Consider the following 247,500-nt stretch of genomic DNA (forward strand, 5'->3'; position numbering starts at 1 on the left):
AGTTCCCGACGCTGCTTTTTTCTCTTTACACATCACAACGTTGTTCCAGCCACTAGGTTTCCCTGAGGCTTTTTTGTCTGTGCACTGGAAACGGAAATAGTTTTTGTTTCCTTTTTGTAAACAAACTGCCATGCACTGTGGAAAATGTTAGCAATACAGTACGCTGTAAAATGTATCTATAAGACAAACACCAATGTTTCCTATTTATTATTTTTTTCTTTTTTTGCTTTGCTTCTGTTAGAGGAATTATTTCAAAAAGCGACAACACAAAATACTGCATTACATGATGGAAAACAAAGTAACCATATTTTGAATTAAAACATGCTGACGTGCACTTGCAGAGTGAGTCACCCATGCTTGCCATGTACAACTCATACGTACCTGACGGGAGAGACACAATTACCATGAAGGTGGTGAGGCTCAGCCATTGCACTCTGGTTGTGCTGGCCTTTGCGAATTCCCCAAAATGTGGGAATCTCGTCTGCATAATTTCTGTTTGTGGGGATTGCATTCTCGCTCCCCCTGATAATATGTTGACGAAAACAATGATGTTATATTGCTTAGTACTCCATTGAGGCGCTGCTGGTTTTGACCACAGGGAGTTTGCTATTGTTACATACTGCTGAGCCTCTGTTTTGTGCTGTAGCTTGGTGCTGTGCTTGCTCTGCATATATATCATGCAACTTCATCTGTCAATATGAATACCTTCTATAATACAATAAAGTGTAGTTGAATACAATTTTGGCGGATTCACTTGTCGCCCCCTGATCATCTGGGGACAGCGTTCATACCGTACTGGCAATGTTATTCATCCTGCATTAATGGATGCAATGGGCTATAGACTGATTGTTAAACAATTGCGACCAATGATAAATGCACCTTACACTTAGCACGGTTGGGTCCAGGGTGGGGTCAGCATGGCCGCTGCCAGACCTACTGCACCCCTGAGTGGATCTGGTTGTGCTTCACCTATCTCCAACTATCCACCTATCCAGTGCCAGAACCCAAACTCAGGACATACACCACACAATAGGCCAAGAGTTTGCAGGAAGGGTGGGCTGTGAGCTATGTGGGGAGGGCTGTGGCGAGCGTCTATGACCTTGCCCATCACACTACTGTGCTGCAATTTTAATACCACTCATATTTTCTGAGAACACAAACACCCCCACACAAATTGTACTCAAAGCAACACGTGGTGGCTGTCATTCGGATGTCCTGCGCCGAGGGTCTCCTCACGCTCTCTGGGACGGCTTTATGCTCCTCAGGGCCGTGCATGGGTTCGCGCCACAGGCTCCTGGCTTCCCTGGAGCTGGGGAGTCTTCTGTGGCTGCAGGGCGGGGTGCTCAGGGCTTTACTGTGGTTGTGGAGTGTCTATATGGCTGCGGGACTCAGGGGTGGCTGCAGTGCCTTTTCGCTGCTTGGAGATGCGATGATATAATTCTGACCTAATACACCAGAACGTAATTGGGACAAGTCCTGTGCTCTCACCGATGGACACACACAAACTTATTGCAAGCAGCTATTGATTGTTAGAGAATGAATAAAGACCGCAATTGCTGTAGGGCTGAACGAATCAGGAAAACAATTAAATTGTGATTTTTCCAGACCAATGTTGCTATCTAGTACAGGTACTCCTCACTTAACGACCTACCTGTTTAACAACCGTTCGGACTTACTACCAGCTGTCGTAAGCTGTTGTAATTTCTGTTCGTGGGGGACTGCGTTCTTGCTCCCGCTGATAATATGTTGAAGAAAACAATGATCTTATATTGGCGAGCCTCTGTTTTGTGCTGTAGCTTGGTGCTGTGCTTGCTCTGCATATACGCTACTCACAAAAATGTAGGGATATTTGGCTTTTGCCTGAAATTTATGGAAAATGTAAAAAGTTCACACTACAGTGATATTATATCATGAAAGTTGGGCATTTAAGTAGAAGCATGCAATGATTATTTCCTCATCTCAAACAATGTATTGAGACAAAAGCCAACAACAGTGGTGGGTAAACCACAACAAAAAATGTCAATGTCTCAATAACTTGTCATGTGCCCTTGAGCATCAATTACAGCTTGACAACCACGTCTAATGCTGTTCACAAGTCGACTTATTGTCTGCTGAAGCCTGGCCCCCCACTCTTCTTGAATGACAGCCCTCAGGTCATTGAGGTTCTGGGGTACGGAGTTACGAGCTACATGGCGACTCAGCTGATCCCATAGGTTTTCTATAGGATTCAGGTCTGGAGAAAGTGCAGGCCACTCCATTTGAGGTAGCCCAGTCTCCAGCAGCCGTTCCCTAATGATGCCACCTCGATGAGCTGGAGCATTGTCGTCCATGAAGATGAAATGAGGCCTGTGTTGTTCATGCCGGGGCACAATGACCGGATTAATGATGTTATTCAGGTAGTATGGGCTTGTCACTGTACCATTCACAAAGTGTAGGGCAGTTCTGTATTGACTAGACACACCTGCCCACACTGTAACACCACCATCACCACCAAAGGCTCGTCTGGTGACAACAGTGGCTGATCATAGCGCTCTCCTTGACGTCTCCAACATCGTTGGCGGCCATCATTTCTGCTCAACGTGAATCGACTTTCATCAGAGAACAGCACTGAAGCCCACTGGTGCCTTGTCCAACGTAAATGCTCCCTGGCCCGTGCAAGACGATGATTCCTGTGCCTGGTGGTGTCTCAGGTACCCTTGCAGGTCGTCCAGCACGCAGACCACATTGATGGAAACGGTTTCGAATGGTCTGACGTGACACTTGGATTCCTCTCACCTCCCTTAAATGTGCCTGGAGTTGAGTGGCATTCATCATCCGGTTCTGCAGGGCACTGTTCACAATGAAGCGCTCATCAGTGTGGGATGTGGCCAAAGGACGTCCACTTCTATGCCTTTCTGTGACTCTTCCAGTCTCTCTGTATCTCTGTTGCAACCTGCTGATGACACTCTGTGACACTCTTAGCTCAGTGGCCACTTCCCTCTGAGAACATCCTGTTTTAAACTTCACAATGGCGAGGTACTGTTGATCAGTTGTTAGGTGTCGTCTTGGTCTCATGATGTCAAAATGTGAACAGCATGATGAAGAGGACTGTTTAAATACCAATTCTAATTGAGCCAGGAAATGTATTGGTCGATTCATGGATCAAACACCTGTCGTGAATTTTGCCGTTCAGCTCCTTGTTAGAGAACAGCAAGTTGTGCAAAAAGTATTGAAACATTGAACAGTTGGACATGTGCATTCAAAAGTTTAGAGAAGGTCAAATTAAGTTCACCTGTAAAGGTTATAGTGCATTTTAGGTTCATCCTGAAATTTCACCCGAAAGCCAAATATCCCTAACTTTTTGTGAGTAGTGTATATCATGCAACTTCATCTGTCAATATGAATACCTTCTATACATACAATAAAGTGTAGTTGAATACAATTCCGGCAGATGTACTTGTCGACGCATGATCATTTGGGCACAGCGTTCATACTGCACTGGCAATGTTATGCGTCCTGCATTAATGGATGCAATGGGCTACCCTTTCTATTTTCATATCGTCCAATCGTGGCTTCTCAAGATCGCTGATATGCGATCCAATAGCCAGTATGTGGGGGGAGTTACATCACAGCCGCCATAGAGATGCCAGCAGCCGGTGCGAGGGGGCACCCGTCACCGGTGGTCTGGGCTGTGGCTAGGGGGCATTCTGCCGCCGTCTTCTGGGTAGTGGGTGGGGGGGTGCGCTTGGGCAAGGTCGGGTCCAGGTTGGGTTCCGTGTGGTCGCTGCCCAACCTACTTCACCCCTGAGTTGATCTGGTTGTGCTTAATCTGGTTGTGCTTGACCTATCTCCAACTATCCACCTATCCAGTGCCAGAACCCAAACTCAGTATATACACCAAATAATTGGTCAAGAGTTTGCAGGACGGGTGGGCTGTGAGCTATGTGGGGAGGGATTTGTCGAGCAGCCTCAACCTTGCCCATCACACTCCTGTCCTGGCATGCTTCAAGTCTGTCCTGCAATTTAAATACAATACAATTTAAATAATATATGTACTCAAAGAAACACGTGGCGGCTGTCATTCAGGTGTCCATTGCCAAGGGTCTCCTCGTGCTCTCCGGGACGACATTATGCTCCTCAGGGCCGTGCAAGGGTGTTGCTCCGCGGGCTCCCGGCTTCCCTGGAGCTGGGTGGTCTACTGTGGCTGCAAGGCGGGGTGCTCAGGGCTTTCCTGCGGTCGTGGAGTGTCTATACAGCTGCGGGACTCAGGGGTGGCTGCAGTGCCTTTTTCGCTGCTTGGAGATGCTACGACATAATTCTGACACCGGGTGTCATGACATTTCACTGCATATATGTATGACTGTATGTATATGTATGTGACAAATAATTTCTTGAACTTGACCTCATACACCAGAAATAATTGGGATAAGTTCCATGCTCTCACCGATGGACACACACACACACGCACACACACACAGACACACACATGCACGGTTGCATTGCAGTAGGGCTGAACGATTTTGGGGAAAAAAATCTTACAAATACATTTTACCAGACCGATATTGCAATTTAGTACAGGTGGTCCTCACTTAATGAACAATCTGTTTAACGACCGTTCAGACTTACCACCAGCTCTCCGACCAGTTGGTATTGTGCGCTGTGTACAATACTGCGGCGTCTCAATGTCAAGCATCTCATCGTGCGTCACCGTTCTCAGTCTCGTTCTCGCAGTCTGTCAGTATTCACTACACTAACGTTCACAATCCCCACGACCCCATCAGCGTGGAATAACACGAGTCCTCGCTTATCGACCAATTCGCTTAACGACCTGGTCCAAGGAACATAACTCAGTCGTTAAGTGAGGAGTACTTGTATGCAATTTTTCTAAAAGTTCCTTACCTTCTGTGTTATTTACTGAACACAAATATTGAATTATTTTATAGTATGGCCAACACAGCACAGATACAGTCAACATATAAACTGCTCTTTCCTGTAGGCCAGGCCTACGTGTTGTGACAAAGTTAGAAAAATTTATTCATCAATCGATAAGAATAACATATCTTTGTTTAACTATTGATTTGTAAGAAGGAAAACCTTAAATCACAGTAGAATATTGACTCATTGATTTAACTTCAAGTCTTTTATTGTTCGAATCTGAAAATTAACATTTGAAAATATGCAGTGTTTCAGCAGAAATTCATTATTTTTTATAAAAATGTTGGGCGCATTACGTTTGCATACTGGCAGCTCTGTGTGCTCAGGCACAGCTTTATGCTCATAAGATCTTCTTCTTCTTCTTCTTTCGGCTGCTGCCATTAGGGGTCACCACAGCCCATCATCTGCCTCCAATACGTTCTGTTCTGCGCATCTTCCTCCCTTACACCAACCACCTGCATGTCCTCCCTCACCACATCCATAAACCTTCTTTTTGGCCTTCCTCTTTTCCTCTTGCAGCTCCATCCTCAGCATCCTTCTCCCAATGTAACACTCATCTCTCTTACAAACGTGTCCAAACCATCTCAATCTGGCCTCTCTCACTTTTCCACCAAACGGTCCAACCTGAGCTGTCCCTCAAATGTACTCATTCTTAATCCTGTCCATCCTTGTCACTCCCAATGAAAATCTAAACATCCTCAACTCTGCCACATCCAGTTCAGCCACCTGCCTTTTTGTCAGTGCCACCACCTCTAAAGCGTAGAACATAGCTGCTCTCACTACCGTCCTTTAGACCTTCCCTTCACTCTTGCTGGAATATTATTAAGTTATTATTATGGAACGTTATGCCCATAAGATAAAAAAAACCACTGACACATTATTCTGAAAGGGGCTCTGTTTGGACTCTACAGGTTCTCCAAGCTCTGCCGAGCTTTGCCAGCACAACGCACCGTGGCCAGAACTCTGGGTCTCCCCGGGAGGCAGCGTGGAAGGTTAAAACAATCGCTATAGGCGAGGGTGCACGTAGAAAGTGTCCCCATTACATACGGTTTTGTTCCATACGCACGTCTTTCTTTCTGTTTGGAGACGTAAAATAACATAAAAAATGTTTTGTCCTGGCGCGGTGATCGCTGGTGCGCGCACATGTTCTCAATATCGAGGGGGACATACCACCGGCACCCCCTCGAAATCTACCTCACTACATGCAATCTTGGCTTGTAAACAATAACTATTTCGAAGTATAGATCTTTCCAATGAACAAAGCTAAATGAGAATTCTAACTGAACCATTCAAATGGTCTTCACTCCGTGAGAAGAAGATGGAACAAGAAAACATTGGGAATAGAACATTTAATTATTTTAAAACAATAGGATAGGATCTTCTATCATGAAATGCCTTGGTTTCATTATAATTGTGTAATGTGTTTTAGACGATGTGAGTCCAGTCACATTAAATCATTTTAAATTATGTTATTTTGTCGTAGTGGAATAAATATAAACAAAATATTTAATTCAATGTCATAGTTTAAATAAATGCTTGGGAGCCGTAAGAGCCTGGCTCACTGAAAAAAGACAAGCTTTTCTTTTTTTTTTAATTACATTTTTGTTTTTTGAACCTGTGCTGTCAGCATGCTAGGCATACAGCACATAGTTTGTGTATGCTATTGCAGAGGGTATGCTATGCTTAAATTTCAAATTTTAACATTACAATTCGAACATAATTGAATTACATCCCTGCAATAAACAAATTAAATAAACACCAATTTATTGGAGAGAGTTGGCCAGTCACTCTGATCTCCATCACCTAGATCCAGCTCAGGTGTGGCTGCTCAACCCAGACCATCACCACCCCACACCCATGAAAGTGTAACCAGCACTATCAACACATGCAATATTATTTCGTGTACTCAAAGGTAGCACTGTTTGCATTCTAGTGATTTAAGTTAGAGGTAAAAGTGGTGGCCACTAAATAGCAAGCAATTCCCGAGAAATTGTATAGTGACACATATATATATTGTATATTGTACATCTAGTTGGCTGAAAAAGTGAATTGCAAATTGATTACACAGCATTTTTTTCAGCAAATGATTAATTTGAAATTTGTTAGAGTGGTATAGATTTCTTTTTTTTTTTTACAATTCACAGGTAATTGCCCTGTGTTTAAAGACCACATTATATCGAGCATGGTCCAGTGGCCTTTCTTTTAGATAGAAACTGAAAAAAAGTCCTTAGCATAGTGAAGGGAATGAAACATGTCATGTGTAAGGCAAATATGATTCGGAAGAGGCCTTCAATTGCTTGCCTATCTGATAATGCTGCTTAAGGTGTGTATATTTCGTCCACAGAAACGAATGTACTGTAATACCTTGAAAATATCCCCTTTTGTGATGCAGCGCTTGAAAAATCAAGATCAGAGGCATGTCTACTGCCCTCTGGTGGATCATCTGTGCACTGCAGACATAGAGGGGCTTTCAATTCTAAAACCAATGTCTTGACTTTATTTAAATAATTGTTTTGCAAGGAAAACAATGCGGTTTTCGAAAATGTTTTGACCAGAATAACAATATTATTGTTTCTAATATTTCAATATAAATATTTACTTGTGTGGGGCAACATATAATTCATTAATATCCCATAGCTTATTTTAGAAGACTGTGTTGTGAAAATATGTTTATCAAATATGATACAGCACATATATAAGATAATGTATCTGTACATCCCTCAATGGTGAGTGTATTTAAAATTGGTGCAATGTGCATTATGCCTACCAAAATGCTAAATACACAGCTTTGATTTACTATACAAATTAAAGCTTGGCACAAGCAATCATTTCTCATTTATTTTCTGGGAAATATGAAATCTATATTGGACAAAAACTATAGTTTTTCCTACCACAATGTAGAATAAAAAAGGTTGCTGTTTAAATTAACCAAACCATTTATTTTAAAATATTGCCTGAATAAACATTTAAAATTATTATTATTTTTTTTTAAACCAACGTACATGGGATCAAGACATTGCCACAAATTACTGTTGTATCAAATTCAATCCATTGAGGCTAACTCTGCATTAACAGGGTCACTACATAATTTCCAAAATCGCTTTTACGACATGGATTCTTCCAGGGTAATGTAATACATTTCAATTGAGTCCAGCATGGTTGGAAATAGACACTTAAAATAGTAGATGATGACGGGATAAATTACATTAATAAATATATATATATACACTAGACAATTAGGCAGTGCTTAAAAGGTACTTGAAAGTCCTCAAATTTCATTTTGTAATGAGAATATGAATCATTTTACAAGCACTCTACACCACCTAACTAAATAATGAAAAATTACGACAATTATATATAAAAATTATAAATAAATAAAAAATCATTCACTGAATTCTCATGGTAGCGGCGGCGAGGCGTAGCAGATCCAGTTGGTATGGCGATGTCCCCCCCGAAGGTTAAAAAAAACACGCTCCGCCCCATGCCCGTACGTTGCCCTTTCTGTATGCTGGGTGCTGTACGTATGTTCTGTAAATATATTTTATAAACGGAGATATGTAATGTTCTGCCTAGTTTATAATTATATACCTGTTTTTGATAGATTGGGAATTATTGTAATTAATGTGTAAGGTTTATTATATACTCCAAAAAACATTTATTTTTGCTTTTTTGAGTAATTGCATATTGCCTTTTTTCTTGTCACTATATGACTGTTACTTTATCATTATTGCCAATGGTGTAACATAGGTGAGAGGCAAATCTGAATTGACAAATTGTCAAGTTCGAGTCTTTGACTTTTCTGAAAATTGTGTTGGTAGCATCCCCAATTGTTAAAAACAGTAAAGATAAAGCCAGATTAAAAAAAATGGGCATCTATACCTATAATCACCAGCAGGTAAAGTTTACCCGCCATAGAATATGGCTATTTTCAAGCAATTCATTTTGCATGTTTAAGGTCAATATGGACAAAAGAAAGAGATTCATGGATGCCACACAAGCATTAGAAATGAAGTAGAAAGTCTAATGGTGGGGAGGTATCAGGACTGAGAGACGTGTCACTCATCTGATGTGTCATCTGACAGCGATCAACCTCAGAAAAAAGTGAGTGTGAAAAAAGACCATATATGTACTTTATGTCGATTACAGTAAATGACAGCTATTGCGATCACAAAGTAATTGCAGGAATTAATACACAGTACATGTAACCACAGTCCAATGAAAACAAAAACAAATGTGAACTTGTTTTGGATTTTTAAGATCACCAGAGGACGGCCACCACATTCAGGCGGGCTAAACTGGCCTTCAAGGTCACAGAGTACAGAGTACTTTCATATATCATCTCTAAGTCTCCGCTCACTCACCTGTGCCTTTTTTGTTCTTTCTTTTAAAGTCGGTGTCTCTGTTGCTGTGGAGGCGGCCCCCTGCACCTGCAGGCACTACTCAGGTATTACTCAACGCTATAACTTAAACGTACGGTATCTTCACTGTTTGCCTCACTGCTTATAGACACTACTTCTATTTTTTATTTCAGAGAAGACTAAAGCAGAGGATTGTTTACGATGAAGAGTTCATCCAGGAGGTCGTGGAGGCCTGCGGGGAGGCTTTGCTTGGCACCACCAGCATTGCAGTTATTAGTGGAAATGATGACGATGATGCTAATAATAATAATAATAATATTAATAATTATAAAAGCCATTCAGTTTCAATATCCCTGAAGAACCTTAATTAAAGTGTTATGATTGTTCATGGATGACGCAGTATGGAAATAAATGAAAATGTTGGTTCCTCCAATGTGTCTGAGAACTCTGCAGTGCGAAAATGTCTTCTTTGAGTGATTATAGTTTCCAGTGTATTGTGAAGCGTGTGTGTGTGTGTGTGTATGTGTATGTGTATGTGTGTGTCCGCCCTGGAGATCTCGATCGCCTAGATGTAGGACAGGACACATCGGTTTTCACAGAGGCTCAAGGTGTTCATTGTCCATGTCCAACTATGGAGTTTACCAACTTGAGTAACGTTGCGCGTCAAGCAAGCGGACCTTTCACAACTTCATGTGTGTGTGGGGGGCTCCTGGACACTGGGTTTTACATGTACCCACGCCGGTAAAAGCCGAGATCTGAAAGCATTCAAATATTATTTTGGATCATACCCATGTGCGGACTTCAATCACTAATTCCCTTTTCCAGCCCCTGCCGGGGACGTGCACAGTGTGCGTAGTCCGGATTGGAGATTTACATCTCAGTGCAGAAAGCAGAAACACTGTCTGGAAAAGCGACACCAAAAAGCAAGAAGACCGATTGGATGACTGATCAGTGACATCTTGGACGCTCTTAAATAGACAGCCTTCCAAGAGCCCCCCCCCTCCATGTTTTATAAGGAAACAAATTCACGAGGCCCCAAACATTTGCCTTCTTATGCCTAATGGTAAAACCGCCTTCTGTGGAAGCGAAGGTGGAGACTGGAGCTTTCATTTTCCACCTAGCCTCTGCCCCTGATTGGTATGCCTCTAGGCCGAGAAACGGGACCAGACAGTGTCGCTAGGGGCCACCTGGGCCGAGGGAAAGCTCCACAAACAAATGATTTATTCTATTCACTCATTCCCACAACCCTCATACCATTTTGCAGTCCCCTTTCAAGAATGATAACTTTTCTTAAATAAATATTGTAATTTTCTTTATTTAAGTTTCATCTAGGCCCTAATATGAATCAAATTAATCTATTCATTAATATGATAGGCCCTACCGAGGGAAAGAAAGCTCAGCGCAGGACTTTGCGATTTGACATCTTTTTTCAAAATGTGAATATCAACTCACAACTGTAGTACAGAGAACAATTGAAATTAAAAAAAGATAATTTCAATGATTCATTGAAATATATATTATTACGATGAATAATTAGCAATATTTAAACCTGATTGTTTCGCTAGAAAGCAAGCAGTGTATTTAGAAAATACAAAAAAGATTTTACTAGATTACGGACACAAACTACTGCTTTGGATTTGCAGTGCTCTGGAACTTGATTCTGATTGGAAGACCAAACTCGGGTCAGTGTTAACCAATCAGATCGTTCCTACAACCTTATTATACAGCGCTGCAGCGCAACCGAGTCATTCGTCAATTATACGAAGCCGTTGTGATCATGTCTGGAAGAGGTAAACAAGGAGGCAAAGCCAGAGCGAAGGCCAAGACTCGCTCCTCTCGTGCCGGTCTCCAGTTCCCCGTCGGCCGCGTTCACAGGCTCTTACGCAAAGGCAACTACGCCCAGCGCGTCGGTGCCGGCGCCCCCGTCTACCTGGCGGCCGTGCTGGAGTATCTGACCGCTGAGATCCTGGAGTTGGCTGGAAACGCTGCCCGCGACAACAAGAAGACCCGCATCATCCCCCGTCACCTGCAGCTGGCCGTCCGCAACGACGAGGAGCTCAACAAGCTGCTGGGCGGAGTGACCATCGCTCAGGGCGGCGTCCTGCCCAACATCCAGGCTGTTCTGCTCCCGAAGAAGACCGAGAAGCCCGCCAAGGCGAAATAAATCTACTGGGCCACTTCTAAAAACAACCCAAAGGCTCTTTTAAGAGCCACCCACATCTATATCAAGAGTAAATCTTTGGATTCTACCAACAATCGGAAAATTAATAGTTAATGTCATACACTATACTATACATATCCCCTAACTCACTTTGTTTACTGCACATATCTGTATAGACAAATGGCCTTTACCACATGTATAACATCTATTCCTTCCACTTTTGTGATTTTGTGCTGCGACGCCCCTTCAGCTTTGCATTATCTTTGCGTCTTATTTTGCTTTCGTATTCTCTTCACTAACTGAATTCTGTTTTAGGAATCAATTTGCTGGTCAGTATTTAGGTTAACGATTTTGTCCGGTTTAGTAGCTATTGTGCATTATCTCTGGGTGCTTTTCGTCGACATTTCACTGCATATATGTATGTGACAAACATCTTGAATATACCACATAGGCATCAAATAATCCAGGTCGCTTGGAAGCTCAGTAACTGAAGTTCCCTGACACAAACTCCACCATTGGGATGAACATTATTGTAATGTAGTTTCTATTCATACGTTTGTCTGTTTAATCAGTGTAAAAAATAATTTGATGCCATTGTTTTTATGTGCGTTACTTTTGGCGAACTTTTCAAATAACACACCAGCTGCCCAGCACTGGACCAATCCGGGCACAGCACGAGTTGCGGCATTACTCAAGAGTTTGGAGATTTTATCTTTGGAATATTCTGTAATTCAAATAAATCTGTTTATTTTACAGGGGAAAAAAACACATTCAGATGTTAAATAGTTATATAGCAATGCACCTGCTCCCAGTTGCTTTTTGTAAATGTATACTCTATTTTGTCTTCATATGCCCACAAAAAAAATCATTTACTTGATACATCTTAAATCATTTCAATTAATTTTAAAGTAAAACATTTAAGATGAAATATCTGTGTAGTTAAGTCATATTAAATGTTAAAAAATAAACTGTTACAATTATCCCATTTTATTTCTCATTTTCAAACAAAAAATAGCATTTTATTCAAACTTTTCTTATATGATAACAATGCACTGCATTAATCTTAATATAAGTTTTTTTTAATAATCAGATAATTTACAGATATTTGTTTTCAAACCTCAATTCTGTGTTCTCGTCCTCGAAACCAACTGGCGCATGCCCAGTGTGGCTTGCAGACTACCCAATCACCTTCAGGGAGATACAGAGCCTCATTTGCATCAGAATTCTATATAAAAAGCAGCACCGTCACAAGCTAGTCAGTGGTAGCGTGTGTCTTTGCACCGTCATCATGCCGGAACCCGCCAAGGCAGCACCCAAGAAGGGCTCCAAGAAAGCCGTCTCCAAGACCCCCAGCAAGACCGGCAAGAAGCGCAGAAAGACCAGGAAGGAGAGCTACGCCATCTACGTGTACAAGGTCCTGAAGCAGGTCCACCCCGACACCGGGATCTCCTCCAAGGCCATGGGCATCATGAACTCGTTCGTCAACGACATCTTCGAGCGCATCGCCGGTGAAGCCTCTCGCCTGGCCCACTACAACAAGCGTTCCACCATCACCTCCAGGGAGATCCAGACCGCCGTCCGCCTGCTGCTCCCCGGAGAGCTGGCCAAGCACGCCGTGTCCGAGGGCACCAAGGCCGTCACCAAGTACACCAGCTCCAAGTAATCAGAGCGCTCAGCATCTTAAAACAAAGGTTCTTTTCAGGACCACCCACACTGTCAGACAAAGGCTTTTATCCATGACCCAATGGTGACATGATAGTGCTAAAGTTAATGATTGTTTTTCTGTATATATCATTCTTCACACATTGTCACATAAGACAAGGATATAATTCATATAAGATCTGATTGAAATTGTATCAATTAATATGTGAATTGAATATACTTATACCATTGCCATCAAACCGAGAGGGGAAACTGTATAAGCATGGGGACAATGTCAATGTGTTTACCACGAAGCCACCATGCCAGTAGGATTGTAAAGGTGCTGCAGTAAATATAATGATAAAAGGGCAATATTAAGGGAAGCAGCAGAGGACTATTGTTGGACCATCCCACAGCAGTTGCTTAGCATTTCAGGCCACTCATAAACCCAGATGTCAATGTGAAATTACTTTCAAATAAATCCATGTTGTGATATTACATAGTTTATTAAAAGTCAAAAAGTGTCAATAGGAGTCATGTTAAAGAAACATCTATTCCAATGAATTGCATTTTCATTGGGTTTGTAATTAATGTAAAATAAAACAGAACATTTAACATTTATCATTTGCATTACATGTATATATACATAAATATACACATTATGTATAGTTTACTTAAATGCACAAACATAACATTTACATAAATGCAGTCACTACAACAAAAATAATAGTAACTTACTAATATTATCATTTTTATATATTATTTATTTTTCAGATATTATTGTATGTCATATTCAAATAGAGTACTGATGACGGTTGGAACAGAACAGCCCGTTAACCCGCGCATTTCAGAATTTTCCAACGGAAAGACGATGTTTGTATGACTTGCAGCATAGGGCCAGTGTGGCCTCCTCTACGTCCGTTCTGAATCATTGAGTGCACGGGCTGAGCAACGGGACGTAATCACGGCTTGTTCTACGTATTCTGCGAACATGAGCGGTCGCGGCAAAGGAGGCAAGGGACTCGGGAAAGGAGGCGCAAAGCGTCACCGCAAAGTTCTCCGCGACAACATCCAGGGAATCACCAAGCCCGCTATCCGCCGTCTGGCTCGCCGTGGCGGAGTGAAGCGTATCTCGGGTCTGATCTACGAGGAGACCCGCGGTGTTCTCAAGGTGTTCCTGGAGAACGTCATCCGTGACGCCGTCACCTACACCGAGCACGCCAAGAGAAAGACCGTCACCGCCATGGATGTGGTCTACGCGCTGAAGAGGCAGGGACGCACCCTGTACGGCTTCGGCGGTTAAACTGCAACGGCTCAACTAAACAAAGGCCCTTTTCAGGGCCCCTCACGTCCCCTGTAAAGAGCTTCCTTATACAGTGTTTACGTGGAACAAGCGATCCACTTAACATTCCACAGCATAGTAGCATGCGAAACGTTCAGAGGGGGGTGAAAAGTGATACCATGTGGTGTATGCAAATTGTAAAAAAAAAAAACTACTAGTATGACTGCTTCCTGACCAGGACATTATTACATATTAGTATTAAAAGTAATTGTCCTGTTAATATCCAACTATTAAGTTGAGAGGGATGTACATGACAAACTTATTCAGTTAGTATTTCTGATGCAGTAGCTGTATTTATGTAAATGTTATGCGTGTGTGAGTGGGATTATACCTTTTGTCCATCGATTGAAAACCCAATGAAAATGCAGTAGTTTATAGGAATACATGCTTAACATAACAGTGAGATCAGGGATGATCTCGTGAGATGTTATGGATTTATTTGAAAGTAATTTCACAAATTAAATGTTTGTTTGAGCGGCCTACAATGTTCAACTGCTGTGGGATGATTTTTTTGTATTTACTTCAGCATCTTTGCGTTTTTTTTCCCCCTCCTTTCCTGTGTATTTTGGAAATTTTGCCCATGTTTATAGTTTCCCCTCTGGTTTGATGGAATGAAGTACAATTGCAAATATTTTATAATCAAATTGTTTATAGTCGATACAGCATATGCTGTTTAAGATAAATCTGAATTGCATTTCATCTGTGTAATATATGAAAATCATTAAATTTGTAATTTTCATGTCACTATAGTAATGGAAAAGCCTTGGTTGGATAGTGTGGGTGGTCCTGAAAAGGACCTTTGTTTTGGGAAGCTGAGCGCTCGGATTACTTGGAGCTGGTGTACTTGGTGACGGCCTTGGTGCCCTCGGACACGGCGTGCTTGGCCAGCTCTCCGGGGAGCAGCAGGCGGACGGCGGTCTGGATCTCCCTGGAAGTGATGGTGGAACGCTTGTTGTAGTGGGCCAGGCGAGAGGCTTCACCGGCGATGCGCTCGAAGATGTCGTTGACGAACGAGTTCATGATGCCCATGGCCTTGGAGGAGATCCCGGTGTCGGGGTGGACCTGCTTCAGGACCTTGTACACGTAGATGGCGTAGCTCTCCTTCCTGGTCTTTCTGCGCTTCTTGCCGGTCTTGCTGGGGGTCTTGGACACGGCTTTCTTGGAGCCCTTCTTGGGCGCTGACTTCGCAGGCTCAGGCATGATGAAGGCGACGCGACACACTCTACCAATGACTAGGCTATTACGGTGCTACTATATTTTATAGAATCATGATGCAAAAGATGCTCCGTGACTCCCTCAAAGTGATTGGGTAGAATCTGCAAGACACACTGGGCATGCGCCAGTTGATTTCGAGGACAAGAACACAGACTTGAGGTTTGAAAACAAGTATCTTTAAATTAACTTCCATCTGATTATTAAAAAAATACGTATATCAAGCTTAATGCAGTGCATGGTTATCATATGAGAACAATTTGAATAACATATTCTTTTTTTGTTGAAAATGAGAATTAAAATGGTATCATAACAGTTCATTTTTTTAACATTTAATACTACTTAAACAAATGTTTAATCGTAAATGTTTCACTTTAAAATGAAGTGAAATAATTTAGGATATATCAAGTAAATGACTATTTGTCGGTATATGAAGACAAAATAGAGTATTTTTACGAAAACAAACAGGGACCAGGTGCATTGCAATGTAAATATTGAACATATAAATATATTTTTTTATTTCTTTATTGCTTTTAAAGCTTTCAGTAGAGTTAAGTGAATTACAGAACATTCCAAAGATAAAATCTCCAAACTCTGAGTAATGTCGCAACTCGTGCTGTGTCCTGATTGGTCCAGTGCTGGGCAGCTGGTGTGTTTTTTTTTTTTTTTTTTGGAAAGGTCCGCCAAAAGTAACGCACAAACACAAAGGCATCGATTTTTTATTTATTTTTATTTCTGATTAAACACCAACGGAATGAAAAGAAACGTCGATATTACATAATATTCCACCCAATGGTTGTGTTTGTGTCAGGGAATTTCAGTTGCTGAGTTTCAAAGTGACCTGGATTATGTGATGCAGCATATTCAAGGGGTTTGTCACGTACATAGGTTTACACATGTGCAGTGAAAAGTATTTTGCAATGCACCCGGAGATTATGCACCACCGTTACTAAACAGAACATAATCGCTAACGTAACCACTTAGCTGGGTTACGGCCCAACTAATTGATTCCTGGAACAGAATGCTGTTAGTGAAGAGAATATAAATAAAGCAAAATAAGCCTCAAAAACACATAGGGATACAAAATTTAAGTGGAGTGAACAGGTTTCCTTTTCCACGTGGTAAAGGCTCTTTGGCTAGACAAACATGTGCAATAAAGGGCATGTAAACAAAGTATGTATTATATAAACACTAGTGTGTAAGACAACGGTAATTCTATTAAAGTTGAGATAATGAGGTAGATCCAAAGATTTACTCTTTACATAGAAGTGGGTGGCTCTTAAAAGAGCCTTTGGGTTGTTTTTAGAAGTGGCCCAGTAGATTTACTTTCCCTTGGCGGCCTTCTCGGTCTTCTTCGGGAGCAGAACAGCCTGGATGTTGGGCAGGACGCCGCCCTGAGCGATGGTCACTCCGCCCAGCAGCTTGTTGAGCTCCTCGTCGTTGCGGACGGCCAGCTGCAGGTGACGGGGGATGATGCGGGTCTTCTTGTTGTCGCGGGCAGCGTTTCCAGCCAACTCCAGGATCTCAGCGGTCAGATACTCCAGCACGGCCGCCAGGTAGACGGGGGCGCCGGCACCGACGCGCTGGGCGTAGTTGCCTTTGCGCAGGAGCCTGTGAACGCGGCCAACGGGGAACTGGAGACCGGCACGAGAGGAGCGAGTCTTGGCCTTCGCTCTGGCTTTGCCGCCTTGTTTACCTCTTCCAGACATGATCACAACGGCTTCGTATAATTGACGAATGACTCGGTTGCTCTGCAGCGCTGTATAAAGAGGTTGTAGGAACGACATGATTGGTTAACACTGACCCGAGTTTGGTCTACCAATCAGAATCAAGTCCGAGAACCGTAACGCTGCAAGTCCAAAGCAGTAGTTTGTGTCCATAATCTAGTGATTTATTTTTTTGTATTTTCTCTCTGAAATTAGATAATTTATATCCATTTTGTGCTTCAAATTCATTGTTTATGGTATTTATAAATACACTGCTTGGTTTCTAGGTAAACAATTCTGTTTAAACATTGCTATTCATAAATCATAATAATATATATTTCAATGAATCTTTGAATGTATCTTTTTTTAATTTAAATTATTCTCTCCACCACAGTTGTGACTTGATGTTCACATTTTGAAAAAAGATTGTCTAATCGCAAAGTCCTGCGCTGAGCTTTCGTTCTCTCGGTAGGCCTATCATAAAACGAAATAATGAATATGATCAGAGGCGATAAAAAAATGTATTTGGGACGAGCAGAGATCTTCCCTGTGATGTCAGGGCAAAAAAAAAAAACGTTATTATGACGCCAAATATCCATTTATTATCCGGTCGGCTGGCACACTTTTTTAACAACAAATATTTTTTAACAAATAGCCTATTATTCCTTATTTAGACTTAATTGTTTAATATTATGTAAAGCTTTTTTATGTTATTGTTTATTGTTATTTATTTGGTAAATGAATGACATCAAGTATGTGACACCATGGAGCAGATGACTTGGCTCATTGTGTACTAAAATGTATACTGCATGTATACTGTTGACTCAGTGCTCGAAACTTGGAAAACTGTTACTTGTGCTGCGTTACACAATACGCTGGAAACTATAAGCACTCAAAGAAGACATTTTCGCACCGCAGAAAGTTCGAAGAACCATTGGAGGAACCAACATTTTATTTTGTGTCCATATTGCACCATCCATGAACGATCATAATCCTTTAAAGGTTCTTCAGGGATATTGAAACGGAACGGCTATAATTATTATTATTATTATTATTATTAGCATCATCATCATCATTTCCACTAATAACTGCAATGCTGGTGGTGCCAAGCAAAGCCTCCCCGCAGGCCTCCACGACCTCCTGGATGAACTCTTCGTCGTAAACAACCCTCTGCTTTAGTCTTCTCTAGAATGAAAAATAGAAATAGCGTCTATAAGCAGTGAGGCAAACAGTGTAGATACCTTACGTTTAAGTTATAGCGTTGAGTAAAACCTGAGTAGTGCCTGTAGGTGCAGGGGGCCGCCTCCACAGCAATAGAGACACCATCTTTAAAAGAAAGAACAAACAAGGCACAGTTGAGTGAGCAGAGACTTAGAGATGAAATATGAAAGTGTTCTGTACTCTGTGACCTTGAAGGCCAGTTTGGCCCGCCTCAATGTCTTATGTGAAAACAAGTAGATATTTGTTTTTGTTTTCTTTGGACTGTGGTTACGTGTACTGTGTCTTAATTCCTTCAATTACTTTGTGATGGCCATAGCTGTCATTTACCGTAATCGACATAAAGTACATATATGGTCTTTTTTCACCCTCACTTTTCTCTGAGGTTGATCGCTGTCAGATGACACATCAGATGAGTGAACCCATGACACGTCTATCAGTCCTGACACCTCCCCTGATGCCTGAATCGCTTTCTTTTGTCCATATTGACCTTAAACATGCAAAATGAATTGCTCGAAAATAGCCATATTCTATAGCGGGTAAACTTTACCTGCTGGTGATTATAGGGATAAATGCCCATTTTTTTTTAAAATCCGGCTCTATCTTTACTGTTTTTAACAATTGAGGATGCTACCAACACAATTTTAGGAAAAGTCAAAGACTCGGTGTAGCGGTTCTCGTATACAAAAAAATTGACAATTCATCAATTCAGATTTGCCTCTCACCTATGTTACACCATTGGCACTAATGATAAAGTAACAGTCATATAGTGATAAGAAAAACAGCAATATGCAATTACTCAAAAATTCAACAAAAATAAATATTTTTTGGAGTATATAATAAACCTTACACATTAACCTCTATCAGTAATTCCCAAACTGTCAAAAATAGGTATACAATTAAAAACTAGGCAGAACATTACATATCTTCATACTTATATGCATACGTACAGCATACAGTGTACAGAAAGTGCAGAGTACGGGCGTTGGGCGGAGCGTGGTGTTTTTACCTTTGGGGGGGACCTCGCCATACAAATTGGATCTGCTATGCCTCGCCGCCGCTACCATGAGAAATCACAGAATGATTTTCTATTTATTTATCATTTTTATTTATAATTGTCATATTTTTTCATTATTTAGTTAGGTGGTGTACAGTGACTGTAATATGAGTCATATTTATATATATATATATATATATATATATATATATATATATGTGTGTGTGTGTGTGTGTGTGTGTGTGTGTGTGTGTGTGTGTGTGTATGTATATATGTCATTAATCCCTTTATCATTTACTATTATAAGTGTCTATTTCCAACCATGCTGGACTCAATTGAAATGTATTACATTACCCTGGAAGAATCCATGTCCTAAAAGCGATTCTGGAAATTATGTAGTGACCCTGTTTATGCAGAGATAGCCTTGATGAATCATATTGATATATCAGTAATGTGTGGCAATGTATTGATCACATGTATGTTGGTTTTTAAACAAATATAAAAAAATAAAAAATTGTATTCAGGCAAAATTTGAAAATAAATGGTTTGGTTAATTTAAACACCAACCTTTTTCATTCTGCATTGTGGTAGGAAAAAAATTAGTTTCTGTCCTTGTTCAGGGTCATATAGATTTCATATTTCCCAGAAAATAAATTAGAAATGATTGCTTGTGCCAAGCTTTAATTTGTGTGGTTCATTGAAACAGTGTATTTAGCATTTTGGTAGGCATAATGCACATTGCACCATGAAATTAAATACAATCACTATTGAGGGATTTACAGATACATTATATTATATATGTGCCGTATCATATTTGATAAACACATTTTCACAACACAGTCTTCTTCGATAAACTATGAGATAGGAATGAATTAGAAGTTGCCCCAAACAAGTAAATATTTATCTTGAAATATTAGAAACAATAATATTATTATTCTGGCTGTAACATATTCGAAAATAGCACATTTTTCCTTGCAAAACAAATATTTAAATAAAGTCAAGACATTGGTTTTAGAATTGAAAGCCCCTCTATGTCTGCAGTGCACGGATAATCCACCAGAGGGCAGTAGACATGCCTCAGATCTTGATTTTCCAAGCGCTGAATCACAAAAGGGGATATTTTCAAGATATTGCAGTACATTCGTTTCTGTAGACGAAATATACACACCTTAAGGAACATTATCAGATAGGCAAGCAATTGAAGGACTTTTCCGAATCATATTTGCCTTACACATGACACATTCATTCCCTTCACTAGGCTAAGGATTTGTTTTTTTTCAGTTTCTATCTAGAGTAAAATGGCAAATTTTAATACATTGCTATAAAATCAATAAGATAATTGCCAGGCATCTCTTGGAGAAGAACATTGCCCTTGATTGCAGCAGATTTGTGTTTATGTGGTATTTAGAATAAAATTTGATTGGATTTAAGTCAATTTTTGTGGCAACGCACTACACCTCTCCAAAGCAAGGCCACTGGACAATGCCCGACATAATGTGGTCTTTAAACATTTCACTGCTGTGGAGAGGCAGTCGAATGACAATGCTGAAGGTGTTAACCTCTGGGTACAATATTGTCGTTTCCTTGACCAGTGAATGTAAAAATTCAATGGTTAAGGTCACAGGGAACCCAAACAGTGGGGTCACTGCTGACCCAGAGGCCAATACCAGCACATCTTCTAGCTTGATAGAAATGGGCTCCTGGCCTTCCAACTCAAGGGCTGCATTTTGATATTCAACACAAATACAGACCCAAGGTGCCTACAAGCAGGGATAACACAATGTTGAGCTTTGAGCAAATAGTGATCATTTCTGGGTAATTCCCTGTGAATTGTAAAAAAAAATAATAATAATAACTAAAAAATAAAAATAAAAAAAATCTATAAAATCTAAAATCTATACTGCTGTAACTAATTTCCAATTAATCATTTCCTGAAAAAAAATGCTGTGTGATTAATATGCAATTCACTTTTTCAGCCATCTAGATCATGGGACTCAAACTCGCAACCCGCGGGCCAGATGAGCCCCGCGGATGATATTTTGTGGCCCCCGACTTGACATCAAAGTTTAGTGTTAGTGCGGCCCGCGCGTTTTTCTCACACGCACCTTTTTGCCAAGTCGTTGCCCTGGGCGTTTTATATTTTTTTAATCACTTATGGGCTACCATAGCTCAGGCTCGTGACAGGTGTTTGTTGACAATTTAGCCAATGCGTTAGTCACTTGGTTGAAGCGTGATTCCGGAGTGACACTAAGTGGAAGGAAAATATGTCCTGTCACCCAGTGCAAGGTACAGAGGACTTAGGAAGTGGGCGGACTCAACAAGACTAATCAGTGACCTAATAAAGACAGCATAGTGTTGCAATAGGAAAGGGAAAAGAAGTTGTACTTTTTTTTGGAATACTTGAAACCCTTCTTTGTGGAATACTTGATGCGGCCCAGCCTCACCCAGACTCTACCTCCAGCGGCCCCAAGGTAAGTTGAGTTTGAGACCCCTGATCTAGATGTACTGCTTCAACAAAATATAAGTGTCACTATACAATTTCTCAGGAAATGGTTTCTATTTACTGTCCATCATTTTTACCTCTAACTTAAATCACTAGAATGCAAACAGTGCTACCTTTGAGTACACTTAATAATATTGCATGTGTTGATAGTGTTGGTTACACTTTCATGGGTGTGGTGTGGTGATGGTCTGGGTTGAGCAGTCACACCTGAGCTGGATCTAGGTGATGGGGATCAGAGTGGCTGCATACCTGTTGCTCGTTGGTTGGTCTGATGAGCAGCAGATAAAACCTCCATCCCCCACACACACTCAGGATAGAAGCCCCGTCAGGCCTCCTTGCAGCGTTCCTGGATCCTGAAGGTATATTTTTAAAAGACAGTTTCATCAGAGTTTCCGTTAGAAAAAAATGTTTGGGACAAGCTGTCCGGGAAGACTTAAATTTCCCTGAAAAATGGAAGAGATTCTGGTCAAACATTATGTGTTTACTGAGCTTAACAATTGCTAAGCAGGATATATAGAGAATGACATCATTGATGCATGTAGATGTATAATCATTTTTAATGAATATTAAAGATAAAATAAGTCCTGTCAGTTAAGCAATTTTGAAAATAAGGTAAATATTACTTAAAATCAAATAATTAACATTTGTGAACAATAAGTAACAAGTGCAGATACTTTCATTTACATTTCACTACAACACAATTTTGATCGAATCCAAAATAAATGGCAAGCAGGTCTGAATAAATAGGGTTTGTGGTCTTCGTCAGTACGTCCCGTCGACATATTTTACACAATGAATATTTTCCGTCTGCTTTGGGTCGGAACTGAAATATCCAAAGAACGCCAAACTATGGATGTATGTGTCCCTGTTGTCAACAATACATCATATTTCTGCTTCTCTTCTGGACGCTGTGCTTTGTCTCTGCGTCTCTGCTGTGGGGGCTTATTTCTATATTGACAAACGTGATTGGTCAGCTGAAAAGTCAGCTTTAGATCGGCCGTGATTGGCTTTCAGTTTCAACTTGCCGAGCGTGGAAATGAATAGATCTGTGGAAATTTTTTTTCGACCTGATCAAGTATTTTTTATTTTGACATAGGAAAGAAAATGGTGATTATTGTTTTATCGCCCAGCATGAATTCAAATGGTGCTTAGAAGGAATGATTTTCTCGGGACATTATGAGAGATTCAAATATGTCGGACTGCAACGGATTTTCCTTGTCAAACACCGGCAATTACTGGCCAACGAAAATGCTAGTATGATACTACAGTATGTTGGTTGACTGATAACTCTGAAAAGTATAAATTTACAAATATTTTCTGTCTGGTGAGTAATTTCCACTGTCAGAGCATTATTGATATTGGGTGGACTTGCTCCATGTAGTCGTTGCAAGTGTGTACTGTAAAAAAACAAACTGACAGTGTACAAAGATCTAATGTCTTTTATTTGGTAATAAATGGCGAGCTCCACTACCAACCATCTGCGGCTGGTCCCTGAGGTCAACGTCATCAATTGCAATTATGTCAGTTCGCAGGAAGGTGATCTTGCATGTTGACAAAAAAGCCGCGATGAGAGAATGTAAGGCCTCACTTCCCCCATGAACTAGGCAAATTGCAGTAATTTGCCTATCACACAATTGGTACCCCTGGAAAGGCCTATAAGTAATCAAAGAAGAACATAATATTTTGTTATATGTAGAATTATGTGAAAAGATTTTTAATAAAGTGTTTTGTTAAACCATATTCACAAAATGTTATCTGTACATACCCAATGCATTCAGCCCAAGGCTCTTTGAGACCTTAGGGTCCCCCTAAAAAAAAGTAAAACCGAGGGCCGGTCAGAACAGCGCCCTCTACACCGCCAGCTGCAGCCACAAAGATCCAATCTTCTTATGGGGCCAATGGCTCTCTTCCGCAGAGCCCTCACAGTGCTCTCCAGTTGATGAGAGCGAACCACATTATTCCGATTGGCACAAGTGCTGAATCGCTCAGATTCAATGCTGCCCTGAGAGCCACCAATACGGACGCCAGATCAAAACTGTAATATAGGTTGATAAAGTTACGCCTGAGGATACAGACAAGCTGGAGAAAGTGAAATAAGGCATATTATGTAAGTAGTTACTTTTGCCATTCAAACTATACTTTACTAAAAAAGTTTTTCCTGACGTTTCGTTCAGCCTTCCCTCCGCTTCAGCTTTTTCTCTCCTCACTTAAGCTTCTCTCTGAATAATTCTTCAGTCAATCTGTTCCACCTTTTAGAGTATGTACTGTTTTGTGCTCATTTTACTTCTGCAGAAATAAAGTCCTTTAAAATCTGTTTCCTGATAGCGGAACCATATTCACCTCTCAAATACGCGGACAAATTCCCCGACATGTTCCCTGTAGAACAGGTACCATAACTTTTATTTCAAATGATAAAACGCAATACTCAGAACATGTAAAACTTTGAAAACCAAAGAGCTGGTGATGGATTTCCGCAGGTGGAGACACTCCCCCCGACGCCGGTGAACATCCAGGGAATGGATATTGGCATAGTGGAATCTTACAAGTACCTAGGTGTTCACCTCAGCAATAAACTAGACTGGACTAATCACATACATGCACTTTATAAGAAGGGTCAGAACTCTGTCTGCTTAGAAGACTTGGGTACTTTGGAGTGCAGGGGGCTCTCTTGAGGACCTTCCTCAACACCGTGGGGGCATCAGCCATCTTTTATGGAGTGGTCTGCTGGGGCAACAGCCTCACCACAGCTGAGAGGAAGAGACTTGATAAACTGATCAAGAAGGTCAGCTCTGTCCTGAGGGGGGGGCTGGACACAGTGCAAGTGGTGGGAGAAAGGAGGATGATGGCTAAGCTGTCATCCATGATGGAGAACAAATCTCACCCAATGCATGAGACTCTGATGGCACTGGAGGGTTAGTGTTAAGGAAAGGCTGCTTCACCCAAAGTGTGGGAAGGGGTGCTATCGCAGGTCCTTCCTTCCTGCGGCTGTCAGACTATATAACCAACAGCGCAGCCAGTAGTCCGCACACTCTGGTTCCTATTTATGGTGTTTTTTTATTTTTATGTTTTCTATATATTTTAGATTGTTTATAGTGCGTACCTGGATATGCTCTCTATTTTCTGCTGTCCCCTTTGTGCTGCTGGAACAATGTAAATTTCCCCTTTGTGGGACAAATAAAGGTTTACCTTATCTTATGTAATGGAACCGTTCTTACAAAGCTGGAGGGCTCTGTTATGCAGCTGGACATGATGGAAGCCATTGAACCTGGTGATAGTATAACAGACTCACCTCCGACAGAGATTGTGGATCCAAGAGCAGAGACTGACAGAAGTGAGGGTTTAAATAATACCGTTAAGAGGGGATCATGAGAAATAAAAAAACTTCCAGAGACCAGGAAATGACGAGAAAGCACAACTAAGAAATACATAGAATCAGGCTGTCAGCTGTCAAACTGAGCTTTAATGAAAACAACGCATGGAAGTACAACATAGAATGTGACCAGATGGTTATTAGATGTAAGGTACATGTGTTACATGGACCTGTGTAGCCTGCTCAATGTAAGTGAATTGGAAGCCAACATGAACTCTCTCTTCTTTTTAGAGGGGCAGGACATCTGGTTGAGTGGATATTATTATATTATATATTACGTGGATATTAATTTATATTAACTATTTAAAATGTGTGACATTATTGTTATTATGGACATTGCTGATGATAACAATAAAATCATACCATGACTGATAGGCAGGAAAGACATTATTTTATTTTATCTTCCTCTAGATTTTCAAAAGCTCAGGAAGAAAAGCTTACTATTGTAGGCTCATCTTTCGAAGAAACGAGGATGGTGTCGTTGTCTTCCTGTAGATTTTTAATTAGCCTCATACTTTTTATTGTTATCCGCAATTAAAGCTATGAGGATCTAAAAAAAAAAAATAAAGCTGGTTTTCCCTGAATAATGTTGTTTGCTATAAAAACATTTAAGCAGAGGGAAAGTATTTTTATTTCAAGGGCAATCTTTTTGCCAACCCCGTGTTCTACAAACTGACTTCTACCGAATCGACCCCATCTGCTATGTTTTCACGAGACTAATGAAGAGGAAAAAAAAATATTTTTCTGCGCGCTCTTGTATATACTCTGAACACTGCATTTACTAGCACTGGGATTCCAAATAATGAATGAAAATGTTTTAAAAATTCTAACTTTAGAAATAAAATCCAAAGTAATTCATACAAATTAATGAAAATTTCACACAAACATGTATTACCATTAATTCGTTTGACTAATCTTATGTTGTTATAATTCATATTTATGTTAAGTGATTCAATTTGCACAACTTATTAGACAGACAGTATTTAAATAAACATAGTACGTCTGTGCAATTGAAGAATTTTTCACATCAAGGTTAGGATCGCTTAGTAATGTCTCACTCTGTGTTATTCCTCCAGCCGGACATCGACAGAGTAGTTATAAGTTAAAATACTTTCAAATGGCTGAATATACACTACTCACAAAAATTTCGGGATATTTGGCTTTCGGGTGAAATTTATGGAAAATGTAAAAAGTTCACGCTACAGTGATATTATATCATGAAAGTAAGGCATTTAAGTAGAAGCATGCAATGGTGATTTCCTCATCTCTAACAATTTATTGAAACAAAAGCCAACAACAGTGGTGGGTTTACCACAACAAAAAATGTCAATGTCTCAATAACTTGTCATGTGCCCTTGAGCATCAATTACAGCTTGCCCTCTTCAAAAACTGAAAGGAGGATTAGTCACCCTCCATACAGCAGACCAGGAGGCAACTGCTTGGCTTAGGGACTTTGCATTCGCTAAATAAATAAACAGCTTGACAACGACGTCTCATGCTGTTCACAAGTCGACTTATTGTCTGCTGAGGCCTGGCCCCCCACTCTTCTTGAAGGGCGGCCCTCAGATCATTGAGGTTCTGGGGTACGGAGTTACGAGCCTCTACACGGCGACTCAGCTGATCCCATAGGTTTTCTATGGGATTAAGGTCTGGAGAAGGTGCAGGCCACTCCATTTGAGGTGCCCCAGTCTCCAGCAGCCGTTCCCTAATGATGCAAGCTCGATGAGCTGGAGCATTGTCGTCCACGAAGATGAACTTAGGCCTGTGTTGTTCATGCAGGGGCACAATGACTGGATTAATGATGTTATTCAGGTAGGGTGGGCTTGTCACTGTACCATTCACAAAGTGTAGGGCAGTTCTGTATTGACTAGACACACCTGCCCACACTGTAACACCACCACCACCACCAACGGCTCGTCTGGTGACAACAGTGACTGATGCATAACGCTCTCCTTGACGTCTCCAACATCGTTGGTGGCCATCATTTCTGCTCAACGTGAATCGACTTTCATCAGAGAACAGGACTGAGGCCCACTGAGACCACGCTGATGTCAATGGTTTCGAATGGTCTGAAATGACACTTGGGTGCCTCTCACGTCCCTTTAATGTGCCTGGAGTTGAGTGGCTATGATCATCCGGTTCGGCAGGGCACTGTTTAAAATGAAGCGCTCATCAGTGTGGGATGTAGCCAAAGGACGCCCATGTCTATGCCTTTCTGTGACTCTTCTAATGTCTCTGTATCTCTGTTGCAACCTGCTGATGACACTCTGTGACACTCTAAGCTCAGTGGCCACTTCCCACTGAGAACATTCTGTTTGAAGCCTCGCAATGGCGAGGTACTGTTGATCAATTTTTAGGTGTCGTCTTGGTCTCATGATGTCAAAATGGGAACAGAATGATGAAGAGGACTGTTTAAATACCAATTCTAATTGAACCAGGAAATGTATTGGTCGATTCATGGATCAAACACCTGTTGTGAATTTTGCCGTTCAGCTCCTTGTTAGAGAACAGCAAGTTGTGCAAAAAGTACTGAAACAATGAACAGTTGGACATATGCATTCAAAAGTTTAGAAAAGGTCAAATTAAGTTCACCTGTAAAGGTTATAGTGCATTTTAGGTTCATCCCGAAATATCACCAGAAAGCCGAATATCCCTACATTTTTGTGAGTAGCGTCTAAGGCTGAGCTGCCCAACACTCCACTTCAACGCATCGCCTGTGGAGTCTGCGCCGTCAGGGCAACCACAACCCTCTATCAGTTTTCTTTGCAGTAGTCAAAGTTAACCCGTCCAGGCCTTTGGGTAGAGGGTCCCGACTTGCTCTTCAAATTGCTCTGCTGAGATGTTCGGAGGAACGTAGATCACTCTCACAGGAACCGCTGCATTCAGAATACAGCAAATAAAGTTTTACATATTTGAATAATGTTAAATGATTTCATTCAATTCTAACTTTAAAAGGAATCTTACCCCTTCTGCTGTTGAAAGTAATCATATGTAATTGCATGAGCGATATCCTTAGGACTCTTGTTGTTGGTTCGAGATCTTCATTGAGCACACACAATAAAAGGCCATATCATAATAAATTCAAGTTGTATCACATATTCATCTATTTGTAGTTTGATTGCCATGAGACTTGAACACAACGTTAATGAAAGCATGAAGTTGTGGCAGAAAAGATAAAAGCCTAAAAATTTTAAAGTTGTTCTGAGATGAAGGGCTTCACCAACATGGAAGGGTGGGATGGGGTATTATCAAGGGCAGTAATAATTAAGTTGAAATGACTAAAAAAAACTGTGATGGATTACAAGCAATAGTCGGTGTCATTGAATGTGTCATTTCCAGAATGCATCATAGACAATAACTTGTTTGTTACTTCACCTTCCGTTACACTGCTGCACAATGTCTTTCAAATACATTCAAGGATACAAAGCGCTGCATGTGTTGCCTCAAAGGATACAGGAGAGGGAGAGAGGGATATATTAGGGGAGTCACAATTCTCAGAATCTGATTTGATTGTCGATTTTTAGGTCACGATTCAATTATTTTTCCAGCATTGATGGCTATGCCATTGTTAGAATATTGAGTCTTTATTTAAAAAGAAAAATGTTTCTCAATAACTAACTTTGAGTCCAGTCACATTAAATCATTATAAATGTTGTTTTTTGACGCAGAATAGATGTAAACAAAATATTTCATACAATTTAATATATTACAAAAATGGTTGGGAGCCGTAAGAGGCTCTTTTCCGTGAGCAGGATCATCCAAATCACTGAAAAGAGACAAACATGAACACACTGCAAACTTGTCTCTTCTCCTCTGCAGCAGCTCTGTACGTTCTTCCGTAATCAGACATTTTTTCCTTATACTACTAATCATATCACAGCATCATGTTCCATTTTACATCATTATCTTATCTTTCATATCACAATCCAAATCAGATCCATAACTGTGTTGTAACTGCAAGCAAGTTATACTCCCTCTGTGGTTCATTTTAGTTTTACGGGCCGTAGACTTTGTACTTCCTGTTGAAACCACAGAAAACGAAGTTAGACAGGAAGATATGTTTTTCAGTTGTTTATCAGTCGGCATATTGCAGTCACAAAGCCTCGACAGTCTAACTCTAACCTAGAGTTAATTTGCATTTACCTTTTTACTTACCCGCTTACTTGTAAATGACGTCATGCCTGACGTCATTTGTTTGTATTTTCAGTTTCACACTTTGCCATCTTAAAGCCTGCCAATGACAGCACTTGCCTGTTCCTTGGAAGACATAGTATGGTTAAGAGTTCAGCTGTCTGTTGAACTCAACATAGGCTCACAGGGAGCACGCTGAGAGAGAACAGAACAATAACATTAACTGAACACAGTTTATTTTCAGATAATATCACATTAGAGATCACATTTATTTTAACTTGCCCGATCAGACAACTGCATGAGGCATTGCACTTGCCAAAACAGAGTTTACTTGCCCCGGGCAAACGTTAATATCAAGCCCTGAGGGATGCATGCAAAATTATCTAGCTATCTATCTATCTATCTATCTATCTATCTATCTCACCGTCCACTTTATTAGGTACACCTGTTCAATTGCTTGTTAACACAAATAGCTAATCATCACATGGCAGCAACTCATTGCATTTAGGCATGTAGACATGGTGAGGATGACTTGCTGAAGTTCAAACCGAACATCAGAATGGGGAAGAAAGGGAATTTAAGTGACTGAACGTGGCTTGGTTGTTGGTGCCATCTCTGAACGCACAACACGTCGAACATTGAAGCAAATAGGCTACAGCAGCAGAAGACCACACCCGGTGCCACTCCTGTCAGCTCAGAACAGGAACCTGAGGCTACAAATGGCACAGGCTCACTAAAAATGGACAATAGAAGATTTGAAAAATGTTGCCTGGTCTGATGAGTCTCAACTTCAGCTGCAACATTCAGATGGTAGGGTCAGAATTTGGCGTAAACAACATGAAGACATGGATCCATCCTGCCTTTTATCAACGGTTCAGGCTGGTGGTGGAGGTGTAATGGTGTGGGGGATACTTTCTTGGCACACTTTGGGCCCCTTAGTACCAATTGAGCATGGTTTAAAGGCCACAGCATACCTGAGTATTGTTGCTGACCATGTCCATCCCTTTATGACCACAGTGTACCCATCTTCTGATGGCTACTTCCAGCAGGATAATGCACCATGTCACAAAGCTCAAATCATCTCTAACTGATTTCTTGTGACGTGACAATGAGTCAATGTACTCCAGTGGCCTCCGCAGTCACCGGATCTCAATCCAATAGAGCACCTTTGGGATGTGGTGGAACGGGAGATTTGCGTCATGGATGTGCAGCCGACAAATCTGCAGCAACTGCGTGATGCTATCATGTCAATATGGACAAATCTCTGAGGAATGTTTCAAAAACCTTGTTCAATCTATGCCACGAAGAATTAACGAAGTTCTGAAGCCAAAAGGGGGTCGCACCCGGTACTAGCAAGGTGTACCTAATAAAGTGGCTGCTGAGTGTGTGTGCGCACACACACACACACACACACACACACACACACACACACACACACACACACACACACACACACACACACACACACACACATATCGTAGAGCTCAGAGCACCTGTAGAGTCCGAACAGAGCCCCTTTCAGAATAATGTGTCAATTTTTCTTTTGTTCTTTTTGTTTTTTAATCTTATGAGCATAAAGTTCCATAATAATAATATAATAATATTCCAGCAAGAGTGAAGGGAAGGTCTACCAGAGGGTAGTGAGACCAGCTATGTTGTACGGTTTACAGGTGGTGGCACTGATAAAAAGGCAGGTGCCTGAACTGGAGGTGACAGAGTTGAGGATGTTGAGATTTTCATTGTGAGTGACAAGGATGGACAGGATTAAGAATGAGTACATTAGAGGGACAGCTCAGGTTGGACAGTTTGGTAGAAAAGTGAGAGGCCAGATTGAGATGGTTTGGACACGTGAGTAGGAGAGATGAGCGTTACATGGGGAGACGGATGCTGAGGATGGAGCTGCCAGGCAAGAAGAAAAGAGGAAGGCCAAAGAGAAGGTTTATGGATGTGGTGAGGGAGGACGTGCAGGTGTTTGGTGTAAGGGAGGAAGATGCGCAGAGCAGAAGGTAATGGAGGGCGATGATGGCGACCCCTAACGATAGCAGCTGGAAGAAGAAGAAGATCTTATGAGCATAAAGCTGTCCCTGAGCACACAGAGCTGTGTGTATGCGGATGTATGCGCCCAACATTTTTATAAAAAATAATGACTTTCTGCTGAAACACTGCATATTTTCAAATGTAAATTTTCAGCTTCGAACAATAAAAGGCTTAAAGTTAAATCAATGAGTCAATATTCTACTGTGATTCAAGGTTTTTCTTCTGACAATTCAATTGTTAAATAAAGATGTTATTCTTATCGATTGATGCATCAATTTATCTAATTTCAATATAACACGTAGGCCTAGCCTACAGGAAAGAACAGTTTATATGTTGACTGTATCTGTGCTGTGTTGGCCATACTATAAAATGATTTATAATTTGTGTTGAGTAAATAACACAGAAGATAAGGAACTTTAAAAAAAATCGCATACAAGTACTCCTCACATAACGACCGAGTTATGTTCCTCGGACCAGGTTGTTAAGCGAATTGGTCGATAAGCGAGGACCTGTGTTATTCCACGCTGATGGGGTCGTGGAGATTGTTAACGTTAGTGTGGTGAATACGGACAGACTGCGAGAACGAGACTGAGAACGGTGATGCGCGATGAGATGCTTGACATTGTGACGCCGCGGTATTGTACCCAGCGTTCAATACCAACTGTTCGGAGAGCTTGCCAAGCAAGTTAACATGTACAAGGAACTTGTCCTGGTGTTCGGTGCATACAGAAAACAAGTGTAAATTTTAACAATAGGAAAACAATATGTAAAATATGTAAGAGTATGTAAATAAGGCAGTTATTTTTTAAATAAAGAGCTGTACAGGAATGTGCAAATGTTCAGAGTATGAAGTAAAACAGTCTGTGCAATGTGCACGGATAATAGTCCAGAAGAATGAAGAATGTGTGTTAATGTAACGCCTTGACATATCAATGCAATGCAAGGCGTACAGGTCTATGTAGTGTCTATGGGGGGGGTCCGCTTCAGTGGGGGTCCTGGGCCTTGTTGGTGGGGCCAGTTGCAGACAGGAAGAAACTGCTCTTGTGGCAGGAGGTTTTGGCCTTGTTGGACCGCAGCCTCGTGCCAGAGAGAAGTGTTTCAAACAGTTTGTGTGGGAGGGGTCAGCCACGATCTTACCTGAACGCCTCAGGGTCCTGGAGGTATACAGGTCCTGGAGAGACGGCAGATTGCAGCAAATCACCTTCTCAGCCGAGAGTGACACACTGCAGTCTGCCCTTGTCCTTGATGGTTGCAGCTGTGTACCAGATGGTGATGGAGGAGGTGAGAATGGAATCCATGATGGACGTCTAGAAGTGCACCATCATCATCTCTGGCAGGTTGAACTTCCTCAGCTGCCACAGGAAGTACATCCTCTGCTGGGCTTGCGCAATGATGACACTGATGTCCAGCTCCCACTTGAGGTCCTGGGAGATGATGGTTCCCAGGAAGCGGCAGGACTCCACAGAGTCAACTGGGGAGATGGCAGAACATGAATATGTTCCGTCTGCTTTGGGTCGGAACTTAAATATCCCAAAAAAAGCTGAACTATGGATGTATGTGTCCCACTGACACATCATCTTTCTGTTTCTACTGAGAGTTGTAGACGCTGCCGCTCTGTCTCTGCTCTGTGTGTGTCTCCTATGTTTATCAGTGAAACCTGTCCACGAGGGAGGGGGCAGGGCTTAGTTCTATATCGACAAAAGTGATTGGTCAGAGGGGAAGCTGATTGGCTTTACGTTGCAACTTGTGAAGTGCGGAAATGAACAGATCTGTGGACTACAGGTACATCTCATAAAATTAGAATATCATGAAAAAGTTAAATAATTTTCGTCACTCATTTCAGAAAGTGAAACCCATATATTATATAGATTCATAACATGTAGAGTGAAGTATTTCAAGCCTTTACTTCTTGATATTTTGATGATTGTGGCTATAGATAATGAAAACCCACAATTCAGTGTCTCAGAAAATTTGAATAATGTGAAAAAGTACAATATTGGAAAGTCATGGTGTCTTTAAATAGTCTCTCAGTCTGGCTCAGTAGGCTACCCAATCATGGGACCTGCTGACTTGACAGATGTCCAGAAGACAGTCATTGAGACTCTCTAAAAGGAGGGTAAGCCACAAAAGGTCATTGCTAAAGAAGCTGGTTGTTCAGAGTGCTGTATCCAAGCATATTCATAGAAAGTTGAGTTGAAGGAAAAAGTAAAAGTTTAGTGTGGTAGGAAAAGATGCACCAGCAAAAGGGATAATTGCAGCCTTGAGAGGATGGTCAAGCAAAATCCATTCAAATATTTGGGGGAGCTTCACACGGAGTAGACTGAGGCTGGAGTCAGCGCATCAAGAGCCACTACGCACAGACGAATCCTAGGCATGGGCTACAAATGTCGCATTCCTCGTGTCAAGCCACTACTGGACCAGAGACAACGTCAGAAGCGTCTTACCTGGGCTGTGGAGAAAAAGAACCGGACTGTCGCTCAGTGGTCCAAAGTCCTCTTTTCAGAAAGAAAAGTAAATTTTTCAAGTCATTTGGAAATCAAGGTCCCAGAGTCTGGAGGAAAAGTAGAGAGGCACAGAATCCACATTGCTTGAAGTCCAGTGTGACGTTTCCACAGTCAGTGATGATTTGGGCTGCCATGTCATCTGCTGGCGTTGGTCCACTGTGTTTTCTGAAGTCCACAGTCAACACAGCCATCTACCAGGAAATTTTAGAGCACTTCATTCTTCCTTCTGCTGACAAGCTTTATGGAGATGATTTCATTTTCCAGCAGGACTTGGCACCTGCCCACGCTGCCAAAGGAACCAAAAGCTGGTTCAATGACCATGGTGTTACTGTGCTTGATTGGCCAGCAAACTCACCTGATCTGAACCCCATAGAGAATCTATGGGGTATTGTCAAGACGAAGATGAGAGACACCAGACCCAACAATGCAGATGACCTGAAACCTGCTATCAAAGCAACCTGGGCTTCCATTACACCTGAGCAGTGCCACAGGCTGATGGCCTCCATGACACGCCGCATTGATGCAGTTTTGTGGCACAGTGTTATCTCCCAAATCGGAGCCTTTCCTTGTGGAGTTTGCGTATTCTCCCCGTGCTCACATGGGGTTTCCTCCACCTACCATCAGTAAGGACCCCCATCAAAAACATGCACACATCATCGTGTGCACCTGACCAGCGATGGACACTTGGTACCAGGTCCCCGGGCGCGTCGACGAATGCTGCCCACTGCTCCTGGCTGCCCCCCAGGAAGAAGGACAAGCCAGGATGGGTCAAATGCAGAGGCCTCATTTCACCGGCCACCATCCGAAGTGTGTGTGTGTGTGTGTGTCAATTAAAGATTCTTCTTCTTAATTCATGCAAAAGGAGGCCCAACCAAGTATTGAGGGCATAGAAATGAACATACTTTTCAGAAGCCTGAAATTTCTGTTTAAAATATCCCTTTTTTTTAATTGATCTTATGTAATTTTCTAATTTTCTGAGACACTGAATTTTGGATTTTCATTATCTATAGCCACAATCATCAAAATATCAAGAAATAAAGGCTTGAAAATTTTCACTCTTTGTGTAATGAATCTATATAATATATGGGTTTCACTTTCTGAAATGAGTGACAAAAAATATTGAACTTTTTCATGATATTCAAATTTCATGAGATGTACCTGTATATGGAGTGTTAGTGTAAAAACGCAAACCTCAACCTCTTTGTTTTGCCGCTGGAAGGTTCTGTGTTCAATCTGCTCTGGAGAGTTGGAAGCCTGCCATTTGCAGTGCAGAGTCCAGTATTGTTCCACTCAGACACGTCTCTGTGAACTATAACAAGATGTGATGCCTTATGGGAAATGAGACCCCCCCTTTCCAGGTGATTTAAAAATAGTTAGGCTGACTGATCGTCCATTATTTGTAGAGATTGGCAACATATTGGCCCGGTTCACACCTGGCATTAAAATGTGTCCTGGGTGGTCCGATCACACGTGTCTGGCTCTAAATCCAGGTGTGAACGCACCCAAGTCACATTGAAATCCCATCGCTCAGGTGGGATTTGGTAGTGGCTGTAAAATATGGCAAAATGCAATGTGAATTAATTTTGTTTATCAGTGCTCGCAATTTCCCACAGATACAATTTGTGGAAAAGTGGTTAAAACAATCATAGCCCATTGTTAATGCATTGCCATTTAGGTATGAAGAATGTCCCCAATCATCAGAAGGCAACAAGTACATATGCCATAATTGAAATGCAACTACACTTTATTGTATTTATGGAAGGAATTCATGTTGACAGATGAAGGTTTATGATACATATGCAGAGCAAGCACAACACCCATCAGATGCTCAACAATATAGAACGACAGCACCTCAATGGATTGCTTTGCAATACAAAGTCAATCTTTATTTTAAGATCCTATCAGGAGAGAGCACAAACACAGTCCCCCATTACCAGAAGTTATGCAGTTAAATTTCCCACAATTTAAAAATTCACTGAGGTCAACCCAACTGGTGCAGTGGCTGGACCTAACCCTGGGTGAACCACCTTCATGATGACAATGTATCCCCTGCAAGGTAAATATGAATTGTACATGGCAAGCATGGGGGTTTCACTTTGCAAAGTGCACGTCAGCCTCACGGTTCTAGCATTTCAACATGTTTGCCGTTAAACACCCCATACTATCTATCCGTCTATCTATCTATCTCTCTATATATATATATATATATAGTCACTCTGCTATATCCCTTCGTTCTTAGACGCCACAAAATGTTTTGATTACAAATATAGTTCTTTATGTTCTCCCATCATGCAGTGTGGTATTGTGATGCTGCCTTGAAAAATAATTCCTCTCACAGAGCCAGAAAACAATGTAATAATTTGGTGTTTGTGGTAGTTTGTCCTTCATCATGTGTGATATGCACATACCTTTTCCTTTATTTATTATTAGATTAATGTAAAATGTCAACTGGTATTATTAGTATTAGAATCCTACCCGCAAGAACAGTTTTACAAGTGATAAGAAAGAAACGCACAAATACTAAAGTGGACTCTGTCGTTAACGATAAACAAATGTGAATTCATTCACTACAGTTCATTAACACTGAATTAATAATGCTGTTGTGATTTCAGGAATTAAAATAAATTCAGTAAGGCAGACCCCTTGCTAAATGATTCCCTAATTCTGGCACTGACTGGTGGTGATTCGAACCAACTACACCTAATTGCTATGTGATTGTTTTTTTGGGCAAACTTTTTGTTTCAGCGCTATAATAATAATAATAATAATAATAAAATGTATTTAATTATCGCAAACTGTCGCCACTATCTCACAATGAAATGTTTCTGAAACGTGGCTTTATAAAAAATATCTGCTGTAACAATTTACACCAAAGTGGAGTGAAAAACTCACCAAGAGGACATCAGCTCCGGTCCCACTTCTCCTCTGATAGTCCATTTAAAACAAATTCACTCGGCGACAAAACCTGCCACATTCTTTTTGAACAAATACAATATTTCCAAGTGTTGACGTTATTCCAACGAGGAAAAAATGAATCCACTCGTCCTCGTCCATGTGTGACCTGTGAAAGTTGTCAGACGGAGACTTAATTGGTTGAAAACAAGCTGCGAGTTTTTAGGCGAAACCGTCACTGATGTAAAACCAAACTGTATTTATCAAGCGGCTGAGAATGACTCATAGGAATTGGGTTAAAAGTTTGAGTAGGACAAAAAAAACATACCTACATGGTGGAGTAGAACATTAAATGTAAATGTAAACTTCACAATTAACTTTAGTCATTTAGCAGACGCTTTTATCCAAAGCGACTTACAAGGGAGAATAACATTCAAGCTACATTGCGACAGAGATTAGTGTAACAACAACATTAGTGTAACAATAAATACTGCAAGGTGGTGCTAAGTAATTGTAGATTAGGACAGGAGGTACTCACTGAAGAGCTGGGTCTTCAAGTGCTTCATAAAGACAGAGAAGGAGGTCCCCGCTCTGGTCATTTTTGGCAGCTCGTTCCACCAACGTGGAACTACAAATGAGAATAGCCTGGATTGCCGTGGCTGTATGGCCGGCAGAGCCAGGCGACGCTCATTTGACGAGCGCAGCATCCGGGGGGCAACATGTGCTCTTACAAGAGCATTTAAGTAGGCGGGAGCATTCCCAGCAATCACTCTGTAGGCCAGCATAAGAGACTTGAACTTGATGCGGGCGGCTACAGGTAACCAGTGGAGCTCGATGAGCAGCGGAGTGACATGTGCCCTCTTTGGCTGGTTGAACACCAGTCGCGCCGCCGCAGTTTACTTTACTTACTTTCAGCGAGGAGTGGGATTTTTCCTTTTTGTTTTTACTTATTTATTTCCAGTTTTTCCAGATTTCAAACCACTATATACACTAATTAAAGTTGCCTTCTACTCCAATCAGACCTAGACCAGCTCCGCTATAGAACAAGATGTACAACATTTTTCATTGTTATTGCAAAGCAAAACAGCGTTCCATTTTAGAAGAAGGCTCCAAGGAGATCATAATGTTAAGATGGGATCCCAAATCACACTTTCTTGGTACATGTGGTAATCCCTCCAAATGCCATTCAATATGCAACAAGATTTGGATTTAATAATTCACAATCAAATTCTTATAATGACTTAAATTTAATTAAAATGATTCTAGTTTTATCAGTTTGATTGCTATTTTATTAAGTTTATATTTTAATAAAAACATTAAGAGCAAAGAAACAAAAACAATATTTCAGAAGGTAGGTCTGTTGGTATTTGCACATTACATCTGATCTTTATTGCCTGTGTGCTTTAATCCACTTACAGAAAGGTCTAAGACGCTCAGCCTAGTGTGGCTGCAGTATAAATAAAACATCATTTGATCACAGCAACGAGCGACAGCCAAAGTTTCGGCAGTATCTACTGAATGAAGTGGTCACAACGGAGAGCCATGGAGCACTAAGCAATGCAAGATCAATGTGTTTTAACATGTTATCAAGGGAGAGTGCCAAGGCAGTCCCCACATCGGATTCCCACATTCGGGCAATTAGAATGGCTGTCTGTGTGAATGGCTGCATCGAACTAACTGATCCAATGGAAAATGTCCAGATGCATCACTGTGCCATTGTGGGCCTTGTTGGGGACAACACCCACGGTTGATTACACGATCTTGGGCAGACTGGCTGGCCTGCTTGAATTTGTCCATCACGAAACAACACATAGGCCCCAGACTCTCAGTGGACTCACACGTTATGACAAAGGAGACAATCTGGGAGCCCTCATTCCCAATGCTGGTGAACCACTCAGCTGTGCCGCTGCTTCTCACGACAGCTTCTTCCCCACCTTCTAAATATAACATACAACACCTTTTGAAATATGTGAGAAACTCTAATTGTTCCAGATTGAGATTTAGATTGTACTGATATGTACATGCTTGTCCACACCACGTCTGTAAAGTAATCAATATTTCAAGATTGGCTGATGTTACTTCTTTAAGGCATGTTAGGTGTACACAAATGTTCAGTGTACTCACTTCTTGGTGAGGATGGCAGGGAACATGGCTTGGTGAGCCTCACTGAGTTGAGACAAACTTAAATCCAAAGCACGACCACAAACACAATCAAGTTCTTTAGGAGGGGTACACACAAAAAAAACAAGAAAGGGGGTCAAAACAGGTCATCGGTTTGTAAGGCAAATCCGAAAGAGACAGGCAAAGGGAATCTTAAAAACCAGAAAGCACCAAATCAGAATGGTACACTAGAAAGCGAGGGAGAGAACACAATGTTGCAGGGGCTGAGTGATACTGGACCAGTATATCTAGACTGGGGTGCAGGTCACGTCAGGGACTGGAGAGAGTGACTATCTGAAACGACAGGAGAATAAGACGGGATAAATGACAACCATAGAAGTGAGCACCCAATAATCTAGGTGGGGGAAAAAAAATATATATATATATATATATATATATATATATATATATATATATATATATATATATATATATATATATATATATATATATATATATATATATATATATATATATATTAGTGTTAAATTTTATACTTTGTTTTGAAATTATAAATTTTCAGGGGAATTTGGAGATATCACGATTGCAACCCACATAAATGCTCCTAGTTTAAACAACGTGTGGGGAATGTGCGTCAGAAAGACACTTTTCTTTCTTATTCATTTGCTTCTATCTAGTGGCTAAGCGATGTAAACACACCCGACGGTGCAACGCGCCACACTTTACCACAACAAATTCCTCAATTTGGAAAATGTAAAAGACGTACAAGATCATCCCAAACACGAGATTCACTTACTTTCATCTTCGAAACATTAAACAATCTTTACATTTAAGAATTTATCATTATTGTAGTTTTTCCAAAATAACGGGTTTTTTTTTTTTCATGATTTTTCATGTCCGCCCATCCCGGACACAATTGTCATTAGTACTCATGCTGTACACTCCTTCTTGATGATTTCACCTTTTGTTTTATCTCAACAATAATCAGAAAGGTGCAGGTGTCAATCGTTTTAAACCATTTTAGGAGGGGGGCACTTTTGGTTCATTTGTGCAGCGCATTGTCTGCTTTTGGCCTCATGAAGAACCACGTTACCCCGACCCAGCTCTGGACTGATCAGTACATCCAGCTCCGGAGCAACCCTAATCAATAATATTGCTTGATCATGTTGTTTTATCATAATTACACTGGTATATCCGCGTTATGGTATGGTCACATGTATAAATATAAAAAGCATTCTGCTTCGATTTTTATTTTATCTAATTGTAATATATAGTTTTTTACTTTATCAACTTGCATTCGGAGCATATTATTAAGAATAATGAACAATTTGTATAACTCAAAGACACAGTAGCGAACCTTCCCAAGTGGCCTTCTGCAAAGGCCACAAACCGAAGATTCACTCAAATGCCCGATTTAAAATGTAACGCCCGACCCCACAAACAAATTCATTCAATAAAAGTTTCAGTAAATAGTTTTAATTTCCTCTATGTAAGTTTCATAGAGGCGAGAGAGAGAGGGCCGCAAAGCGCAAGACTTTTCGACTATACAATCTTTTTTTCAAAATGTGAATATCAACTGATGATTAATAATTTGTAATGTTTTATTCGGATTGTATACATATAACACTATATACTATACTATAGACTTTGGGGAAAAAACAACACATATTTTATATAAATAATCTCATTTCAGACAGCAACTTAAAAATCACTTGATTAGAATTAACTCCGCTTGCAGTATAACGGTTCTGTAACTTTGTTCTGATTGGAAGACCAAACTCGGGTCAGCGCTGACCTATCAAATCGTTCCTAAAAGGCTTTTATATCGGCGCTGCATGGCGACCTGATCACTTCATGCTTGTTGTAAACGGTTGTGATCATGTCTGGAAGAGGTAAACAAGGCGGCAAAGCCAGAGCGAAGGCCAAGACTCGCTCCTCTCGTGCCGGTCTCCAGTTCCCCGTTGGCCGCGTTCACCGACTGCTGCGCAAAGGCAACTACGCCCGGCGCGTCGGTGCCGGCGCCCCCGTCTACCTGGCGGCCGTGCTGGAGTATCTGACCGCTGAGATCCTGGAGTTGGCTGGAAACGCTGCCCGCGACAACAAGAAGACCCGCATCATCCCCCGTCACCTGCAGCTGGCCGTCCGCAACGACGAGGAGCTCAACAAGCTGCTGGGCGGAGTGACCATCGCTCAGGGCGGCGTCCTGCCCAACATCCAGGCTGTTCTGCTCCCGAAGAAGACCGAGAAGCCCGGCAAGGCGAAGTAAATCTACTGGACCACTTCCAAAAACAACCCAAAGGCTCTTTTAAGAGCCACACACATCTACGTACAGAGCAAATCTTATCTTGTAATAGTTTTATATTGTATCCCATTTAATTATCCTTAAGGGCAATAAAGTCAGCGTTGTCATACCACATCAACATCCCATAATCCAGGTCGCTTCGAAGTTCACTAGCCGCAATTTCACCGACACAATAACAATGCTTTTATTGCAATATTAAGGTTTGCATTAATGCAGCCTGTATGTTTATTCAGGTTTTAAAAATGAGAAAATGCCATTGTCCTTTACTTTTGGCGGACTTTTCAAATTACACCAGCTGCCTCGCATTGGACCAATCCGGACACAGCGCGAACAGCGCCATCACTCACAATTTGGAGATTTTATCTTTGAAATGTGTTCATATACCCACAATAACAGTCATTACATTGATATTTATTAAATGATTTCACTTATGTAAAACATTTGCATAATGTGAAATATTTAAAAAAATGAACTTTTATAATTATCCCACTTTGTTTCTCATTTTTAACCAAAAAAGATCATATGAGAGAAATTGTAATAACATAAGTGTTTTTAATAATCAGCTAAAAAGTAATTTAGAAAACTCAGTTTCTGTGTTCATCCGAAAAACCAACTGGCGCATGCCCAGTGTCATTTGCAAACTCTACCCATCCACGTTGAGGGATTCACAGAGACAAATTGCCATCAGGATTCTATTATATAAAGCAACACCGTCGTTGGCTTGTTATTGTTACTGTGTCTTTGCACCGTCATCATGCCTGAACCCGCCAAGCCAGCACCCAAGAAGGGTTCCAAGAAAGCTGTCTCAAAGACTACTAGTAAGACCGGCAAGAAGCGCAGAAAGACCAGGAAGGAGAGCTACGCCATCTACGTGTACAAGGTCCTGAAGCAGGTCCACCCCGACACCGGGATCTCCTCCAAGGCCATGGGCATCATGAACTCGTTCGTCAACGACATCTTCGAGCGCATCGCCGGTGAAGCCTCTCGCCTGGCCCACTACAACAAGCGTTCCACCATCACTTCCAGGGAGATCCAGACCGCCGTCCGCCTGCTGCTCCCCGGAGAGCTGGCCAAGCACGCCGTGTCCGAGGGCACCAAGGCCGTCACCAAGTACACCAGCTCCAAGTAATCCGAGCGCTCAGCTTCTTAAAACAAAAATGCCTTTTCAGAACCACCCACACTGTCAGACAAAGGCTCTTCCATTAGTCAAAAATGACAAATTTAACGTTCCTTCCAAATGCATCGTGTGTATAATTACACTAACCAAGCCAGAACGAATAAACTTCTACAGTCACAAAACACAACTTTAATGAAGGGCTGACAACCCTGGACTCTGCTTTTTGCCTCCTGCAGCTATATTTATTATAATCAATACGGAACGCCAAAGTCGAAAAGCCCCATACACAGTCATCATACTACTGAGAATGTCCATGAATGAAATAAACCAGTTTCTCTCAGAGTGATTGAGACTGTGTGGGCGCTCACTTCATTTTAGTTTGTTTGAAATGTTGTGCATTATATTTTAAATTTAATTATAGTCTTTATGTATTTGTCATGTTTTCACTGTGACATTATATTCATAGTTAAACAAGCATGTATCCTCCAAATCGCTGTGTTCATTGGGTATTAAATGAATCACAATGAAGCACACAACATGGGACTCAACTGCGGCTTCAAGTATTACTAGGTACTTTAAACATACGTCGATTTTCGGCCAAGTTCAATTAATAATTCGGTTTCTATAAACAATCACTGGGAGGACGTTATGCTACATCGTATAGGGGCAGGCGTTTAAGACGTACTGCAGAAGGTAATATAAATAATAAATATTTGTAAAAGAAATAAAGTAGTGATGACAGTTGGAACACAACAGTCTCGTCCCGTTAACCCGCGCAATTGACAACTCTCCAACGGAAAGACGAAACCATGTTTGTAGGACTTACAGCGTAGGGCCAGTGTGGCCTCCTTTACGTCCGTTCTGACGCATTAATAACACGGGCGGAGAGGCGGAACGTCATTACAACTTATTCTCCTCATTCTGTGAACATGAGCGGTCGCGGCAAAGGAGGCAAGGGACTCGGGAAAGGAGGCGCAAAGCGTCACCGTAAAGTCCTCCGCGATAACATCCAGGGAATCACCAAGCCCGCTATCCGCCGTCTGGCTCGCCGCGGCGGAGTGAAGCGTATCTCGGGTCTGATCTACGAGGAGACCCGCGGTGTTCTCAAGGTGTTCCTGGAGAACGTGATCCGTGACGCCGTCACCTACACCGAGCACGCCAAGAGAAAGACCGTCACCGCCATGGATGTGGTCTACGCTCTGAAGAGGCAGGGACGCACCCTGTACGGCTTCGGCGGTTAATCTGCAACGACTCTGCTAAACAAAAGCCCTTTTCAGGGCCCCCAAGTCTACTGTAAAGAGCTTCCTTCTACAGTGTTTAGGTGGAACAAGTGATCCACTACACATGTAACATGACATGGGGGGGCGTCCACCCTGCAGTGTTATAGATCTTTTTTTTTTAACAATGAAACAGAATTGTATCACATCCACCTCACCAGAAAACGGTTGTTTGTAGTTGTAACTATGGCCATCTTATTTTAAGCTACAATTTCACATTCGCTATTTAACAAACGCTGTACATGACAAATGTATCAACTTAGTATTTATTGAAGCTTTGTCTGCATTTATGTAAAGGATAAAACCCAATGAAGATTCAGTGACTTATATGAAAACATGTTTTACATGGCTCATTGACAACTTCTTCAATGTACAATAAACGAATGCCACAGTGATCCGTATTGATTATAATAAATATAGCTGCAGGCGGCAAAAAGCAGAGTCCAGGGTTGTCAGCCCTTCATTAAAGTTGTGTTTTGTGACCAGAAGTTAATTCGTTCTGGCTTGGTTAGTGTAATTATACACACGATGCATATGGAGGAACAGGACAACGTTAAATTTGTCATTTTTGACTATCGGAAGAGCCTTTGTCTGACAGTGTGGGTGGTCCTGAAAAGGACCTTTGTTTTGAGAAGCTGAGCGCTCTGATTACTTGGAGCTGGTGTACTTGGTGACGGCCTTGGTGCCCTCGGACACGGCGTGCTTGGCCAGCTCTCCGGGGAGCAGCAGGCGGACGGCGGTCTGGATCTCCCTGGAAGTGATGGTGGAACGCTTGTTGTAGTGGGCCAGGCGACAAGACTCACCAGCGATGCGCTCGAAGATGTCGTTGACGAACGAGTTCATGATGCCCATGGCCTTGGAGGAGATCCCGGTGTCGGGGTGGACCTGCTTCAGGACCTTGTACACGTAGATGGCGTAGCTCTCCTTCCTGGTCTTTCTGCGCTTCTTGCCGGTCTTGCTGGCGGTCTTGGAAACGGCTTTCTTGGAGCCCTTCTTGGGCGCTGACTTTGCGGGTTCAGGCATGACAACGGGGAGACGATACACGGTTCTACGGGTCATCCAGACATGGTGCTGCTTGCTTTAAAGAATCCTGATGCAAAGAAGGTCTGTAAACTCCCGAAAGTGATTGGTTAGAGTCTGCACGTGACACTGGGCATGTACCCGTTGGTCTCAAGGAGAAGAACATAGACTGAGTTTTGTAAACATTATGTGTAAATACGAATACACTGTATCGTTATCATATGAGAACAATTTGAATAACATGCTAATTTTTTGTTGAAAAGAGTGAGAAACAAGATGTGATCATTATTAAAGTTCATTTTTTAACATTTAATTATACATAACTACGCAAATGTTTAATCGTAAATGTTTCACATTAAAATGAAGTGAAATAATTTAAGATGTATCAAGAAAATGAAGTGAGAAGTGAGAACAAAAGAGTCTAGTACCTGTACTAAATCGCCATATTGGTCTTAAAAAAAAAATCGTAATTTAATTGTTTGCCCGAATAGTTCAGCCCTACAATGCCACTCTTTATTAATTCAATTCAATAGCTGCTTGCAATTAGTTTGTGTGTGTCCATCGGTGAGAGCACAGGACTTGTCCCAATTAGTTCTGGTTAATTCATAAACTTGCATTCGGAGAATATTATTAATAATAAACAAGTTGTTTTACTCCTCGACACAGAAGTGAACCTTGCCAAGTGGCCATCTGCAAATGCGCAAAAAACGAAGCTTCACTCAAATAGGCCCTGGCCTATTTAAAATGTAACGCCCATCCATTCTCTTCTTCCTCCCCCGTCCTTTACTTCCTCCTTCATCCCTCCATCCTCTGCTCCACGTTTCCAACCAGCTCCTCCCGCACACTCGTTTTTCACCCCGTGTCTCATTCCGCGCTGGTACGAGAAGAATGATCCCAAAGCCAACCAATATGGGAATGGATAAGCAGAACCAGAAGGTTCTCCTGATCTTCCCGGGACTTGGTGAAGGAGGAAGGAGAGAAAGCGAGGAAAAAAAAGTCAGAAAGAACGACTGGATCACGAGATAATGCCGCCGACTTTAGGTGCAGCGACGCCAGAATGAAACGAGTGCCATTCATTAGCGGCCACATGACCCCCCCCCCTTTCGGCGGATCCCTGTGTTTCGGCATCGTTTGGTTCTTCCACGGGAGGAGGGAAGGACGGATCCGGAGGAGTATCGTGTTCCCGGTATTTTGGGGAAAACTTCTGCTAGGAGATCTCCCGTGGTAGCAGGAGATCACTGTGACGAATGGTCCGGCTCGCTCTTCTGATTTGGTCCCCGGTTACGTCATCCTGTCAAATGAGTTGTTCCGTTTTTTTTCAGTTGGATCGATCCAGTTCGTGAAGTCCCCGGCTGATCTTTCTACTTTAACATTTTTTTTGAACCGTGTTTTCCACTGTGACATGAAACATGTTAAATCGCTTTATCGTCATTGGGTATTCTATAATTAATCTAGCACCCATCACAAACCCCATTTTCAATGAATGATGGGTACTTCAAACATACCCATTGCAGGGCAAACAGAATTGACAATTCAGTTTCTAATATATGAGACATTTCATTGGCCACATGGGATGCTGGTCGGTTATATCAATATACGTTTTCAGTTTAATATTTATGTGCACCGTTCCACAGAAACGCTGAAGGTAGCTCTTTGCAGTGGATTTGGGGGGGCCCTGAAAAGGGCTTTTGTGTTATGGAGTTGCTGCAGAGATTAACCGCCGAAGCCGTACAGGGTGCGTCCCTGCCTCTTCAGCGCGTAGACCACATCCATGGCGGTGACGGTCTTTCTCTTGGCGTGCTCGGTGTAGGTGACGGCGTCACGGATCACGTTCTCCAGGAACACCTTGAGAACACCGCGGGTCTCCTCGTAGATCAGACCCGAGATACGCTTCACTCCGCCACGGCGAGCGAGACGGCGGATAGCGGGCTTGGTGATTCCCTGGATGTTGTCGCGGAGCACTTTGCGGTGACGCTTTGCGCCTCCTTTCCCGAGTCCTTTGCCTCCTTTGCCACGACCGCTCATATTTGTAAAATGAGTAGAACAAGCTGTAATAACTTGCGCCCCTCAGGTCGGAGTCTTTAAAGGTTCAAAGCGGACGTAGAGGAGGCCACACTGGCCCTATGCTGCAAGTCATAAAAACATTGTTTCGTCTTTCCGTTAGAAAATCATTGCGCGAGTTAACTGGACGACACTTCTGTTCCAACTGTCATCAGTACTATATTTGAAAATCAAATACAATATTATCTGAAAAGATAAATAATATATAATAATGGTAATATTGCAGACCAAATGCAGTTATACCTCTTTTCGATAAGATACGATTATATTTTCCATTTTTTAGCCATATATATATAATATACACACACACACACACGGCAGCATATATCATATCATTTATAAAGGGTGATGCGCGATGCTTGACGCCACACTCGCTACAATACAGACTGGTCTTTAGTCTTTCAATGGGGAGTAACTATATTGGAAAGGTGATCGTTCGGGGAAACGAATTGCAAAATGGGAGGAGGAGGGGAGTTGCTTAATGAATAAAATAATGAACTTGTTTGTGGGGCCAGGACTTGAATGTTAAATAGACCAGGGCCTATTCGAGTGAAGACTCCGGTTGTGACGTTCAGTGGTTGATGCAAAATATCAAAACAATGCATTATGGCCCAAGTACCATACATCACACGGCACACATACAGAGTAGAACAAGGAACAGCAAAAGTACTGCATCAATTCGACTCAAACGTTGAGTTACATGGTTTGATATATGTAAAAAGGTGTCTTATAAATAGAATAAAGCAATTGTTGCGAAGTGGTGTGGCTCTTAAAAGAGCCGTTTGGGTTTAGATGTAGTGGGTGTGTCTAGGCGCGCTCTCCGCGGATGCGGCGGGCCAGCTGGATGTCCTTGGGCATGATGGTGACTCTCTTGGCGTGGATGGCGCACAGGTTGGTGTCCTCGAACAGACCGACCAGGTAAGCCTCGCTGGCCTCCTGAAGAGCCATGACGGCGGAGCTCTGGAAGCGCAGGTCGGTCTTGAAATCCTGAGCGATCTCTCGGACCAGGCGCTGGAAGGGCAGCTTGCGGATGAGCAGCTCGGTGGATTTCTGGTAGCGACGGATCTCTCTGAGAGCCACGGTACCGGGCCTGTAGCGGTGAGGCTTCTTGACTCCGCCGGTGGCTGGGGCGCTCTTACGGGCAGCTTTGGTGGCCAGCTGCTTCCTGGGAGCCTTTCCTCCGGTGGATTTACGGGCGGTCTGCTTGGTTCTGGCCATTGTTGAGGCTTCAACTCAAGTGGTTTAGAAAAACTAGAATGAGCCACAGTCCTGGAGCCACTTATATAGTCCCTGCTGCGCTGCTGCTGTGTGCTGATTGGTCCAGAGCTGGTTCGTGGTCACGTGGTTCTTCGTGAGGCCCAAAGTAGACAATGCGCTGCACAAACGACCCAAAAATGGCGCCTCCCAACAATGGTTTAACACGAAGGAACCTGCACCGTTGTGATTATTGTTGAGATCAAACTCAAGGCGAAATGAAGAAGAGCTGCACAGCATGAATACGCACGAGTCACAGGAATCAAAATGAATAAAAGCTTAATTTAAGAAACGACAATAATCCTTAAATTGACTTTTTAAATTAACTGGTGTTTGGTTTGATGTTGGAAAAAGTTTGACATTCAGGTTTGCATTGGTCAACCTGCTCATTTTATTCTTAGCAGTGAATAATAATTATAATTATTAGAATTGTAAAGTATGTTCGATATGTGTATGAATATACACATAGTGTAAATTATTGTATTTATAGTATAATAATTTATGGCTGTCCTCTGAATCATTGCTGTGCAAAGACTGAGTGTTATTAGTTATTATAGTAGTAGTAGTAGTTATTATTGAATATGGATGTTGATTATTGTTGTAGGTTGCTCTCTATGAGGGTGTGGGTGGCTCTGAAAAGAGCCTTTGAGGGTGGAACAGGATGGAGTGAATTTATTTCTTCTTGGGAGCGGTCTTCTTGGCTGCTTTAGGCTTAGCAGCCTTCTTAACTGGAGCTTTCTTGGCAGCGGGTTTCTTGGCGACTTTCTTGGGGCTTTTAAGCGCCTTCTTAGCCGCCTTCTTGGGGCTCTTTGCAGGTGGTTTCTTGGCTTTCTTGGGTGACTTCTTTGCAGCTGGAGCCTTCTTAGCCGGACTCTTGCTGGACTTCTTGGCCGCAACGGGCTTCTTGGCCGCAGCGGGCTTCTTGGCTTTTGGAGTAGCGGCTTTCTTAACGGGCTTCTTGGTCTCCGTCTTGTTGATCTTGAAGGACCCAGACGCTCCGGTCCCCTTGACCTGGATCAGAGTCCCTCTGGTCACCAGGACCTTGACGGCCATCTTGACACGGGAGTTGTTCTTCTCCACATCGTATCCCCCGGCAGACAGAGCCTTCTTGACGGCGGCCAGAGAGACCCCGCTGCGCTCCTTGGAAGCGGACACTGCTTTGACGACCATCTCTCCCACACTGGGTCCTGTCTTCTTGGCTCGGGGAGCCTTCTTCTTGGGGGCTTTGACCGGAGCGGCTGGAGCAACTTCTGCCATAGTTACTTCTCTTCTGGAGGATTAATAATGTTCTCTGTGGAGTCCGAGCAGATTGAGCCTGGAATGAGGCGGGGGCTGTACTTAAACACATCATGAGAACCGCAAAGACTCAAGCCATGGAGTCGGTCGCGCTGCGGCAGAAACGTCTCCTCACTTTGTGTTTTCTCTGCTGACTTTTGGGGATAAAATACACGGATCCAGTGAATTCTGGGGCTGTACGTGTGAGGGACACAAAGACAACTTCTTACTGTTTCATAAAAATGTACATTTAATGTCGGGGATCGAAGCGTTGTTGTAACGGACGCTGAAAAGCTATGTTTTGCGCCTTGGCAATGTTGACTTCACATCTCCACTTGTTTGTATTTAGCCTTTTAAAAAAATTTAAACTGAAAACTAGAACAAAATCAAATGTCGCCCATTTAGTAGAGATGTTGGACAAGGGACAGGAGGTAAAATGAGTCCTCCAGTCCGATGTGTGATCTATTAAACATACACTCTCTCCTCGCCTTTAAACACACATGCAGCGGCGGCGACGGAAGGTAACCTTCATTTCCTACATTTATTACACTGAATTTTAAAATCAAATAGTGATGACGGTACAACTTTTATTCAAAACGAATGAGTGATGAAGAGGATCAGAAACATTGAGGGGTTTGTTGTCTAATGTTAATATATCAGGTAATATTCATCACACCATTTAGGACACTGATTATTTGCTGAGACATTTAACCACGTCAAGTGTCTTTATCTGTTTAGCCTTCAGATATGAGCTATTCTATCCATACTATATATTTTACCACTGCTAAATTAAAGAAATACAATCTTATTCGGAATGAACAGATAGGTATGAAATAGTTAAAGATTTATGGAAGATTAGGGACTTATGAATCTCAAATGAAAACTCAAATAGGCCCTGGTCTGTTTAACAATATATGCCTGACGCCACAAACAAATGCATTATTCCCCCTCACCCTCCTACTATTTCCCAGTTCCATTTCAAGAACCGTTACTTTTCTAAGATAAATATTGTTATTTTCTTGATTTAAGTTTCAGGTAGTTACACTTTTTCGCCACTAGATGGCTGAAAATGACCGTGGAGTTTATAATACATCTTAATGGTAAACGGTTCAGAAATGTAGTGAGTGACACAGCATGTAGGGTATAATTACGGATTGAGTTAAATGAAAAGAATCTGTGGAATGATTCTGTATGTTTTATATCGTAAAGGTTTATCATACATTTGTATGGCTCATATAATAAAGTTATGTTTTAGTGAAATTGTAAAGAAATCAGAATCATAAAACTTAGTTGACCATGTGCCCTTATCTGATTTGTAAAAAATATCATACTGGAAAGTAATAACTCAGTTCTGGAACATGGAAATGTTACTAAGGGCATTTTCAATTAATCAACTTCAATTGGAACAAAGGACACAGTGAAAATGCAATTGTATTGCTAGTTATTTAAAAATAAAGCGGATAAAAAATAGAAAATTGTCGAGAGAATAGTAACTTATTGAAAAGAGGTACAACTGTATTTTGTCTGCAATATTATAATTATAATATATTATTCATTTTCAGATATTATGGCATTTCATTTTCAAATCAAGTACTGACGACCGTTGGAACAGAAGTCTCATCCTATTAACCCGCAAAATTGAATTTTCCAACGGAATGAAAACCATGTTTGTATGACCGTTACTTATACAGAGTACACCAAAAGAAAGACCGTCACCACCATGGATGTGGTCTACGCTCTAAAGAGGCAGGGACGCACCCTGTCCGGCTTCGGCGGTTAAACTCTGCCACAACTCCGCTAAACAAAGGCCCTTTTCAGGAACCCCCCAGTAACAAAGCACCATCCGCGGTATGGCAATTAAATACATTTTACACACTGTCTCATAACGCCGTCTTGGCCACAATATATTTAATTTATTTCATGCAGTTATTGTCAGGACTGAACTATTTTGTTTCCAAATTCCTGGGTTTTAGGAAACCTCAATTCAGTGTTCCTCCAGGGGCTCTGGTTTGATGACAATGCATTATCAAATAATTATTTCAACACAAATATTTTGTATTATATAATTGATACATTTAATCATATGTGAGAAGATGGTGGCGTTTACCTGCATCTGTTTGATATAAAAACAGTTTACAAAAAAAATAAGGGATATACAATGAACTCTCATTGTGCACAATTAATAAATGGAGAAGCCTTCACTTGACAGTGTGGGTGGTCCTGAAAAGAACCTTTGTTTAAGAAGCGGAGCGCTCGGATTACTTGGAGCTGGTGTACTTGGTGACGGCCTTGGTGCCCTCGGACACGGCGTGCTTGGCCAGCTCCCCGGGGAGCAGCAGGCGGACGGCGGTCTGGATCTCCCTGGAAGTGATGGTGGAACGCTTGTTGTAGTGGGCCAGGCGAGAGGCTTCACCGGCGATGCGCTCGAAGATGTCGTTGACGAACGAGTTCATGATGCCCATGGCCTTGGAGGAGATCCCGGTGTCGGGGTGGACCTGCTTCAGGACCTTGTACACGTAGATGGCGTAGCTCTCCTTCCTGGTCTTTCTGCGCTTCTTGCCGGTCTTGCTGGCGGTCTTGGACACGGCTTTCTTGGAGCCCTTCTTGGGCGCTGACTTGGCGGGTTCAGGCATGATAACGGTGCAAAGATACACGGTATCAATGCTTTACAACTGCTGGTGTTGCTTGATATATAGAAGCCTGATGCAAATGAAGCTTCGTGATTCCCTCAAAGTGATTGGGTTGAGTTTGCAAGTGAGACTGCGCATGCGTCAGTTGGTTTTGAAGCCTAAAACACAGAAACTGAGGTTTGAAAACGAATATCCGTAAATGTTCTTTTACCAGATCATTAAAACGACTTATATTAAGATTAATGCACTACATGGTTATCATATGAGAGTAATTCGAACAACATGCTGTTTTTTAGTTGAAAATGAGAATGAGAAACAAGATGGGATCATTATAAAAGTTAATTTAAACATGTTATACTACTTAACTGCACAAATGTTTAATCATAAGTCTTTTTCTTTTAAATTAATTTAAAAAAATTAAGATGTATCAAGTAAATGACAGGGAGCAGGTGCATTGCAATGTAAATATTGAACATTTAAATATATTTTTTTATTTCTTTATTGCTTTTAAAGCTTTCAGTAGAGTTAAGTGAATTACAGAACATTCCAAAGATAAAATCTCCAAACTCTGAGTAATGTCGCAACTCGTGCTGTGTCCTGATTGGTCCAGTGCTGGGCAGCTGGTGTGTTATTTGAAATGTCCGCCAAAAGTAACGGACACAAACACAAAGGCATCGAATATTTCAAGATTCAATATTCAAGAGGTTTATTCGCCACATACATATACATACTTTCATACATATATGCAGTGAAATGTAATACAACGCACCCGGTGATAACACACAATATGTCCGAGGAAAAATTTCTAATAGCCCAACTAACTGACTCCTAAAACGTAAAACAGTAAGTCGAATACTTATAGAATAAAATAAAAATATATAGAATAAAATATAATACAATAAAAATAAAATGAAATAAAATGGAATAGAGGGAATATGCTTATGTATATGGAATAGGATATTATGTATATACAGATATGTGCATTTTTAACACTGAATAAACATCTATAGAACCTATGAATAGAAACATCGACATTATTATAATATTCAACCCAATGGTTGTGATTGGTGTCAGGGAACTTCAGTTATTGAGCTTCCAAGTTACCTGGATTATGCAGAGTTGATGTGGTAAATTCAAGAGGTTTAATTGTCACATACATCAGACATGTGGTGAAATGTCTTGGCAACGCACCCGGAGATTTTGCACAATTCTTACTAAACCGAACATAATAACTAGCCTCATTACTGCATAGCCAAGTACCTAGTCCTAAAATGTAATGCATTTAGTGAACAGAACATATAAAACTAATATAAGACTCAAATCATATAAAGTGGGGGTAGAAAAGAGAAATGAAGGCAAGTTACGTATATTGGATAGGCTACTGGTATATACAGATTTGTACAGTAAGGTGCATGTGAAAAATAGTGATTATAGAGATAAGTCATTTACACAGTACTGTATATCTTAAACTGATAAATAGGTAGGTTCAAAAGATTTGCTCTTTACATAGAAGTGGGTGGCTCTTAAAAGAGCCTTTGGGTTGTTTTTAGAAGTGGCCCAGTAGATTTACTTTCCCTTGGCGGCCTTCTCGGTCTTCTTCGGGAGCAGAACAGCCTGGATGTTGGGCAGGACGCCGCCCTGAGCGATGGTCACTCCGCCCAGCAGCTTGTTGAGCTCCTCGTCGTTGCGGACGGCCAGCTGCAGGTGACGGGGGATGATGCGGGTCTTCTTGTTGTCGCGGGCAGCGTTTCCAGCCAACTCCAGGATCTCAGCGGTCAGATACTCCAGCACGGCCGCCAGGTAGACGGGGGCGCCGGCACCGACGCGCCGGGCGTAGTTGCCTTTGCGTAAGAGCCTGTGAACGCGGCCAACGGGGAACTGGAGTCCGGCACGAGAGGAGCGAGTCTTGGCCTTCGCTCTGGCTTTGCCGCCTTGTTTACCTCTTCCAGACATGATCGCAACGATTCCAAACAACTGAAGAATGAACCAGCCGCTTTGCAGCGCTGTATATGAACTTTGCAGGAACGATCTGATTGGTCAGCACTGACCCGAGTTTTGTCTTCCAATCAGAATCAAGTCCCAGAAGCGTAACGCAGCAAATCCAAAGCAGTAGTTTGTGTCTGCAATCAAGTGATTTGTTTTTTGTATTTTCTCACTGAAATTACATTATTTATCTCCATGTTGTGCTTTTTTATTCGTTGTTTATAGTATATATAAATACACTTAGTTTCTCGGTAAATAATCAGTTTTAAACATTGCTAATTATTAATAATAATAATATGTATTTCAATTAATCTTTTAATTTTATTTTTTAATTTCAGTTATTCTCTCCACCACAGTTGTGACTTGATGTTCACATTTTGAAAAAAAATATTCAAGTCCTGCGCTGAGCTTTCTCTCTCTATCTCTCTCTCTCGGAAGTGCCTCTTATAACGTAATAATGAGTAGTTTAATTTTATTCAAATTAGGGCCTCTATTAAACTTACATAATGAATATTTATTTTAGGAAAGTAATCGTTCTTGAAAGGGAACTTCAAAATGGTATGGGGGTGCTGGGAATGAATGAATAGAATAAATAATTTGTTTGTGCAGCTTTCCCTCGGCCCAGACGACCCGTAGCGATCCTGTCTGGACCCGTTTCTCGGCTTCGAGGCAGACCAATCGGGGACAGGGGCTAAATTGAAACTGAGAGCTCCAGTCTCCACCTTCGCTTCCACAGAAGACGGTTTTAGCATGAGTCATAAGAAGATAATTGCTTGGGGCGTCGTGAATTTGTGTTTCCTTATAAAACATGGACGGCGCTGTCGGAATGCTGTCTATATAAGAGCGTCCAAGATGTCACTGATCATTCATCCAGTCTGCATTTTACTTTTTGGCGTCGCTTTTCCAGACAGCGTTTCTCCTTTGTGCACAAGAACCGAGCGAGCGTTCCGCCAGGTTGATCGCCTGTCACACTTAGATGTAGTGTAGGTCTCCAATCCGGACGAGCGCACTGTGCACGTCCTCGGCATGGGCTGCAAAAGGGAATAACTAATTGAAGTCCGCACAGGGGGATGCTCCAAAATTAGTTTTGGATGCTTTTAGATCGAGTCTTTAACCTGCGTGCGTACGCGCATACACACACATGAAGTTATGAAATGTTCGCTTGCTTGACGCGCAACGTCACTCCAGTCGGTAAACTCCATAGTTGGTCATGGACAATGAACACCTTGAGCCTCACTTTGAAACCCGGTGTGTCCTGTCCTACACCGAGGCCGTCGAGATCTCCAGGTCGGAACCGTCCGACGATCCGTTCAGCGGACCTGAACCTGAGTTGTCTTGGAGGGCCAAACCAACAATAACTTGAATTTAATTCTGCTAAATATAAATTTTCTCCCATTGTAAAAAGCAGTAAATTATTTATTTTGATTAGCTGCTACTGGTAATCAGAACAATAAGGATATTCTGTAAATTTGTATATAAATATATGAAACCGTGGTGTAGGTCAAATAGGAAAATACTCCTACAGAAGTAATAAACAGTAAAAACAAAAACAATCATTACATCAGTGTTTCATTTTATTTTTAACATGTTAATCTTCACAAATACTGAAAAAGGTGTTTTGCAGTCTGTTAAAGATAAGCAATGGGTCAACTTGATACAAAAAGCAATACATGCTTTTAATGTTTTTCAGTTCATTTTACTTGTTCAGTAAAGTCCAGTCTCTCTTGGGATTGAACAAGTGCATTGAAATCTGGCTCAATGTCTGAGGTGGATAGGGGAAGGACAGTTGAGAGGTGATCATCAGTGATAGAGGATCTGTATCTGGATTTGTTGAACTTCATCACTGAGAATGTCTGTTCACATACATGGGTAGATCCAAAGAGGACTAGAAGCATGCATCCTCATGTGTGGAAAGTTCTCCTCTTTGAGGGAAGAGTAAAAATCAAGCAGTGAGACTGATCTAAAGTGCTCTGCCAGAAATGTGCCAGACTGCAGGTCAATGAGTTCCATCGGAACATCACTGGGTGCATAATCCACACTGCAGGTGAAGGTGTGCATTTCACTCTCAACTGTTTTAAAGTCCTGAAATCACCTTGAAAACTCACCATGCAGTGCTTCTAACGTGGAAGAATACCAGTGGAGGTGATCAGATGATTGCGTGGCTTCCTTCAGTGTTGGCAAATGGGTGAAAATGTTGTACTCCATTTAGCTTGAGAGAAGCTGTAACATTCTCGTGAAAGCATTCACTGCGCTGTACCTTTCATGCAAAAAAAGGCCCTTGCATTGCAGTCTGACATTTATTTCATTCATTAGTGCAGTCACATCTACAGCAAAACAAAGGTCTGCCATCCAGTCAGCATCTGAAAACTGTGGGATGGCATTTCCTTTCTTTGCACAGAACTCGTACTTTGATGTTAGCCCTACCATGTAACTACAGTATTAAAAACGTTTTGCCTCAGCCACACACATAACAAAACCCATATCTGTGTCTGGAGCAGTGCTTGTACAGAAAGCAGCTTATGAATATAAACATAATTTCAGTCTGTAACCGTATTGCTCAAGAACAAACTGTGCTTTCAAACGCTAATACTCTACTACTAAGAATACTCTTCTCTCAGGTCCCAAACACTTTTCAGCACTTTGCCCAGGCTGAGCCACCTGATAGCTGTGTGGTTGCTTATGTCACCATGTTCAGTCTCATTTTCCTCCAAAAGTGCAACAAACTGTCTGTGATTCAGTGCTCTTGCCCTGATGAAGTTAACCATTTTAGTTACAACATCAACAACATGGTTCATTTTTAACACTGACTTACACAACACTTCCTGATGTATAATCCAATGCAAAAATGTCAATATCTGCTCAGGGTTCATTTCTGTCACTTTATTCTGCATTCTCTTCAAAAGTCCAACATTTTTCCCCTTCAGATTTCCATCCATTGTCACACCTGCCAGCTTGTCCCATTTCAGTCCCAACTTGTCCAAACATGCATTTACCTCCGTGAACAAATCACTCCCAGTTGTTGTCCCTTTCATTGACTGCATGGCTGCCAGCTCCTCTGTGATCATAAAGTCTGTCGTTATCCCATGTAAGAAGATGAGTACCTGGGCAGTGTCACATACATCGCGGCTCTCATCCATAGCCAGGGAAAAAGTCAAAGTTTACCGCTATGTTCATCAGCTGAAGCTCCAGATTTCATCGGGAGAGGGTGACGTTCTCAAATGCTCCCTTTTTCTCCGGGCATATTAGTGCTGCAGAGTCCAACAAACACTCCTTAATAAACTCTCCGTCAGAAAACGGTTTACTTTTTCTAGCAAATTTGTGGGATATGACATAACTTTTCTTGACAGCTGCATCTCTGGATGTGCAAAGTTTAGTAAAAATTCCTTGTTGGTTTTTCTTTCCCTTGCGTGCTCTTGATCAGACAAGTTCTTGTATTTCTCCTCGTGTTTGGTCACGTAGTGGCGATTCAAATTGTATTCGACGAAAACAGTGACCTGTGTACCACAAACTAAGCACACGGCTTTCCCTTTGACTTCTGTAAATACATTTCTAGCAGTCCATGTCTTGTTCAAAACATAGCATTCAGTATCACTTTTTCTTTTTTTGGCGTGAGCTGACATTTTAAGTGCTAGCTGGTATCACTTGTAGCTGTTTACCGACACATGCGCGCTCATACATTATAAAATAAAAACAAAAAAAAACAGCACTCTTTTCAAAACAAAAGCAACATAGTTTTATTGCTTGCACAGAATAAATACTTTTTCATTCATGTCCTAATTAAAGATTGACATCACGCGGGCTGGACAGGGACACCGAACGGGCTGGATTTGGCCCGCGGGCCGTAAAATGCCCAGGTCTGCTGTAGACAAAGTGCTCGAAACTCGAAAAACCGTAACTTGTGCCGTGTTTTACAATACGCTGGAAACTATAATCACTCAAAGAACACATTTTCGCACCGCAGAAAGTTAAAAGACACGTTGGAGGAACCAACAATTTATTTTGTGTCCATATTGCACCATCCAAGAACAATCATAACACTTTAAACACCGTTCTTCAGGGATATTTAAACTGAACGCCAGAAGAGCAACAGACGCAAGTCCACTGTGTTTGTAACTTTTGGAACTTGTTCTGCGGTTCACAGAACCCAGAACACTGTAATACGTACCAAAATAACTAAACTGGACCCTGTGTATTGCCGCCTGCATCTATCAATATCATTATTATCATTATTATTATTTGCATCGTCGTCATCATCGTACTCATTTCCACTAATAAATGCAATGCTGGTGGTGCCAAACAAAGCCTCCCCGCAGGCCTCCACGACCTCCTGGATGAACTCTTCGTCATAAACAACCCTCCGCTTTAGTCTTCTCTGAAATGAAATATAGAAATAGAAGAAGGGGAGAAGAAAAATCTTTAATCGTCACGCAACACACCACACTACAACACATGCACACACACACACACACAGACGCACACACTTTGGATGGTGGCCGGTGAAATGAGGCCTCTGCATTTGGCACATCCTGGCTTGTCCTTCCTCCGGGGGGGCAGCCAGGAGCAGTGGGCAGCATTCGTCGACGCGCCCAGGAACCTGGTGACGAGTGTCCATCGCTGGTCAGACGATGATGTGTGCATGTTTTTGGTGGGGGTCCTTACTGATGGTAGGTGGATGGTAGCTCAGGAGGTAGAGCTGGTCTTCTAGTAATTTAAATGTTGCTGGTTCAATCCCAGGCTCCTCCTGCTAGCATGCTGTCGTGTCCTTGAGCAAGACACTTAACCCCTAATTGCTCCTGATGGCTGCATCCATCGGTGCAATAATTGTAAGTCGCTTTGGATAAAAGTGTCTGCTAAATGAATTGTAATTAAAAAAGGTGGAGGAAATCTGAGTGTCTATAAGCAGTGAGATACCGTATGTTTAAGTTATAGCGTTGAGTAGTGCCTGCAGGTGCAGGGGGCCGCCTCCACAGCAACAGAGACACCATCATTAAAAGAAAGAACAAAAAAGGCACAGTTGAATGAGCGGAGACTTAGGGATGAAATATGAAAGTACTCTGTACTCTGTGACCTTGAAGGCCAGTTTGGCCCGCCTGGATGTGGTGGCTGTCTTGTGGTGATCTTAAAAATCAAAAACAAGTTTGCATTTGTTTCTGGCATAAATGCCCATTTTTTTCATCTGATTTGATCTCAACTGTTTTTAACAATTGGGGATCCTACAGAACACAATTTTTGGAAAAGTCAAAGATTGGGTGTAACGGTTCTAGTGTTAAAATAACTTCACAATTCATCAATTCAGATTTGATACTCGATTCAGATACTCAAAAAATCAACAAAAATAAATATATTTTGGAGTATATAATAAACCATACACATTAACCTCGATCAATAATTTCCAATCTCTCAAAAACAGGTATACAATTAAAAACTGGGCAGAACATTACATATCTCTGTTTATAAAATATATTTACAGAGCATACGTACAGCATACAGCGTACAGAAAGTGCAGCATACGGGCGTGGGGTAGAGCGTGTTTTTTTACCTTTGTGGAGGACATCGCCATCCTTTTAAAGTCATAGAACCAGACTAATGGGTGAGATTCCGGTCAAATATGTGTCCCACTGGACCGATTCCCAAATAGTCGCGCGTTTTGAAAATCTCCACAAGCTGCCAAATAAGTTAAAAAAGCATTCTGGAAGGAAAATAAGATTTTTCCAAATAAACGTTCCTTTGTCTCTGCTGGAGAGATGAGAGTTACATTGGGGGAAGGATGCTGAGGATGGAGCTGCCATCAAGAGGAAAGAGGAAGGCCAAAGAGAAGGTTTATGGATGTGGTGAGGGAGGATCTGCAGGCGGTTGGTGTAAGGGAGGAAGATGCGCTGAACAGAAGGTATTGGAGGCAGATGATCCGCTGTGGCGACCCCTAAAAGGAGCAGCCAAAAAGAAAAGAAGAATGTTCCTTTGTATATTTTTATCTCTCTCAACCTTTTTTTCAGAACAGAGTTTGGTATATAAATAGTAGATAAATGTAAAAACCGTCAAGTTAAATATTCCTGTTAGATTACATGGTGAAATACAGTTCACTTACCGAGACGCTGAACAGCGCGAACGCCGATCAATGGTTTCCTTGAAAGCGACCATCCCAGTGAAGATCATTCCTCCAAATTCCATGTGATGTGAAGCCACAATGTGAAACCGTTTTGATAGAGTTCAACCTGTAAATCGTACTCGTTTTCCACACACCCGGATACATTATTGTGTAGGTGGCGTAACCCACAAAGAAGAAAAGCTGGCGTTACGTCCATAAAAAGACGACAAGAACGACAGCGATGCTGAATCTGATAACGGTGTTATCCCTGACTTGGAGAACATTTCAAACAGTGGATTTCAACCTGAATGTGAAGATGAAACAGAATATTTTCAAGAACCTTAGCGGGAGACCGACAACACACCCGTTGCTGTTACAATGGAAGAAGTTGATGACGTGATGAAGTCCGTTGATGTTGGTGATTCAGATTATAAAAAAGTAGCAATGGACAAGTCTTCCTGCAAATACGGCCAGGGGCGAAAATATAATGACAGGTTTGGCCAGGGGTCATGTACAAAGAAACTGGATCATGATTTTATCTATAGAACACGCTACATGATTGCAGCCTTAACAAAGCAGGTTGGCAGCAGCATCTATCTAAAGCTTAATTTGGTTTTCTCCCATCAACTGCTGTTTTTCCTCTGCTGGGAAAGAAAGTGTAGGCTTTTTTTGTATTTAACAATAGTATATTTTACCGTTCTTTTCAACATCTACAGTAGAGCCAATCTGCCAGAGGCTTTGAAATGTGCATAAAATATATACATAAAAATTACCAATTTTGCGACTTGCAATCAAATAATTTCCATTTGTGAACAATAAGTAACAAGTGCAGCTGCTTTAATTAACATTTCACTCAAATAAAATTTTGATCAAATCAAAAATGAAATAAATATGGCAAGTAGATCTCAATAAATAATAAAGTTTATGGTGTTGTCCGTCTTCATTGGAACATCCCGTTGACATAATTTAAACAATACATATTTCTGTCTGCTTTGGCCCCCCCTTACAGGGGCAGCCGAAAGAGGAAGAAGTGGTCGCAATTTCCCACAGATACAATTTGTGGAAAAGTGGTTAAAACAATCAAAACATTACATTTAGCAGATGCTTTTATCCAAAGTGACTTACAATTACTCAAACACCGACGGACACAGCCATCAGGAGCAATTAGGGGTAAAGTGTCTTGCTCAAGGACACTACAGCATGCTAGCAGGAGGAGCCTGGGATCAAACCAGCAACCTTTAGATTACTAGACGACCAGCTCTACCTCCTGAGCTACCATTCCATAATGTCCATTTGTCCATAATGCAGGACAAAAACATTGCCACTTCGGTATGAACAATGTCCCCGATGATCAGGAGGCAACAAGTACATATGCCAGAATTGAATGCAACTACACTTTATTGTATTTACAGGAGGCATTCATGCAGACGGATGAAGTTGTATGATACATATGCACAGCGAGTACAGAACCAATACAGCACAGAGCAGAGCCTCGACAACGTAGAGCCATAGCACCTCCCTTCGGTCACGACAAGCAACACCTCAATGAAGAACTAAACACATACACTCGTCTTTTTTCAACACTGTATCAGGGGAGAGCGCGAACGCAGTCCCCCACTACCAGAAATAATGCAGTCGAGATTCCCACATTTGGGGAATTCGCAGAGGTCAACCCAACCGGAGTGCAATGGCCAGGCCTCACCCTGGGTGAACCACCTTCATGATCATGGTGTCTCCCCTGCCAGGTAAGTATGAGTTGTACACGCCAGGCATGGAGGACTCACTCTGCCAAGTGCACGTCAGCCTCACGGTTTTAGCATTTCAACATGTTTGCGGTATTGTGACGCTACCTTCCTCTAACAGAGCCAGAAAACAAACGAAAGAATAATAAATAAAAGAAAAGCTGTGTACAAATCCCACATGATAAAGGATAAACTACAACAAATACCAAATTGTTACATTAATGTAAAATGTCAACTCGTATTATTAGTATTAGAATCCGACCCGCAAGAACAGTTTTACAAATGGTAAGAAAGAAACGCACAAATACTAAAGTGGACTCTGTGGTTAACGATAAACACATGTGAATTCATTCACTACGGTTCATTAACACTGAATTAATAATGCTGTTGTGATTTTAGGCATTAATATAAATTCAGCAAGACAGACCCCTTGCTAAATGATTCCCTAATTCTGACACCGACTGGTGGTGATTCTAAACAACTACACCTAAATGCTATGTGATTGTTTTTTGGGGCAAACTTTTTGTTTCAGCGCTATAATAATAATAATAATAATAATAATAATAACAACAAAAACAACAACAACAACAACAACAACAATAAAATGTATTTAATTATCGCAAACTGTCGTCACTATCTCACAATGAAATGTTTCTGAAACCTGGCCTTATAAAAAATGTCTGCAGTCACAATTTACACCGAAGTGGAGTGAAAAACTCACCATGAGGACGTCAGGTCCGGTCCCACTTCTCCTCTGATAGTCCATTTAAAACGAATTCACTCGGCGACAAAACCTGCCACATTCTTATTGAACAAATACAATATTTCCAAGTGCTGACGTTATTCCAACGAGGACAAAATGAATCCACTCTTCCTCGTCCATGTGTGACCTGTGAAAGTTGTCAGACGGAGACTTAATTGGTTGAAAACGAGCTGCGAGTTTATAGGTGAAACCGTCACTGAACTCAAACCAAACTGTATTTATCAAGCGGCTGAGAATGACTCGTAGGAATTGGGTTAAAAGTTTGAGTAGAACATTAAAGTTAGTTGTGACGTTCACTTCCCTTACTCTCAGCGAGGAGTGAGATTTTTCCTTCAAGTGAATGACGTCACCGTTTTACGACAGCCATAAAGTAGAACTATTGTTACCAGAGAAATAATGTAAATATGTTGTATTGTCCATGTTGAGTCTTTTGTTTTATGCTTGTTTATTTCCAGTTTTTCCAGATTTCAAACCACTATATATACTTATTAAAGTCGCCTTCTACTCTTATCAGACCTGGACCAGCTCCACTATAGAACGAGATGTACAACATTTTTCATTGTTATTGCAAAGCAAAGCAGCGTTCCATTTTAGAAGAAGGCGTGAATTAAGTGGTCACAACGGAGATGCAAGATCATTGTGTTTTAACATGTTATCAAGTGAGCGTGCCAATGCAGTCCCCCACTCCCAGAAATGATGCAGTCCGGATTCTCACATTTGGGCAATTAGATGGCTGTCTGTGTGAATGGCTGCATCGAACTCACCGATCCAATGGAAAGTATCCAGATGCACCACCATGCCATTGTTTACCCAAGCCTGAACCAAGGTCTCTAGAGCTGTCGGGCCTTGTTGGGGACAACACCCACGGTTGATGTATAGCAGGGGTGCCTACTCTTTTTCGGCTTGCGAGCTACTTTTAAAATGACCAGGTCAAAATGATCTACCTTCATTGAAAAATGCTAAATATATTTATTTATATGTATATACTGAGTATACTTCATATATACAATATATGTTGGCGTACCGTGCACCCCTGCACCCTTACGGCAAAATAGCATTAAATACATTTATGGTCACTACCTTACTCTGATGACTTGCACTGAATGGAGCTGGCCAGGGTTGCTTAGTCCGGACAGAAGCTGCTGATAGCCAGCCTCAAGCAGGCTTCCAAATGATCATCAGTCATGGCGGAACGCTGTTTCGACTCAATAATCTTCATGTGGGAAAAGGCTGACTCACATAAATAAGTATAGCCGAATAATGCAGTCAAGGAGGGAGCACATTTCCTCATGTTTGGGTAATTTTCCTCTGTGAGTAAGTTCCAAAACGGTCCATGAGCCCTGGACTTGAGCTGAATGTCTCAGCCTGTAGTGTCAACGTCTCATCCTCCACTGCAGACTACTTCAGGTGAAACAGTGTTGCAATTTTTGATGCGAGTGAATCCACCTCAATATCTTCCCTAAATGGGAAGCACATAAACTCAAGCGACAACAAGCTCAAGCGATTGGCTTGAGTAAAGCACCTTGAAACCGTTTGTCAATGTCTGACAGACAGTTTTCAATCTGCTCTGTGTAGCGCGCACTGTCGGGGCGCTCCTCGCACCCCTCCCCTCCCTGTCTTCCCATGGGTCTCCAGCTTTGATGCAAGGTTTTAAAAGTTCCCCAAATCATGGCGCTGCAGCTTTGAGGACAGAAGTTGCACTACTGAACTGAACTGATGATGTTGACCACGGTTTTGTCTTTTCCTTGCAGATGTATTTATTTATTTATTTATCTGAATGGCGTGCGATCTACCCGCACTACCTTCGCGATCTACCGGTCGATCGCGATCGACGTATTGGGCACCCCTGGTGTACAGGATCTTGGGCAGACTGGTTGGTCTGCTGGAACCTGGCCATCACGAAACAATACATAGGCCCCAGACTCTTAGTGGACTCCTCACACGTTTGGCCAAAGGAGACAAACTGGGAGTACAGCTGTGTCGTTGCTTCTCCAGACAGCTTCTCCCCCACCTGCCAAATATAGATTCAAGATTTTTATTTGTCATATACATACTTTCATAGATATATGTAGTGAAATGTAATGCAACGCACCCGGTGATAACACACAATATGTCCTAGGAAAATTGTCTAATAGCCCAACTAACTGACTCCTAAAACGTAATACAGTAAGTTGAATACTTATAGAATAAAATAAAAATATATAGAATAAAATAAAATACAATAAAAATAAAATGAAGTAAAATGGAATAGATAGAGGGAATATGCTTATGTATTGCAGATATGTGAATTAAAGTGCCATGTGAATGTGAATAGAGTGAGGTAGTGTTTGGGTTAATACAGCACAGTATACAACAGTATGGCGCAGCAATACGGCATCACGAACAACCCTGAACAGTGACACAGTATGCGGTACAGTATGCTACATATAGTACAGTAAGGAAGTGGAGCCTATGTGTATGGCTCAGTGAGGACCCCTGGTGAGGCATAACGTATTAACCTTTGAAAGATGTGAGAAACTCTAGTTGTTCCAGATTGAGATTGTACTGATATGTAAATTAATTTGTATGTAAAACACCATGAGACATTTAATTTAAAAATGAAATACTGAAGAAAAAAAACAAAAACGGTAGACCATGTTTTGTTGTATACACTTTCTTGCTGTAGCCCATTTTTAGCACAGTGCCAAAATTGTAGAGAATCTGGTTCCTGTTGTCCAGCACATTGTCACACTCTGCCAGAAGGGGGGCATGATGAAGGAGACGAGCAGAGGGTATTTCTCTTGGAGGAGGTGGAGGCTTGAAAATGTGTCCAGGCGCTGATACAATCCCCCTGGGTTCCGCTGGACTCATCAGTAGGGTGGTGTACAGGTCCTTCCTCTGGAGATAATCCTCAAAGTGATTCTCCTGAATCCGTTGCCACACCTTCACCACGTTGTTCCTTAAGTCTGGTCTCGCAGAAGCCGCCACCACATTCTTGTCCACACCACGTCTGTAAAGTAATCAATATGGCAAGATTGTCTGATGTTACTTCTTTATGGCATGTTAGGTGTACACAAATGTTCAGTGCACTCACTTCTTGGTGAGGATGGCAGGGAACATGGCTTGGTGAGCCTCACTGAGTTGAAACAGACTTAAATCCAAAGCACGACCACAAACACAATCAAGTTGCATGAACGGTTCTTCATGAGGGGTACACGCAAAAAACAGAAAAGGGGGTCAAAACAAGTCATCAGTTTGTAAGGCAAGTCCAAAAGGGACGGGCGAAGGGAATCCAAAAACCAGAAAGAACCAAATCAGAATGGTACACTAGAAAGCGAGGTGGAGAACACAATGTTGCTGGGGCTGAGTGATACCGGACCAGTATATCGAGACTGGGGTGCAGGTAAACACAGTTGAAAGGAATGAGGTCATCAGGGGCTGGAGAGAGTGACAATCTGAAACGACAGGAGAATAAGACGGGATAAATGATAAACATAGAAGTGAGCATCCAATAATCGAGGTGTAAAATTTAGTGTTAAATTTTATACCTTGTTTTGAAATTATTAATTTACAGGGGAATGTGGAGATATCACAATTGCAATCCAGTTAAATGCTCCTAGTTAAAAAAAAATGTGTTTGGGGAATGTGCGTCAGAAAGACAACAGTTCATTCTTAGTCATTTGCTTTCATCTAGTGGCTGAGAGATGTAAACACACACGACGGAGCAACACACCACACTTTACCACGACAAATTCCTCAATTTGGAAAATGTACTTGGGAAAAATGTACACGATGTACAAGATCATCCCAAACACGAGATTCATTAATTTTCATGTTCGAAACATCAACAGTTACATTTAAGGATTTATCATTATTGTAGTTTTTCCAAAATAAAGATTTTTTTCATGATTTTTCATGTTCCCCCATCCCGGACACAATTGTCATTAGTACTCATGCTGTACACTCCTTCTTGATGATTTCACCTTTTGTTTCATCTCAACAATAATCAGAACGGTGAAGGTGTCAATCGTTTTCAACCATTTCGGGAGGAGGCACTTTTGGATCATTTGTGAAGCGCATTGTCTGCTTTTGGCCTCATGAGGAACCACGTGACCCCGACCCAGCTCTGGACCAATCAGTACATCCAGCTCTGGACCAACCCTAATCAATAATATTGATTGATCATTTTGTTTTATCATTATAACACTGTTACATCCGCGTTATGGTATGGTCACATGTATAAATATAAAAAACAAAATCTAAAAAAATAGGCCCTACCTTGTACGAGAGAGGGCTGCACAGCGCAAGACTTTGCGACTATACAATATTTTTTCAAAATGTGAATATCAACTGATGATTAATAATTTGTAATGTTTTAATCGGATTGTATACATATAACACTATACTATACTTTCGGAAAAAAAATAACTATCTTGTATCCCACTAAAGTATCCTTAAGTGCAATAAAATGAACGTTGTCATATACCACATCAACATCCCGTAATCCAGGTCGCTTCGAAGATCAATAACTGCAATTCACCGACACCAAAAACAACCCTTTTGTTTATTTTTGCAATATTGAGGTTTGCATTAATGCAGCCGGTATACGTTTTTTTTGTGTTTAAAATGATTAAATGCCATTGTCTTATTGTCCTTTACATTTGGCGGACTTTTCAAATAACACCAGCTGCCACATATTAGACCACGGTGCCATCACTCACAATTTGGAGATTTTATCTTTGGAATGTTGTTCCAAAGCTCTAATGAGATTGATTCTGCTAAAATCTTAAAAAATATGACATTTACTGTATTTGTTCACTGTTAAGATGGCTATGCATGTGTTTGTTTTATTTTCTGGTTTCTTAAATATACACCGGATGTTGTGTTCATAGACCCACAATAACAGTAAAATAATGTAAAACATTTGCGTTGTGAAGTCGTGTTAAATATTTAAAAAATATGAACTTTCATAATCATCCCATCTTGTTTCTCATTTTCAACCAAAAAATACCATGTTATTACAATTGCTCTCATATGATAACCATGCACTGCATTTGACACGATGTAAGTGTTTTTAATAATCAGCTAAAAAGTAATTTACAAAACTCAGTTTCTGTGTTCTAGTCATAAAATACAACTGGCGCATGCCCAGTGTCGCGTGCAAACTCTACCCAATCACGTTGAGGGATTCACAGAGCAAAATTTGCATCAAGATTCTATTATATAAAGCAGCACCGGTGTTAGCTGTTTGTTGCTACCGTGTATCTTTGCACCGTCATCATGCCTGAACCCGCCAAGTCAGCGCCCAAGAAGGGCTCCAAGAAAGCAGTTTCCAAGACCCCCAGCAAGACCGGCAAGAAGCGCAGAAAGACCAGGAAGGAGAGCTACGCCATCTACGTGTACAAGGTGCTGAAGCAGGTCCACCCCGACACCGGGATCTCCTCCAAGGCCATGGGCATCATGAACTCGTTCGTCAACGACATCTTCGAGCGCATCGCCGGTGAGTCTTGTCGCCTGGCCCACTACAACAAGCGCTCCACCATCACTTCCAGGGAGATCCAGACCGCCGTCCGTCTGCTGCTCCCCGGAGAGCTGGCCAAGCACGCCGTGTCCGAGGGCACCAAGGCCGTCACCAAGTACACCAGCTCCAAGTAATCCGAACACTCCGCTTCTTAAAACAAAGGTCCTTTTCAGGACCACCCCACACTGTCAGACAAAGGCTTTTCCATTAGTCAATGGTGACAAATTGAATGATCTTTGATCCGTATGTATCTCGTATAGAATAACCCTGTAACCAGAACAAACTTCTGCCGTCACAAGATACAACTTTAATGAGGAGCCGACCACCCTGGACTCTGCCTATTGCTGCCTGCAGCTATATTAATTATAATACGGAACGTCAAAGCTGGAAAGCCCCATACAGTCATCATACTACTGAGCCTGTCCATAAATCAAATAAACCAGTTTCTCTCAGTTATTGAGACTGTGTGCGCGCGTGCTTCATTCTAGTTTGCTTGAAATGTTGTACATTCTATTGTAAATAATTAAATTAGTCATGTATGTATTTGTCATGTTTGTACTGTTATTTAATTACATTCATAGTTAAAAGGGAAGTTAAACATATCCTCCAATTCGCTGCGTGTTCATCGGGTAGTCAATCCATCAAAATAAAGCACACAACATGGAACTCAAAACTGCAGATTCAAGTATTACTGGGTACTTTAAACATACGTCGTTTTTAGGCCAAGATAAATAAATAATTCGGTCAACAAAACAAAACAATAAATATTTGTAAAATAAATAAAGTAGTGATGACAGTTGGAACACAACAGTCTCGTCCCGTTAACCCGCGCAATTGACAACTCTCCAACGGAAAGACGAAACCATGTTTGTATGACTTACAGCGTAGGGCCAGTGTGGCCTCCTTTACGTCCGTTCTGACGCATTAATAGCACGGGCGGAGAGGCGGGACGTCATTACAACTTTTTCTTCTCATTCTGTGAACATGAGCGGTCGTGGCAAAGGAGGCAAGGGACTCGGGAAAGGAGGCGCAAAGCGTCACCGTAAAGTTCTCCGCGACAACATCCAGGGGATCACCAAGCCCGCTATCCGCCGTCTGGCTCGCCGTGGCGGAGTGAAGCGTATCTCGGGTCTGATCTACGAGGAGACCCGCGGTGTTCTCAAGGTGTTCCTGGAGAACGTGATCCGTGACGCCGTCACCTACACCGAGCACGCCAAGAGAAAGACCGTCACCGCCATGGATGTGGTGTACGCTCTGAAGAGGCAGGGACGCACCCTGTACGGCTTCGGCGGTTAAACTCTGCCACAACTCCGCTAAACAAAGGCCCTTTTCAGGGCCCCCAAGTTTACTGTAAAGAGCTTCCTTATACGTCCTTTTGTTTTTGTGGAACAAGCTGTCTACTACACAAAGAAAACAATATACTTATCTGGGGGCCTCCACTTTGACATGTATGCAAATCAGGCATTCATTCATTCATACAAGACAATTGTATAACCTTCTCACGAGACAATGATTTCATGTGTTGTAGTAACTATGGTCATTTTATTATATTACTATTTAGCATCAAAGGTTGTACATAACAAATGTATCCACCTAGTATTTCTTGAAGCTTTGGTGGCTGCATTTATGTGAATAACTTTTATTTTCCATTAATTTTAAGCCCAATGAACATGTGATTTATAAGAATGTTTAACATGAGTCATTGACAATTTCTTTGAAAGCCATTTCACTATGAAATCTGCTTGAGCGGCCTACAATGCTGAGCAACTGCTGTGGGGTGATTCAAAAGGAGTCCTCAGCTGCTAATTCACTAAATATTGTCGTTTTTATTATTACATTTACTGCAGCATCTTTACCTTTGTACTGGCATGCCGGTTTAGTTGTAAATACTCTGACGTTACATGTTTTTTTTCTTCCTTTCCATGTTTATACAGTTTACCCCTCGGTTGCTGGTTTGATGACATCAAAAGTATAATTATAGATTGGATTAATAAATATATTTTTGAACATGCTAAACGAATTGTGTTCTTGTCTCATGACTAGACAGAACCAAAAAAAAACAAATTTTGTACATTGTCACCATTAAGTCATGGATAAAAGCCTTTGTCTGACAGGGTGGGTGGTCCTGAAAAGGACCTTTGTTTTAAGAAGCTGAGCGCTCGGATTACTTGGAGCTGGTGTACTTGGTGACGGCCTTGGTGCCCTCGGACACGGCGTGCTTGGCCAGCTCTCCGGGGAGCAGCAGGCGGACGGCGGTCTGGATCTCCCTGGAAGTGATGGTGGAACGCTTGTTGTAGTGGGCCAGGCGACAAGACTCACCGGCGATGCGCTCGAAGATGTCGTTGACGAACGAGTTCATGATGCCCATGGCCTTGGAGGAGATCCCGGTGTCGGGGTGGACCTGCTTCAGGACCTTGTACACGTAGATGGCGTAGCTCTCCTTCCTGGTCTTTCTGCGCTTCTTGCCGGTCTTGCTGGCGGTCTTGGAGACGGCTTTCTTGGAGCCCTTCTTGGGCGCTGACTTGGCGGGTTCAGGCATGACGACGGTGGAAAAATACACGGTGCCACTCGTCAGCGAGTCATGGTGCTGCTTGCTTTATAGAATCGTAATGCAAAGAAGGTCTGTAAATCCCCGAAAGTGATTGGTTAGAGTCTGCACGTGACACTGGGCACGTACCAGTTGGTTTCAAGGAGAAGAACATAGACTTTTGTAAACATTATGTGTAAAATTTCATATACCACATCAACATCCCATAACCCCAGTCTCTTCGAATTAATGCACTGTTTACTGTTGATCACATTCAATAGTTGATTATGGTCCTTTTCAGTACCACCCACAGTCGAAGCGTGTGTCCTCGTTCTTCGTTCAATTATTCATCCTCTCCTCTCCCACCCTTGACTTATCTCCGTCATCCATCGTGTTTCCATCCATTCTCTTCTTCCTCCCCCGTCCTTTACCTCCTCCTTCATCCCTCCGTCCTCTGCTCCACGTTTCCAACCAGCTCCTCCCGCTCACTCGTTTTTCACCCTGTCTCATTCCGCGCGGGTACGAGAAGAATGATCCCAAAGCCAAACAATATGGGGACGGATGAGCAGAACCAGAAGCTTCTCCTGCTTTCCCCGGGACTTGGCGAAGGAGGAAGGAGAGAAAGCGAGAAAAACAAGTCCCAATGAACGACCGGATCACGAGATAATGCCGCCGACTTTAGGTGCAGCGGTGTAAGCGCCCACATGACCCCCGCGTTCGCGGCGGATCCCAAAAAGACGGGAGCGCGGGAGGAAGGAAAGACGGATGCGGTGGTCTCTCTCGCTCTCTCTCTCTCTTTCTTTCTCTCTCTCTCTCCAAATGCTCTGATCGCTTACTTTTAATGTCCGAGTCGTAGATTGACTCGCTCTCTAAATCTCTCTCGCTCACCCGCTCAGTCAAACTCTAGAAGATTATTGGGCTTGAGGCTCCTTTCGTTCGCGAAACAAAGGTGGCTCCAGATTCCGGAATCATTTTCCAGGGTTGTTCGCTTCGACCGAAACGTTTGAGAATCTTGCATCGCCAGCCAAGGCAGATTTATTTTTTGCCCCCCCCTCTGCTATTTTCCCATTTTCTTCCTCCAGGTCTCTCGTTCCAGCTCACTCAGAGCAGCGTGGATTAGTCAGGTGAACGGCAGGAAAGCAGATCTGGTCGGGACGCTTGTTGATGTGTTTGTGCGCCAACTATGCTCGGAATTGTTGTCCTGATCTTCGTTTGGTTCGATTGTGGCCAATCTTTCAACCATCTTTGTGTGTGTTTTATACAATTTCTGAAGATTCAATTGCAATACATTTTAAATGCGTGTTTTAATTATTGTACATTCTATTTTATTTTCTATTTTAATTAATCTATTTTAAATATATTCATGAACCATATTGCCATATCTACCATTCATAATAATACAATTCAATAATCTTATTTAAGCACAGAACCGGATGGAAATCACATAGATGTCATAGTGAAATTACATTAAATTAACCCATCATGTTTTCACTGAAATGACATACCCTATATCGCCATATATTAATTGGGTAATCAATTAATCTAGATAAAGCACCTATCAAACTGCATTTTCAAGGAATGCTGGGTAATTTAAACATATCCGTGTGTTTAAGTCAAACAGTGAGTTAAATTGACAGTTCAGTAAATATATAAATCACAGACTGGCTCGGCGGGCGTTATGCTATTACCACAATTATATATGCATTTCATTGACCACAAGGGATGCTGATCGATTATACTAATGATCGTTTTCAATATATTTAGATGAACCGTTCCACGAAAATCCCTGTAGTAGGACGCTCTTTGCAATTTGCTTGGGACACTGAAAAGGGTCTCCGTGTAATGGAGTTACTGCAGTGATCAACCGCCAAAGCCGAACAGGGTGAGTCTCTATGACTTCGGCCCCTCAGGTCGTGATCTTAAAGCTTCAAAGACGTCGAGGAGGCCACGCTGGCCCTATACACACATGGTTTCGTCTTTCCGTTAGAAAATCATTACGCGGGTTAACGGGACGACACCTCTGTTCCACCTGTCACCAGTACTTAATTTGAAAATTAGATACAATGGAAGATAAATAATATATAATAATGGAAATATTGCAGACTAAATGCAGTTATACATCTTTTCGATAAGTTACTATTCTATTTTACAACGTATTTAGCCACTTTAATTGAACTAACTCAGGATACAATAAGCATTTTCACAGTCTTGTTTTAATTGAAGTTGATTCATTTAAAATGTCATTAGTAATATTTATTCGTAGCAGAACTGAATTATTCGTTTCTAGTATGATGTTTTTTGACAAATCAGATAAGGGCAGATTGAAAATCAAAGTATTTGATCCTGATCCATACACAAATTTCCTAAAACACAACTATTATATGAGCGATATAAATGTATGATAAAACTTATTTTTTTCCCCAATTGCTTGGGGAACCTTGGCCTCTGAGGCCAGGCCGACAAACAGACAGACTGGTGATGATATATAAAAATACATAAATGTGATGATGCTTGACGCTGACACGCCGCGCTCGCCACAGTATTGTACGCTACGTACAATGCAGACTGGTCTTAAGCCTTTAAATGGGTAGGTTGTTTAATGGGGAGTAACTGTCTTGGAAATGTAATCGTTCTGGAAAACGGGAGGAACATGTGTATGTTCGTGGGGGTCGGGAACCAGCAATCCTAGGCAGAACACGGAATAGTGCTTCCTGTTTGACTCCCATTTGAGAAGCACATGGTTCAATGCCCACGTAAGAAAAATATATATATATATATATATAAATTAAATGAGACGCAAGTGGAATAAAGCAATTGATGCGATTTGATGTGGCTCTTAAAAGAGCCGTTTGGGTTTAGATGTAGTGGGTGTGTCTAGGCGCGCTCTCCGCGGATGCGGCGGGCCAGCTGGATGTCCTTGGGCATGATGGTGACTCTCTTGGCGTGGATGGCGCACAGGTTGGTGTCCTCGAACAGACCGACCAGGTAAGCCTCGCTGGCCTCCTGAAGAGCCATGACGGCGGAGCTCTGGAAGCGCAGGTCGGTCTTGAAGTCCTGAGCGATCTCTCTGACCAGGCGCTGGAAGGGCAGCTTGCGGATGAGCAGCTCGGTGGATTTCTGGTAGCGACGGATCTCTCTGAGAGCCACGGTACCGGGCCTGTAGCGGTGAGGCTTCTTGACTCCGCCGGTGGCTGGGGCGCTCTTACGGGCAGCTTTGGTGGCCAGCTGCTTCCTGGGAGCCTTTCCTCCGGTGGATTTACGGGCGGTCTGCTTGGTTCTGGCCATTGTTGAGGCTTCAACTCAAGTGGTTTGGAAAAACCAGAATGAGCCTCAGTCCTGGAGCCACTTATATAGTCCCTGCTGCGCTGCTGCTGTGTGCTGATTGGCCCAGAGCTGGTTCGTGGTCACGTGGTTCTTCGTGAGGCCCAAAGTAGACAATGCGCTGCACAAACGACCCAAAAATGGCGCCTCCCAACAATGGTTTAACACGAAGGAACCTGCACCGTTGTGATTATTGTTGAGATCAAACTCAAGGCGAAATGAAGAAGAGCTGCACAGCATGAATACGCATGAGTCACATGAATAAAATAATAATGATGAATCTTTAAATTGACTTTTAAAAGCCAATGACTTTGGTGTTTGGTTTGACCTTGGAAAAAGTTTGACATTCAGGTTTGCATCGGTCAACCTGCTCATTTTATTCTTAGCAGTGATTAATAATTATAATTAATTATTAGAATTGTAAAGTATGTTCGATATGTGTATAAATATACACATACTGTAAATAATTATATTTATGGTATAATTATTTTTGGCTGCACTCTGAATCATTGCTGTGCAAAGACTGAGTGTTATTATCTATTGAATATGGATGAATTGAGATTATTGTTGAAGGAAATGATTTTTCCCTCCAGTTGTTGAAGAAGTGCTCTCTATGAGGGTGTGGGTGGCTCTGAAAAGAGCCTTTGCGGGTGGAACAGGATGGAGTGAATTTATTTCTTCTTGGGAGCAGTCTTCTTGGCTGCTTTAGGCTTAGCAGCCTTCTTAACTGGAGCTTTCTTGGCTGCGGGTTTCTTGACGACTTTCTTGGGGCTTTTCAGCATCTTCTTGGGGCTCTTCGGCGCCTTCTTAGCCGCCTTCTTGGGGCTCTTGGCGGGTGGTTTCTTGGCTTTCTTGGGTGACTTCTTTGCAGCTGGAGCCTTCTTAACTGGACTCTTGCTGGACTTCTTGGCCGCAACGGGCTTCTTGGCTGCAGCGGGCTTCAGATATGAGCTATTCTATCCATACTATATATTTTACCACTGTAAATTCAAGTAATACAATCTTAGCCGGAATGAACCGATAGGTAGGAAATAGTTAAGGATTTAAGGAAGATTAGGGCCTCATGAATCTCAAATGAAAACTCAAATAGGCCCTGGTCTGTTTTACAATATATGCCTGACGCCACAAACAAATGCATTATTCCCCCTCACCCTCCTACTATTTCCCAGTTCCATTTCAAGAACCGTTACTTTTCTAAAATAAATATTGTTTTTTTCTTGAATTAAGTTTCGTGTAGTTACACGTCGTCGCCACTAGATGGCTGAAAATGACCGTGGAGTTTATAATACATCTTAATGGTAAACGGTTCAGAAATGTAGTGAGTGACACAGCATGTAGGGTATAATTACGGATTGAGTTAAATGAAAAGAATCTGTGGAATGATTCTGTATGTTTTATATCATAAATGTTTTTTCATACATTTGTATGGCTCATATAATAAAGTTATGTTATAGTGAAATTGTAAATAAATCAGACTCATACAGCTTGGTTTACCATCTGCCCTTATCTGATTTGTAAATAATATCATACTGGAAAGTAATAACTCAGTTCTGGAACATAGAAATGTTACTAATGACATTTTCAATTAATCAAATTCAATTGGAACAAAGGACACAGTGAAAATGCAATTGTATTGCTAGTTATTTAAAAATAAAGTGATAAACACCTTAGAAAATTGTCTCGAGAAAAGTAACTTATTGAAAAGAGGTACAACTGCATTTTGTCTGCAATATTATAATTAGGATATATTCATTTTTCAGATATTATGGTATTTAATTTTCAAATCAAGTACTGACGACCAATGGAACAGAAGTCTCGTCCTGTTGACCCGCGAAATTGAATTTTCCAACGGAATGTCAAACCATGTTTGTATGACCGTCACCTACACCGAGTACGCGAAAAGAAAGACCGTCACCACCATGGATGTGGTCTACGCTCTGAAGAGGCAGGGACGCACCCTGTCCGGCTTCGGCGGTAAAACTCTGCAACAACTCCACTAAATAAAGACTCTTTTCAGAGCCCGCCCCCCAGTAACAAACCACCATCCGTGATATATCAATTAAATACATTTTGCTATATATATATATATATATATATATATATATATATATATATATATATATATATATACATATATATACACACACACACACACACAGTTCCATAACGCCCTCTTGGCCGCAATATTATATTTAATTTATGCAGTTATTGTCAGGACTGAACTCACTTTTTCCCCCGATTGAGTTTTAGGAAACTTCCCGCCATTTTGAGTATTCCTCCAGGGGCTCTGGTTTGATGACAGTGTATTTAATAAGAAATTAGTTCAAAATAAATATTTTGTATTATAGAATTGATACATTAATAATTCGTGACAAGATGGGAGTGTGGTGTATAAACTGCATGAGTTTCCGATATAAAAATATACATAAAAATGATGGGATAAATAATGAACTTTCATTGTGATTGAGTAATGGAAAAGCCTTTGTCTGACAGTGTGGGGTGGTCCTGAAAAGGACCTTTAGCTTGAGAAAAGCGCTCGGTTTACTTGGAGCTGGTGTACTTGGTGACGGCCTTGGTGCCCTCGGACACAGCGTGCTTGGCCAGCTCTCCGGGGAGCAGCAGGCGGACGGCGGTCTGGATCTCCCTGGAAGTGATGGTGGAACGCTTGTTGTAGTGGGCCAGGCGAGAGGCTTCACCGGCGATGCGCTCGAAGATGTCGTTGACGAACGAGTTCATGATGCCCATGGCCTTGGAGGAGATCCCGGTGTCGGGGTGGACCTGCTTCAGGACCTTGTACACGTAGATGGCGTAGCTCTCCTTCCTGGTCTTTCTGCGCTTCTTGCCGGTCTTGCTGGCGGTCTTGGACACGGCTTTCTTGGAGCCCTTCTTGGGCGCTGACTTGGCGGGTTCAGGCATGATGACGGTGCAAAGATACACGGTACCAATAGTTTTCCGGAGCTGGTGTTGCTTGATATATAGAATCCTGATGCAAATGAAGCTTTGTGAATCCCACAAAGTGATTGGGGAGAGTTTGCAGGTGACACTGGACATGCGCCAGTTGGTTTTGAAGCCTAAAACACAGAAACTGAGGTTTGAAAACGAATATCCGTAAATGTTCTTTTATCAGATCATTAAAACGACTTATATTAAGATTAATGCACTACATGGTTATCATATGAGAGTAATTCGAACAACATGCTCTTTTTTAGTCGAAAATGAGAATGAGAAACAAGATGGGATCATTATAAAAATGAATTTAAACATTTTATACCACTTACCTGCACAATTGTTTCATCATAAGTGTTTTGATTTAAAATTAAATTAAATAATTTAAGATTGATCAAGCAAATGACTTTTTTGGGGTATATGAAGACAAAATTGAGTATATATTTACGAAAACCAGCAGGGAGCAGGTTCAGAGCAATGTAAATATTGAACTTATAAATGTTTTTTTTTTTTTTTGTTTTTTTTTTAATCTTTTAGTAGAATGACGTGAATTCCAGAATATTCCAAAGATAAAATCCAAAACTCTGAGTAATTCCGCAGCGCATGCTGTGTCCGGATTGGTCCAGTGCTGGGCAGCTGGTGTGTTATTTGAAAAGTCCGCCAAAAGTAACGGACAATAACACAATCGCATCGAATATTTTTTTTTACACTGATTAAACATCTATAGAACCTATGAATAGAAACGTAGGCAATACAATAACATTCAACCCAATGGTTGTGATTGGTGTCAGGGAATTTCAGTTATTGAGCTTCAAAGCGACCTGGATTGTGCAGAGTTGATGTGGTAAATTCAAGAGGTTTAATTGTCACATACATACGTACATGTGGTGAAATGTCTTGGCAACGCACCCGGAGATTATGCACAATTCTTACTAAATATATACAATATAAAAACATAACTAGCACCATTGCTGCCTATCTAAGTAACTGAGTCCTAACATGTAATGCAGTTAGTGAACAGAACATATAAAAAATATATAAAAATCATAAGATTATATAAAGTAGGGGTAGAAAAAAGAAATAAAAGGAATAGTTATGTATATGGGATAGTCTACTAGTATATACAGATTTGTACAGTAAGGTGCATGTGGGGGGAAAAAAAAAAAAAAAAAAAAAGTATGGAGATATGCAGTACAGTGTAACTGACTAACTTCATTAAACTGAGATTAATTAGGCACAAAAAGGCAAAGATTTGCTCTTTACATAGAAGTGGGTGGCTCTTAAAAGAGCCTTTGGGTCGTTTTAGGAATTGATCCAGTAGATTTACTTTCCCTTGGCGGCCTTCTCGGTCTTCTTCGGGAGCAGAACAGCCTGGATGTTGGGCAGGACGCCGCCCTGAGCGATGGTCACTCCGCCCAGCAGCTTGTTGAGCTCCTCGTCGTTGCGGACGGCCAGCTGCAGGTGACGGGGGATGATGCGGGTCTTCTTGTTGTCACGGGCAGCGTTTCCAGCCAACTCCAGGATCTCAGCGGTCAGATACTCCAGCACGGCCGCCAGGTAGACGGGGGCGCCGGCACCGACGCGCCGGGCGTAGTTGCCTTTGCGCAGCAGTCGGTGAACGCGGCCAACGGGGAACTGGAGTCCGGCACGAGAGGAGCGAGTCTTGGCCTTCGCTCTGGCTTTGCCTCCTTGTTTACCTCTTCCAGACATGATCACAACGACTCCCAACAACTCAAGAATGAACCAGCCGCTCTGCAGCGCTGTATTGTAAGTTGGCAGGAACGATCTGATTGGTCAGCGCTGACCCGAGTTTTGTCTTCCAATCAGAATTAAGCCCCAGAACCGTAACAGCAAATCCAAAGCAGTAGTTTGTGTCTGCAATCAAGTGATTTGTTTTTTTGTATTTTCTCTCTGAAATTAGATTATTTATCTCCATGTTGTGCTTTTTTAATTGTTGTTCATAGTATTTATAAATACACTTCGTTTCTCGGTAAATAATCTGTTTTAAACACTGCTAATCATTAATCATTATAATATGTATTTCAATTAATCTTTACATTTTATTTTTTTATTTCAATTATTCTCTCCACCACAGTTGTGAGTTGATGTTCAGTTTGAAAAAGTCGCAAAGTCCTGCGCTGAGCTTTTGGAAAGGAATTGTTCTTGAAAGGGAACTTCAAAATAGTGTTGGGGTGCTGGGAATGAATTAATAGAATAAATAATTGGTTTGTGGATCTTTCCCTCGGCCCAGACGACCCGTAGCGACCCTGTCTGGACCCGTTTCTCGGCTTCGAGGCATACCAATCAGGGGCAGCGGCTAAGTGGAAACCGAGAGCTCCAGTCTCCACCATCGCTTCCACAGAAGGCGGTTTTACCATGAGGCATGAGAAGACAATTGCTTGGGGCCTCGTGAATTTGTGTTTCCTTATAAAACATGGAGGGCGCTGTCGGAAGGCTGTCTATATAAGAGCTTCCAAGATGCAACTGATCAGTCATCCAATCTGTGTTTTTGCTTTTGGGTGTCGCTTTTCCAGACAGCGTTTCTGCTTTCTGCACCAGAACCGAGCGAGCGTTCCGCCAGGTTGAGCGCCTGTCACACTTAGATGTAGTGTAGGTCTCCAATCCGGATGAGCGCACTGTGCACGTCCCCGGCATGGGCTGCAAAAGGGAATAACTAATTGAAGTCCGCACAGGGGGATGCTCCAAAATTATAGTTGGATGCTTTAAGATCGAGGCTTTAACCTGCGTGCGTACGCGCATACACACACATGAAGTTATGAAAGGTCCGCTTGCTTGACGCACAACGTCACGCCAGTCGCTAAACTCCATAGTTGGTCATGGACAATGAACACCTTGAGCCTCTCTGTGAAACCCGGTGTGTCCTGTCCTACACCGAGGAGGTCGAGATCTCCAGGACGGTCCCATCTGACGACCGTTCAGCGAACGCCACACTTGCGCACACACACACACACACTGGGTGTGTGTCCCAATAAACGATTATGATTCATATGTTTTCCAGAATTAATAAGCTTTAACAAGGTTTCATTCTCCAAAATACTTGATCATTGTTTCGATCAGTTAGGGCCAAAATGTGTTGTATTCTTGTTTTCAGTCAGCTTCAATAACATAGTTGAGATGTTGAGTTATTTTTTAACAAATCACCGATTATTCCTTATTTAAACTTAATTGTTTAATATTATGCAAAGCTTTCTTATGTGATTATATATTGTTATTTATTTGGTGAATGAATGACATGAAGTATGTGACACAATTGAGCAGATGACTTGGCTCATTGTGTAAAATAAATACTTACCGCTTGCGCATACCGTGAAAGTATAGTGGCTGCATGTATACTGTAGACCAGGGGTGGGAAATTCATTTTTACAGGGGGCCACGTGAGAAACCTGAGATGTGTTGGAGGGCCGAACCAACAATAACTTGAATTTAATTCTGCTCAATTTTAATTTTCTTCCATTGTAAAAAGCAGTAAATTATTGATTTTGATTAGCTGCTACTGGTAATTAGAACAATAAGGATATTCTGTAAATATTTATATAAATATATGAAACTGTGGTGTAGGTCAAATAGTAAAAAACTCCCACAGATGTAATAAACAGTAAAAACAAAAACAATCATTACATCATTGTTTCATTTTAACTTTAACATGTTAATCGTCACATACCGAAAAAGTGTTTTGCAGTATGTTAAAGATAAGTAATTGGTCAACTTGATACATAAAGCGATAAGTGCTTTTAATGTTTTTCAGTTCATTTTACTTGTTCAGTAAAATCCAGTCTGTCTTGGGATTGAACAAGTGTATTGAAATCTGGCTCAAGTTCCATCTTCCACCGTCAAGAGTTCCATCTGAACATCACTGGGTGCATTGTCCACACTGCAGGTCAACGGAGAATAAACCATGTGCATTTCACTCTCAACTGTTGTAAAGTTCTGAAATCGCCTTGAAAACTCACCATGCAGTGCTTCTAACGTAGAAGAATATGAGTGGAGGTGATCAGCTGCTGGTGTGGCTTCCATCAGTGTTGGAAATGGGTGAGAATGTTGTATTGCATTTGGCTTGAGAGAAGCTGTAACATTCTCATGAAAGCATTCACTGTGCTGTACATTTCATGCACAAAAAGGCCCTTGCATTGCAGTCTTACATTTAGTTCATTCATTAGTGCAGTCACATCTACAGCAAAACCAAGGTCTGCCATCCAGTCTGCATCTGAAAAGTATGGGATGGCATTTCCTTTCTTTGCACAGAACTCGTGAAGCTCTTCTCTCAGGTCCCAAACACTTTTCAGCACCTGATAGCTGTGTGGTAGCTTATGTCACTATGTTCAGTCTCATTTTCCTCCAAAAGTGCAACAAACTGTCTGTGATTCAGTGCTCTTGCCCTGATGAAGTTAACCATTTTAGTTACAACATCAACAACATGGTTCATTTTTAACACTGACTTACACAACACTTCCTGAGGGATAATACAATGCAAACATGTCAATATCTGCTCAGGGTTCATTTCTGTCACTTTATCCTGCATTCTCTTCAAAAGTCCAACATTTTTCCCCTTCAGATTTGGACAACCATCCATTGTCACATCTGCCAGCTTGTCCCATTTCAGTCCCAACTTGTCCTAACATGCATTTACCTCCGTGAACAAATCACTCCCAGTTGTTGTCCCTTTCATTGACTGCATGGCTGCCAGCTCCTCTGTGATTTAAAGTCTGTATTTATCTCATGTAAGAAGATGAGCTCCTCCTGCTAGCATGCTGTAGTGTCCTTGAGCAAAAATTCCTTGTTGGTTTTGCAGCTTAGCCGGCAAAGCATCCGACTCCCTTGCGTGCTCTTGATCAGACAAGTTCTTGTATTTCTCCTCGTGTTTGGTCGCGTAGTGGCGATTCAAATTGTAATCTTCGAAAACAGTGACCTGTGTACCACAAACTAAGCACACGGCTTCCCATTGACTTCTGGAAATACATTTCTAGCAGTCCATGTCTTGTTCAAAACACGGCATTCAGTATCAATTTTTCTTTTTTTGGTGTGAGCTGACGTTTTGAGGGCTAGCTGGCCAGCATCACTCGCAGCTGTAAACCCACGCATGTGCGCCCTTTCGTTCATAAAAAAAAAAAAACAGCACGCTTTTCAAAATAAAATCAACATAGTTGTATTGCGTGCACAGAATAAATACTTTTCAATTTATGTCCTAATTTGCGATTGACCTCACGCGGGCTGGACAGGGACGCCCAAAGGGCCAGATTTGGCCCGCGGGCTGTAAAATGCCCAGGTCTGCTGTAGACAAAGTGCTCGAAACTCGAAAAACCATAACTTGTGCTGCGTTTTACAATACGCTGGAAACTATAATCACTCAAAGAAGACATTTTCAGAAAGTTCTAAGACACGTTGGAGGAACCAACAATTTATTTTGTGTCAATACTGTGTCATCCAGGAACGATCATAACACTTTAAATACCGTTCTTCAGGGATATTTAAACTGAACGCCAGAAGAGCAACAGACGCAAGTCCACTGTGTTTGTAACTTTTGGAACGTGTTCTGCCTTTCACAGAACCCAGAAAACTGTAATACGTACCAAACAACACTGGACGCTGAGTATTGCTGCCTGCAGCTATCATCATCATTATTATCATTATTTTTATGCGCATCATCGTCATCGTCATCGTCATCATTTCCACTCATAACTGCAATGCTGGTGGTGCCAAGCAAAGCCTCCCCGCAGGCCTCCACGACCTCCTGGATGAACTCTTCGTCGTAGACAACCCTCTGCTTTAGTCTTCTCTGAAATGAAAAATAGAAGTAGTGTCTATAAGCAGTGAGGCAAACAGTGTAGATACCGTACGTTTAAGTTATAGCGTTGAGTAATACCTGAGTAGTGCCTGCGGGTGCAGGGGGCAACAGAGACCCTATCTTTAAAAGAAAGAACAAAAAAGGCACAGTTGAATGAGCGGAGACTTAGGGATGAAATATGAAAGTACTCTGTACTCTGTGACCTTGAAGGCCAGTTTGGCCCGCCTGGATGTGGTGGCTGTCTTGTGGTGATCTTAAAAATCGAAAACAAGTTTGCATTTGTTTTTGGTATATTGGTATAAAGGCCCATTTTTTTTAATCTGATTTTATCTCTACTGTTTTTTTACAATAGGGTATCCTACATAACACAATTGTTGCAAAAGTCAAAGACTGGGTGTAGTGGTACAAGTGTTAAAATAACTTGACAATTCATCAATTCAGATGTGATACTCGATTCAGATACTCAAAAAATCAACAAAATATCCTTTGGAGTATATAATAAACCTTACACATTAAGCTCTATCAATAAATCCCAATCTCTCAAAACCAGGTATACAATTAAAAACTGGGCAGAGCATTACATATCTCTGTTTATAAAATATATGTACAGAGCATACGTACAGCATACAGCGTACAGAAAGTGCAGCATACGGGCGTTGGGTAGAGCGTAGTTTTTTTTTTACGTTTTTGGGGGGACATCGCCATACAAACTGGATCTGCTACGCCTCGCCGCAACCATGAGAAGTCAGGGAAGGATTTTCCATGTATTTATCATTTTTAGGTCCTTATTAGATAACTTTTGGGTCCTTTTTAGGTCCTAGGACCAGACAAATGGGTGAGATTCAAATATGTGTCCCACTGGACCGATTCCCAAATTGTTGCGCGTGTCTAAATTCTCCACAAGCTGCCAAATTATTTAAAAAAGCTTTCTGGAAGGAAAATGAGATTTTTCCAAATGAATGTTCCTTTGTCTCTGCTGGAGAGATGAGAGTTACATTGGGGGAAGGATGCTGAGGAGAAGGCCAAAGAGAAGGTTTATGGATGTGGTGAGGGAGGATCTGCAGGCCATTGGTGATAAAATGCGCAGAACAGAAGATATTGAAGGCAGATGATCCGCTGTGGCGACCCCTAACAGGAGCAGCCCAAAAGAAAAAGAATAATGTTCCTTTGGGTTTTTTTTTAATCTCTCAATGTATTTTTCAGAACAGAGTTTAGTATATATAAATAGTAGATAAATGTTAAACCGTCAAGTTAAATATTCCTGTTAGATTACAATGGTGAATACAGTTCACTTACCGAGAGGCTGAACAGCGCGAATGCCGATCGATGGTTTCCTTTAAAGCGACCATCCCAGTGAAGATCATTCCTCCAAATTCCATGTGATGTGAAGTCACAATGTGAAACCTGAATGTGAAGATGAAACAGAATATTTTCAAGAACCTTAGCAGGAGACCGACAACACACCCGTTGCTGTTACAATGGAAGAAGTGAAGGACGTGATGAAGTCTGTTGATGTTGGTGATGCAGATTATGAACAAGTAGCAATGGACAAGTCTCCCTGCAAATACGGCCAGGGGCGAAAATATAATGACAGGTTTGGCCAGGAGTCATGTACAAAGAAACTGGATCATGATTTTATCTATAGATCACGCTACATGATTGCAGCCTTAACAAAGCCGGCAGGCCGGAGCATCTATCTAAAGTTTGATTTTGTTTTCTCCCATCACTGCTGTTTTTCCTCTGCTGTGAAAGAAAGTGTAGGATTTTTTTTAGATTTTATATTCGTATCTTTCACCGTTCTTTTCAACATCTACAGAAGGGCCAATCTGCCAGAGGCAGTGAAATGTGCATAAAATATTGCGACATGCAATCAAATAATTTCCATTTGTGAACAATAAGTAACAAGTGCAGCTGCTTTAATTAACATTTCACTCAAATAAGATTTCGATCAAATCAAAAATACAATAAATATGGCAACTAGATCTAAATAAATAATAAGGTTTATGGTGTTGTCGGTCTTGGTTGGGACGTCCCGTTGACATATTTTAAACAATAAATATTTCCGTCCGCTTTGGCGACCCCCAACAGGAGCAGCCGAAAGAGGAAGTGCTCCCAATTTCCCACTGATACAATTTGTGGAAAAGTGATTAGAACAATCATAGCCCATTGTTAATGCTGGACAAATGGCATTGCCACTTCAGTATGAACAATGTCAATGATCAGGAGGCAACAAGTACATATGCCAGAATTTAATGCAGTTACACTTTATTGTATTTACAGGAGGCATTCATCCAGACGGATGAAGTTGTATGATACATATGCACAGCGAGCACAGAACCAATACAGCACAAAGCAGCGCGTCAACACAGTAGAGCCATAGCACCTCCCTTCGGTCACGACTAGCAACACCTCAATGGAGGAATAAACAACATAAACTCGTCTTGCTTCAACATTGTATCAGGGGAGAGCGCGAACGCAGTCCCCCACTACCAGAAATAATGCAGTCGAGATTCCCACATTTGGGGAATTCGCAGAGGTCAACCCAACCGGAGTGCAATGGCCGGGCCTCACCCTGGGTGAACCACCTTCATGATCATGGTGTCTCCCCTGCCAGGTAAGTATGAGTTGTACACGCCAGGCATGGAGGACTCACTCTGCCAAGTGCACGTCAGCCTCACGGTTTTAGCATTTCAACATGTTTGCCTATAAACACACTATACTATAAATCTATCTCCCTCTATATATATAAGTAGTCACTTCTCTACATCCATTCGATCTCAGACGCCACAAAATGTTTTGATTACAAATAGAGTTCCTTATGTTCTCCCATCATGCAATGCGGTATTGTGACGCTACCTTCCTCTAACAGAGACAGAAAACAAACGAAAGAATAATAAATAAAAGAAAAGCTGTGCACATATCACACGTGATAAAGGATAAACTACCACAAACACCAAATTATTACATTAATGTAAAATGTCAACTCGTATTATTGGTATTAGAATCCGACCCGCAAGAACAGTTTTACAAGTGATAAGAAAGAAACGCACAAATACTAAAGTGGACTCTGTCGTTAACGATAAACACATGTGAATTCATTCACTACGGTTCATTAACACTGAATTAATAATGCTGTTGTGATTTTAGGCATTAATATAAATCCAGCAAGACAGACCCCTTGCTAAATGATTCCCTAATTCTGACACCGACTGGTGGTGATTCGAACCAACTACACCTAAATGCTATGTGATTGTTTTTTTGCGCAAACTTTTTGTTTTAGCGCAATAATAATAATAATAATAATAATAATAATAATAATAATAATAATAATGACAATAAAAAAATGTATTTAATTATCGCAAACTATCGTCACTATCTCACCATGAAATGTTTCTGAAACCTGGCTTTATAAAAAATGTCTGCAGTCACAATTTACACCGAAGTGGAGTGAAAAACTCACCATGAGGACGTCAGCTCAGGTCCCACTTCTCCTCTGATAGTCCATTTAAAACGAATTCACTCGGCGACATAACCTGCCACATTCTTATTGAACAAATACAATATTTCCAAGTGTTGACGTTATTCCAACGAGGACAAAATGAATCCACTCGTCCTCGTCCATGTGTGACCTGTGAAAGTTGTCAGACGGAGACTTAACTGGTTGAAAACGAGCTGCGAGTTTATAGGTGAAACCGTCACTGATGTAAAACCAAACTGTATTTATCAAGCGGCTGAGAATGACTCGTAGGAATTGGGTTAAAAGTTTGAGTAGAACATTAAAGTTAGTTGTGACGTTCACTTCACTTACTCTCAGCGAGGAGTGGGATTTTACTTTGAGACTGAATGACGTCACCGTTTTACGTCAGCCATAAAGTAGAACTATTGTAACCAGATAAGTAATGTAAATATGTTGTATTTTCCATGTTGAGTCTTTTGTTTTATGCTTGTTTATTTCCAGTTTTTCCAGATTTCAAACCACGATATATACTTAATATTAATGTCGCCTTCTACTCCTATCAGACCTGGACCAGCTCCACTATACAACGAGATGTACAACATTTTTCATTGTTATTGCAAAGCAGAGCAGCGTTCCATTTTAGAAGAAGGCTCCAAGGAGATCATAATGTTAAGATGGGATCCCAAATCACACTTTCTTGGTACATGTGGTAATCCCTCCAACCGCCATTCAATATGCAACAAGATTTGGATTTAATAATTTACAACCAAACTCTTATAATGACTTAAATTTAATTAAAAACTATTCTAGTTTTATCAGTTTGATTGCTATTTTATTAAGTTAATATTTTAATAAAAACATTTTGAGCAAAGAAACAATATCTCAGAAGGTGGCTTAGGGTCTGTTGGTATTTGCACATTAGTGCAGTGTGAATGGCTGCATCGAACTGACCGATCCAATGGAAAATATCCAGATGCACCACCATGCCATTGTTTACCCAAGCCTGAACCAAGGTTTCCAGAGCCGTCAGGCCTTGTTGGGGACAACACCCACGGGTGATGTACAGGATCTTGGGCAGACTGGTTGGCCTGCTGGAACCTGTCCATCACGAAACAACACATAGGCCCCAGACTCTCGGAGGACTCCTCACACGTTAACATGTTAACCTTTGAAAGATGTGAGAAACTCTAATTGTTCCAGATTGAGATTGTACTGTTATGTTAATTAATTTGTCTGTAAAACACCATGAGACACTTCATTTAAAAATGAAATACTGATGAAAAAAAACCCAGCAGGCATGATGAAGGAGACGAGCAGAGGGCATCTCTCTTGGAGGAGGTGGAGAAAATGTGTCCCGGCGCTGACACAATCCCCCTGGGTTCCGCTGGACTCATCAGTAGGGTGGTATACAAGTCCTTCCTCTGGAGATAATCCTCAAAGTGATTCTCCTGAATCCGTTGCCACACCTTCACCACGTTGTTCCTTCAGTCTGGTATCGCAGAAGCCGCCACCACATTCTTGTCCGCACCACGTCTGTAAAGTAATCAATATGGCAAGATTGTCTGATGTTACTTCTTTAAGGCATGTTAGGTGTACACAAATGTTCAGTGCACTCACTTCTTGGTGAGGATGTCAGGGAACATGGCTTGGTGAGCCTCACTGAGATGAGACAAACTTAAATCCAAAGCACGACCCCAAACACAATCAAGTTGCATTAACAGTTCTTTACGAGGGGTACACGCAAAAAAAAAAAAAAAGAGGAAAGGGGGTCAAAACAGGTCATCAGTTTGTAAGGCAAATTCAAAGGGGATGGGCGAAGTGAATCCAAATACCAGAAAGAACCAAATCAGAATGGTACACTGGAAAGCGAGGTGGAAAAAATAATTTTGCAGGGGCTGAGTGAAACTGGACCAGTATATCGATCGGGTGCAGGTCACGTCAGGGGCTGGAGAGAGTGACTATCTGAAACGATTGGAGACCATGACGGCATATATGACAAACAAAGAAGTTAGCATCCAATAATCGAGGTGTAACATTTAGTGTTAAATGTTATACTTTGTTTTGAAATTATTCATTTACAGGGGAATTTGGAGATATCACGATTGCAATCCACTTAAATGCTCCTAGTTTAAAAAATGTGTGTGGGGAATGTGCGTCAGAAAGACAACAGTTCTTTCTTAGTCATTTGCTTCTATCTAGTGGCTGAGAGATGTAAACACACCCGACGGAGCGACACACCACACTTTACACCGACAAATTCCTCAATTTGGAAAATGTACTTGGGGAGAATGTACAAGATGTACAAGATCATCCCAAACAAGAAATTTACTTATTGTCATGTTCGAAACATTCAAAAATTGTTATATTTAAGGATTTATCATTATTGTAGTTTTTCCAAAATAACGTTTTTCTTCATGATTTTTCATGTCCGCCCATCCCGGACACAATTTTCATTAGTACTCATGCTGTACACTCCTCCTTGATGATTTCACCTTTTGTTTCATCTCAACAATAATCAGAAAGGTGAAGGTGTCAATCGTTTTCAACCATTTCGGGAGGAGGCACTTTTGGATCATTTGTGCAGCACATTGTCTGCTTTTGGCGTCATGAGAAACCACGTGACCCCGACCCAGCTCTGGACCAATCAGTACATCCAGCTCTGGACCAACCCTAATCAATAATATTGATTGATCATTTTGTTTAACAAAATAACACTGTTACATCCGCGTTATGGCATGGTCACATGTATAAATATAAAAAAATAATTCTAAAAAAATTGGCCCCACCTCGTACGAGAGAGGTAGGGCATATTTTTTAATTTGTAATGTTTTAATCGGATTGTATACATATAACACTATTCTATACTTTCGGAAAACAATAACTATCTTGTATCCCACTAAAGTATCCTTAAGTGCAATAAAATAAAGGTTTTCATATACCACATCAACATCCCGTAATCCAGGTCGCTTCGAAGCTCAATAACTGCAATTCACCGACACCAATAACAACCCTTTTGTTTATTTTTGCAATATTGAGGTTTGCATTATTTTGTGTTTAAAATGATTAAATGCCATTGTCTTATTGTCCTTTACTTTTGGCGGACTTTTCAAATAACACCAGCTGCCACGTATTAGACCACTCTGGACATAGCGCGAACGGTGCCATCACTCACAATTTGGAGATTTTATCTTTGGAATGTTGTTCCAAAGCTCTAATGAGATTGATTCTGCTAAAATCTTAAAAAATATGACATTTACTGTATTTGTTCACTGTTTAGATGGCTATGCATGTGTTTGTTTTATTTTCTGTTTTGTTAAATATACACCGGATGTTCATATACCCACAATAACAGTAAAATAATGTAAAACATTTGCGTTGTTAAGTCGTGTTAAATATTTAAAAAATATGAACTTTCATAATCATCCCATCTTGTTTCTCATTTTCAACCAAAAAAGATCATGTTATTACAATTGCTCTCATATGATAACCATGCACTGCATCTGACACGATGTAAGTGTTTTTAATAATCAGCTAAAAAGTAATTTACAAAACTCAGTTTCTGTGTTGTAGTCATAAAATACAACTGGCGCATGCCCAGTGTCGCTTGCAAACTCTACCCAATCACGTTGAGGGATTCACAGAGCAAAATTTGCATCAAGATTCTATTATATAAAGCAGCACCGGTGTTAGCTGTTTGTTGCTACCGTGTATCTTTGCACCGTTATCATGCCTGAACCCGCCAAGTCAGCGCCCAAGAAGGGCTCCAAGAAAGCCGTGTCCAAGACCGCCAGCAAGACCGGCAAGAAGCGCAGAAAGACCAGGAAGGAGAGCTACGCCATCTACGTGTACAAGGTCCTGAAGCAGGTCCACCCCGACACCGGGATCTCCTCCAAGGCCATGGGCATCATGAACTCGTTCGTCAACGACATCTTCGAGCGCATCGCCGGTGAAGCCTCTCGCCTGGCCCACTACAACAAGCGTTCCACCATCACTTCCAGGGAGATCCAGACCGCCGTCCGCCTGCTGCTCCCCGGAGAGCTGGCCAAGCACGCCGTGTCCGAGGGCACCAAGGCCGTCACCAAGTACACCAGCTCCAAGTAATCAGAGCGCTCATCTTCTCAAAGTAAAGGTCCTTTTCAGGACCACCCACACTGTCAAATGAAGGCTTTTCCGTTACTCAATCACAATGAAGATTCGGTGTTTATTCCACCAATTTTATGTATATTGTTTTTATATCGGAAACTCATGCAGTTTATACACCACACTCCTCACGAATTATTAATGTATCAATTCTATAATACAAAATATTTATTTTGAACTAATTTCTTACTAAATACACTCATCCAACCAGAGCCCCTGGAGGAATACTCAAAATGGCGGGAAGTTTCCTAAAACTCAAGCCGGGGGGAAAAAGTGAGTTCAGTCCTGACAATAACTGCATAAATTAAATATAATATTGCGGCCAAGAGGGCGTTATGGAACTGTGTGTATGTATGTATATATATATATATGAGTAAAATGTATTTAATTTCCATACCACGGATGGTGGTTTGTTACTGGGGGGCGGGCTCTGAAAAGAGTCTTTGTTTAGTGGAGTTGTTGCAGAGTTTTACCGCCGAAGCCGGACAGGGTGCGTCCCTGCCTCTTCAGAGCATAGACCACATCCATGGTGGTGACGGTCTTTCTTTTCGCGTACTCGGTGTAGGTGACGGTCATACAAACATGGTTTGACATTCCGTTGGAAAATTCAATTTCGCGGGTCAACAGGACGAGACTTCTGTTCCATTGGTCGTCAGTACTTGATTTGAAAATTAAATACCATAATATCTGAAAAATGAATATATCCTAATTATAATATTGCAGACAAAATGCAGTTCTACCTCTTTTCAATAAGTTACTTTTCTCTAGACAATTTTCTAAGGTATTTATCACTTTATTTTTAAAAAACTCACAATACAATTGCATTTTCACTCTGTTCTTTGTTCCAATTGAAGTTCATTAATTGAAAATGTCATTAGTAACATTTCCATGTTCCAGAACTGAGTTATTACTTTCCAGTATGATCATTTTTAAAAATCAGATAAGGGCAGATGGTAAACCAAGCGATATAATTCTTATTTATTTAAAATTTCACTCAAACATAACTTTATTTTTTGAGCCATACAAATCTATGATAAACTTTTATAAAATAAAATTTCATAAACAATTCCATTAAGACTCCACGGTCATGTTCGGCCATCTAGTGGCGACGACGTGAAACTACATGAAACTCAAGTCAAGAAAATAACAATATTTATCTTAGAAAAGTAACGGTTCTTGAAATGGAACTGGGAAATAGTAGGAGGGTGAGGGGGAATAATGCATTCGTTTGTGGCGTCGGGCATTTATTGTAAAACAGACCAGGGCCTATTTGAGTTTTCATTTGAGATTCATGAGGCCCTAATCTTCCATAAATCCTTAACTATTTCCTACCTATCGGTTCATTCCGAATAAGATTGTATTTATTTAATTTAGCAGTGGTAAAATATATAGTATGGATAGAATAGCTCATATCTGAAGGCTAAACAGATAAAGACACTTGACGTGGTTAAATGTCTCAGCAAATAATCAGTGTCCTAAATGGTGTGATGAATATTACCTGATATATTAACATTAGACAACAAACCCCTCAATGTTTCTGATCCTCTTCATCACTCTTTCGTTTTGAATAAAAGTTGTACCGTCATCACTATTTGATTTTTAAATTCAGTGTAATAAATGTAGGAAATTAAGGTTACCTTCCGTCGCCGCCAAAAGCTTTTATCCATTACTCCATAGTGACATGAAAGTAACAAAGTTGATTTTCTTTAATTGTGCGTATGTGAGGCAAGAATACGATTCATATATTGTTTGAAATTGAATATATTGTGCATTACTTTATGAATTGAATATAAGTATACTTTTGACATCATACATGTCTATGTAACGTCAGAGTATTTACAACTAAGCCACCATGCCAGTACAAGGGTAAAGGTGCTGCAGTAAATATAATAATAAAAAGGACAATATTTGGGGAATCAGCAGCTGAGGACTGTTGAATCACCCCACAGCAGTTGCTCAGCATTGTAGGCCGCTCATAAACAGATTTCATAGTGAAATGACTTTCAAATAAATCCATCTCATGGTATCACTGTGGCATTCGTTTGTTACATCGAATAAATTGTGTCAGTGAGTCATGTTGGACATGTTTTCATATAAGTAACTGCATTTTCATTGGGTTTTATCCTTTATATAAATGCAGACATCAAAGCTACAAGTGGATACATTTGTCGTACAGCTGATAAATAGTGGACAAAAAAAAATTGTCTAGTTATGTAATTATAACATTTTCCGGTGAGGAGGATGTTATAAAATTGTGTTTTAAATCTAATGTGCAATCTGGATACTTTACAGAGTGGACACCCCTGGAAAGTATATTGTGATATTTTTTAGTGGATAACTTGTTCCACGTAAGACTCTACAAGGAAGCTCTTTACAGTAAACTTGGGGGCCCTGAGAAGGGCCTTTGTTTAGTGGAGTCGTTGCAGTTTAACCGCCGAAGCCGTACAGGGTGCGTCCCTGCCTCTTCAGAGCGTAGACCACATCCATGGCGGTGACGGTCTTTCTCTTGGCGTGCTCGGTGTAGGTGACTGCGTCACGGATCACGTTCTCCAGGAACACCTTGAGAACACCGCGGGTCTCCTCGTAGATCAGACCCGAGATACGCTTCACTCCGCCACGGCGAGCCAGACGGCGGATAGCGGGCTTGGTGATCCCCTGGATGTTGTCGCGGAGAACCTTGCGGTGACGCTTTGCGCCTCCTTTCCCGAGTCCCTTGCCTCCTTTGCCGCGACCGCTCATGTTTCCAGAATGAGTAGAATAAGCTGTAATGACGTCCCGCCTCTCCGCCCGTGCTTTTAATGCGTCAGAACGGACGTAAAGGAGGCCACACTGGCCCTACGCTGTAAGTCCTACAAACATGGTTTCGTCTTTCCGTTGGAGAGTTGTCAATTGCGCGGGTTAACGGGACGAGACTGTTGTGTTCCAACTGTCATCACTACTTTATTTCTTTTACCTTCTGCAGTACGTCACAAACGCCCGCTCCATACTCTAATAGCATAATGTCCTCCCAGCGATTGTCATTAGAACCTGAATTATTACTTTATCTTGGCCTAAAAACGACGTGCGTTTAAAGTACCCAGTAATACTTGAAGCTGCAGTTTTGAGTTCCATGTTGCGTGCTTTATTTTGATGAATTTAATACCCAATGAACACGCAGCGATTGAGGACTCCTGTTTAACTGCTATTTTAACTATGGATGTAATGTCACACTGAAAACATGACAATTACATCCATGAATATAATTAAATTATTTAAAATAGAATGTACCATATTTCAAGCAAACTAAAATGAAGCGCACGGTCTCATCCACCGAGAGAAACTGGTTTGTCATTTATGGACATTCTCAGTAGTATGACTGTATGGGGCTTTCCAGCTTTGGCGTTGCGTATTGATTATAATAATTATAGCTGCAGGCAGCAATAGGCAGAGTCCAGGGTGGTCGGCTCCTCATTAGAGTTGTGTTTTGTGAAGTTTATTCGTTCTGGCCTGGTTACAGTGCATTTCCACACACACGATACATATGGAATACATCATTAAATTTGGCACTGTTGACTAACGGAAAAGCCTTCATTTGACAGTGTGGGTGGCCCTGAAAAGGACCTTTAGCTTGAGAAAAGCGCTCGGACTACTTGGAGCTGGTGTACTTGGTGACGGCCTTTGTGCCCTCGGACACGGCGTGCTTGGCCAGCTCTCCGGGGAGCAGCAGGCGGACAGCGGTCTGGATCTCCCTGGAAGTGATGGTGGAGCGCTTGTTGTAGTGGGCCAGGCGAGAGGCTTCACCGGCGATGCGCTCGAAGATGTCGTTGACGAACGAGTTCATGATGCCCATGGCCTTGGAGGAGATCCCGGTGTCGGGGTGGACCTGCTTCAGGACCTTGTACACGTAGATGGCGTAGCTCTCCTTCCTGGTCTTTCTGCGCTTCTTGCCGGTCTTGCTGGCGGTCTTGGACACGGCTTTCTTGGAGCCCTTCTTGGGCGCTGACTTGGCGGGTTCAGGCATGATGACTGGTCTGAGACAAGTTAGCAACAAGCAGCCGACTTTGGTGCTGCTTAATTTAATAGAATCCTCATGCAAATGAGGCTTTGTAAATCCCTAAGTCATACAAACATGGTTTCGTCTTTCCGTTGGAGAGTTGTCAATTGTGCGGGTTAACGGGACGAGACTGTTGTGTTCCAACTGTCATCACTACTTTATTTATTTTACAAATATTTATTGTTTATATGACCTTCAGCAGTACGTCACAAACGCCCGCCCCTATACCGAATTATTTATTTATCTTGGCCTAAAAACGACGTATGTTTAAAGTACCCAGTAATACTTGAATCTGCAGTTTTGAGTTCCATGTTGTGTGCTTTATTTTGATGGATTGACTACCCGATGAACACGCAGCGAATTGGAGGATATGTTTAACTTCCCTTTTAACTATGAATGTAATTAAATAACAGTACAAACATGACAAATACATACATGACTAATTTAATTATTTACAATAGAATGTACAACATTTCAAGCAAACTAGAATGAAGCACGCGCACAATCTCAATAACTGAGAGAAACTGGTTTATTTGATTTATGGACAGGCTCAGTAGTATGATGACTGTATGGGGCTTTCCAGCTTTGACGTTCCGTATTATAATAAATATAGCTGCAGGCAGCAATAGGCAGAGTCCAGGGTGGTCGGCTCCTCATTAAAGTTGTATCTTGTGACGGCAGAAGTTTGTTCTGGTTACAGGGTGATTCTATACGAGATACATACGGATCAAAGATCATTCAATTTGTCACCATTGACTAATGGAAAAGCCTTTGTCTGACAGTGTGGGGTGGTCCTGAAAAGGACCTTTGTTTTAAGAAGCGGAGCGCTCGGTTTACTTGGAGCTGGTGTACTTGGTGACGGCCTTGGTGCCCTCGGACACGGCGTGCTTGGCCAGCTCTCCGGGGAGCAGCAGGCGGACGGCGGTCTGGATCTCCCTGGAAGTGATGGTGGAGCGCTTGTTGTAGTGGGCCAGGCGACAAGACTCACCGGCGATGCGCTCGAAGATGTCGTTGACGAACGAGTTCATGATGCCCATGGCCTTGGAGGAGATCCCGGTGTCGGGGTGGACCTGCTTCAGGACCTTGTACACGTAGATGGCGTAGCTCTCCTTCCTGGTCTTTCTGCGCTTCTTGCCGGTCTTGCTGGCGGTCTTGGACACGGCTTTCTTGGAGCCCTTCTTGGGCGCTGGCTTGGCGGGTTCAGGCATGATGACGGTACATAAAAACCGCTACCTCTGACCTGGCAGCGACTATGCTACTGCTTATATAGAATTCTGATGCAAATGACGCTTTGTAAATCCCTCAAAGTGATTGGGTAGAGCTTGCAGGTGACACTGGGCATGCGCCAGTTGGTTTTGAAGACTATAACAGAAACTGAGGTTTGAAAACGAATATCCGTAGATGTACTTTTATCTGATTATTAAAACGACTTATATTAAGATTAATGCACTACATGGTTTTCATATGAGAGCAATTGAACAACATGCTCCTTTTTGATTGCAAATGAGAATGAGAAACAAGATGGGATCATGATTAAAGTTCCTTTTTTTTTTTTAAATTTACTACTTAACTGCACAAATGTTTCATCATAAGTGTTTTGCTTTTAAATGAAATAATTTAAGATGTATCAACTCACTTTTTTGTGGGTATATGAAGACAAAATAGAAATATATTTACGAAAACAAACAGCGAGCAGGTGCATATCAATGTAAATATTGAAAATATGAATGTATTTTTTTTTTTACGCTTTTAGTAGAATGAAATGAATTACAGAGAATTCCAAAGATAAAATCCAAAACTCTGAGTAATTCCGCAGCTCGTGTTGTGTCCGGATTGGTCCAGTGCTGGGCAGCTGGTGTGTTATTTGAAAAGTCCGCCAAAAGTAACGGACACAAACACAATGGCATCGAATTGTTTTTTACACAGAATCAACATAAACAGAACCTATGAATAGAAACGTCGACATTACAATAATTTTCAACCCAATGGTTGTGATTGGTGTCAGGGAATTTCAGTTATTGGGCTTCCAAGCGACCTGGATTTTGTGGAGTTGACGTGGTAAATTCAAGAGGTTTGTTTGTCACATACATACGTTCATACAAATACATAGTGACGTCTTGGCAATGCACCCGGAGCTTATGCACAATTGTTACTAAACCAAACATAATAACTGACCTCATTACTGCCTAGCTAAGTAACTGAGTCCTAAAATGTAATGCAGTTAGTGAACAGAACATATAGAGCAAAATATATAAATAAGGGATATACAGTGGAGTTAGAAAAAACAAATTAAGGGAATATTAATGCATATTTGATAGGCTATTGGTATTTACAGATGCACAGTAAAGTGCATGTGAAAAAAAGTGAGTACAGGGATATGCAGTACAATGTAAATGACAATAACTATTAAACTGAGAATAGGTTCAAAAAAAATTTGCTCTTTACATAGAAGTGGGTGGCTCTTAAAAGAGCCTTTGGGTTTTTTTCCGAAGCGATCCAGTAGATTTACTTTCCCTTGGCGGGCTTCTCGGTCTTCTTCGGGAGCAGAACAGCCTGGATGTTGGGCAGGACGCCGCCCTGAGCGATGGTCACTCCGCCCAGCAGCTTGTTGAGCTCCTCGTCGTTGCGGACGGCCAGCTGCAGGTGACGGGGGATGATGCGGGTCTTCTTGTTGTCGCGGGCAGCGTTTCCAGCCAACTCCAGGATCTCAGCGGTCAGATACTCCAGCACGGCCGCCAGGTAGACGGGGGCGCCGGCACCGACGCGCTGGGCGTAGTTGCCTTTGCGCAGGAGCCTGTGAACGCGGCCGACGGGGAACTGGAGTCCGGCACGAGAGGAGCGAGTCTTGGCCTTCGCTCTGGCTTTGCCGCCTTGTTTACCTCTTCCAGACATGATCACAACGACTCCAAACAACTGAAGAATGAACCAGCCGCTCTGCAGCGCTGTATTGTAAGTTGGCAGGAACGATCTGATTGGTCAGCTCTGACCCGAGTATTGTCTTCCAATCAGAATTAAGCCCCAGAACCGTAACGCAGCAAATCCAAAGCAGTAGTTTGTGTCTGCAATCAAGTGATTTGTTTTTTTGTATTTTCTAACTGAAATTAGATTATTTATCTCCATGTTGTGCTTTTTTATTCATTGTTTATAGTATTTATAAATACACTTCGTTTCTCGGTAAATAATCCGTTTTAAACACTGCTAATTATTAATCATAATAATTTGTATTTCAATTAATCTTTTAATTTTATTTTTTAATTACAATTATTCTCTCCACCACAGTTGTGAGTTGAAAAAAATATAGTCATGTCGCAAAGTCCTGAGCTCTCTCTCTCTCTCTCTCTCTCTCTCTCTCGCCTATCTTATAAGGTAATTCGCGCATTCACACACATGAAGTTGTGAAAGGTCCGCTTGCTTGACGCACAACTTCACTCCAGTCGGTAAACTCCATAGTTTAATGAACACCTTGCCGCCACAATGAACACCTTGAGCCTCTCTGTGAAACCCGGTGTGTCCTGTCCTCCACCGAGAGAGTCCAGATCTCCAGGTCGGTCCCATCTGACGACCGTTCAGCGGACACACACACAGCACTGGGTCCCAATAAATGATTATAATTCATATGTTTTCCAGAATCAATAAGCTTTAACAAGGTTTCATTCCCAAAAATACTTGATCAATGTTTTAATCAGTTATGGCCAAAATGTGCTGTGTTCTTGTTTTCAGTCAGCTTCAATAACATAGTTGAGATGTTGAGTTATTTTTTAACAAATCGCCCATTATTCCTTATTTAAACTTAATTGTTTGATATTACGCAATTTTTTTAATGTAATTGTATATTGTTATTTATTTGGTGAATGAATGACATGGAGTATGTGACACAATGGAGCAGATGACTTGGCTCATTGTGTACTATAAATGCTTACCGCTTGCGCATTCCATGAAAGTTTGGTGGCCGCGTGTATACTGTAGACCAGGGGTGGGAAATTCATTTTTACAGGGGGCCACGTGAGAAACCTGAGCTGTGTTGGAGGGCCGAACCAACAATAACTTGATCATAATTCTGCTCAATATTAATTTTCTCCCATTGTAAAAAACAGGAAATTATTAATTTTGATTAGCTGCTACTGGTAATCAGAAAAAAATGATATTCTGTAAATATTTATATAAATATATGAAACTGGTGTCGGTCAAATAGGAAAATACTCCTACAGAACTAGTAAACAGTAAAAACAAAAACAATCATTACGTCAGTGTTTCATTTTATCTTTAACGTGTTAATCTTCAGAAATACTGAAAAAGTGTTTTGCAGTCTGTTAAAGAGAAGCAATCGGTCAACTTGATACAAAAAGCAATAAGTGCTTTTAATGTTTTTCATTTCATTTTACTTGTTCAGTAAAATCCAGTCTGTCTTGGGATTGAACAAGTGCAATGAAATCTGGCTCAATGTCTGAGGTGGATATGGGAAGGACAGCTGAGAGGTGATCATCAGTGATAGAGGATCTGTATCTGGATTTGTTGAACTTCATCACTGAGAATGTCTGTTCACATACATAGGGAGATCCAAATAGGACTAGAATCTTCTGAGCATGCATCCTCATGTGTGGAAAGTTCTCCTCTTTGAGGGAAGAGTGAAAATCAAGCAGTGAGACTGATCTCTGAAGTGCTCTGCCAGAAATGTGTCAGACTGCAGGTCAATGAGTTCCATCTGAACATCACTGGGTGCATTATCCACACTGCAGGTGAACGGAGAATAAACCATGTGCATTTCACTCTCAACTGTTTTAAAGTCCTGATATTGCCTTGAAAACTCACCATGCAGTGCTTCTAACGTGGAAGAATACCAGTGGAGGTGATCAGCTGGTGTGGCTTCCTTCAGTGTTGGCAAGTGGGTGAGAATGTTGTACTCCATTTGGCTTGAGTGAAGCTGCAACATTCTAATGAAAGCACTGCGCTGTACATTTCATGCACAAAAAGGCCCTTGCATTGCAGTCTTACATTTAGTTCATTCATTAGTGCAGTCACATCTACAGCAAAACCAAGGTCTGCCATCCAGTCTGCATCTGAAAACTGTGGGATGGCATTTCCTTTCTTTGCACAGAACTCGTGAAGCTCTTCTCTCAGGTCCCAAACACTTTCAGCACTTTGCCCAGGCTGAGCCACCTGATAGCTGTGTGATAGCTCATGTCACCATGTTCAGTCTCATTTTCCTCCAAAAGTGCAACAAACTGTCTGTGATTCAGTGCTCTTGCCCTGATGAAGTTAACCATTTTAGTTACAACATCAACAACATGGTTCATTTTTAACACTGACTTACACAACACTTTCTGATGGATAATACAATGCAAACATGTCAATATCTGCTCAGGGTTCATTTCTGTCACTTTATCCTGCATTCTCTTCAAAAGTCCAACATTTTTCCCCTTCAGATTTGGACAACCATTCGTTGTCACACCTGCCAGCTTGTCCCATTTCAGTCCCAACTTGTCCAAACATGCATTTACCTCCGTGAACAAATCACTCCCAGTTGTTGTCCCTTTCGTTGACTGCATGGCTGCCAGCTCCTCTGTGATTTAAAGTCTGTATTTATCCAATGTAAGAAGATGAGTACCTGGGCAGTGTCACAATACATCGCAGCTCTCATCCATAGCCAGGGAAAAAGTCAAAGTTGACCGCTCTGTTCATCAGCTGAAGCTCCAGATTTCATCGGGAGAGGGTCATGTACTCAAATGCTCCCTTTTTCTCCGGGCATATTAGTGATGCAGAGTCCAACAAACACTCCTTAATAAACTCTCCGTCAGAAAACGGTTTACTTTTTCTCGCGATTTTGTGGGATATGACATAACTTGTCTTGACAGCTGCATCTCTGGATGTGCAAAGTTTAGTAAAAATTCCTTGTTGGTTTTGCTTTCCCTTGCGTGCTCTTGATCAGACAAGTTCTTGTATTTCTCCTCGTGTTTGGTCACGTAGTGGTGATTCAAATTGTAATCTTCGAAAACAGTGACCTGTGTATCACAAACTAAGCACACAGCTTTCCCTTTGACTTCTGTAAATACATTTCTAGCAGTCCATGTCTTGTTCAAAACACGGCATTCAGTATCAATTTTTCTTTTTTGGCGTGAGCTGACATTTTGAGGTCTAGCTGGTCAGCATCACTTGTAGCGGTTAACCCACGCATGAGCGCCTTAACGTAAAAAAAAAAAAAAAAAAAAAAGCACGCTTTTCAAAATAAAAGCAACATAGTTGTATTGCATGCACAGAATAAATACTTTTTCATTTATGTCCTAATTTACGGTTCACCTCATGCGGGCCGGACAGGGAGACAAAATGCTCGAAACACCGTAACTTGTGCTGCGTTTTACAATACGCTGGAAACTATAATCACTCAATTACATTTTCGCACCACAGAAAGTTCTTAGACACTTTATTTTGTGTCCATATTGCATTATATAACAAATAGATCTTAATTTAAATTTGTCATTGTAATGTATTTTTGGCTGCTCCTGAGATGGAGCTGCAGAGCAACTCACTTCCTGATCCGTAAAAGTACAAGTCAGCACTGCCAAGAATGGCTTTGTGACGTGCAGCACTGCCAAGAATGCATTTGTGACGCGGTAAGTCAGCACCTGGTTCTCCAGGTTGGGGGTTGGGCGTGGGGTTAACAACCTCACCCCGTAAAAAAAGCATGTTATGGAAACGACGAGAAGACGCCATTCTTGTGAATGGTGGGGACTCGTCGCCCAATGTTCCAGAAGGAACGGGAGGAACTGAACTGACTGACCTGCGTCATCCAGGAACAATCATAAGACTTTAAACACCGTTCTTCAGGGATATTTAAACTGAACGTCAGAAGAGCAAGAGACGCAAGTCCACTAGGACCAGACAAATGGGTGAGATTCAAATATGTGTCCCACTGGACCGATTGTCGCGCGTGTCTAAAATCTCCACAAGCCGCTAAATGAGTTAAAAAAGCTTTCTGGGAGGAAAATAAGATTTTTCCAAATTAATGTTCCCTTGTCTCTGCTGGAGAGATGAGAGTAACATTGGTGGAAGGATGCTGAGGATGGAGCTGCCAGGCAAGAGTAAAGAGGAAGGCCAAAGAGAATGTTTATGGATGTGGTGAGGGAGGACGTGCAAGCGGTTGGTGTAAGGGAGGAAGATGCGCAGAACAGAAGGTATTGGAGGCAGATGATCCGCTGTGGCGCCCCCTAATAGGAACAGCCGAAAAGAAAATAAAAATGTTCCTTTGTGGTTTTTTTATCTCTCAACGTATTTTCATCACAGAGTTTTGTATATAAATAGTTGATAAATGTTAAACCGTCAAGTTAAATATTCCTGTTAGATGACATTGTGAAATACAGTTCACTTACCGAGACTCTGAACAGCGTGAACGCAAATCAATCGTTTCCTTCAAAGCAACCATCCCGGTGAAGATCATTCTTCCAAATTCCATGTGATGTGATGTCACAATGTGAAACCATTTTGATGGATTCAAGATTCAAGATTCAAGAGGTTTATTCGTCACATACATATACATACATTCATACATATATGGAGTGAAATGTAATGCAACGCACCCGGTGACTACACACAATATGTCCTATGAAAATTTCTTTCTACGAGACCAACTAACTCATTCCTAAAACGTAATACAGTAAGTCAAATACTTTTAGAATAAAATAAAAATACATAGAATAAAATAAAAGAAAAAAAAAGAAAATGGAATAGATAAAGGGAATAGTCTTACTTATATGAGATAGACTTATGTATATGAGATAGGCAATTATGTATATACAGATATGTGCATTAAAGTGGCATGTGAATAAAGTGAGCTAGTGTTTGTGGCATAATACAGCAGTCACCAACAGTACGGCGCAGCAATACGGTTTCACTGAACAACCCAGAACAGTGACACAGTATGCGGTACAGTATGATACATACAGTACAGTAAGGTAGTGGAGCCTATGTGTGTGGCTCGGTGAGGACCCCTGGTGAGGTCAGCATTGACAGTTCTTATGGCTTGCGGGAAAAAACTCTGTCTCTGTCTCTCTGGTCTCGCTGTGTGACTGCGGAGGCGCTTGCCTGACCGCAGCAGCTGGAACAGTCCGTTATTGGGGTCATATGCAAGTGCACGTGCATCCTCGATTGTAATCCACGCCTAAAGTCCACAATCAGCTCCTTAGTTTTGCTGACGTTCAGGTTTCGGCTGTTGTCCTGGCACCAGAGTGACAGGTCAGCCATCCCCTCACGGTAGGCCTGAACTATAATTGATAAACAGCAATCTCACATGGGCCCCCTTCCGGCCGTCCAGGTGGTTGAGCATGGTGTGCAGTACCTGGGAGACCGCGTCATCCGTGGATCTGTTCTGCTGGTACTCAAACTGCAACAGGTCCAAGGTGCGGGGGAGGGAGTTGCAGATAAAATCCTTAATCAGCCTTTTGAAACACTTCATGACCACCGAGGTGAGGGCCACCGGACGGTAGTTATTCAGGCAGGCTGGAGAGGCGATCTTCGGGACAGGAATGACGGTGGACCTCTTGAAGCAGGACGGGACCACTGATTTCAGCCAGGGAGAGTTGAATATTGTAGTGAACACCGGAGCTAGCTGGTTAGCACAGGTTTTCAGTACTCGCCCAAATATGCCGTCTGGGCCTGTAGCTTTCCTGGTGTTCACCCACATCAGAGCGTTCCTGACCTCGTGCACAGACACTGAGAGTGCGCGCTCATAGCCAGCAGTGTAACTCCAATTAGCTGGCGAGCTAGCGGTGCTGTTGCCAGACTCAAACCGCGCATAAAAGGAATTCAGTTCGTTGGCTAGAGAGGCGTCCATACTCGTGGCTGGGAAGGAGCTGCTCTTGTAGTTTATTATTGTCCGCAGACCCTCCCACAAGCATCTGGTGTCACCCCTGCTCCATCTGTAGCTCCACAGTTTCTCTGTACGTCAGTTTAGCGTCCATCACCGCCCTCCGTTTGTACGACGCCGGTTTGTAATTGTCCATATTTCCGAATACAAGACCATCGTTGTAAGCGGCCGTGTGAGCATTCAGAGCGCAGCGGATGGATTATCGACCCACGGCTTCTGGTTTGGAAATATCCAAACTATCACAATCAGTAAATCCAGCTCTGGACCAGCCCTAATCAATAATATTGATTGATAATTGTATTTTTATTATAATAACACTGTTATATCCGTGTTATGGTATGGTCACATGTGTAAACATAAAAAACATTATACTTCGATTTTTATATTATGTAATTATAATATATTGTTTTTTACTTTATAAACTTGCATTCTGAGCATATTATTAATAATAGACACAGTCGCGAACCATCCCAAGTGGCCTTCTGCAAAGGCCACAAACTGAAGATTCACCCAAATAAGTCCTGGCCTATTTAAAATGTAACCGCCGACCACACAAGTTAATTCAATAAAAGGTTCAGTAAATAGTTTTCATTTTCTTTATGTAAGTTTCATATAGGCCCAGATTTGAATTAAATTCAACAATTCATTATTTTGTTCTAAAAAAATAGAAAAATAAGAGCCCTCCCTCTCTCGAACGAGAAAGGGAGGGCCGCACAGCGCAAGACTTTGCGACTATACAATCTTTTTTCAAAATGTGAATATCAACTGATGATTCAAAATTTGTCCTGTTTGAGTCAGATTGTATACATATAACACTATACCATACTATACTGTAGACAATAGGAAAAAAAATACACATATATTGATATAGATAACTCGGGTCAGCGCTGACCTATCAGATCGTTCCAAGAAGGCTTTATACAGGCACTGCATAGCAAGTCTATGATTAATCAGTGTTAAAATGATCAAATGCCATTGTCATTTACTTCTGGCGGACTTTACAAATAACACCAGCTGGCCATCTTTGGACCAATCCGGACACATCACTCACAATTTGGAGAATTTTTCTTTGGAATGTTGTTCCAGAGCTGTAATAAGCTTGATTCTTCTAAAATGTGACATTTATATCTATACTGTTTAGATGGCTATGCATGTGTTTATTTTATTTTGTTTTCTTAAATATAAACCGGATGCTGTATGTATGTACCCACAAAAATATGAATTGTTATAATTATCCCATCTTGTTTCTCATTTTCAATGAAATGGATCATATTATTACAATTGCTCTCATATGATAGCCATGCACTGCACTTGACACGACATAAGTGTTTTTAATAATCAGCTAAAAAGTAATTTACAAAACTCCATTTCTGTGTTCTATTCATAAAACCAACTGGCGCATGCCCAGTGTCACTTGCAAACTCTACCCAATCACATTGAGGGATTCAAAGAGCAAAATTTGCATCAGGATTCTATTAAATATAGTAGCACCGTGGTTGGCTGCTTATTGTTACCGTGTATCTCTGCACCGTCATCATGCCTGAACCCGCCAAGTCAGCGCCCAAGAAGGGCTCCAAGAAAGCCGTGTCCAAGACCGCCAGCAAGACCGGCAAGAAGCGCAGAAAGACCAGGAAGGAGAGCTACGCCATCTACGTGTACAAGGTCCTGAAGCAGGTCCACCCCGACACCGGGATCTCCTCCAAGGCCATGGGCATCATGAACTCGTTCGTCAACGACATCTTCGAGCGCATCGCCGGTGAAGCCTCTCGCCTGGCCCACTACAACAAGCGCTCCACCATCACTTCCAGGGAGATCCAGACCGCCGTCCGCCTGCTGCTCCCCGGAGAGCTGGCCAAGCACGCCGTGTCCGAGGGCACCAAGGCCGTCACCAAGTACACCAGCTCCAAGTAAACCGAGCGCTCAGCTTCTCAAAACAAAGGTCCTTTTCAGGACCACCCACCCTGTCAAATGAAGGCTCTTCCATTAGTCAATGGTGACAAATGTAACGATGTATCCACTTAGTATTTCTTGAAGCTTTCTCTGCATTTATAAAAAGGATAAAACCCAATGAAAATGCAGTGACTTATAGGAATAAATGTTTAACATGACTCATTGACACAATTTCTTCCACTTAAAAAAAAAAAAAACGAGTGCCACAGTGAAATCAGGACAGATTTATTGAAAGTCATTTGTCTATGAAATCTGTTTATGAGCGGCCTACAATACTGAGCAGCTGCTGTGGGATGATTCAACAGTGGTCTTCAGCTGCTGATTACCCAAATATTGTCCATTTTATTATTATTGTATTGACTGCAGCATCTTTACCTTTGTACTGGCATGGTGGCTTAGTTGTAAATACTGACGTTACATAGACAACGTTCTCGACCAAGTCATGTTTTGTTTTGTTTTTCTTCCTTTCCTGTTTATTTGGGACTTTTTCCCCGTGTTTATACGGTTTATCCCTCGGTTGCTAGTTTGATGACATCAAAAGTATAATTGTAAATATATTCAATTCATAATTCATATTCATAAATTAATTGATGAACAATGTATTCACTTATTTAGTGTAATAAAGTTAAGGTTGTCATATACCACATCAACATCCCATAATCCCAGTCTCTTCGAATTAATGCACTGTCTACTGTTAATCACTTTTAATAGTTGATTAAGGTTGTTCTTCATTCAATTATTCATCCCCTCCTCTCCCACCCCTGACTCCCCATCATCTATCCATCGTGTTTCCATCCATTCTCTTCTTCCTCCCCCGTCCTTTGGATGAAGGAGGAGGCTCCTTCATCCCTCCATCCTCTGCTCCACGTTTCCAACCAGCTCCTCCCGCTCACTCGTTTTTCACCCTGTCTCATTCCGCGCGGGTACGAGAAGAATGATCCCAAAGCCAAACAATATGGGGACGGATGAGCAGAACCAGAAGGTTCTCCTGCTCTTCCCGGGACTTGGCGAAGGAGGAAGGAGAGAAAGCGAGGAAAAACAAGTCCCAATGAACGACTGGATCACGAGTTAGTGCAGCGGTGTTAGCGGCCACATGACCCCCGCGTTCGCGGCGGATCCCGAAACGAAGGAAAGACGGATCCGGTGGTCTCTCTCTCTCTCTCTGTCTCTCTCTCACTCCAAATGCTCTGATCGCTTACTTTTAATTTCCGAGTCGTAGATTGACTCGCTCTCTAAATCTCTCTCGCTCACCCGCTCAGTCAAACCCTAGAAGATTATCGGGCTTGAGGCTCCTCTCGTTCGCAAACAAAAGGTGACGACAGATTCCAGAATCATTTTCCGGGGTTGTTCGCTTCGACCGAAACGTTTGAGAATCTTTCATCGCCAGCCAAGGCAGATTTATTTTTTGCCCCCCCCTCTGCTATTTTCCCATTTTCTTCAACTCTGTCAACTTTGCATTCCGTTCCTCCAGGTCTCTCGGTCCAGCTCACTAAGAGGAGCGCGGATTAGTCAGGTGAACGGCAGGAAAGCAGATCTGGTCGGGACGCTTGTTGTGTTTGTGCGCCAACTATGCTCGGAATTTGTTTGGTTCGATTGTGGCCAGTCTTTGTGTGTTTCATACAATTTCATACAATTTCTGAAGATTCAATTGCTATACATTTTAAATAGTGTACATTCTATTTTAATTAATCCTCTATTTTAAATATATTCATGAAGCATATTGTCATATCTACAGTTCGTAATTATTCATTTCAATGTCATTAAAGCACATACCGGGTGTTATGTTCTTTAATGACACGCTATTACAATTGAATATATAGTTAACATTGGCCACAAAGGATGCCGATCGATTATACAAATGTACGTTTTCAATATAATATTTAGGTGAACCGTTCCACGAAAGTAGTAGGATGCTCTTTACAGTAAACTTGGGTGGCCCTGAAAAGGGCTTTTGTGTTATGGAGTCGTGTCAAAGTTTAACCGCCGAAGCCGTACAGGGTGCGTCCCTGCCTCTTCAGCGCGTAGACCACATCCATGGCGGTGACGGTCTTTCGCTTGGCGTGCTCGGTGTAGGTGACGGCGTCACGGATCACGTTCTCCAGGAACACCTTGAGAACACCGCGGGTCTCCTCGTAGATCAGACCCGAGATACGCTTCACTCCGCCGCGGCGAGCCAGACGGCGGATAGCGGGCTTGGTGATTCCCTGGATGTTGTCGCGGAGAACTTTACGGTGACGCTTTGCGCCTCCTTTCCCGAGTCCCTTGCCTCCTTTGCCACGACCGCTCATGTTTGAAGAATAAGCTAATGACTCCAGCCCCTCGGGTCGTGGTCTTAAAGCTTCAAAGCGGACGTAGAGGAGGCCACACTGATACTATGCTGCCAGTCATACAAACGTGGTGTCGTCTTTCCGTTAGAAAATCATTGCGCGGGTTGACGGGACGAGACTGTTCTGTTCCAACTGTCGCCAGTACTTCATTTGAAAATTAAATACAATAATATTGCAGAAAACATACAGTTAAACCTCTTTTCAACAAGTTACTCATCTATTTTCCAACGTATTTAGCCACTTTATTTTTTAAATAACTCACGATACAATAAGCATTTTCACAGATTTGTTTAAATAGAAGTTGATTCATTTAAAATGCCATTAGTAATATTTGTCTCAGAACTGAATTATTAGTTTCCAGTATGATGTTTTTTGACAAATCAGATAAGAGCAGATTGAAAACCATTTGATTCTGATCCATAGACATTTTCTAAAACATAAATATTATATGAACCATAGAAATCTATGAAACGTCATTTTTTTCAAATTACGATATTTTTCACCCCCAATAGCTTGAAGCCTCTGAGGCCAGAGACAAACAGACAGACTGGAGATGAGGTGGTTTCTGACGTTCAATGGTTGATGAATAATATCAAAACAATGCATTCTGGCGGATAGTAGTATAAATTAACTACATTACATTTAGCAGACGCTTCAATTCTAAACGACTTACAATTAGTCAAACGCCGATGGAGCAATTATGGTCTTGCTCAAAGACACTACAGCATGCTAGCAGGAGGAGCCTGGTATCGAACCAGCAACCTTTAGATTAACATACACACTAAAGGGTTGATTCTGGCACCAATATAGAGCAGAACACGGAATAGTGCTTATTCCATGACTCAACCTATGGAGAGTCACATGGTTTAATACCGTCGTAAGAAAAATATATGAAATGCAAATATAAGATGCAAATAGAATAAAGCATTTGATGCAAAGTGGTGTGGCTCTTAAAAGAGCCGTTTGGGTTTAGATGAAGTGGGTGTGTCTAGGCGCGCTCTCCGCGGATGCGGCGGGCCAGCTGGATGTCCTTGGGCATGATGGTGACTCTCTTGGCGTGGATGGCGCACAGGTTGGTGTCCTCGAACAGACCGACCAGGTAAGCCTCGCTGGCCTCCTGAAGAGCCATGACGGCGGAGCTCTGGAAGCGCAGGTCGGTCTTGAAGTCCTGAGCGATCTCTCGGACCAGGCGCTGGAAGGGCAGCTTGCGGATGAGCAGCTCGGTGGATTTCTGGTAACGACGGATCTCTCTGAGAGCCACGGTACCGGGCCTGTAGCGGTGAGGCTTCTTGACTCCGCCGGTGGCTGGGGCGCTCTTACGGGCAGCTTTGGTGGCCAGCTGCTTCCTGGGAGCCTTTCCTCCGGTGGATTTACGGGCGGTCTGCTTGGTTCTGGCCATTGTTGAAGCTTTAACTCAAGTGGTTTGGAAAAACTAGAATGAGCCACAGTCCTGGAGCCCACTTATATAGTCCCTGCTGCGCTGCTGCTGTGTGCTGATTGGTCCAGAGCTGGGTGTTGTGATTGGTCAAACTCAAGGTGAGATCACGAAGAGCTGCACGGCATGAATACGCATGAGTCACGTGAATCAAAATGAATAAAAACGTAATTTGTAGAAACAACAACAATGATAAATCCTTAAAGATTCAAGATTCAAGATTTTTTTTTATTTTTATTTGTCACATACATATACATACTTTCATACATAAATGCAGTGAGATGTAATGCAACGCGACCGGTGATAGCACACAATATGTCCTAGGAAAAAATACAAAATAAAATAAAAAGTAGAAAATTCCTTTCATAGACCGACTAGCTGACTCCTAAAACGTAATACAGTAAGTGGAATACTTATAGAATAAGATAAAAATATATAGAATAAAATACAATAAAAAATAAATTGAAATAAAATGGAATAGATAGAAGGAATATGCCTAAATTGACTTTTAAAGTGACTTTCGTGTTTGGTTTGGCCCTGGAAAAAGTTTGACATTCAGGTTTGCATCGGTCAAACTCCTCATTTTATTCTTAGCAGTGAATAATAATCATATTAGAATTGTAAAGTATGTGTATGTGTAAATATGTGACTTATTATCTATATAATATGGATGAATTGAGATTATTGTTGTAGGGAAATGATTTTTCCCTCCAGTTGTTGTAGGTTGCTCTCTATGAGGGTGTGGGTGGCTCTGAAAAGAGCCTTCGCGGGTGGAACAGTAAGGGGTGAATTTATTTCTTCTTGGGAGCGGTCTTCTTGGCTGCTTTAGGCTTAGCAGCCTTCTTAACTGGAGCTTTCTTGGCAGCGGGTTTCTTGGCGACTTTCTTGGGGCTTTTCAGCATCTTCTTGGGGCTCTTCGGCGCCTTCTTAGCCGCCTTCTTGGGGCTCTTTGCAGGTGGTTTCTTGGCTTTCTTGGGTGACTTCTTTGCAGCTGGAGCCTTCTTAGCCGGACTCTTGCTGGACTTCTTGGCCGCAACGGGCTTCTTGGCCGCAGCGGGCTTCTTGGCTTTTGGAGTAGCGGCTTTCTTAACGGGCTTCTTGGTCTCCGCCTTGTTGATCTTGAAGGACCCAGACGCTCCGGTCCCCTTGACCTGGATCAGAGTCCCTCTAGTCACCAGGACCTTGACGGCCATCTTGACACGGGAGTTGTTCTTCTCCACATCGTATCCCCCGGCAGACAGAGCCTTCTTGACGGCGGCCAGAGAGACCCCGCTGCGCTCCTTGGAAGCGGACACTGCTTTGACGACCATCTCTCCCACACTGGGCCCTGTCTTCTTGGCTCGGGGAGCCTTCTTCTTGGGGGCTTTGACCGGAGCGGCTGGAGCAACTTCTGCCATTGTTACTTCTCTTCTGGAGGATTAATAATGTTCTCTGTGGAGTCCGAGCATATTGAGCCCGGAATGAGGCGGGGGCTGTACTTAAACACATCATGAGAACCGCAAAGACTCAAGCCATGGAGTCGGTCGCGCTGCGGCAGAAACGTCTCCTCACTTTGTGTTTTCTCTGCTGACTTTTGGGGATAAAATACACGGATCCAGTGAATTCTGGGGCTGTACGTGTGAGGGACACAAAGACAACTTCTTACTGTTTCATAAAAATGTACATTTAATGTCGGGGATCGAAGCGTTGTTGGAACGGACGCTGAAAAGCTATGTTTTGCGCCTTGGCAATGTTGACTTCACATCTCCACTTGTTTGTATTTAGCCTTTTTAAAAAATTTAAACTGAAAACTAGAACAAAATCAAATGTCGCCCATTTAGTAGAGATGTTGGACAAGGGACAGGAGGTAAAATGAGTCCTCCAGTCCGATGTGTGATCTATTAAACATACACTCTCTCCTCGCCTTTAAACACACATGCAGCGGCGGCGACGGAAGATAACCTTCATTTCCTACATTTATTACACTGAATTTTAAAATCAAATAGTGATGACGGTACAACTTTTATTCAAAACGAATGAGTGATGAAGAGGATCAGAAACATTGAGGGGTTTGTTGTCTAATGTTAATATATCAGGTAATATTCATCACACCATTTAGGACACTGATTATTTGCTGAGACATTTAACCACGTCAAGTGTCTTTATCTGTTTAGCCTTCAGATATGAGCTATTCTATCCATACTATATATTTTACCACTGCTAAATTAAAGAAATACAATCTTATTCGGAATGAACAGATAGGTATGAAATAGTTAAAGATTTATGGAAGATTAGGGACTTATGAATCTCAAATGAAAACTCAAATAGGCCCTGGTCTGTTTTACAATAAATGCCTGACGCCACAAACAAATGCATTATTCCCCCTCACCCTCCTACTATTTCCCAGTTCCATTTCAAGAACCATTACTTTTCTAAGATAAATATTGTTATTTTCTTGACTTAAGTTTCAGGTAGTTACACTTTTTCGCCACTAGATGGCTGAAAATGACCGTGGAGTTTATAATACATCTTAATGGTAAACGGTTCAGAAATGTAGTGAGTGACACAGCATGTAGGGTTTAATTACGGATTGAGTTAAATGAAAAGAATCTGTGGAATGATTCTGTATGTTTTATATCGTAAAGGTTTATCATACATTTGTATGGCTCATATAATAAAGTTATGTTTTAGTGAAATTGTAAAGAAATCAGAATCATAAAACTTAGTTGACCATGTGCCCTTATCTGATTTGTAAAAAATATCATACTGGAAAGTAATAACTCAGTTCTGGAACATGGAAATGTTACTAAGGACATTTTCAATTAATCAACTTCAATTGGAACAAAGGACACAGTGAAAATGCAATTGTATTGCTAGTTATTTAAAAATAAAGCGGATAAAAAATAGAAAATTGTCGAGAGAATAGTAACTTATTGAAAAGAGGTACAACTGTATTTTGTCTGCAATATTATAATATATTATTCATTTTCAGATATTATGGCATTTCATTTTCAAATCAAGTACTGACGACCGTTGGAACAGAAGTCTCATCCTATTAACCCGCAAAATTGAATTTTCCAACGGAATGAAAACCATGTTTGTATGACCGTTACTTATACAGAGTACACCAAAAGAAAGACCGTCACCACCATGGATGTGGTCTACGCTCTAAAGAGGCAGGGACGCACCCTGTCCGGCTTCGGCGGTTAAACTCTGCCACAACTCCGCTAAACAAAGGCCCTTTTCAGGAACCCCCCAGTAACAAAGCACCATCCGTGGTATGGCAATTAAATACATTTTACACACTGTCTCATAACGCCGCCTTGGCCACAATATATTTAATTTATTTCATGCAGTTATTGTCAGGACTGAACTATTTTGTTTCCAAATTCCTGGGTTTTAGGAAACCTCAATTCAGTGTTCCTCCAGGGGCTCTGGTTTGATGACAATGCATTATCAAATAATTATTTCAACACAAATATTTTGTATTATATAATTGATACATTTAATAATATGTGAGAAGATGGTGGCGTTTACCTGCATCTGTTTGATATAAAAACAGTTTACAAAAAAAATAAGGGATATACAATGAACTCTCATTGTGCACAATTAATAAATGGAGAAGCCTTCATTTGACAGTGTGGGTGGTCCTGAAAAGGACCTTTGTTTAAGAAGCGGAGCGCTCGGATTACTTGGAGCTGGTGTACTTGGTGACGGCCTTGGTGCCCTCGGACACGGCGTGCTTGGCCAGCTCCCCGGGGAGCAGCAGGCGGACGGCGGTCTGGATCTCCCTGGAAGTGATGGTGGAACGCTTGTTGTAGTGGGCCAGGCGAGAGGCTTCACCGGCGATGCGCTCGAAGATGTCGTTGACGAACGAGTTCATGATGCCCATGGCCTTGGAGGAGATCCCGGTGTCGGGGTGGACCTGCTTCAGCACCTTGTACACGTAGATGGCGTAGCTCTCCTTCCTGGTCTTTCTGCGCTTCTTGCCGGTCTTGCTGGCGGTCTTGGACACGGCTTTCTTGGAGCCCTTCTTGGGCGCTGACTTGGCGGGTTCAGGCATGATGACGGTGCAAAGATACACGGTATCAATGCTTTACAACTGCTGGTGTTGCTTCATATATAGAAGCCTGATGCAAATGAAGCTTCGGGATTCCCTCAAAGTGATTGGGTTGAGTTTGCAAGTGAGACTGCGCATGCGTCAGTTGGTTTTGAAGCCTAAAACACAGAAACTGAGGTTTGAAAACGAATATCCGTAAATGTTCTTTTATCAGATCATTAAAACGACTTATATTAAGATTAATGCACTACATGGTTATCATATGAGAGCAATTCGAACAACATGCTATTTTTTGAAAATGAGAATGAGAAACAAGATGGGATCATTATAAAAGTTAATTTAAACATGTTATACTACTTAACTGCACAAATGTTTAATCATAAGTCTTTTTCTTTTAAATTAATTTAAAAAATTTAAGATGTATCAAGTAAATGACTTTTTTGTGGGTATGTTGACAAAATAGAGCATATATTTACGAAAACCAACAGGGAGCAGGTGCATTGCAATGTAAATATTGAACATATAAATATATTTTTTTATTTCTTTATTGCTTTTAAAGCTTTCAGTAGAGTTAAGTGAATTACAGAACATTCCAAAGATAAAATCTCCAAACTCTGAGTAATGTCGCAACTCGTGCTATGTCCTGATTGGTCCAGTGCTGGGCAGCTGGTGTGTTATTTGAAATGTCCGCCAAAAGTAACGGACACAAACACAAAGGCATCGAATATTTCAAGATTCAATATTCAAGAGGTTTATTCGCCACTTACATATACATACTTTCATACATATATGCAGTGAAATGTAATACAACGCACCCGGTGATAACACACAATATGTCCGAGGAAAAATTTCTAATAGCCCAACAAACTGACTCCTAAAACGTAATACAGTAAATTGAATACTTATAGAATAAAATAAAAATATATAGAATAAAAAATAATACAATAAAAATAAAATGAAATAAAATGGAATAGAGGGAATATGCTTATGTATATGGAATAGGCAATTATGTATATACAGATATGTGCATTTTTAACACTGAATAAACATCTATAGAACCTATGAATAGAAACATCGACTTTATTATAATATTCAACCCAATGGTTGTGATTGGTGTCAGGGAACTTCAGTTATTGAGCTTCCAAGTTACCTGGATTATGCGGAGTTGATGTGGTAAATTCAAGAGGTTTAATTGTCACATACATCAGACATGTGGTGAAATGTCTTGGCAACGCACCCGGAGATTTCGCACAATTCTTACTAAACCGAACATAATAACTAGCCTCATTACTGCATAGCCAAGTACCTAGTCCTAAAATGTAATGCATTTAGTGAACAGAACATATAAAACTAATATAAGACTCAAATCATATAAAGTGGGGGTAGAAAAGAGAAATGAAGGCAAGTTACGTATATTGGATAGGCTACTGGTATATACAGATTTGTACAGTAAGGTGCATGTGAAAAATAGTGAGTATGGAGATAAGTCATTTACACAGTACTGCATATCTTAAACTGATAAATAGGTAGGTTCAAAAGATTTGCTCTTTACATAGAAGTGGGTGGCTCTTAAAAGAGCCTTTGGGTCGTCTTAGAAGTGGTCCAGTAGAATTACTTTCCCTTGGCGGCCTTCTCGGTCTTCTTCGGGAGCAGAACAGCCTGGATGTTGGGCAGGACGCCGCCCTGAGCGATGGTCACTCCGCCCAGCAGCTTGTTGAGCTCCTCGTCGTTGCGGACGGCCAGCTGCAGGTGACGGGGGATGATGCGGGTCTTCTTGTTGTCACGGGCAGCGTTTCCAGCCAACTCCAGGATCTCAGCGGTCAGATACTCCAGCACGGCCGCCAGGTAGACGGGGGCGCCGGCACCGACGCGCTGGGCGTAGTTGCCTTTGCGCAGGAGCCTGTGAACGCGGCCAACGGGGAACTGGAGTCCGGCACGAGAGGAGCGAGTCTTGGCCTTCGCTCTGGCTTTGCCGCCTTGTTTACCTCTTCCAGACATGATCACAACGACTCCAAACAACTGAAGAATGAACCAGCCGCTCTGCAGCGCTGTATATGCACTTTGCAGGAACGATCTGATTGGTCAGCGCTGACCCGAGTTTTGTCTTCCAATCAGAATCAAGTCCCAGAAGCGTAACGCAGCAAATCCAAAGCAGTAGTTTGTGTCTGCAATCAAGTGATTTGTTTTTTGTATTTTCTCACTGAAATTACATTATTTATCTCCATGTTGTGCTTTTTTATTCGTTGTTTATAGTATATATAAATACACTTAGTTTCTCGGTAAATAATCAGTTTTAAACATTGCTAATTATTAATCATAATAATATGTATTTCAATTAATCTTTTAATTTTATTTTTTAATTTCAGTTATTCTCTCCACCACAGTTGTGACTTGATGTTCACATTTTGAAAAAAAATATTCAAGTCCTGCGCTGAGCTTTCTCTCTCTATCTCTCTCTCTCGGAAGTGCCTCTTATAACGTAATAATGAGTAGTTTAATTTTATTCAAATTAGGGCCTCTATTAAACTTACATAATGAATATTTATTTTAGGAAAGTAATCGTTCTTGAAAGGGAACTTCAAAATGGTATGGGGGTGCTGGGAATGAATGAATAGAATAAATAATTTGTTTGTGCAGCTTTCCCTCGGCCCAGACGACCCGTAGCGATCCTGTCTGGACCCGTTTCTCGGCTTCGAGGCAGACCAATCGGGGACGGGGGCTAAATTGAAACTGAGAGCTCCAGTCTCCACCTTCGCTTCCACAGAAGACGGTTTTAGCATGAGTCATAAGAAGATAATTGCTTGGGGCGTCGTGAATTTGTGTTTCCTTATAAAACATGGACGGCGCTGTCGGAATGCTGTCTATATAAGAGCGTCCAAGATGTCACTGATCATTCATCCAGTCTGCATTTTACCTTTTGGCGTCGCTTTTCCAGACAGCGTTTCTCCTTTGTGCACAAGAACCGAGCAAGCGTTCCGCCAGGTTGATCGCCTGTCACACTTAGATGTAGTGTAGGTCTCCAATCCGGACGAGCACACTGTGCACGTCCTCGGCATGGGCTGCAAAAGGGAATAACTAATTGAAGTCCGCACAGGGGGATGCTCCAAAATTTGTTTTGGATGCTTTTAGATCGAGTCTTTAACCTGCGTGCGTACGCGCATACACACACATTAAGTTATGAAATGTTCGCTTGCTTGACGCGCAACGTCACTCCAGTCGGTAAACTCCATAGTTGGTCATGGACAATGAACACCTTGAGCCTCACTTTGAAACCCGGTGTGTCCTGTCCTTCACCGAGGCCGTCGAGATCTCCAGGTCGGAACCGTCCGACGATCCGTTCAGCGGACCTGAACCTGAGTTGTCTTGGAGGGCCAAACCAACAATAACTTGAATTTAATTCTGCTAAATATAAATTTTCTCCCATTGTAAAAAGCAGTAAATTATTTATTTTGATTAGCTGCTACTGGTAATCAGAACAATAAGGATATTCTGTAAATTTGTATATAAATATATGAAACCGTGGTGTAGGTCAAATAGGAAAATACTCCTACAGAAGTAATAAACAGTAAAAACAAAAACAATCATTACATCAGTGTTTCATTTTATTTTTAACATGTTAATCTTCACAAATACTGAAAAAAGTGTTTTGCAGTCTGTTAAAGATAAGCAATGGGTCAACTTGATACAAAAAGCAATACATGCTTTTAATGTTTTTCAGTTCATTTTACTTGTTCAGTAAAGTCCAGTCTCTCTTGGGATTGAACAAGTGCATTGAAATCTGGCTCAATGTCTGAGGTGGATAGGGGAAGGACAGTTGAGGGGTGATCATCAGTGATAGAGGATCTGTATCTGGATTTGTTGAACTTCATCACTGAGAATGTCTGTTCACATACATGGGTAGATCCAAAGAGGACTAGAAGCATGCATCCTCATGTGTGGAAAGTTCTCCTCTTTGAGGGAAGAGTAAAAATCAAGCAGTGAGACTGATCTAAAGTGCTCTGCCAGAAATGTGCCAGACTGCAGGTCAATGAGTTCCATCGGAACATCACTGGGTGCATAATCCACACTGCAGGTGAAGGTGTGCATTTCACTCTCAACTGTTTTAAAGTCCTGAAATCACCTTGAAAACTCACCATGCAGTGCTTCTAACGTGGAAGAATACCAGTGGAGGTGATCAGATGATTGCGTGGCTTCCTTCAGTGTTGGCAAATGGGTGAAAATGTTGTACTCCATTTAGCTTGAGAGAAGCTGTAACATTCTCGTGAAAGCATTCACTGCGCTGTACCTTTCATGCAAAAAAAGGCCCTTGCATTGCAGTCTGACATTTATTTCATTCATTAGTGCAGTCACATCTACAGCAAAACAAAGGTCTGCCATCCAGTCCGCATCTGAAAACTGTGGGATGGCATTTCCTTTCTTTGCACAGAACTCGTACTTTGATGTTAGCCCTACCATGTAACTACAGTATTAAAAACGTTTTGCCTCAGCCACACACATAACAAAACCCATATCTGAGTCTGGAGCAGTGCTTGTACAGAAAGCAGCTTATGAATATAAACATAATTTCAGTCTGTAACCGTATTGCTCAAGAACAACCTGTGCTTTCAAACGCTAATACTCTACTACTAAGAATACTCTTCTCTCAGGTCCCAAACACTTTTCAGCACTTTGCCCAGGCTGAGCCACCTGATAGCTGTGTGGTTGCTTATGTCACCATGTTCAGTCTCATTTTCCTCCAAAAGTGCAACAAACTGTCTGTGATTCAGTGCTCTTGCCCTGATGAAGTTAACCATTTTAGTTACAACATCAACAACATGGTTCATTTTTAACACTGACTTACACAACACTTCCTGATGTATAATCCAATGCAAAAATGTCAATATCTGCTCAGGGTTCATTTCTGTCACTTTATTCTGCATTCTCTTCAAAAGTCCAACATTTTTCCCCTTCAGATTTCCATCCATTGTCACACCTGCCAGCTTGTCCCATTTCAGTCCCAACTTGTCCAAACATGCATTTACCTCCGTGAAAAAATCACTCCCAGTTGTTGTCCCTTTCATTGACTGCATGGCTGCCAGCTCCTCTGTGATTTTAAAGTCTGTCGTTATCCCATGTAAGAAGATGAGTACCTGGGCAGTGTCACATACATCGCGGCTCTCATCCATAGCCAGGGAAAAAGTCAAAGTTTACCGCTATGTTCATCAGCTGAAGCTCCAGATTTCATCGGGAGAGGGTGACGTTCTCAAATGCTCCCTTTTTCTCCGGGCATATTAGTGCTGCAGAGTCCAACAAACACTCCTTAATAAACTCTCCGTCAGAAAACGGTTTACTTTTTCTAGCAAATTTGTGGGATATGACATAACTTTTCTTGACAGCTGCATCTCTGGATGTGCAAAGTTTAGTAAAAATTCCTTGTTGGTTTTGCTTTCCCTTGCGTGCTCTTGATCAGACAAGTTCTTGTATTTCTCCTCGTGTTTGGTCACGTAGTGGCGATTCAAATTGTATTCGACGAAAACAGTGACCTGTGTACCACAAACTAAGCACACGGCTTTCCCTTTGACTTCTGTAAATACATTTCTAGCAGTCCATGTCTTGTTCAAAACATAGCATTCAGTATCACTTTTTCTTTTTTTGGCGTGAGCTGACATTTTAAGTGCTAGCTGGTATCACTTGTAGCTGTTTACCGACACATGCGCGCTCATACATTATAAAATAAAAACAAAAAAAAACAGCACTCTTTTCAAAACAAAAGCAACATAGTTTTATTGCTTGCACAGAATAAATACTTTTTCATTCATGTCCTAATTAAAGATTGACATCACGCGGGCTGGACAGGGACACCGAACGGGCCGGATTTGGCCCGCGGGCCGTAAAATGCCCAGGTCTGCTGTAGACAAAGTGCTCGAAACTCGAAAAACCGTAACTTGTGCCGTGTTTTACAATACGCTGGAAACTATAATCACTCAAAGAACACATTTTCGCACCGCAGAAAGTTAAAAGACACGTTGGAGGAACCAACAATTTATTTTGTGTCCATACTGCATCATCCAAGAACAATCATAACACTTTAAACACCGTTCTTCAGGGATATTTAAACTGAACGCCAGAAGAGCAACAGACGCAAGTCCACTGTGTTTGTAACTTTTGGAACTTGTTCTGCGGTTCACAGAACCCAGAACACTGTAATACGTACCAAAATAACTAAACTGGACCCTGTGTATTTCCGCCTGCATCTATCAATATCATTATTATCATTATTATTATTTGCATCGTCGTCATCATCGTACTCATTTCCACTAATAAATGCAATGCTGGTGGTGCCAAGCAAAGCCTCCCCGCAGGCCTCCACGACCTCCTGGATGAACTCTTCGTCATAAACAACCCTCCGCTTTAGTCTTCTCTGAAATGAAAAATAGAAATAGAAGAAGGGGAGAAGAAAAATCTTTAATCGTCACGCAACACACCACACTACAACACATGCACACACACACACACACAGACGCACACACTTTGGATGGTGGCCGGTGAAATGAGGCCTCTGCATTTGGCACATCCTGGCTTGTCCTTCCTCCGGGGGGGCAGCCAGGAGCAGTGGGCAGCATTCGTCGACGCGCCCAGGGACCTGGTGACGAGTGTCCATCGCTGGTCAGACGATGATGTGTGCATGTTTTTGGTGGGGGTCCTTACTGATGGTAGGTGGATGCTGTCGTGTCCTTGAGCAAGACACTTAACCACTAATTGCTCCTGATGGCTGCATCCATCGGTGCAATAATTGTAAGTCGCTTTGGATAAAAGTGTCTGCTTAATGAATTGTAATTAAAAAAGGTGGAGGAAATCTGAGTGTCTATAAGCAGTGAGATACCGTATGTTTAAGTTAAAGCGTTGAGTAGTGCCTGCAGGTGGTGGTGCAGGGGGCCGCCTCCACAGCAACAGAGACACCATCATTAAAAGAAAGAACAAAAAAGGCACAGTTGAATGAGCGGAGACTTAGGGATGAAATATGAAAGTACTCTGTACTCTGTGACCTTGAAGGCCAGTTTGGCCCGCCTGGATGTAGTGGCTGTCTTGTGGTGATCTTAAAAATCAAAAACAAGTTTGCATTTGTTTCTGGCATAAATGCCCATTTTTTTCATCTGATTTGATCTCAACTGTTTTTAACAATTGGGGATCCTACAGAACACAATTTTTGGAAAAGTCAAAGATTGGGTGTAACGGTTCTAGTGTTAAAATAACTTCACAATTCATCAATTCAGATTTGATACTCGATTCAGATACTCAAAAAATCAACAAAAATAAATATCTTTTGGAGTATATAATAAACCATACACATTAACCTCGATCAATAATTTCCAATCTCTCAAAAACAGGTATACAATTAAAAACTGGGCAGAACATTACATATCTCTGTTTATAAAATATATTTACAGAGCATACGTACAGCATACAGCGTACAGAAAGTGCAGCATACGGGCGTGGGGTAGAGCGTGTTTTTTTACCTTTGTGGAGGACATCGCCATCCTTTTTAAGTCATAGAACCAGACTAATGGGTGAGATTCCGGTCAAATATGTGTCCCACTGGACCGATTCCCAAATAGTCGCGCGTTTTGAAAATCTCCACAAGCTGCCAAATAAGTTAAAAAAGCATTCTGGAAGGAAAATAAGATTTTTCCAAATAAATGTTCCTTTGTCTCTGCTGGAGAGATGAGAGTTACATTGGGGGAAGGATGCTGAGGATGGAGCTGCCATCAAGAGGAAAGAGGAAGGCCAAAGAGAAGGTTTATGGATGTGGTGAGGGAGGATCTGCAGGCGGTTGGTGTAAGGGAGGAAGATGCGCTGAACAGAAGGTATTGGAGGCAGATGATCCGCTGTGGCGCCCCCTAAAAGGAGCAGCCAAAAAGAAAAGAAGAATGTTCCTTTGTATATTTTTATCTCTCTCAACCTTTTTTTCAGAACAGAGTTTGGTATATAAATAGTAGATAAATGTAAAAACCGTCAAGTTAAATATTCCTGTTAGATTACATGGTGAAATACAGTTCACTTACCGAGACGCTGAACAGCGCGAACGCCGATCAATGGTTTCCTTGAAAGCGACCATCCCAGTGAAGATCATTCCTCCAAATTCCATGTGATGTGAAGTCACAATGTGAAACCGTTTTGATAGAGTTCAACCTGTAAATCGTACTCGTTTTACACACACCCGGATACATTATTGTGTAGGTGGCGTAACCCACAAAGAAGAAAAGCTGGCGTTACGTCCATAAAAAGACGACAAGAACGACAGCGATGCTGAATCTGATATCGGTGTTATCCCTGACTTGGAGAACATTTCAAACAGTGGATTTCAACCTGAATGTGAAGATGAAACAGAATATTTTCAAGAACCTTAGCGGGAGACCGACAACACACCCGTTGCTGTTACAATGGAAGAAGTTGATGACGTGATGAAGTCCGTTGATGTTGGTGATTCAGATTATAAAAAAGTAGCAATGGACAAGTCTTCCTGCAAATACGGCCAGGGGCGAAAATATAATGACAGGTTTGGCCAGGGGTCATGTACAAAGAAACTGGATCCTGATTTTATCGATAGATCACTCTACATGATTGCAGCCTTAACAAAGCAGGTTGGCAGCAGCATCTATCTAAAGCTTAATTTGGTTTTCTCCCATCAACTGCTGTTTTTCCTCTGCTGGGAAAGAAAGTGTAGGCTTTTTTTGTATTTAACAATAGTATATTTTACCGTTCTTTTCAACATCTACAGAAGAGCCAATCTGCCAGAGGCTTTGAAATGTGCATAAAATATATACATAAAAATTACCAATTTTGCGACTTGCAATCAAATAATTTCCATTTGTGAACAATAAGTAACAAGTGCAGCTGCTTTAATTAACATTTCACTCAAATAAAATTTTGATCAAATCAAAAATGAAATAAATATGGCAAGTAGATCTCAATAAATAATAAAGTTTATGGTGTTGTCCGTCTTCATTGGAACATCCCGTTGACATAATTTAAACAATACATATTTCTGTCTGCTTTGGCCCCCCCTTACAGGGGCAGCCGAAAGAGGAAGAAGTGGTCGCAATTTCCCACAGATACAATTTGTGGAAAAGTGGTTAAAACAATCAAAACATTACATTTAGCAGATGCTTTTATCCAAAGTGACTTACAATTACTCAAACACCGACGGACACAGCCATCAGGAGCAATTAGGGGTAAAGTGTCTTGCTCAAGGACACTACAGCATGCTAGCAGGAGGAGCCTGGGATCAAACCAGCAACCTTTAGATTACTAGACGACCAGCTCTACCTCCTGAGCTACCATTCCATAATGTCCATTTGTCCATAATGCAGGACAAAAACATTGCCACTTCGGTATGAACAATGTCCCCGATGATCAGGAGGCAACAAGTACACATGCCAGAATTGAATGCAACTACACTTTATTGTATTTACAGGAGGCATTCATGCTGACGGATGAAGTTGTATGATACATATGCACAGCGAGTACAGAACCAATACAGCACAGAGCAGAGCCTCGACAACGTAGAGCCATAGCACCTCCCTTCGGTCACGACAAGCAACACCTCAATGAAGAACTAAACACATACACTCGTCTTTTTTCAACACTGTATCAGGGGAGAGCGCGAACGCAGTCCCCCACTACCAGAAATAATGCAGTCGAGATTCCCACATTTGGGGAATTCGCAGAGGTCAACCCAACCGGAGTGCAATGGCCAGGCCTCACCCTGGGTGAACCACCTTCATGATCATGGTGTCTCCCCTGCCAGGTAAGTATGAGTTGTACACGCCAGGCATGGAGGACTCACTCTGCCAAGTGCACGTCAGCCTCACGGTTTTAGCATTTCAACATGTTTGCGGTATTGTGACGCTACCTTCCTCTAACAGAGCCAGAAAACAAACGAAAGAATAATAAATAAAAGAAAAGCTGTGTACAAATCCCACATGATAAAGGATAAACTACAACAAATACCAAATTGTTACATTAATGTAAAATGTCAACTCGTATTATTAGTATTAGAATCCGACCCGCAAGAACAGTTTTACAAATGGTAAGAAAGAAACGCACAAATACTAAAGTGGACTCTGTGGTTAACGATAAACACATGTGAATTCATTCACTACGGTTCATTAACACTGAATTAATAATGCTGTTGTGATTTTAGGCATTAATATAAATTCAGCAAGACAGACCCCTTGCTAAATGATTCCCTAATTCTGACACCGACTGGTGGTGATTCTAAACAACTACACCTAAATGCTATGTGATTGTTTTTTGGGGCAAACTTTTTGTTTCAGCGCTATAATAATAATAATAATAATAATAATAATAACAACAAAAACAACAACAACAACAACAACAACAATAAAATGTATTTAATTATCGCAAACTGTCGTCACTATCTCACAATGAAATGTTTCTGAAACCTGGCCTTATAAAAAATGTCTGCAGTCACAATTTACACCGAAGTGGAGTGAAAAACTCACCATGAGGACGTCAGGTCCGGTCCCACTTCTCCTCTGATAGTCCATTTAAAACGAATTCACTCGGCGACAAAACCTGCCACATTCTTATTGAACAAATACAATATTTCCAAGTGTTGACGTTATTCCAACGAGGACAAAATGAATCCACTCTTCCTCGTCCATGTGTGACCTGTGAAAGTTGTCAGACGGAGACTTAATTGGTTGAAAACGAGCTGCGAGTTTATAGGTGAAACCGTCACTGAACTCAAACCAAACTGTATTTATCAAGCGGCTGAGAATGACTCGTAGGAATTGGGTTAAAAGTTTGAGTAGAACATTAAAGTTAGTTGTGACGTTCACTTCCCTTACTCTCAGCGAGGAGTGAGATTTTTCCTTCAAGTGAATGACGTCACCGTTTTACGACAGCCATAAAGTAGAACTATTGTTACCAGAGAAATAATGTAAATATGTTGTATTGTCCATGTTGAGTCTTTTGTTTTATGCTTGTTTATTTCCAGTTTTTCCAGATTTCAAACCACTATATATACTTATTAAAGTCGCCTTCTACTCTTATCAGACCTGGACCAGCTCCACTATAGAACGAGATGTACAACATTTTTCATTGTTATTGCAAAGCAAAGCAGCGTTCCATTTTAGAAGAAGGCGTGAATTAAGTGGTCACAACGGAGATGCAAGATCATTGTGTTTTAACATGTTATCAAGTGAGCGTGCCAATGCAGTCCCCCACTCCCAGAAATGATGCAGTCCGGATTCTCACATTTGGGCAATTAGATGGCTGTCTGTGTGAATGGCTGCATCGAACTCACCGATCCAATGGAAAGTATCCAGATGCACCACCATGCCATTGTTTACCCAAGCCTGAACCAAGGTCTCTAGAGCTGTCGGGCCTTGTTGGGGACAACACCCACGGTTGATGTATAGCAGGGGTGCCTACTCTTTTTCGGCTTGCGAGCTACTTTTAAAATGACCAGGTCAAAATGATCTACCTTCATTGAAAAATGCTAAATATATTTATTTATATGTATATACTGAGTATACTTCATATATACAATATATGTTGGCGTACCGTGCACCCCTGCACCCTTACGGCAAAATAGCATTAAATACATTTATGGTCACTACCTTACTCTGATGACTTGCACTGAATGGAGCTGGCCAGGGTTGCTTAGTCCGGACAGAAGCTGCTGATAGCCAGCCTCAAGCAGGCTTCCAAATGATCATCAGTCATGGCGGAACGCTGTTTCGACTCAATAATCTTCATGTGGGAAAAGGCTGACTCACATAAATAAGTATAGCCGAATAATGCAGTCAAGGAGGGAGCACATTTCCTCATGTTTGGGTAATTTTCCTCTGTGAGTAAGTTCCAAAACGGTCCATGAGCCCTGGACTTGAGCTGAATGTCTCAGCCTGTAGTGTCAACGTCTCATCCTCCACTGCAGACTACTTCAGGTGAAACAGTGTTGCAATTTTTGATGCGAGTGAATCCACCTCAATATCTTCCCTAAATGGGAAGCACATAAACTCAAGCGACAACAAGCTCAAGCGATTGGCTTGAGTAAAGCACCTTGAAACCGTTTGTCAAAGTCTGACAGACAGTTTTCAATCTGCTCTGTGTAGCGCGCACTGTCGGGGCGCTCCTCGCACCCCTCCCCTCCCTGTCTTCCCATGGGTCTCCAGCTTTGATGCAAGGTTTTGAAAGTTCCCCAAATCATGGCGCTGCAGCTTTGAGGACAGAAGTTGCACTACTGAACTGAACTGATGATGATGACCACGGTTTTGTCTTTTCCTTGCAGATGTATTTATTTATTTATTTATCTGAATGGCGTGCGATCTACCCGCACTACCTTCGCGATCTACCGGTCGATCGCGATCGACGTATTGGGCACCCCTGGTGTACAGGATCTTGGGCAGACTGGTTGGTCTGCTGGAACCTGGCCATCACGAAACAATACATAGGCCCCAGACTCTTAGTGGACTCCTCACACGTTTGGCCAAAGGAGACAAACTGGGAGTACAGCTGTGTCGTTGCTTCTCCAGACAGCTTCTCCCCCACCTGCCAAATATAGATTCAAGATTTTTATTTGTCATATACATACTTTCATAGATATATGTAGTGAAATGTAATGCAACGCACCCGGTGATAACACACAATATGTCCTAGGAAAATTGTCTAATAGCCCAACTAACTGACTCCTAAAACGTAATACAGTAAGTTGAATACTTATAGAATAAAATAAAAATATATAGAATAAAATAAAATACAATAAAAATAAAATGAAGTAAAATGGAATAGATAGAGGGAATATGCTTATGTATTGCAGATATGTGAATTAAAGTGCCATGTGAATGTGAATAGAGTGAGGTAGTGTTTGGGATAATACAGCACAGTATACAACAGTATGGCGCAGCAATACGGCATCACGAACAACCCTGAACAGTGACACAATATGCGGTACAGTATGCTACATATAGTACAGTAAGGAAGTGGAGCCTATGTGTATGGCTCAGTGAGGACCCCTGGTGAGGCATAACGTATTAACCTTTGAAAGATGTGAGAAACTCTAGTTGTTCCAGATTGAGATTGTACTGATATGTAAATTAATTTGTATGTAAAACACCATGAGACATTTAATTTAAAAATGAAATACTGAAGAAAAAAAACAAAAACGGTAGACCATGTTTTGTTGTATACACTTTCTTGCTGTAGCCCATTTTTAGCACAGTGCCAAAATTGTAGAGAATCTGGTTCCTGTTGTCCAGCACATTGTCACACTCTGCCAGAAGGGGGGCATGATGAAGGAGACGAGCAGAGGGTATTTCTCTTGGAGGAGGTGGAGGCTTGAAAATGTGTCCAGGCGCTGATACAATCCCCCTGGGTTCCGCTGGACTCATCAGTAGGGTGGTGTACAGGTCCTTCCTCTGGAGATAATCCTCAAAGTGATTCTCCTGAATCCGTTGCCACACCTTCACCACGTTGTTCCTTAAGTCTGGTCTCGCAGAAGCCGCCACCACATTCTTGTCCACACCACGTCTGTAAAGTAATCAATATGGCAAGATTGTCTGATGTTACTTCTTTATGGCATGTTAGGTGTACACAAATGTTCAGTGCACTCACTTCTTGGTGAGGATGGCAGGGAACATGGCTTGGTGAGCCTCACTGAGTTGAAACAGACTTAAATCCAAAGCACGACCACAAACACAATCAAGTTGCATGAACAGTTCTTCATGAGGGGTACACGCAAAAAACAGAAAAGGGGGTCAAAACAAGTCATCAGTTTGTAAGGCAAGTCCAAAAGGGACGGGCGAAGGGAATCCAAAAACCAGAAAGAACCAAATCAGAATGGTACACTAGAAAGCGAGGTGGAGAACACAATGTTGCTGGGGCTGAGTGATACCGGACCAGTATATCGAGACTGGGGTGCAGGTAAACACAGTTGAAAGGAATGAGGTCATCAGGGGCTGGAGAGAGTGACAATCTGAAACGACAGGAGAATAAGACGGGATAAATGATAAACATAGAAGTGAGCATCCAATAATCGAGGTGTAAAATTTAGTGTTAAATTTTATACCTTGTTTTGAAATTATTAATTTACAGGGGAATGTGGAGATATCACAATTGCAATCCAGTTAAATGCTCCTAGTTAAAAAAAAATGTGTTTGGGGAATGTGCGTCAGAAAGACAACAGTTCATTCTTAGTCATTTGCTTTCATCTAGTGGCTGAGAGATGTAAACACACACGACGGAGCAACACACCACACTTTACCACGACAAATTCCTCAATTTGGAAAATGTACTTGGGAAAAATGTACACGATGTACAAGATCATCCCAAACACGAGATTCATTAATTTTCATGTTCGAAACATCAACAGTTACATTTAAGGATTTATCATTATTGTAGTTTTTCCAAAATAAAGATTTTTTTCATGATTTTTCATGTTCCCCCATCCCGGACACAATTGTCATTAGTACTCATGCTGTACACTCCTTCTTGATGATTTCACCTTTTGTTTCATCTCAACAATAATCAGAACGGTGAAGGTGTCAATCGTTTTCAACCATTTCGGGAGGAGGCACTTTTGGATCATTTGTGAAGCGCATTTTCTGCTTTTGGCCTCATGAGGAACCACGTGACCCCGACCCAGCTCTGGACCAATCAGTACATCCAGCTCTGGACCAACCCTAATCAATAATATTGATTGATCATTTTGTTTTATCATTATAACACTGTTACATCCGCGTTATGGTATGGTCACATGTATAAATATAAAAAACAAAATCTAAAAAAATAGGCCCTACCTCGTACGAGAGAGGGCTGCACAGCGCAAGACTTTGCGACTATACAATATTTTTTCAAAATGTGAATATCAACTGATGATTAATAATTTGTAATGTTTTCATCGGATTGTATACATATAACACTATACTATACTTTCGGAAAAAAAATAACTATCTTGTATCCCACTAAAGTATCCTTAAGTGCAATAAAATGAACGTTGTCATATACCACATCAACATCCCGTAATCCAGGTCGCTTCGAAGATCAATAACTGCAATTCACCGACACCAATAACAACCCTTTTGTTTATTTTTGCAATATTGAGGTTTGCATTAATGCAGCCGGTATACGTTTTTTTTGTGTTTAAAATGATTAAATGCCATTGTCTTATTGTCCTTTACATTTGGCGGACGTTTCAAATAACACCAGCTGCCACATATTAGACCACGGTGCCATCACTCACAATTTGGAGATTTTATCTTTGGAATGTTGTTCCAAAGCTCTAATGAGATTGATTCTGCTAAAATCTTAAAAAATATGACATTTACTGTATTTGTTCACTGTTAAGATGGCTATGCATGTGTTTGTTTTATTTTCTGGTTTCTTAAATATACACCGGATGTTGTGTTCATAGACCCACAATAACAGTAAAATAATGTAAAACATTTGCGTTGTGAAGTCGTGTTAAATATTTAAAAAATATGAACTTTCATAATCATCCCATCTTGTTTCTCATTTTCAACCAAAAAATACCATGTTATTACAATTGCTCTCATATGATAACCATGCACTGCATTTGACACGATGTAAGTGTTTTTAATAATCAGCTAAAAAGTAATTTACAAAACTCAGTTTCTGTGTTCTAGTCATAAAATACAACTGGCGCATGCCCAGTGTCGCTTGCAAACTCTACCCAATCACGTTGAGGGATTCACAGAGCAAAATTTGCATCAAGATTCTATTATATAAAGCAGCACCGGTGTTAGCTGTTTGTTGCTACCGTGTATCTTTGCACCGTCATCATGCCTGAACCCGCCAAGTCAGCGCCCAAGAAGGGCTCCAAGAAAGCCGTTTCCAAGACCGCCAGCAAGACCGGCAAGAAGCGCAGAAAGACCAGGAAGGAGAGCTACGCCATCTACGTGTACAAGGTGCTGAAGCAGGTCCACCCCGACACCGGGATCTCCTCCAAGGCCATGGGCATCATGAACTCGTTCGTCAACGACATCTTCGAGCGCATCGCCGGTGAGTCTTGTCGCCTGGCCCACTACAACAAGCGCTCCACCATCACTTCCAGGGAGATCCAGACCGCCGTCCGCCTGCTGCTCCCCGGAGAGCTGGCCAAGCACGCCGTGTCCGAGGGCACCAAGGCCGTCACCAAGTACACCAGCTCCAAGTAATCCGAACACTCCGCTTCTTAAAACAAAGGTCCTTTTCAGGACCACCCACACTGTCAGACAAAGGCTTTTCCATTAGTCAATGGTGACAAATTGAATGATCTTTGATCCGTATGTATCTCGTATAGAATCACCCTGTAACCAGAACAAACTTCTGCCGTCACAAGATACAACTTTAATGAGGAGCCGACCACCCTGGACTCTGCCTATTGCTGCCTGCAGCTATATTTATTATAATACGGAACGTCAAAGCTGGAAAGCCCCATACAGTCATCATACTACTGAGTCTGTCCATAAATCAAATAAACCAGTTTCTCAGTTATTGAGACTGTGTGCGCGTGCTTCATTCTAGTTTGCTTGAAATGTTGTACATTCTATTGTAAATAATTAAATTAGTCATGTATGTATTTGTCATGTATGTACTGTTATTTAATTACATTCATAGTTAAAAGGGAAGTTAAACATATCCTCCAATTCGCTGCGTGTTCATCGGGTAGTCAATCCATCAAAATAAAGCACACAACATGGAACTCAAAACTGCAGCTTCAAGTATTACTGGGTACTTTAAACATACGTCGTTTTTAGGCCAAGATAAATAAATAATTCGGTATAGGGGCGGGCGTTTGTGACGTACTGCTGAAGGTCATATAAACAATAAATATTTGTAAAAGAAATAAAGTAGTGATGACAGTTGGAACACAACAGTCTCGTCCCGTTAACCCGCGCAATTGACAACTCTCCAACGGAAAGACGAAACCATGTTTGTATGACTTACAGCGTAGGGCCAGTGTGGCCTCCTTTACGTCCGTTCTGACGCATTAAAAGCACGGGCGGAGAGGCGGGACGTCATTACAACTTATGCATCTCATTCTGTGAACATGAGCGGTCGTGGCAAAGGAGGCAAGGGACTCGGGAAAGGAGGCGCAAAGCGTCACCGTAAAGTCCTCCGCGATAACATCCAGGGGATCACCAAGCCCGCTATCCGCCGTCTGGCTCGCCGTGGCGGAGTGAAGCGTATCTCGGGTCTGATCTACGAGGAGACCCGCGGTGTTCTCAAGGTGTTCCTGGAGAACGTGATCCGTGACGCCGTCACCTACACCGAGCACGCCAAGAGAAAGACCGTCACCGCCATGGATGTGGTGTACGCTCTGAAGAGGCAGGGACGCACCCTGTACGGCTTCGGCGGTTAAACTCTGCCACAACTCCGCTAAACAAAGGCCCTTTTCAGGGCCCCCAAGTTTACTGTAAAGAGCTTCCTTATACGTCCTTTTGTTTTTGTGGAACAAGCTGTCTACTACACAAAGAAAACAATATACTTATCTGGGGGCCTCCACTTTGACATGTATGCAAATCAGGCATTCATTCATTCATACAAGACAATTGTATAACCTTCTCACGAGACAATGATTTCATGTGTTGTAGTAACTATGGTCATTTTATTATATTACTATTTAGCATCAAAGGTTGTACATAACAAATGTATCCACCTAGTATTTCTTGAAGCTTTGGTGGCTGCATTTATGTGAATAACTTTTATTTTCCATTAATTTTAAGCCCAATGAACATGTGATTTATAAGAATGTTTAACATGAGTCATTGACAATTTCTTTGAAAGCCATTTCACTATGAAATCTGCTTGAGCGGCCTACAATGCTGAGCAACTGCTGTGGGGTGATTCAAAAGGAGTCCTCAGCTGCTAATTCACTAAATATTGTCGTTTTTATTATTACATTTACTGCAGCATCTTTACCTTTGTACTGGCATGCCGGTTTAGTTGTAAATACTCTGACGTTACATGTTTTTTTTCTTCCTTTCCATGTTTATACAGTTTACCCCTCGGTTGCTGGTTTGATGACATCAAAAGTATAATTATAGATTGGATTAATAAATATATTTTTGAACATGCTAAACGAATTGTGTTCTTGTCTCATGACTAGACAGAACCAAAAAAAAACAAATTTTGTACATTGTCACCATTAAGTCATGGATAAAAGCCTTTGTCTGACAGGGTGGGTGGTCCTGAAAAGGACCTTTGTTTTAAGAAGCTGAGCGCTCGGATTACTTGGAGCTGGTGTACTTGGTGACGGCCTTGGTGCCCTCGGACACGGCGTGCTTGGCCAGCTCTCCGGGGAGCAGCAGGCGGACGGCGGTCTGGATCTCCCTGGAAGTGATGGTGGAACGCTTGTTGTAGTGGGCCAGGCGACAAGACTCACCGGCGATGCGCTCGAAGATGTCGTTGACGAACGAGTTCATGATGCCCATGGCCTTGGAGGAGATCCCGGTGTCGGGGTGGACCTGCTTCAGGACCTTGTACACGTAGATGGCGTAGCTCTCCTTCCTGGTCTTTCTGCGCTTCTTGCCGGTCTTGCTGGCGGTCTTGGAGACGGCTTTCTTGGAGCCCTTCTTGGGCGCTGACTTGGCGGGTTCAGGCATGACGACGGTGGAAAAATACACGGTGCCACTCGTCAGCGAGTCATGGTGCTGCTTGCTTTATAGAATCGTAATGCAAAGAAGGTCTGTAAATCCCCGAAAGTGATTGGTTAGAGTCTGCACGTGACACTGGGCACGTACCAGTTGGTTTCAAGGAGAAGAACATAGACTTTTGTAAACATTATGTGTAAAATTTCATATACCACATCAACATCCCATAACCCCAGTCTCTTCGAATTAATGCACTGTTTACTGTTGATCACATTCAATAGTTGATTATGGTCCTTTTCAGTACCACCCACAGTCGAAGCGTGTGTCCTCGTTCTTCGTTCAATTATTCATCCTCTCCTCTCCCACCCTTGACTTATCTCCGTCATCCATCGTGTTTCCATCCATTCTCTTCTTCCTCCCCCGTCCTTTACCTCCTCCTTCATCCCTCCGTCCTCTGCTCCACGTTTCCAACCAGCTCCTCCCGCTCACTCGTTTTTCACCCTGTCTCATTCCGCGCGGGTACGAGAAGAATGATCCCAAAGCCAAACAATATGGGGACGGATGAGCAGAACCAGAAGCTTCTCCTGCTTTCCCCGGGACTTGGCGAAGGAGGAAGGAGAGAAAGCGAGAAAAACAAGTCCCAATGAACGACCGGATCACGAGATAATGCCGCCGACTTTAGGTGCAGCGGTGTAAGCGCCCACATGACCCCCGCGTTCGCGGCGGATCCCAAAAAGACGGGAGCGCGGGAGGAAGGAAAGACGGATGCGGTGGTCTCTCTCGCTCTCTCTCTCTCTTTCTTTCTCTCTCTCTCTCCAAATGCTCTGATCGCTTACTTTTAATGTCCGAGTCGTAGATTGACTCGCTCTCTAAATCTCTCTCGCTCACCCGCTCAGTCAAACTCTAGAAGATTATTGGGCTTGAGGCTCCTTTCGTTCGCGAAACAAAGGTGGCTCCAGATTCCGGAATCATTTTCCAGGGTTGTTCGCTTCGACCGAAACGTTTGAGAATCTTGCATCGCCAGCCAAGGCAGATTTATTTTTTGCCCCCCCCTCTGCTATTTTCCCATTTTCTTCCTCCAGGTCTCTCGTTCCAGCTCACTCAGAGCAGCGTGGATTAGTCAGGTGAACGGCAGGAAAGCAGATCTGGTCGGGACGCTTGTTGATGTGTTTGTGCGCCAACTATGCTCGGAATTGTTGTCCTGATCTTCGTTTGGTTCGATTGTGGCCAATCTTTCAACCATCTTTGTGTGTGTTTTATACAATTTCTGAAGATTCAATTGCAATACATTTTAAATGCGTGTTTTAATTATTGTACATTCTATTTTATTTTCTATTTTAATTAATCTATTTTAAATATATTCATGAACCATATTGCCATATCTACCATTCATAATAATACAATTCAATAATCTTATTTAAGCACAGAACCGGATGGAAATCACATAGATGTCATAGTGAAATTACATTAAATTAACCCATCATGTTTTCACTGAAATGACATACCCTATATCGCCATATATTAATTGGGTAATCAATTAATCTAGATAAAGCACCTATCAAACTGCATTTTCAAGGAATGCTGGGTAATTTAAACATATCCGTGTGTTTAAGTCAAACAGTGAGTTAAATTGACAGTTCAGTAAATATATAAATCACAGACTGGCTCGGCGGGCGTTATGCTATTACCACAATTATATATGCATTTCATTGACCACAAGGGATGCTGATCGATTATACTAATGATCGTTTTCAATATATTTAGATGAACCGTTCCACGAAAATCCCTGTAGTAGGACGCTCTTTGCAATTTGCTTGGGACACTGAAAAGGGTCTCCGTGTAATGGAGTTACTGCAGTGATCAACCGCCAAAGCCGAACAGGGTGAGTCTCTATGACTTCGGCCCCTCAGGTCGTGATCTTAAAGCTTCAAAGACGTCGAGGAGGCCACGCTGGCCCTATACACACATGGTTTCGTCTTTCCGTTAGAAAATCATTACGCGGGTTAACGGGACGACACCTCTGTTCCACCTGTCACCAGTACTTAATTTGAAAATTAGATACAATGGAAGATAAATAATATATAATAATGGAAATATTGCAGACTAAATGCAGTTATACATCTTTTCGATAAGTTACTATTCTATTTTACAACGTATTTAGCCACTTTAATTGAACTAACTCAGGATACAATAAGCATTTTCACAGTCTTGTTTTAATTGAAGTTGATTCATTTAAAATGTCATTAGTAATATTTATTCGTAGCAGAACTGAATTATTCGTTTCTAGTATGATGTTTTTTGACAAATCAGATAAGGGCAGATTGAAAATCAAAGTATTTGATCCTGATCCATACACAAATTTCCTAAAACACAACTATTATATGAGCGATATAAATGTATGATAAAACTTATTTTTTTCCCCAATTGCTTGGGGAACCTTGGCCTCTGAGGCCAGGCCGACAAACAGACAGACTGGTGATGATATATAAAAATACATAAATGTGATGATGCTTGACGCTGACACGCCGCGCTCGCCACAGTATTGTACGCTACGTACAATGCAGACTGGTCTTAAGCCTTTAAATGGGTAGGTTGTTTAATGGGGAGTAACTGTCTTGGAAATGTAATCGTTCTGGAAAACGGGAGGAACATGTGTATGTTCGTGGGGGTCGGGAACCAGCAATCCTAGGCAGAACACGGAATAGTGCTTCCTGTTTGACTCCCATTTGAGAAGCACATGGTTCAATGCCCACGTAAGAAAAATATATATATATAAATGAAATGAGATGCAAGTGGAATAAAGCAATTGATGCGATTTGATGTGGCTCTTAAAAGAGCCGTTTGGGTTTAGATGTAGTGGGTGTGTCTAGGCGCGCTCTCCGCGGATGCGGCGGGCCAGCTGGATGTCCTTGGGCATGATGGTGACTCTCTTGGCGTGGATGGCGCACAGGTTGGTGTCCTCGAACAGACCGACCAGGTAAGCCTCGCTGGCCTCCTGAAGAGCCATGACGGCGGAGCTCTGGAAGCGCAGGTCGGTCTTGAAGTCCTGAGCGATCTCTCTGACCAGGCGCTGGAAGGGCAGCTTGCGGATGAGCAGCTCGGTGGATTTCTGGTAACGACGGATCTCTCTGAGAGCCACGGTACCGGGCCTGTAGCGGTGAGGCTTCTTGACGCCGCCGGTGGCTGGGGCGCTCTTACGGGCAGCTTTGGTGGCCAGCTGCTTCCTGGGAGCCTTTCCTCCGGTGGATTTACGGGCGGTCTGCTTGGTTCTGGCCATTGTTGAGGCTTCAACTCAAGTGGTTTGGAAAAACCAGAATGAGCCACAGTCCTGGAGCCACTTATATAGTCCCTGCTGCGCTGCTGCTGTGTGCTGATTGGTCCAGAGCTGGTTCGTGGTCACGTGGTTCTTCGTGAGGCCCAAAGTAGACAATGCGCTGCACAAACGACCCAAAAATGGCGCCTCCCAACAATGGTTTAACACGAAGGAACCTGCACCGTTGTGATTATTGTTGAGATCAAACTCAAGGCGAAATGAAGAAGAGCTGCACAGCATGAATACGCATGAGTCACATGAATAAAATAATAATGATGAATCTTTAAATTGACTTTTAAAAGCCAATGACTTTGGTGTTTGGTTTGACCTTGGAAAAAGTTTGACATTCAGGTTTGCATCGGTCAACCTGCTCATTTTATTCTTAGCAGTGAATAATAATTATAATTAATTATTAGAATTGTAAAGTATGTTCGATATGTGTATAAATATACACATACTGTAAATTATTATATTTATGGTATAATTATTTTTGGCTGCACTCTGAATCATTGCTGTGCAAAGACTGAGTGTTATTATCTATTGAATATGGATGAATTGAGATTATTGTTGAAGGAAATGATTTTTCCCTCCAGTTGTTGAAGAAGTGCTCTCTATGAGGGTGTGGGTGGCTCTGAAAAGAGCCTTTGCGGGTGGAACAGGATGGAGTGAATTTATTTCTTCTTGGGAGCAGTCTTCTTGGCTGCTTTAGGCTTAGCAGCCTTCTTAACTGGAGCTTTCTTGGCTGCGGGTTTCTTGGCGACTTTCTTGGGGCTTTTAAGCATCTTCTTGGGGCTCTTCGGCGCCTTCTTAGCCGCCTTCTTGGGGCTCTTGGCGGGTGGTTTCTTGGCTTTCTTGGGTGACTTCTTTGCAGCTGGAGCCTTCTTAGCTGGACTCTTGCTGGACTTCTTGGCTGCAACGGGCTTCTTGGCTGCAGCGGGCTTCAGATATGAGCTATTCTATCCATACTATATATTTTACCACTGTAAATTCAAGTAATACAATCTTAGCCGGAATGAACCGATAGGTAGGAAATAGTTAAGGATTTAAGGAAGATTAGGGCCTCATGAATCTCAAATGAAAACTCAAATAGGCCCTGGTCTGTTTTACAATATATGCCTGACGCCACAAACAAATGCATTATTCCCCCTCACCCTCCTACTATTTCCCAGTTCCATTTCAAGAACCGTTACTTTTCTAAAATAAATATTGTTTTTTTCTTGAATTAAGTTTCGTGTAGTTACACGTCGTCGCCACTAGATGGCTGAAAATGACCGTGGAGTTTATAATACATCTTAATGGTAAACGGTTCAGAAATGTAGTGAGTGACACAGCATGTAGGGTTTAATTACGGATTGAGTTAAATGAAAAGAATCTGTGGAATGATTCTGTATGTTTTATATCATAAATGTTTTTTCATACATTTGTATGGCTCATATAATAAAGTTATGTTATAGTGAAATTGTAAATAAATCAGACTCATACAGCTTGGTTTACCATGTGCCCTTATCTGATTTGTAAATAATATCATACTGGAAAGTAATAACTCAGTTCTGGAACATAGAAATGTTACTAATGACATTTTCAATTAATCAAATTCAATTGGAACAAAGGACACAGTGAAAATGCAATTATATTGCTAGTTATTTAAAAATAAAGTGATAAACACCTTAGAAAATTGTCTCGAGAAAAGTAACTTATTGAAAAGAGGTAGAACTGCATTTTGTCTGCAATATTATAATGAGGATATATTCATTTTTCAGATATTATGGTATTTAATTTTCAAATCAAGTACTGACGACCAATGGAACAGAAGTCTCGTCCTGTTGACCCGCGAAATTGAATTTTCCAACGGAATGTCAAACCATGTTTGTATGACCGTCACCTACACCGAGTACGCGAAAAGAAAGACCGTCACCACCATGGATGTGGTCTACGCTCTGAAGAGGCAGGGACGCACCCTGTCCGGCTTCGGCGGTAAAACTCTGCAACAACTCCACGAAACAAAGACTCTTTTCAGAGCCCGCCCCCCAGTAACAGACCACCATCCGTGAGATATATATATATATATATATATATAGATATATATATATATATATATATAGATATATATATATATATATAGATATATATATATATATATATATATATATATATATATATATATATATATAGATATATATATATATATATATATATATATATATATATATACACACACAGTTCCATAACGCCCTCTTGGCCGCAATATTATATTTAATTTATGCAGTTATTGTCAGGACTGAACTCACTTTTTCCCCCCGGCTTGAGTTTTAGGAAACTTCCCGCCATTTTGAGTATTCCTCCAAGGGCTCTGGTTTGATGAGTGTATTTAATAAGAAATTAGTTCAAAATAAATATTTTGCATTATAGAATTAATACATTAATAATTTGTGACAAGATGGGAGTGTGGTGTATAAACTGCATGAGTTTCCGATAAAGAATATACATAAAAATGGTGGGATAAATAATGAACTTTTATTGTGATTGAGTAATGGAAAAGCCTTCATTTGACAGGGTGGGTGGTCCTGAAAAGGACCTTTACTTTGAGAAGCTGAGCGCTCGGATTACTTGGAGCTGGTGTACTTGGTGACGGCCTTGGTGCCCTCGGACACGGCGTGCTTGGCCAGCTCTCCGGGGAGCAGCAGGCGGACGGCGGTCTGGATCTCCCTGGAAGTGATGGTGGAACGCTTGTTGTAGTGGGCCAGGCGAGAGGCTTCACCGGCGATGCGCTCGAAGATGTCGTTGACGAACGAGTTCATGATGCCCATGGCCTTGGAGGAGATCCCGGTGTCGGGGTGGACCTGCTTCAGCACCTTGTACACGTAGATGGCGTAGCTCTCCTTCCTGGTCTTTCTGCGCTTCTTGCCGGTCTTGCTGGGGGTCTTGGACACGGCTTTCTTGGAGCCCTTCTTGGGCGCTGACTTAGCTGGTTCAGGCATGATGACGGTGCAAAGATACACGGTACCAATAATTTTCCGAAGCTGGTGTTGCTTCATATATAGAATCCAGATGCAAATGAAGCTTTGTGAATCCCACAAAGTGATTGGGGAGAGTTTGCAGGTGACACTGGGCATGCGCCAGTTGGTTTTGAAGACTAGAACACAGGAACTGGTTTGAAAACGAATATCCGTAAATGTTCTTTTATCAGATCATTAAAACGACTTATATAAAGATTAATGCACTACATGGTTATCATATGAGAGTAATTCGAACAATATGCTCTTTTTTAGTCGAAAATGAGAATGAGAAACAAGATGGGATCATTATAAAAATGAATTTAAACATTTTATACCACTTACCTGCACAATTGTTTCATCATAAGTGTTTTGATTTAAAATTAAATTAAATAATTTAAGATTGATCAAGCAAATGACTTTTTTGGGGTATATGAAGACAAAATTGAGTATATATTTACGAAAACCAGCAGGGAGCAGGTTCAGAGCAATGTAAATATTGAACTTATAAATGTTTTTGTTTTTTTTTGTTTTTTTTTTAATCTTTTAGTAGAATGACGTGAATTCCAGAATATTCCAAAGATAAAATCCAAAACTCTGAGTAATTCCGCAGCGCATGCTGTGTCCGGATTGGTCCAGTGCTGGGCAGCTGGTGTGTTATTTGAAAAGTCCGCCAAAAGTAACGGACAATAACACAATCGCATCGAATATTTTTTTTTACACTGATTAAACATCTATAGAACCTATGAATAGAAACGTAGGCAATACAATAACATTCAACCCAATGGTTGTGATTGGTGTCAGGGGATTTCAGTTATTGAGCTTCAAAGCGACCTGGATTATGCAGAGTTGATGTGGTAAATTAAAGAGGTTTAATTGTCACATACATACGTACATGTGGTGAAATGTCTTGGCAACGCACCCGGAGATTATGCACAATTCTTACTAAATATATACAATATAAAAACATAACTAGCACCATTGCTGCCTATCTAAGTAACTGAGTCCTAAAATGTAATGCAGTTAGTGAACAGAACATATAAAAAATATATAAAAATCATAAGATTATATAAAGTAGGGGTAGAAAAAAGAAATAAAAGGAATAGTTATGTATATGGGATAGTCTACTAGTATATACAGATTTGTACAGTAAGGTGCATGTGGGGGGAAAAAAGAAAAAAAGTATGGAGATATGCAGTACAGTGTAACTGACTAACTTCATTAAACTGAGATTAATTAGGCACAAAAAGGCAAAGATTTGCTCTTTACATAGAAGTGGGTGGCTCTTAAAAGAGCCTTTGGGTCGTTTTAGGAATTGATCCAGTAGATTTACTTTCCCTTGGCGGCCTTCTCGGTCTTCTTCGGGAGCAGAACAGCCTGGATGTTGGGCAGGACGCCGCCCTGAGCGATGGTCACTCCGCCCAGCAGCTTGTTGAGCTCCTCGTCGTTGCGGACGGCCAGCTGCAGGTGACGGGGGATGATGCGGGTCTTCTTGTTGTCACGGGCAGCGTTTCCAGCCAACTCCAGGATCTCAGCGGTCAGATACTCCAGCACGGCCGCCAGGTAGACGGGGGCGCCGGCACCGACGCGCCGGGCGTAGTTGCCTTTGCGCAGCAGTCGGTGAACGCGGCCAACGGGGAACTGGAGTCCGGCACGAGAGGAGCGAGTCTTGGCCTTCGCTCTGGCTTTGCCTCCTTGTTTACCTCTTCCAGACATGATCACAACGACTCCAAACAACTGAAGAATGAACCAGCCGCTCTGCAGCGCTGTATTGTAAGTTGGCAGGAACGATCTGATTGGTCAGCGCTGACCCGAGTTTTGTCTTCCAATCAGAATTAAGCCCCAGAACCATAACAGCAAATCCAAAGCAGTAGTTTGTGTCTGCAATCAAGTGATTTGTTTTTTTGTATTTTCTCTCTGAAATTAGATTATTTATCTCCATGTTGTGCTTTTTTAATTGTTGTTCATAGTATTTATAAATACACTTCGTTTCTCGGTAAATAATCTGTTTTAAACACTGCTAATCATTAATCATTATAATATGTATTTCAATTAATCTTTACATTTTATTTTTTTATTTCAATTATTCTCTCCACCACAGTTGTGAGTTGATGTTCAGTTTGAAAAAGTCGCAAAGTCCTGCGCTGAGCTTTTGGAAAGGAATTGTTCTTGAAAGGGAACTTCAAAATAGTGTTGGGGTGCTGGGAATGAATTAATAGAATAAATAATTGGTTTGTGGATCTTTCCCTCGGCCCAGACGACCCGTAGCGACCCTGTCTGGACCCGTTTCTCGGCTTCGAGGCATACCAATCAGGGGCAGCGGCTAAGTGGAAACCGAGAGCTCCAGTCTCCACCATCGCTTCCACAGAAGGCGGTTTTACCATGAGGCATGAGAAGACAATTGCTTGGGGCCTCGTGAATTTGTGTTTCCTTATAAAACATGGAGGGCGCTGTCGGAAGGCTGTCTATATAAGAGCTTCCAAGATGCAACTGATCAGTCATCCAATCTGTGTTTTTGCTTTTGGGTGTCGCTTTTCCAGACAGCGTTTCTGCTTTCTGCACCAGAACCGAGCGAGCGTTCCGCCAGGTTGAGCGCCTGTCACACTTAGATGTAGTGTAGGTCTCCAATCCGGATGAGCGCACTGTGCACGTCCCCGGCATGGGCTGCAAAAGGGAATAACTAATTGAAGTCCGCACAGGGGGATGCTCCAAAATTATAGTTGGATGCTTTAAGATCGAGGCTTTAACCTGCGTGCGTAAGCGCATACACACACATGAAGTTATGAAAGGTCCGCTTGCTTGACGCACAACGTCACGCCAGTCGCTAAACTCCATAGTTGGTCATGGACAATGAACACCTTGAGCCTCTCTGTGAAACCCGGTGTGTCCTGTCCTACACCGAGGAGGTCGAGATCTCCAGGACGGTCCCATCTGACGACCGTTCAGCGAACGCCACACTTGCGCACACACACACACACACTGGGTGTGTGTCCCAATAAACGATTATGATTCATATGTTTTCCAGAATTAATAAGCTTTAACAAGGTTTCATTCTCCAAAATACTTGATCATTGTTTCGATCAGTTAGGGCCAAAATGTGTTGTATTCTTGTTTTCAGTCAGCTTCAATAACATAGTTGAGATGTTGAGTTATTTTTTAACAAATCACCGATTATTCCTTATTTAAACTTAATTGTTTAATATTATGCAAAGCTTTCTTATGTGATTATATATTGTTATTTATTTGGTGAATGAATGACATGAAGTATGTGACACAATTGAGCAGATGACTTGGCTCATTGTGTAAAATAAATACTTACCGCTTGCGCATACCGTGAAAGTATAGTGGCTGCATGTATACTGTAGACCAGGGGTGGGAAATTCATTTTTACAGGGGGCCACGTGAGAAACCTGAGATGTGTTGGAGGGCCGAACCAACAATAACTTGAATTTAATTCTGCTCAATTTTAATTTTCTTCCATTGTAAAAAGCAGTAAATTATTGATTTTGATTAGCTGCTACTGGTAATTAGAACAATAAGGATATTCTGTAAATATTTATATAAATATATGAAACTGTGGTGTAGGTCAAATAGTAAAAAACTCCCACAGATGTAATAAACAGTAAAAACAAAAACAATCATTACATCATTGTTTCATTTTAACTTTAACATGTTAATCGTCACATACCGAAAAAGTGTTTTGCAGTATGTTAAAGATAAGTAATTGGTCAACTTGATACATAAAGCGATAAGTGCTTTTAATGTTTTTCAGTTCATTTTACTTGTTCAGTAAAATCCAGTCTGTCTTGGGATTGAACAAGTGTATTGAAATCTGGCTCAAGTTCCATCTTCCACCGTCAAGAGTTCCATCTGAACATCACTGGGTGCATTGTCCACACTGCAGGTCAACGGAGAATAAACCATGTGCATTTCACTCTCAACTGTTGTAAAGTTCTGAAATCGCCTTGAAAACTCACCATGCAGTGCTTCTAACGTAGAAGAATATGAGTGGAGGTGATCAGCTGCTGGTGTGGCTTCCATCAGTGTTGGAAATGGGTGAGAATGTTGTATTGCATTTGGCTTGAGAGAAGCTGTAACATTCTCATGAAAGCATTCACTGTGCTGTACATTTCATGCACAAAAAGGCCCTTGCATTGCAGTCTTACATTTAGTTCATTCATTAGTGCAGTCACATCTACAGCAAAACCAAGGTCTGCCATCCAGTCTGCATCTGAAAAGTATGGGATGGCATTTCCTTTCTTTGCACAGAACTCGTGAAGCTCTTCTCTCAGGTCCCAAACACTTTTCAGCACCTGATAGCTGTGTGGTAGCTTATGTCACTATGTTCAGTCTCATTTTCCTCCAAAAGTGCAACAAACTGTCTGTGATTCAGTGCTCTTGCCCTGATGAAGTTAACCATTTTAGTTACAACATCAACAACATGGTTCATTTTTAACACTGACTTACACAACACTTCCTGAGGGATAATACAATGCAAAAATGTCAATATCTGCTCAGGGTTCATTTCTGTCACTTTATCCTGCATTCTCTTCAAAAGTCCAACATTTTTCCCCTTCAGATTTGGACAACCATCCATTGTCACATCTGCCAGCTTGTCCCATTTCAGTCCCAACTTGTCCTAACATGCATTTACCTCCGTGAACAAATCACTCCCAGTTGTTGTCCCTTTCATTGACTGCATGGCTGCCAGCTCCTCTGTGATTTAAAGTCTGTATTTATCTCATGTAAGAAGATGAGCTCCTCCTGCTAGCATGCTGTAGTGTCCTTGAGCAAAAATTCCTTGTTGGTTTTGCAGCTTAGCCGGCAAAGCATCCGACTCCCTTGCGTGCTCTTGATCAGACAAGTTCTTGTATTTCTCCTCGTGTTTGGTCGCGTAGTGGCGATTCAAATTGTAATCTTCGAAAACAGTGACCTGTGTACCACAAACTAAGCACACGGCTTCCCATTGACTTCTGGAAATACATTTCTAGCAGTCCATGTCTTGTTCAAAACACGGCATTCAGTATCAATTTTTCTTTTTTTGGTGTGAGCTGACATTTTGAGGGCTAGCTGGCCAGCATCACTCGCAGCTGTAAACCCACGCATGTGCGCCCTTTCGTTCATAAAAAAAAAAAAACAGCACGCTTTTCAAAATAAAATCAACATAGTTGTATTGCGTGCACAGAATAAATACTTTTCAATTTATGTCCTAATTTGCGATTGACCTCACGCGGGCTGGACAGGGACGCCCAAAGGGCCAGATTTGGCCCGCGGGCTGTAAAATGCCCAGGTCTGCTGTAGACAAAGTGCTCGAAACTCGAAAAACCATAACTTGTGCTGCGTTTTACAATACGCTGGAAACTATAATCACTCAAAGAAGACATTTTCAGAAAGTTCTAAGACACGTTGGAGGAACCAACAATTTATTTTGTGTCAATACTGTGTCATCCAGGAACGATCATAACACTTTAAATACCGTTCTTCAGGGATATTTAAACTGAACGCCAGAAGAGCAACAGACGCAAGTCCACTGTGTTTGTAACTTTTGGAACGTGTTCTGCCTTTCACAGAACCCAGAAAACTGTAATACGTACCAAACAACACTGGACGCTGAGTATTGCTGCCTGCAGCTATCATCATCATTATTATCATTATTTTTATGCGCATCATCGTCATCGTCATCGTCATCATTTCCACTCATAACTGCAATGCTGGTGGTGCCAAGAAAAGCCTCCCCGCAGGCCTCCACGACCTCCTGGATGAACTCTTCGTCGTAGACAACCCTCTGCTTTAGTCTTCTCTGAAATGAAAAATAGAAATAGTGTCTATAAGCAGTGAGGCAAACAGTGTAGATACCGTACGTTTAAGTTATAGCGTTGAGTAATACCTGAGTAGTGCCTGCGGGTGCAGGGGGCAACAGAGACCCTATCTTTAAAAGAAAGAACAAAAAAGGCACAGTTGAATGAGCGGAGACTTAGCGATGAAATATGAAAGTACTCTGTACTCTGTGACCTTGAAGGCCAGTTTGGCCCGCCTGGATGTGGTGGCAGTCTTGTGGTGATCTTAAAAATCGAAAACAAGTTTGCATTTGTTTTTGGTATATTGGTATAAAGGCCCATTTTTTTAAATCTGATTTTATCTCTACTGTTTTTTTACAATAGGGTATCCTACATAACACAATTGTTGCAAAAGTCAAAGACTGGGTGTAGTGGTACAAGTGTTAAAATAACTTGACAATTCATCAATTCAGATGTGATACTCGATTCAGATACTCAAAAAATCAACAAAATATCCTTTGGAGTATATAATAAACCTTACACATTAAGCTCTATCAATAAATCCCAATCTCTCAAAACCAGGTATACAATTAAAAACTGGGCAGAGCATTACATATCTCTGTTTATAAAATATATTTACAGAGCATACGTACAGCATACAGCGTACAGAAAGTGCAGCATACGGGCGTTGGGTAGAGCGTGGGTTTTTTTTTACGTTTTTGGGGGGACATCGCCATACAAACTGGATCTGCTACGCCTCACCGCAACCATGAGAAGTCAGGGAAGGATTTTCCATGTATTTATCATTTTTAGGTCCTTATTAGATAACTTTTGGGTCCTTTTTAGGTCCTAGGACCAGACAAATGGGTGAGATTCAAATATGTGTCCCACTGGACCGATTCCCAAATTGTTGCGCGTGTCTAAATTCTCCACAAGCCGCCAAATTATTTAAAAAAGCTTTCTGGAAGGAAAATACGATTTTTCCAGATTAATGCTCCTTTGTCTCTGCTGGAGAGATGAGAGTTACATTGGGGGAAGGATGCTGAGGAGAAGGCCAAAGAGAAGGTTTATGGATGTGGTGAGGGAGGATCTGCAGGCCATTGGTGATAAAATGCGCAGAACAGAAGATATTGAAGGCAGATGATCCGCTGTGGCGACCCCTAACAGGAGCAGCCCAAAAGAAAAAGAATAATGTTCCTTTGGGTTTTTTTTTAATCTCTCAATGTATTTTTCAGAACAGAGTTTAGTATATATAAATAGTAGATAAATGTTAAACCGTCAAGTTAAATATTCCTGTTAGATTACAATGGTGAATACAGTTCACTTACCGAGAGGCTGAACAGCGCGAATGCCGATCGATGGTTTCCTTTAAAGCGACCATCCCAGTGAAGATCATTCCTCCAAATTCCATGTGATGTGAAGTCACAATGTGAAACCTGAATGTGAAGATGAAACAGAATATTTTCAAGAACCTTAGCAGGAGACCGACAACACACCCGTTGCTGTTACAATGGAAGAAGTTAAGGACGTGATGAAGTCTGTTGATGTTGGTGATGCAGATTATGAACAAGTAGCAATGGACAAGTCTCCCTGCAAATACGGCCAGGGGCGAAAATATAATGACAGGTTTGGCCAGGAGTCATGTACAAAGAAACTGGATCCTGATTTAATCGATAGATCACTCTACATGATTGCAGCCTTAACAAAGCCGGCAGGCCGGAGCATCTATCTAAAGTTTGATTTTGTTTTCTCCCATCACTGCTGTTTTTCCTCTGCTGTGAAAGAAAGTGTAGGATTTTTTTTAGATTTTATATTCGTATCTTTCACCGTTCTTTTCAACATCTACAGAAGGGCCAATCTGCCAGAGGCAGTGAAATGTGCATAAAATATTGCGACATGCAATCAAATAATTTCCATTTGTGAACAATAAGTAACAAGTGCAGCTGCTTTAATTAACATTTCACTCAAATAAGATTTCGATCAAATCAAAAATACAATAAATATGGCAACTAGATCTAAATAAATAATAAGGTTTATGGTGTTGTCCGTCTTGGTTGGGACGTCCCGTTGACATATTTTAAACAATAAATATTGCCGTCCGCTTTGGCGACCCCCAACAGGAGCAGCCGAAAGAGGAAGTGCTCCCAATTTCCCACTGATACAATTTGTGGAAAAGTGATTAGAACAATCATAGCCCATTGTTAATGCTGGACAAATGGCATTGCCACTTCAGTATGAACAATGTCAATGATCAGGAGGCAACAAGTACATATGCCAGAATTTAATGCAGTTACACTTTATTGTATTTACAGGAGGCATTCATCCAGACGGATGAAGTTGTATGATACATATGCACAGCGAGCACAGAACCAATACAGCACAAAGCAGCGCGTCAACACAGTAGAGCCATAGCACCTCCCTTCGGTCACAACTAGCAACACCTCAATGGAGGAATACACAACATAAACTCGTCTTGCTTCAACATTGTATGAGGGGAGAGCGCGAACGCAGTCCCCCACTACCAGAAATAATGCAGTCGAGATTCCCACATTTGGGGAATTCGCAGAGGTCAACCCAACCGGAGTGCAATGGCCGGGCCTCACCCTGGGTGAACCACTTTCATGATCATGGTGTCTCCCCTGCCAGGTAAGTATGAGTTGTACACGCCAGGCATGGAGGACTCACTCTGCCAAGTGCACGTCAGCCTCACGGTTTTAGCATTTCAACATGTTTGCCTATAAACACACCATACTATATATATATCTCCCTCTATATATATAAGTAGTCACTTCTCTACATCCATTCGATCTCAGACGCCGCAAAATGTTTTGATTACAAATAGAGTTCCTTATGTTCTCCCATCATGCAATGCGGTATTGTGACGCTACCTTCCTCTAACAGAGCCAGAAAACAAACGAAAGAATAATAAATAAAAGAAAAGCTGTGCACATATCACACATGATAAATGATAAACAACCACAAACACCAAATTATTACATTAATGTAAAATGTCAACTCGTATTATTGGTATTAGAATCCGACCCGCAAGAACAGTTTTACAAGTGATAAGAAAGAAACGCACAAATACTAAAGTGGACTCTGTGGTTAACGATAAACACATGTGAATTCATTCACTACGGTTCATTAACACTGAATTAATAATGCTGTTGTGATTTCAGGCATTAAAATAAATTCAGCAAGACAGACCCCTTGCTAAATGATTCCCTAATTCTGACACCGACTGGTGGTGATTCGAACCAACTACACCTAAATGCTATGTGATTGTTTTTTTGCGCAAACTTTTTGTTTTAGCGCAATAATAATAATAATAATAATAATAATAATAATAATAATAATAATAATAATAATGACAATAAAAAAATGTATTTAATTATCGCAAACTATCGTCACTATCTCACCATGAAATGTTTCTGAAACCTGGCTTTATAAAAAATGTCTGCAGTCACAATTTACACCGAAGTGGAGTGAAAAACTCACCATGAGGACGTCAGCTCAGGTCCCACTTCTCCTCTGATAGTCCATTTAAAACGAATTCACTCGGCGACATAACCTGCCACATTCTTATTGAACAAATACAATATTTCCAAGTGTTGACGTTATTCCAACGAGGACAAAATGAATCCACTCTTCCTCGTCCATGTGTGACCTGTGAAAGTTGTCAGACGGAGACTTAACTGGTTGAAAACGAGCTGCGAGTTTATAGGTGAAACCGTCACTGAACTCAAACCAAACTGTATTTATCAAGCGGCTGAGAATGACTCGTAGGAATTGGGTTAAAAGTTTGAGTAGAACATTAAAGTTAGTTGTGACGTTCACTTCCCTTACTCTCAGCGAGGAGTGGGATTTTACTTTGAGACTGAATGACGTCACCGTTTTACGTCAGCCATAAAGTAGAACTATTGTAACCAGATAAGTAATGTAAATATGTTGTATTTTCCATGTTGAGTCTTTTGTTTTATGCTTGTTTATTTCCAGTTTTTCCAGATTTCAAACCACGATATATACTTAATATTAATGTCGCCTTCTACTCCTATCAGACCTGGACCAGCTCCACTATACAACGAGATGTACAACATTTTTCATTGTTATTGCAAAGCAGAGCAGCGTTCCATTTTAGAAGAAGGCTCCAAGGAGATCATAATGTTAAGATGGGATCCCAAATCACACTTTCTTGGTACATGTGGTAATCCCTCCAACCGCCATTCAATATGCAACAAGATTTGGATTTAATAATTTACAACCAAACTCTTATAATGACTTAAATTTAATTAAAAACTATTCTAGTTTTATCAGTTTGATTGCTATTTTATTAAGTTAATATTTTAATAAAAACATTTTGAGCAAAGAAACAATATCTCAGAAGGTGGCTTAGGGTCTGTTGGTATTTGCACATTAGTGCAGTGTGAATGGCTGCATCGAACTGACCGATCCAATGGAAAATATCCAGATGCACCACCATGCCATTGTTTACCCAAGCCTGAACCAAGGTTTCCAGAGCCGTCAGGCCTTGTTGGGGACAACACCCACGGGTGATGTACAGGATCTTGGGCAGACTGGTTGGCCTGCTGGAACCTGTCCATCACGAAACAACACATAGGCCCCAGACTCTCGGAGGACTCCTCACACGTTAACATGTTAACCTTTGAAAGATGTGAGAAACTCTAATTGTTCCAGATTGAGATTGTACTGTTATGTTAATTAATTTGTTTGTAAAACACCATGAGACACTTCATTTAAAAATGAAATACTGATGAAAAAAAACCCAGCAGGCATGATGAAGGAGACGAGCAGAGGGCATCTCTCTTGGAGGAGGTGGAGAAAATGTGTCCCGGCGCTGACACAATCCCCCTGGGTTCCGCTGGACTCATCAGTAGGGTGGTATACAAGTCCTTCCTCTGGAGATAATCCTCAAAGTGATTCTCCTGAATCCGTTGCCACACCTTCACCACGTTGTTCCTTCAGTCTGGTATCGCAGAAGCCGCCACCACATTCTTGTCCGCACCACGTCTGTAAAGTAATCAATATGGCAAGATTGTCTGATGTTACTTCTTTAAGGCATGTTAGGTGTACACAAATGTTCAGTGCACTCACTTCTTGGTGAGGATGTCAGGGAACATGGCTTGGTGAGCCTCACTGAGATGAGACAAACTTAAATCCAAAGCACGACCCCAAACACAATCAAGTTGCATTAACAGTTCTTTACGAGGGGTACACGCAAAAAAAAAAAAAAAAGAGGAAAGGGGGTCAAAACAGGTCATCAGTTTGTAAGGCAAATTCAAAGGGGATGGGCGAAGTGAATCCAAATACCAGAAAGAACCAAATCAGAATGGTACACTGGAAAGCGAGGTGGAAAAAATAATTTTGCAGGGGCTGAGTGAAACTGGACCAGTATATCGAGACTGGGGTGCAGGTCACGTCAGGGGCTGGAGAGAGTGACTATCTGAAACGATTGGAGACCATGACGGCATATATGACAAACATAGAAGTTAGCATCCAATAATCGAGGTGTAACATTTAGTGTTAAATGTTATACTTTGTTTTGAAATTATTCATTTACAGGGGAATTTGGAGATATCACGATTGCAATCCACTTAAATGCTCCTAGTTTAAAAAATGTGTGTGGGGAATGTGCGTCAGAAAGACAACAGTTCTTTCTTAGTCATTTGCTTCTATCTAGTGGCTGAGAGATGTAAACACACCCGACGGAGCAACACACCACACTTTACACCGACAAATTCCTCAATTTGGAAAATGTACTTGGGGAGAATGTACAAGATGTACAAGATCATCCCAAACAAGAAATTTACTTATTGTCATGTTCGAAACATTCAAAAATTGTTATATTTAAGGATTTATCATTATTGTAGTTTTTCCAAAATAACGTTTTTCTTCATGATTTTTCATGTCCGCCCATCCCGGACACAATTTTCATTAGTACTCATGCTGTACACTCCTCCTTGATGATTTCACCTTTTGTTTCATCTCAACAATAATCAGAAAGGTGAAGGTGTCAATCGTTTTCAACCATTTCGGGAGGAGGCACTTTTGGATCATTTGTGCAGCACATTGTCTGCTTTTGGCGTCATGAGAAACCACGTGACCCCGACCCAGCTCTGGACCAATCAGTACATCCAGCTCTGGACCAACCCTAATCAATAATATTGATTGATCATTTTGTTTTATCAAAATAACACTGTTACATCCGCGTTATGGCATGGTCACATGTATAAATATAAAAAAATAATTCTAAAAAAATTGGCCCCACCTCGTACGAGAGAGGTAGGGCATATTTTTTAATTTGTAATGTTTTAATCGGATTGTATACATATAACACTATTCTATACTTTCGGAAAACAATAACTATCTTGTATCCCACTAAAGTATCCTTAAGTGCAATAAAATAAAGGTTTTCATATACCACATCAACATCCCGTAATCCAGGTCGCTTCGAAGCTCAATAACTGCAATTCACCGACACCAATAACAACCCTTTTGTTTATTTTTGCAATATTGAGGTTTGCATTATTTTGTGTTTAAAATGATTAAATGCCATTGTTTTATTGTCCTTTACTTTTGGCGGACTTTTCAAATAACACCAGCTGCCACGTATTAGACCACTCTGGACATAGCGCGAACGGTGCCATCACTCACAATTTGGAGATTTTATCTTTGGAATGTTGTTCCAAAGCTCTAATGAGATTGATTCTGCTAAAATCTTAAAAAATATGACATTTACTGTATTTGTTCACTGTTTAGATGGCTATGCATGTGTTTGTTTTATTTTCTGTTTTGTTAAATATACACCGGATGTTCATATACCCACAATGACAGTAAAATAATGTAAAACATTTGCGTTGTTAAGTCGTGTTAAATATTTAAAAAATATGAACTTTCATAATCATCCCATCTTGTTTCTCATTTTCAACCAAAAAAGATCATGTTATTACAATTGCTCTCATATGATAACCATGCACTGCATTTGACACGATGTAAGTGTTTTTAATAATCAGCTAAAAAGTAATTTACAAAACTCAGTTTCTGTGTTCTAGTCATAAAATACAACTGGCGCATGCCCAGTGTCGCTTGCAAACTCTACCCAATCACGTTGAGGGATTCACAGAGCAAAATTTGCATCAAGATTCTATTATATAAAGCAGCACCGGTGTTAGCTGTTTGTTGCTACCGTGTATCTTTGCACCGTCGTCATGCCTGAACCCGCCAAGTCAGCGCCCAAGAAGGGCTCCAAGAAAGCCGTTTCGAAGACCCCCAGCAAGACCGGCAAGAAGCGCAGAAAGACCAGGAAGGAGAGCTACGCCATCTACGTGTACAAGGTGCTGAAGCAGGTCCACCCCGACACCGGGATCTCCTCCAAGGCCATGGGCATCATGAACTCGTTCGTCAACGACATCTTCGAGCGCATCGCCGGTGAAGCCTCTCGCCTGGCCCACTACAACAAGCGTTCCACCATCACTTCCAGGGAGATCCAGACCGCCGTCCGCCTGCTGCTCCCCGGAGAGCTGGCCAAGCACGCCGTGTCCGAGGGCACCAAGGCCGTCACCAAGTACACCAGCTCCAAGTAATCCGAGCGCTCAGCTTCTCAAAGTAAAGGTCCTTTTCAGGACCACCCACACTGTCAAATGAAGGCTTTTCCGTTACTCAATCACAATGAAGATTCGGTGTTTATTCCACCAATTTTATGTATATTGTTTTTATATCGGAAACTCATGCAGTTTATACACCACACTCCTCACGAATTATTAATGTATCAATTCTATAATACAAAATATTTATTTTGAACTAATTTCTTACTAAATACACTCATCCAACCAGAGCCCCTGGAGGAATACTCAAAATGGCGGGAAGTTTCCTAAAACTCAAGCCGGGGGGAAAAAGTGAGTTCAGTCCTGACAATAACTGCATAAATTAAATATAATATTGCGGCCAAGAGGGCGTTATGGAACTGTGTGTATGTATGTATATATATATATATATATGAGTAAAATGTATTTAATTTCCATACCACGGATGGTGGTTTGTTACTGGGGGGCGGGCTCTGAAAAGAGTCTTTGTTTAGTGGAGTTGTTGCAGAGTTTTACCGCCGAAGCCGGACAGGGTGCGTCCCTGCCTCTTCAGAGCGTAGACCACATCCATGGTGGTGACGGTCTTTCTTTTCGCGTACTCGGTGTAGGTGACGGTCATACAAACATGGTTTGACATTCCGTTGGAAAATTCAATTTCGCGGGTCAACAGGACGAGACTTCTGTTCCATTGGTCGTCAGTACTTGATTTGAAAATTAAATACCATAATATCTGAAAAATGAATATATCCTAATTATAATATTGCAGACAAAATGCAGTTCTACCTCTTTTCAATAAGTTACTTTTCTCTAGACAATTTTCTAAGGTATTTATCACTTTATTTTTAAAAAACTCACAATACAATTGCATTTTCACTCTGTTCTTTGTTCCAATTGAAGTTCATTAATTGGAAATGTCATTAGTAACATTTCCATGTTCCAGAACTGAGTTATTACTTTCCAGTATGATCATTTTTAAAAATCAGATAAGGGCAGATGGTAAACCAAGCGATATAATTCTTATTTATTTAAAATTTCACTCAAACATAACTTTATTTTTTGAGCCATACAAATCTATGATAAACTTTTATGAAATAAAATTTCATAAACAATTCCATTAAGACTCCACGGTCATGTTCGGCCATCTAGTGGCGACGACGTGAAACTACATGAAACTCAAGTCAAGAAAATAACAATATTTATCTTAGAAAAGTAACGGTTCTTGAAATGGAACTGGGAAATAGTAGGAGGGTGAGGGGGAATAATGCATTCGTTTGTGGCGTCGGGCATTTATTGTAAAACAGACCAGGGCCTATTTGAGTTTTCATTTGAGATTCATGAGGCCCTAATCTTCCATAAATCCTTAACTATTTCCTACCTATCGGTTCATTCCGAATAAGATTGTATTTATTTAATTTAGCAGTGGTAAAATATATAGTATGGATAGAATAGCTCATATCTGAAGGCTAAACAGATAAAGACACTTGACGTGGTTAAATGTCTCAGCAAATAATCAGTGTCCTAAATGGTGTGATGAATATTACCTGATATATTAACATTAGACAACAAACCCCTCAATGTTTCTGATCCTCTTCATCACTCTTTCGTTTTGAATAAAAGTTGTACCGTCATCACTATTTGATTTTTAAATTCAGTGTAATAAATGTAGGAAATTAAGGTTACCTTCCGTCGCCGCCAAAAGCTTTTATCCATTACTCCATAGTGACATGAAAGTAACAAAGTTGATTTTCTTTAATTGTGCGTATGTGAGGCAAGAATACGATTCATATATTGTTTGAAATTGAATATATTGTGCATTACTTTATGAATTGAATATAAGTATACTTTTGACATCATACATGTCTATGTAACGTCAGAGTATTTACAACTAAGCCACCATGCCAGTACAAGGGTAAAGGTGCTGCAGTAAATATAATAATAAAAAGGACAATATTTGGGGAATCAGCAGCTGAGGACTGTTGAATCACCCCACAGCAGTTGCTCAGCATTGTAGGCCGCTCATAAACAGATTTCATAGTGAAATGACTTTCAAATAAATCCATCTCATGGTATCACTGTGGCATTCGTTTGTTACATCGAATAAATTGTGTCAGTGAGTCATGTTGGACATGTTTTCATATAAGTAACTGCATTTTCATTGGGTTTTATCCTTTATATAAATGCAGACATCAAAGCTACAAGTGGATACATTTGTCGTACAGCTGATAAATAGTGGACAAAAAAAATTGTCTAGTTACGTAATTATAACATTTTCCGGTGAGGAGGATGTTATAAAATTGTGTTTTAAATCTAATGTGCAATCTGGATACTTTACAGAGTGGACACCCCTGTAAAGTATATTGTGATATTTTTTAGTGGATAACTTGTCCCACGTAAGACTCTACAAGGAAGCTCTTTACAGTAGACTTGGGGGCCCTGAAAAGGGCCTTTGTTTAGTGGAGTCGTTGCAGTTTAACCGCCGAAGCCGTACAGGGTGCGTCCCTGCCTCTTCAGAGCGTAGACCACATCCATGGCGGTGACGGTCTTTCTCTTGGCGTGCTCGGTGTAGGTGACGGCGTCACGGATCACGTTCTCCAGGAACACCTTGAGAACACCGCGGGTTTCCTCGTAGATCAGACCCGAGATACGCTTCACTCCGCCACGGCGAGCGAGACGGCGGATAGCGGGCTTGGTGATTCCCTGGATGTTGTCGCGGAGGACTTTACGGTGACGCTTTGCGCCGCCTTTCCCGAGTCCCTTGCCTCCTTTGCCGCGACCGCTCATGTTTCCAGAATGAGTAGAATAAGCTGTAATGACGTCCCGCCTCTCCGCCCGTGCTTTTAATGCGTCAGAACGGACGTAAAGGAGGCCACACTGGCCCTACGCTGTAAGTCCTACAAACATGGTTTCGTCTTTCCGTTGGAGAGTTGTCAATTGCGCGGGTTAACGGGACGAGACTGTTGTGTTCCAACTGTCATCACTACTTTATTTCTTTTACCTTCTGCAGTACGTCACAAACGCCCGCTCCATACTCTAATAGCATAATGTCCTCCCAGCGATTGTTATTAGAAACTGAATTATTACTTTATCTTGGCCTAAAAACGACGTACGTTTAAAGTACCCAGTAATACTTGAAGCTGCAGTTTTGAGTTCCATGTTGCGTGCTTTATTTTGATGAATTTAATACCCAATGAACACGCAGCGATTGAGGACTCCTGTTTAACTGCTATTTTAACTATGGATGTAATGTCACACTGAAAACATGACAATTACATCCATGAATATAATTAAATTATTTAAAATAGAATGTACCATATTTCAAGCAAACTAAAATGAAGCGCACGGTCTCATCCACCGAGAGAAACTGGTTTGTCATTTATGGACATTCTCAGTAGTATGACTGTATGGGGCTTTCCAGCTTTGGCGTTGCGTATTGATTATAATAATTATAGCTGCAGGCAGCAATAGGCAGAGTCCAGGGTGGTCGGCTCCTCATTAGAGTTGTGTTTTGTGAAGTTTATTCGTTCTGGCCTGGTTACAGTGCATTTCCACACACACGATACATATGGAATACATCATTAAATTTGGCACTGTTGACTAACGGAAAAGCCTTCATTTGACAGTGTGGGTGGCCCTGAAAAGGACCTTTAGCTTGAGAAAAGCGCTCGGACTACTTGGAGCTGGTGTACTTGGTGACGGCCTTTGTGCCCTCGGACACGGCGTGCTTGGCCAGCTCTCCGGGGAGCAGCAGGCGGACAGCGGTCTGGATCTCCCTGGAAGTGATGGTGGAGCGCTTGTTGTAGTGGGCCAGGCGAGAGGCTTCACCGGCGATGCGCTCGAAGATGTCGTTGACGAACGAGTTCATGATGCCCATGGCCTTGGAGGAGATCCCGGTGTCGGGGTGGACCTGCTTCAGGACCTTGTACACGTAGATGGCGTAGCTCTCCTTCCTGGTCTTTCTGCGCTTCTTGCCGGTCTTGCTGGCGGTCTTGGACACGGCTTTCTTGGAGCCCTTCTTGGGCGCTGACTTGGCGGGTTCAGGCATGATGACTGGTCTGAGACAAGTTAGCAACAAGCAGCCGACTTTGGTGCTGCTTAATTTAATAGAATCCTCATGCAAATGAGGCTTTGTAAATCCCTAAGTCATACAAACATGGTTTCGTCTTTCCGTTGGAGAGTTGTCAATTGCGCGGGTTAACGGGACGAGACTGTTGTGTTCCAACTGTCATCACTACTTTATTTATTTTACAAATATTTATTGTTTATATGACCTTCAGCAGTACGTCACAAACGCCCGCCCCTATACCGAATTATTTATTTATCTTGGCCTAAAAACGACGTATGTTTAAAGTACCCAGTAATACTTGAATCTGCAGTTTTGAGTTCCATGTTGTGTGCTTTATTTTGATGGATTGACTACCCGATGAACACGCAGCGAATTGGAGGATATGTTTAACTTCCCTTTTAACTATGAATGTAATTAAATAACAGTACAAACATGACAAATACATACATGACTAATTTAATTATTTACAATAGAATGTACAACATTTCAAGCAAACTAGAATGAAGCACGCGCGCACAGTCTCAATAACTGAGAGAAACTGGTTTATTTGATTTATGGACAGGCTCAGTAGTATGATGACTGTATGGGGCTTTCCAGCTTTGACGTTCCGTATTATAATAAATATAGCTGCAGGCAGCAATAGGCAGAGTCCAGGGTGGTCGGCTCCTCATTAAAGTTGTATCTTGTGACGGCAGAAGTTTGTTCTGGTTACAGGGTGATTCTATACGAGATACATACGGATCAAAGATCATTCAATTTGTCACCATTGACTAATGGAAAAGCCTTTGTCTGACAGTGTGGGGTGGTCCTGAAAAGGACCTTTGTTTTGAGAAGCTGAGCGCTCGGTTTACTTGGAGCTGGTGTACTTGGTGACGGCCTTGGTGCCCTCGGACACGGCGTGCTTGGCCAGCTCTCCGGGGAGCAGCAGGCGGACGGCGGTCTGGATCTCCCTGGAAGTGATGGTGGAACGCTTGTTGTAGTGGGCCAGGCGACAAGACTCACCGGCGATGCGCTCGAAGATGTCGTTGACGAACGAGTTCATGATGCCCATGGCCTTGGAGGAGATCCCGGTGTCGGGGTGGACCTGCTTCAGGACCTTGTACACGTAGATGGCGTAGCTCTCCTTCCTGGTCTTTCTGCGCTTCTTGCCGGTCTTGCTGGCGGTCTTGGACACGGCTTTCTTGGAGCCCTTCTTGGGCGCTGGCTTGGCGGGTTCAGGCATGATGACGGTACATAAAAACCGCTACCTCTGACCTGGCAGCGACTATGCTACTGCTTATATAGAATTCTGATGCAAATGACGCTTTGTAAATCCCTCAAAGTGATTGGGTAGAGCTTGCAGGTGACACTGGGCATGCGCCAGTTGGTTTTGAAGACTATAACAGAAACTGAGGTTTGAAAACGAATGTCCGTAGATGTACTTTTATCTGATTATTAAAACGACTTATATTAAGATTAATGCACTACATGGTTTTCATATGAGAGCAATTGAACAACATGCTCCTTTTTGATTGCAAATGAGAATGAGAAACAAGATGGGATCATGATTAAAGTTCATTTTTTTTTTTTTAATTTACTACTTAACTGCACAAATGTTTCATCATAAGTGTTTTGCTTTTAAATGAAATAATTTAAGATGTATCAACTCACTTTTTTGTGGGTATATGAAGACAAAATAGAAATATATTTACGAAAACAAACAGCGAGCAGGTGCATATCAATGTAAATATTGAAAATATGAATGTATTTTTTTTTTTACGCTTTTAGTAGAATGAAATGAATTACAGAGAATTCCAAAGATAAAATCCAAAACTCTGAGTAATTCCGCAGCTCGTGTTGTGTCCGGATTGGTCCAGTGCTGGGCAGCTGGTGTGTTATTTGAAAAGTCCGCCAAAAGTAACTGACACAAACACAATGGCATCGAATTGTTTTTTACACAGAATCAACATAAACAGAACCTATGAATAGAAACGTCGACATTACAATAATTTTCAACCCAATGGTTGTGATTGGTGTCAGGGAATTTCAGTTATTGGGCTTCCAAGCGACCTGGATTTTGTGGAGTTGACGTGGTAAATTCAAGAGGTTTGTTTGTCACATACATACGTTCATACAAATACATAGTGAAATGTCTTGGCAATGCACCCGGAGCTTATGCACAATTGTTACTAAACCAAACATAATAACTGACCTCATTACTGCCTAGCTAAGTAACTGAGTCCTAAAATGTAATGCAGTTAGTGAACAGAACATATAGAGCAAAATATATAAATAAGGGATATACAGTGGAGTTAGAAAAAACAAATTAAGGGAATATTAATGCATATTTGATAGGCTATTGGTATTTACAGATGCACAGTAAAGTGCATGTGAAAAAAAGTGAGTACAGGGATATGCAGTACAATGTAAATGACAATAACTATTAAACTGAGAATAGGTTCAAAAAAATTTGCTCTTTACATAGAAGTGGGTGGCTCTTAAAAGAGCCTTTGGGTTTTTTTCCGAAGCGATCCAGTAGATTTACTTTCCCTTGGCGGGCTTCTCGGTCTTCTTCGGGAGCAGAACAGCCTGGATGTTGGGCAGGACGCCGCCCTGAGCGATGGTCACTCCGCCCAGCAGCTTGTTGAGCTCCTCGTCGTTGCGGACGGCCAGCTGCAGGTGACGGGGGATGATGCGGGTCTTCTTGTTGTCGCGGGCAGCGTTTCCAGCCAACTCCAGGATCTCAGCGGTCAGATACTCCAGCACGGCCGCCAGGTAGACGGGGGCGCCGGCACCGACGCGCTGGGCGTAGTTGCCTTTGCGCAGGAGCCTGTGAACGCGGCCAACGGGGAACTGGAGTCCGGCACGAGAGGAGCGGGTCTTGGCCTTCGCTCTGGCTTTGCCGCCTTGTTTACCTCTTCCAGACATGATCACAACGACTCCAAACAACTGAAGACTGAACCAGCCGCTCGGCAGCGCTGTATTTTAAGTTTGCAGGAACGAACTGATTGGTCAGCTCTGACCCGAGTATTGTCTTCCAATCAGAATTAAGCCCCAGAACCGTAACGCAGCAAATCCAAAGCAGTAGTTTGTGTCTGCAATCAAGTGATTTGTTTTTTTGTATTTTCTAACTGAAATTAGATTATTTATATCCATGTTGTGCTTTTTTATTCATTGTTTATAGTATTTATAAATACACTTCGTTTCTCGGTAAATAATCCGTTTTAAACACTGCTAATTATTAATCATAATAATTTGTATTTCAATTAATCTTTTAATTTTATTTTTTAATTACAATTATTCTCTCCACCACAGTTGTGAGTTGAAAAAAATATAGTCATGTCGCAAAGTCCTGAGCTCTCTCTCTCTCTCTCTCTCTCTCTCTCTCTCTTTCTCTCTCTCTCGCCTATCTTATAAGGTAATTCGCGCATTCACACACATGAAGTTGTGAAAGGTCCGCTTGCTTGACGCACAACTTCACTCCAGTCGGTAAACTCCATAGTTTAATGAACACCTTGCCGCCACAATGAACACCTTGAGCCTCTCTGTGAAACCCGGTGTGTCCTGTCCTCCACCGAGAGAGTCGAGATCTCCAGGTCGGTCCCATCTGACGACCGTTCAGCGGACACACACACAGCACTGGGTCCCAATAAATGATTATAATTCATATGTTTTCCAGAATCAATAAGCTTTAACAAGGTTTCATTCCCAAAAATACTTGATCAATGTTTTAATCAGTTATGGCCAAAATGTGCTGTGTTCTTGTTTTCAGTCAGCTTCAATAACATAGTTGAGATGTTGAGTTATTTTTTAACAAATCGCCCATTATTCCTTATTTAAACTTAATTGTTTGATATTACGCAATTTTTTTAATGTAATTGTATATTGTTATTTATTTGGTGAATGAATGACATGGAGTATGTGACACAATGGAGCAGATGACTTGGCTCATTGTGTACTATAAATGCTTACCGCTTGCGCATTCCATGAAAGTTTGGTGGCCGCGTGTATACTGTAGACCAGGGGTGGGAAATTCATTTTTACAGGGGGCCACGTGAGAAACCTGAGCTGTGTTGGAGGGCCGAACCAACAATAACTTGATCATAATTCTGCTCAATATTAATTTTCTCCCATTGTAAAAAACAGGAAATTATTAATTTTGATTAGCTGCTACTGGTAATCAGAAAAAAATGATATTCTGTAAATATTCATATAAATATATGAAACTGGTGTCGGTCAAATAGGAAAATACTCCTACAGAACTAGTAAACAGTAAAAACAAAAACAATCATTACGTCAGTGTTTCATTTTATCTTTAACGTGTTAATCTTCAGAAATACTGAAAAAGTGTTTTGCAGTATGTTAAAGAGAAGCAATCGGTCAACTTGATACAAAAAGCAATAAGTGCTTTTAATGTTTTTCATTTCATTTTACTTGTTCAGTAAAATCCAGTCTGTCTTGGGATTGAACAAGTGCAATGAAATCTGGCTCAATGTCTGAGGTGGATATGGGAAGGACAGCTGAGAGGTGATCATCAGTGATAGAGGATCTGTATCTGGATTTGTTGAACTTCATCACTGAGAATGTCTGTTCACATACATAGGGAGATCCAAATAGGACTAGAATCTTCTGAGCATGCATCCTCATGTGTGGAAAGTTCTCCTCTTTGAGGGAAGAGTGAAAATCAAGCAGTGAGACTGATCTCTGAAGTGCTCTGGTCAATGAGTTCCATCTGAACATCACTGGGTGCATTATCCACACTGCAGGTGAACGGAGAATAAACCATGTGCATTTCACTCTCAACTGTTTTAAAGTCCTGATATTGCCTTGAAAACTCACCATGCAGTGCTTCTAACGTGGAAGAATACCAGTGGAGGTGATCAGCTGGTGTGGCTTCCTTCAGTGTTGGCAAGTGGGTGAGAATGTTGTACTCCATTTGGCTTGAGTGAAGCTGCAACATTCTAATGAAAGCACTGCGCTGTACATTTCATGCACAAAAAGGCCCTTGCATTGCAGTCTTACATTTAGTTCATTCATTAGTGCAGTCACATCTACAGCAAAACCAAGGTCTGCCATCCAGTCTGCATCTGAAAACTGTGGGATGGCATTTCCTTTCTTTGCACAGAACTCGTGAAGCTCTTCTCTCAGGTCCCAAACACTTTCAGCACTTTGCCCAGGCTGAGCCACCTGATAGCTGTGTGATAGCTCATGTCACCATGTTCAGTCTCATTTTCCTCCAAAAGTGCAACAAACTGTCTGTGATTCAGTGCTCTTGCCTGATGAAGTTAACCATTTTAGTTACAACATCAACAACATGGTTCATTTTTAACATTGACTTACACAACACTTTCTGATGGATAATACAATGCAAACATGTCAATATCTGCTCAGGGTTCATTTCTGTCACTTTATCCTGCATTCTCTTCAAAAGTCCAACATTTTTCCCCTTCAGATTTGGACAACCATTCGTTGTCACACCTGCCAGCTTGTCCCATTTCAGTCCCAACTTGTCCAAACATGCATTTACCTCCGTGAACAAATCACTCCCAGTTGTTGTCCCTTTCGTTGACTGCATGGCTGCCAGCTCCTCTGTGATTTAAAGTCTGTATTTATCCCATGTAAGAAGATGAGTAGCTGGGCAGTGTCACATACATCGCAGCTCTCATCCATAGCCAGGGAAAAAGTCAAAGTTGACCGCTCTGTTCATCAGCTGAAGCTCCAGATTTCATCGGGAGAGGGTCATGTACTCAAATGCTCCCTTTTTCTCCGGGCATATTAGTGATGCAGAGTCCAACAAACACTCCGTAATAAACTCTCCGTCAGAAAGCATTTGCATTCAGCATTTGTGACGCGGTAAGTCAGCACCTGGTTCTCCAGGTTGGGGGTTGGGCGTGGGGTTAACAACCTCACCCCGTAAAAAAAGCATGTTATGGAAACGACGAGAAGACGCCATTCTGGTGAATGGTGGGGACTCGTCGCCCAATGTTCCAGAAGGAACGGGAGGAACTGAACTGACTGACCTGCGTCATCCAGGAACAATCATAACACTTTAAACACCGTTCTTCAGGGATATTTAAACTGAACGTCAGAAGAGCAACAGACGCAAGTCCACTGTGTTTGTAACTTTTGGAACTTGTTCTGCGTTTCACAGAACCCAGAAAACTGTTAATAAATACCAAAATGACTAAACTGGACCCTGTGTATTGCTCCCTGCAGCTATCATCATCATTATCATTATTATTATTAGCGTCATCGTCATCGTCATCATTTCCACTCATAACTGCAATGCTGGTGGTGCCAAGCAAAGCCTCCCCGCAGGCCTCCACGACCTCCTGGATGAACTCTTCGTCGTAGACAACCCTCTGCTTTAGTCTTCTCTGAAATGAAAAATAGAAATAGTGTCTATAAGCAGTGAGGCAAACAGTGTAGATACCGTAGGTTTAAGTTATAGCGTTGAGTCATACCTGAGTAGTGCCTGCAGGTGCAGCGGGCCACCTCCAAAAGAAAGAACAAAAAAGGCACAGTTGAGTGAGTGGAGACTTAGGGATGAAATATGAAAGTACTCTGTACTCTGATCTTGAAGGCCAGTTTGGCCCGCCTGAGTGTAGTGGCTGTCTTGTGGTGATCTTTAAAATCAAAAAAAGTTTGCATTTGTTTTTGGTATAATGGTATAAATGCCCATTTTTTAAATCTGATTTTATCTCCACTGTTTTTAACAATTGGGGATCCTACATCACACAATTTTTGGAAAAGTCAAAGACTGGGTGTAGCAGTTCTCATGTTAAAATAACTTGACAATTCATCAATTCAGATTTGATACTCGATTCAGATACTCAAAAAATCAACAACAAAAAAATATCTTTTGGAGTATATAATAAACCTTACACATTAACCTCTATCAATAATTCCCAATCTCTCAAAAACAGGTATACAATTAAAAACTGGGCAGAACATTACATATCTCTGTTTATAAAATATATTTACAAAGCATACGTACAGCATACAGCGTACAGGAAGTGCGGCATACGGGCGTGGGGCGGAGCGTGTTTTTTTTACCTTTTGGGGGGGGGGGGCATCGCCAAACAAGCTGGATCTGCTACGCCTCGCCGCCGCCATGATAAGTCAGAGAATGATTATTTTTTTTTTTAATCATGTTTAGGTCCTAGGACCAGACAAATGGGTGAGATTCAAATATGTGTCCCACTGGACCGATTGTCGCGCGTGTCTAAAATCTCCACAAGCCGCTAAATGAGTTAAAAAAGCTTTCTGGGAGGAAAATAAGATTTTTCCAAATTAATGTTCCCTTGTCTCTGCTGGAGAGATGAGAGTAACATTGGTGGAAGGATGCTGAGGATGGAGCTGCCATCAAGAGGAAAGAGGAAGGCCAAAGAGAATGTTTATGGATGTGGTGAGGGAGGACGTGCAAGCGGTTGGTGTAAGGGAGGAAGATGCGCAGAACAGAAGGTATTGGAGGCAGATGATCCGCTGTGGCGCCCCCTAAAAGGAGCAGCCAAAAAGAAAAGAAAAATGTTCCTTTGTGGTTTTTTTATCTCTCAACGTATTTTCATCACAGAGTTTTGTATATAAATAGTTGATAAATGTTAAACCGTCAAGTTAAATATTCCTGTTAGATGACATTGTGAAATACAGTTCACTTACCGAGACTCTGAACAGCGTGAACGCAAATCAATCGTTTCCTTCAAAGCGACCATCCCGGTGAAGATCATTCTTCCAAATTCCATGTGATGTGATGTCACAATGTGAAACCATTTTGATGGATTCAAGATTCAAGATTCAAGAGGTTTATTCGTCACATACATATACATACATTCATACATATATGGAGTGAAATGTAATGCAACGCACCCGGTGACTACACACAATATGTCCTATGAAAATTTCTTTCTACGAGACCAACTAACTGATTCCTAAAACGTAATACAGTAAGTCAAATACTTTTAGAATAAAATAAAAATACATAGAATAAAATAAAAGAAAAAAAAAGAAAATGGAATAGATAAAGGGAATAGTCTTACTTATATGAGATAGACTTATGTATATGAGATAGGCAATTATGTATATACAGATATGTGCATTAAAGTGGCATGTGAATAAAGTGAGCTAGTGTTTGTGGCATAATACAGCAGTCACCAACAGTACGGCGCAGCAATACGGTTTCACTGAACAACCCAGAACAGTGACACAGTATGCGGTACAGTATGATACATACAGTACAGTAAGGTAGTGGAGCCTATGTGTGTGGCTCGGTGAGGACCCCTGGTGAGGTCAGCATTGACAGTTCTTATGGCTTGCGGGAAAAAACTCTGTCTCTGTCTCTCTGGTCTCGCTGTGTGACTGCGGAGGCGCTTGCCTGACCGCAGCAGCTGGAACAGTCCGTTATTGGGGTCATATGCACGTGCACGTGCATCCTCGATTGTAATCCACGCCTAAAGTCCACAATCAGCTCCTTAGTTTTGCTGACGTTCAGGTTTCGGCTGTTGTCCTGGCACCAGAGTGACAGGTCAGCCATCCCCTCACGGTAGGCCTGAACTATAATTGATAAACAGCAATCTCACATGGGCCCCCTTCCGGCCGTCCAGGTGGTTGAGCATGGTGTGCAGTACCTGGGAGACCGCGTCATCCGTGGATCTGTTCTGCTGGTACTCAAACTGCAACAGGTCCAAGGTGCGGGGGAGGGAGTTGCAGATAAAATCCTTAATCAGCCTTTTGAAACACTTCATGACCACCGAGGTGAGGGCCACCGGACGGTAGTCATTCAGGCAGGCTGGAGAGGCGATCTTCGGGACAGGAATGACGGTGGACCTCTTGAAGCAGGACGGGACCACTGATTCAGCCAGGGAGATGTTGAATATTGTAGTGAACACCGGAGCTAGCTGGTTAGCACAGGTTTTCAGTACTCGCCCAAATATGCCGTCTGGGCCTGTAGCTTTCCTGGTGTTCACCCACATCAGAGCGTTCCTGACCTCGTGCACAGACACTGAGAGTGCGCGCTCATAGCCAGCAGTGTAACTCCAATTAGCTGGCGAGCTAGCGGTGCTGTTGCCAGACTCAAACCGCGCATAAAAGGAATTCAGTTCGTTGGCTAGAGAGGCGTCCATACTCGTGGCTGGGGAGGAGCTGCTCTTGTAGTTTATTATTGTCCGCAGCCCCTCCCACAAGCATCTGGTGTCACCCCTGCTCCATCTGTAGCTCCACAGTTTCTCTGTACGTCCGTTTTGCGTCCATCACCGCGCTCCGTTTGTACGAGGCCGGTTTGTAATTGTCCATATTTCCGAATACAAGACCATCGTTGTAAGCGGCCGTGTGAGCATTCAGAGCGCAGCGGATGGATTATCGACCCACGGCTTCTGGTTTGGAAATATCCAAACTATCACAATCAGTAAATCCAGCTCTGGACCAGCCCTAATCAATAATATTGATTGATAATTGTATTTTTATTATAATAACACTGTTATATCCGTGTTATGGTATGGTCACATGTGTAAATATAAAAAACATTATACTTCGATTTTTATATTATGTAATTATAATATATTGTTTTTTACTTTATAAACTTGCATTCTGAGCATATTATTAATAATAATGAACCATTTGTATTACTCCTAGACACAGTCGCGAACCATCCCAAGTGGCCTTCTGCAAAGGCCACAAACTGAAGATTCACTCAAATAAGTCCTGGCCTATTTAAAATGTAACCGCCTACCACACAAGTTAATTCAATAAAAGGTTCAGTAAATAGTTTTCATTTTCTTTATGTAAGTTTCATATAGGCCCAGATTTGAATTAAATTCAACAATTCATTATTTTGTTCTAAAAAAATAGAAAAATAAGAGCCCTCCCTCTCTCGAACGAGAAAGGGAGGGCCGCACAGCGCAAGACTTTGCGACTATACAATCTTTTTTCAAAATGTGAATATCAACTGATGATTCAAAATTTGTCCTGTTTGAGTCAGATTGTATACATATAACACTATACCATACTATACTGTAGACAATAGGAAAAAAAATACACATATATTGATATAGATAACTCGGGTCAGCGCTGACCTATCAGATCGTTCCTAGAAGGCTTTATACAGGCACTGCATAGCAAGTCTATGATTAATCAGTGTTAAAATGATCAAATGCCATTGTCATTTACTTCTGGCGGACTTTACAAATAACACCAGCTGGCCATCTTTGGACCAATCCGGACACATCACTCACAATTTGGAGAATTTTTCTTTGGAATGTTGTTCCAGAGCTGTAATAAGCTTGATTCTTCTAAAATGTGACATTTATATCTATACTGTTTAGATGGCTATGCATGTGTTTATTTTATTTTGTTTTCTTAAATATAAACCGGATGCTGTATGTATGTACCCACAAAAATATGAATTGTTATAATTATCCCATCTTGTTTCTCATTTTCAATGAAATGGATCATATTATTACAATTGCTGTCATATGATAGCCATGCACTGCACTTGACACGACATAAGTGTTTTTAATAATCAGCTAAAAAGTAATTTACAAAACTCCATTTCTGTGTTCTATTCATAAAACCAACTGGCGCATGCCCAGTGTCACTTGCAAACTCTACCCAATCACATTGAGGGATTCAAAGAGCAAAATTTGCATCAGGATTCTATTAAATATAGTAGCACCGTGGTTGGCTGCTTATTGTTACTGTGTATCTCTGCACCGTCATCATGCCTGAACCCGCCAAGTCAGCGCCCAAGAAGGGCTCCAAGAAAGCCGTGTCCAAGACCGCCAGCAAGACCGGCAAGAAGCGCAGAAAGACCAGGAAGGAGAGCTACGCCATCTACGTGTACAAGGTCCTGAAGCAGGTCCACCCCGACACCGGGATCTCCTCCAAGGCCATGGGCATCATGAACTCGTTCGTCAACGACATCTTCGAGCGCATCGCTGGTGAGTCTTGTCGCCTGGCCCACTACAACAAGCGTTCCACCATCACTTCCAGGGAGATCCAGACCGCCGTCCGCCTGCTGCTCCCCGGAGAGCTGGCCAAGCACGCCGTGTCCGAGGGCACCAAGGCCGTCACCAAGTACACCAGCTCCAAGTAAACCGAGCGCTCAGCTTCTCAAAACAAAGGTCCTTTTCAGGACCACCCACCCTGTCAAATGAAGGCTCTTCCATTAGTCAATGGTGACAAATGTAACGATGTATCCACTTAGTATTTCTTGAAGCTTTCTCTGCATTTATAAAAAGGATAAAACCCAATGAAAATGCAGTGACTTATAGGAATAAATGTTTAACATGACTCATTGACACAATTTCTTCCACTTAAAAAAAAAAAAACGAGTGCCACAGTGAAATCAGGACACAGATTTATTGAAAGTCATTTGTCTATGAAATCTGTTTATGAGCGGCCTACAATACTGAGCAGCTGCTGTGGGATGATTCAACAGTGGTCTTCAGCTGCTGATTACCCAAATATTGTCCATTTTATTATTATTGTATTGACTGCAGCATCTTTACCTTTGTACTGGCATGGTGGCTTAGTTGTAAATACTGACGTTACATAGACAACGTTCTCGACCAAGTCATGTTTTGTTTTGTTTTTCTTCCTTTCCTGTTTATTTGGGACTTTTTCCCCGTGTTTATACGGTTTATCCCTCGGTTGCTAGTTTGATGACATCAAAAGTATAATTGTAAATATATTCAATTCATAATTCATATTCATAAATTAATTGATGAACAATGTATTCACTTATTTAGTGTAATAAAGTTAAGGTTGTCATATACCACATCAACATCCCATAATCCCAGTCTCTTCGAATTAATGCACTGTCTACTGTTAATCACTTTTAATAGTTGATTAAGGTTGTTCTTCATTCAATTATTCATCCCCTCCTCTCCCACCCCTGACTCCCCATCATCTATCCATCGTGTTTCCATCCATTCTCTTCTTCCTCCCCCGTCCTTTGGATGAAGGAGGAGGCTCCTTCATCCCTCCATCCTCTGCTCCACGTTTCCAACCAGCTCCTCCCGCTCACTCGTTTTTCACCCTGTCTCATTCCGCGCGGGTACGAGAAGAATGATCCCAAAGCCAAACAATATGGGGACGGATGAGCAGAACCAGAAGGTTCTCCTGCTCTTCCCGGGACTTGGCGAAGGAGGAAGGAGAGAAAGCGAGGAAAAACAAGTCCCAATGAACGACTGGATCACGAGTTAGTGCAGCGGTGTTAGCGGCCACATGACCCCCGCGTTCGCGGCGGATCCCGAAACGAAGGAAAGACGGATCCGGTGGTCTCTCTCTCTCTCTCTGTCTCTCTCTCACTCCAAATGCTCTGATCGCTTACTTTTAATTTCCGAGTCGTAGATTGACTCGCTCTCTAAATCTCTCTCGCTCACCCGCTCAGTCAAACCCTAGAAGATTATCGGGCTTGAGGCTCCTCTCGTTCGCAAACAAAAGGTGACGACAGATTCCAGAATCATTTTCCGGGGTTGTTCGCTTCGACCGAAACGTTTGAGAATCTTTCATCGCCAGCCAAGGCAGATTTATTTTTTGCCCCCCCCTCTGCTATTTTCCCATTTTCTTCAACTCTGTCAACTTTGCATTCCGTTCCTCCAGGTCTCTCGGTCCAGCTCACTAAGAGGAGCGCGGATTAGTCAGGTGAACGGCAGGAAAGCAGATCTGGTCGGGACGCTTGTTGTGTTTGTGCGCCAACTATGCTCGGAATTTGTTTGGTTCGATTGTGGCCAGTCTTTGTGTGTTTCATACAATTTCATACAATTTCTGAAGATTCAATTGCTATACATTTTAAATAGTGTACATTCTATTTTAATTAATCCTCTATTTTAAATATATTCATGAAGCATATTGTCATATCTACAGTTCGTAATTATTCATTTCAATGTCATTAAAGCACATACCGGGTGTTATGTTCTTTAATGACACGCTATTACAATTGAATATATAGTTAACATTGGCCACAAAGGATGCCGATCGATTATACAAATGTACGTTTTCAATATAATATTTAGGTGAACCGTTCCACGAAAGTAGTAGGATGCTCTTTACAGTAAACTTGGGTGGCCCTGAAAAGGGCTTTTGTGTTATGGAGTCGTGTCAAAGTTTAACCGCCGAAGCCGTACAGGGTGCGTCCCTGCCTCTTCAGCGCGTAGACCACATCCATGGCGGTGACGGTCTTTCGCTTGGCGTGCTCGGTGTAGGTGACGGCGTCACGGATCACGTTCTCCAGGAACACCTTGAGAACACCGCGGGTCTCCTCGTAGATCAGACCCGAGATACGCTTCACTCCGCCACGGCGAGCCAGACGGCGGATAGCGGGCTTGGTGATTCCCTGGATGTTGTCGCGGAGAACTTTGCGGTGACGCTTTGCGCCTCCTTTCCCGAGTCCCTTGCCTCCCTTGCCGCGACCGCTCATGTTTGCAGAACGAGTAGAATAAGCTAATGACTCCAGCCCCTCGGGTCGTGGTCTTAAAGCTTCAAAGCGGACGTAGAGGAGGCCACACTGACACTATGCTGCCAGTCATACAAACGTGGTGTCGTCTTTCCGTTAGAAAATCATTGCGCGGGTTGACGGGACGAGACTGTTCTGTTCCAACTGTCGCCAGTACTTCATTTGAAAATTAAATACAATAATATTGCAGAAAACATACAGTTAAACCTCTTTTCAACAAGTTACTCATCTATTTTCCAACGTATTTAGCCACTTTATTTTTTAAATAACTCACGATACAATAAGCATTTTCACAGATTTGTTTAAATAGAAGTTGATTCATTTAAAATGCCATTAGTAATATTTGTCTCAGAACTGAATTATTAGTTTCCAGTATGATGTTTTTTGACAAATCAGATAAGAGCAGATTGAAAACCATTTGATTCTGATCCATAGACATTTTCTAAAACATAAATATTATATGAACCATAGAAATCTATGAAACGTCATTTTTTTCAAATTACGATATTTTTCCCCCCCAATAGCTTGAAGCCTCTGAGGCCAGAGACAAACAGACAGACTGGAGATGAGGTGGTTTCTGACGTTCAATGGTTGATGAATAATATCAAAACAATGCATTCTGGCGGATAGTAGTATAAATTAACTACATTACATTTAGCAGACGCTTCAATTCTAAACGACTTACAATTAGTCAAACGCCGATGGAGCAATTATGGTCTTGCTCAAAGACACTACAGCATGCTAGCAGGAGGAGCCTGGTATCGAACCAGCAACCTTTAGATTAACATACACACTAAAGGGTTGATTCTGGCACCAATATAGAGCAGAACACGGAATAGTGCTTATTCCATGACTCAACCTATGGAGAGTCACATGGTTTAATACCGTCGTAAGGAAAATATATGAAATGCAAATATAAGATGCAAATAGAATAAAGCATTTGATGCAAAGTGGTGTGGCTCTTAAAAGAGCCGTTTGGGTTTAGATGAAGTGGGTGTGTCTAGGCGCGCTCTCCGCGGATGCGGCGGGCCAGCTGGATGTCCTTGGGCATGATGGTGACTCTCTTGGCGTGGATGGCGCACAGGTTGGTGTCCTCGAACAGACCGACCAGGTAAGCCTCGCTGGCCTCCTGAAGAGCCATGACGGCGGAGCTCTGGAAGCGCAGGTCGGTCTTGAAATCCTGAGCGATCTCTCGGACCAGGCGCTGGAAGGGCAGCTTGCGGATGAGCAGCTCGGTGGATTTCTGGTAACGACGGATCTCTCTGAGAGCCACGGTACCGGGCCTGTAGCGGTGAGGCTTCTTGACTCCGCCGGTGGCTGGGGCGCTCTTACGGGCAGCTTTGGTGGCCAGCTGCTTCCTGGGAGCCTTTCCTCCGGTGGATTTACGGGCGGTCTGCTTGGTTCTGGCCATTGTTGAAGCTTTAACTCAAGTGGTTTGGAAAAACTAGAATGAGCCACAGTCCTGGAGCCACTTATATAGTCCCTGCTGCGCTGCTGCTGTGTGCTGATTGGTCCAGAGCTGGGTGTTGTGATTGGTCAAACTCAAGGTGAGATCACGAAGAGCTGCACGGCATGAATACGCATGAGTCACGTGAATCAAAATGAATAAAAACGTAATTTGTAGAAACAACAACAATGATAAATCCTTAAAGATTCAAGATTCAAGATTTTTTTTTATTTTTATTTGTCACATACATATACATACTTTCATACATAAATGCAGTGAAATGTAATGCAACGCGACCGGTGATAGCACACAATATGTCCTAGGAAAAAATAAAAAATAAAATAAAAAGTAGAAAATTCCTTTCATAGACCGACTAACTGACTCCTAAAACGTAATACAGTAAGTGGAATACTTATAGAATACGATAAAAAATATATAGAATAAAATACAATAAAAAATAAATTGAAATAAAATGGAATAGATAGAAGGAATATGCCTAAATTGACTTTTAAAGTGACTTTCGTGTTTGGTTTGGCCCTGGAAAAAGTTTGACATTCAGGTTTGCATCGGTCAAACTCCTCATTTTATTCTTAGCAGTGAACAATAATCGTATTAGAATTGTAAAGTATGTGTATGTGTAAATATGTGACTTATTATCTATATAATATGGATGAATTGAGATTATTGTTGTAGGGAAATGATTTTTCCCTCCAGTTGTTGTAGGTTGCTCTCTATGAGGGTGTGGGTGGCTCTGAAAAGAGCCTTCGCGGGTGGAACAGTAAGGGGTGAATTTATTTCTTCTTGGGAGCGGTCTTCTTGGCTGCTTTAGGCTTAGCAGCCTTCTTAACTGGAGCTTTCTTGGCAGCGGGTTTCTTGGCGACTTTCTTGGGGCTTTTCAGCATCTTCTTGGGGCTCTTCGGCGCCTTCTTAGCCGCCTTCTTGGGGCTCTTTGCAGGTGGTTTCTTGGCTTTCTTGGGTGACTTCTTTGCAGCTGGAGCCTTCTTAGCCGGACTCTTGCTGGACTTCTTGGCCGCAACGGGCTTCTTGGCCGCAGCGGGCTTCTTGGCTTTTGGAGTAGCGGCTTTCTTAACGGGCTTCTTGGTCTCCGCCTTGTTGATCTTGAAGGAACCGGACGCTCCGGTCCCCTTGACCTGGATCAGAGTCCCTCTAGTCACCAGGACCTTGACGGCCATCTTGACACGGGAGTTGTTCTTCTCCACATCGTATCCCCCGGCAGACAGAGCCTTCTTGACGGCGGCCAGAGAGACCCCGCTGCGCTCCTTGGAAGCGGACACTGCTTTGACGACCATCTCTCCCACGCTGGGCCCTGTCTTCTTGGCTCGGGGAGCCTTCTTCTTGGGGGCTTTGACCGGAGCGGCTGGAGCAACTTCTGCCATAGTTACTTCTCTTCTGGAGGATTAATAATGTTCTCTGCGGAGTCCGAGCAAATCGACCCCGAAATGAGGCGGGGGCTGTACTTAAACACATCATGAGAACCGCAAAGACTCAAGCGATGGAGTCGGTCGCGCTGCGGCAGAAACGTCTCCTCACTTTGTGTTTTCTCTGCTGACTTTTGGGGATAAAATACACGGATCCAGTGAATTCTGGGGCTGTACGTATAACGGACACAAAGACAACTTCTTACCGTTTAATAAAAATGTACATGTAATGTCGGGGATCGAAGCGTTGTTGTAACGGACGCTGAAAAGCTATGTTTTGCGCAATGGAAATGTTGTCTTCACATCTCCACTTGTTTGTATTTAGTCTTTTTCAACTATTTAAACTGAAAACTAGAACAAAATCAAATTTCGCCCATTTAGTAGAGATGTTGGACAAGGGACAGGAGGTAAAATGAGTCCTCCAGTCCGATGTGTGATCTATTAAACATACACTCTCTCCTCGCCTTTAAACACACATGCAGCGGCGGCGACGGAAGATAACCTTCATTTCCTACATTTATTACACTGAATTTTAAAATCAAATAGTGATGACGGTACAACTTTTATTCAAAACGAATGAGTGATGAAGAGGATCAGAAACATTGAGGGGTTTGTTGTCTAATGTTAATATATCAGGTAATATTCATCACACCATTTAGGACACTGATTATTTGCTGAGACATTTAACCACGTCAAGTGTCTTTATCTGTTTAGCCTTCAGATATGAGCTATTCTATCCATACTATATATTTTACCACTGCTAAATTAAAGAAATACAATCTTATTCGGAATGAACCGATAGGTAGGAAATAGTTAAAGATTTATGGAAGATTAGGGCCTCATGAATCTCAAATGAAAACTCAAATAGACCCTGGTCTGTTTTACAATAAATGCCCGACGCCACAAACGAATGCATTATTCCCCCTCACCCTCCTACTATTTCCCAGTTCCATTTCAAGAACCGTTACTTTTCTAAGATAAATATTGTTATTTTCTTGACTTGAGTTTCATGTAGTTTCACGTCGTCGCCACTAGATGGCCGAACATGACCGTGGAGTTTATAATACATCTTAATGGAATTGTTTATGAAATTTTATTTCATAAAAGTTTATCATAGATTTGTATGGCTCAAAAAATAAAGTTATGTTTGAGTGAAATTTTAAATAAATAAGAATTATATCGCTTGGTTTATCATCTGCCCTTATCTGATTTTTAAAAATGATCATAGTAATCAAGTAAAAACTCAGTTCTGGAACATAGAAATGTTACTAATGACATTTCCAATTAATGAACTTCAATTGGAACAAAGAACAGAGTGAAAGTGCAATTGTATTGTGAGTTTTTTTTAAATAAAGTGATAAATACCTTAGAAAATTGTCTCGAGAAAAGTAACTTATTGAAAAGAGGTAGAACTGCATTTTGTCTGCAATATTATAATTAGGATATATTCATTTTTCAGATATTATGGTATTTAATTTTCAAATCAAGTACTGACGACCAATGGAACAGAAGTCTCGTCCTGTTGACCCGCGAAATTGAATTTTCCAACGGAATGTCAAACCATGTTTGTATGACCGTCACCTACACCGAGTACGCGAAAAGAAAGACCGTCACCACCATGGATGTGGTCTACGCTCTGAAGAGGCAGGGACGCACCCTGTCCGGCTTCGGCGGTAAAACTCTGCAACAACTCCACGAAACAAAGGCCCTTTTCAGAGCCCGCCCCCCAGTAACAAGCCACCATTCGCGGAATGGCAATTAAATACATTTTACTATATACACACACACACAGTTCCATAACACCCCCTTGGCCACAATGTTATATTTAATGTATTCTATGTAGTTATTGTCAGGACTGTACTCAGACTATTTTTTCCCCTTCTTGAGTAAGGAAACCTCCATTTTCAGTTCCTCCGGGGGCTCTGGTTTGATGACAATGTATTAAACAATAAATAAGTTCAAAATAAATATTTTGAATGATAAAATTGATGCATTTAATAATTAGTGACTACGGTGTGCGGTGTATGAGTTAACCTGCATGTATTTACTGTATAAAAATTACATAAAACAAATCGAATAAACAATGAGCTTTCATTGTGACTAATTAAGTAATGGAAAAGCCTTCATTTGACAGTGTGGGGTGGCCCTGAAAAGGACCTTTGCTTTGAGAAGCTGAGCGCTCGGTTTACTTGGAGCTGGTGTACTTGGTGACGGCCTTGGTGCCCTCGGACACGGCGTGCTTGGCCAGCTCTCCGGGGAGCAGCAGGCGGACGGCGGTCTGGATCTCCCTGGAAGTGATGGTGGAACGCTTGTTGTAGTGGGCCAGGCGAGAGGCTTCACCGGCGATGCGCTCGAAGATGTCGTTGACGAACGAGTTCATGATGCCCATGGCCTTGGAGGAGATCCCGGTGTCGGGGTGGACCTGCTTCAGGACCTTGTACACGTAGATGGCGTAGCTCTCCTTCCTGGTCTTTCTGCGCTTCTTGCCGGTCTTGCTGGCGGTCTTGGACACGGCTTTCTTGGAGCCCTTCTTGGGCGCTGACTTGGCGGGTTCGGGCATGATGACTGGTCTGAGACGAGTTAGCAACAAGTAGCCGACTTTGGTGCTGCTTTATTAAATAGAATCCTCATGCAAACGAGGCTTTGTAAATCCCTCAAAGTGATTGGGTAGAGTTTGCAAGTGAGACTGCGCATGCGCCAGTTGGTTTTGAAGACTAGAACACAGAAACTGAGGTTTGAAAACGAATATCCGTAAATGTTCTTTTATCTGATTATTAAAACGACTTATATTAAGATTAATGCACTACATGGTTATCATATGAGAGCAATTTGAACAACATGCTCCTTTTTAGTTGAAAATGAGAATGAGAAACAAATAAAAGTTAATTTAAACATTTTATACTACTTAACTGCACAAATGTTTCATCATGAGTGTTTTGATTTAAAATTAAATTAAATAATTTGATCAAGCAAATGACTTTTTTTGTGGGTATATGAAGACAAAATAGAGTATATTTTTATGAAAACAAACAGCGAGCAGGTGTAGGCAATGTAAATATTGAACATATTAATGGTTTTTTTTAAGCTTTTAGTAGAATGAAATGAATTACAGAGAATTCCAAAGATAAAATCTCCAAACTCTGAGTAATGCCGCAATTCATGTTGTGTCCGGATTGGTCCAGTGCTGGGCAGCTGGTGTGTTATTTGAAAAGTCCGCCAAAAGTAACGGACAATAACACAAAGGCATCGAATTATTTTTTTACACTGAATAAACATCTACAGAACCTATGAATAGAAACGTCGACATTACAATAATATTCAACCCAATGGTTGTGATTGGTGTCAGGGGATTTCAGTTATTGAGCTTCCAAGCGACCTGGATTATGCGGAGTTGATGTGGTAAATTCGAGAGGTTTGTCAACATACATACGTACATGTGGTGAAATGTCTTGGCAACGCACTCGGAGATTATGCACAATTGTTACTAAACCGAACATAATAAATAGCCTCGTTACTGCATAGCCAAGTACCTAGTCCTAAAATGTAATGCATTTAGTGAACAGAACATATAAAACAAATATAAGTTCAGAAGAATAAATAAAGTGGGGGTAGAAAAATAAAATGAAGGGAATAGAGTTATGTATATGGGATAAGCTACTGGTATATACAGTAACGTGCATGTGAAAAAAGTGAGTATGGAGATACACAGTACAGCGTAAGTGACTGACTTTATTAAACTGAGATTAATTAGGTAAATTCAAAAGATTTGCTCTTTACATAGAAGTGGGTGGCTCTTAAAAGAGCCTTTGGGTTGTTTAAGGAAGTGATTCGGTAGATTTACTTTCCCTTGGCGGCCTTCTCGGTCTTCTTCGGGAGCAGAACAGCCTGGATGTTGGGCAGGACGCCGCCCTGAGCGATGGTCACTCCGCCCAGCAGCTTGTTGAGCTCCTCGTCGTTGCGGACGGCCAGCTGCAGGTGACGGGGGATGATGCGGGTCTTCTTGTTGTCACGGGCAGCGTTTCCAGCCAATTCCAGGATCTCAGCGGTCAGATACTCCAGCACGGCCGCCAGGTAGACGGGGGCGCCGGCGCCGACGCGCCGGGCGTAGTTGCCTTTGCGCAGCAGTCGGTGAACGCGGCCAACGGGGAACTGGAGTCCGGCACGAGAGGAGCGAGTCTTGGCCTTCGCTCTGGCTTTGCCGCCTTGTTTACCTCTTCCAGACATGATCACAACGACTCCAAACAACTGAAGAATGAACCAGCCGCTCTGCAGCGCTGTATTGTAAGTTTGCAGGAACGATCTGATTGGTCAGCGCTGACCCGAGTTTTGTCTTCCAATCAGAATCAAGTCCCTGAACCGTAACACAGCAAATCCAAAGCAGTAGTTTGTGTCTGCAATCAAGTGATTTTTTTGTATTTTCTCTCTGAAATTAGATTTATATCCATGTTGTGCTTTTTTAATCTTTGTTTATAGTATTTATAAATACACCTTGTTTCTCGGTAAATAATCCGTTTTAAACATTGCTAATTATTAATCATAATATGTATTTCAATTAATCTTTTAATTTTATTTTTTAATTTCAATTATTCTCTCCACCACAGCTGAATTGATGTTCACATTTTGAAAAAAATATTGTCAAGTAGCAGTCCTGAGCTCGCTCTCTCTCTCTCTCTCTCTCTCTCTCTCTCTCGTAATAACGTAATAATGAGTAGTTGAATTTTATTTAAATTAGGGCCTCTATTAAACTTACATAATGACTATTTATTTTAGGAAAGTAATCGTTCTTGAAAGGGAACTTCAAAATGGTGTGGGGGTGCTGGGAATGAATGAATAGAATAAATGATTTGTTTGTGCAGCTTTCCCTCGGCCCAGACGACCCGTAGCGATCCTGTCTGGACCCGTTTCTCGGCTTCGAGGCAGACCAATCGGGGGCAGCGGCTAAGTGGAAACTGAGACAATTTACACCGAAGTGGAGTCAAAAACTCACCAGAGGGCCGTCAGGTCAGGTCCCACTTCTCCTCTGATAGTCCATTTAAAACTAATTCATTCGGCGACAAAACCTGCCACATTCTTATTGAACAAATACAATATTTCCAAGTGTTGACGTTATTCCAACGAGGACAAAATGAATCCACTCTTCCTCGTCCATGTGTGACCTGTGAAAGTTGTCAGACGGAGACTTAACTGGTTGAAAACGAGCTGCGAGTTTATAGGTGAAACCGTCACTGATGTAAAACCAAACTGTATTTATCAAGCGGCTGAGAATGACTCGTAGGAATTGGGTTAAAAGTTTGAGTAGAACATTAAAGTTAGTTGTGACGTTCACTTCACTTACTCTCAGCGAGGAGTGGGATTTTTCCTTTGCGAGTGAATGACGTCACCGTTTTACGACAGCCATAAAGTAGAACTATTGTTACCAGAGAAATAATGTAAATATGTTGTATTGTCCATGTTGAGTCTTTTGTTTTTTACTTTTTTACTTTTATTTCTAGTTTTTCCAGATTTCAAACCACTATATATACTTATTAAAGTTGCCTTCTACTCCTATCAGACCTGGACCAGCTCCACTATAGAACGAGATGTACAACATTTTTCATTGTTATTGCAAAGCAGAGCAGCGTTCCATTTTAGAAGAAGGCTCCAAGGAGATCATAATGTTAAGATGGGATCCCAAATCACACTTTCTTGGTACATGTGGTAATCCCTCCAACTGCCATTCAATATGCAACAAGATTTGGATTCAATAATTTACCACCAAACTCTTATAATGACTTAAATTTAATTAAAAATGATTCTAGTTTTATCAGTTTGATTGCTATTTTATGAAGTTAATATTTTAATAAAAACATTTTGAGCAAAGAAACAATATTTCAGAAGGTGGGTTACAGTCTGTTGGTATTTGCACTTTACATCTGATCTTTATTGCCTGTGTGCTTTAATCAAGTTACAGAAAGGTCTAAGACGCTCAGTCAAGTGTGGCTGCAGTATAAGTAAAACATCATTTGATCACAGCAACGGGCGACAGCAACGGGCGACAGCCAAAGGCTCGGCAGTATCTTGTGAATGAAGTGGTCACAACGGAGAGCCATGGAGCACTGTTTTAGCATGTTATCAAGTGAGAGTGCCAAGGCAGTCCCCCACTCCCAGAAATGTCTGTGTGAATGGCTGCATCGAACTGACCGATCCAATGGAAAATATCCAGATGCACCACCATGCCATTGTTTACCCAAGCCTGAACCAAGGTCTCCAGAGCCGTCGGGCCTTGTTGGGGACAACACCCACGGTTGATGTAAAGGATCTTGGGCAGACTGGTTGGCCTGCTGGAACCTGTCCATCACAAAACAACACATAGGCCCCAGACTGTCAGTGGACTACTCACACGTTTGGACGAAGGAGACAAACTGGGAGTACAGCTGTGTCGTTGCTTCTCCAGACAGCTTCTTCCCCACCTGCTAAATAGAACATATTAACCTTTGAAAGATGTGAGAAACTCTAATTGTTTGAGATTGTACTGATATGTTTATTAATGTGTATGTAAAACACCATGAGACATTTAATTTAAAAATGTAATACTGAAGAAAAAAAAACAAACAGTGGACCATGTTTTGTTGTCTGCACTTTCTTGCTGGAGTGCATTTTTAGCACGGTGCCAAAATTGGAGAGAATCTGGTTCCTGTTGTCCAGCACATTGTCGCCCTCTGCCAGCAGCCAGGCATGATGAAGGAGACGAGCAGAGGGCATCTCTCTTGGAGGAGGTGGAGGCTTGAAAATGTGTCCCGGCGCTGATATAATCCCCCTGGGTTCCGCTGGACTCATCAGTAGGGTGGTGTACAGGTCCTTCCTCTGGAGATAATCCTCAAAGTGATTCTCCTGAATCCGTTGCCACACCTTCACCACGTTGTTTCTTCAGTCTGGTCTCACAGGCCGCACCACATTCTTGTCCACACCACGTCTGTAAAGTAATCAATATGGCAAGATTGGCTGATGTTACTTCTTTAAGGCGCACAAATGTTGTGTGAATGGCTGCATCGAACTGACACAAATGTTCAGTGTACTCACTTCTTGGTGAGGATGGCAGGGAACATGGCTTGGTGAGCCTCACTGAGTTGAGACGGACTTAAATCCAAAGCACGACCACAAACACAATCAAGGGGGTCAAACAAGTCATCAGTTTTTAAGGCAAATCTAAAAGGGACGGGCGAAGAGAATCCAAAAACCAGAAAGAACGGTACACTAGAAAGCGAGGTGGAGAACACAATGTTGCAGGTGCTGAGTGATAACGAACCAGTATATCGAGACTGGGGTGCAGGTGATGGGTAAACACAGTTGAAAGGAATGAGGTCATCAGGGGCTGGAGAGAGTGACTATCTGAAACGACAGGAGAATAAGACGGGATCAATGACAAACATAGAAGTGAGCATCCAATAATCGAGGTGTAAAAAATCGTGTTCAATTTTATACTTTGTTTTGAAATTATTAATTTACAGGGGAATTTGGAGGTATCACGATTGCAATCCACTTAAATTCTCCTAGTTTAAAAAATGTGTTTGGGGAATGTGCGTCAGAAAGACAACAGTTCTTTCTTAGTCACTTGCTTATATCCAGTGGCTGAGAGATGTAAACACACCCGACAGTGCAACACTACACTTTACACCGACAAATTCCTCAATTTGGAAAATGTACTTGGGGAAAATGTACAAGATGTACAAGATCATCCCAAACAACAGATTCACTAATTTTCATGTTCGAAACATTCAAAAATCTTTACATTTAAGGATTTATCATTATTGTAGTTTTTACAAAATCAAGTTTTTTTTCATGATTTTTCATGTCCGCCCATCCCGGACACAATTTTCATTAGTACTCATGCTGTACACTCCTTCTTGATGATTTCACCTTTTGTTTTATCTCAACAATAATCAGAAAGGTGAAGGTGTCAATCGTTTTTAACCATTTCGGGAGGAGGCACTTTTGGATCATTTGTGAAGCGCATTGTCTGCTTTTGGCCTCATGAGGAACCACGTGACCCCGACCCAGCTCTGGACCAACCCGAATCAATAATATTTATTGATCATTTTGTTTTATCAAAATAACACTAACACCAAAAAAGATCATGTTATTACATTGCCCTCATATGATAACCATGCACTGCATTTGACACGATGTAAGTGTTTTTAATAATTAGCTAAAAAGTAATTTGCAAAACTCAGTTTCTGTGTAAAATAAACAGGAAAGGAAGAAAAAAAGACCATGACTTGGTATAAAACGTTATCTAGTAACGTCAGAGTATCTACAACTAAGCCACCATGCCAGTACCAAGGTAAAGATGCTGTAGTAAATACAATAATAATTAAAAGTACAATATTTGGGGAATCAGCAGCTGAGGACTGTTGAATCACCCCACAGCAGTTGCTCAGCATTGTAGGCCGCTAATAAACAGATTTCATAGTGAAATGACTTTCAAATAAATCCATCTCATGGTTTCACTGTGGCATTCGTTTATTTTAAGTTGAAGAAAATGTGTCAGAGTCATGTTAAACATGTTTTCCACCTCCTTAAATAACTGCATTTTCGTTGGGTTTTATCCTTTATATAAATGTAGACAAAGCGTCAAGAAATACTAAGTGGATACATTTGTCATGTACAGCCTTTGTTGTTAAATCGTGGTATAAAATAAATTGTCCATAGTTATTACAAATATGAACTCATTTTCTGGTGAGCAGGACGTCATAAAAGGGTTTTAAATGTAATGTGCAAATTTGCATACATTACAGGGTGGAAGCCCCCCTATGCAAGTATATTGTGATTGTTTAGTGGATAAAATGTTCCACGTAAATACTGTATAAGGAAGCTCTTTACAGCAAACTTGGGGGCCCTGAAAAGGGCCTTTGTTTAGTTGAGCCGTTGCAGTTTAACCGCCGAAGCCGTACAGGGTGCGTCCCTGCCTCTTCAGAGCGTAGACCACATCCATGGCGGTGACGGTCTTTCTCTTGGCGTGCTCGGTGTAGGTGACGGCGTCACGGATCACGTTCTCCAGGAACACCTTGAGAACACCGCGGGTCTCCTCGTAGATCAGACCCGAGATACGCTTCACTCCGCCACGGCGAGCCAGACGGCGGATAGCGGGCTTGGTGATCCCCTGGATGTTGTCGCGGAGAACTTTGCGGTGACGCTTTGCGCCTCCTTTCCCGAGTCCCTTGCCTCCTTTGCCACGACCGCTCATGTTCACAGAATGAGGAGAATAAGTTGTAATGACGTCCCGCCTCTCCGCCCGTGTTATTAATGCGTCAGAACGGACGTAAAGGAGGCCACACTGGCCCTACGCTGTAAGTCCTACAAACATGGTTTCGTCTTTCCGTTGGAGAGTTGTCAATTGCGCGGGTTAACGGGACGAGACTGTTGTGTTCCAACTGTCATCACTACTTTATTTCTTTTACAAATATTATAGAAACCGATTATTAATTTATCTTGGCCTAAAAACGACGCATGTTTAAAGTACCCAGTAACACTTCAAGTTGCAGTTTTGAGTTCCATGTTGTTTTGATGAATTGAATACGCAGCGATTTGGATGATATATGTTCTTCCCTTTTAACTATGAATGTAATGTCACATTGAAAACATGACGAATACAATACATGACGAAACTAGAATGAAGCACGCGGACAGTCTCAATCACTGAGAGAAACTGGTTAATTTCATTTATGGACATTCTCGTAGTATGATGACTGTATGGGGCTTTCCAGCTTTGACGTTGTATTGATTATTACAATTAATATAGCTGCAGGCAGCAATACAAAGGGTCCAGGGTGGTCGGCTCCTCATTAAAGTGGCATCTTGTGACGGCATTAGTTTGTTTGTTCTGGCCTGGTTACAGTGTAATTCCACACACACCATACATATGGAATAAATCATTAAATCCGTCACTATTGACTAACGGAAAAGCCTTCATTTGACAGTGTGGGTGGCCCTGAAAAGGACCTTTTGTTTTGAGAAGCTGAGCTCTCGGTTTACTTGGAGCTGGTGTACTTGGTGACGGCCTTGGTGCCCTCGGACACGGCGTGCTTGGCCAGCTCTCCGGGGAGCAGCAGGCGGACGGCGGTCTGGATCTCCCTGGAAGTGATGGTGGAACGCTTGTTGTAGTGGGCCAGGCGAGAGGCTTCACCGGCGATGCGCTCGAAGATGTCGTTGACGAACGAGTTCATGATGCCCATGGCCTTGGAGGAGATCCCGGTGTCGGGGTGGACCTGCTTCAGGACCTTGTACACGTAGATGGCGTAGCTCTCCTTCCTGGTCTTTCTGCGCTTCTTGCCGGTCTTGCTGGCGGTCTTGGACACGGCTTTCTTGGAGCCCTTCTTGGGCGCTGCCTTGGCGGGTTCAGGCATGACGATGGTTCAAAGAAGAACGCTACAGGTGACGGGCCACGGCTGGTGCTACTCCATATATCGAATCCTGATGCAAATGAGGCTTTGTAAATCCCTTAATGTGATTGGGTAGAGCTTGCAAGTGACACTGGGCATGCGCCAGTTGGTTTTAAAGGCCTACAACAGAAACTGAGGTTTGAAAACGAATATCCGTAAATGTACTTTTATCTGATTATTAAAACGACTTATATTAAGATTAATGCACTACATGGTTATCATATGAGAGCAATTTCAATAACATGCTCTTCTTTGGTTGAAAATAATTATTATCATTCTAAAAGTTCCTTTTTTAAAATGTTTCATCATAAGTGTTTTTTTTAATGAAGTGAAACAATTTAAGATGTATCAAATAAATGACTTTTTTGTGGGTATCCACAAAAAAGTCATTTATTTGATACATCTTGAATAGAATATATATTTATATATTATATTTATATAGTATATATTTACGAAAACAAACAGGGAGCAGGTGCAATAGCAATGTAAATATAGAACATTTAACTTATTTTATTTTTTTTTATTTTATTTTATTTATGCTTTTAGTAGAATGAAAGGAATTACAGAGAATTCCAAAGATAAAATCTCCAAACTCTGAGTAATGCCGCAACTCGAGCTGTCTCCGGATTGGTCCAGTGCTGGGCAGCTGGTGTGTTATTTGAAAAGTCCGCCGAAAGTAACGGACACAAACACAAAGGCTTCGTATTATTTTTTTACACTGATTAAACATCTACAGGATCTATGAATAGAAACGTCGACCTCACAATATTCCACCCAATTGGTGTGATTAGTGTCAGGAGATTTCAGTTATTGAGCTTCCAAGCGACCTGGATTATGCGGAGTTGATGTGGTAAATTCAAGAGGTTTATTTGTCAAATACATACGTTCATACAAATACGTGGTGAAATGTCTTGGCAACGCACCCTGAGATTATGCACAATTGATACTAAACCGAACATAATAACTCACCTCGTTACTGCCTAGCTAGGTAACTGTTTCCTGAAATGTGATGCAGTTAGTGAACGGAACATAAAGCAAAATATATAAACTCACATCATATAAAGTGGTGGTAGAAAATTAAGGGAATAGTTATGTATATTGATAGGCTACTGGTATATACAGAGGTGTACAGTAGGGTGCATGTGAAATGAGTATGGCGATATGCAGTAGTGTAAATGTGTAAATGACAACTTTATTAAACTGCGAATAATTATGTAGGTTCAAAAGATTTGGTCTTTACATAGAAGTGGGTGGCTCTGAAAAGAGCCTTTGAGTTGATTTCGGACGTGATCCGGTAGATTTACTTTCCCTTGGCGGGCTTCTCGGTCTTCTTCGGGAGCAGAACAGCCTGGATGTTGGGCAGGACGCCGCCCTGAGCGATGGTCACTCCGCCCAGCAGCTTGTTGAGCTCCTCGTCGTTGCGGACGGCCAGCTGCAGGTGACGGGGGATGATGCGGGTCTTCTTGTTGTCGCGGGCAGCGTTTCCAGCCAACTCCAGGATCTCAGCGGTCAGATACTCCAGCACGGCCGCCAGGTAGACGGGGGCGCCGGCACCGACGCGCTGGGCGTAGTTGCCTTTGCGCAGGAGCCTGTGAACGCGGCCGACGGGGAACTGGAGTCCGGCACGAGAGGAGCGAGTCTTGGCCTTCGCTCTGGCTTTGCCTCCTTGTTTACCTCTTCCAGACATGATCACAACGGCTTCGTATAATTGACGAATGACTCGGCTGCCCTGCAGCGCTGTATAAAAAGGTTGTAGGAACGACCTGATTGGTTAACACTGACCCGAGTTTGGTCTTCCAATCAGAATCAAGTTCCAGAACCGTAACACAGCAAATCCAAAGCAGAAGTTTGCGTCTGCAATCTAATGATTTGTTTTTTGTATTTTCTCACTGTAATTTGGTCATTTATATCCATGTTGTGTTTTTTAATCGTTGTTTATAGTATTTATAAATACACAGCTTGGTTTCTCGGTAAATAATCCGTTTTAAACATTGCAAATTATTAATCATAATAATTTGTATTTCAATTAATCTTTTAATTTTATTTTTTAATTACAATTATTCTCTCCACCACAGCTGTGAGTTGATGTTCACATTTTGATTTGAGAGGCCCTAATTTGATTAATTCAAATTAGGGCCTCTATGAAACTAATCAAAAGTAATCTTTCTTGAAAGGAAACTTCAAAATGGTATGGGGGCGCTGGGTAGAAAGAATAGAATAAATAATTGGTTTGTGGATCTTTCCCTCGGCCCAGACAACCGGAAACGACCCTGTCTGGACCCGTTTCTCGGCTTCGAGGCATACTAATCGGGGGCAGCGGCTAAGTGGAAACTGAGAGCTCCAGTCTCCACCATCGCTTCCACAGAAGGCGGTTTTACCATGAGGCATGAGAAGACAATTGCTTGGGGCCTCGTGAATTTGTGTTTCCTTATAAAACATGGAGGGCGCTGTCGGAAGGGTGTCTATATAAGAGCTTCCAAGGTGTCACTGATCAGTCATCCAGTCTGTCTTTTCGCTTTTCCAGACAGCGTTTCTGCTTTCTGCACCAGAACCGAGCGAGCGTTCCGCCAGGTTGAGCGCCTGTCGCACTGAGATGTAGGTCTCCGATCCGGACTGCAAACACCGTGCACACCCCCGGCATGGGCTGCAAAAGGGAATAACTATTGGGGAATACTATTATATTTGGAGGCTTTAACCTGCGTGCATACGCGCATACACACACATGAAGTTGTGAAAGGTCCGCTTGCTTGACGCACAACGTCACTCCAGTCGGTAAACTCCATAGTTGGTCTTGGACGATGAACACCTTGAGCCTCTCTGTGAAACCCGGTGTGTCCTGTCCTACACCGAGGCCGTCGAGATCTCCAGGTCGGAACCGTCCGACGACCCGTTCAGCGGACACACACACACAGCGCTAGGTCCCAATAAATTATTATGATTCACATGTTTTCCAGAATCAATAAGCTTTAACAAGGTTTCATTCTCCAAAATACTTGATCATTGTTTCAATCAGTTATGGCCAAAATGTGTTGTATTCTTGTTTTCAGTCAGCTTCAATAACATAGTTGAGATGTTGAGTTATTTTCTAACAAATCGCCCATTATTCCTTATTTAAACTTAATTGTTTAATATTATGCAAAGCATTTTTATGTTATTGTATATTGTTATTTATTTGGTGAATGAATGACATGAAATAAGTGACATAAAGGAGCAGATGACTGGGCTCATTGTGTACTATAAATACTTACTGCTTGCGCATACCATGAAAGTATAGTGGCCGCATGTATACTGTAGACCAGGGGTGGGAAATTCATTTTTACAGGGGGCCACGTGAGAAACCTGAGATGTGTTGGAGGGCCGAACCAACAATAACTTGAATTTAATTCTGCTCAATATTAATTTTCTCTCATTGTAAAAAGCATAAATTATTTATTTTGATTGGCTGCTACTGTTAATCAGAACAATAAGGATATTCTGTAAATATTCATATAAATATATGAAACCGTGGTGTAGGTCAAATAGGAAAATACTCCTACAGAAGTAATAAACAGTAAAAACAAAAACAATCATTACATCAGTGTTTCATTTTATCTTTAACATGTTAATCTTCACAAATACTGAAAAAGTGTTTTGCAGTATGTTAAAGATAAACAATTGGTCAACTTGATACATAAAGCAATAAGTGCTTTTAATGTTTTTTAGTTCATTTTACTTTACTACATTTTACAGCCCGCGGGCCGGAGTTGGCTGTAAAATGCCCAGGTCTGCTGTAGACAAAGTGCTCGAAATTCGAAAAACCGTAACTTGTGCTGCGTTTTACAATACGCTGGAAACTATAATCACTCAGAGAAGACATTTTCACACCGCAGAAAGTTCTAAGACACGTTGGAGGAACCAAAAATGTATTTTGTGTCAATACTGCGTCATCCGGGAACAATCATCACACTTTAAACACGTTCTTCAGGGATATTTAAACTGAACGCCAGAAGAGCGACGGACGCAAGTCCGCTGTGTTTGTAAGTTTTGGAACGTGTTCTGCGTTTCACAGAATCCAGAAAACTGTAATATGGACCAAAACAACACTGGACCCTGAGTATTGCTGCCTGCAGCTATCATCATCATTATTATCATTATTATTATTAGCATCATCGTCATCATTTCCACTCATAACTGCAATGCTGGTGGTGCCAAGCAAAGCCTTCCTGCAGGCCTCCACGACCTCCTGGATGAACTCTTCGTCGTAGACAACCCTCTGCTTTAGTCTTCTCTGAAATGAAAAATAGAAATAGTGTCTATAAGCAGTGAGGCAAACAGTGTAGATACCGTACGTTTAAGTTATAGCGTTGAGTAATACCTGAGTAGTGCCTGCAGGTGCAGGGGGCAACAGAGACCCTATCTTTAAAAGAAAGAACAAAAAAGGCACAGTTGAATGAGCGGAGACTTAGGGATGAAATATGAAAGTACTCTGTACTCTGTGACCTTGGAGGCCAGTTTGGCCCGCCTGGATGTGGTGGCTGTCTTGTGGTGATCTTAAAAATCGAAAACAAGATTGCATTTGTTTTTGGTGTATTGGTATAAATGCCCATTTTTTTAAATCTGATTTTATCTCTACTGTTTTGTTTTTTACAGTCGGGGATCCTACATAACACAATTTTTGGAAAAGTCAAAGACTGGGTGTAGCGGTACAACTGTTGAAATAACTTGACAATTCATCAATTCAGATGTGATACTCGATTCAGATACTCAAAAAAATCAACAAAATATCCTTATATAATAAACCTTACACATTAACCTCTATCAATAAATCCCAATCTCTCAAAACCAGGTATACAATTAAAAACTGGGCAGAACATTACATATCTCTGTTTATAAAATATATTTACAGAGCATACGTACAGCATACTTTACTGTCCTTTTTAGGTCCTAGGACCAGACAAATGGGTGAGATTCAAATATGTGTCCCACTGGACCGATTCCCAAATTGTCGCGCGTGTCTAAAATCTCCACAAGCCGCCAAATTAGTTAAAAAAGCTTTCTGGAAGGAAAATACGATTTTTCCAGATTAATGCTCCTTTGTCTCTGCTGGAGAGATGAGAGTTACATTGGGGGAAGGATGCTGAGGATGGAGCTGCCAGGCAAGAGGAAAAGAGGAAGGCCAAAGAGAAGGATTATGGATGTGGTGAGGGAGGATCTGCCTGCGGTCGGTGTAAGGGAGGAAGATGCGCAGACTTGGAGGCAGATGATCCGCTGTGGCGACCCCTAACGGGAGCAGCCCAAATAAAAAAGAAGAATGTTCCTTTGTGGTTTTTTTTTTATCTCTCAACGTATTTTCAGAGCAGAGTTTTGGATATAAGTAGTAGATAAATGTTAAACCGTCAAGTTAAATATTCCTGTTAGATTACAATGGTAAATGCAGTTCACTTACCGAGACGCTGAACAGCGCGAGCGCCGCTCGATGGTTTCCTGTAAAGTGACCATCCCAGTGAAGGTCATTCCTCCAAATTCCATGTGATGTGAAGTCACAATGTGAAACCTGAATGTGAAGATGAAACAGAATATTTTCAAGAACCTTAGCAGGAGACCGACAACACACCCGTTGCTGTTACAATGGAAGAAGTTGATGACGTGATGAAGTCCGTTGATGTTGGTGATTCAGATTATAAATAAGTAGCAATGGACAAGTCTCCCTGCAAATACGGCCAGGGGCGAAAATATAATGACAGGTTTGGCCAGGAGTCATGTACAAAGAAACTGGATCATGATTTTATCTATAGATCACGCTACATGATTGCAGCCTTAACAAAGCAGGTTGGCAGCAGTGTCTATCTAAAGCTTAATTGTGTTTTCTCCCATCAACTGCTGTTTTTCCTCTGCTGGGAAAGAAAGTGTAGGCTTTTTTTGTATTATACAATAGTATATTTTACCGTTCTTTTCAACATCTACAGAAGGGCCAATCTGCTAGAGGCTGTGAAGTGTGCATAAAATAAATACATAAAAATTACCAATATTGCGACTTGCAATCAAATAATTTCCATTTGTAAACAATAAATAACAAGTGCAGCTGCTTTAATTAACATTTCACTCAAATAAAATTTCGATCAAATCAAAAATAAAATAAATATGGCAAGTACATCTAAATTAATAATAAAGTTTATGGGGTTGTCCGTCTTTGTTGGGACGTCCCGTTGACATATTTTAAACAATTAATATTTATGTCCGCTTTGGCGACCCCCAACAGGAGCAGCCGAAAGAGGAAGTGCCCATTGTTAATACAGCACAATAACATTGCCACTTCGGTATGAACAATGTCAATGATCAGGAGGCAACAATATGCCAGAATTGAATGCAACTACACTTTATTGTATTTACAGGAGACATTCATGCAGACGGATGAAGTTGTATGATACATATGCACAGCGAGTACAGTACCAATACAGCACAGAGCAGAGCCTCGACAACGTAGAGCCATAGCAACTCCCTTCGGTCACGACAAGCAACACCTCAACGAAGGACTAAACACATACACTCGTCTTTTTTCAACACTGTATCAGGGGAGAGCGCGAACGCAGTCCCCCACTACCAGAAATAATGCAGTCGAGATTCCCACATTTGGGGAATTCGCAGAGGTCAACCCAACCGGAGTGCAATGGCCGGGCCTCACCCTGGGTGAACCACCTTCATGATCATGGTGTCTCCCCTGCCAGGTAAGTATGAGTTGAACACGCCAGGCATGGAGGACTCACTCTGCCAAGTGCACGTCAGCCTCACGGTTTTAGCATTTCAACATGTTTGCCTATTAACACACCATACTATAAATCTATCTCCCTCTATATATATAAGTAGTCACTTCTCTACATCCATTCGATCTCAGACGCCACAAAATGTTTTGATTACAAATAGAGTTCCTTATGTTCTCCCATCATGCAATGCGGTATTGTGACGCTACCTTCCTCTAACAGAGCCAGAAAACAAACGAAAGAATAATAAATAAAAGAAAAGCTGTGCACATATCACACGTGATAAAGGATAAACAACCACAAACACCAAATTATTACATTAATGTAAAATGTCAACTCGTATTATTAGTATTAGAATCCTACCCGCAAGAACAGTTTTACAAGTGATAAGAAAGAAACGCACAAATACTAAAGTGGACTCTGTGGTTAACGATAAACACATGTGAATTCATTCACTACGGTTCATTAACACTGAATTAATAATGCTGTTGTGATTTTAGGCATTAAAATAAATCCAGCAAGACAGACCCCTTGCTAAATGATTCCCTAATTCTGACACCGACTGGTGGTGATTCTAAACAACTACACCTAAATGCTATGTGTTTGTTTTTTTGGGCAAACTTTTTGTTTCAGCGCTATAATAATAATAATAATAATAATAATAATAATAATAACAAAAACAACAACAATAAAATGTATTTAATTATCGCAAACTGTCGTCACTATCTCACCATGAAATGTTTCTGAAACCTGGCTTTATAAAAAAATGTCTGCAGTAACAATTTACACCGAAGTGGAGTGAAAAACTCACCAGGAGGACGTCAGCTCAGGTCCCACTTCTCCTCTGATAGTCCATTTAAAACGAATTCACTCGGCGACAAAACCTGCCACATTCTTATTGAACAAATACAATATTTCCAAGTGTTGACGTTATTCCGACGAGGAAAAAATGAATCCACTCTTCCTCGTCCATGTGTGACCTGTGAAAGTTGTCAGACGGAGACTTAACTGGTTGAAAACGAGCTGCGAGTTTATAGGTGAAACCGTCACTGAACTCAAACCAAACTGTATTTATCAAGCGGCTGAGAATGACTCGTAGGAATTGGGTTAAAAGTTTGAGTATGACCAAAAAAAAAGACCTACCTGGTGAAGCAGAACATTAAATTTGACTTTCAGGGAGGAGGCGGGTTTCCCGTTTGAGAGTGAATGACGTCACCGTTTTACGACGGCCATAAAGTGGGACTATTGTCACCAGAGAAATAATGTAAATATGTTGTATTGTCCACGTTGAGTCTTTTGTTTTTAACTTTGTTATTTCACGTTTTTCCAGATTTCAAACCCCTATATACACGTTTTAAAATCGCCTATATAACGACATGTGCAACTTTTTCCATCGTTATTGCAAAGCAGAGCAGCGTTCCATTTGAAAAGAAGGCTCCAAGGAGATCGTAATGTTAAGATGGGATCCCAAATCACGCTTGCTAGGTACATGTGGTAATCCCTCCAACTGCCATTCAATATGCAACAAGATTTGGATTTAATAATTCACAATTCACAAAACTCTTGCAATGACTTGAAATTGAAACAAGTTATTGCAGTTTTGTTCAGTTTGATTGCTGTTTTTTTTTTTAGATTTTATTAATATTTTAATGAAACTATTAAGAACAAAGAAACAAAACAAAAAAAAACTATTTCAGAAGAACGTGACACGCCAGAAAAGAGGGCATTTTCCCTGGAAATAGGAAAGGCTTCAATCGCTAAAATTAGCAGGTTTTACCTGGGTTTGTATTTGTAAATACGGTTGAGGCTGTCTGTATGTATTCAATATGTGTGGTATTGGCCATTTTTATTTTGCTTTTTCTTTTCCTAAATGACGTGTATTTACATTTCTCACTCCTATCATTATTCGCTCATGACTATTGGGAGGCTGTAGAAAGTTTATCAGGCAAACCTGATAGAACCGGGCTGCATAGTGGGGACTTGAGTAGAGTAGAGTAAAGCTTTAATGTTCCCAGGGGGACAATTTAGCCTGCAAACAGCAGTAGAAATGGTATCCATACAATATATACATAGACGAATGAACACAAGTACACCGTTAGTGCCAACATCACTGTGGCATTGTCACTTGTCCCCAGAACCATCAGAAGAGGCACCAAGAATAAAAGAAAACCTCCGCCTTGAGGGGAGCAAATCAAACTCACTGTGTGAACGGGGCTGGGAGTCCAAACAGATGACCCGAGCTTTCTGTGTGGCTCTGACCTGGTACAGGTCGCAAAGAGCGTTTACATTTACACCAGTAACCAGTACGGCACACATTCACAATTTTTCCCAGCAAGTTTTGTTGAACATCACAATAAAAGGTATTAGAATAATGATAGGATCACCTGTTTAATTATAAGTATACAACGTACGTTTACAGACTACACTTGTGTACCTGGAATCATGTGCGGCAGACCTTTGTGGAATCCTTCCAGGCCCCAGACCAGGCCTGGTTGTGTCCTCTCCCTGATGCTCTTCTCGCTGTACACCAACAGCTGCACCTCCAGACACAAATCTTTCAAGATCCTGAAGTTTGCAAACGCGACCATCCTCATCGGACTCATCTCTGAGGGTGACGAGCGCTGCCTACAGATGGGAGGTGGCCCCACCTCCTTGCTATTGTCCGTGCTGGAGTGCGCCAGACCTCAACAAAACAAATTCCTTGTAGATGCAAATGTACCTGGCCAAAGTAAACCCATTCTGATTCTGACATAACATAATTTTAGGAAAAACCGAAGGACTGCGGTTTGTAAATCAAAATATGATTGGTTGTCTCGAGTCAAAGTCTACAGTGACTTAGACAAATGAGACAGCATAACTGTCTACAGTCACTGTAGGCTTTTATTACAGGTACTCCTCACTTAACAACCTACCTGTTTAATGACCTACAACCTTACGACCAGCTCTCTGACCAGTCTGTATTGTGCGCTGCATACAATACTGCGGTGTGCGCACTGCGTGCGCGGCGTCCCAGTGTCAAGCATCTCATCGTGCATCGCCCTTTATACTATACTATACTATATACACTATATACACTATAGACTATATACACTATATACACTATATATACTATATACACTATACACTATATACTGTGTACATCTCATCTCATCACCGTTCTCAGTCTCAGTCTCGTTCCTTCAGTCTGCCAGTATTCACTACACTAACGTTCTCAATCGCCACGCACGCTTACCGTGAAATAACACGGGTCCTCGCTTATCGACCGATTCGCTTAACGACCTGGTGCTCGGAACGGAACTCGGTCGTTAAGTGAGGAGCATCTGTACTGTAGACAAGACCTCACTGCATTCCCCAAAGTGGGAATCTGGACTGGAATGCGTTTGCGCTCGCCCCTCATGACATGTTTAAGAAAGCAGTGGTACGTTCACTTTGATTTTTAATATCCTGACTCCTGTTACTATTTTATTTCCTTTTTTACCACAAAGATTTTACTTTACTCATCCTGTTGGAATTTGAGGTGGTCCACCTTCGGCACAATGATAATGTAATAGTCATATAGTAATAAGAAAAATGGCAATACGCAATATCTAAAAAAAATAAATACTTTTTTTTGTTGTTGTGGTATAGATTACACATAATATTACACATTTCATAGCTTTTCTCTTGTGTTCTAGTAGTGTATGTTTATGTTAGAGCTTTTATCCAATCATATTCCATCCATCATGTGTTGCCATGTCAAAGAAATCTGCCTTGAGGCCTTCGGAATCAACAGTGCGGGCGCTTGTGACTTAAAATCAATGGCAACGAAGCTTACTTTAATCAGTCAGTTTTATATATATATATACATATATATAATTACATATACCTACCTAATGTGGAAAACACTGCATTGGAGACAGGAAAACTGGTGAAAACTTCTGGGGAGAGTTCCGGACGGGTGCTTTCCGAGCAAATAGACAGATTATCCTGGTGAGTTAACTGCTCTGGTTCGCTAATTGGCACTGGGTTAGCCGCTTGACATGACCTTGTTGTTGCTAGAGTGAGTAATTGTGTGTTGGACTGCCTGCGATATGTGTGTGAGACTTTGGGAAAAAAAACAGTCAGGGTATGGTGTGTATGTGACGTGAACTGAATACGGCCGATCGTGTCAACTGTTTAGCCATTTAGCATCGAAATGAATGTGTGTATTGCTGCCTTGAAGCTAGGTTGCACATGCAGCGGCGGTTTGTGCCTTGTTAATAGCCATGGCAGTGTGTTAACTACAGGCAACTTGTACAGTATGTTAGAACATGGTTGAACAAATGTACATGTTTGGAGAAATAAGTTAAACGATTATTTAATTTAATGCAATGGACAGTGGGACAAAAGCAGGCTTCCGCCGTCGTCGTTGCTCCTGGATGCCATCGCCTCTCGTCGGACGTCCGCCACATGGACATTGTGCTCGGGCCCAGGGGTGGTAGGAGCGAAATTGGGGAACTAAACTGAGGAATATTTTGATTTGATGTTTTTCTTATTCTGAGTACTCAGTTTTTTGTTTTTTTTCTTCTGGTTTTCTTTTGGTTCTTGTGGCCAAGACAAGCAAACTGTTTCATTTAACTTTTTTCGGGATGTGATTCTGGGTCAATGTTTACCTTGTTTGCCGCAGTGTTGAGAGAACATATACATTTCTTTATTTATTTCTTGAAGGTATCTTTGTAAATATACAACTTTTACTCTCTCAAGTCACATGTAAATCTCAATAAGCTACAATCAATCCCCTTACCAATCAGATGTGAACCTGGAATTTTAAGTAACCTGATCCAACCTTAGACATAGACTTAAAGCATAGGTACCCCATCACGTAGGGGTCACCAGGAGGTTACAACTGGATGGGCAGAGAGCGTAAGAACTAGCTAAACCGCATTCGTAGGGACCTTCACAAGCTAAAATATTTCCGTCATTAAATCCTTTTTTCAACTCACAATGGCTGAAGGAGGAGAATAAATTAATTTGGTCGCAGTTGTGATTTTAACGCCATTTTCAAGACTGACTTTTCAAGAAACGCTGGACATCGTCAGAAAAGGTCGGCCAACACCGCAGCGAGCAAGCCTGTCCCAGTAGGGGAAAGGATTTGTCCGCCACTTTCAAATCACGAACTGCGAGTGGTGCCCTTGACTCACAGCCCCCGAGGAACACTGCATATTGTATTGCTGGGGATGTCTGTTATTTGATGCCATGCCATGTAATGTAATTTGCAACGGATCGACTTGGTGTTTGGAGCCACATTGGGTTTGCAAACTTGAGTTGTCTAACCAAGGAAGCGACAGGACACCAAAGCTCGGCCGGACACTTAGAAGCGACGGTGCTTTTGAAAACGTTGGTGGAAACCCGAGTGGACCAGCAGCTCAACGAACAAGTGCGCCGGGAAACGGAACTCCACAACGAAAAGGTGAAGAAAAATAGGGAAATATTGAAAGGACTGATCGATTGTGTCACATGTTTGGGTAAACAAGAACTTTCATTTCCGGGACACGATGAAAGCGCTGGATCCACAAATAGAGGCAACTATTTGGAGCTTCTTTCTTTTCTTGCCGAGAACAACAGCGACTTACATTATCACCTGTCCACTACCAAAGTGTTTTGAGGGACGTCAGGGAAATACAAAAGGACCTGATGCCTGCTGCTGATGAAGTGATGGGAGAAGAGATAAAAAAGGGAGATTAATAAAGCACCCTTTGTCGCTGTTATGGTGGACGAGACGACAGACGTGAGTAATGTAGCGCAGCTCGCAATGGTCCTGCGTCACGTGACGAACACAGGTGTCAAGGAGCGCTTTATAACATTTGAGGATGTTACTAGTGGGCAAGCGAGCCGATGACGTTGCTGCTCTTATTGTCCGTTTCTTGGAGGAAAATGAATGGCTGGATAAAGTTGTGGCACAGTGTTACGATGGCGCACCTGTCATGTCATCTGGACTAAACGGAGTGCAGGCTAAAGTTAAGGAGAGGGCACCTCTGGCCTTATTCATACTCTGCTATGCACATAAACTAAATTTAGTACTGACTCAAGGGGCCTCAAAGCTTTATATTTGGCATTTTGTCATATCAGGTTAATATTGATACTCCTGCTATATATGTGTGTGGCGCAGCTCTGACTGCAGTGAAAGGAAACCTGTTGAATTGTGTTAATTAGGTTTCTCGCTTAAATAATGGCATTCATTCTTGCTATATAAAATACCTGTCTGTGATGCAACGTCCTGTTCTACTGCCTTTCTGTATAATATTGATGGTGTCTGTAAGCTTCGTGTCATAATGATGGTATTAAGAGGTGGATTGATTTAGGTAGGACGCCACTGAAGGCCTAGGTGTAAGATTCACATTCCGCCACTGTGATAATGTAATAGTCATATAGTAATAAGAAAATTGTCAATACGCAATAACAAAAAAAAATCAACTTTGCGTGTGTGTGTGTGTGTGTGTGTGTGTGTGTGTTTTGTTTTCGCTGATCAGCAGCTTTTTTTAAATTCAGAAGTACCAGTATCTACCACTGGGGGGAGCCATTCACTAGATCCGCTCAGGAATGAGCGCACGTGTTCGCGTGTGCTGAGCGTTTTTGCCGTTGAACGAAATGGTTTTACACTTTGCCAGCTCTTTATTATTTCCTTTTTTTTTTTTTTATTATTAAGGACACAACTCTTATTGATCCTGAAGGGTTTATTAAAAAGGAAATATACGGTAGGTAAGGTAGTTATTCCCACTGTTAGTGATAATGGAACACATAAAGCTCAACAAATATACGTATGTCCTTCATAATAATGACTTGTGATAAGAAACCTTGGAAATACATTCTCAGAGAAAGTTTATTTTCTTTTCCCCCAATTCAATGTTTTCCAAAAAGGCTAACTAGGTACATGTTGTGTAAATTCTACTTATTACTGAGTAACATTGCTATCATCTAGATATCTGACTGATTCTCTAGCCTGAAGTGATCTTAATGGCATCTCCGCTCACATTAAGATACACAAGCCGTGTATTACACCCTGGTAGAACATGGAAGACTGCACATTCTGCATGTACTGGGGTGTGTTTCACATACACACTCACACAGTCGCATACACTTACATCCACAGTCGGTCTCTCTATAAATCAGTTGCTATACCCAGACCTTCCCCTTCCCGCTAGACCGCCCCCCGCAGCACCCCGTGCCCAGGCCGCGGTGCTGGGTGGCAGGCAGGTTCTTGTAGACGGCCCGGCTGTAGGGTATGAAGCAGAGACCCAGCTGGAGGTGGCGGGCCAGGCGGCAGTAAGCGGCCAGGGCCAGCACCAGCAGAGGCGTGACCAGCAGGAAGCCCACCACCAGCAGGGCCACGCAGCCCCCGTCCGTCAGCAGGTCGGAGCAGAAGGGGGACGTCCCGTGCGGACGCACCTGGCGGGGAAAGGGAGGAACAAACAGACGTCTCATTTTGCGAGGGATGCTTCCTATCTCGTTGGTGCCTCTCTGGGAACGCTCTGTATTGGCTTCCTTTTCTCTAAATAAGTAAAAGGTTGCATGGATTGAGAGCAGCCCGAACATGTCTTGTGTTGCCATGGTGACATGAATTATACCATTTGCGTTCTTTTCTTGTGCAGCAGTCTGAACCGACTGACAACCCAAATAGGGCTAAATAGACTGTCTGGGCTGTCAGCACATGGAATTTGAAGTCTGAAACAAATTGTTCTAAACCAACTGGATATTATGATTGTATTCCTATTTTTCTCTAGTGCCACAAAGTATTAATGGGATATCTGACATTGCCTGAGGAACTGCCTTGTGTTTCTTTGAAATTTTGTCAAATCAATGAACCTTGAACTGCAATGATACGTAATGATAAGTAGTCACATTTCATAAAATATGTTACTTACCAAGGAACTACCTTCTTATTTTCACCTTGTACCGTCTGTTCATTCTAAAATGTACGTACCAAATGCTACGTACATTTACAAAAGGCCCCAGAATTCCAACAAAATTATTCAAATGATTACTGTACACATTATTTGAATGACCCATTTATTGAATCCATGGAGCAGTTACCTTTTAAAAGCACATCAAGCTCTTAGTCACGATGAAGAATGTGTGTTAATGACTCAAATATCCATATTCGTAATTGACCAGAGACCACAAGGACGGGATGATGTGCTTCAGATGGAATGTCTCAGAAATATGACCCATCAACAATGGATGTAAAATAATTATTTACATAACCTATTTTTGATGTGCCAAAGAGGAAAATCTGCATTACAGCGATGTACGTATGTCTCCGTAAAAGCTGAAGAGTGGAACAGAGGAGTACCTGGTATACAGGGTTATAGTCTAATTCAACTTGTGCTACACTTGGTTCTTTTTTGGGCAATTTATAGAAATGTATTCCCAGTTGATGTATGTATAGACGGCGTAATCACCCTCTCTTCAGGATCCCACTTTTCCTTCCCAGTTCTTAATAGTATAACGGCACATAACTGCCTTTGTCTGGAGTAACGGAGACGACGTAGAGCCTACCCCTTCACCCTGTCGCTTGGTGAGGTACAAGCAGCACGCTGGAGCGGAGGAGGGGAGATGGAGGGAGTGAAAGAGTGGGGGAAGGCAGACAAGGCCCTTTCACAGCTGATGAGCCAGTTTTTGGGGGCGGTAAACTCTTTGCTAAAACAAAAAAATCACTAACTTCTCTTTCAAAATAAACAAGTTCAATTAGTAGTTCTTTGTTGTGAAGGCGTGGGCTTCGGTTGGTCCCACGAAGGGGGTAGGGGGGTGGATGTAAAGGAGGAAGGGCATAGGTTTAAACAGATAACACTCAAGCAAGTATGCCCACATTTATTTGTTCTATTATTGCTATATTAATCGCTGCACATCTCAGAGCTAAAGATTGAGGGGAGTTAAGAACTCATTTTCTTATAAAAGTGGATCTGCTTTTACTCGTGTACGTGCGCTTGGGACAGGTGTGGTGTTTCATGTAGTGTTGCTCCCCAATCCCTTTAAATCCGTCAATCTCAGGGGAAATTAGACATCCTCTTTTTATTTTGACCTGTAACTGGAATGGAATCAAAATGTTCGGAAAGCTGAATGTTATCTTCTTTCTATTTATGTCACCTTCTAAAAAAAAAAAAACCCTCCCCCCATCATTTTTGATCAAAATTTTCTTTTGATTTCTCTCTCCTTTCTCGGAGGCCCGGCTAATCTCCCCTTTAAGCCGTTGTCACATGAGGTGTAATCGGTGGGAGAGGAGCGGGTTCATTAACAAGGTGCTCTGTGGAGATGTGGGCGGAGCCTTTATCCAAATTCTCTGAACCGAAATGACTCTTTGGGGGACACTAGAAGCAGGGTTACTAACGACAAGGTTAAGAAGTCTTTGTGTGTCTCTGTGTTCTATGTGTGCACATGCGCGGTGCATGTGCACACATAGAACATAGAGACACACGTGTGGCGTGTGTTTATCCTATGTGTTCAGACGCTCCCGCCACATTAAGATGTGTATATTTTGCTAAGTTGTGCACCAGAGCCTGTTTGACATCACTCGACTCGCCTCCCCAGACTCCTGATCCATCATCCGTCCCAGCTGACCCGTCCCCTCCACATCTGAGGGAACCTACCATTTATCAGATTCCAAAGCCTGCTTATCGCAGGCAGAGCCAAACCCCACCCTAAGCCCCTCCCGGACACAACTATTTGAACCTCGTGGCCCAAAGTTATGAGATGAGAATTTGTGGTTCTTGCATAAAGAAATGCAGTCTCCAGAGTAGCGGCAGACGAAGTGCCAGTGGGCAAGATGCTTCACAGAGGTGGAGATGAGAACATAATCATATTTGTGCGTGCAAGGATTCAGGTGGCGTCCATTCAAGAAAATAAACCCTCCTGTCCCCTGGGGTGTCCTTACCGTGGAGTGGCAGAGAAAGCCGAACGTCACCATGACGATGGCGGGCGTCAGGATGGGACCGAACACCAGTGCCGCCAGGCAGGCATTGATGGTGGCAATCAGCAGGTTCTGGGCCGTCACCAGCACCGAGCAGGCCCAGCAGTCCAGGGACCCCCGCAGCTCCAGGGGAGCTTCGCTGCCACCACCCGTGCTCTCGGCCGCAGAGTACGGCGGCGGCACCACAACGCGGGTGGGCGTGTCCGAGCCTCCACCCACAGCGGCGGTGAAGGCCAGGGAGTTGGAGTGGTGGAGGTGTTGGTGATGGTTGGAATGCTGCTGCTGCTGCTGCTGCTGCTGCTGCTGTTGCTGCTGCTGCTGCAGGTGGTGGTGGTTGGAGGGCTTAAGGTACTGGTGCTGTTGGAGGAGCTCCTCCGACAAGTCCAAGGCCTGATGGTGAGCCCCCTTCTCAAGAGTACCGGGCATACTCATTGAGAACTGGAGAGAGAATGTGCAGGTAAAATCACACCACAGAGTTGTTCATGTAACATTTGCATGTTGTCCTGGTCAACCATCGCAGTACTACTTCTGAGTCTCGGCAGAGAATTATCAGTCTCCAGCCTTCAAAGGCCCAGTGGCCGTGGGTTCACAAGCAGGTCAGCGGTTTTATCTATAACAGGAAGCCAGCCTTGTGTGATGCCTGCCTATGAGATGACTATCTAAAAGCTGATTGGCTAGAGGTTAAGGGGCCCATAATTATGGTATGAATGTGTAGCAAGGGAGATGAAGGGTACGCCAAATTGTGTTGTTGCGTGTGTTTATGTCCCTGCCCCGTGGGTTAAATGTGGAGTAGACGAGGCACAGGCCGTCACGTTAACACACAGCACAACAGCAGACGTGTACTTGAGGAAGTGTTACATTTTCCTGCCACCTTCTTCTTTCGCGGCAGAAAACCTTCCCTTCCTGTGGTCGAGTGAGTGTTGCCCTAACCTGCCCGGGGGGAACACGACTGAGCAAGGGCAATTCTTCTCAGAGTTGGACATTCAGTCGACCCGGTCATCAACAGTGGTCAGACAGAGAACACGAGCGTTCTTTACCAAACTAGACAAACTCCCAGTCTCCCACAAACAAACGCAGATTCTGACATAATGTTCATGTAACCCGGCCTCTTCCCAGTCTTGGCAGCCCCACTAGAGTAAGTAAATCGAGTCGGTTTTGTACCATTTGTGACCGTGCTTTCATTAGTTGTGCTCCTAATTTCGTTGAAGTCTATATGATGACAATAAAGGCTTTCTATTCTATCGCCTCCATGCCAAGTACCCGCCCATAAACACTCTTGCATCATAGCAACGACATTGATCAACAACTGTCTTTGTATTGTTTACTTTCCAAACGTCTACCATTGTCCTTGTGAGGGCTATTTTCAGGTGGAAGGTCGTGAAGGATCGCCTGACAGGGAAGTGTGTGTGTGTGTGTGTGTGTGTCCGTCGGTCCGTGTGAGTGGACGCATTGTGCCTCTCGCTGTTTACACATCTGGTCTCGCTCCACCCGTTCCCCTCACAGCGCTTGTTCTTTGAATAGAACGTCTTTCAATAACACTCCACGTCACGCTCCCAAACCTGGGATTCGTCCGAACGCCGTGTTTTGTCCGCGGCGCCCGGCCCCTCGGATCGATTTGAAACTTTTACTGTCACATGTGTTCACCGTCATGCCCCGCACCAAACAAGACGCCCAGCCAGTCCCCTCAACTCCATCATGCTCCAGTGCTGCATTAACTACTTCTTTTGTTCCATCATTCTATTGTCTTGAACAAAAGCACTTTTATAAAATTCACCCCATTGTGTCTCAAGCCTTTCAATGGTGCATATTTAAAATCATTAATTTTGGTTCACCAATATTAATGACTTTCTTGAATGGTTTATCAACCGAAAAGTGTTAGAAATTGCTCCTGTAACCAGGTGATGGGAGCCATAAATAAAATACATATTTTTTGTCAAGTTCTGCGCAGCTGCACTTGTACTCACACTGTGGTGTGGGGCCCGGCCAAACTCTGATTGTTCCTCCTCCAGTTTGCTGCTGGTTTATCCAAGACTCCAGAAGAAATGTTTTTTTTGTTGTTTTTTTCCCCCAATCAGACGACACTTCTCGACAAAGTCCTCCTCTTTGTGTTTTGTATTTTTATTTTAAATTTTTTTTTTTTTTTTTTTCCTGTCTTGACTCTCTTCCCTCCAGCCTAGCACTTCATTTCTCTCCTGGGCTACGGCTGGAGCTGAGTGCTGCGCTTCATCCGATGGTGGCTGTGATCTGTATGTTTTTGGGGTACTCCCCCTTCCTGCCGCCTTATCTGCTTGCACTGGTATGCTGGTATGTCGGCCTCCCACGGCTCTGCCCTCCTCCCGCTGCTTCTCCTCTCCGCTATCCGGAGGTGTCGGCCGGGGCCGATCAGATTCTGGGGCGTCGGGCTCCCTCTCTCCGCCTGAAACAACAACTCGCCTGTGGCTCTCACCGTCTCCTCAGCATCTGAAGCTCTGGCTCGGAGCTGTTCCAGACCTTCCTCTGTCCGACACCCCGCACGCCCTACCCCACCTCTTTATGCAATGTGGGAGTCTCCGGGGAATTCGGCTCCCTGACCTCCCCCACAGCACTCTGCCCCATCCCAATTTTTTCCTCCACCAGCTATGTTCAGTGTTGCCACCCCCCCTCCATATTCCACTTCTCTTATCCAGGACATGTGACCCTCCCCCCCCCCCCCCACTGTTTGTGGGAGTGGGGGCTGGGTGTTGGCCGTCAGAATGAGGCGACTGGCCTGATAAGTTGAGGTGGAATGGAGACGAAGGCTTGCAGAGAGGTTGGAGCGGTGGTGTGTTTATATGTGGGATGGTAGAGACTCGGACACATGGCACTGAAGACATCATTCAGCAGAGTTTTGCCATCGGACGTGATTGTGATGTAGTTTGCCTTGAGACGGCTTTATGTGAAGGATGCAGTGCTTGATTTTAGTTATGTTTTTTTCCCGGAATTGGTACGATGTTTTTTTTAAAGTGGAGACAAAATATTTTCGGAACATCTCGCCTGCGAGGATTTGTATATCTTTGTTGAGCGCTGTGTGCACGTGCGTATGAATGATGTTGTTCTTTGCAGTTTTTTCGGCTCCTTGTCACCTTGTCGAGTCACCGATGTTGACGTTTTTATCCCTCAAGAGACAACCGATACGCTTCTATCAGAGAGGCATTTTATCCTATGTGCTGCCAACCTGACATGTTTACCGACGGATCTTTTACACCGTACTCTTTCTGGGCGGGAACCGGCGCCGAGGAGAGGTTACGACCTCTGGGTGGGGGATGTCACTCCGCTCTGTTTATTTTTCAGGACGAAATGAAAGGAGCTTTGGCGGGTCCCGGGATGTGGAGATGAAAAAACTGGGATCTATGCAGCAGGGGAGGAAGGCGGGGGGAGTTAACCGATAAGGGAAGATGAGAGCGGGCAGCTCTAATCATTCTTTAACTGATGCAGATTTTTTTTTTTTTTTTTTTTACCCCTTTCCTCCGCTTTGAGGCAGCTGTGTTTGTTTGCCTTTGTGCAATGCGAGATCCGTGCCCGCGTGTTACGCAATCACGAGAAGGTGACGCAGAGGACGGACGGAGCGTGGGGTTTGACCGGGATGATAAGGTCAAATGTTCCTGCTTTCTTTATGTTCAGAGAGATCAGATGAACTGGCTAACGGCTGAGTGACGCCACAGCGAGCGTCTGGAAGTGGATCATCACGTGTTAGACGATTTATATTTAAAGGAAGACAGATGCACAACGGGACATGCATGTTGTTTTTTTTCCATCATTTTTTATTTTATTGTCTGGTTAAACTATGCCAGATTGTTGGGGGTAAACCAACCGTTTGGCCCATGACCCCATTTTTAGGTTCCAAAATGATCATAGCAACATCAATTAGAGACAAATTTTCTAGTATTATCTATATTACTTTGGAGCTGGCACCGCTCATTTTATGCATTGTGATTCACATCGAGGCCTTTGTAAGCATTGCTAAATATGATTATGAACTTAAGTATTGCATTGCATACTTTTATGAAGTCACAGCATGGAGGGAGCTCCAAATTGATACATCAGTCGTAAAAATGTCTTGCGACCCTGTGTGGATATTAAAGGACCCCAAGACCGAGAATGTCTGCAGTAAAGTGTAATAACCTAAGAATTCAGATTGAAGCATTTCCCCATTTATAAAAGGCTGAACCAGCACTCCAGCCTTTCAACTTCAGCTGAATGAGAGTTGTCGAGTTAGAATTATATTTTTTTACCTCATTGGAGGAGTTGGTGGCCATGATCACAAACATGCGCAGCGCCAACACAGCTGCTTTCCATCATGATTGTAGTGTGTGGTGGCAGAAACATCCCCCAAAACAGTGCTGGATGGAGGGCTTCCTTTGTGTACAGTACTGGAGGCAGGATTTCCGTAGTTGTGTGTCCCCTGCTCGGCCCTCCCACCAGGGTCGTGACCCTCAAATTCGGTCAACCTGGTCTGTTGGATTGGATGAAATGTTCACTGTGAATCTGGAAGTAAGTTCTCGATACTGTATATGTGCTCTGTACTAAAAACAATGTTTTTAGTTGTTTATTTGGAGGAACGGGGACGGGACAGGGAGGAACTCGTGCCCGTCACACACACACACACACACACACACACACGAGCTGTATTTAAGAAATATACCGTATAGCCTATTTTTCTTTTACCATGCATCAAAGATTCAATTATTTGTAAAAAACTACTTAACTGATAGTATTAATGGTGAAACTGTTAATTATTAACATCCCTAGTTGAGACTTAAAATATATGCACAACCCAAACACCTCTACCCTCTGACTCCCACAGCAGGCGCTGCTTCCTGATGTGACTGACAGCTCAATGGGGTTCAGGGTGGCACTGGACTGAAAGCCTTTCCTGTAGTAACGGTAGGTGAACAAACACTATTTCAAATGGAGAGTTGTGATGCACAGTAAAACTGGTTGGATGGATGGTTTGATGCTCACAGCTTAGTTCACCGTGAATGACAAATTCCCTAACTATACGTTACAAAATAAATCTTGGTTCAAGTACAGGAGAACATGGTTCTCCTCTCGTCGACTCCAATTTAAAAATACGGTGCTGCTCACATTTGGGTTTATCAAAAAGCGTTTATTAATATTCATAGTAATGTCACACAAATTCACAAAGTGTTTTAAGACATGTCTGGCTCAGTTTGGTGTGTGAGGGTGTGTTTGTGTATGCAAGTATGTTGGTGTGAATTCTCTAAACAGTGCAGTTATAAATAATTGACCACAAAGAGAAATAGAAGGGAAAGGGATATTGCAACAGGAAAAATAGAATTCTCATTTGAAGAAGACGGAGAAAGAAAAAGTCGTTCAAAGAGAACATTTAGCACCATCTATCCCATTATCATATTCAACAGATAGAATCATTAAAATATCATCTAAAAACCTCCCCATAAACCCTGAAAAAGCAAAACGTATAAAAAACAAACAAAAAACAAAATCACCATTTCTCAAAAACACTTTGGAAAATGTAGTTTTGTTTTTCTTCCTTACGGAGCACAAAGACAGCATTTCGTTAGTCGTCCTCTCTAAGTGAGCAGTGTCTAGCGTCTACAGGAAAGGTGGCGTTATATTCAAGATAAAGATATCAGTTTAATATATATTTATATATATATATATACCAGGGGACGAGGGGGTGAGCACCCTTTGAATTTCAGTTCATACAGAGCATCAGTCACCATTTCATTAAAAACAAAATAAAAGCGGGAGGGGGGGCTCGCAAACTTGTACAACCCTATGAACGTAAAGGAGAACATTGATATCCAATAAATAGAAGAAACACTTTAAATAAAGAAAGAGGAAAAATGTACAATGCGAAAATCCAGGAAAATACTCAAAATCTGCATACTGGAACAAAACAATCAGCGGTACGATACACAATTAAAAACACTGGATGTCGTACAGGAGATGGGGGTGGGGACACAGATTTACCTGATGGTGTTTTTGGAGGTGTGACAGCTTGATCTTAACTCTCCAGAAGGAAATTAAAAAAACAATTTTTTTCAAAAAGGTATCATTCATAAAAACACAAGATTTACAACACGTACATACAAGATTCTGAAAGACAAATTAAATTCCCCAAAAAACAAGTCTTTGCAACCCGTATGCTTTGAAGCATTTCAAACAATTGTATTTTTTTCTCTAATATTCTTAATGCTTTAGAAAAATGTTCATATCTCTATTATTAGTATTTTTCTGTTTTCTAAATACAAGTGACAAGGCCAATGTGGTATATATCTAGGCTGATCTAGTTTAGAAAAAACAAAACAATAAATTATTTTCTTTAAAAAGCACCCCACAATAATTGCAAACAGCATGTACAAAAATTCAGTATTCAACACGATAGGAAAAAAACCCAAAACAAACGACCGTCTGGTACTGACAAAAACATGCCATTGAAACCCTCAACTTCTCTTAATTGTTCAACGGCAGCACCATCTGAGAGTAAACTGGCGAGTTGTGTTTGTAAACAGTTGATGAGTAAACTGGTATTCGCTTGGCTGTTGGACAATGTAGTAGCAGTAGTAGAAAAAAAACCAACAAAAAAAACAAACTTAAACAAAAAAAAAGGAAACCAAAAGTGAAATGGTGTGTTTATTTTTGTGTCCTGGCTAGCAGGAGTTTTGGTTATGGCTGAGAGGGACGCTGGAAGTGGAGCTCTGTCACCGCGAGCCAGGCGGCGAGACCTGTGGGCGGAGAGACGCAGGTGAGACCTTGTGTGGGTGTGTGGGTGTGGTTCAGCCGAGTGCGACCGCGTTGCCGTGCTCACCAGGCTGAAGGTGTCGTAGGTGTTCATGAGCTCCTCCATGCGGTACTGCTCCAGCACCACCACGTTGCCCAGGCTGGGGCTGCGCTGGCGGGCGCAGTCCTCGCAGTGCACCACGTACGTCTTCCTGCTGCTGTTCTCACTCGTCACAAACAGCAGGTTGAACACCTCCAGCTGGGGGTGCGACAGGTAAATAACTTAACGCACATCAATTCTAATGCAGGGGTTCCAAAGCCAAACACACAAACTAATCCATCATTCATTCTGTAACACACAGGGCTGAGCAGTGTTAGGGCTCTGTACTGATTGTGGGCTTTGATTTCAGTGTATTTACATGAAGATTTGTTTCATAACGTTGAAATAGAAATATTTTAAAATAAGTAAAAATAAGGCTTTTTTTTTTTTTTTCATTATTTGGTTGGATATCGTTGGGAAGCGGCTTTCTGAAGTCATTCGACATTACAAAAGATATCCAGACTAAAAGGAGTGCATCATTTGAACATAATAGTGATCTGTACTTACTATACTGGGAAAACATTGTTTATTGTAATATTATCATACTGATATTCATGTACATGTAAATGTTCGACTTCAAACAGTAGGACAAAATTCACTATTTCAGTGCATCATATTGTGGTGATCCCTTCATAAAGTCGTACAGCTTAAAGTAAAACTACGCCCTCTACCTTCTCACAACCTTTTGGTTCTAGAAGCCAGGTGAGGTCGTGGTGGAGACGCTACTCACATCACACTCGTTGCAGTAGTACGCGGGCTCTTCCTTGACGCGGCTCTGGTAGGAAATCTTCTTCCCCGCGGCCACCAGCTGATCCCGCAGGATCTGGATGTGTTTGATGGACTGCAGCAGACAGTGTCTGGTGGAGACAGAGCCACGTCGACAGGTGAGAGGCTTTGTCGTCAAACTTCACGCCCGCGCCACTCATTTTATGTGCCACAATCCAACATTTCAGGCTTTCTTGCAAATTGCATAATTTTTTCATGTGAATCGGAGCAAGGAGGAAACTCCAAATATACTATTTATAGAAATCATGACACTTCAAACCAATTGAACTACATTTTATAGTAAAAATGTCCGCTCTGATCCTTATATAACCCAGGTTATTTGTTTTAGGTGGATCTTGTGACCATTACTCACTTGACCATCTTGTAGGTGTCTGGATCAGTGACCTTAACAGTGCGGGCCACATTCCAGGACACATGGATCATGGGGACGATGGACTTGACCTTCTTCACCTCGTTCCACTCAAACCTCTCCAGGGCCAGCTGGTACTGGTAAGCTGCGCACACACAGACGAGTTCAACATTGAATTTAAATAGTTGTATGACACAGAATCTATAATTAATCAAGAACTCGTTGCTGGTTGTGCTACTAACCAGGCTTGAGCCGATATTCAATATCGCGATATTTGCCACCACATGCAATATTTTCACAGTATTAAAATATCCCCGTCCGTGGGACCACGGGGAGCGACGGACGGAGCTCATTCACTTGCGCGCGCAGTGATGAAGCAGATGGAGGATTTTGGACGTGGTGGCGATTGGCCACTGACAATGTATGTACTAGTGTGATGGGTTGCTGGCGATTGGCGTGCCAAAACAGTGTTTTTATTTCAGATGTAGGTTATTTTATTTTGCGTCTCCTTATGGAATGTAACAAGCGCTGTGGAAAGGTACAAAACAAAACCGTGCGTAATGGGGACACTCTCCGTGACTCTCTCCCCGATCCACCAAACACGATGCGTAGTGCGCAGAAAATAATCTTAACGGGTCTACGAGTCGTGCCCCGTTCCTGTGTGCCCCGCCCCCACACTGTTTTTAGTTATTTTATCTGGAGGAACAGGGCACGGCTCTCCGTGTCCTGCCATCGGGGCGCACAGTGAGCCGCGTTCGAGTCACACATAAAAATATATTTATGATTCTTATTATTTATAATTCCCCATTGAAATGTTATCCATGCACATTTTGTAAGCTTCTGTTTTAGCCTGCTATTGTAATGCATACCGACTGATGGCTGAACAGGAGATCCTTTCCGCATGCACGTTACATGAATGCCCACGCACTACTTGCTATCCGTTCTCCGTGATCCGGCATAAAGGTTGAGTCTCTCCAAAGAAAACAAAAACATTGTGTTTTTATTGTAATTGAGGTAAACCCCCCCCAAAAAAAAGGAGTGCACAATCGCAACACTATCTCCTTCACTGCCCCCGTCAACAACGAGGGTAATATTGTGTATCGTTAAGTATCACAAAATATACGATTTTGGATATTGCCCAAGCCTGCTCCTCACCATTCAGAGGGCCCACGTTCCAGGCAATGTTGTTGCACCAGCCCACGGCCTGCACCCAGTGGACCGTCCCGGCGTTGATCCACACCAAGTCTCCTGGCCTCTGGATGAAGCGGTACACCGGGATGTTGGATCTGTAGAGGTCCTCTAGAACTGGCCACCAGGACCCTGTCAGGTAGTCTACTCCATGCCTGGGTGGGAGAAAAATATATAGAATTGTTACATGACGTGCAACAATGGAAATTATGAAGCAAAGTCTAACTTCTGGAACGACATCATTCACACCCCTCAATCCTACACTCACTTTTCACAGAAGTCGTTGATTGCGGACCAATAGTCCTCGTGGACTGAAAACCACTCGCAGTCGCCGGGGCCAATGTTGATGTTGACAGAGCAGAAGTTATTGTTCTCCTGGTGCCCTGGTGAGAGAGAGGCGGAGTCGCTTCAGTTCAATGTTGTGCATATCATGCTCGGCAACACTCCTTAGCAAGACGGCAGTTGTGACTGCCGCTGGTTTTGTTCAGTTCCTCACCGGGCGTTCGGCTCCCGGGGACCTTCATGTAAAGCTGGACGGTGTTCATGCCCAGGATGGTGTGACCCACGTGGCTCAGCATGTTCCCGCTCGATGCAACACGCATGAAGGCGGGGAGCTTCTGCAACTCCTGCAGCTGAGCCTTCCACCTGTGGGAGGAAGCAAAGATATCCAGTTGTATCTGTGCTCATCCATTATTATCAGTCATCTAAGCGTAAGCATACACAGTCGGCGGCTATGCTGAAGTATCAAGATATGGACACAAGGGGGGGCAAGATATACACAGATAAACCTCCTATAAACAGAGCTCTGAGATTTCCTCAAAAACAATCCTGGCACCAGTGTGATTGCTCACCTCTTTGGATCCGAGAGGTCAATGTTGGTGCCAAACTTAATGATCTTCCCCACTGGTTTTTGCTCGCCACTGGAGGAGGGAAATCAGAAAGGAACGGCTGTTGCATTTATGATTCTAGTCATTTTCCCAGATGACAGAAGTGAGCCTGCTTGCAGTCATGTGTCTGTACCTGCTTCCATCTTTAGCGCCGTCCTTGCCTGTGTTTTCTAAAATGCTTGAGGGCTTCTTCTCCTTCTCGTCGTCGTCATCATCATCCTCCACGTCACTGCCTTTCTCCTCCTGATGACATATGTTTATCAACCTGATCCGACTGAAAAGGTGATGGAGTCAAGCAATGGTAGATGTGTGGGTTGGTTCCTTTACCTGCAGGCTCTCCTGGAAGCTGGAGGCTTGGTACTGAGCGTACTTGGCGATGGTGGTGTGGGAGCGGCTGCTCTCGCAGGGCCATGTCTGGCCGGTACCGCTTGCGTCCCAGTTCTCATCAGCGGGCTGCTGCACCTGGGTCCTCACCTCAACCGCTTGCTCCGCATTGGCGTCCACCAGGGACTTGGTGGAGAATAAGCCCAGGTCTGGTGGAAAATAAGGAAGCGTGGATGTGTTAAAGTAGTACATCAGTATGCAATTTGGAAGAAAAGCAAACAATAACATACTTTACTCTGAAATATTGTATGATGTTTTGAGTAAATGACCATGGAGCCCATAGAGTAGACACAAACAAACTGAAGGCTTGAACATTTTGTTAAAAACAAAAAAAATTGAACGTACTGAGCCGTAGTGACCCAGCCAGGCCCCTGATGACTGTGACAGGGTTCTTGGGGTCAGTGCAGAACTGCAGCAGCACAGGGGAGAAGGCGTCCCTCTTGCTCTCCAACTGCAGAGATAAAAAAGTTAAAGTTAATCAACACATTGAGATATATGAACATTCATAGCTCAGTATTTTTGGGTTCAAGAATAATTGAACACTAGAGGGCAGCAGAGGCTTGTCACGGCATCATGGGTCGGCGCTAAGCAATACTAGGCAGTGGCTGATTTCGATTACTTAATGGGTAGTCTACGGCAGAAAGTTCCCTGCCACCGGGACGTGAGAAGGTGGGCAGGAATTTTTTCCTGACGGGATGGTCCAGTCCGTGATAAAAAGGTTGGGAACGCCTGGTCCAGTGTAGTGGTTCTCAATGTGGGGTCCTTCAACAGGTTTAAGGGGGTCCCAAGCAAAATGATTAATAGTTACGATTAATTATGATTAATACTTCACCATTAGAAAAGGTACAGTAATTACTGTTTTGATTCACCGGTTATGATCATCACTATAGTATAGACGGTCGGGACGAAACCATATCCAACAATAAAGATCCCCTCAGATCTCCAGAGACAAAATCTTATGCGTGATCCTAATGTGTAAGGAACTGATATAAAAAAGGTTGAGAATCCCTGGTCCAAAGTAATCTGTTTTACTGCGTCATAAATTCTAAAACGGATGGGAGATGACACAGAAGGAAAGATTTATTTAATTTTTGATTTAATGAGATTTTGATTTAATACGATTTTTTACTTGTAAACTGAAATGTCATCTCATAACTCAGTGCACCACCTACAGTGGAGGAAATAATTATTTGGTTCCTCACTGATTTTGTAAGTTTGCCCCCTGACAAAGAAATTAACTGTCTATAATTTTAGTGGTAATTTTTGGTAGGTTTATTATAACAGTGAGAGACAGAATATCAAAAAGAAAATCCAGAAAATCACATTAAATAAAAGATATAAATTATTTTGCATTTCATTGAGTGAAATAAGTATTTGATCCCCTATCAAAACATGACTTAGTACTTGGTGGAGAAACGAGTAGAGAGGTCAGACGTTTGGCAAGTAGAGAGGTCAGACGTTTCTTGTAGTTGATTACTAGGTTTGCACACATCTCAGGAGGAATTTTGGACCACTCCTCTCTCTCCTCTTTGCAGATCCTCTCCAAATCTTTAAGGTTTGGAGGCTGTCGCTTGGCAACTTGAAGCTTCAGCTCCCTCCACAGATTTTCTATAGGATTAAGGACCGGAGGTCTGGCCAGGCCACTCCATGACCTTAATGTGCTTCTTCTTGAGCAACTCCTTTGTTGCCTTGGCTGTATGTTTTGGGTCATTGTCATGCTGGAAGACCCATCCACGATCCATTTTACTGTCCTGGCTGAGAGGAGGTTGTCACCCAGGATTTCACGGTACATGGCCCCATCCATCTTTCCCTCGATGCGGTGAAGTCGACCTGTCCCCTTAGCAGAGAAACACCCCCAAAGCATAATGCTTCCACCTCCATGCTTGATGGTGGGGATGGTGTTCTTGGGGTCGTAGTCAGAATTCCTCTTCCTCCAAACACGGCGAGTCGCATTGTTTACCAAAGAGCTTGATTTTGGTCTCATCTGACCACATCACCTTCTCCCAAGCATTCTCTGAATCATTCAGGTGTTCACTGGCAAACTTCAGACGGGCCTGTACATGTCCCTTCTTGAGCAGGGGGACCTTACGGGCGCTGCAGCATTTTAATCCATTACAGCGTAGTGTGTTACCAATGGTTTTCTTGGTGACTGTGGTCCCAGCTGCCTTAAGATCATTAACAAGCTCCCCCTGTGTAGTTCTGGGCTGATCCCTCCCCTTTCTCATGAACATTGATAACCCACGAGGCGAGATCTTCCGTGGAGCCCCAGACCGAGGGAGATTGACGGTCATTTTGTGTTTCTTCCATTTTCTAATAATCGCGCCAACGGTTGTGTCCTTCTCACCCAGCTTCTTGCCAATGGTCTTGTAGCCCATTCCGGCCTTGTGCAGGTCTACATTCTTGTCCCTGATGTCCTTACACAGCTCTTTGGTCTTGCCCATGATGGCGAGGTTGGAGTCTAATTGATTGATTCTGTGGACAGGTGTCTTTTATACAGGTAACATGTTGAGACAGGTGTCTTTTATACAGGTAACATGTTGAGACAGGTGTCTTTTATACAGGTAACATGTTGAGACAGGTGTCTTTTATACAGGTAACATGTTGAGATTGGAAGTACTTTCTTAAAGCGAGAGGACTAATCTGTGGGAGCCAGAATTCTTTATGGTTGGTGGGGGATCAAATACTTATTTCACTCAATGAAATGCAAAATAATTTATTTGTATTTTTTTATGTGATTTTCTGGATTTTCTTTTTGATATTCTGTCTCTCTCTGTTATAATAAACCTACCAAAAAAACACTAAAATTATAGACAGTTCATTTCTTTGTCAGTGGGCAAACTTACAAAATCAGTGAGGGATCAAATAATTATTTCCTCCACTGTACTGGTTGAAATCAGCGCAAAGACTAGTATGGTCTAATCGCCAACTGTCACCCTGCACTGACTGAATGGGACTGTGAAACCACGCTAATTTTCAAACTTCTGGGAATCGAGACATGCCACTCCACACCCACTTTTTGGAATTTACCTAAATTGTGCAGTGGGTGGAACAAGGCTCCAACGAGGGGTGGAATTACCTACTTATTGGGGGAGGACTTATTTCATAAGGTGTGAAGGAACGTTAATATAGAAATCAATACGTGGGTTGGTGACTTACATAGATGCTTGGTGTGGGAGGGTTGAGCTTCTCTCTTGGAATGGGCTCCTCTGAAGTCATGATGGGCTTGACAGAGAAGGCCGGGAGTAGGTAGGATTCCCTGAACTTCCCTTTTACCTTGGTCCCCCTAGAACCGCAGAAAAAAACAACACACCCAAATGCAGATTGAGAAAACATGTTGGTTGGTTCCAACACAATTTATTAGATATCCTTAACTCTGTTATAGTTAAGTGTCAGTTGTTTCAGTGTACTCACTTGCAGGCCCTGAGGATTTCACTGGCCGAATTTTTGATGGTGATCTCCTCGAGTGGGATCCGCTTCTCTTCAACTTCCGAGGCTATGAACGTCTCCCGATCGCCGCTCTCCACCTTGATTAGACGGATCTTAAGCTCTTTGGGCGGTCCGTCCGACAGCGCCTTTAGTTTAAGGAAGTCTGTGGAGACCAGCGTGGACGTGGAAGATTCTGGGTCTTTTTTTAACATGGAGGCGGAGCCTTTAGAAGTCCACTCAGGTTGTTCTCCGTCGCTGGTGGAGCTGGCGCCGGATCCTTCTTTGCGTTTCTTTTTGTCGGAGTCTGATCGAGCCCGATTCTTCGCACAGCCCTCTTTGCTTTGAAGATCAAGGTCACCGAGGATCCTGCGGTCATTTCTGTCTTTGTGGCCCTTGCCTTCCTTGTGCCGCTTGTGGCCGGAGCTCGAGCTGGAATGGGAAGAAGAGGAGGATGACGAAGAGGAATAGAAGGCCATCTCCTCCCTCTTTTCTCTGTGTTTCTTCCGCTCTTTTCTCTCCTCGTGGTGCTTGCTGCTGCCGTGGCCATGCTTCCTCTTCTTTTCCCTGTCCTTCTCTCTTTCCTTCTCCCTGTTCTTATCCTTTGCCCTGCTGCGGTCATCTCCCTCTGGCTTGTGCCTGTCCTCCTGTGTGACGAGTTTCTCAGAGGAGCCCGTCTTTTTAGGGAGAGTCTGGCGACTCAGCATGACCTCACAGCTCCTGCCCAATTCGGCCAGGGAAGACTCAGAGATTGTGGTCAGCCTCTGCTCCTCTTTGACTGCCATAATAGCCGGCTCCATGGAGTCAACACACTCCTCTTTGACCAACTTAATCCTTGTCTCTGTTGTTTCCCTTTCCTCCCTCCAGCTGTTGGCCTTCTCGACCTTCATCGTTTTGTTTTCCACGAAGGGAGGTGGGGCGGACTTCAGGGGCGGGGCTGTTGGACTGAATCCTGGATGATGGGTGGCATCTGAGGTGGGGGAGGTGCCCTGTTGCTGGCGGCAGATGTCAGGGCCGAGAGAGAGCGACGAGGAATATTTCACGCCAACCAGGGCAGAGGGTGGAGGTCTTCCAAAAGGCCCACCGCGGTAGGCATACTTCTGACTCTCCAGGACTGTTGCCAGGGACTTGAACATGCTGTTGACCCCGGTCTGGTGAAGGTGGGGTCTTTGAGGTGGTGGAGGGGAGCAGGAGGGGGTTTCAGACTCATCCTCATCTTCCTCCTCATCAGCCTCACTCTTGGACAGATCGGGAAGACCATAAAGCTTAGCCAGGTCACTATGGCGGTAGTTGGTGTTTGCCACGCCTGTTCTTGTGTCCATTGACATCTTGGGGTGAAGGGGAATATTTGGAGACACTTTGAGGGACTCCTCGTCCTCCTCGTTGAGAGAAGACGTCCTGCTGCAGGGGGATGCAAGCGAGCCTTGGCGGCTCAGCACTGGGGGGCTTGCGTGGGGATTGGATCCAAACTCCTCCTGGTTTGAATGATGCTTGGGCGCCGGTATGAGGTCAGGGGCACACAAGTAGTTCTTGACAGGCTGGACATTAGGAGTAAAGGTGTTGAGATCTCTGGACACTACCTTGTCACCGGTACACATCTCCTCCTCCTTTTTGATGGATTCGTCCAGCATGGCCATGATGTTAGCCAAACCTTCAGGGAGTAATGTCGACAACTCTGAGGGTTCCTCCTCAAACTGAGCACTGTCAGAGTCCCCGCTGCAACTACTGGCACTGCTGCCCAGGCTACCTAGACCACCGCTGGGAGTCTGCTTGTGGAGAAGACCCCCGCTGGCAGAAGATGGAGGTGTAGGTGGCAGTGTGTCTCTGGGGAAGGCCTGGTACAGTTTGGGGGGCTCCCGTAGTGTCAGGGTCGGGAGATAGTTGAAACCGCCAGTGGTTTGCAGCTGACTGCTACTGGCTCTCTCACTGGTAGACTCTTTGGGTGAGGTGTGTGCAGCCTGCATTGCGGGGGGCTTTTGACCCTGGTGGGGGTACGCAGGTGGATTAATTCCTGATGTTGTTTGTGTAGTTGGGGGAGTTGTGGCGCTATTGTTACCCCACATTTCTCTCTGCCTCTGTTTTTCTCGTGCATACTCTGTCTGGGGGGTTAGCGGAGGAGGCCTCAGCCTTTCCAGGGGGGTTGTGGTGGAGTTGGGAGCTGGGCCAGAGGGAGGGCAGGGGAGTGCCCCACCACGACTTAGCCAGGGATACAGGGGCGAGGCCTGAGTAGTACGGGCAGGGTGTGGGCCTGAAGGAGTGGGGGTGACGGAGGAGAGAAGAGGAGGTGCAGGAGTCGGTGAATTGCCACAGAGCAGTCTATCCAGATTTTCAAATGCAGCCTGCTCTTTGCCTTTGGCCAGTTCCTCCTCCCTCTTCCGCTCCATTCTCCTCTTCTCCTCCTCCTCCTCTCTTCTCTCCCACTCTCTTCGCCTTTTCTTTTCCTCTTGCCTCTCCTGTTCACGCTTCTTCCTCTCCTCCTCTTGCCTCTCCCACTCTCTCCGTTTCTTCTCCTCCTCTTGTCTCTCCCATTCCCTCCGCTTCCGCTCCTCCTCTTGTCTCTCCCATTCCCTCCTTTTCCGCTCCTCCTCTTGTCTCTCCCATTCCCTCCTTTTCCGCTCCTCCTCTTGTCTCTCCCATTCCCTCCTCTTCCGCTCCTCCTCTTGTCTCTCCCATTCCCTCCTCTTCTGCTCTTCCTCTTGCCTCTCCCATTCCCTTCTCTTCCTCTCCTCTTCTTGCTTTCTTTCCAAATCTCTCCTCTTCTTCTCCTGCCTCTCTAATTCTCGTTTTCTTTTCTCCTCCTCATCCTTCTTCCTCCTAGCCTCTTGCTGCTTCTCCCATTCTCGCCTTCTTCTGCACTCTTCTTCTTTAATTTTTCTCTCCTCTTCCTCTTTGTCCCGTTTCCTCTTCTCCTCAGCTTGCATGTGACCCTCTAGCTCAGCATCCAGCTTATCTAGAGCCTCCGCTATAGACTGAGGGACCGATGCTGGGAGACAGAGCTTGGTCTGGGACTGGTTGTAGGTCTGGCTTGCCGTGGAGCGAGGTTCGTGAGACAATCGGGAGAAGGCCAGGCTGGCTTGCTGGACGGTGGAGTTGCCAGTGGAATGAGTTTTTGTCTGGGCCATCGGACCGTAGACACTGGGAGTCGCAGTAAGTGGGTTGGACACTCTGCTTGTTATCACACTCTCCCCTGCCCGTTGGTGCCCTGAGGAAAATAAGGAGGAGTTTGAGGAAGGTGCGGCGCTCTCCATTTCAGCCTGACTGTAGTGCAGTTTGGTGGCTCCCTGCGGTTGTGACCTGTATGGTGCCCGCTGGTGTGATAGGCTGGCGGCACAGGATTGGACTCCCTGATAGCTGGGCTGCAGCAAGGCATCCAGCTGAGAGGTGTGGGTGCTGGTGGTAGAGTTCTGGGGTGTCTGCTCTCTTCCTCTGTGCCAGAGTCTGTCACCACTACCATTCCTGACTGAGCAACCAGTTGCTGGTGCTGCGCTCACAGTGGACACTCCAGGTAAGGTTCCACCACTTGTCGTGCTGCCGTTTCCATAGCAGGTGATGGCACAGGAGGCCTGAGAAGCTGGAGGATTGGGGGTTATCACAGGAGTACGGGTGGAGTTTGTGGGGGCTGGAGGAGGGCTGACATGGTGATGGTGCAGGGAAGGGATGTTAGCCTGGCTCTCCACAACCTGATTCTGGTTCTGCTGGCCCTGAGGTAGCAGCCCAGGAGGCCTGTAAAGGCCTGCCTCCTATCGAAACACACACATTTACAAGTGTCAGATTTGATAAAAGGGCATTTTTTTATACATAAATATCGCTGAAAGTGAAAACAACTATTTTTAAGACATAGACAAGTGTAAACACATATGGGGTGAAGTTGCAGATCAGTGACTTGTACTCACCAGGGAGAGACTGCCTGGTCTGCTCTGGTATCTCCAGGCCTCGTGGGGCCTGCTTTGCTGTTGCTGAGGTACTGAGGTGTTTCTGGCAGGCAGAGGAGGGTGGGGGCCCTGGTGCGCAAGCCCTGGGTGAGGCTGGAAGTGGCTGTAAGGCACACTGCTGCTGGTAGCTGGGGGGTTCGCTGGTGAAGACAGGGGGTGTGGGTGTTTGTCTCCTACACTCCTGGCGGGTGTGGATGGAGGATGAGATGAACCTTGATTACTGCCACATCCCCCTGTGGGAGAGCCTCCCTGTGGGTGTGAGCCACGAGGCTCCAAGACCTGACGGGGTGGGGCAGCAGCCGGTTGGGAGCTAAGCTGGGGGTACAAGGAGTGTGGGGATTGCTGGTTTACAGCCAGAGGTTGGAATCCAGCCTTCTGGGGTAAGGGGGCACCACACCCTTGGTTGTATCCTCCGGGAGAGGAGGTGAGAGAAGGGGAGACAGTGGAATGACTGGAGGATGCAGCTGGTGACTTGTGGGTGTAGCCACCTGCGCCATGTTTGTTTGTTTCCTAGAAAAGGAGGGAGGTAAGTTTGAAATGAACAAGTCGAACAATACATCGAACAGTGAATGATCGCTACCACACAATTAAACCAAGTTTGGGAAACAAACTGTGGGAAAACTGATGTTTTCATTTTTATTTTTTTCACCTTTATAGAATCTAATGAATACATTTGTTCTGATGTAATTGGGTAAATAAATTGGAAAAACCTTTAATAGGTAGATTGTATTGTATTGTGTCAACTGTAATGAGGTTTTCTTACTGTCCGGACCTGGAAATCCTGCGACGGAGGTTTCTTGCGTTCGGCATGCTGTGGCTGCCAGGAAGTGTTGGCCTTGTGGAGGGGATTCCAGAAGGCTGGTTTGGGAGGAGGATAGTGGCCCTGAGGCTGCTGCTGGGCTAGCAGAGACTGGCCAGGGCCAGACAAACGCTGCAGCCCTGGATGGGGCATCTGGAAGAGGAAATAAAACATTTGTGGCTATTCCCAACTAACCACTTTGTAGTGGCCAAACTACGGTGGTGTCATTATTGTAGGTGGTTGAAAACCTCACCTGAACATTTGAGTGAAGATATTGCGCGTTACAAATTACCCCAAAATGTAACAAGTAAATAATACAATATGACAGTGCAAAAAAAATGAACAGTCCTCAGCTCTTGGAAAGGATGCACCCAATAAGTCATAAACTTGCTTACTGAACACAGCATTTATAAGCATATTCTGACTCTGCGTTAAGAAAACATTAACAATGAGGTGACTCCTGAGTATTTAAACAAAAACAATGCACTCCTTGATCCTACCTGATCGGAGCTCTTCTTCTTCTTGCTGGGGCTGGGGCAGTCCTCAGAGCCAGACCGGGAGGATGGGTGCAGGGTGGGGGTCGGGGTGTGCTGGATGACAGAGTGCTCCCCCATTGAAGGAGCTGGCCTCTTCAGATGACCCCCCACCATCTTCCCTAGATAGCCTCCTCTCTGCTGCTATAGAAGAACGCACAGGGTCAATACTGTGATATTTATCCTGCCAAAACTAAGACAGACTGAAAAATAGTCAGACTGGTGCAAAAATGACAGAATGGAAATATGTGCGCTTGTATGGATGATGAAACGTGATCTCTACCAATTAGAGAGCTCCTACCTGCTGCACCTGAGCCCACATCTCATCTCCCAGCGATGACGGAGCCCGGGGGATGTGCTGCTCCTGAGGACCCCCGAACTGAGGGAGTCAGATTATAGCAGAGGTGGGGAAATAGGGATGGAAGAGAGTCAACAACGTAAAAGGTCCACATTTTAATGTACCTTCTTTTTAAACAGTTGTGTTTTAACCATTTCAGTTAATGCCACAGTCACCTCCTCCAAGGATGATTCTCACCTTCAGCAATTGGCTGGGCCTGGCAGGGGGCAGGTGAGGGTTAGGTGGGTGTCCGCCACTGTTGTGCAGACGGAGTGTGTGGTCGTTGGGCAGGGGTCCGGGTGCGTGTCCTTGAGTGGGGGGATGGGCGTTGTACAACTGGCCAAGCTGTTCCCATACTCTGTGTGGGGGTGGAGGATGAAGATGATGATGATGAGAAGGTGCCCTCTGCGGGCCTGATAACATGGCCTGGGGGAGGTCCAGCTTGTCTCCTCCTCTCACCGGCATGGATCTGGTACATCAGGAGAAAGACGGGAATGAAGAAAATTTAATCAAACAACGTAGCTTGCTTGGCTAATTTCTTATTCTGCCGAAAGAAAATATTCTGCAGAGAAGAAAGGTTTCTGAATCTCATTATGGGTATTAATTTCACACAGTGCCAGACTCACCCATTATTGAAGAATTTACTGGGATGATTTAGTCCACCAGGACCAGGAGGTAGATGGGGGAGGAGCTGGTGTTGGTTCATTCCAGGCAAACACCTGGTGACAAATAATCAACGCAAAAACCACAGACCTCACATCAGCACATTGTCAAGCGTTTTTAAACCCATCTTGTAGAATAAATAAATTAAGAGTCCAAAACTTGACACTTATTTTCAAACCACCAATTAATACAAGTCAAGAAAAGGACTAATGTACAGTGTTGTTTTAATTCAGCAAATGTGAGTGTGTGTTTGTGCAGGATGTGTTGTCATAGTGACAGACCTGGTGGATTGCGGCCAGGCGCGGCCGCCTACGGGAGCCCATGGTCCCCGGTTGAGTCCGTCCAGAGGGAAGGAATCCCGTGTGCCACGGCCACCAAACTGCTCTGCTGCGTGATGCATCCAGCCTGGGGACATTCAGACTTAAGTTAATACTGCACTGCCTTATTGACACACCTGTAGATGTTAAAGTATAATCAAGAGTTATTTTTGCCCAGTGCTATAAATACATTGATGCCAAAATTATTATTATTATGATATCTCTAGTAAACTAGCTAGCTATCTCTCTCTCTATATATACACACAACAATTTTTTAACTCTGTACTAAATGTCAAGTCCGCTGGCTCAGAGGTGAGCTCCCACTCACCAGACTAGCAGTCTCTGTGAAGCCCTCCACTGCAGCACAGAGAAGGCTCCGCTCCAATACTGAGACTGTCTAGAAGCGTCCCACTCCTCCGTCTTCAGCACCAACAAACATGAAATCCGGGCAGCTGGAGAGAGGAACACATAAAAAAGTTATGCGAGAAATTAAGAAAAATCAAGAGTGCAAGACCATTATGTGGGCTGGTTAGGTGTGTTTTGTATGTGCATTTGGAGAGTTTGACGGCAGTGGGTGGGCAGAACAGGAGAAATTAAGAGTAGAGACTGCGGAGGTAAATCTTAATTTAGTTAAAGCCTCTGCAGTAGTTTTGATTTATCTTGTAAATGTCTTTGTCTCTGCTTATTTAACTCAGTTCGACTCCGTGGGCCTTTGTCTCCGGCTGAAAGACGTAATGCTATTGTGCAGCTGCTGTGCTTTTGCCAGCCTGTAGAGGGCGATACTGTTCTGGCAGCAGGATTATCAGCCTGTGAGCAGCTCGCATATAAGAGCACAGACCTGAGTTTACTGTAATCCTTACCATGGGCCTCTCCTGACAGCAATAGACTGAGCGAGAGGCAGTCCTTGGACACCTGCCAAATGTGTGTGTACGCGCTTATGTGTTGTGGCCATTGCCAAGTGTGCAAAGTGTACGTGCGGTCGTTTTGCCAGTCAAGTGTGTGTGTGTGTGTGTGTGTGTGTGCCGTCACAGTGGATTCGCTAGGTTTAATTTTATTACAGCAGCCGTGATGAAGAGGGAGAGGGGGCAGCAGCGACAGACGGTCTGAACAGGATGGAAGGACAGATTAAAGAGAAATGATGGGGTAAGACCAAACGGAGGGAGGGATGGTCGGGGGGACTGAAGTGGAGAGCAGGAATTATGCCACGGAGCGTGCACGCACGCACGCACCTTCCTGAATTGCCAAGAGTGTCAAACAAAGGAAGAGTTGGGGAACAAATGCGGAAAGGAGGGACACACACAGTAACAAAAGATCCAAGGTTTCAGACACAAGAAAGGTGCCTCCCTTGGAGAAAGAAAAGACTGACAAGAGTAATTGTGATCCCTGCCAACCCAGAGGCTCACACACAACGCTGAGGCTACACTTGTCTTGCTCAGCACATGGCCTCCTCGTCACTGTTCCCAAATTAGTTGCGTTCGTGCGCAGGCCACCCTCCCACAGGTTCCTTTCCTCTTCCTCTATTCCAACCACACACTCCACATCTCTCCATTTAAAGCCGTACAGGAGCTATTTCAAGTGTTCCACACTTGAAAAATATATTTTGGTGGAAGGACAGAGCTTTTTCTCTTTCAGTTTCCCATCAAGACTGGGACAATGCTAGACATAAACAAAACATGATTGCAATATTGTGATACAAGACCAGATATCTTCTTGGATTTTGGTTATTGTGATATAATTAAATATTTTAATAAGGCTGCATTACAGTCGAGTATTGTAATTTCCTGAAATCCATAGACTGTACTATCTGTTGTTATCAATGCCTCTACCTGCTTGGTTATGATATACACATTATTGATGATTGTTTCCAGTGATATCTGATTTTGTCAATATTGCCCAGCCTAACACGCAATCAAGATACACAGCTTACCTTCTAGAATAGCACCGGCTTATAGATTCACAGTTGTTTCACAGTCTCAGCTACGGTTGTCGGTCATCTCCTCTGGGGCCTCCGTGACCCTGAAACACAAGAGAGGACAAAGACATTTGTGCTCAAGCTGTGAGGAGATGCACATCAATTACCTAAAGTAAATGTATTCAGAGACAAGACCATGTCGCATTCCTTTGTGCACGAACCACGCCGCTGTGTGCTTCTCATTTTTCATCAGAGCAGGGGATTCATGCCTCACCCCACTTCTCACAGCAAAAGCAGCTGTGAGACTGGTAGCCGCTGCATAAACGAAGCAGATGACTCTCACAGGAAGAGCCCACCGTGCTAAGACAACTATCACACGTGAAACTGCACCGCAGGAAAAACAAAGCACAAGCAGAAATGTTAACAGAAGGAGGGAGGACAGGGTGAAAACAGAGAATAGGGAAAAGCGTTAAAATAAACAGAGGAAAAACCGACAAACTAAGAGAGAGAGTGAATGAGTGATGGACGGACGAGTGCAAATGGGGACACAGCAGAAGGGTAGTAATTACTGCTTTTATGGAGGGTGTGTGTTTGTTTGTTGTGACCAAACAGTCTATTGCACGCCTCGGTTATCAAGTTGCCAGCACTAGCCCGGCCAGCACAGTGTGAGAAACCTCTGCACTCCGTGAGCAGATGCGCTCACATTCACACCGAGCAGACAGTGTTACAGGCCATCTCAGGTTTATCATCACAAGACACCAGAGCGATGCAACGTCACGAAACCAACTACGAGCTGACGTAGAGAAGAGACAGCATGTGTTTACGGGAACCACCGCTGAGTCAGCGCGGTGGAAAGGGGCTTTACCCTAAACCCCCGCCTCCCAGAAAGGCGCTGAGAGTCGGGTGACTGTAGGCGTGTTTTTTGTTTTGTTTTTACAAGACATCAACGCGAATTTCTTGTTATTCTTGCCAGTGATATTAAACACTGTATGTGTTAAACCGACAAACAAGATGTGGTTTTATGATGTTCAATTTCTGTTGTATGTTTTAAAAACATACATGATCGTTTGCCAACTCCCACACTGACACAGAAAATGCCAGATATTGGATTCCCCAAAACAGCAACACTAGGGGGAAAGCCTTTTTCTTGCCAAACACATGATATGACGTCTGTGTTCTCTTGAAACTAGCCCGGTAGCTGCACCCAACCCTTGCGTTTATTGTGGGCAGATGCCTCCCGCCACGCCCACCGACACCTGCCATCAAAGAGCTCTTCCTGTCAACACCCTTGTTGTCATAGTGACACAATTTGCTGTGCCAGTAACAGATTGGTGCCGAGTCGTGCGTGTGTTAGTAGTGTTACGGAACGTAGATGATCCGTGACCCATACGCATCGCCGCCCCCCTCCCCCGGTTCGGCACGCATGTGAACCTTGGATCTTGCAGACAGTTTTACAGCTGCAGTTATTTTTTTAAGTAATAATTCCTTGAATCTTAATGCAGAGTTGCAATGAAAAACAATACAAGACACGTGCTGCGTTTTACTCCGAAGCGCAATGATTGGTTTACGGTACGTCGCGCTTTGTTGCTGCTATTTAATAAGATGTGGTGAATAAGCTGCTTCAAGTTGCCCCAATGCGGTCACAGTCCGCTAGCAAACAAATACGATACCATAAATACATGTATTGAGTGATGCAGACTTCTCTACAAAATCGACTGCAACTTGCTTGATTCTGAACAGATTTTCATGACATTTAGTTTGTTATAAACCTGAGAAATTTAACATGATACTGGTTACTTATTGGAATTCAGTTACTGGGGTGGATCTAACATCTTTTCATTCACAACCATGTGTGAAGGAAGAAAGTGCCTCATATTGCACTTTAATCTAACAATGGAGTATTTTATATATTTTAACATTTTATTTAAACATTGGACATCTTCAATGTTCTTTTCATTAAGACCGTGGGCAAAAGTTACTTGCTATAACTTTTACAGAATAAATGGAAAGCAAAGTTATATTCGTGATTCAAAGCCGTGAGTTATGAGAGCCGTTGCACCCCCAATTGCCATGTTCGCTGTTTCATCCGCAATTTCACTTTGTTGACACACACGCGCGCGCGCGCAGCAGACTGAGCAGAATTAAAGCTTGCTTAGTCACAAATTCAGGCTAGAGAAAAGGCGATTTAAAAAAGGAAACCGGTTCAAAATTTAGATGCCAGGAAGATGACGTCAGTCTCCCCAGCACGAGTCAGCCCTGAGCAATACACCCTCGTCTGTTCCCCGCCAACCTCAGGTCTGTCCTGGTCAACAGCCAGACAACCACACTGAGGCCGGCAGGGTAAAAATAGACTGCAGAGAGAGGAGTGCGGGGGGGCAGAGAGGGTAAGGGTCCCGACTGTTTCACTGGAGAGCACATTGGAGAGGAAGTGGCCGATGAGGGAAATCTGGACGGAAGACAAGGTTCCGGGAGTTGGACGGGAGGGGCTGCTCCTGCATTCTGCCTCTCGCTCACTTCCTCTCGGCCCTCCATTTGGTCGTTACGTAATCTGGGCCGGATAGAGATTGCATTCTGGAGGAAACACTGTCTTGCGCACACGCAGACATTCCTCCACCCCCTTCTCGTTGCCAAGCTCCCAGCATGTGTGTGCGTGCGTTTGTTTGTGTGACTCCAAGTGCATGCTGTTCCAAGACGGTGATGCATAATACTCCGTCACAACCACGTCTTTGCACACACGCACCAAACAGAGAAACGGAGATAACATGAGTATAGTGACACATTTGTGCACTCGTAGAGATTGTAGCACTAGTCAGTCTGGTCCAGAACATGCAAGTTGATATGTCCTCCCCCAGGTGACGTAGGCCCTGTTGAGTGAACCTCTCACATAGTTCAAATTGGCCTAGCTAAACATAACAGCATTGATAGCTTTTCTTTGTCTCATGCTCGTCCCCTCGTATCCTATGTATCGCCATCCCCTCCGTCATCTAAGGATGAAACTGTCCGGGAGAGAGAGAGAAAAATACTGCCAGGGATGGAAACGTTGCCTGCTTCACAACATCTGCTGCCCCCACCGCTGCTCTGCATTTCAACATATTGGTGAATCTCCGCAACATGGAATTGCGCATGGCGCCTTCTTTTTCCAGAGACGAGCTGCCTCACCGTGGAGAACCTCCGCTCTGGCTGGTAGGGATTTGAGAATCCAAGTGCCTCTCCATCGTCCATTTGCCGTTCCTATATCTAGATACCCATATCGGACGCTGGGAGACCATTTTCCCTTTCCTGTTCTAGGAGCTACTTGGGTTGTGAGGACACTTGATAAGGTAATTTAATGTCATAAGCTCACAGCTGAGAAAATGCTGTTCAGCGGCACTGTATGAAAGAGTCAGCCTACAGTGTGTGGAAAGGAATAAACGATATGGGTGGCAAGAAGCCCCGCCCTCCTCTGTAACATCTGGGCACATGACTGACAGCACACATCTGGATAAGTGTTCTGAATTCCGTTCTCATCCATTGGTTCTACACTCTCAAAGTGACACAGCGATGAGACATACGTGTAGACATTGAAAGGGAAGAGAGACCTCAGAGAAGAAAGGAAGCCATCGTCACAGGAAGTAGGCCTCACTTGGGTGTTCTGTGTATGTATGTTTTAGAGAGAGACAGAGGCCATAGTGAGGGTCTGGAGGGCGAGCTTCCTGTGGAACAGATATGAACTCTGCAACTCAACATACTCTGACCACCTGAAGAAGTGAAAGGGGAAGAAGGGCAAAACATAAAAGGAGACCTCAGACTAGGGCTGGCCAATATTGACAATCAAATATTACATTTTTTAAGAATTTTCATAATTTGGCAATATTTTGGCAAAATTGTATAATATATTGGATGACTATTGGTGCATTCATAATATATTCACACACAATTAATATTTGACAATTAATGTGGATATTATGACCAAGCAGGTAGTGCACTCATTGCGCACCAGCCCGAGTATCCACGCTGCTTCTATTGTAGTGTTGGGTCGTTCATGAACGATCCGATTCTTATGAACGGCTCAAAAGACCTGCCTCCAAGATTTACGTCATTGTTCAACTTGAACTTGTTTGTGTAAGTTGAGTCTGTTGCGTTCCCAATCACATGGAAAAATGACACACCCCTCTTCTGACGTGTTTGTGACATCAAATATGACACACCAGTGAAAAAAAAAAAAAAATGCATTTCTCTTGGCAATGGGAAAGGCTATTTTTAATGGGTTTGAAAAAACTCAGGCAAGCCCGCTAATTTTGGTATGAAATCGGTGTAACTTCACAAAAAAAGGCGGTCAAGTGATTAAATAAGAACCACCACTGTTCCAGCTATGACTGCTTCTAGTAAAGAGAGGGAATGGATGACAATCAGACCTGTGGTGTGTGGTGTGTGTGTGTGTGTGTAGAAAGTCATTCATACAGTAGCTCAGCGTCTTACCCAGAAAGTGACATGGAGGAAGTGAGAATTTTGATTTACCAGAAAGACTTCACTCCTTTATACTACAGCACAAATTAGTGTGTGAGTAAAAAGGGTGCTTTATAAATGTCAGATGACTCAACATGAAAATAAGAACAAGAAAAAGTGTTTTGGCAACTTCTACGATTTAACGAACTGGAAAAAAAAGTGTTATGTACAATAAGCTACTGGAAACCTCATGATCCTAGTCACTCTCGATTTCCACTATTTGGCTACCTCAGAACTCCCCTAACTTTCTTTCCTGAGAAAACTTGAGAAAATCTGTAGTAAACAAAGACAAAAAATATATATGCAAATACTCTACTGAACTGGAATACCAAACTCCCCTCCCTCAAACATCTCCATCCAATCTTTGTCTCTTTCCATTCAGGTCTCTATTCTAGATCACAGAAATAAAAAAATAAAATAAAAAAACAAGAACTTGTGGGACCCACACACACACAAACAGTTTCCGTAGCCACGGTTGCCTGGGAAACAGTTGAGTCTCTCCTGGCAAAGAGGAGATGACAAAAAAAGCAATAATCAGAGAAAGGAAGAGAAGAAAGAAATTGATATAACAGGGTTATCACAGCAGTCTGCTATGATAAACATGTTTACAGAGGCGGAGGACAAGATGACCCGCCGCGTCATCCTCCTCGTCTCCCCGACAGCACTTGACGGTCGACGTTCCACTCATTCACCGTGACGAACTCCATGAGTGCGCTGGCGAGGCAGAAAATTCCGTGTATTCAACCCACTTAGGTTTTCAGAATCTGTCCGTAAGTTTCCCATGCGGCGTGGGGGAGGGGAGCAGGTAAGGTTATCAGTTGTATTACCGGTTAGAATGGTTATGGGAAGTTTTGTGGTGGTTATGAGCAGTCATGGGGGGGTAACTCGAGGAAAAATACAACAGGAGAAAGTTGTTTCCACGGGGGTTTTGTGTGTGAGTCAGACAGCCGTGGGTTTGTACAACTCTCTTGCACCGTGACATCATCGATGGGGTTGAGCCAGAGATAAGAGAGAGGAAGCAAAGTGTAGTTTCTCTTCTTTCTCTCCTTGATGAACAAGGAAGTCATACTGACACCCCTTGATTACCAACTCAGCGCTGTTCTACGGAATTAAGCTCTGCAGTCTGGTGTGGTTTCTTGTAGTCTCTAGTTGGTCCCCTTTGGCTTCTCTCTCTTTAAACCTCACACTTATCTGTATCACTTCTGAACACCAATTTTGGCCTGTTGCTTATGCTCAGTATATATATATATATATATATATATATATATATATATATATATATATATATATATATATATATATATATATATATATATATATATATATCATAAATAGGTGAGGTTGTTCGTATAAGTAATGTGTAATTGGCGACAATTTATGTCCAACAATGAACGAGGGCCCTGCACGGATACTTCAGCTGGTTTAGATATGTATGTTTTAATTCTCAGGCCAAAGTCGCTTTGCCCGCTCCCTTTGCATCTGCCCCCGGGTCTCCAAATGATGATGCGGCACGGCCCAAATGAACTAGATCCTACTGAAAAAGCCGATGTGTCCTCCTCTGTGGCCTCGCTGGATCTCGCACGACCTGGTGGAATTCCACACTGTGGACTGAGAGGGTTACCCTCAAAATCACTCCTGCCCCCCGTGCTCGTCTTTCTTCTGCGCCAACTTTGCTGAAACCTTAATTACGAAGACATTTCCTAATTTCTCTGGGAGCACCTACACTACAGTAAAGTTCAAGAGGAGTTCCCTAATCTCTGTCCAACCGGCTGGGTCGACGCACACCCAGTTCTGGCGATGAACATAACCATCTTATTCTCTGATCCAAACAGAATCTCTGCCCTGTCCAATAGACAAGTAGTAACACACATACATTTATCTTTCAAGAGTCTGCAAGCAGCATGCAGGGAACAAATAACAGATATTTCACAGTTCCACGTCCAAAGTAGAGTTGGGTGTCTACGGGGTTTAAACTAGCATGCTGACCCGTTTCTCATGCCCCCCCGCCCCACACACTCAGATCCGTTGCACCTATAATTTATCCATCATATACAAAAGAGACGTACATACACGCAAAGCACCACTACACCAACAGGGATGCATACACACATTTACTTACCCCTGACAATTTTTCTTTATTTATTTATTTTTTCGACTGGCTCACTCGTTTACTGCAGCGCGAGACAGTCGCGGAGGTTTTCGGAGCTGGCAGCCCTAATTTCACCATCACATTTCTCTGGTGTATACAGCTTTAATATCTCTGCACATTCGTCATCACATAGTAGAATGGGTGGTGATTGTTCATTCACACTATTGAGATCACGGGATAAACGGGGGCGGGTGGTATGATGCAAGCATTTAGCCGGCTCAGAGCTCCTCATCGGCCACGAGGGGAGGTTTCGCAAACTTTTACACCAACCCACATCAAAGGGTGACAAACGCCACTCGTTTCCATGTCAATCGATCTGATTGATCGGAAGCAGACTTGAAAGGCTTTTCCTCAACCCCATACCAGCACACTCCTCTCTGCGTCCTTTACAGGGGCCAATAAAATGCAAAGTAAAACACCCCCGCAGATTCCCATCGACCACTCTTACTGCTGCCTCATCTGAAGATACAATAACATTTGGCAAGTCTCTGTGTTTAAGTCCCAATCGCTACCTTGTCCCCCGGCCCAAACCAGTGATGTCTGCTGTTCACGCTAAATCCTGAGACAAAGCACGCCAAAAAGTAGACTTTTAAAGAACCATGCACCACAACACCACCCCACCCCCACCCCGCGATGCAAATCACTTCCTTTCAATCCAACCCTTTGTGTGCTAAGGACTGACTACGGGGCTACCCAGTCTCTTTATACGGCTGCCCACCCCCACTCCAACACACAATGGCCTGGGATCTCCTTACACGGGCACATTTCTCACACACACACACACACACACACACACACACACACACACACACACACACACACACACACACACACACACACACACACACACACACACACACACACTAGTGGTGACGCCACAGTTGCGCTGACTTGACCCATGCGCGTTAATGGTCAAGACACTTGCGCGGCTTTCGAAAATATACGCCGTCAACCCGCCCCCTCCCCCAAACCATCGGAATGGCTCGAAGTTAGAAAAGGCTCAACTCAACACCCGCCACCGGATCTAATCTATGGCGATAAGTCACTCACAGCTTGTGATCTACACACTGCTGACCCAGCTCAGCGTGGTTTAAGTCCCACGGCGAGCCGGCGAACATGTCTGTGGCACAGCAGTGCGTTTTTGTAACTATATCAAACTGTGGATTTCACTTTGACGCCACACAAGGCGCGCACCGGTGACATTCACAGTAAACAATACAAAGCGAAAAAAACAACACTCACCGTGGATTAAAAAAAAAAACAAAAAACTAAAATTAAAAAAAAAAAAAAAAAAAAACAACGCGACGACGATCCAAGTCCTCAAAGGCGAAAAATAGTCCTTAAATAAATGACGTTTTTTTTTGTTTTGTTGTTGTTTTGTTGTTGTTTAAAACAAAAACAAGTCCATTCGGTCCTTCCCGTTTGCGCCCCGAGAGCCGCGGCTTGTGGCGTCCGCAAGTCGCGGGCTCCGTCCGTGAATTGGCTCCGAATTAAAGCGCGTTCGAGAGAGGCTTCGGAGCCGCGAACGCTCGCCCGCTTCCCTTGGAAACGGGCAGGGGCCGTGGATAAGGAGGTGTTGGGTCCGCCGAGCCTCCCTCCGTCTCCCTCTCGCAGCGGGGCCGCGGTGCTCCGTGCGCTCCGCTTTAAAGGGACGGCGCCGCTCGAGCCTCCGCCAGCCACACGCGCGCGCGCACGCGCCCCCTCCTGACGTCACCGCCCGTCCCCGGAATTCCCTGACAGCGCAAACTGGCGCCGGGTCCGCGCGCCCGCCCGGTACCGGAAACTCAACTGTTCTCAAGCCTACGTTGTTGGTTTTAGAAGGTGGACTCGTTACAGGCTTTTTTTTTTTTATTATTATTATTATTAATTTTTTTTTTAAGATTATAAAAAAAAAAAAAAAAATACTCGTTGTGAATGTCCATTCGTATCAACGCTCCACTCCATTTCTTCAAAAAGGTGCCAGCTAAAAAGTATAAAAAAAAAAAAAAAAGTATCAAATAAAATAAAAAAAACAAAAACTTTAAAGGAAATAAACGTGTGGAAACCTTAAATGATGGTTGGCGTTCAAGTGGCGCATGAATGGGTGTATCTGACGCCGTTAACGGTTGGTTGTTCCATCTCCTCCTGGCCAAAGCAACCATCCCGTACTCTGTAATAATGCCAAATAGTCACTTTGTAGAACCAACTGTTTGGGACACACAGAGGCTATATTTAGAAACAGTCCCAGCGGGAAAACAAGGGGCTAAAATGAGCTGCCAGAAGACGATGAGAGTGTGTCATAGATGTTTATGACACCAGAAAATGCACACATTGTTTATGTCCACAGTAAAGCTAGAAAATAAAAGAGGTTGGAAAAATATATAAATAGAACAAACATGTTTCAGACCTACACAAGTGCTCTCAAACACATACAGAATCTTCCTGAATACCTTGTTCCCTCAGAGCCTGTCCATCAAACCCCCCCCCCCTTTGTCCATTAATACACACAGTGTGTGTGTCCTGCGGTATCTGGCACGAAGATGTTAGCAGTAGATGCTTTACTTGGTCTATAACAACGTTTAGGTAGGTGGTACGTGTCAAAGTAACATCCACATGAATGCCAGGACCCAAGGTTTCCCAGCAGAACATTTCCCAGAGCATCACACTGCCTATGTCGGCTTGCATGATTGATCAGACCAGGCCACCTTCTTCCATTGCTCCATGGTCCAGTTCTGACACTCACATGCTTATTGTAGGTGCTATCGGCAGTGGACAGGGGTCAGCATAGGCACTCTGACCGGTCTGCGGCCACGCAGGCCTATACGCAGCAAGCTGCGATGCACTGTGTGTTCTAACACTTTTATATCATAACCTGGGGAAGAGATAGCACCGAGATGCACTGGGCAATGTTCTGCTGGGAAATATTGTGTCCGGGCATTCATGTGGATTTTACTTTGACACATGATACATTTGATACCATCTACCCAAACATTGCTGCAGACCAAGGACACCCCTCCATGGCAATGGCACTCCCTGATGGCAGTGGCCTCTTTCAGCAGAATAATGGGCCTTGCCACACCACAAAAAATGTTCAGCAATGGAGCTATTATATATAAAAAGCAAGCCATTTAGTCAGACTTTTTGATGCAATTTAAGGGCTTCATTTTGGCTTTAGTACTTTTGTGTAAGCGCTGAATATCCTGCTGCTGTTGGGGGGCGTTGATGCAATCACGGTGGTTATGAGTTACACAAACACACCATGTTGCAAGTGAACATAGGCTGCACCATCATGGCTGTCTCCATGGAGTACACTGTAAAAGTAGAAGGACTGTTCGATAGTTGTGTTCAATCATGTATTCTGTTGCACTAGAAGGGGTGGGTGGGCACTGGGGGTCATTATAATGCCTGAGGGCTCTTTTGTACGATTTCAGCGATGACATTGTTGGGTTCTCCAATGGAGAGACTGTAGAGGCTGCCCCAGCCTATATCGGCAAGAAAGATTAAGAAGTAATTGACCATTCTACCCCGTGATTATCTTACATTTGCGGTCATCAACCTTGCAAAACAAGTTATGTGCTACCTGCCAAAAAGGCAGATGTTGACCTAAATATACTGATCACACTTGTGTTACTGGGTTAGGGCAGGGTTAGGTAAGTGTGGCAAACATAAATACAGCAAGAAACATGTAAATGGCTTTGCGTAAGGACTCAGACAAGGGATTTCTGGTTAACAGTAGCTAATGTATGATTGCACCTCCAATCTCAACTACATATCATGTGTATCTGGAGTTTCTACCAGGAGAATCTGGAGTCCCGTTTGTCAAATCAGTTTGGCCCACCAGGGAAGGGAATCCAGTAGCACTGGTGTGGGGCAAAGACAGAACTTAAACAAAAACCTAACAGCGAAAGTATGCAGACGGAAAACCAAGAAGTTCAAAGAGTCCCTCACAGATGAGGTTCGTCAATGAAAACATTAGTAGGGCCCTTCTTCAAAACATAAAAACAGTGAGGGGGTTTCTTCTTTGCTTCCAGTACATTCTGGTTTGGAAAATGAGACAGTGCCCTCTAGTGCAAATGTTAACTTCATGTGCCGTGATAGGCGGGGACCCATGCAATCATCTGTAGATGGCACCAGCGCATGTTCGCAGACAGAGTGGCATGTTTGAGGCCTTGTATGTTTACTTGTTGCTGTGTAGGATTCAGGGGAACACCGTTTCCTGTGCCAAGCTCACAAACAAAATTTCTTCAGCGGTGATAGACACCATTGTACATTACAATATCATTATAACTGCCTTACTGCCAGAAGTCTGGTGTGATGGGTTTCAGGACTCCAGTTGGCTAGATCATGTGATAAACGAGGACATATAGACAGGGGTGGACTGGTAATGTGGCATATCGGGCATTTTCCTGGCGGGCCGTCCCACCCTGGGGGAGATATAAACTTTAAATTGAAAAAATAATAAAATACAAAATTTGTTGAACGGCCAATCCATAAAGCAGGGCCACTGGGCTGGCCCAAACACATCTCTTCCTGGGCACCACCCCTCCCCCTGTCCTCTGTTTCTCTTGTCAGATGACGGGCTCAGAGCTCCGCAGCGTGTTCAGAGTGATTATTTTTGTCTTTATAAAGGCGTGTACAAATCATAAAGATATGACACGTTTTACAATGGCATATTAACAGAACGAAACCATATATTATCAGGTATGAGCTTTTTCCACCATGCCAAAAGAAAAGTAACACAAAAAAGAATGTGAAAATTAAAAGAAAGCACACCCCTGTGCTCCCCCCGAACCACGCATACGCACCCGCACCAGCAACTCAACACTCACCCTCCTCATGAGCATGTTGCACTCACACTCGATTACAGGGATTTTTACCGGGGAGACTTTGTCTCATCTAATGTATATACAGTATATATGTATGTATGTATGTATGTATGTATGTATGTATGTATGTATGTGTGAAGGCAGTGCAAAGCCTGTGTGGTTGGAGTCGTTAGCCCTATAAAGGGAACAGGAAGGGGATGGTCGATTGATGTGGCCAGGCTAGGACTCAAGCGTACCACACACACACAGCCCACACACTAACACAGAGCTTCCTCCAGCTGTTCCTCCCATACATGTGCGTGTTTGTTTGTTTATATATATATATATATATATATATATATATATATATAAATAAATAAATAAATAAATAAATAAATGTGTGAGAACATAATTTGTATTTCCTGATGGGTTTAACACCCCCGCCCATCCTTTCTCCCCCACAACAGGGGAAGTCGAGGCATTGCACCATCCCCAGGGGGTCCTGGATTGTGTGTGTGTATGTGGGAGTGGGAGGAAGAGATAATAGGGGAAAAAAAAAAGTTTTGAAGGAGTGAATTTTGAAATTCCTTATAGCACCACATGAGATTGTGTGTGTTAGTGGCGGCGGGGAGGACGGAGACGGTGTGTGCATGCATGATCAAAGTAATGGCGAGAGAGAAGGACTGCAGCAAAGCAGTGGAATGAGCTCAGTTCTCACACCCCAGATATATATAGCAGCTCTCCAGCAGGTACAATCCCCTTGAATTCCAGTCATAGTGAACATACATGCAGGCCTGTGTGTGTGTGTGTGTGTGTGTGTGTGTGTGTGTGTGTGTGTGGATATATAAACACAAGAGTACAGTATGCCTTACACATTAACAAAAATAAACAGCCCACAACACAGATGATGTAGAAAGGCAGCGCGTGTGAGAGTGTGCACACGCTCTTGCACCCCCACAGGTCTGCTTGTGTTCTTTACAGTCGTGGTAGAAGGTGTCCCTTCAGCCTCTGAATCTGTGGGTTTGTGTGCGGCACGCTGTACGTCGGCGTATTTGTGTGTGTGGGGTGTACATGTGGCAGATCATGAGTCAGCCTTTTGGGTACACTGGGAGACCGAGAGACACGATAATAATCACCTCCCCACACACAAACACACGTGCATCACAAGCAGACAGAGCGTCACACAGAAAGATAGACAGATAGACAGACAACCTGGTTCCTCATGGCAACATATACCACCCATTTAGCCAGGAGAGTGGAGTACTACAGCCCTGATAATAAGGGCTCTGATTCTGCTATATGTATGTGTGTGCGGAATGGTGGAGGACAGCTAATCCTAACTGTAGTCCTATGATAAGCTAAGCACTCCAGTCATGTTTAAAATGCTGCCTGACCTAGTTGAATATATAAAAAGTAAGCACGGCTCAGAGGAGCTCAAGGCTAGGCTAGCTCTGTTTTTGTCTGCAAACCTCAGCGGTAGGCTGCGCTAAATTCCGATGTGCCCTGTCGATTGTCGAGAAGTTGACGAGTGAATAGTTTACAGTTTGAGAAGTGACTCAAAAGCCTAATTTATTACCACGACAATACCCAGAGGTCTTACTCAGCCACACACACACCTACACCAGGGCATATTTGATTTAGCATGTAGGTTTATGAAAGGAGCAGTGGTATGCTCGTTCCCATTATTTCACAACTCTACACCTTGACTAATGTGTGTGCACATTCCCATAACACTGTCTCTCCCTTTTTGCCCCCTCCAGCACCTCTCTTACTCACCCACTTCAGAGAGCCGCCACGCTGTTTCTATATCTTTACCTTAAAGAGTTCAAGTGATAGGGGAAAAAGAAAGCGAGACAGGCAGAGTGTATGCAATGTACATGGCACATACTTGTATGGATGCATTCATTGGTTTTTAAACATACCATGTGTTTGTGTGAGTGAGATTACACATAATTATGGTGCAGTATAGAAGGCGTGTATGTGCTGTGTGTGTGTGTGTGTGTGTGTGTGTGTGTGTGTGTGTGTGTGTGTGTGTGTGTGTGTGTGTGTGTGTGTATGTTGGCCTGCGTGCAGCGGAAGAAAACGTAGACAAAGAAAGAGCGATTGACAGATGGGAGGGAGGCGCTCACCTGGAGAGTGTGGGTTGACGTGGCGAGTCGGTCTCAGCAGGCCACCATGACACCGCCGGCGTGTCCTGCTAAAATACGAGGAGAAAGGTCTAAGCTATGCCATTGGCTTCAAACAACAAAGCACAACACAGGTCAACACATTTCCTGAAGCTAAAAATCACGTTCAAAGGGGAAACAACTTCTTAAACAAGCCTGCATGGTTTGAAATCAAATGAATGGTTGATAAAACATATTGTAATCTAAATTTCAGCCCCGTAAAATGAATATGCTTGATATTTTTTTAACACATCTGTGTGTGTTGTGGAAAACAGAGGTGGTCAGGACGGACACACACACACACACACACACACACACACACACACACACACACACACTTCAGAATTTTAAGTCAGGTTCAAAGATCAACCATGCGTCCTGGGCTCACATCACAGCCTCCAATCATTTTTAATCAATTTAATTTAATTCATACACCCATTCATGTATCAATAATGCCTTTCAGTCCTTGATGTATGGACCGAATGTTGTCCAAGTCATTCAGCAAGGCTTATGAAACTACAATATGGGTGTTGGTGTGCATGTATGTGTTTTCCGTCTGAGTGTGTGTGTGTGTGTGTGTGTCTGGGAGTCCAAATGCACTTCAGGACCGAACTGTGGCCATCTGTGAGTGTGCGCGTCTGATTTTTGTGCCGACTGTTCAGAGTGACTCAAGGTTTGACTGCTGGGCCACGTGACTTAAAACAGGTGGCACTTTTGTGTTGTCCCCTGGCCCAAAAACACACACCTCTGCAAGGCATACACAACCCTGTAGTGCCTCTGACACTAAACACACACACACACACACACACACACACACACACACACACACACACACACACACACACACACACACACACACACACACACACACACACACACACACACTCTAAATGTCATTGTCTTTCCCCTCTTGTACTAATGTCTCATCTAACCACCAAAACCCTGCTTACCCACTCTCACCTCAGAGGGAGAGAGAGAGAGTCAACAAAAGAACGCCACACAGCATGCTCGGGCATACAACAACCCCAGGCATACTCAGCCTATGTATCTGCATGTGCACACACACCAGTCTGACAGTTGTGTCAATAGGTACAGCCCACCCTACCTGTGGTGATCTAAGCAGCCGGGTGGTTACGGCCCCTTCACCTTTGAACTCTGAGGTTAATACCACCAAAGGTCAGCTACCCTCAAGGGCCACAGCTGGTGTGGATGGGACGGGCCACCCCTCCTCACTGTAAAGGTGGTCCGCTTGTTTATATGACTGGTGGCGTGGGTGCATATAGAACGAGGAGATCAACCTTAAAAAGGATCCAATGGAAGGGGGACGGGCTTGAGAGTCGTGCAGGGAAAAATCATGCAAGATGCATTGAATAAATGTCACAAGCTTTGACAATCATTTCACCTTGATCGATATCAGGGCTGCTGGGAAAGAAGGACTGCGGGTGTGGGGGGGAGGTGCATAGAGAAAGCGAGAGACATTAAGACATGGAGAGTCTGTAAATGAAGTAACATTTAGAGACCCAACACTTATAGATTGTCCAAAATATTGTAAACCATGGATGTTTTTTGTTTGTCAAACATGTTTGCACATGGCCACAAAGAGGAAACATACGCTGAACATGAACACACACCAAAAACAGGAATACAAACATTAGAGACCTGTATGTTACAGAGCCAAAGGCACATGCATGCAGATGGGGGCATACACACTCTTCCGCTCTCAGTCTTCTGCTGCTAATCTGACACCTGCGCTCCATTTGAATGGTGCCCTGCCTTGCTGCCGATAACACAGCCAACAGACGGTGTGTACCAAACACAGTGACTTACTGAAAAGCAACAACTGCTTAACAGACACACCTTGCCAAACATGCACCACTTGCAACTAAGGCTGGGGTGATGTATCAATATAATATTGATATCTGATATGAGTAGATATTATCTATGAATTTGGTTGTTGTAATACAGTTATGTTGTCGTTCAGGCTGCATAACAGTGAAGAAACTTCCTGAGCCCAAAATATTGTCAAATTATCAACACGGCGGTATTGTTTAAAATATATTGCAATATTCGATTTTGTCAATATTGCCAAGCCCTACTTGCAAAACCAACACTGTCTCGCTGTTCATAAACATCTGTGTGAGCCTGTGATGTGTGGGTGATTAGATTGCGTGAGTAGAGAAGTTGCTGTTGGGATGCCCAAAGCCTTAGTCACCTGTGATTCACTAGTTCACTTCAAGTTGGGGCAGTAGGCGCCGCACGCACGCACACGCGCGCGCACGCACACGCACACGCACACACACACACCTTCCTCAGGGTCTGTCTGGATGTGCCTGTGTGTCATCCATGTCCCTAAAATGTAATGTCAGTAAAATCAATGGAGCTCAACTGACAATAAAACCCTAACCCTAAAAATTAAAAGTGACTTAAAAAATAATAAAACCCTCTCTGTATATGTGCTTGCATGAGAAAAATAACTGGTCGTAACCTCTCTTTTGACTGAAAGCACATACATCTTTCTGTCTGCCACATCACATAGTTCATATGTCTCTCTGTGTACATCAATGTGTGCATATTTGTGTATGTATGTGTGAGTTGTGTCCTAGCTAGCTACAGAGGGAGCAGTGGGCTGGCTGTGGTCAGGTGAACTCTCGCCACATGGCTTTGGTAAAAGGTCACGGTCAACCCAGTATGACTCTCGCAAAAACATCAAACACAGGCACTAACCCACCCCCAGGCATAAGAGCATGCTAACAAACACATAGATGAAGTGTCAGACAGACAAACTGTTCCTCTTGTGCAGGCTCATACAAGTACGAAAACACCACCACATGAAAGAGGAGGTTACGATTCATACTAACAGAGATGCCACACGCACGCACACACACACGGCAAGACTACAAAATTAGACAGAGAGAGGGAGAAAGAAAGAAGAACATAGGAAAGAACCGTTGGTAGTAAATTGCGTCTAGACGAACGCTAATGAACGCCGGCCAGCAGAACCGCAGCCAAGTTCTGGACCCGTGAAAAGCGCAAAGGCTGCCGTTTGTACAAGCATTTGTAAAAAAAATAAAAAAATATATATACATAAAATGTGTTTTTCTGGCTACTTCAGGATGTCGTATACGTTTGCACTCCTTCCCCGTTTTCCCACTTTCTTCCTCCCAATCTCAAACACACAGACACGCACACACACACAAAACAGAAACCTGGGCCGCTGGACAGTGATGACAGCAGCCTGTGATGGCTCTGTGATGTCAGCCTCCTTGTAAGTACAGACCCCCCCTCAGACCTCGAAAACCCACAACCTGTCATCACAGTCACATGCCTAGGAAGGCGACTGACCTGAAGCGTCTGTGTTGATCTTCATTAAATGGATCAGAGAAAACTTGTGTTAAAGCTACATCTCATGATACCCGACAGGAGGTGGGGTTTAAAAAGGCTAAAAGCGTTATCACCTACACAGGTTTTTCCTCAGCCTGCCCATCTAATCTGGTTTAAAGTTGTCCAGTCACTGCATCAGCCACATCACTGGCTGTCAACGTATCAATTCAATTAATCTCCGATACTGAAAAATTGGTAGCAATGATTATTACGCAAAAAATGTCAATATATCAATAGAAAATTATATTGTGAGACATATCATCAATATCGGATTGAATCAATACTGAATAGAATGGTGACTGTGGATTGAAATCGAATTGTGAGATCCTACTAAATACCCAGTCATCTAGAAACAGCTCTGTCCATCGGTTCTTTGGCACAGTGCTAGCGTCACTACACTGCCCCATGTCTTTCAAACAGGACAGCACACATAGAGAGGCACTTGGCAAAAACAACAAACAACATTAAGGTAGAAGAAACTCTCCTCCCTAGCTGACATGCCCCCACTTGCCTATATGCACAGAAATGCGGCCCGAGGGGGTGCACTTTTAAAGTGCCTGAACAAAATATACTCACTAGGGGAAAAGTCCTTTTGTTGAAATAAGTGGTGACTTGTTATGTATCCATACAAAGGTATTTATGCTGTTGACTGGGGTAGGGGTGTGTGTAAGAGAGAGAGTGGTCAGGCAAGTCTTGCCAGGCCCACATAGCTGTCGAAAAAGGTGGCAGACCGTACTATCCAGTTGCCCAATGCCTTTACATTTAACAGTCACATTCCAAATAGTCTGACTCAGACAAGTGCTTGTGTCACTGTGTGTTCTCCTTAACACACAGTGGTTATGTGTATGATGTTTTACACATACTAATGTATTATATATAAGGATGTTGATTGTGTGTGTATCTACGGTCTCCATGTAGATACAGCGTGTGTATGAGGTGTGCTCGCCTCTTCCTTGCGGTCCCATCTGTTCAATTGAACACACAGACACAATGACTTCTCTATCTGAATGCCACACACGTGACGCCCACATGGCGGCTCATAACGTACACACACACACACACACACACACACACACACACACACACACACACACACACAAAATGCTGCTGTTGTTCAATGTCACTGTTGTCCTTGCATGTACTCAATGTGAATTCACTGTGTACTTTGATTAGAACAAGGCAGATGGTGAGATAGAATGAAGAAATGGTTTACTCAGAGAGAAAAAGAGGGCAATACAGAGAGGGGAACTGCGTGATTCCCTGCATTACTTAAATTACAAACAAACGTCTTAAAAAAAAGTCTTCACTCCACCCCTACTGGGCTTCCATCACCGTCTCCTCCACCATCCTCTATTACCTGCTCTCACTTGCAAATCACAAGTAATTTCCTTCACAATTAATCAGTCAAATACCAGTTCTTTGTCAAGAAGGTACAGGAAGCTTGGTGCACAGCCTGGTGCAAAAGCTGGAAGAGATATATAGATATATATCTATATTTTTTTACAATTTCATTCATTTCCAACACTTCACTTCAATAACATTTATATAAAATGAAACAAAATAAATATGTTTGTGGTGTTGCCCGTCTTCATCGGCACATCAACATATTTTACAATGGATATTTAGCCTCTGCTTTGGGTCGGAAGTGAAATATAAAAAAACCTGCCAAACTATCAATGCATGCGGCCCCTTGTCAACGATCTTTCTCCTTCGAGTTGTTCATTCTGGACACTGCCGCTCTGCAGCATGTTTGCAAATGCAACCTACCCACAAGGGAGGGGGCGGGACTTTCTATGTCTACAAATGCAATTGGCTAGAGGTGAAAGGTCAGCTTGAGATCGTACAAATTGTTTGGCTTTTCGTTGCCACTTGCCTAACGCTTCTATAAATGAACAAAACTGCGGAAGACTTTATCAAACTTATTTTATTTAGACATCGAGGAAAATACCGTGATCATTTTCACTATGGGTTTATCGCCCAGCACTAGTTCGTGCAGTCGCCTATAATATTTCTCCACAGTTGTACATTTTATAGCAGAGAGACAAATGAGGCCGCGGACATGAGTACTGTTACGTCTCAGATAAATTATCAAAGACGGCTATAAATATTGTAATGAGCACGTGTGATGGCAAGTGTGTGTGTGTGTGTGCAAGGGGAGCAAGTGACAGATTCACAGGGAATTTGAAGTGAGCGGAGACCGCAACACACCATTCTATCGCTAATCTGTCAGCGTTGTCATGGTAATGGCCTGCCAATCTTGATGTAATCGTTGCCATAATCCTCTTCTGTATAAAGCTAGGTTTATACTTGGCCCAAGTGCGAGGGAGTGTGTGACGCAAATGATGTCACCAGGGGGTGGTGCCATGGCACGTGGGGGACCTGCTAGGTCACGCACCGCCTAGGTTTGGTCGACTTGGCACAAGGGGTGCTCCCTGGAAATGCACTGGACGCGATGGTAGACCAGCATTTTGCTATTTTATTTCTAATATGTTGAACAACATTGATCCGCAGACACAAGTCAGATGGGAAATTCCAAGTCTATCAATTGCTTGTTGACACACAGACCAAATAGTATATGCAAACTGCTCATTCAGGTTTGTTGATTTTATTCAAAGTTAACAGGGTTGGTGTAAAGTTCAGTTTAAAAATAAAAGGGATAGTTTTTATTAGTTATGTGCAGTTTCTTTTGTGCAGAGTATTGCAATAAGGGAGAATAATAACACATTGTGACTCCGTTTTTGAACAGAACAGTTCACTTAGTTACTTTCTGATAACATGCTGAGCAAGACATCAATTTAACTCATAACTCTTTCCTGTCTCTGCATGGAATGGGCGGCGAGACCAGCTCCTTTTGGGTGTTTTTGTCAGTTCAACCACCATGAACAGAAATTCCTCCTTGGCACAGGCTACGATGCTGTGCGTGTAGCCATGTTTGCGTGCTGTCTAGTGTCAGCACTCTTCTTCATTTACTACTTCCTGCTTCACACGGGCCTCTCTACTGCCACCCGTGGTTTCTGAAAATACTTCAACGGAGTATGTGCCAGCTATAAACAGCTATCGATAATTTTTAGCTGGCACATTCTTCAAAAGGTATAAGAAGCCAGTCTTGTAGAAACACACACACTTACTACTCGACTCATTTGCGTCCCTAGTCATGAATTTCATGGGAATATGTAGTTGTATGTGTGCGTGTGCACATGTGTCCTTGGACAGCTGCGCAGGGCAGAGGAAATGAGGTGGAACTCAATCTGGCCCACACCTGTCTGTCTTTCTCCATCTTTTTCTCCCTCTGTTTGATGCCTTAGGCACCATGCATTCCCAGTCTCCCTCTCTCTCTCTCTCTCCACAGTGCCACATTATGTATAAAGTGACCAGCTAAGAGAGCAAGTGCACTGGGAGATAGTTTTGTTTGTGTACACCTCAGTGGAGAGAGCGCTGGTCTGTGAGAGAGCTAGAGAGACAAAGCAGGCAGAACGAGAGAGAGGTTGGGAGAGAGAGGGAGCAATATAGGAGAAAAAAACCCTCACTAAAAACAGGAGGGAGAATGGGTGAGAGGCCGATTCTTGAGCAGAGAGAGGGGATGAAGAGATATGCAATGACAGTCAGAGACGCACAAGGCAAGCCAGTGAGCGAGAAAAAGGGAAGTCTAGAAGCGAGAGAGAGAGAAAGGGAGGGGTTACTCCAGGACGCAGGAACCCGGTGACATGACACAGATGCACCATGCTACTGTGCAGCGAGTTGGAGAGAGAGAGAGAGAGAGAGAGAGAGGATAGGGGGGGTGGATGGTGAAGAAAGGGGTGTCCGTATAAGTAGCATGTGCGTGCTTTGGGTGAAAGCAAGGTTCATTTTTGTGCTTGAAGATGCGCATGAATGCAGGCTTACTCTCTTGACAAGAGACACAGGCTTTGAAATAGTAATAATAATAATTATGCACAAGCAGAAGGCTGCTGAGGATGGGTGCAGTAAGGTGGTGGTCATTCGGGGTGGGGGTACAAGATGAGCCGCAGCTTCCACCTACGCATCAGAAGACGCTGCATTTTACCCCTGTCTCAGTACGTGCACACTGCTTGGTAAGGCACCATCTTTTCCATCCACCCTACTCTTCATCACCTGCACTCGCCAACACCTGCCGGGGCCTACAGCAAGGTCACACACCTCAATTACCCTGCTCGTGCATGCATGCATGCATGTGCGCACAGACGCAGACACACATGCACACACAGGCAAAGAGGAAGGGGGCGACTGAGTAGATAAAGGGGGGAGGGTAGATAAAGAAGGGTGGGGAGGGGCAGATTACACGCTAGCCTGGGCACCGGCTAGCTCGCACCAGTGTCTGACATTATTTATGATGTCCAATGTTTAGTACCTGCACTCCCTCCTCTCCTCTATCTGACTCTCTCCGACGCAGTTTTCCAGAAGCACAAAATGCTGTGTTAAATGTCCAGAGCATCCAAATACCAGCAAAGGGATACATAAGAAACCAATATATACGAAGCAGTAATTAACACTGTAGTATGGGCAACTGGTTTGTTCCTGCTGTGCATTTATTTTAAAGAATATTAAAAATAAATCTAAAAAGGCTTTAATGATATTAACATTTTGTTTTATATGCCCATTCAGGTGGAAAGAGTTAGATGTGACAGTTACTCGATATTCAGGTGCACAGCCCTTTCCCAACCTCTGAACCACATATTTTAATGTTAAATGTCATATGATCACATTTACTGTAACTGAAAGTATGAAATGCTTTAAACTTTGCATAACAATCACGCCCTCGAGTATTTGTGGGATAGGTCTACAGTTTACTAAATTATTAACAAGAGAACTCAATGTGACTTCTTTAACTCCTGCTTTGTTGAGGCACTGATATCCACCGGGAACAAATATGTCACTTGTGTATTGGCATGGTCAGATTAAAAAATGTCAAAGTACCATAATCTTGCCCCTAATTATCACAACATATTATCTTATTATTAACTCCTAAATCTGTATTCAAAAAGTACTTGCTGTGTCTACTGAGTGAAGCAAAGCAAGAGGTGCTCCCCCTCATGGCCATATCGGTTATTGTGATAGACAATTGTGAGAACAAAAATCCGCGGCTGTGAATTATTTCAGTGAAGATATAGCCCTAGATATTTCGACTGCGGTTCCATCCTTACTGTAACACCTTAAACTCCCGGTAATAACCGGTGTCAAATGTGGCCCATATCAACCGATCAATATGGTAACATGGCTGACTTTGCATACCCCTCAGTCTTTTGTAAGTGACACGGAGGACAAGTCCCATCCTCAGTTTTCATACGTAGAAGTATGATGCTTGACGGTGGGTGCGTGGAGGACTGATAATGAGGAAGAAAGAGTGAAGCCAGTAATTCTACACCTAAGAGATGGGAATCCCATTGGGAGAGTCCGCCTCTTGACCACACACACACCATCTGATCACTCAGAGAGAGAGACTAATGTAATACTGCAAAATAAATGTAAAACGCAATGCAAACATCTGTTTCCCATGCCAATAACCCCTTCCAATTGAACCAAAATTGAAATGTGTGGTGGGGTTCAGCGACAGAAACATATTGCATAAATTCAGGGACAGTTGACTAGAACAGGAACACTTCTCTAGAACACTTCTACACACCCTCTCCTCAGTAGTCATGCTTTTTACCCTTGGAAAGTAATGTATAACTTTACAACTTTTCATGGCATCTTAAAAAGATAACCGGGAGAAGGAGAACAGGGGCATGAGATTGGAGGTGGGGGGGTTGCAGACAGACTAGGGGAGGGGTGGTGGAGTCTAGAACGGCTTCTTGAGACGGATCAGGTTACTGGAGTCTGGAGGCCCAAACACACACAAGGTCACAGTGCACACACACACACACACACACACACACACACACACACACACACACACACACACACACACACACACACACACACACACACACACACACACACACACACACACACACACACACACACACACACACACACACACACACACACACACACAGAGTTTGGAACTGGGCTAAAGAGAGGAACACTGATAGGAGGGAGGGTAGGTGGAGAAATGGAAGCAAGAGTGCAAACATGAGTAGACAGGAAGGAGGAGGGACAAAAAAAAAAAAATTGTAGGCACAATAGAGGAGAAATAAATATATATGTAAGTATATTTTAAAGTTTCAGGCTTAAGGCTTTACGAATAGTTGGATTGGACTTTGATCATAGAAAGAATCATATTGATTATTTCATCGGCACCCCAAAATCCTCTCTAGGGCACGACCCCCATTGTTCTCTCAGTCTCCCTAACGCTGCATCTCCGCTCTGAAACATAATCTGATTAATCCATTACGGTGAGCCCATCAGCTGGATCAATGGATGATGGGGGTCACGCGGGGGTCATATGCAGGGAATGTGGAGGTCATGGACAAAAGGGTGGGGCTGCGTACAATATGTACTAAATTATTAAATAGGAAAATTTGTGGGAGAAGGGCGAGTAACCCTAAACCGTCCAATATGTACCAAATTATTTAATGGGAAAATTTCTATCAAGATTTAACTGGTTAATTCTCAAACACTGTTCGGTACACACAGTGGCGTATAAACAAACAACACAATATTATGTCTGTCTCTCTCGGTTTTGCTCGGTTACACAGGCGTTAAACTCAGATGCAGACTGCGGTATAGGAATCATTTTAAAGAAAAACAGCTGTGAACACATACAATAAGATGTTGGTTTGGGCTGCGCCCTGATGACAAACTCCAGATACAGTATGGGAGCTGAAACCCCATCAAAGCAGCCCCTCTTTTGTTACACAGACAATTACAGAGATGGAGAGAAAAAAAAAAACAACAAAAAAAAAAACAGTAAAGAACTGACTATCACATGTCTCCATGTGAGCAAGTGAGTGTCTCATGAGTATCTGCATGCTTGAACCCCCCCCAATCGTGACAACTTATGAGTAGAAAGATTGTCGGCTTAAAAATTAATAATAATAAAATAAAAAAAGAACAGGTGAAAGGGTTGAGGAAAAGCTAACTGCCCCCATAATCTTTATATCCCTTCCATCACTGGCTATAAAATAACTCTCTCTTTCACGGTGTCACTGGCACACACGTACATTATGCAAGAGACACCATAAACACACACACACAGACGCAGAGTCCCATTGGTGACCTTGGCCTCGCAGTGATAAAACTCATTGACGCCAAGACGTACCCCCCCCCCCTCCGGAACGAAAGGTAAAAGTAAGAAATCCTATTAAAAAAAGCGACAAATTCTGTGGGTGTTTACTGTGCATGTAGGTGTGTGTGCACAAGCCAACACGTATGTTGGCTTGTGCACACACATGTTCTGCGGATTTCTCCTTCAGTCAGCAAGGTTGTTCAGCACCATGCCAACCCTCTGTATCCCTGCCGGTAGCAGCATGAACCAATCCCAAATGAAATGACTGGAAGCCATTACCTTAAATCAACAAACCCCGGAACCTCTACGCCACACAAAGACGCCATGTGCACACTCAGCAAACAAAGCCAGTGGCTCCATGCACAAATGTGTGTGCGTGGATGCAGTTTCTTCAAAAATGTCCATTTATTATGTTTCCCCCCCCCCCTCGCCATTTCCTCGATAGAACATCTTTTCATCTTTACTTTTTCTTAGTTTCACCCTGGCTCTTTTTATCAAACACTCTAGATAAATGAGGAAGTGCATTTGTATGCCAAGGATCTGGCCTTCCGCCAGTCCTCCTTGCTCCCTCCCTTCTCCTGTCTCTTTCCCTGATTCTTGATCAACTGAGCGCAGTTCAAAGCATCTCTCTTATCTTATGTCTCAACCAACTTTGGTTGGTTTCATGTACATGGCCAAGATTAATGGTAGCTCTTTGAACTGGATAAAGTCTTAATTGCTGGCCTATGCCTCAACCCCCTTGGGCTTTTGTTCTTTTGTACAGCTGTCACCACACTGAGCTGCAGCCTTCTGCAGACAACAGTGCTCATGTGCGGAGCGTCGCCCTGACAGGGATGAAAACCACAATCTGGAAGATAAGTCCTTTGCTTAACATGCTGATCTGTGACAGTGGTGTTTGTGTGGCACCCCCACATTACATTTTACTCCGTCTGGAATTTTTGTGCAATGGAGAGTTATGCATTTTATTTTTAAAAGGCACTATCGACACACAACTCTCCAAATTGTTTCACTGAGCATGTGTATGTGGGGGCTCCTGAACGCGACCACTGACCGCTAACCTTCGGCCTGCAAAGTAGAAGCCCCTCTGCCCAAGACAAAAACACCCCCCCCCCCCTCTCGACACCGTCTCTCCTGTTTGTCTGCTCCTCTCCCTATCCTTCCCCCTGTTTTAAAGCAGAAGGCAGCCCACCCCTCCCCCTCGGCTCTCCATCTCCCTTTTTTCTTCTCCAGGCAGCACACTCAATCACACCCGCCCTCCACCACCCCCCTGCCATCGCTGCCTCCATTCCAATGAATGCACAAGCCACCCCCACACCTTCAGCTGGAGGGGGACTGCCCCTGTGGTGACAGAGGGGGGGCTGCATTGAGGGAGAGCGAGTGCGCGCGCGCGCACACACACACACACACACACACACACACACACACACACACACACACACACACACACACACACACACACACACACACACACACACACACACACACACACACACACACACACACACACCCTAAAAAAATAAAGCAACTGTCATTGTTAGTCTGTCTCCTCTATATTTCACCTGCAACTAAAACACACGTTCGTTCACTGTGGGTCAAACACCCCCACCCCACCCAGAATAAAGCCTATGCTAAAGTAAAATTGATATATAACTGTGACATATCTTACAATAGTCCCACTACGTTATGGAATGCATGCTATTATGCATAGGAGTCTTCAATTCTGCTGTAGTATCTTCTTTCCTGTATTCCATCTCATCCTACGATCCCATATCGTGTTCTGTCATCCGTGTTCTGCCTGTGCATGGGAACCAGCCGTACAGTATAAACAGATTAGCGCAGGGCTAGCAGAGGCTGTGTCCTGTGTACAGTATTCCCTAATAGGGCAAGGCAGCGTCAGAGAGGGAGCCAGCAGCACTGATCCATTCCAGCCCCGCAGCAGGCGACCCAGGCTGAACCGCCGCTATTGGATCTCTTCAGCTGGACAGGAAGTGGGAGGAAGAAAGGTGGAGAAATGCATGCAAGGGGGAGATGCTCTACTTCCGCTGGTGATAAATTAATGAGGGGGAGAGAAAGAAGGAGATTCCCCTGGGGAAGAGGATCGGTGGGGGTTGCAAATAGAATAGTGACATGGTATGAGACAAGCTTGGTGATTTGTGTGTGTGTGTCAAGGGGTTCTAGTTCAGTTTTGAGTAGTATGGGTGAGAGCTTATTTCTATGAATGTTTGTATTGCTTTAAACATGGGGGTAAGGACTTAATTAGGGCTGGGGCCACATAAACACTAGCAAGCAGGAACACACTACAACACTAGCTCCAGGCCAAACCCCAGCACA

The 247,500-nt window shown here is 42.6% G+C and overlaps 53 protein-coding genes and 3 long non-coding RNA genes across 57 annotated transcripts in view; 14 read left to right on the top strand and 42 right to left on the bottom strand.

Annotated features, from left to right (window-relative positions):
- Window positions 1-11,049: 11,049 nt before the first annotated feature.
- LOC307246952 (histone H2A-like) lies at window positions 11,050-11,436 on the top strand (the record flags this gene model as incomplete). The annotated part of the gene is made up of 1 exon (XM_080023007.1): window positions 11,050-11,436. The coding sequence occupies one exon, from the start codon at window positions 11,050-11,052 to the stop codon at window positions 11,434-11,436; it is 387 nt and encodes a 128-aa protein (XP_079879133.1).
- Window positions 11,437-12,721: 1,285 nt separating this feature from the next.
- LOC307246972 (histone H2B 1/2-like) lies at window positions 12,722-13,096 on the top strand (the record flags this gene model as incomplete). Its single annotated transcript, XM_080023027.1, has 1 exon — window positions 12,722-13,096. One exon carries the CDS (start codon window positions 12,722-12,724, stop codon window positions 13,094-13,096), a length of 375 nt encoding a protein of 124 aa, XP_079879153.1.
- Window positions 13,097-14,065: 969 nt separating this feature from the next.
- Window positions 14,066-14,377, top strand: LOC307246977 (histone H4; the record flags this gene model as incomplete). The annotated part of the gene is made up of 1 exon (XM_080023032.1): window positions 14,066-14,377. The coding sequence occupies one exon, from the start codon at window positions 14,066-14,068 to the stop codon at window positions 14,375-14,377; it is 312 nt and encodes a 103-aa protein (XP_079879158.1).
- An 864-nt stretch (window positions 14,378-15,241) lies between these two features.
- Window positions 15,242-15,616, bottom strand: LOC307246964 (histone H2B 1/2-like; the record flags this gene model as incomplete). Its single annotated transcript, XM_080023019.1, has 1 exon — window positions 15,242-15,616. The coding sequence occupies one exon, from the start codon at window positions 15,614-15,616 to the stop codon at window positions 15,242-15,244; it is 375 nt and encodes a 124-aa protein (XP_079879145.1).
- A 1,334-nt stretch (window positions 15,617-16,950) lies between these two features.
- LOC307246951 (histone H2A-like) lies at window positions 16,951-17,337 on the bottom strand (the record flags this gene model as incomplete). The annotated part of the gene is made up of 1 exon (XM_080023006.1): window positions 16,951-17,337. The coding sequence occupies one exon, from the start codon at window positions 17,335-17,337 to the stop codon at window positions 16,951-16,953; it is 387 nt and encodes a 128-aa protein (XP_079879132.1).
- Window positions 17,338-40,986: 23,649 nt separating this feature from the next.
- On the top strand, window positions 40,987-41,373 carry LOC307246960 (histone H2A-like; the record flags this gene model as incomplete). Its single annotated transcript, XM_080023015.1, has 1 exon — window positions 40,987-41,373. One exon carries the CDS (start codon window positions 40,987-40,989, stop codon window positions 41,371-41,373), a length of 387 nt encoding a protein of 128 aa, XP_079879141.1.
- Window positions 41,374-42,163: 790 nt separating this feature from the next.
- Window positions 42,164-42,538, top strand: LOC307246971 (histone H2B 1/2-like; the record flags this gene model as incomplete). Its single annotated transcript, XM_080023026.1, has 1 exon — window positions 42,164-42,538. One exon carries the CDS (start codon window positions 42,164-42,166, stop codon window positions 42,536-42,538), a length of 375 nt encoding a protein of 124 aa, XP_079879152.1.
- A 914-nt stretch (window positions 42,539-43,452) lies between these two features.
- Window positions 43,453-43,767, top strand: LOC307246988 (histone H4; the record flags this gene model as incomplete). Its single annotated transcript, XM_080023043.1, has 1 exon — window positions 43,453-43,767. Exon 1 carries the CDS (start codon window positions 43,456-43,458, stop codon window positions 43,765-43,767), a length of 312 nt encoding a protein of 103 aa, XP_079879169.1. The 5' UTR covers window positions 43,453-43,455.
- Window positions 43,768-44,451: 684 nt separating this feature from the next.
- Window positions 44,452-44,826, bottom strand: LOC307246968 (histone H2B-like; the record flags this gene model as incomplete). The annotated part of the gene is made up of 1 exon (XM_080023023.1): window positions 44,452-44,826. One exon carries the CDS (start codon window positions 44,824-44,826, stop codon window positions 44,452-44,454), a length of 375 nt encoding a protein of 124 aa, XP_079879149.1.
- Window positions 44,827-46,536: 1,710 nt separating this feature from the next.
- On the bottom strand, window positions 46,537-46,848 carry LOC307246978 (histone H4; the record flags this gene model as incomplete). The annotated part of the gene is made up of 1 exon (XM_080023033.1): window positions 46,537-46,848. The coding sequence occupies one exon, from the start codon at window positions 46,846-46,848 to the stop codon at window positions 46,537-46,539; it is 312 nt and encodes a 103-aa protein (XP_079879159.1).
- An 843-nt stretch (window positions 46,849-47,691) lies between these two features.
- LOC307246983 (histone H3.2) lies at window positions 47,692-48,105 on the bottom strand (the record flags this gene model as incomplete). The annotated part of the gene is made up of 1 exon (XM_080023038.1): window positions 47,692-48,105. The coding sequence occupies exon 1, from the start codon at window positions 48,100-48,102 to the stop codon at window positions 47,692-47,694; it is 411 nt and encodes a 136-aa protein (XP_079879164.1). The 5' UTR covers window positions 48,103-48,105.
- A 705-nt stretch (window positions 48,106-48,810) lies between these two features.
- LOC307246949 (histone H1-like) lies at window positions 48,811-49,395 on the bottom strand (the record flags this gene model as incomplete). The annotated part of the gene is made up of 1 exon (XM_080023004.1): window positions 48,811-49,395. One exon carries the CDS (start codon window positions 49,393-49,395, stop codon window positions 48,811-48,813), a length of 585 nt encoding a protein of 194 aa, XP_079879130.1.
- A 2,276-nt stretch (window positions 49,396-51,671) lies between these two features.
- On the bottom strand, window positions 51,672-52,046 carry LOC307246961 (histone H2B 1/2-like; the record flags this gene model as incomplete). Its single annotated transcript, XM_080023016.1, has 1 exon — window positions 51,672-52,046. One exon carries the CDS (start codon window positions 52,044-52,046, stop codon window positions 51,672-51,674), a length of 375 nt encoding a protein of 124 aa, XP_079879142.1.
- A 1,563-nt stretch (window positions 52,047-53,609) lies between these two features.
- Window positions 53,610-53,996, bottom strand: LOC307246958 (histone H2A-like; the record flags this gene model as incomplete). Its single annotated transcript, XM_080023013.1, has 1 exon — window positions 53,610-53,996. The coding sequence occupies one exon, from the start codon at window positions 53,994-53,996 to the stop codon at window positions 53,610-53,612; it is 387 nt and encodes a 128-aa protein (XP_079879139.1).
- A 13,879-nt stretch (window positions 53,997-67,875) lies between these two features.
- Window positions 67,876-68,250, top strand: LOC307246974 (histone H2B-like; the record flags this gene model as incomplete). The annotated part of the gene is made up of 1 exon (XM_080023029.1): window positions 67,876-68,250. One exon carries the CDS (start codon window positions 67,876-67,878, stop codon window positions 68,248-68,250), a length of 375 nt encoding a protein of 124 aa, XP_079879155.1.
- Window positions 68,251-69,097: 847 nt separating this feature from the next.
- On the top strand, window positions 69,098-69,412 carry LOC307246989 (histone H4; the record flags this gene model as incomplete). Its single annotated transcript, XM_080023044.1, has 1 exon — window positions 69,098-69,412. Exon 1 carries the CDS (start codon window positions 69,101-69,103, stop codon window positions 69,410-69,412), a length of 312 nt encoding a protein of 103 aa, XP_079879170.1. The 5' UTR covers window positions 69,098-69,100.
- An 868-nt stretch (window positions 69,413-70,280) lies between these two features.
- Window positions 70,281-70,664, bottom strand: LOC307246987 (histone H2B-like; the record flags this gene model as incomplete). The annotated part of the gene is made up of 1 exon (XM_080023042.1): window positions 70,281-70,664. Exon 1 carries the CDS (start codon window positions 70,653-70,655, stop codon window positions 70,281-70,283), a length of 375 nt encoding a protein of 124 aa, XP_079879168.1. The 5' UTR covers window positions 70,656-70,664.
- A 2,853-nt stretch (window positions 70,665-73,517) lies between these two features.
- Window positions 73,518-73,931, bottom strand: LOC307246985 (histone H3.2; the record flags this gene model as incomplete). Its single annotated transcript, XM_080023040.1, has 1 exon — window positions 73,518-73,931. The coding sequence occupies exon 1, from the start codon at window positions 73,926-73,928 to the stop codon at window positions 73,518-73,520; it is 411 nt and encodes a 136-aa protein (XP_079879166.1). The 5' UTR covers window positions 73,929-73,931.
- Window positions 73,932-74,635: 704 nt separating this feature from the next.
- Window positions 74,636-110,309, bottom strand: LOC307246945 (histone H1-like; the record flags this gene model as incomplete). Of its 2 annotated transcripts, none has more annotated exons than XM_080022998.1 (2): window positions 74,636-74,767; window positions 109,794-110,309. In XM_080022998.1, the coding sequence occupies 2 exons, from the start codon at window positions 110,307-110,309 to the stop codon at window positions 74,636-74,638; spliced, it is 648 nt and encodes a 215-aa protein (XP_079879124.1). The 2 variants fall into 2 exon arrangements, with proteins under 2 accessions (XP_079879124.1, XP_079879123.1); XM_080022997.1 differs by having other exon boundaries at window positions 74,636-74,797; window positions 109,761-110,309.
- On the bottom strand, window positions 76,506-76,880 carry LOC307246965 (histone H2B 1/2-like; the record flags this gene model as incomplete). The annotated part of the gene is made up of 1 exon (XM_080023020.1): window positions 76,506-76,880. The coding sequence occupies one exon, from the start codon at window positions 76,878-76,880 to the stop codon at window positions 76,506-76,508; it is 375 nt and encodes a 124-aa protein (XP_079879146.1).
- LOC307246957 (histone H2A-like) lies at window positions 78,234-78,620 on the bottom strand (the record flags this gene model as incomplete). Its single annotated transcript, XM_080023012.1, has 1 exon — window positions 78,234-78,620. One exon carries the CDS (start codon window positions 78,618-78,620, stop codon window positions 78,234-78,236), a length of 387 nt encoding a protein of 128 aa, XP_079879138.1.
- On the bottom strand, window positions 82,379-86,303 carry LOC307246990. Its single transcript, XR_013844720.1, has 4 exons — window positions 86,174-86,303; window positions 84,010-84,117; window positions 82,792-82,833; window positions 82,379-82,704 (listed from the first exon to the last, which is right to left on the bottom strand). It is a non-coding gene; the product is annotated as an uncharacterized lncRNA (long non-coding RNA).
- LOC307246963 (histone H2B 1/2-like) lies at window positions 89,897-90,271 on the top strand (the record flags this gene model as incomplete). Its single annotated transcript, XM_080023018.1, has 1 exon — window positions 89,897-90,271. One exon carries the CDS (start codon window positions 89,897-89,899, stop codon window positions 90,269-90,271), a length of 375 nt encoding a protein of 124 aa, XP_079879144.1.
- On the bottom strand, window positions 92,738-93,049 carry LOC307246982 (histone H4; the record flags this gene model as incomplete). The annotated part of the gene is made up of 1 exon (XM_080023037.1): window positions 92,738-93,049. One exon carries the CDS (start codon window positions 93,047-93,049, stop codon window positions 92,738-92,740), a length of 312 nt encoding a protein of 103 aa, XP_079879163.1.
- On the bottom strand, window positions 93,936-94,310 carry LOC307246973 (histone H2B 1/2-like; the record flags this gene model as incomplete). Its single annotated transcript, XM_080023028.1, has 1 exon — window positions 93,936-94,310. The coding sequence occupies one exon, from the start codon at window positions 94,308-94,310 to the stop codon at window positions 93,936-93,938; it is 375 nt and encodes a 124-aa protein (XP_079879154.1).
- Window positions 95,177-95,551, bottom strand: LOC307246975 (histone H2B 1/2-like; the record flags this gene model as incomplete). Its single annotated transcript, XM_080023030.1, has 1 exon — window positions 95,177-95,551. One exon carries the CDS (start codon window positions 95,549-95,551, stop codon window positions 95,177-95,179), a length of 375 nt encoding a protein of 124 aa, XP_079879156.1.
- On the bottom strand, window positions 96,849-97,235 carry LOC307246953 (histone H2A-like; the record flags this gene model as incomplete). Its single annotated transcript, XM_080023008.1, has 1 exon — window positions 96,849-97,235. The coding sequence occupies one exon, from the start codon at window positions 97,233-97,235 to the stop codon at window positions 96,849-96,851; it is 387 nt and encodes a 128-aa protein (XP_079879134.1).
- Window positions 104,737-105,111, top strand: LOC307246962 (histone H2B 1/2-like; the record flags this gene model as incomplete). The annotated part of the gene is made up of 1 exon (XM_080023017.1): window positions 104,737-105,111. One exon carries the CDS (start codon window positions 104,737-104,739, stop codon window positions 105,109-105,111), a length of 375 nt encoding a protein of 124 aa, XP_079879143.1.
- Window positions 107,127-107,438, bottom strand: LOC307246979 (histone H4; the record flags this gene model as incomplete). The annotated part of the gene is made up of 1 exon (XM_080023034.1): window positions 107,127-107,438. The coding sequence occupies one exon, from the start codon at window positions 107,436-107,438 to the stop codon at window positions 107,127-107,129; it is 312 nt and encodes a 103-aa protein (XP_079879160.1).
- On the bottom strand, window positions 108,466-108,879 carry LOC307246984 (histone H3.2; the record flags this gene model as incomplete). The annotated part of the gene is made up of 1 exon (XM_080023039.1): window positions 108,466-108,879. The coding sequence occupies exon 1, from the start codon at window positions 108,874-108,876 to the stop codon at window positions 108,466-108,468; it is 411 nt and encodes a 136-aa protein (XP_079879165.1). The 5' UTR covers window positions 108,877-108,879.
- Window positions 110,310-112,579: 2,270 nt separating the features above from the next.
- LOC307247322 (histone H2B 1/2-like) lies at window positions 112,580-112,954 on the bottom strand (the record flags this gene model as incomplete). Its single annotated transcript, XM_080023468.1, has 1 exon — window positions 112,580-112,954. The coding sequence occupies one exon, from the start codon at window positions 112,952-112,954 to the stop codon at window positions 112,580-112,582; it is 375 nt and encodes a 124-aa protein (XP_079879594.1).
- Window positions 112,955-114,562: 1,608 nt separating this feature from the next.
- On the bottom strand, window positions 114,563-114,949 carry LOC307247295 (histone H2A-like; the record flags this gene model as incomplete). Its single annotated transcript, XM_080023422.1, has 1 exon — window positions 114,563-114,949. The coding sequence occupies one exon, from the start codon at window positions 114,947-114,949 to the stop codon at window positions 114,563-114,565; it is 387 nt and encodes a 128-aa protein (XP_079879548.1).
- Window positions 114,950-128,757: 13,808 nt separating this feature from the next.
- LOC307247200 (histone H2B-like) lies at window positions 128,758-129,132 on the top strand (the record flags this gene model as incomplete). The annotated part of the gene is made up of 1 exon (XM_080023290.1): window positions 128,758-129,132. One exon carries the CDS (start codon window positions 128,758-128,760, stop codon window positions 129,130-129,132), a length of 375 nt encoding a protein of 124 aa, XP_079879416.1.
- Window positions 129,133-130,007: 875 nt separating this feature from the next.
- On the top strand, window positions 130,008-130,319 carry LOC307247005 (histone H4; the record flags this gene model as incomplete). The annotated part of the gene is made up of 1 exon (XM_080023059.1): window positions 130,008-130,319. One exon carries the CDS (start codon window positions 130,008-130,010, stop codon window positions 130,317-130,319), a length of 312 nt encoding a protein of 103 aa, XP_079879185.1.
- Window positions 130,320-131,187: 868 nt separating this feature from the next.
- On the bottom strand, window positions 131,188-131,562 carry LOC307247352 (histone H2B-like; the record flags this gene model as incomplete). Its single annotated transcript, XM_080023500.1, has 1 exon — window positions 131,188-131,562. One exon carries the CDS (start codon window positions 131,560-131,562, stop codon window positions 131,188-131,190), a length of 375 nt encoding a protein of 124 aa, XP_079879626.1.
- A 2,854-nt stretch (window positions 131,563-134,416) lies between these two features.
- LOC307247519 (histone H3.2) lies at window positions 134,417-134,830 on the bottom strand (the record flags this gene model as incomplete). Its single annotated transcript, XM_080023680.1, has 1 exon — window positions 134,417-134,830. The coding sequence occupies exon 1, from the start codon at window positions 134,825-134,827 to the stop codon at window positions 134,417-134,419; it is 411 nt and encodes a 136-aa protein (XP_079879806.1). The 5' UTR covers window positions 134,828-134,830.
- Window positions 134,831-137,466: 2,636 nt separating this feature from the next.
- Window positions 137,467-137,841, bottom strand: LOC307247199 (histone H2B 1/2-like; the record flags this gene model as incomplete). The annotated part of the gene is made up of 1 exon (XM_080023289.1): window positions 137,467-137,841. One exon carries the CDS (start codon window positions 137,839-137,841, stop codon window positions 137,467-137,469), a length of 375 nt encoding a protein of 124 aa, XP_079879415.1.
- A 1,344-nt stretch (window positions 137,842-139,185) lies between these two features.
- Window positions 139,186-139,572, bottom strand: LOC307247195 (histone H2A-like; the record flags this gene model as incomplete). Its single annotated transcript, XM_080023285.1, has 1 exon — window positions 139,186-139,572. One exon carries the CDS (start codon window positions 139,570-139,572, stop codon window positions 139,186-139,188), a length of 387 nt encoding a protein of 128 aa, XP_079879411.1.
- Window positions 139,573-143,330: 3,758 nt separating this feature from the next.
- Window positions 143,331-145,069, bottom strand: LOC307247208. The gene is made up of 3 exons (XR_013844731.1): window positions 144,962-145,069; window positions 143,744-143,785; window positions 143,331-143,656 (listed from the first exon to the last, which is right to left on the bottom strand). It is a non-coding gene; the product is annotated as an uncharacterized lncRNA (long non-coding RNA).
- Window positions 145,070-150,859: 5,790 nt separating this feature from the next.
- LOC307247197 (histone H2B 1/2-like) lies at window positions 150,860-151,234 on the top strand (the record flags this gene model as incomplete). The annotated part of the gene is made up of 1 exon (XM_080023287.1): window positions 150,860-151,234. The coding sequence occupies one exon, from the start codon at window positions 150,860-150,862 to the stop codon at window positions 151,232-151,234; it is 375 nt and encodes a 124-aa protein (XP_079879413.1).
- A 2,469-nt stretch (window positions 151,235-153,703) lies between these two features.
- On the bottom strand, window positions 153,704-154,015 carry LOC307247204 (histone H4; the record flags this gene model as incomplete). The annotated part of the gene is made up of 1 exon (XM_080023294.1): window positions 153,704-154,015. One exon carries the CDS (start codon window positions 154,013-154,015, stop codon window positions 153,704-153,706), a length of 312 nt encoding a protein of 103 aa, XP_079879420.1.
- An 886-nt stretch (window positions 154,016-154,901) lies between these two features.
- LOC307247198 (histone H2B 1/2-like) lies at window positions 154,902-155,276 on the bottom strand (the record flags this gene model as incomplete). Its single annotated transcript, XM_080023288.1, has 1 exon — window positions 154,902-155,276. One exon carries the CDS (start codon window positions 155,274-155,276, stop codon window positions 154,902-154,904), a length of 375 nt encoding a protein of 124 aa, XP_079879414.1.
- A 709-nt stretch (window positions 155,277-155,985) lies between these two features.
- LOC307247202 (histone H2B 1/2-like) lies at window positions 155,986-156,519 on the bottom strand (the record flags this gene model as incomplete). The annotated part of the gene is made up of 1 exon (XM_080023292.1): window positions 155,986-156,519. The coding sequence occupies one exon, from the start codon at window positions 156,517-156,519 to the stop codon at window positions 156,145-156,147; it is 375 nt and encodes a 124-aa protein (XP_079879418.1). The 3' UTR covers window positions 155,986-156,144.
- Window positions 156,520-157,817: 1,298 nt separating this feature from the next.
- Window positions 157,818-158,204, bottom strand: LOC307247194 (histone H2A-like; the record flags this gene model as incomplete). The annotated part of the gene is made up of 1 exon (XM_080023284.1): window positions 157,818-158,204. The coding sequence occupies one exon, from the start codon at window positions 158,202-158,204 to the stop codon at window positions 157,818-157,820; it is 387 nt and encodes a 128-aa protein (XP_079879410.1).
- A 7,783-nt stretch (window positions 158,205-165,987) lies between these two features.
- LOC307247201 (histone H2B-like) lies at window positions 165,988-166,362 on the top strand (the record flags this gene model as incomplete). Its single annotated transcript, XM_080023291.1, has 1 exon — window positions 165,988-166,362. The coding sequence occupies one exon, from the start codon at window positions 165,988-165,990 to the stop codon at window positions 166,360-166,362; it is 375 nt and encodes a 124-aa protein (XP_079879417.1).
- Window positions 166,363-168,378: 2,016 nt separating this feature from the next.
- Window positions 168,379-168,690, bottom strand: LOC307247203 (histone H4; the record flags this gene model as incomplete). Its single annotated transcript, XM_080023293.1, has 1 exon — window positions 168,379-168,690. One exon carries the CDS (start codon window positions 168,688-168,690, stop codon window positions 168,379-168,381), a length of 312 nt encoding a protein of 103 aa, XP_079879419.1.
- Window positions 168,691-169,726: 1,036 nt separating this feature from the next.
- LOC307247205 (histone H3.2) lies at window positions 169,727-170,140 on the bottom strand (the record flags this gene model as incomplete). The annotated part of the gene is made up of 1 exon (XM_080023295.1): window positions 169,727-170,140. Exon 1 carries the CDS (start codon window positions 170,135-170,137, stop codon window positions 169,727-169,729), a length of 411 nt encoding a protein of 136 aa, XP_079879421.1. The 5' UTR covers window positions 170,138-170,140.
- Window positions 170,141-170,964: 824 nt separating this feature from the next.
- On the bottom strand, window positions 170,965-171,570 carry LOC307247193 (histone H1-like; the record flags this gene model as incomplete). Its single annotated transcript, XM_080023283.1, has 1 exon — window positions 170,965-171,570. One exon carries the CDS (start codon window positions 171,568-171,570, stop codon window positions 170,965-170,967), a length of 606 nt encoding a protein of 201 aa, XP_079879409.1.
- Window positions 171,571-173,797: 2,227 nt separating this feature from the next.
- LOC307247042 (histone H2B 1/2-like) lies at window positions 173,798-174,172 on the bottom strand (the record flags this gene model as incomplete). The annotated part of the gene is made up of 1 exon (XM_080023107.1): window positions 173,798-174,172. The coding sequence occupies one exon, from the start codon at window positions 174,170-174,172 to the stop codon at window positions 173,798-173,800; it is 375 nt and encodes a 124-aa protein (XP_079879233.1).
- Window positions 174,173-175,449: 1,277 nt separating this feature from the next.
- On the bottom strand, window positions 175,450-175,836 carry LOC307247064 (histone H2A-like; the record flags this gene model as incomplete). Its single annotated transcript, XM_080023131.1, has 1 exon — window positions 175,450-175,836. One exon carries the CDS (start codon window positions 175,834-175,836, stop codon window positions 175,450-175,452), a length of 387 nt encoding a protein of 128 aa, XP_079879257.1.
- Window positions 175,837-180,523: 4,687 nt separating this feature from the next.
- LOC307246848 (histone H4) lies at window positions 180,524-180,838 on the bottom strand (the record flags this gene model as incomplete). The annotated part of the gene is made up of 1 exon (XM_080022878.1): window positions 180,524-180,838. Exon 1 carries the CDS (start codon window positions 180,833-180,835, stop codon window positions 180,524-180,526), a length of 312 nt encoding a protein of 103 aa, XP_079879004.1. The 5' UTR covers window positions 180,836-180,838.
- A 781-nt stretch (window positions 180,839-181,619) lies between these two features.
- Window positions 181,620-181,997, bottom strand: LOC307247146 (histone H2B 1/2; the record flags this gene model as incomplete). The annotated part of the gene is made up of 1 exon (XM_080023212.1): window positions 181,620-181,997. Exon 1 carries the CDS (start codon window positions 181,992-181,994, stop codon window positions 181,620-181,622), a length of 375 nt encoding a protein of 124 aa, XP_079879338.1. The 5' UTR covers window positions 181,995-181,997.
- A 1,333-nt stretch (window positions 181,998-183,330) lies between these two features.
- LOC307247563 (histone H2A-like) lies at window positions 183,331-183,717 on the bottom strand (the record flags this gene model as incomplete). Its single annotated transcript, XM_080023733.1, has 1 exon — window positions 183,331-183,717. One exon carries the CDS (start codon window positions 183,715-183,717, stop codon window positions 183,331-183,333), a length of 387 nt encoding a protein of 128 aa, XP_079879859.1.
- Window positions 183,718-185,478: 1,761 nt separating this feature from the next.
- Window positions 185,479-189,728, bottom strand: LOC307247206. The gene is made up of 4 exons (XR_013844730.1): window positions 189,579-189,728; window positions 187,456-187,563; window positions 186,385-186,426; window positions 185,479-186,297 (listed from the first exon to the last, which is right to left on the bottom strand). It is a non-coding gene; the product is annotated as an uncharacterized lncRNA (long non-coding RNA).
- Window positions 189,729-195,457: 5,729 nt separating this feature from the next.
- Window positions 195,458-201,083, bottom strand: tmem88b (transmembrane protein 88 b). Its single transcript, XM_080023211.1, has 3 exons — window positions 200,654-201,083; window positions 198,654-199,127; window positions 195,458-196,171 (listed from the first exon to the last, which is right to left on the bottom strand). The coding sequence occupies exons 2-3, from the start codon at window positions 199,119-199,121 to the stop codon at window positions 195,899-195,901; spliced, it is 741 nt and encodes a 246-aa protein (XP_079879337.1). The 5' UTR covers window positions 199,122-199,127; window positions 200,654-201,083; the 3' UTR covers window positions 195,458-195,898.
- Window positions 201,084-203,793: 2,710 nt separating this feature from the next.
- Window positions 203,794-247,500, bottom strand: part of kdm6ba (lysine (K)-specific demethylase 6B, a) — a 44,684-nt gene continuing 977 nt past the window's right edge. The window contains exons 2-25 of the mRNA XM_080023173.1: window positions 234,570-234,637; window positions 221,038-221,126; window positions 219,439-219,562; window positions 219,075-219,198; window positions 218,757-218,849; window positions 218,329-218,599; window positions 218,095-218,172; window positions 217,761-217,937; window positions 217,225-217,413; window positions 216,746-216,971; window positions 216,423-216,601; window positions 212,518-216,269; window positions 212,263-212,389; window positions 209,452-209,557; window positions 209,050-209,255; window positions 208,856-208,965; window positions 208,687-208,755; window positions 208,332-208,480; window positions 208,104-208,218; window positions 207,803-207,990; window positions 206,651-206,792; window positions 206,243-206,369; window positions 205,501-205,671; window positions 203,794-205,417 (exon numbers count right to left, since the gene is read on the bottom strand). Coding sequence (XP_079879299.1) covers window positions 205,394-205,417; window positions 205,501-205,671; window positions 206,243-206,369; window positions 206,651-206,792; window positions 207,803-207,990; window positions 208,104-208,218; window positions 208,332-208,480; window positions 208,687-208,755; window positions 208,856-208,965; window positions 209,050-209,255; window positions 209,452-209,557; window positions 212,263-212,389; window positions 212,518-216,269; window positions 216,423-216,601; window positions 216,746-216,971; window positions 217,225-217,413; window positions 217,761-217,937; window positions 218,095-218,172; window positions 218,329-218,599; window positions 218,757-218,849; window positions 219,075-219,193 — 6,618 coding nt within the window. The 5' untranslated portion in view covers window positions 219,194-219,198; window positions 219,439-219,562; window positions 221,038-221,126; window positions 234,570-234,637 and the 3' untranslated portion in view covers window positions 203,794-205,393. The remainder of the gene's footprint in view (window positions 205,418-205,500; window positions 205,672-206,242; window positions 206,370-206,650; window positions 206,793-207,802; window positions 207,991-208,103; window positions 208,219-208,331; window positions 208,481-208,686; window positions 208,756-208,855; window positions 208,966-209,049; window positions 209,256-209,451; window positions 209,558-212,262; window positions 212,390-212,517; window positions 216,270-216,422; window positions 216,602-216,745; window positions 216,972-217,224; window positions 217,414-217,760; window positions 217,938-218,094; window positions 218,173-218,328; window positions 218,600-218,756; window positions 218,850-219,074; window positions 219,199-219,438; window positions 219,563-221,037; window positions 221,127-234,569; window positions 234,638-247,500) is intronic.

This window comes from Zeus faber (genome assembly GCF_960531495.2).
Source record: "Zeus faber genome assembly, chromosome: 22".
Classification (NCBI taxonomy): Eukaryota; Metazoa; Chordata; class Actinopteri; order Zeiformes; family Zeidae; genus Zeus; species Zeus faber.

Bases quoted from the DNA above. Each gene is read 5' to 3' on its own strand.
- tmem88b (XM_080023211.1), bottom strand. From the start codon at position 199,121: ATGAGTATGCCCGGTACTCTTGAGAAGGGGGCTCACCATCAGGCCTTG. The intron at 196,172-198,653 runs GTAAGGACACCC...TTTCCCCGCCAG, and splicing joins GCTTTCTCTGCCACTCCACG to GTGCGTCCGCACGGGACGTC.